Source organism: Saccharomycopsis crataegensis, assembly GCF_037102585.1.
Source record: "Saccharomycopsis crataegensis DNA, jcf7180000000098, whole genome shotgun sequence".
NCBI classification, from domain to species: Eukaryota; Fungi; Ascomycota; class Saccharomycetes; order Ascoideales; family Saccharomycopsidaceae; genus Saccharomycopsis; species Saccharomycopsis crataegensis.
Window position 1 is genome coordinate 1497257 of NW_027043838.1, and position 281186 is coordinate 1778442.

A 281186-nucleotide genomic window follows, 5' to 3' on the forward strand; every position below is an offset into this window, starting at 1 on the left:
AACAGGAAATGCATTTTCACCATGCCTGCATGTATTTATTGTATGCACTCACTCGTCTACATGACACAAAAACGGTAACTCTGAAATCATTGTTTTTGTGTAACTCTTTCAAAGCTTTATTGATTTCAAGCGCTATTGATATTATTCTATCTGATACTATTTTTTTATTGTTATTTGTTTCCACAGAAAATACCACTACAATGTCCTTGCCAATTTTGAGAGCTGAAGAGAATATCGATGAAAACTTTGATGAATCATTGGAACAAGCCAAGAATGATGGTCATTTCAATACTTTGAATAAAATTTCCATTAATAAGGCAGCTTTTGATAATCCGTTGACATTGAGAATTAAAGACATCAATGATAGTAATAATTTAGAATCAAGTAAGTGTCTATCATTTATAGAAGCCATTTATTTAGCACTACTAACACATGCCTGTGGTCTTACCTTTACCAAGCTTGGGTTTGCAAGCTTTGAATATCGCTGAGTATTCCAAAAAAGGCCTTAACCGGGAGAAACATGAACCAGTGATTCCTGGCTCGTTACCAAATGAATTTTCCTTCAAGCACATTAATGTAATTGCACAAGAAGAAGAAAAAGAAGAAGAGGAAAACGATGATCAAGAATTTGTTGATACAAATGAGAATGGCCAAATTTCAACTGCTGCTTCATCTAATAGAGTTTTTTCCAAGATTTCTAGTACAACTTCGTCTCCAAATATCACTTCATTATTGGAGTCTTTTTCACCAATCTATGGAATAAATAGTCAAAATGAATTCGTGGCATTCAATGACAAAAGGAAAATTGGCAACTATTTAGAGTCTGGGAGAGTATCTTTACAGATGACTGCTAATTTTTGTAATAACATCGAGTTGCATGTCAACAAGCTTGCAGATGGACGTATTGGGTCAGGAAATTTACAAGATAATGTCACTAGTATCCAACAGAATTCCAAGGAGGTGATTCCGGGAAAGTCTGAAGAAAGAAGAGATCTAGATGCAAAAATTAATATTGTCAAGTTTGAAAAAATTAATGTTGTTGAACAAATTGCACCAGATTCGGAAAGTGAAGAATTCAGTATTTCATATGATGAGGGAGGTGTTGAGTTGCAAGACTTGAATTTTTCTTCTAAGAATTATCAAAAGTATAATATTGCTGAGGACAAAGAGTTGACCAATGATACAGTCAAAACCATTAAGACACGCTACAAGTCTGGGAAAATTTCACTATTGCCTGATAATGCGTCGTTGAATTTATTTGGACTAAAAAAGCCAATGAATGTTCATGCTATGCCGTTCTTCTGCACCACCGATGAAATAATTTCTCCAGATGAAATGAAGTTATTAACTATTTTGGATTACGAAATCAATAAGGAAGTAAAATCCCAAGATACTGAAATGCCAAAGCTATTTGTTCAAAGGGTTTGGAAACGTGTGAAAGATATGTTTACAATAGAGGATTATCGAAGCAAATATTTATGGGATGATATATTGCGCTCATCGGAAGAAGGCGAACATTCCATACCTGCTCAACAGGGCTTAGAAATTAACCAGTCGATACTTTCCGTCAATAATACTGATATGCTTCCATATGATATTAATAAATCACCAATAGAAGACATGACAACTGGTGACAAATCTATCAATCGCAGAGAGTATAAATTTATTCCATCAATGAGGAGCGTTAAAATATAGTTCATTCGACTTTGCAATTTATATTCTCTTTTGCCTTTCATAGCAATTTATATTTTTTCATCACAATTTTATTGTGCTAGTGTGTAGAGTTGATCTATCCAACCAGGAATTAGTTTGTTAGTTTCAAGATATGTGTCTCTAACTAATTCTTGATTCTTAATTATGCTGGATGACGCCATCAATTTAGTAGAACAATATAAACTGGCACCAGTCCATGATCCCAAAGATATAATTGCTTCATATTTGGCATTCCCCGCTGATCTTAATTCATGCATTATTCTTGATTTCAACCCAGGAATATCTGACAAAAATCCAGTAAACATGATTCTTTTGCTGAGAACCGGTCTTATATCTATTGGTAAACTGTCTAGTACCTCAATAATTAGACTTGCTAGAGGTATTTCATCGTCATCAATTTCTTTGGGAGTTATCTGAGGAAAAAACTCTGATTCCAATGCTTGGAAACGTAGCCTGTTTGGAATTTTGATGTTATTTTTATAACTGAATACATTATTATCATCATTATCACCATTACCATTACCATAACTGTCGTTGAGATTCTTGCAGTATACTACTTCATGGATAAGATCTTCGATAAAATGAAATACTTCATTTTTGTTATTAATATCAATGCCTTCAACGTGCTGTTTATTGTTCAACAATTGTCTCAAAACTGCATAGTGAAGCTGCTTCCCTGATCCTCTGGTTGTGGTTTTGATATTTTTGTATAATAACTTCTGATCAAACACTGGCGATATGGTTATCATATCCCAATCCAAGTCTACCACAAGCCCATTTTGAGTGCCAGCACTCAAAATACTAAGGAGAGAGTCCGGTAAGAAAATCAACAGCTGAGCATGAATGTAATTCAATAGGACGTTTGCTATGAGTCTTCGAATATGATCTGGAAGGAAAATCGATACTGGAATGATAACTTTGCACCGTTTAGAATCGACCAAGAGATCGGAGTTGTAAATATGGGACACGATTTTCTCAAGGAGTCGTTCAGTATTGGAGCCCTGAAGTGGTTCAAGGGTCTGGAAAAGTAAAAAATCATCATGGAAAAGCCATCGCTTATGAATGAGATCCAGTTTGTAGAAATTATCAATGGTGGCATTTAGTTGAATACTGGGATCGAGAATTGATTCGGATAAGGATCTGTGATTCTCTGCGGTCAAAGCATAAGATGCACCATTAAGAGAAATCGAGGCCATATTAAGGGATTGATCACCATTAGTTTTTGATGGTTTCTGGATATGAAAATTCATTATTGGGTCATTGGTTTGTAAGGTGGAAATCGGAGCAGCATCACCGGCAAACCCAGCTTTAATGAGTCTTGATCCAATCTCAAGAATCACAGGATAATATTGCTGTACCATCAGTTCCTGATCCATAGTTAATAAATCTTCTCCTCCTCCTTCTTCTTCTTCTTCTTCTTCTTCTTTATTTAGAATATATTTGTTGATAGTTAGCTCATCGCATTGGATTTTCTGGTTGTTATTGTTATCATCATTTTTCATAGACCACTGTTTTTTTTTTTTTTTTTTTTTTTTTCCCCACCATTTACAAACAACTAACATCAAACAGTGGCAACTCACATCCATGGAAGATCAACTGTTGGATCAGGATAATATCTTTGAGGCCTCGACCACTGAGATCTCCCATATTACCGCAGTGCTTTCTGCCATTGCCCAGGTGGGGACCAATGCAAAGCTTTTCATCGGTAGTGATGGGTTGATCTTTGTTTGTGAGAACGTCCATACCATCAGGGCGTCTGCTACTTTTGACAAAGGGTTATTCGAATATTACCTGTTTCGTCCCAAACCTGATGGGCAAAATCAAGATAAAAGCAAAAATAATAATACTGCTGCAAGTGAGACAGATGTTTCTAGCGATGATGATGATAATAATAATAACCAGGCCAATGGGTTGAGTCAGAAAGTGAAACAGATCAGAAAACATGTTAGAGAAACTATTAAAATATGTCTTGATATATCCTCTGTTGTTGAATCATTCATGATTGCTTCATCATTATCGAAAGTGAACAAAGAGAATGTCAAGAATGTAACGGTGCGTTGCAAGCTTTGTTATAAAGGACCGGGGGAAAACTTTGAAATCTCATTTTCGGATCCTTTGATCACTGAAGACTGTATGTTCTCAACATTTGTCGATATAGAAGAAGAAGACCAGCGACATTTACAATTAGATACTGGTGCGTTGATTTTGGAATCGACACTACAAGCAGATGTGATTTATGATGCCCTCAATAATTTGAAGGATATGAATGTTCAAGAGCTTTATATCTATGCTGCAAACAAGATGACCAACCAGAAAACATTGGATGATGGAAGAGTCGAGCAGAATCAATTGATGTTTATATCGAAGGGAGAAATGGGGTATTCAAGGTTTGTGTTTCCCGAGTTGGAAAAACTCGTCATTAGGCAGTACGATCCCACGGAATATCAATTCAGAGTGGTGAAGAACGACTTCATTGTCAGTGTTTACAAATTTGATATGTTCAAGAAAGTCATGAAGGCGGTGAAACTCAGTTCTAAGATTCGTATTAGAAAAGATAATAAAGGGATAATTAGTGTCCATCTATTGACGGCGTGTAACATTGATGGTATAAGTGTTAACCCCAAGATTTTCGGGGTGGTCCCCAAGGGGAACAACATTAGAGAAAATCCTCCGGATTTGGGTAGGAGAAAACCACTATATGATGGAACCATCATTGAATTTATCCTATTGGAGCTTGTGGTGAATGATGATGATGATGATGGTGGTGGTGGGGAAGATCCATTCGACAAGAGAGAGATCATTGAATTGATCAATAACGCCGAAGATGGATCGGGATCACATTCGAAAAAACGGAGGAGGACTCGATCTAAAAGATTAACTGAAGATTACAGACCTTCTGGGGGCCTTGATGTTGTCAATGCCTTGAAGAAGAAACAACAACAACAACAACAACACCACTCAGTTATTGATCAAGGGAATTACAACGATTTGCCAATAATCATCAACACCTCCAGAGGAATCAATGATATTTTGCACAACATTACGGTGAATAAAGGAGATGGTCCACTAGCAGAAGGATTTTTGGATGATGGGACTGTTCTAGAAAATGACTACGAAATCGATGATAATGATAATGATTTTTTCTTTTGAAAAAAAAAAAAAAGATGGCTTTAGTTCTTTTGCTTCATGTTCTTTTTTTTTTCCTTTTGACTTCAGTTTTGTATTATTAATATTAAAGAACTAATGTATTATATATTCAATGAAAAACTAAATTATTGTATATTCAATGAAAAACTAAATTATTGTATATTTATTAAATGAAAATTGGCCACGGTAGATGCAATTTACATGATATTAACAGTTACGTCCATGCGATGGGTTTCTAAATACTTTACAATGAAAATTTATTATCATGGTCTCTTTAAAAGGTTAGAATATACATTATTCTTTAAAGTCAATATTTCATAGAAAAAAAAAAAAAATAAGTCAATGTGCTTACAAAGTTCCCCTCAGTTTGTCGAAATAGATATCGGAGCTATCTTTTGTGAGGCAACCTTTTGGAGTTTGAAATATCAGTGAGAGATTGAACGTACCTTGCATTTAAGGATTGCTTTTTCTGCGGTATTTCTGGATGGAATAGCTAACTTTTGACATCAGCTTATTTATTTATTTATTTTCTTGGCCAGAGTTTGTTTTGATCTCGGTAAGAGTTTGATTTTTTTTTTCTTTTTTTTTTTTTATCCAAGTTTGGGGTGGAATTGTTTAATAATAAAACAGATTACAGAAATGAGAGGTGGGAAAAGGCTGTTGTGAAAAAAACAAACAAACAAACAATGATGGAATTTGGAAGATTATACATAACAGTTTAGAAAGTGACCTATTACCGATGATTCAAGAAGGGCTTATTATTGTGCCTATTTTCCTTTTAATCACTGGCGATACATCTTCAAGAGATATTCAAATGAGATCTTCAAGATAAATTAATTCAAGATGAGTCCCAGTGATAGTCTGTCCAAGATATACTCAAATGACATCCTCTTCATGATAAATTCAAATGGCATTCTGTTTTCAAGAAACACTTAAATGACATCCTCTTCGTCTTGGTTATGCAATGCGGCAAAGTCAGATCTCATGTTTTCTGGAGGTAAAATATTTGGCACGAATTGTAGAGCACAATAACCAATCCCCACAAATGAGATAAGGAATCCTGGAAACACCCGGAGAATATGGTCGTGAGACACGATTATTCCAATAAGGAGGTAGAAAATACCACGGCCAATGAATGAGAAGAGGAAGGAAGCATAATTGTAGACTTCTTGGGGCACTCTGATTTCTATAAAACAATAGATAGTATTTGTTAGTATTGATACATATATCTAAAGATAATTCCAATAATATTATTCTCTTTATACCATCGCATTACTTACCAAGAAAGATTATTCCCGCACCAAAGAATATCACAAATAAACCTAAAAAGAACTGCACCACTTAGTTAGTAACCTCTGGTTCTTGGGTGTGTTTTTCCATTCTCTCCAGATATAATAATACTAGAAAATCAATCAATCAGTATCTTGAATTAATATCAATCAAACCATTGTTATACATACATCCTGACTATTATTTTCATTGGTTAGTACCTGAATCAATGACGAGCGAAAATAGTAGATTATACATACAACCCTGAGAGTAATTGTGAAATACCGCATAACACCTATATTATATACTTGTTAGTATCGTCATTTCTTTTCTTAATTACCATGTTATATATACATCACCTAAGCCATTTCTTCTTCTTCTTCTTCTTCTTCTTCTTCTTCTTCTTCTTCTTCTTCTTCTTCTTCTTCTTCTTCTTCTTTGTATATCCCACAACGTAATCTGGTATTATCAAAGTGTGTCAAAGATAACTAAACTCACACTCAATGCACCAACGGCAAAATTGGCAATCTTGAAGGCATTGCTGAAATCACGGGTGTTGTCACTGATGTTAGAGAAATCCATCCTTCGATTATCTTATCACTAGTAGATATTCCTTTATTTCAATTCAATTGTCCTCCTTTGGTTGGGTACTTATCTCTTTTATTTTGACAGGCGTTTGGTAATTTTCTTTATATTTTTTTTTTCTTGCTGTATGTATTTTTGTTTTTTTCGTGTGTTTTGTTTTACGTTTTTCTTTGGCGAGGCGAAGTTGCTGGCCTCTATCTACTCGCTGTATCGAGCTAATTACACTTAGTAGTCCAGTACGATATATCTTCTTTCTAATTCTCTGATCAATTATAGCTATTTCCTCGTACTGCCCCCCCGCTCCTCACACCTCACACACTATCATATGCGCATTGTTAACAATTTACATAAGATATCTGGTATATGCTGTGGTGGCGGAATAGTGATTAATCAAAAACGAACAGAGAAAGACACTCAATGAAATAATGAATTGATCAAACAAACAGATAAACAAGATATAGGAGAGACAAAGAAAATAATAATAAAAAAAAAACACTAAAGAGAAGTCAATTTATTTATTAAATAAATTCAATCAAAGGAATAAAAATAGAGAAAACACACAAAAAAAAAAATGAGAAAAAGAGAGAGAGAGATAAAACTAGACTAATTAATTACTATAACAAATAAAAATATATTAACTTCAACAAGGGAGGGATCAATTCTTCTAATCAAAGTAGTGGTTTGCAAAGTCAACAGTCTTCATATATAGAATTAAATAATCCGGAGGCATCATTGGAGGTTAAGTTTGAGGGAAGAAAAATTGGATCAAATAAAAATACTCAGTACCTATATTTTTTTCTTTCACCAGATTCCCAGGTTTTCGTTTTATATATATATATTTTTTTTTAATTATTTTTCTTTTTTTTTTTTTTTTGGATAATTCTTTATGAGCTATAACACACCATCATTAATTAGCTTCATTTTCGGCTTCAGGTTGTTCTTCAGCTTCAGCTGGTTCAGGAGCGGTTTCTGACATATCAGAAGTCCACAAGGTCAAGTTGTCACGCAACAATTGCATGATAAGAGTGGAGTCCTTGTAAGATTCTTCAGACAAAGTGTCCAATTCAGAAATAGCATCATCAAAAGCTTGCTTAGCCAAGTGACAAGCACGGTCTGGACTGCTGAGAATTTCATAGTAGAAGACAGAGAAGTTAAGAGCCAAACCCAATCTGATTGGGTGAGTTGGTGGCAATTCAGTAATAGCAACGTCAGAAGCAGCCTTGTAAGCTTCCAAGGACATGTCAGCAGTTTCTTTACGCTTGTCGCTGGTGGCGAATTCAGCCAAGTAACGGTGGTAGTCACCCTTCATCTTATAGTAGAAAACCTTGGATTCACCAGTTTGAGCAGATGGAATCAAGTGCTTGGTCAAGACACTAAGAATGTCTTCACAAATTTCAGACAATTCTTTTTCAATCTTGGATCTGTATTCACGAATCAAAGTGACTTGAGCATCATTACCTTTAGATTCTTCCTTTTGTTCGATGGAAGAAACAATTCTCCAAGAAGCACGGCGAGAACCAATGACATTCTTGTAAGCAACAGACAACAAGTTACGTTCTTCAACAGAAAGTTCTTGACCTGAAGAGGCAACGGCCTTCATGTTTTCAACCATTTCCTCATAACGTTCAGCTTGTTCAGCAAGCTTGGCCAAATAGACAGAGTTTTCGCGAGAAGTAGACATTTTTGTGAACTGGATAAAGTTAGAAAGTTAGTAAAACAACAAAACTGTGATATTTTGACAGGCTTCAAGAAATAATAACAAGAAAAAAAAAAAATTATAACGATTTGTGTGTAAATCCTAATTAATAGCTTGTGAGCGTGTGTAGATTAAGAAATGCTGTTCTTTGTTTTCCCCCGTTGTTGCAAATTAAGCGCCATCAAATCGCATAGCAGCACACCCATACATCAAGATAACATTGGCAACAATAGCAGCAGCATTGCCAACCAACCAACCAGCAAATCAAATCGAGCTTCCATAAGATGTCAACAGGAGATAACAAAACAAAAACAAAAAACAATCTAGTGAGATATCATGATTGCAAGAAAGAAACCGCATTGCCTTTGTAAATCACTGTTGTTTGGAGCTGTGTGGCGTTGTATGTCAAAAAAGAAAAAACAAAAAAAAATATGGGGGGGCGGTAAATACCACGTAAATTAGAAAAGCCCAACGCCTACAATCCAAAAACAGCGATAATCAAAAGGCAATTCGTATGGAAAGAATGATAATCAATATGATTATAAGCAGTGAGGCCAATCAATGGATAGATTGGTGGTAATTTTTGATGAAAAATGTCGATAAAATTGGATGAGCTGGGAATAAACAACAAGACACACTCACCCACACAAGATCACAGATAAATAAAGAAAAATAAAAAAGAAAAATATAAAGAAGCACTGCGATATTAGAATTGTAGTTGACACTTACTACTGTTTCCAGGAAGGGAAGTGTATGAAAAGTTTATAGTATAGGAATTGGAAAGATAATACTTCGATTATGAGGAAGAAAAAGATAGAAATCGAAAGGTGGGAGATTTTTTGTTTTTTTTTTTGCTGTTGTTTTTCTCCCAGGAGTTTCTTGGGTAGGATTATTGGGGATGGTCCGCAGATGGTCACGTGGAGACGACGGTGCGACCTGTCCCCTCGCCGAGGGGTCGATCCCGGACCAATCAGTGACCAAAAAACCATGTTCCGGTACGGAACGTTCATCACATTGTGCACGGTCGTGTGATACTGTGATGATGGAGCCATGCATTACTTGAGGAGATAGATATCTAAAACATGGGTTTTCAATTTACACAGTGTAATCTCTGCAAGTCGATTACTAATCGATGTGAATCATCTGAATAACAAGACTCTGGCAATTCTTCTGGCTGATAAAAAGAGCTCATGAATTCATAAAACATTAGAAAAGTAGGATTAAGAGAAAGATAAAACATTGACTCCCTAAATCCGAGTAACTGAGATAGTCATGTAATACTCATGTAATAGTGGAGCATTTAGAATATGATGGGCAATCGTTAATGAAAGCTCAGCGTAGAAGAAGATTGAGCAACAACAATAATAATAATGAAAAAAAAAAAAAAAAGAATGGTAATACATTAATAACAACCAACCAAATAGTGGTACAATACCAACTTTTAATAGCCAAAGAATCGATCGATATTTTGAACTAACCAAGTTTAAATGAGAGTCTCCAAAAGCAAAATCCAAAAAAAAAAAAGAAAAAAGAAATGCATGAAACCAAACATCAAAATCTCTTCCATTTGCAACATTATATTGTTTAACAACTATCTTTCCAAAAAAGAGCGAATTAAAAAAAAGTCACATCTGTAAAATCTCACTCACAATCTTTGTTTGCCATTCTTGATACTTCTCTCTAATAACTCTTATTCTTTCTTTGCATATTTAGCGGTCCATTCCTTGGCGGTCTGTATTGCTCCAGCCTCATCTTTCTTCCAGCACTCTGCAACATCATTTGCCAAAGGATCGTCCGGGTTAGGAGAAGTCAACAAAGATTGAATACTCAATAACAATGTTCTAATCTGTATAGCAGGAGTCCAATTCTTCTTCAAAGTATCGAGGCAAATACGGCCCAAACGATCGATATTTGGGTGATAAATCTTGGTCAAGAATCGCACTTTTGGAGCAACCATAGGATAGTCTTCTGGCAAGAATAACTCAAGTTTAAATAAGCCCCCTTCGTATGGAGATTGATCTGCTCCTTCGATGGTGACATCGAAATAACGAAGATTATCTTCGTGGGGCATCGCGGTGATGCCAGGAACAGGGTCTGAAACCAAACGTTCAGTTTCCTAGATTATCTGTTAGTCAACACAGTTTTTGATAGTATCAAGCTATAATGAGAATCATCAGCCTCTAAATATGTGGCTCTTCGGGTATAACGTAATCATAATCCATCCCATACCATCGATATAAAAAGATAGAAAAGAAAAAATCCTAAAAAAAAAAAAATAAAAAGAGACAGACAAAACAAAAGGGTCTAATATTAACTCACTCTTATAATTCTCTTTGATAAAGCGGCCATGGTAACCTTAGTAAGTTGTAAATCAAAATTTAGTGTGAGAAACAACAGCCAGGGTGCTGTGCGGGTCTCTTATCACTTTTTTTTTTTCCTGTCTAAGTTGAAGGTCCAAGATCGTGAAGCATGATCTTACACGTGCTTTTTTGTTTTTTTTTTGTTTTTTTGTTTTTTTCCTCTTGCAGATTTTTATTGCACGTTGTGGATGGAGGAGAGTCCTACGGTGATCGTACTAATACCATACTATATTCCTATCATATCAATAACCACTTGGATAATAAAATGCCTCCAAAACCTCCAGGACCTACTACTAAAGGAAGATTTTTCGCTGCCTTAATCGGGTTGATTGGTGGTACATCTTTGGGTGTATACTGTCTTTCCGATTACCAACTTGTATGTATTGACTTACTACCAATGTTTTGCCTCATGACTCGTAATTTGGATAATATCTATTTGGATAGATTGAAAAATTTCTAATAAATTGATATTTATGTGAAGTTTCTCCAAATGAGATCTCTTTTTCTCTTCTCCTCCTTCTTCTTCTCCTCCTCCTCCTCCTTCTCGTTATGTTGATCTGGTTTTTTGGCAGCTAACTTCTAATTTCAATGAATTGTGATCTTTGTTTTTTTTTTTTTTTTTTTTTTTTTTGTGAAATCAAAGGCATTTTATAATTAATTGACAGATTATTCTTGTACTAACAATATAATCAGGTTAAGAGACTTCCTCCTTTAGAAGTTGAACTAAATGAAGATGGTACCCCAAAAGCCTTGCCATTCCGCATCACTCTAAAGCCAACCGCTCCTCTTGAACTTAAACCAGAAGTCAAAGAACGTAGAAGGTTAGAAGAACAGAAATATTTGGCTAAATTACGACTCGAAGAAGAGGCTAAGCAGAAAGAATTAGCCGATTTACAGCGAAAAAGAGAAGAGGCTGCAAAATATATTGAAAATAAAGAGAAACTGGAACAGGAAGATGAGAAAATCGTTGAACAAATCAATTTGAAAATTTCCCAGGAAATGGAACAAAATGCTGGGAAGAAATGGTGGCAATTTTGGTAAATGGGGTTTTTTAGAAGGAAACATAATGTTGTTTTTTTTTATCCTACTTTGTAAATAAAATGTTTTAGTGATAATGTACAATAACGAGATATGCTTTTGGAGCGATGTTGTATCAGAGGTTTTTGAAACAAAGAAAGATGTGTAATTGATAATTGAGTAATTTGAAATGAGAGTAACTGGTCAACGAACATATTGTAATTTACTTTACAAAATACGAATCAAGAATTAATAGATAAGACCAACTTTGTAGGTATAGACATAATAAAAATATTGACAATGAGGATAATTCTATAAATGAAAAGAATATTAAAAATTTGAAGATAATAACTGAAAATTGAATTAGTGATGAAAAAAAAAAGCCTGGCATTGACTACTACTCTCCCGAACTATCCAACTTAGTGTGCTCACAGTATATAGTAAAAGATTAGCTCCATCCTTTCCTTATGATCTGTTTCTTTCAGAAGATTTTTGCTCTCAATTTTCATTGTTCTTTTCTGATACCCAATGTTATCATTTATGACAATGACTAGCTATGAATAAATAAATGATACCATCAAAAGAAAAATATACATTGACAACTTGAGTACTGATAACATAATATCACTCATGATTCGTATCTCGGCATCCATGTTTCACTTAAATTCAATACTAATATACGAGAATAGTCCATCTACTGTATTCCTATATATTACATTGCTCAAAACAAGTGTCATATTCGCATTTTGGTGATCGCTAATCGCTCACATATCATTAAATAGCAGTTTTTTTTTGTTTTGTTTTTTTTTGTTTTTTCAGTGATCTATTTTGATCTTCCCTACTATCATCTTCCTGATCCACAACGTTCACAAACCCTTTGCAATTTCATTCAAAACACCAACAATCATGCTACTTTCCTCAGTACTCTTGCTGCCTTTCTTACCACCGCCACCAATCCTTCCCCATCCTGATTCCTGTGCCTTGTAAACCCTTACCACTTCGCTGTTTTTACGATCTTTTGCAAGGGTAGCATATTTCGAAAATTGAGATTGCAAGTACTTGGATACTTCTTCCGAATTGAAATTGTTAAGGTGTGCCTCATCAGCGGCGATAGGCTTCCCTTGGGAAGGAGGTGCACTAGGTTTGTTTGCAGGGATTTTTGGAGATGAAGAAGAAGCAGAGGTAGGAGGTAAAGGATTTGTAGCTGTTGCAATTGTTGCCGTTGTCGATGATGATGATGATAATGATGAGGATGTTTGTTTTTTTGAGGCACCAGATGACCATGGATTCAGAGAAGCTGGGCCACCTCTAACAACTGCCGCCCATCCGCCACGAGCAGCTGATGGTTTAGAAACTGGGGTATGTACAGGGTTGGAAGAGCCCGCACTAGTTGTTGTTTTTTCTTTAGTGTTTGATGGTGAAGGAGCTGTTGTCTTTTTAGTGGTACCAGGTTCTGGGGATGTAGTGGTTGGTCTTGATCTCGAGTTTTGGTTTTGGTGGTAAGGCTTCTTGAGAGATCTGGTTTGGGTTTGAGTTTTTGAGTTAGACATGATTGGAAGTATTTATCTTTTTTTTTTTGAATGAGTTTTCTATTTCTGTTATAGTGTTTTTTGTTATGATTTGAATAGAAAAATAATCAATCAAGCTTTCTATTTTTCAAGCGGATTTCTTTTCTTAGTGTAACTCTAGCAAGGACGGTGAGATCGAAAATACAAGCCAGGCAACAATTGGTGGAATTTATATATATAGGTATATATATATATATAGGTATATTCAATATGGCAGGCGTCTGGGCGATGTATTTATCCAAAAAAAAAATAAGGAACAACGTTGATGATTGGGTTCGCCAATTGATTTCCTTGTGCCAAAACCGATATTTTTTTTTCCCTTCCTCATTCGCACGCCTGCACGTGATCGTGTAGTAGCTTTGGGGTTGGTTAGGCGGCGCGTGTCCTCATGATAATTTCAACCACAGACAGACAGATAGCGATGCGTTGGCACTTTTTGACTATCAATCATGATAATAAGTGGTAGAATAATGGATTCTCATAGAATAATGTGGATATGCGTCACAATCCGGCACTATCCTACAGTGAAAAGATATGAGAAAATAACTCAAGGTATTAAGAAATGTATAATAAGAACTAAAAAAATGAAACTAAAGGCATGATATCAAACCAATAATAATGTTATTATAGAATTAACAGTAAGAGGAAAAAAGAATAGATTAGACACAGAAAAGGGTATTGGCTAATCTGTTGACAATAGATATTAAAAGACCCAGTACCAGTACCTCACATAATAATAGCTTCATGTTCAACATTAGCAGAAATAGTTTTGTGAGGCAAGACCTTACCACCGTTGACGTAGATTTCGTCCTTGACCTTGACGTCATCACCCAAAACAGTGCAACCTTCAAGACGAGCCCACTTACCAACTTCGGAGTTCCAGCCGACAATGGTGCTCTTGACCCAGGCGTGGTCCTTGACAATAGAGTTAGCAAGGATGACAGAACGTTGGATTCTGACACCATCACCAACGACGACGTTTGGACCGATGGTGACGTTTGGACCAATCTTACAACCCTTACCAATCTTGGCGGTTGGGTCGATCATGACGTTACCACCTTGAACGAATTCTTCTTCTGGGGAAGTCAACAACTTGGAGCCCTTCTTGGTCAAAGAGGTAAGGTACAAGCAGGTACCGGAAAGGAAATCCTTTGGTTGACCAACGTCCATCCAGAAACCTTCGAGGTCAAAGGAGTATAATTGGGATTTTTCAACCAATTGTGGGAAGATTTCCTTTTCAATAGAGGTTGGCTTCAAATCAATCATGTCGATCACTTCTGGGTTCATAATGTAAAGACCAGCATTAATTCTGTTACCGACAAACTCGACTGGCTTTTCAACGAAACGGTCAATCAAGTTTGGAGTGTTTCTGTCATGAACGATAACACCGTATTTGGAAGGTTCATCAACCTTGGTAGCAACGATGGTACCCATACCACCGTGGGATTCGTGGAACTTGATGAGGTCGTGGAATGGGTAGTCACAAATGACGTCGGAGTTCAAGACAAAGAAAGGAGACTTGTCCTTGCACAAAATTTCTTGGGCCAACTTCAATGGACCAGCAGTACCCAAAGGTTCGGTTTCGACAGAGAAGGTGATCTTGACACCGTATTCTTTTTCGTATTTTTGAAGGGTGGAGACCATGACTTCTGGTCTGTAGTTAACGGCGAGGACGATATCGGTGACACCAGCGTTAGCAAGAGCCTCGATTTGATGGAGGATCATTGGACGGTTACCGAATTCGACCAAAGGCTTTGGGACAGTAAGGGTAAGAGGTCTAAGACGAGTACCGTAACCACCGACAAGAATCAAACCTTTCATTTTGTGGGTATTATTATATTATTATTGTTGTTAGAGTTGTTGTTGTTGTTGTGGGGAAGGTATATACTATGGGAGAGATATAGTATAATACGAGCAGTGAGCAGGGTGAAAGAGCGTAGGTGTACACACGGTCAAAGAAGTAAAAAGAGAGTATGGAAAGAAATACTGGAAAATAAAAAAAAAAACCAATATTTATATATAATTTGGAAGCGGGCATTTTTTTTTTCCAGCGAACACGCTTTTTCCATCCATCACCCATCCATCGGCGATGTCGTGGCTTTATCAGGGGGTGTGCTGGGCACGTGGTGTGGACACCGACAGGGTTACCGGCCACCATCTCTATTGTGCAGGCCACAACATATTATTAATATTACTGTTGTGTGATATATATATAATATATATAATATATCTAGAATGATCATGCTAGCACATAAAAATTCAATGTCCATGTGGCTGGATGGATATATGGGAACGAGCGAGCGAGCGAGCGACCCAGAGAGAAGAAGAAAACCAAAAAAAAAAAAAACATGTGAGGTCATAATTCTCAGATGTTGAAAAATTCCAGCGATCGAACAACAAACAATAAATAATAAATAAACAATCTTGCCCCTGTGATATTTATAGCAGTGACAATGCAATTACGGGAAACCCTGCCAAAAATAGCAGCAATAGCTACGATATCTGACCACACCCAAATAACTGATATTCTTATAAATTACCTGCTGAAGGACTGACTCTCTACTGTGTAACATTAGTTAACTTATTATTATTATTATTATCATTATCACTATTAGTATCCACTTTTACCGTTATCGTTTTTTGTTGTTTTTTTTTTTCTGTCTTGAAGTTTTTTGGGAGCTTCCTTGTCCATGTAGCAATTTATTCGCTTTCAACGTCCGTAAATTAGCCCAAATCTGCCAATTAAACTTTCTCCGGGTGCCTTGCACAATGTTCCCCTTCCGTTTTAGGAAAGCCAATTCCCATAAACTGTTCCTGCCAACTCACCCACCCAAAATAATGGGTGGCCAGGCCAGGCCAGGAAAGGCCAATAAATCTACAGATTGACAAGCTTCTCTGTTGATATTGATGACATCTGGTTGAATGATTAATGAATGGTTTATTTCCCAAATATTTGAGTATATGTATATATACTACATAATACTATTTATTCAGATGAAAAAAAAAAAATTAGAGGTATTTTTTTAGCCTGTTATCGCTAATATTTTGACTAGGTATATTCACAACCTCTTCATCTTCATCTTGTAGGACTCCAAAAATGAATTAAATTTACAAAAATTTACAAAAATTGGACAGCCATGTTTAAAAAAAAAAAAAAAAAAAGATAAGAAGCTGAAAGAAAATAAGCGGCTGGGAATGTAGCAAAACATATTCAGACTAATAAAACCTGTAATACCACCAGATACAATTAAACTTAAAAACAGTAAAACTAAAATTCAGATACAATTTCATGAGAAATAACAACACAAAACAACTCTTTCTAACTAGCACTGCTCATCATAGACTAATTTCATTAATGCAATCAAATAAAAAAAAAGGAAAAGGAAAAGAAAAAGAAAAAAAAAAAAGGAAAAGGAAAAGAAAAAGAAAAAAAAAAGAGCTATATTATAAAGTCATCACCAACCATTACCCCATCCATCATCTTCATCCATATCAACCCTCAAGTTCAATTTATTACCCCCACCAACACCATTACCTAACTTTAAACCACTCTTTTTCGCACCAGTAGTAGGTTTCCTTTGAATAGAGTTGCTGGAAATTTTTCTTGATGAGGTAGTAGTTTTTGTCCCAATACTGGATGCTTTTGAATTGGAACTAGTCAGTTTCTTCATACTAAGATTCGCCAACCTATCATTCGCCACTTCAACCTCATTAGAATCATTCTCCATTCCAAATCCCCATCCATCATCTGCTCCATCGCCATTTTCTTCATCCAAGTCAAAATCTTCATGAGTACCCCATCCACTCGATGTTTTAGCAACAGTTGACAACTTTCTTGTAGCAGGTTTCGATGAATAGCTATTAACAAATGATGAACTAGAGTTATTTTCATTGCTCATCCCGAAATTATTGGTTGGTTGTGGAGTTGATGCCCTTGAATCAGTTGGTGTCAAAGTCATGTCAGTTTCCAATTGCCCTCCGACACCACTCATTTTGGAAATCGCTCCCATCGCTAAATTATATCCGAAACCTGACAAACTACCAGTAATTCCCGGGCCAGCAGCTTCAGCAGCAGCAGCAGCAGCTGTTTCCGTGCCAAAAGAATCGGTAGAGCTAGAACCAAAGTTAGAACTTCCGCCATTTGGCCTTGATGAGCCACTGGAAGATATCATGAACCCTTCTTCATTCATCGGGTGGCCAAACTCATCCACATCATCTTTACTTGGTAATCTATCAGCTTCTTCATTGATTTTCTCCATATAATTTTCAAACACTTCTCTTGCCAATTTTCGAACCGTTCCACTACTATCCAATAGACATGGAGCAATCGACGACAATACTCTAGAACAACAGATTTCCGGAGTGAAAATTTCAATGTTTTGCCCAAACGACATAATCGCTGCTTTTCTTGCCGGTGGAAATTTATCCTTTATTGCCTTGTTGTAAGCAGTTATTAATACCCCAGCACGCGCCAGAGAATTCAAATGCTGGGCCAATTTACATAGACACACCACCACATTGGTTCTAATGATCTCAGATTCATCATTTTGCAATTTCGCCAAATATCTCAACAACTCATTACTCAATTGACGATCAGTAAGTTTTGAAGCAATCGGTAGCACTGCTTTAAGAGTTTCCTCACGAATGGTAATATTGGTATCTGAAAATCCGGTGAGTAAAGGTCCAAAGATCTTATCACTAATTTCTGATTTTGAGAGTCGAGGGGCAAATTGTGGAAGAGATGTAAGAAGCGTAACACGGATAGTTCTATCAGGTAGGCTAAATGCTTGGATAATTATTGGAGCCACGATTTTCGAGAAAACTGTGTCTTTAAGTTTCTCACTAAATGAAAGAATGTAATAAAGACAAGTGGCAGAATGATTCATATCTTGTGGTTGTTGGTTAGACAAAGATATCGAAAATAAGTTAGCTAATTCTGGAATGATTTTGTATTCCAAGAACCCTGGTGGGGCAACAGGTTTCAACTGTTCCAAAGATTTCATAAATTCAAGCTTTTCATAGTTCAGCTTCAAACTCAACTCTGCCAAATCTCTATAACATCTAATCAAACCGGAATTAAAAATTTGCGATTTTTCACCTTGGACTAAAAACTGTTCCGTGGAAATTCTCGCAGTTGGGGAATTCTGCATCAATTTCTTGTATGCTGGTTGTAAAAATTTCGGAAGCTTGCTGACTTTCAAAAAATCGCTGCTTGAATTAATCGACCTAGTATCCGATACCTTATTGAACAAACACCATATCAATCCACCAAGTTTATATGAGTCAAGTTTGTAAGGATGGCTCTTAACGCTATCCACTCCTTTCGTGGAAACTTCTGGGGGCACAATGTTTTGGAAAATTGGCGACGCAGCACTAAGTCGGTATAAAGGTTGATCAGGATCAGATTTTGTACTGGTCATCAATTCAAATCCTCCAAGTCTCCATTCTCCTGACTCGGTCACGTAAACATTTGATATGTCCAATCCTCCGTGGATGGCGCTTCCTTCAACGTTCAAATATTTCAAAGTTTGGGCAATCACATACACCCCCAACATCACCGCATCGTCACTGAGTTGGTCGTTTTGGTCTAAGTATACTGGTAATGGTACCACCGGTTCACAAAAAATATGAAGCATGGAATCAGTTTCCAGAGTATCGTAGACCTTTAACACTCCTGGTATTCTTGTTCCTTTTAGTTTCTTGATAGCATTTCTGGCAAGCGCCACATAGTACTTCTTGGAAGGGTCACGAAGATCAAATTCAAAAACCGTACAGGTATTGGTCAGATCGCTTTTTGAGGTACCTTGGTATAAAGACCAAATTGAATTTGGTGATTCAATCGGTTCACCTATTGTGAAGGGTAAATTGTAACCCGAAGTGAAGGACCCCAAAGTCTTCGTAAGGAAATTCATTGTATTGATTCTGTCCTTAGAAGTATCAATACTGAAAACAGTAAATTTACACCCAGTAAATTTCTTTCCTTTTCCAATCAAAAAAGAAACCTCCCCGTCTATCAGTAGTGATGATTTTGATCTTGGTGAATTGTCAGTTTCACAAATTTCCGTAAGTCTGGCCAAGGGCTCGTAACATCAGACGTTTCTCAAAAAAAGAAATCCTTCTAGAAATGGTTTCTCTAATAACGGACACCGTTTGATAGGCAAAAAGAGTTAGGTGTATAAAATAGTTACAAAAAGAAATATTTTTATCAAGTTTCAAGAAACTACTTATTAAAATCTTGTTCGTGTTATTATTGGTCATGGAAGGATACAGTCGCCACAACCAAAGCGGAATAATCAATGACTGACCTTGATCCTTCCTTTAATCTCAAGGTTTCACCATAAAATTATATACACTGTCTATTTTTAATTATCTAGAGTATTTATATGATCACCTGTAGTGTAACCACCACTATTTTTTTCTTTTCTGTACTCCTTTTTTTTGACTGATACCTAATAATATGTTGCAATTATTTTTTCTCAAAGTTGCAATTTACTTGATTTGCTATTCGGATCATTGAAGATGTTGGGTGACATTCTCATAGCTTGGTATACTATCCCCGGCACCCTTCTTTTGGATAGCCAAAGCACTTGCAACTGTCGCGAATTTGATGGCGTCCCCATAAGCTTCTCTATTTAAACTCAACTGACTGACTACTGAGCCAAAGAATGTGTCTCCTGCCCCCGTTGTATCAATGACGTTTTCTTTGGCCACGGTTCGGGATTTCAAGAACTCGACTTTTGGCGTCCCATCTCTTGTGGTTATAAAAAGAACTCCCATGGATCCTAAAGTTATGATCACAAGATTGACCCCTGAACTATTAATTTTGGGCAAAAGTTTGCGAGCCACATTTTCATAGTATTCAACTTTATCGTTTGAAGTGGTAAAGCTATTTGGAACATCGTTTGGGATGTCCAAAGATTCCAATATTTGTTGAGATTCAATTTCATTGACAATCAATAAATCGACATTCTTGAGGTAATCCCCAGGAACTTTCTTCATTGGAGAAGGATTGTAGGCAATTTGAATATTCGGACGATTTGTCTTTATCCAATTAATGGTTTGCACAAAGTATGGGAATTCATTTTGAAGCATTACAAATTGCTGTTTCTGTGAATCATGGGCTGGGAAATATTTATCGAAATCCGAATTGGATGGGGTAAGAAGATCATTAGCACCACCGGCAATCAAGATCCGATTTTCCCCATCACTTTCCACTAAAATGGTGGCTACCCCAGTACGCACACCGTTTTCTACCGTCACCTCAGAAATGTCAACCGCTTCTTTTTTCAACGAATCAAGTAATTCCGTGCCAAATGAATCATCGCCAACTTTACCAATCATCCTAACGGTATATGTGTCGTTGTTCTTGACAGTAGATGGTAATAGACGGCCAAGTGCAAGAGCCTCGTTGAACCCTTTCCCGCCAGTATGAGTTTCGAAACTATCAGCCTTAATCGTTTCCCCACCCTGTGGGACCCGCGAGGTAAAGGTGACAAGATCATAATTAAGTGATCCAATAACTGTGAGAATGGTTTTGGTCATTTGTGATTGTGAATAATGTAATAATATTGGTACTTTCTAGTAATTTATATGTCTATATTTATAATGCTTTTTGTTCAGATCCACCAGATATTAATATTGTAACGAAGAACAATCAAAAAACGGACTTTAAAGTTCTGGGGAAAAAAAAAAAAAAAAAAAAAAGAAAGAATTCAGGTGACGTAATTCTATCGGCCATCAGGAATGGGGATGGTATTAGCTAATATCTTGACTATATCGTCTTGATAAGGTGGTATTTCTGATTATATAAAGCGTATTATATTTCGATAATCTGAGAGATCCTTGAATTGTTGTTGTACTATAGAATAGAATGCACAAATGAAAACATCCTTGACAAATAAGTATCCAGGATGCGTGAAACACTAATAAAGTCACTGGTGATAATTGTTAGAAAAATAACTTAATCTCCTCCTTCTCAACATTATCTACCTTTTTTTTTTTTGGAACTCCACGTCACAGCAATGCTCTCATAACATTTATAATCATACTTTGAGTGCTTGGTTGAACTTAGGGTTCTGCTACTGGGTGATTTCTCAGTTTAATTCTAAGTTACGTCTTACGCAAAGTACTGGTTCTGTTATTGTGCTTTATGGATAGTTTGAATTATGTTAGTCTTCAGAAATGTGTGTAGCTAATGTCTCATTTCGTGATCTTTCCTATAAATACTTGTGTTGTGTAAATGGCTAACCATAATAATAAAAAGTTCGATATTGTAATTTTGAAGTGGACTATTTGCATCACTGTAGAGTTTGTGTTTTTCTTTTTCTTTTTTTCTATTTATGAAACAAATATACGTGAAACAACCACAACCATCGTCAATTTAATAAGGGTGTGAATCGTATTTTATTGTAGTGTATCCAACACGATAATACAAAGTCGCGACTCTATTTGATAGATATTCCACTCATGCTGCTAGAATGGGACGATCATCAATGAGAAAATTAAATCTAACAACATTAAGAACCAAAACAATTACTATTCATTTATTGACCATTGCTCATCCCATTCTTTTTGTTGTTGTTGTTGTTGTTTTAGCTGCTGCACCACACGTATTTATCTACTTATCCGGTCTACTGAGACAGAATTGATCACCAGCCAAATACCTCTTCAAGCGGGATTTTGCCAGATTTATTTGCTAGTCGAAGTGCAGGGTTCTCCCTGACCAACAGGTGCGTTCCAGCACATTTCACCGACCCCCGTCTACTCATCATGCATCACACTATCTCGTGAATAGCCAGCCTGCAAATCCTGTCAACCTCCAATAAATACTCGAAGCTTTTCCTTGTATATAAAAAAGGCTAAAAAAAAAAGAAAAATTTTGTTTAGTCTGCCTTCAGTTAACCTTTTCATTGGTATTAGCTACTAAAGATATACACGTTCTGAAGAAGTAAAAGAAAAGTGAAGGAAGATACTCAAGATGTCTATGCCTGGGTCAGCCATTAGAGGGCCTCAACAAGAAGATAATATTGCCCTCAAAACTGGAGCTTCTACGCCTCTTCCTCAAGCCGAAAAGTTGAAGCTGTCTGCCCGCTCAAGGAAGTCTTATCAATTATCAGGACAACCTCCAATCGATAAACCACCTCGCGACCTTTTCAACCGTGTCACGTCATTTGTGGACGAGAAAATGGGACAAATCCCTAGTCCAATGGAGCTCCATCGTCCATCAGAACCTTCTTATCATGAAAATAATCGTTTCCACAATGTCAAACTAATGCTCATCAATAAAGTTCTCGAATACCCTTTTTTCGAAACCCCGATATTTTTCATCAGCCTCTTTGGTATTCCAGAAAATGCGTTCACTCTTGGATCTTTTCTTCAACTTTTCCAAATGGCCATTCAAATCGCCACTATCTGCTTGTGTGCTCAATCACTTAAAAATGACGATTATGAAATCCAACACAGAATCTGGGCTTTCCTCATTGCTCAATCGTCAATTATTTTGGCAGTGGCTACCCTTTTCACCTTCCGTGTACTTCGCTTGGGAAATAATGGTGCCGTTTTATACAGTCTCGTCAGTGCTTGCCTCGCGTTTGCTGCGTTTGGTGTGGCCCTTGGGATCCTTATGCCAACCGAATGTACCAATGAAGTTATGTACTGTCGTATGAGACGTGCCACTACTGGTCTTGTGTCTCTTAGTGCTTTCCTTTGGCTCATGGAACTTGTGATCTTTATTACTATTGTCTATGTGGCTCGTCTTAACATCATCCCAGATCCAAACGATGGGATGTATGAAGGGTTCGTTATTCCATTCAGTGCTGGAAATGAAACTTATCCTCCAAAGGGCGATGATCACCGTTTCAGTGGCTCTGTTTACCCTCAAAGCGAAATCACTAATGTCGGTGAGCCACATCAATTTCTCAAGACTCCTGCCTCCTTGATCACTCCTCAAGCTCCAATGGAAATCGCTTCATCTCCTGAGCCTCCTGTGATGAGAAGATTAATTATCACAGAGGCTGGTCTTGAACCAGTTCACAGTGATTCTCAATTAGAAGGTCTCAAACCAATTGTACTCTACGCTAATCCGGAACAAGCTTCTACTGAAGAAGCGGCTGAACCCCAGCTTTAAATCTAATATGTTTCATTAATCATTTCGTCATAAATATTTCCTTTTGCTCTGTTGTTTTGTCAGCTCATTTCCTTTTTATTCTATTTTTCTTAATCATATCCATATATACTAGCAGATGTGTTTATACTCCTCGCCATTACATTGCATTTCCATTTTCCCAATTAGTTCCAATTACCCAGTTAATATAAACAAAAAACAGTATGGCTTCTTTGATTATAAAACATTGTAATTGTTTTTTTAAGATTTCAACGCAGTAGTAGATTGGGTATTCAAAAAGTAGAAAAAAAAAAAAAATGAAAAATTTGGTTTGTGAATATCTAAAGAACCTTAGAAATATGGAACAGACCTTCTTAGCACATTTCTTGGGTATATCTCTCAGAGGTACAAGAAAAATTGACACTAGCATTATTTCTTCAGTATCACCTGAGTCAAAAGATACTAGAGAATTAATTATACCCCGCTGATATGGCATATTATGGCCAACGGTATGTTATTATGAAAAAAAAAAAAGTTAATAAGCTGTTCCGTATCAATGCACTTCTAGGAGCAGCAAAACTTTTGACGTTAATCTCTTATTGTAGATTTAATCGCATTACTAAATTATATTATACCGCATTTAAATATATTTCTATTCTTATTATTATTATTCTTCTGCGAATACTAAACTCAAATACATCACAGTTTCTGGGTGTTAAAATTGTCTGTCTCTTTTGATTAGCCGCCTCTTTACAAGAAATGTTTCTTTCAAGCCTGCAGGTTTTGTGGCAAACCATCTAAATAATTATATATTTTCAAAGGGAAAAAAAAAAAAAGAAAATTCTCATTCTCATTCTCATCTTCAAAACTTAGTATAAGTGATTTTCCTCTATCCCGTATTTGGAGAAATAACTGAATACAATGGTAATCCTTTTGTTCCTCGTTTGTTATATATGGTGTGTTACCGCCGTTGAAGAAAATCTTGAATTGCTTCATTCCAAAATTAAGGTCCACTATAATCAAGTAATTACTAATGATATCGAAGCAAGCTTCACAAATGAAAGGAAATCTATGTCTTCCACAAGATCTATTATTCTTTCTGAAAACTATCTTTCAGATCCTGATCAACTTATCACGCTTGGTCTATCTGGACTCATTAAAAGTTCATATTCAATTAGTGTCCTAATGCCACCAAATAGCACCCAAACCACAAGTTACTTGGTTCCATCTGGATCCCAGCTCTTAATGGTGTTTTATATAGATAATGGCTTCGTCACTGAAATTGATGATACTGAACCTTTCACACCTCTTTGTATTGCAAAGTATTCTTGGCTTCAAGAGGTCTTCGCGGTTATTCCTTACGATTACATTGAAACTAATTTTGATGTTGATGCGGCTGAAATCATTTCCCAATTAGATAGCAGTGCTCCTGAAAGTTTGCATGCAAATATGAACTTAGACAGTATGCCTTATTTTGTAATGGCGTTCAAGACTGAGGCTCCCTCACCAATTTTCAATCACACTCAAATGGAAAGAAATAATTCTTACATGTTTAAAGAATATAATGACAGTAGAACATACCTTGACATGATAGCAAGTCAATGGACTGATAGATTCGGCATTGACTCGTTTGCACGTACCAATTATTGCATCATAAATGAAACCCAAGGGAATTGCTTAAACATAGATGAGATAGATGGAACTATCAACGTTTCTCCTTTTGAAATCGAAAATACCAGAAAAAAGAGAACCGTGAAAGATGAGAAATTTGATTTGCAAAAAATGAATATTGAAATTCAGAAATTGAAAGATATTGATATAAATCAAATGGTGGATGGTGATGAAAAGATCATGAATATTGTAGAACCTGGATTAGAAAATAACCAGTTTGCAAAAAGGTCAAGAGTAAAAAAGGCATTGAAACCAGAATCTCAAGATTTAAAAGAGCTTAGAGAAAGTCTACTTTACTCAAAAGAGACAATTGCAAGTATTTTCAATTCTTTGAAAAAAATGACTACTGAAAATCTTAGTGAAAGTACTCGACAAAACCTCACCAACTTTGGCAAGAAGGTAGGGGATTTATTGGCAACTGGGGAATTTAAATTATCCATTCAGGTAAACAATGACAGCAAGGGAATGGAATCCAAAACATATTCCCATGAATTGAACATTTAGACTAGTTTATTATTCAAATTATTTTCATATGAATAAATACTGAACAAGAGGTTTCCTAGCAAATGACTTTCAGCAACCCCGTTATTTCTATTACGTGTTTCAATTCTATTTGAGTTCCACAAGATATTTCATTCTATAGATTATTATAACTTTTTCTTATTAACTAAATTATTGATTATTGGGGACTTCATCTTCCTATCTTATTGTGGAAGTGATAAACAGTACAGGTTATCCAAAAAACTAGAAATATCAGTAATAATTGACAGTACGGTATGCATTTCCGGCATAAACTATCATAACGTCAACTGATTCTCAATCATGATATTAATAACCAAGAATTCACTACGCTATTTCATTGGATAGCACTTCTTCTTATCTAAGCCAGCAGCCCACACCTAATAAATTATAACATTGAAGATAGTAGTATGTTCCCACTATCGCGTCTTACCATATCGGGTACTTTCCATCGATTCAGAAGGTTACCCGATATGCAGTGTATGCGATTTTCCTTTTTTTTTTTTTTATTTTCTCAGTGAAATTGATGATGTCTTCCCATTCAGTTGACCTATATTACAGGTTATTTCAAATAGAGAAATAAACATTTGAAACCATGTCAAAATTGATTATTGCCGGCAAAGGCCAACCGCTCGCTTACGGTGCCCTTATTGCTGCATCTCTTGTGAACAACGCTCATAAAGACGCTATTGCTGTTGAATATGTTGACGAAAAGTCTGCTTCTAAACAATCTAAAGATGCCAATGCGGTTTTGAATGATTCTACCATCGGTAGCGGTGCCATCATTGCTGCTCTTGCCTCCAAGTACCCAGATGTGTTTGGTACTGATTCAACCGAAATCACTCACTGGCTCGAATATGCCACCAAACTTACCACCAAGAATTTCAAGGAATTATCCGAAGTGTTGAAAGTTCTCGAATCCCACTTAAATTTCAGATCTTACATTGTTGGTTACGCCACCACTGCTGCTGATGTTGCTATCTGGGGTAACTTGCGTGCTAACCCAATTGTCGGATCTATCATTAAGAACAAGGTTTTCATCAATGTGTCCCGTTGGTACGGTTTGGTGGAAAGTAACGCTACCTTTAGCGGTGCTGCTGAATTGTTGACCAAATCTCTTGGGGAGTTGCGTAAGAAATCCACTGGAGGTAAGAAAGAAGGTCACAAGGCCAATTTCGACATTGATTTGCCAGGTGCTGAAATAGGTAAGGTTGTCACTCGTTTCCCACCTGAACCATCTGGATACTTGCACATTGGACATGCTAAGGCCGCTATTTTGAACCAATATTTCGCCCAAGCTTATAAAGGTAAGTTGATCATTAGATTTGACGATACCAACCCATCGAAGGAAAAGACCGAATTCGAACAATCCATCATCGAAGATTTGGAATTATTGGGGATTAAGGGTGATATGCTCACTTACTCTTCCGACTACTTCCAAACCATGTACGACTTGGCAATTAAAATGATCAAGGAAGGTAAAGCTTATTGTGACAACACTCCTCAAGAACAAATGAGAGCCGAAAGAATGGATGGTATCAAATCTGCCAAGAGAGACGCCACTGTCGAAGAAAACTTGAGAATTTTTGAAACCGAGATGAAGAATGCCACCGAAGTTGGTCAAACTTACTGTTTGCGTGCTAAGATCTCTTTTGATTGTCCAAACAAGGCTCTCAGAGATCCAGTTATTTACCGTTGTAACTTGACCCCACATCACAGAACCGGTACCGCTTGGAAAATGTACCCAACTTACGATTTCTGTGTTCCAATTGTTGATTCCATTGAAGGTGTCACCCACGCTTTGCGTACCATCGAATACCGTGACCGTAACCCACAATACGAATGGATGCTCAAAGCCTTGAACTTGCGTAAGGTTCACATTTGGGATTTCGCTCGTGTCAACTTTGTTAGAACTTTGTTGTCCAAACGTAAGTTGCAATGGTTTGTCGACAAAGATTACGTCAGTGGTTGGGATGATCCTCGTTTCCCAACCGTCCGTGGTGTTAGAAGACGTGGTATGACCGTTGAAGGGTTGCGTAACTTTGTTATCTCCCAAGGTCCATCCAAGAATATCATCAACTTGGACTGGTCTTTGATCTGGGCTGTTAACAAGAAGGTCATTGACCCAGTGGCTCCACGTTACTCTAGTGTGGTGAAGGAAAATGTTGTTACTTTCAACATTGCCGATGGTCCTGCCACTCCAGTCATGGAAGAAAAGCCAAAGCACAAGAAGAACCCAGCTGTTGGTAAGAAGCCAGTGTACTACTACAATAAGGTTTTGATTGATCAAGCCGATGCTGAATTGATCAAGGATGGCGAAGAGCTCACTTTGATGGACTGGGGTAATGTTATTGTTGACAAGGTCCACAAGGATGCCAACGGTATCGTCACTTCTACTGATGGTAAATTGCACTTGGAAGGTGATTTCCGTAAGACCGAAAAGAAGATCACCTGGATTGCCGATGTTCCAGAACAAGTTATGCCAATTGAAATGATTGACTTTGACCATATGATTGTCAAAGACAAATTGGAAGAAGGTGACAACTTTGAAGATTTCATCACTCCAAAATCAGAATTCCACACCTTGGGTTATGGTGATGTCAACATCAAGAGCTTGAAGGTTGGTGATATTATTCAATTTGAAAGAAAGGGTTATTTCAGATTGGATAAGCAAGCCTCTGAAGGCAAGCCAGCTGTGTTCTTCACCATCCCAGATGGTAAGACTATCAACAGATACGGTAACAAGAAATAGATTATCTTATGTAGTTTTTAGATCTAAATGAAATGATTTCCCATATATTATTATTATTATTATTATTATTATTATAATTATTCTTGTTGTGTTATTATGTAACATCATGTATCGTAGCGCATACATCGCGAGGGGGAGGACCAACAAACTCTAATTTTTTTTCTACGGTTACGCACCGATGGCGGGGCACCACGACTTTCTTTCCAGATTTTTCTGTTTTGTTGGAGGTTTTTCCATTCTTTCTTCTCTTTCCCTCCAGACCTACAGTTGCTCAGCAATACAAACATATACACACAATGGTCTACTCTGTTCACCAAATCGGTGCTAAAAACACCTTGGAATACAAGACTTACATTGCCAAGGATGGTAAGGTCGTCTCCCCATTCCACGACATTCCTCTTTATGCTGATGAATCCAAGAAGATCCTCAACATGATTGTGGAAATTCCACGTTGGACTAACGCTAAGATGGAAATCTGCAAAGAACAAACTCTTAACCCAATCATCCAAGACACCAAGAAGGGTAAGTTGAGATTTGTCAGAAACTGTTTCCCTCACCACGGTTACATCCACAACTACGGTGCTTTCCCACAAACCTGGGAAGACCCAAACACCGCTCACCCTGAAACCAAGGCCAACGGTGATGACGATCCTTTGGATGTTTGTGAAATTGGTGAAACCGTTGGTTACACTGGTCAAGTCAAGCAAGTCAAGGTTCTTGGTATCATGGCTTTGTTGGACGAAGGTGAAACCGACTGGAAGGTCATCGTCATTGACGTCAACGACCCATTGGCTCCAAAATTGAACGACATCGAAGATGTTGAAAGACACTTGCCAGGTTTGTTGCGTGCCACTAACGAATGGTTCCGTATCTACAAAATCCCAGATGGTAAGCCAGAAAACCAATTTGCTTTCACTGGTGAATGCAAGAACAAGAAGTACGCTGAAGAAATCATTGCCGAATGTAACGAATCCTGGAACAAGTTGATTGGTGGTAAGATCGAACCAAAGGAAATCCAATTGACCAACACCACTTTGGCCAACACTGAAAGCTACTCTGCTGAAGCTGCTTTTGCTGTCCCACCAGCTGATCCAAAGCAAGATGCCCCAATCGATGCCTCTATTGACAAGTGGTTTTTCATTTCTGGTGCTAGCGCCTAAGCGGGTCAAAAAAAAACAACAACAACAATAGTAACAACAATTTCTTAATAAAGCAAATTGTATTCAGATTTTGAGTTGACCAGTTTATATAATCATGTATTAAAATTTTTCGTTTAAAATAACATGACACCTTTTATTAAATTTTACAACCTTTGATTTTACCTGTAGATTTATCATTACATACATTGAAAAAAGAAAAGGAAAAAAGAAACGAACAAACAAACAAACTATCTATTGGTATTAATCATTCTCTGACTTGTCTAATGAACTGTTCAATTTTCACATTGTCCTTTCTTTTAGCGGTTTCAATACCACTACTAACATCAACACCAATCACCCCATTGACCCTTTTTGCCAACGCCACATTGTCTGGCGCCAATCCCCCGGCCAACATGAATTTTATCGTCCCATTCGCATTGATTTTATCAATCAGTTCCCAATCTAAGGTTGTCCCTTCACCTCCAACAGCGCTGTCCAATAACACAAGCAAGTGTTGACCATTGACACAAATTTCATTGGTAAGTTTTTCAGAATCCTGGAGGTCTTGTACGAGGTATCGAGAAATAACGGGGATCCCCAATTTTTTGAGTTCTTTAACGTATTCAAGCTTATTTTCTGACCCGTGAAGCTGCACAATATCCAAATTGGTGGCGTTCACTGCATCAACGATCTCTGGTATTGATTGGTTTTGGAACACCCCAACTAAAAAAGGTCCATTATTTGCCAATTGTTCCTGTACCTTGGTGAAATATTCAGCACCAGAAGACGCAACATCACCAGAAAGCACAGACTGGAAGAATTCAGTTTTATTGAAATCAGGGTTTTTAACAAGTCTAGCATCGTGGCATCGTTGGGAGATGTCTTTGGCTACTTGGTGATGGACGGTTCGACTTCTACCAGGAACGAAAATTGCTCCTAGAAGATCTGCACCATTATCAATAGCACACTGGGCAGCGTCGATGGTCTGGAGACCGCAAGTTTTAGCAAGAATCACCATGTTTTTATCTGATATATTATTAAATTTTTTATTTTTTATTATATCAATGAAGACTTAATTAACAAAGAAAGAATCAAACGAAAGAAAAAAAAAAAAAGGGTTTTGTAGTCATCGGGGGTGCACCACCCGGAACAATTATATAAGCTGTAAAAAAACAGCCAGGAAAAAAGTGACATCAGACAGGAATTTAATAACAATTTGCAATCACATTATTGTATTCGTTCCATTTATTTTCATTATCTATTTTCTGGGGGGTATATTTCAAACTCATTCAGAGATATTCCTGGATTGTCCATTTTTCATATTCCATTTTTCTCTGTTTTGATCGAAAATAATATCATAAATGTTCAAGAGGCAGAAGATGATAAACGGTAGAGACGAATCATCAATTACTCCAGCGTTGATCAGTCAAGGACCGTTTACCATAGAAGATTTTGAAGGAGGGCTTCAGAACCTTGAACAGCTACATTCCAAGAAGATTCTCGTGTTGGGGGCTGGTGGTTTGGGATGTGAGATTCTTAAGAACATGGCCCTATCAGGGTTCAAGCACATCGATGTCATTGATATGGATACCATTGACATCTCCAATTTGAATCGTCAGTTTCTTTTCAGAACAAAAGATATTGGCAAATCCAAGGCGATTGTTGCCTGTGAATTCATTAGGAAAAGGGTAAAAGACGTCAATGTGACCCCCCATTTTGCGAAAATTCAAACCATGGGGGACGATTTCTTCAAACAGTTTGATTTGATAATTCTGGGACTCGATAACATCGAAGCCCGTCGCTGGGTGAACTCCCTTGTGATTTCCTTATACGATGTCAATGATGATGACTCGCTTATACCGATGATTGATGGCGGTACAGAAGGGTTCAGGGGTCAATCTAGGGTGATTTTTCCTAGACTCACCGCGTGTTATGAATGTACTTTATCCCTTGCCCCAGCAGTGAAGACACAATATCCAGTATGTACCATTGCCAATACTCCAAGATTGCCAGAGCATTGTATCGAGTATGTGAATTTGATCGAATGGCCGAAACAATTCCCCGATAAGAAGTTCGATGCCGATAATCCTGACGATGTCACCTGGCTTTATGACCGATCGTTGGATCGTGCCAAACAATTCAACATTTCTGGAGTGACAAGATCGCTAGCCTTAGGAGTGGTCAAGAACATTATTCCGGCAATTGCCTCTACCAATGCCATCATTGCTGCCAGCTGCGTGAATGAGGCATTCAAAGTACTTACCAGTTGTAATCCAAATTTGGAATATTGTATGCAATATTCTGGTGATAATGAACCATTCACATTTAATTTTGCTCCGGAACAACAGGCAGATTGCCCTATTTGTGGATGAAAATGTTATTTTTGGTTGCTTTAAATAGTAAGGATGTTTTGAAATGAAGGAGATCTTAGGAAGAGGATATATATATATCAACATATATTCCCAAGCAAACTTCCTCACAGTACACAATTCTTTTACAATTTGTAATATATAAATGCTTGGGTATGTCTATGAATTATTGTAGTACTAAAGTGTATTATGGAAAAAAAAAAGATTGAATGAATGAGAAAAAAAAAGACAGAGGGAGAGAAATTTGGAAATTCCGTAATCAGCCTCCTAAAAAACTCTGGCGTTGAATATGAGCATTCAACCTGGCCTGGTTAGCTGAATGTAACACTTGAGACAATCTCTTTGCTGACGCAGGATCTTTTTTCAGAACTTGCATAAAAAGTTGTTGATACTGTGGTACCATATTATCAACAAATTCTGTAGGTTTTTGATTATTAGAAAATTCTACCGACATTCTTTTTTGTTGAGATTGACGTTGAGGAGGAGCGCTAGTCACCGGAGCATAGTTAGCTTGATGGTAAGGTCTAGAGTAATTTTTGGATACACTTTGTTGACCTTTTTTCTCCAGATATTGAAGGGCAAGACATTCTGATGGAAGTTGATTCTGAGAATCATTTTCCGGGTATGGAAGGGCTGCTTGAGCTTTAGGATGATATTTTAGATGGTTTGTTCCCAAACCGTCATTGGCGGGGTATGGAAGATTCATAAGAAGTGAACGACGATATGTTTGAGGGTCCGTCAGCGAAGAAAGTTCATTGACAGGATAAGGAAGAATTGAATTATGGTGATCGGTTTTTGGAGGCACCATTTGACAAGAAGAAGTTGGACGGGGTACGATAGAGCTCTGAGGTGGCGGAATTCTGCGATATTTCTCTGGAGATGGTTCAGGTTTTGGAGATTCAACCACTGCACGCCGAGGCAGTCTTGGAGGTGGCAATCCTTGTTGACGAGGAGGCGGCAAAGGTAAATTTTTTTGAATCAGGAGGTTGGAAACATTCTTTTTCTTTTGACGGTGGTCGTTTGCTTCTGGAGAGCAATGCTTGGGGGTCATTAATAGAGGAATATCAGAGTTGCAACGCATATTGTTTGTGGCATATTGCTGTTTCTGCTGTCGTTCTTTTTGAAGTTCTTGTTCGACCATATATCTTTGGTATTTCTCCAACCCATCAGATTTTCTATTTTCCGATCCTGTGTCACATTGTGGTGAGATATCATTAGTATTGAATAAGTCCTCTAACAATTGACTTGGTGGTCTCGCATGTTTGATTTCTGTTTGATCTTGAAGCAATTCCGAATTTCTGATTGATATGACTGATACCCGTTTTGCGGCCTCTTTAGATAATTGGTGCTCAGGTCTTGCGAAGCTCGGTGAGTTGTTACCTGGAGCCGATCTGGCGGGTGAAAGACAGTTGGATTGAGAAGGTGACGATACGTCGGCAATGGTTGGTGGTACACTTTGGATGGGTGATAAGAAATTGAATTCGTCTTCATGATCATGCTGAACTTTCTTCACCATCAATTCCGTCAACGGAGACACATACATCGATGCTTGTGAAAGACGTTTTTGTCGTTTAATGTCTGATTCAGTGCAGTTGTTATTCACGGTGAGTTTTTTACCCACTGGGGCGTAAATGTCGTCAGTGAGCTCATTGATACTACCACTGATAGAAGACCCTTTAAGAGTGGTGTCGAATGAGTTTAAACTTTCTGAACCATCACTATAATAATAGAGTTTGCCCTTAGAAGCAAAGCTGTTGGTAGTGATAGGAATGATATTGTAACTGCCAGTTTTCTGGATTATCTTTTTTTCCTCACGGGCTTTACGATTGGCGTATGCACATTGACAAAGAACAATAATAAGCACCACTGAAAGTATGGCTCCAAGGACCGATCCAATAATAATGAATAAGAGATCATTGGGGAGTCGCAGGTGTTGGTTAGCGATGAACGGGTTATTCACCGTCGGAACTTGTACACTAACGGGTGTCACGGTGGTATGAAGTGTGGGCATGGCATTATATGTTGAAGTGATGGTCACGACAACCACCGCACCAACTTGGGCCATGAGCCGGAAGATGGCAGCTTTGATGCCTAGTTTTGGTACCATAAGGAGAGGATCAACGAGACCTTTTCTTTCGCAGCTTTTTTCTTCTTCTCAAAATTCATGTCTGATTTATTTTTGTCACAGAAAGGTCTCAAGCCCTGATATTTATTGGTTTCTATCATTATTGTGGAGGCACACCTTGCTGTGTCCCATTCCACGGATCTCTCCATTGGCATGTTGTGAAATGCTGCAGAATCCAAGTTTCACCACCGAGATTCAGCGGGTGCGGCACCCTGTCAGGAGGGATGGTAACAAAAGATATCCACGGGAATAGACAATATCAAATAGAAATAAACTGGTATTTTGCCATTCATGAATGAGGGTATCTGAGATAATGCAATGATGTGGAATCAGAATACTTTAATGGGAAACTAAATGAGAAAGCGTGGAGAAGGAGTTTGTAGAGGTACCGTACCGTGCGTGCAGTGAGCGTGTGCGATAGATAACGTCAAAGGAAATCAACAATAATTTTCAGTTTTTACACAGCACGTCGACCTACCATGGCCCCAGAATCCATACTTTTCAGATCGATCCCCATTTTTGATGTGCCAAATACTTGAGCAGCCATGAAGCTTTGATACTAAAAGTTATCGCTATCAAACAATTTTGACGATTATAGTTGAAATGTTAATATAATTGGGAATGCGTTAATGCAGACCAACGGAGTGGTACCATCCCATTACCACCCAAAGCTTAGTTTTTTTGACAAAGAATTTCTATAATTGGGAATGATATTGAGATGGTGACGGTTAATCATTGAGAGAGAGAGTATCCAATGAAATGATCCATGAGGACAATCTTTTTGGAAAGTTTCTGTCAAAAATATTTTTTGGCCATTGGTGAAAAAGTCCCAGTTTTAATATTTTTTATTTTATGGTTTAATTTCATTATTTTAAAAACTAATCAAGCAAAACTAGATCATGATTTATTTATTTTGGTTATAATATGAATAATTAGTTATGTATGCTGCCTTTTAGATCTAGATTATTGAGAAAAGAGTGTATTATTTGATGCATTGACGTAAGATTTTTGAGATTTAAGGGTGATATTAGAGATCATTATTTCTCATTGAAAGAAGTTCAAGACTTCTATTCAAATTGAGGTAAATCCAAATCAAATACACCAAAGAGACTGTATTGTTGACCATCGGAAAGTCTTAATAGCCATTGCAACATGTGCTTGAAATCTGCTACAGAATAAACAACAATTTGAGTGTAAACTTATATATATCAAATGTAATATGAATTGAAACAATGAAAAAAAAGATGACAAATAATAATAATAAAAAAAAAAATAGAGTATTTCAAGTGTGGAGAAAATTAGCAGTTATAATGTGGGGAAGAAATATATATATATAAACAAGATTAGTAAACTCTCTTACCAGGAGGAACGGTCTTACATTCATTTTCGTCCAAGGTCTTAGAAATGACATTTCTGTAAGCCAATTTGACTGGATCACCAGTATTCTTTTGCCATGACAAGGAGTGCTTCATCCAGTTGACATCATCTCTTTCTGGGAAATCTTCTCTAGCATGGGCACCACGAGATTCTTTTCTAGCGGCGGCAGAGTTGGCGGTTTGAGTGGCACAAGTCAACAAGTTTTCAAGTTCAAGAGTTTCCACCAAGTCAGAGTTCCAGATCATAGATCTGTCGGTAGTACCGACATCCTTGAAAGTCTTGTCGATAGCAGTAATACCCTTGACACCTTCGTCCAAAGTTTCTTGGGTTCTAAACACAGAAACATCCCTTTGCATAGTCTTTTGCATGGCCAATCTGATTTCAGAAGTTGGTTTTGGACCACTAGCGTTTCTAATCTTGTCCAATCTTTCAATAGAGTGTTTGCCGAGTTCGGCATCCAAAGGCTTGTGTGGTTTACCTGGGGTCAAGGAGTCTCTAACAGTATGGGAGACAGCTCTACCAAAGACAACTAAATCCAACAAAGAGTTAGCACCCAATCTGTTAGCACCGTGGACGGAAACACAAGCGGCTTCACCACAAGCCATAAGACCTGGAACAACCTTGTCCTTACCTTCTTCATCGATGGTCAAAACTTCACCGGTCCACTTAGTTGGGATACCACCCATATTGTAATGAACAGTTGGCAAAATTGGAATTGGTTCCTTAGTGACATCGACACCAGCGAAAATAGAAGCAGTTTCAGAAATACCTGGCAAACGTTCTTTAAGAACTGAAGCTGGCAAGTGAGACAATTGCAACAACATGTGGTCCTTTTCTGGACCAACACCTCTACCGGCTCTAATTTCCATGGTGATGGCTCTGGAGACGACATCTCTGGAGGCCAAATCCTTGGCGGTTGGAGCGTATCTTTCCATGAATCTTTCACCTTCAGAGTTGATCAAGAAACCACCTTCACCTCTGGCACCTTCGGTGATAAGACAACCGGAACCGTAAATACCGGAAGGATGGAATTGAATGAATTCCAAATCTTGCAATGGCAAGCCAGCTCTAGAAACCATAGCGAAACCATCACCGGTACAAGTGTGAGCAGAAGTACAACTGAAGTAAGCTCTTCCGTACCCACCAGTGGCCAACACGGTCTTGTGAGCTCTGAATCTGTGCAAAGTACCATCTTCTTGGTTGTAAGCCATGACACCGACACATTCACCGTTTTCCATGATCAAATCCATGGCAAAGTATTCGATGAAGAAATGGGTGTCGTGTCTAAGGGACTGACCGTACAAAGAGTGCAAAAGGGCGTGACCGGTTCTGTCGGCAACGGCACAGGTTCTGTAAGCTTGACCATCATGACCGTAGTTTCTGGCTTGCCCACCAAAGGCTCTTTGATAAATTCTACCTTCTTCAGTTCTGGAGAATGGGACCCCGAAATGTTCCAATTCATAGATAGAGGCTGGGGCTTCTCTGGTCATGTAGTGGATAGCGTCTTGGTCACCTAACCAATCGGAACCTTTGACGGTATCGTACATGTGCCAATGCCAGTCATCAGGGTGCATGTTACCAAGGGCAGCATTGATACCACCTTGAGCAGCGACGGTGTGGGATCTGGTTGGGAAAAGCTTGGAGATACAAGCGGTCTTGAACCCTTCGACAGCCAAACCAAAAGCGGCTCTCAAACCGGCACCACCGGCACCAACAACCACACAGTCATATTCGTGGTCGATGATGTGGTATTTTTCTCTCATGGATAAAGCAGCATTTTCTTTACCGTTGGCACTGGTACCGTTGGTGATGACAGAGTTGGCCTTCAAAGAGGAATGGAAAAGACGCTTTGATTGGGCGGCAACAGAAGTCTTAAAAAGACCAGAAGAACGCAACGAAAGCATTGTGAGTTGTTTTGCGTTGTGTAGAGAGTAGTATTATTGTTGTTGTGATAATAAAGACACTGGAAAAAAATGAAATCAACTTTTTCTTATTTTTTGGGGTCTATTTTTTCTATGTATGGGGTAGGATAGATAGATTACTTACTGTTTGCTATTCCACCAACAAGGAAAGAAGAAACAAGACAGAATGGCCGGGTGTAGTGGTGAAAGGTAATCCAATCAATGGGGCGGTTTTTATTGAGTAGGAGAAAGAAGTGTCTGTCACAACAATCATTCAGATCCTCCTCCTCCCCAGTAACTACTAAAATACTCGTTGAAAAAGCGACTCGGTAGCCGGTACCCGGGGGAGATGGCGGCCATTAATAAAAGCTCGTCGGCGATTGGCTGGCAGCCAAGGGCCCCCCGAGTCACATGACAATGTGTCAGCGTGACAGATCACGTGTGATAAACCCGCGGTCCTTTGCTCGCACCCGCCGTGTTGGTACAGACGAGGCTACCTACCGATCACACACACCCAAGTTCCAACATATATTATCACAACGTTTGGATGATACTCGCCAACTTACCCTTGTCGTACTTAATATACTTACTGCTATGCTTGGTGAACTCCCCGTTCGCATACTTCTCGTAAAACCGATTGTACAACGGAATCACAAAACTAATCTCCTTCACCAAATACTGTTTCAACTGTTGGTCCTTGATGCCATACGCCTTAAACCCTTTCACTAGCTCGTCAAACTCATTGTTGAAGGTCTTCCACTTGTCCTTAATCGCATCTTTATCCTTGGAGCTGATCTTGGTCTTCTTGTTGGTGCCATTATTGCCCCCAGTGATCACCGTGACATCCATAAGGGTACTCGCCAACCCTTTCCAACTGGTCAAAAACATGTTGAGTGCACGCTTCCGCAATTTCTCCAATCGCTCGTTTCCTGCAGTACCCAAAATACTGTAGATCTCCGATTTCTTCATCACTTGTTCGATCAACGTCAAATTCGTCATCAAAAAGTATCCGATAGTGCTGGTCTTCTTTGGTAATAGTACTTTGGCCTTGATTTCCAAACTGATCATTATCGCATCGATACAATCGCTGAAATAAGACGATAAGAGAAACTCCTTATTATTCTCATCGATCGGGGTGCTAGTGTTGATACTGGAAAATACCCCTAACCACTGAGGTTTTGGGCTAGGAATCCAAGTCCCAGGCTTCATGTCCCCAACAATGCTCAATGACGCTTGACGGTACTCAGAAAACTTCCGCATACGAGAGATGAGCTCCACGGTGCATTCACTGACCCCGTTATCCGAAGGCATGGTGATGATATTGGAAATACGAGTATCGATAAACTTGAGATATTCTCTAAACAAGTTCCCGGAAATCAGCTTAATATTATCGAATATGCTTTCAAGGCGTTTGACACTTTGATTATTGGAAGCAGTGGCATTGACTTTATCCAAAGCAGGACTGACTTTGAGATAACATTGGACCAACTCAAATGATAATACCCCTTCGGTCCCGTAGTTTTTATTAATGAAATCAATGATTTGTTGAACAATATTGACAAAGGTGCTGAAGATTGTCAGGAAGAGTTTTTCAAAGATTCGAAGCTTCTTGGCCGCGTTGAGCACCACGTTTTTAAGTTTTTGGTCGGTATATTTGATGTTGGAGAATATCTTGATGATTAAATCGTTTTCCGTCAACATAAACTGAATTAGCGCATCGGTGTAGTGGTTGATACCGTTAGAATTCTTTTCATACGGAACATTGGCACCTTTAGACAAAGGTTTGGTCGACGCTTCAAGAAATCCTAAACTTTCTGATACGTAGATTCGACGTTGTTCAATATAGATATTTTCGATTTCCAAGAAGTCGTCCACCAGACCAGCTTTCCCGCCAATTTTCTTGAAGTCAGCAAAATACTGGACAATCATCATCATTTTATTAATAACATTGTCATCTAATACCGGGAATGGTAAATTTTCGGTCATCACTTGGGTGGGGTCAAACGGTTTCAGGTACTTGATAATGCTATTTTTCGCAAAGATCAACAACTTGGCCTCTCCGTTTTTGATGACTTTGACAATATTATCAAACACTCCTCGGAATTCATCGATCTTAAGCATTCGCATATCGCTCAATACTTTTTTACTATCCTTTAAGCACTGTATATATTTCGGAAGGTTATTTTCAAGCACCAGAACATTTTCAAGCACCGCTTCATACTGAGCCACCGTCGACGCGCTGTCTTTTACTTTATCCACGAGCTTCAAGCACTCTTTTATGTTTCTTTGGTAGATCTCGAGTCTTCTACTATTATCTATCATTGGCTTGATCAATGTTTCTGAACGTTGTGACGTGTGGGCGATTTTCTTGAGCCCAAGGTTGACACTGGAGATCAATGCCCGCGACTTGTTGAGGTTCTCTTCCAAGATGGCGACATCTGCCTCGTCGACATCCACAATCATTTTTTAGTTTTCGTTTTTCCTATGGTAGTATATCTCAGGGAGATCAACGATTAACGATGATGATGGCCATCATCATGCCTTTTGACTGATGATTTGGGGTGGTACAACGATGTGTGTGTGTGTGTGTGCCGTCGCTCGCAACCTTTTGCCACGTATCCATCACATGACAGGTGCGTCGTGCAGATTTTTTCAAATTTTTTTTTTTTTTTTTTTCGTTTTTGGTTTTCAATGCGATAAACAAATCATCAATTATTGGTATTTTATACATTGGTGTATACTATATATCGTGATCTGGGGTAGAACACCATTACTGTCATTGTATTTCCCCATTTATACCAATATTTTTAAAGCATTGTGCTTCACTGACAAAAGCAGCCATTTCCTACATATTTGAGGAACATTTTTGCAATTTGCAGGGGGTGATTGTTGTTATCTATATTCCACTAATTACCCACACACATCGTTAATTGAAACCTTGGATTCCTTCTGGAAAAACAAAAAAAGAAAGAAAGAAAGAAAGAAGAAAAATAAATAAAGGAGCAAGAAGCAAGAAAATAAAAGTCTATACATATAATAATATCTTTGCCAGTTTCAATTTATCTGTACATTAGATAAAGTACGGCCGCCCTCCCCCTTAAACCCAATAATAACAACAACACACACACATATATATATATATATACACAAAATGTCAAACGACCGTCAACAAGAACAGAGTATGCTCTCTGTCCCAGTGATTGCCTCATCCCTTATTGGAGTATTTGTGTTTTGGTTTATCAAGCAAATTTTGGAAAAAAAGAATTTCGAAAACACTGCCAGAATCTTATCCGATAATTTCCAAAGAACCCAAGACTTGCAAGCCAAAGAACTTAAAGAAGAAATCAAATCATTACAAGCGCAAATCGATGCCAAGATCGATATCATCGAACAGAAAAACGTCCATATCAACTTGATCAATAAAGAATTCCACAATTTGCAAAAAAATTACAACCGTTTGAAGAAAGAATCGATTTTCTTGAAGGATCAACTTCATAATGCCCAATTGGATATTGTTGAATTCGAACAAGAGAATGTCAATTTGGTCAATCAATTAAATGATGCTTTGCAGCATATCAATTCGTTGGATCAATTAATTGAAAATGAGAAGTTGACCGACCAATCGATCTCCAAAATTGACGAAGAAGAGTTTATCCACGCAGAAACCACCCAGGAGAATTTCAGCGAATTGATGGCCGCTGCTGAATCTACTAAAAATATCATCACTTCAAGTACTGAAAAACTCACTACTAAACAAGTAACTGCTAAGTTATCCAGGAGTAACATTTCCATTGACAATCTTTATAAACGGAAGTTTGTGCCTCGTGATGACTTTTATGATGGGGATGACGATGATAATATCAGCGTCACTGAGTCCCATGAAAAGTCTAGCAGCAAACACAACTCTGTTGCGTCGGCCAGAGAATCAACTAAACAGTCAGACTTCCCAGAATCTAACAACAACATCGATCTTGATCAACCAGTAGAGAAAAAACGGGTTCTGAATATCGAGTTCGAAGAAGACGAAATTGTCAACGAAGAGAATACCGAAACTGCTAAAAACACCAATGACGATCATGATGGAGCCGAACTCCGTTCTTTCCCGCTGAACATCATTTACGATGAAAATATCATCACTAACGCCAACCCTCCATCACCAATGAAGTACGATTACTCTGCGCAACGTCGTGGGCACGCGAAAACTGAAAGTTCCTTTAGCCACCGTTCTTATAAGTCGGGAAAGTCTTCTAAATCGTCCAAATCAAACACTTCAAAGGTCATCATCAATCCCGACAATGGCAGTGAAATCATGGTGACTGGTCCAACTAATCTTAGACGTAATCGCAGTGCCGGGAAAAGTTTTGGGATATTCCATTTTGGTAAAACCAATAATCATAACACTGCCAACGAAGCACAACGTGAGCCAGAATCAATGATCACCAACGCTCATATGTACGATGTCGAAGACGATTACAAGTTCAAATGGGTCAGCGAGCTTGAAAACCTCAAAAACTCTGTCAGTCGTTCTAATTCTACTAAACGTAAATCTGTCGGCAGCAGTGGGTACGGGTACCATCATAACCACCACCAATTCGAAGACGAAATCGATGTTCCAGAAAAAGAAACTAAAACCGATGTTGCCAGCGACGTTTTGATGGTCGATTACCAACGTGGGGTGATCTATTCCAAGGATTACAATGCTTCTCTGAATTTGATCCCAAAACTTAGCAAAGGGAACAAATTCGGATTCAAGCGCAAGAGTGGTGACAAGGCCGCATTCGAAAGAAGGGCCGTCTCTTCTTCAACTTGAGTTATCCCTTTTTTTATTTTTTATTTTTTGTTCATTTATTCTTTTTTCTCTTTTGATATCATGATAAATTTGCGGATCTTTAGTATTTATTTGTCTGATGATTTGCTGAATCACTGACTTTTTGTTTGTTTTTTGTTTTCCTTTTCACCAATCACTTGTTGTTATTTGGTTTATCTTTGTTTTTTTGTTTCTTTTTTGTTGATGTTCTAAGATTTATCTCCCTTTTTTTTTTGTATCTCTCTAGTTTTCTTCAGCTTTTTCTCGTGCTAGTGCTCTTTGTTTGTTCTCGTTTATCAATCAGCTTTTTTTTATCATTATTATTATTATAGACGTCTTAGTTTCTTTGTTGATGCTTACAATTTTCTCTATTTGTTTTTATGGTTTCTATTATTACCCTCTTGGTTATTCTTTGTTCTTTGATAGATGAGTCTTTCCTCTCAAAAGACAATTATTCAATATCTAATATCTCTTCACATTTTCTTTAATCTGTGACAAAAGTTATTTTTACCCACTTTCAGTATTCACACCCCTGCCTTTTTCTTTTTCTATATTATATGCACTCTGGCGATAATCTGAAATACAATGTAGAAAATATGAGAATTCTACACACTGACATCTTCTCAAAAAAAAAACACAAAAACTATTAATATAAAGTACAACACATCGAGTATACAACGAACATGACGTGTATTTTTTTAACAAAGTTTAAAGTAAGATGAAAAGACAAGGACAAAAAAAAAAGAGGGAAGCAAGGTAATAAACCAAAGTTTATAATGTTTATCTTATTGGAATTGGGCTTCTAATTCATCACTGGAAACATCATCTTCACCAGTTTCCCTTTTAAGATTGTAATGTTGAATTGCATTTCTAATTTGTTCAAACAAATCCTTATCTCTACTGGCATCTTGAGCCGCAGAAATTGTGCTACGTCTGGAAATAGTTGGTGGGAGATTCGAAATTTCATCAGTAATGCCTCCTTGGTTTTCATCACCCAAATCAGAATGCAAGGTATGTCTTCTAGAAATAGGGAAAAGCCCCATCGATTCTTTAGTTGGGGACCCGTATCCCGAAGACATCAAATTAGCACTCGATTTGTAAGACCGACGTCTCATCAATTTACTGGAGAATGGACTAGCAGTTTCTTTGAACAATCCTTCTTCATCAAGGTATTGGGCAGTAATGGTTCTTGGAGTCTTTGGAGAACTGGTGGTGACACAAGAAATACCCACATCGTGAATTAACTTGGCCACCAACGCGGTCCAACCACATTGGTGCGACGCGCCTAGCCCTCTACCAGTATCCCCATCAAAATATTCATAGAATAAAACATAGTCTTTGAAATATGGATCGTAGTTATGCAAATCATTATCAGCATCATTGCATGCCCTAACATCCATTGAATCAGGAACAAAAATCCTGATAAGACGATGTTGAATGAATTCTGCAACTTGGGCCAAGTTCATCATATTTCCAGAACCTTTTGGACATTCCACTTGGAAAGTATTACCATAATACAAATAGAATCTTTGCAAAGATTCCACTAATAAGAAATTCACCGGGAACCAAATTGGACCTCTCCAATTGGAATTACCACCAAAAAGCCCACTATCACTTTCCCCAGGTAAATATTTCACTTCGTATTTTTGGTCGTGAACCACTTTGCTAAATGGATGTGCTTCATGGTATTTCGATAATGATCTGATACCGTAATGAGATAAAAACTCATCTTCATCAAGCATCTTTTCCAAAATCGCCTTCAATCTTTCCTTGTTGACTAGTGCCAATAATAAACGCTCACCAACCCCTCTTTCAGTGGTACTGGCAATATTACGTTTAGCAATATCACTTCTCCTTTCAAGTAAGAAATCAAGTCTGTGCTTGAACCCTGGGAATTTTTGTAACCATTCTGGTTCAATTGTCAAAGAAGCATACAAAGGAATCAATCCAACCAATGATCTAACCGGTAACAACTCTTTATAGCCATCTGGGTACTTAATGGCATCATAATAGAACTTATCGCTTTCATCCCATAATGACTTATCACCTTCTTCAGATTTATAAGTCATGGCGTCGGCAATCAACAAGAAGTGTTCAAAAAACTTCGAGGCAATATGCTCATAAACTTTTTTATCCCTGGCCAATTCTAAAGCAATATTCAACATTTGAAGAGAATAAAATGCCATCCAACCAGTAGAATCCGCTTGTTCTAAAACACCACCGGTTGGTAAAGGCTCGGATCTATTGAAAATACCAATATTATCAAGACCAAGGAATCCTCCTTCAAACACGTTATTCCCATCGGAATCTTTTCTATTGATCCACCATGTGAAATTTAAAAGTAACTTATGGAAAACCCTTTCCAAAAACTCCTTGTCTTGGCGTCCATGCATCTTTCTTTCCAATTTATAAACTCTAAATGCCGACCAAGCAAACACCGGAGGGTTCAAATCATCAAACGACCACTCGTAACTTGGGCAGGCCCCATTTGGATGTTGGTACCATTCTTTCAAAAAGATTTCGATTTGATTTTTAGCAAATTCAGGATCGATCATTGTCAAAGGAATACAATGGAAACAGGTATCCCAAGAAGCAAAGAAAGGATATTCCCATTTGTCAGGCATAGATAACACTTCATCACAATACAAATGTTGCCAGTGAGAATTTCTATGGTTGGCTCTGTTCTTTGGAGGCTTAGTTTCCGAGCCTCTATCACCATTGAACCAATAGTCCCAAATGAATTGATAATACTGTTTCGACCAAAGTAAACCTGAAAACGCTTGTCTTTGAACTTTTCTCAATTCAGGACTGATTGGCAAAGGAGAAATTCTCCAATAAAATTTATCCGCCTCATCTTGCTTGCGGCCAAACAATTCATCAAATTCCTCTTCATCAATATCTTCTACCAACAGTTTATTAGCTTCATCCACCGGGTAGAATTTATAACGAATGGTGACATGATCACCTGGCGGGATACCTCCATTTTCATCGAACGCAAACCAAGCACATGCTTTGGTACCTTGTTCCTTTGGGTTGACCACGCTTTCATCTTCCTCGATAATATAATCATGGAATGCGTCCTTAACATACTTGTATTCGTTTGGTTGTTTGTATAATCTCTGTTTGTTGGTTTCATTATCAGTGAATAAAAGTTTTGGTTCGACATCTTTGGAGATCCCTGCCGATGGTGCAAACACAACCCGTCTTTCACCAAACTTCCAATGATTCAACTTTATTGACGCCTCAGCCGATTCTTTTTGTAAATGTGGTTTTGGTCGATTTTCTTCTTCAATAGTGTTCCAACCCCAAGTATTTCTGAAAAAAACTTGAGGCAAAACATGAAGTGGTGCCGGTTGATCACCACGATTATAGGCGGTAATTCTAAAATTCAAAACTTCTGGGTCTTCATCGTCTTTGGCCAATTCGAACAAGATGTCAAAGTAGTTGTCATCGTCAAAGATTCCGGTATCTTTAAGTTCGAACTCGCGTTCTAATCTCGAGCGGGTAGTAGATTCTTTGATCAACTGTTCGTACGGGAATTTCTTGTGAGGGTACTTATACAAGTATTTCATATATGAGTGAGTAGGAACGTTATCAAGATAGAAATAATACTCTTTGACATCTTCACCGTGATTACCTTGAGGACCACCGACCCCATAAGCTTTTTCTTTGAGAATATCGTCATTTTCATTCCAAAGAGCAATGGAAAAACAAACCAATTGATGGCTATCAGCAACCCCTGCCAACCCATCTTCACCCCAACGGTAGACTCTAGACCTCGAATCTTCAAAAGTGAAATCACTCCAAGCGTTACCATCATGTGAATAATCTTCGCGGACTGTCGCCTGTGGAATTGGTTAGTTAGTCAGTTTTGTAGTTTTGTTGAACAAGTTGCTCTTATCAAAATGCTTACCCATTGTCTTTCACCCAAATATGGCCCCCAGCGTTTCCAGTACTTCTTTCTTAAACGGTCTTCCTCAAGACGGATGTCTTCAGCAGTCCCATTAAATATCGTCATTGTGATTGCGACTATAATGGAATAATCTTCTTAATGATAACAACAACAGTGATTGCTCATCCCTGACAAAACAAGCAAAATTAGACAGGGGGGAGATTTCTGGGGAAAACCCCAGCGATGCAGGGCGTCAAAAACATCACACGTGATCTGGAGGGAAAAATGTCAAAAATTTTGGGGGATTTTTTGACAGCATTGGCGGTGCAACGTTAATCATTATTTATTATTTGTATTTTGTTTGTTTCGATTGTAGCTATTCGTTGTGATTATAGGTATTTTTTAACAACAGCAGAGAGTAGAATAGAAAATAACCGAAGATGAACTGGTACTTTGTCAATGTACTGGGATTGCTGATTTATTTGCTATTGGCTGTGCTCTGTTTCTCTCCGCATATTTTGTAATAAGAACCATAGTCGTTCATAGGTTTAGATCAGGAGTATAGTGATTTTAAATATAATATAAATTCAACTACTTTGGGGATGATAAAAAGGTCAATTAAGGGAAATAACCATCTCATGGTTTAATACCTAACTATTTTACCGATAGGTGTTGGACTAGCCATTTGAACATTGGTTTACTATGAAAAATGAAATATGGAATACTGATGTACCATATATATAAGAATACAACCTACTAAATACTTACACTCCACCTTCACCACCAAGATTGAAGAATGGCAGCATAATCACCAGTGTCAGTGCCATCGCCATCATGATAAATTGCTGGACGCACACGTTATAAAAAAAAAAAAAACGTTGCAAAAAAGACCGCTTTGATAATAACGATGGTCTCGGTAATAATCACAATCACAATCAGTAGCAAGAGCGGGAGATAATAAAAAAAAAAGAATAGTCTGAAGCAATAGGTGATATCCAAATAATATAATAATACTAATACCCACGTACAAACAACGACAACAACAACAACAACAACAACAAAAATAATAAGACAAAAATACCAAACAAATGTCGTACTATCTTGCCCTAATAGGAACTCAAGACAATCCCGTATATGAAGCTGAATTCGGGACATTCAAACAGGGTGGTGATGGCAGTTCAAAAGTGAGTATCATCTTTATTGCCTCTCTTATTCATTCCTATGTTTTTTCTTCGTTGTTTTTCACAATCATTCATTGATTTTAAAGAAACTAGAAATAAAGATCTATATACACATATATCCTTGGTGATCCGCCGATTCTAACAAAAAAAACTCTTTTAGTTCTCGACGGAAATGAGGGAACTTAACCCGTTCATAATACATTCCTCGCTCGATATAGTAGAGGACCTTCAATGGGTGAAGAATTCTATGTACTTGAAAGTCATTGACAATTTCTATGGTTATTACATCAGTGCCTACGTCCTGCCTACCAACGTCAAGTTCTTATTGTTACATGAAGTCAAGAGCGAAGAAAGCATCAAACAGTTTTTCTTCGAGTTGAATGATTTATACGTGAAAACCTTGTTGAACCCTTTCTATAACGTCAATAATGTCATCAAGAGCACCAGTTTTGACTTGAAGGTGAAGGGATTGGCCAAAAAGTATCTTTGAAGATATTGATGATAATGATGATAGAGCTTTTTTCTTTATATTTTTTCTTTATTTATTTTCTTTCCCCCAACCCCCAAAATATTTGGAAATACTTTTAGTAATGCATGGTTTTTATTGTCTATTATTGTTTATTGAAAATTTTTGATATTTAATGTATGTGGAAAGATGCAATACCAGTTGAAAGGTACAAGAACAACAAACACACGAACCAAAAACATAAAAAAAAAGAAAATAAAAAATTCATTAGATTAGATAATAACATACTTAAATCATTAATATAAAACATATATCCCGAATATTATACATATAAAATTACACACAAACTAAAAATTAAGCAAAAAAAAAAAAAAAAAATAACTAAGCAAACAAAAACGCGGAAAAATTTATAATGTACAACAAAATTACAGTCTCTCTCCCTCTTCTCCAGGCTTTTTTTCCTCCTCTCTTCAAAAAAAAAGACTTCACATCAATAATAAATGAAACATTCATGCTTTATCAATCCTGGTTATACCCTTCAAAAGTTCTATATCATCAAATTGGTATTCTTCATCATCTTCTTCCTTGTCAGCATCCTCAATTGAAGTTGTTTTGATATATTTCCTTATGATATTGGAAATGTGCTTCTTTTTATTATGTTCAAAACTTTTAATAATCGAATCATTGAAGTTTAGCTTATCAACGAAGGTACTAAAGTTGTTCAATGAACTTTCATAACTAGCCTGTACTTCGTCGGTTATTAATGAAACCTTATCATACATTTCATCCAAATTTTTATCATCCATAATCGAAGAATACAATCTCTCCATTTCTTCAGCCTCATTTCTCTCTTTTGTCGAACTTCGTAGCTCGTCAATTTTCTTTTTCAAAAATTCTTTTTTTTCATCATCATTCTCATCCAATTTAATCTCATCTCCTGGTTGGAATGTTTCATAATCAGCAGCAATCTTATCCCATTGCTCGTTTTCTTTTTTCAATTTGGCTATTCTAGCATCAAAAGTCTTCAAAGTTTTCAAATTTTCGACATTCTGTTTATTTGGAACAATTTTCACCTTTTTCTTGATCTTCGTGTTGTCATCAGGCCCTTCTTCATCATCGTCCTCGTCCCTATTCCACCAACTTGTTTTCACTTTACCCTCCACCAAATCACGAATGATTTCTTCTTTGATCACTTTAGCAATATTTTCTGCAATCAAATCTTCATTGCTAAGTTTCTTAGCCTTTTGTTGTTTGGACTTACTTTTATCAATCTCAAACTGTCTTTTGAAACACCAAGTCAATAGTTGTCTCATTCTATGAGGTTCTGGAAGATCCTGATCTAAATGCTTGTAGAAATTGGATGGCAAAACATCATCATGGGGAGACACTTCAAATCCATTGCCGATAGATGAAGTACGTTTACCTCGGTTACCCAACGAAGAACGTCTATTTGACTTTGCTCGCAATTCCTTATTACGACGATGGACTGGGGATTCAGATATTTGTAACGGTTGCTTCTTGCCTGGTGATCCGTACACCTTAGTTGATGGTTGGCTTAAATTAGTTTTGGCGGTGAGTTCTAAATCCGTTGGTACATTTGATATAGTTTCAGATTTCTTCAATTCTTTGTTGTTGATTTTATTTTTTGGTATTATTATTGTTGTTGTTGTCTTGCTTTTGATGGCCCCCGCCGGTTGCTTTTTCTGCGATTCATTCTTTGTTTTAGTAGACTTTTTTTCCTTTGTCACTTGTTTTTTGGCAGTTTTTGCTTTTGAAGATTTTGGTGACACTACAGGCGGCGAGTCTGCTTTATTTTCTGGTATGGATATCAATAACTCAGTTTTGGTGGGCTGAGATTTGGCCTTTGGTCTCAATGAAGTCCGCTTCTTTCCTTTCAAAATTGTCCGGGTCATTTCTGTCATAGATTCCACAGTATCTTCTAAATCAAATTCATCATTTCTATCAGATTCAGACTCTATATCCAATAGCTTGCTTTTCGTTTTCACCGCTTTTAGAATTTTTGCCGATGGATGTGGTTTTCTCGGTGAGGTTCTAGGGGCAATTATTGAATTATTATTATTGTTTCTCATCTTCTTTCGCTGTTTTGGTTGATTTTCCAATACTATTGAAGAGCTTCTTCGTTTCTTTTTAGGAAGAGATTTCACCGGTACTAGAAATGATTTTTTATTGTCATTATTATTATTATTATTATTATCATAATCATCATCATCATCATCGGTGTCTGACTCTCCGGGCTCTGCAATACTTCCCAAAAGATTAGATTTGTTTAAAAGAGGCTTGCCCGCACGCTTGAAAAGAAACCCATCGTCATTTTCCAAATCATCGACTGATTGCGATGACATGAAACTCGATACGTTCGATCTTCGAGACCTGCTCAATAACGATGAAATCTTTGAGGTGTGTTTCCTAATTGTCGAAGAGTTCGAAAGAATCGAGAGGTCATTGGTATCATTTATCGCGGTAGTGCCTTTCAGTTTAGATGAAGCTTTTAGGCCATTTCGTGCCGTCGTCCTCGTCGTTGTGGTTCTCGACGACGTTAGTTTTTTCTTTGGTGGCATGGTGTAGTGACCGATTATTGTGGTTTAAATACCAACAGACGTTAATAAAATAACAAGCAAGAGATTCAATCGTGATATATTTATATGTGTGTATCAATATATGTTTTGTTTTTTTTTTGTTTTCGTTCTTTTGTTGTTTTGTTTTTTCTTTCTGCAAAATATTAGCTTCAGTCCAATTTTCGTTATGTTGGATCAGCTACCATCCATAGGTATGAATTGATACGCGTGAACGGTTCGAGGGGGTTTGAAAGCTAATGGTTCTAATTAATATATTAGATAATAATAAACCACGCGTAAGGGCCTCTTCTTTTTTTTTTTTTTGTTTATTTTTTTTTTTGGAGCCACAAAAAAATATCGTTTTGGCAGGGTCACGTTTGCCTCGATATGTTGATTCACCCCAATTACTATACAATAATTGAAATATCTTTTAAATGTTCATAAACTTTTCTATAGAATTAGCTAGCAAAAAAAAAAGGTAAATAAAATGAAATCAGAAACAAAAAAAAACACATTATAATAAATTTTGGTAAAAACTAAACATTAATGAGAAATAGCGAGCAAAATAATGAATGAAGTGAACAAACATAAGCAAAACAAAAGTAACACACACACAAAAAAAAAAAAAAGAAAATACACATCAAACGAAATTAAAAAGGTATAAATAAAAATCTCACCAAAAGATCCATTGAAGAACCTTGATAATTAAAGCAAGACTCTTGTAAATGAGTTTGAAGAAGCTCATGGTCAACCATATAAAATATAGCAGTCCAATAATACTATACTCCACTACCAAGAAAAAGATTTTCTGGGCATAAAGACCATCACTATTCATTTTGAAAAGCCTATTATTACTATAGGATAACTTTTCATTGATATTCTTCAAATTGATCGACAACCCAGTGTTGATTTTTGAAATCAATCTGTCGGCAGTCGACAACAATTGGTCGATTTTATCCGAATGGTTATCATTAAGGTTGGATTTCATCTTGCTTAGTCTTTCAATCTCTTTTGTTAAAAACTTCAAATAAATTGGCAACAAATTGGAGATCCATTCAAAAGAACTGTTTGTCAGGTCGTAAAGAGCCAGAAATTCTGATACTGACGAAATCTGATTCTCCGGTCTGCTACTTAGAGGAGAAGATGCCAAAGAAGAAGAATTCGAAGACCCTGGACCATTGCGTTTTGTAAGTTCGAATGCTCTGGAATATTTATATCGTTGAATTTCCACATGGTTATTAATCAACGAGAGCCTGATATTTGCCAGCCTGATTTCGTCTCGCAAACCGGTTCTGAAACATGCCTGTCGTTTAGAATGATTCTCGTCTTCAACATGAGAGGGGTTGTCCAATGCATTTTCTGTCTCTTTGCCTCGTTCTTCAGTCTCCTCAAAGTTATTAGATGAAGACCTGTGGGTTTCCGAGTACGGCTCTAATGAATTGTCATCTTCTTCAAATTCCACAAGATCATTATCTCTACCGATATTATGCACGAGCGGTTTCCCACCAACTTTCGGGGCCAACCCAAGTGATGATACAGACGACCCGTTGGAAACAATTCTTCTTGAAATCGGCTGGATAGGAACATTGCCAAGGATTTTCGTCACTCCATCATCGGTATGGCCATCAAATGAATTATCCAAGTCTTTGAAAGATTTGTTGATATCATAGCCAATATCCACTAAACCCTCGCCCAATTTACCGCCGTCATTGGTGATTATTCCTCCCGCACTGGCATTATCTTTTGATTTATTGATCTTGCTAATCAATTTATTCTTGACAAACCCTTTGTTTTGTGATATCTTCTTCAATCTACTGGATACGTTATCCAATTTAGAACCTTCTTTGAGGAAAACTGGTTCGTCATTATTGAGCATCACCACGGGATCTATGGTTTCGTTTAACGACGGGGTGGAGAAATGGTGATGTTTCTTGTTTAATGGCGATTCTTCAATAACATTATTATTGTTGTTGTTTGGTTCCAATAAGCCCAAAGAATCTGAAACCATCGAGGTAGTACTCTCGTTCAATGGTTCTGGTACCGTCAACCCAACATTACTATGGTTAGAACTACTATTACTAAATGAGTTATTTTTGGTAGACTGATGATGATTTTTGGTGGTGGAGACAAATGGAATTGATAATTGGAAATGGGAGTTTGAAATATTGAAATTCTCAAAACTCGAACTCGAGCGGCTCTTGTAGGATTTTTTCCGCAAATTGCTGCTATTCTTATTGAGTTTATTCAAAGAGCTACCGCTATTCTGTTTTTGTGGATGGTTATTATGATGGGTCTCCGGGGTATTGCTACTATTGCGGCGGGAATAAAGCGGTTGTTTATGGTGGTGATTGATAATTCTGTGGGAGTCCCAATAATCTTGGAAAATCAACTGGCCCTTCGAGTTTTTTAAAATATCCCAGTGTCTTCTTGACCAATAATAATTGTTAACTATTTCATAGCTAGGGATCGTCCAAATCAATTTTTTCTTTGGGTTAGTTGAGAAAGTGGTCGACGCTAATGGATGGGTGAACCGTTTTTGTAAGGTTTGTAAAGAAGTCATGTCCCGTTTTTTCATCGCTTTCCGATTTCTAATGATTTGCAAAGGATTCCAAGATAATGTCAATCGTGTTTCCGAATCCTTATTGTAGTTATTGGTTTTCTTATTTTCATCATGATCATCGTCATCATCACCGTCGATCGACACTTCGTGATCCCCTTCATCTGTGGTACTACTCGGTGTGAATGGTTGTTGATATTTTTCCAAAAATACATAATAAGCACTGAGAGACGCTCTGGCCCGCTCGGCTCTGATCAATGTAGCCTTAGATACTAGCAATGATCGGCCATGTTTGTCGTCTGGCTGGTAGTAATCGGTGTCGAACTCAGAGGAAGGGCCGTCGGGGTTCATGAAATTGTTATGTTGATGGTTATTGATTTTTCTAACCCGGGCATTGTATTGAGAGTTCAATTCTTTGACATTATAGGTCTTTAATGGGTCGGGGCAATTATAATTGGGGTCGGCAAAGTCAGACATCATCGATTTTCTTAAATCCAAAAGCAACGGGGACAATTTCTTGATTTCTTCAATCACGGTTGGTTCATTGGTGTCAATGATCCGGAGTATTTCATCATTATCATTCCCGATTGTCAAAGGGGATGGGTGATCCTCCAGCGATGCGAACGCTTTGTCATCGTCGTTTATCTTATTGACGGTCTCAGCAATCGATCGTGAATCATCATTGTCATTGTGGCGCTTGAAGAGTTTAATTTTGTTATTTGGTGTTTTTTCCAATGCTCTGACTCTCAATTCTTGTTCTTGCTCTAATGGATCTATACTATCCTCAAGGTTGGTTGATCTTGATATTTCGGACTCTGGGAAAGTTATGTTATCATTTGTGTGATGATGGTTCAGTCTGTCGGTGTACGAATCCGATAATTGGTAATCTCTAGGAGTCAGTTCATTGTCATTGATGGTAGAAGCAAGTGATACAAAATCTAATTTGAATCCAATGTTCTTGCGAATCTGCGATTTACTGCTAGAGTACCTCTTTCGTGAGTTCATTGTTGGAGAAACTCTAGTGATGACGATGGTCGTAGTGTTAGTTTGGCACTTTTTCTCTCGCTTTGTATGTTACTGGCGTTTAAATATCATTGACGTTTTTTTTTGTTTTTTTTGTTTTTATTTTATTGTTTTGTTATATTTTAATAGTACACTCTGGTATTCTAGTGGCTTGTTATAGGTTAATAATTGCTTTATATTCATTTTCCTGTCAGAGTTTGTCAGCCATACAAATTTATCGCCATCTAACAAAACCACAGGGTTCCTAGTACTTACACATGCTCCAACACGGTGGATCTTGGCAACATTTCCGTCACCTGACACGCGTGATAATCACATGCACATGTACATGTACACACGTGCTATGTGAGTGTGCGTGTGCGTCGGTCAACATGCATCAATTGGAATAAGGAAAAGAAAAAAAAAATTTTATAATAGTGATATTATTTCGTTGTTGTTTTAAAGGCAATACAAAAAAAAAAAAAATGTAAGGTTTTTGATTCGGATTGTGAATTTATTGGGGAGCTTCCCTTATATTAAGATGATGATTCTGCAGAAGAAGAGCTCCAGTAATGAGGAACCAGTTATGGATGGACCACCAGCTATAGGGTTCCGACAACGGGAGAAGGAACATGAGCCGAAAACCGAAACAAATCCACACCACTGTATAGTTTGTCACCCTCACTAAATTATTCGTCGTTCTCTGCTCATAAAATAGTACCTTACAAAGGTGTATTCCTTGCAATTGTGGTACGGTACAGTCTCGCCGGTTCAGAATAATTGCGATCAAGTGGCACTGAGAAGGAATCCAGGGTCGAAGTAGATTCAGGCGATTGTGAAGTATTGTTTGGCAATTCAAGAGAAAAATAAATCTTGTGAGGCTAAGGTTGAAGCTTAAAGAAAATAACAAAAATCGTACGGAAGTAAGCAGACAGTTAGAACAGATCAGCGGGTTACCATCAGTGATCAATGAAGTGAGAAATCGAAATGAAAATATTCAAACAGCCCAACTGAATTCCCTCGATGTGAATTTGAATTTCAATGAGGAATTTTCAGGGGTTATTTGAAACCATGACCAAGTCATCGGAGGCCCGTACCCGATTAAAAGACAAAAACCGTTCGAGTTCTTCTCAATGATTTGTACATCTTGGCATCATCAGTTATCTTCAAAATTGGTATCATAAAACATAGCTTCTATCTTCAAAGTTAGGTATCACAAACATAGCCTTTAAACACACGCCACTTATCTTCTTCAAGGCTGGGAATCACAAAACACTTGTGGATTTCCCCATCGAGCCATCTAGGATCGATTATATGTGTAATGTAATTGATCCTCTAGAAGCACCAGATATTTCAATAACAACGAACGATTTCTTATCTCTTCAAGAGAATAAGCCGAGTCTATTAGCGTAGAAGACAAACTAACTCACCCAAGAGGGGGAAAAAAAAAAAAAAAAGAAAAAAGGTAATATAGATTAGTATAATGATCAATGGGAGACTTTGCCTTGCTCGCAAAACATTTTCCCCCTTTTTTTCGCGTCACTATTTGATGACCTCCTCGAAGTTTAATAAATATCCATGAAATCAATCCAAGCAGCAGCCAAAGTTTTGGTGCGGTGGATATTTTAAAAAATCCTTCAAGGAAATCTTACCACAGAGTTAATATATTGTGGAGATTACAAGTAGTAGTAAACTTTCAGGTAACATTACCAAATCCCCCTGGGTGCGCAGATCATATAATTATATATATATAGATATTTCTGGTTGTACTCCGTCATCGTTGACAAGTTAGGCTGCTTTTAATACCGATTCCCATATTTTTGGAACCCCAGTCTGCCAAAAAAAGTCACCTAAAGCGTCGTCTTAGATAACAAAGAAAAGACTTGAATAAATGGGGATGGAGGTGGTGGGATTACTTAAATAAAACCATTTTTCGATTTTTGGGGAGAAAAAAAAAATGGCACTTCTGTGAAGATAGATAGATAGATGCCTTGATTATGCCAATTGGTGTGTTTGCTTTTTCTCCGCGATGGACTGCCGGCTATTATTATTACCTAGTAGTCCTAAACATCATTAGAAACCAGAAATAGTTAGGAGGAGTTCTGTAAGGGATATCTACGTACATTTGATTTGCACAAACGGTTGCAAGAAGCAAAGATGAAACATTTGATAAAAATAAAAAAAGGTCATGAGATATGTGTGTCACGCAATTGATTTAGTTGACACACACACACACACACACACACCAAAAAAAAAAGCAGCACATTTGTCATTACATTATAGATGAACTATCATTGATAAATGATGATAACATAATCTGGTATTAAGATAACCGATGGTTTTTACATTGCAAAATGTGTGACTCTATATATATGGGCTAATAAGATGGTTGTTGGTGAAGCTTAGAGAGAGAGAGAGAGAGGTTGAAAAAAAAAGAGAGTGCAAATTCTCCCACTTGTTTAGTCTGCCTCATTTAGCTAATTACCTTTCCCATCTAAGCATGGCACTAATAGATGATATAGAAAATGGTGAAACTTTTTTATGAGGTTTGCAATTGTTTGCTGCACACACTAAAAAATAAATAGAGCATGGTGCGCCTTTTTTTTTTTCTTGGAATGAAACGTTTTCCGACCAATTATTGTGAGATATCTTTCAATGGAATGGGATGGAAAATAATATAAAATAAAAAATAAAGTAAAAGAAAAAAAAAGGTGTTATAATATATTACATTATGATATTTATTATATTCCAGGCACACCCACACCCGCACTGGGCTGATGTCACCCAATTTGTTGGGTCGATGGGGTTACCTTAGTGTGCATGACAATAGTGTCATCGGGTTTCATATCGAGGTTTAGTGCTATCCAAAGCAAAGCTCGTCTCTGCGTGTACCTATATAACCTAAGACTCGCCTTCTTCCTCTTGGTGGTTGGTTTTTTTCCAGATCACCCATCTTAATCACATAATCAACCGATATTTTTTTATCATTACTGCGGTATTTCTTTTTTTTTTTTTTTTCAATACTAATGGCCACCGAGTATTACCATGAAGACATGGCATCGCCAATGTCCCGTCAATACTCGATCTTCTCGAAGTTGAACAACAACGATAGTTTGGATGATCTAGAATCAACGTTCACCATGGATAATTATAAGCCCCATGGCAGCACTAACTCTACCAAACCTTTGGCTCAAGATAATATTCGGGGTTTTGCCAGTCGGTCCAAACTCATCAAGATCAGCACCGGCGATAATGATTTCAATGATTTGGACAGTTCCGATGATGAACTAGACGCTGTTCTTCCCAGAAGAACTAGAAGAAACTTGTTCGATGATGATGATGATGATGATAAAAATATTAATAATAATGATAATAATAATAATAATAATGAGAATGAAGAAAAACTCGAGAAAATCACCGAATCATCATCGACCGTACACAAATCTCATGCTGATTACCGACCACCAATCCCCGAGAAAGATACCCCGAATAATATTAACTCACAAAAATTAAAGAGCACCCCTCGGAAACTCCCTCCAAATTATCCTCCAGCTTATACAACCAAGGGGAGATCACCATTATCCCACCAAGCGTATCACAATAAAGCAACCGAGGATGGTGTGGGTGTTGCTGGAATCGACTCGACCGAGCTCATTAATTTCAAACCATCACAAATTGGGAACGTTGAAAAACCATTATCATCGTCGCCTTTCACTCATGGAAGATCGTCGAGTAAAACCAGTGACTTACTCATCACCCCTTGTGCTTCTACTACTACTACTACTACCACCACCCAAGATGTCTTGAACCCGTCCCTTAAAGTCATCACTCCCTCCACTACATCCAATTTATTTGATGGTAACCATAATATTTCGCGGTCGATCTACCGTACCCTTTCCGTTGCTTCGTCGTTGACCGATCAGCAATCTCGTGGGTCCATTGGTCCAATTACCACTACCATCATCCCACCACCTTCCCTTGTCTCGTCTTTGAAAGGATCGTCTTCTTCTTCTCCTTCTTCTTCTTCTTCTTCTTCACAATCATCTCCGCAAAAAAATAAGAAATATAATAAGACGCGGCTAGGAAGCTTGTTTGTCTCAAGTAAAGAACTTCAACGTCAAAAGCAAATGCTGAAGTATTTGGAAAGTCAACCGGGTACCTTGGTCGATATGGATATTTCATCTTATAATGATTCACAAACCAGGAATTCTGGTACCTCATTCAACGATACCGACAGTGTTTATAGTAGGAGATCTACCAACAGTGCTGCTATCCCCTTCAATGACACCACTAGTGTGTATAGTAAGAGATCTACCAAGTTGTTCCATAATCCTGGTAGTCATTTTGAGAATTATGAGAAATACGGGAGGAAAAACCCGTCGAAGAAGTTATTTGGCAGACTATTTGGATGATTCTTCTTGTAATGTTTCTCTGTTTATATGTGTTATTTCTTCGATTCTAGAGTTGATTTTTTGGACCGTTTGTTTCTTTCTTTCTAGGGGTTTATATTTGGATCATTTTGTAGCGTTTTGGGTAATTTTTTTTGTTCCTTATCTTCTTGTTTTGTTGATATGATTTATGACTTGATACGTATATGGTTTTTATAAACGATATCATGTTTTTTTTTTTTTTTTCATTATTATTTATTGATATTATCTATTATTGTTTGTTAATATCTGTCATTTTTAATATCTCTTCTTATTAATATCTGTTATCGTTAATATTTTTCTTTTCATTTTTCTTTTCATTTCACAGCCCCAAAAGCTTCAATGTCATTGTTAATTAGTGTTTCCCTTCAATTCTCATCTTGTCAATTATTACCTGTAGTAGAGTACCAAATCTACACATACATTTAGAACAGTTGGAAGGAGTTAAACAATATATATCTCATACTATATTATTGTTATTATTTTAAATTCTATACATCATATAAAAGAAATATTGATCTGAGATTTATGTATGGTACAAAAAGAAAATGTCAAATGACGATAAAAGGTTCCCCATCAAACAATAAGGAATTTCAAAATTACCAAGACCTTTTTTTTTTTTTTTAATCTTGTTCTGAAAAGAACTGAAAGGAAATAAAATCTATATTGATTGTTTAAATATTATTAGAGAAGAGAAGAAATCTATTGTATAGTATAAAAAAGAGAGATATGGGACAGGAAAAAAAAAAAAAAATAATAATAATCAGAATGATCGAAATCAACAGAAACAAAACAAAATTTCAAATAAAGAGAATCAACGAGCTTCCGGAAAGAAAACAGAGCAAAAAAAAAAAAAAAGAATAAGTTAAAATCAATAAATATCGCATACTTGTCAGTGTGTACTAGAATATCACTGTTTATAACGAGCGTGGTATGATGATTAATGGCAGCGATTAAAATCTGGGAGAGAAAAACAAACAAACCTGGGTCACGAAATGAAATACTAGACAAAATGAAATGAAAATAGAGGAAACCACTAGGACAAAGCAGAAAGAAAAGCAGGGAATTACAAAAAAAAAAAAAAAAAATAAAGAAAAACAACAAAAAAACGACAAAAACAAAAAAGAAGAAGGACAGGAAGAATGAAATGGAAATTGAAATTAAAACGAGCTTAGAAAATTTAAACAAAATATGGGAAATCAAAAACAAGGTTAGAAAATCAAATGTTGAGGGAAGATCAAAGGTTGGTGGTTTTTTTTTTTTTTTTTTTTTGGAAATCACAAAATGAGTTCTGGAAATTCATCCGCCCCCAACCCACTATTTGGAGACTTGGCCTTCATTTTCAAAACTGAACAACGATTTAGTTTTCTTGACTCTTTTGGCATCTGGTGAAACACTAGACATTTGACGTAATGGCTCGGACATGGCTATTGGTTTATGATTCTTGGTACTTCCCGAATCTGCAGAATTGACCGAGGTTTTCTGCGATGGTTGTGGAGACGGAGGTAATTTCGCTGGATCGATACTGGTGTCCAAGATCGTGCTCAAAGCTCTAAAGATCCGGGATGATGATTGGGGTTGGTTGTTGTCTTTCAATGGTGGGGACAAAGTATAAGAATGACTGGAATTAGTATCTTCAGACCCCACGTCTTGGGAATTGGCGGTGTTGGCAGTGGTTGAGGGAATATATCCTTCAGTAATGTCGATCTTATTGGAGATGATGTTTTTTTGCACGAATTTGATATCCGATAAATAACTGGCACTTTTCTTTAATGATCTGTATAATGAAGATTTATGTTTTGGTTTTTTGTATCCATTAGGAGTATTGTTGTTGTTGTTATAATTAAGAGTATCAGTATCGGTGGAGACCCTCATTTTATTATCTGTATGGTTGAGCTCCTCTATTGGTTTTACCTCATCCGTGTAATTCTTTTGATGAATATTATCATTCTTATCATTAATGCTACTATTCATTTCTTCAGCCATACTATTCTTGTCATCGAATAAGTCATTGGTGGTGGTGAACGGAGAGGCAACAACACTGTCTTCTCTGATGATATTAGCACTGACGTTTTGAGTTGGTGGAGGTATGATAGTGTTGTTTGGCGAGGATGATGGTGATGGTGATGATATTTCTTTTTGGCTTAGTTGGCAATTAATGGCCGATAGTCTTTTAATTTTCGCGATGGTGTGGGCATCTTCTTGATGATGGTCTAAATCCTCATCGTCGGAATAATTCGATTCGAAAGTTGTGAATTTCTTCGGGGTTCCAAAAATGTCTTCTAAAGAATCCCCTGACCCACGATACATTATAAGATATTGATTATTAATGATTGATTACCTTTAGGGGAGAGTTGAAATATGATCTAGCCAAAATATATATAGATGAAAGGACCCACAATTATGGCTTAGGTGATGACAACAAACGATCGTTTATATATGTATTGTATATAAATGAATGAATTATCTTAACTGATCAAAGTCCAAAAAATGAAAAATGGATGACAGACACAAAAGAAAAGAAAGAAAGAAAGAAAGAAAGAAAGAATGAATGAAAGAAAGAAAAAAAAAAATCAAAAAAAAAAAAAAAGAGTCGATCGATATACACATCTATTGTCTATTGTAGACACTAAAAACTACAAAAAAAAAAAAGTTTTTTTTAAAAAAAAAAGCCCGAAACAGCCCAACGGAATTACGGTGATAGTCTTGGACCGTTCGTTAGCTTGCTTGACCGTACATTGGATAATGCCAAACCAACCATGCTAGCGTCAGGAAAATCACCAACCACTGACTATAAAATCATCCTCTGACAACAATAAATGGCAATCCCTACACTCTACACTCTTTGTCAACAAACCACTGGGACACAAAGACCAGCATTGTTTGCGTACAAAAATAAACCCCCCTCCCCCCACCCCAGACGCCCCGAGAAACAAGAGGAGGAAGGACAAAGAGAAGAGGATGGAAGAAACAACAATACAATCAGAGTTTTCATCTGACGCATACCACCACTACACTACACCAGTCAGTCAGTCAGTCATGGAACATGAAACGCATATCTTGGAGCTAACCTCGTGCGCACTAGGCTGCTATTGCTAGACCACACCCACCACCTATTGTTTATTACTTGTTATGTTCAGTACTAAGAACGGACAAGACACACTCATTATTTTAGACCCTTTTATGATTTAGTGGTTGTCATTGTTTGTTTGCTGTTATTGTTGTTGTTGTTTTTTTTGAAATTTTTCAACCTTACCAATACTTATCGTAGTATTATTATGTTATCTGGCAACAACAATACTGATGTGATACATAACAACAAATCACATCATGTAACAGCAACGCCCACCGTAAAATTATCCCGTTTTCACTTTTTACTTCTCCCGATCGACCCACCGCCGATCACTTCCTTCCCATCCAAATGGGACTTCCCACCACCGGCATATACGACGCCCCGACGTCGAATCAATAATAATAATACGGTTGATCATCAGCGTTCATCATCTCTTGTATATATCACCATAAAGAAAATAAAAAATAAAAAAATAAAAAATAAAAAAATAAAAAATAAAAAAATAAAAAAATACAAATGAAAAACTCTATAATCTAGCAAAATAAAATGACAAAAAGAAAAAAAGAAAAAGAATAACCCTATCCATAATTGCGAATAACAAGAAGACAAAGGACAAAAGAAAAAAAAAAAAAAAAAAAAAAAAATTCAATTCAATTCTTTGGGGTTGATGATTGCGACTTTTGTGCTTGTGATGGCTCTGGACCCCTGAATGTGTTTTCAAACACATCTCCCATCCCAGGCCCTGAACTGGTAGGAGTAGGAGTACCACTTTGCAACCCAGAGAAATCAATACCTCCGCTCGCACCACCATTACCACTACCGGGGTTATTATCATTATTATTGAAAAATACAATCCCGTCAAAAGCAGGACCTGTCAACATATTATTATTACTATTACCATTATTATTATTGCTGCCGGTAGCTGCACCAATGGCCGATATTCCCCCCATGGATGTGGTAGACACGCCATTGGTGCTACTTGTAGACATTGGAAAGTTTGTTCCCACTGGTCTAGAACTCCCATCCCTTCCTCCAAAATTATTATTGTTATTGTTATTGTTATTGGAGTTGGAGTTGGAGTTTATCGCTCCCTCAGTCATATAACCAGAATTAATACCGTTATGATTTGTAGTAGTAGTAGCAGCAGTAGTAGCAGCAGCTGCAGCTGCAGTAGCAATAGTAGAATTATTATTATTATTCAAAACATTGGGTAATTCAAGGTTCGAATCACTTCGTGACATTTGTTGGTTGAAATTGCTATTATTACTTTTACTTTCCAACATATATGGAGGCAAGAATCTTCCAAACAAATTCATATCAAATTTGTCAATCATCCCACCAAAATAACGTTGATCTTCGAAAGGATTGCTATTGTTGTTGTTATTATTATTATTACTATTGCTATTGCTGTTATTGTTATTGCTATTGCCATTATTATTATTATTATTATTATTCGGTATAGGAGAATTAGACGAATTTATTTCGGCATTCTTCGACTGATAATTAGTCTCACCATTTTGTTTATCATTATCATTGGCAAATTCTGTAGCTAGGTATTTCATATCAAGTTGGAAAGAAGGTTGAGGATTCGTAATAATCAGATCAGCATTATAATAAGTCCCATTCAAAAAACGACCTTCACCATTATTCTGTCGTTGCTGATCTTGCAACCCCATTGGTCCAAATATTTCATGGTCTCCAGGCTTGTTGTCTTCAAAATATTTCTGATGATTGGTATGAAACTTCTTTGTCCGACGATTCAATTTTTCAAACATCACATTCAACGTTTGGTAAGTTTTCGCCGCCGCCATTGACGAACTTTTAAGGTCAACCAACACATCTTTACCCTTTTCTGCATACTTGGTGATTTGCCAAACGTTGGCACTAAGATCACTGTTAGAATTCTCGTGAATATAATACACCAAACACGCGACTGAATAAAAAATCGGATAGATACTAAACCAGTACGCACCATTAAGCAATTGATGCTCGTGCATTTCCGTGGCAAGTTCAATAATCTTGATGGCAACATTAATACAATTCATCCCGTATTTTATCAGATCTTGGTTAATATTTGGTAGCTGGATATACTTATGCGAAATCAAGTGAATGAATGGCCGATAAAGCGCCAATTGCACGTGGAGGTACGCCAATTTGAGCAATCTATTCTGTTTGTAAAATTTGATGGGGATATTGATATTGTCAGGATTGAGCTCCATCGGCAAATTCTCAAGCCATTCACTGAGCTCCTGCTCCATAAGCTTGACTTTTGAAATAAGTTGATAAATAAAATTCGTCTTGGTATCCTTGACCCTAGTTTTCTCTTCATAATACGAGTCGGTATTGATGGGGTAAATGTTTTTCACAATATGGTTCAAGATAATGATCAATTTGGTATGATCATTAGATATCGCAATGGTGGTCAATTTCTTGTTGCGATTTTTGGGAGCAATGTATCCAGTTTCGGCAATGAATTCGTCTTCGATATCCAAGGGTAAATCTTGATCTATTTGATCGTCAGATATCTGGGGTAAACCGAGCACCGTATTCATGTAGACGTCGATTTTGTAGATGGACCAAAACAATCTTTTTCGATTCTCTTGGACAATAGCATTAGAGTTTTCTGCTTTACGATGCAAGCCGATTCTAAACGCTGATCTTAGGGCAATTCCCACAAAAGAATAACAGGTGGATAAGTTGGCAGTGCACTGCAAAAAGATGATAAGACAGAAAAGGGTCTGGATGTTCATAACGTCGTTAGTTTCCACGAGTTTTTTCTTGATCAACGAATAAGCAGCGTTATAATAATTGTAGGCGTTGTCGTCATTTTCGAGTAATGCCCCGATCGCCAAAAAACTGTAAATGCACGCCAATTTCTTGTTATGGTGGAGATCATTGTTATTGGTTGCAAAAGATTCGGCGGTGTTATAGAAATCTTTGACGATATTGATCAAATTAAGACGATTATAAAACTTGAACAACAACGCGCTATCACAAGCGACATGTAGTAATCTAAGGGAATCGTCGAGTGATGGTAAACTGATTTTCACCACTTTGAACTGCGAACTGGCATGATTATGATGATCATCATCATCATCATTATTGGTGGCAGATATTGGGGTGGTATTATTTTCGTTAGATAATGGGATAACTTCATTGTCAGGCTCCAATTTCAAATTAAACGCTTGACTATTGTTATTGCTGGTTGACGACAACGAGGTGGCCATTGGTGTGCTGTCGCCCTCTTGCTTGGGGTTGGGGGTGGTAGCAGCAGCGGCGGCGGGAAGGGCCTCCGCGTTAAATTTCTCGACAAACTGCTTGATGTCTAGACTGGGTCCCTGTTTATCGTCAATAGGAAAATCTTTATCGATATTTTCTTCCAATGGTTCCAGCTTGGGGCGGTTATCGGGAGGTTGTAGTAATGATTGGACAAATGCAATGTCTTTGGCTTGTAGCGAGGCGATTTTGGGCAACTGGATGCCAGGGAACACCATTGATAAAAAGAACTCATAGCTGGTGATCTTATTCTGCAAGTCTGCTTGGAAATTCTTTGATTTCTTGTTTGCTGGTTGGTTATACGAGCATTTGTAGTTGTAGACCTTGCAATGGATACAGGGGTTCTGGCCGTCACACTTGACCTTCTTCTTTCTGCCTTTAAATAGAGGTGGCAATGTTAGTAAGAGAAGGTGTTTTATAACGAGATGGATAGATGGATGAGGGGGATTGACATGTCACTTTCGCGCACCCTCCAAAAAAAAAAAAATGACAATAATAATAATATAAATAGACGCAGACACTCAAGAGAGAGGAATGGTAAATGATGGTGGATACGTACACTCGTCACAGGCTCTTAGTACTCTCTTGCGTTTATTGGGGACGATGTTCATGGAGTTCATGGCGGTGGAGCAGGAAACAACACAGCAAGAAGATAGATAGCGAGATAGAGGGTGAAGGAGCTAGAAGAGCAAACAGCGCCAAAAAATAAAAAAAAAATAAAAAAATAAAAAAAAATAAAAAAAAAAAAAAATAAAAAAAATAAAAAAAACGCCGGCGCTTAGATCGCTCGCCCGGGTCCGTAACGCATAAGGGGGTGATGGGGGATGGCCACCCTGTGCTGTCTTTGATCATGTTTTTAACGTTATTATAATTCTTATTATTCTTATTACAATTATTGTTATTATTATTATTATTATTATTACACACTTGTTATGTTGTGTTATTATTATTATTATATGGTCGTTAGATATTACTATTATCATTACCATATTTGATGTGCTACTGAATACATGGTATTACAATGGTGACCGCCCTCTGCTGGTTGCACTTGTTCCTGGCAAGTGACATACGGTGACCACACCCAATAGAATAATCTCAATTAAATAACGCAAATAAGATTTCCAGCTAGCCAAGGTTAAAAATAGGATCACTAGAAACAATAATATTGATAACAATAATTAATTATAATAATAATAATAATAATAATAATAATAATAATAATCATCACCATCATCGTCATTATCATAATAACAATAATAATCATCATCATGGAAAGGAAGGTTTTTAAAGAATGATGGAATCCCCCCCTAACAGCCAGTAGTATTGTTGTAAGCAGCCACCCACCGTGGAAAAGTACTTGGTGATACACAACTCACTCATCCATGTCCATGTCCTGTCTCACACCTTCTTCTTCTTCTTCTTCTTCTTCTTCTTCTTCTCCACAATCAGCCAATTAGGAGGAGAAAAAGACCTGGCCACCATGCTGTTGTTTCACGTCACCACCACAGACACAGACACAGACACAGACGCATTGAACTGTCTCGCCATGCTTGCTTGTGCTTGTGTGTGGTGTCGGTACGTGCACCACCCGCTCGGTTCTATTAGTTACACGCCCTGGCGGAATACCATCCTTCCACAGTGTCATTTTTTTCTTCTCTATTTTTTATTGTGTAATCATTTGTCCTTTCATCTCCATCCATCAACTATCTACTCTATGTATATAAACTTCCCTTCTTTTTCTTTCTTGCCTCTCCAATAAACATATAGGCCAACTCAAAAAAAAAAAATAAAAAAGTAAAATAATAAACACACACACACACACACACACACACACACACAAGACTAAATAATATATACCTTCCCAAACTGTCCAATGGCCGATCTTATCGAATTGCAAAGAAAGGCCCTATTGGACCATATAAATGCCATCCAAACAGATAATGGCCTTAAATATTTGGTGCTCGACGAAACCACAGAGTTCCTTGTCGACTCCTTAATCGACAGAAAAACTTTGCTCAGATACGTCACCGCAGTAGAGCGTTTGGACTCCAAAAGAAAGTCTAAACCTTCGATCGACGCCGTGTATATCATCGACCCCACCACATTTTCCCTTAATTGCTTAAAGACTGACTTCAAAGTCTCTCCTCCCAGATATCGCTCCATGTTCATCTATGTGCTACCTAGCCCATCAGTTTCACACACCATCAAAAGTTTCTCCCAAAATAACAACCCCATCTATAAATTGATACGATTCATCAAAGTGTTCAATTTCAATTATTTGCCAGTCGACAATAAAGTGTTTTTGACCACTTATGATACCACTTTGGACCCAAGCGTCCCAGTACAAAAAGATTTCGATGATAACGATCCAAAACTTGTCGAAAAATCTAAACAAGATTACCAAACTTATTCGGATAAGTTGACCCTCAACATGTACTCGATGCAGGTTTTTTTCAACCCAAGTTTTAGAAACTTTGTCAACTTCATGATCGATGGGGTGGTTAATAGTTTGTTGAATGTGTGTATTGTAACCAATGAGTACCCAATCATTAGGTACTACTCGCCAAAAATTTCATTCCATCAATCATCAATAGTCTCCAAGCTCGTGGCGACAAAACTTCAAGAAAAATTGGATGATTATCTCAGAAATAACCCAAAGTTCAACCCGAACTCTGGGGTGGGTGGTGGTGCCGCCAGCTCCGCAAGTCCTGAAAGATCGATCTTGGTGATAGTTGATCGTTCTATTGATTTGATGGAACTATTTTTACACGAATTCAACTATGAATCAATGATTTATGACTATTTGCCCCGCTCGGAATTCAATAACAAATCATCGGTGGTGTTTTACTCTTCAGAAAACGCTAGAGGTACCAAGATTAAAAAAGTCTCCAAGCTCACCACTAGAGCAAAGGACAAGTATTTTGACAAGTACCGGTACTTGCACATTGCAAAAGCCTATGACATGTTGAATGACGATATCAAAAAAATGGTGGAAGACAATCCATTATTGATGAACACTTCCAACGCCAAAAGTACCACCGATATTCTTCACATCATGGCGCATTCCCAAGAATTCAACGAAGACCGTAGATTATTAACTTTACATAAACAACTCATTGAACGGTTTTTGAAAATGAGTATGGAATTGAAACTATCTGCCCTTGCCGACCTTGAACAAACCATGGCGGCCGATGGGTACGATATTGATGGCCAATTCATCAGATTACAAAAATTGACCGACAACATGGTTGCCACCCTTGATGAGATGAAAGCGTTGGATGTCACTTATAAGATCAGATTGATTGTGTTGTACGTGTTGAAGAAAAAAGACGGGATTTTCCTTGACGATTTATCCAAGCTCTTGAAGTTTATCGGGGTTTATAATGAGCGGGAATTGCAAGGGTACATCCAACTATTCAAGAACTTGAACTTGTTGAACCATGATGTTATTAAACTTGCCATGAATCCTCATTCACATCACCAGCAGCACAAGGATGATAAACCAAGAAATATCGAATATGGCGAAATCGATAACTCACAACTCAACACTTCCAGATACAAGCCGGCGATTGCCAAAGTGATTTCCAGCCTTGCCAAGAATAATAACGAAGAATTGTCAGAATTCCCATTTGCCAATGAAGCCAACAACACGTTGCTTGAAGAGTCGGTTACTGGGGGCAGTCATTCTTCGATTTCTAGTAATTCCACCTCTTTAAGAAACAAGAATCTTCAATCAACTTGGTCCACGCGCTCCAAAACAAAGACTAATCGTCAAAAAATCTTTGCTTATATGATTGGAGGGATTACTCCTGCAGAAATCAAGGCGGCCCACGATATCGGTGAGACCACCAACAAAGACGTGTATCTTGGAAGTGAACATATTCTTTGTCCAGGGGAAACCATTTTCAATATCCAAAACTTGAATAATACCAATGCCAAAGAATTGAACCCGTACATTGAATTCAAATTACACAGGGAAAGCAATGGGAAAGTTCCGGAGTATTTGTTAGATAATGATTTCCCTAAACCCCAATCACAACAACAACCCCAACAACAACCACAATCTTCAATGAAGGATAAATCTGGTAAAGGTGGCTGGGGACAACGGCCAGGAATGATGAAATCTAGTAGTGCTCCAGCAACATCTGATAAACCTAAGGAAAAGAAGCATAAATTTGGTTTGAAATTCAAAAAATAAATGAATTATTCGTGATTCCAAGGAATTTTATAATCATTTCAATGATTTTTTTTTGACTTTTTTTTTTTTCTTGTTTTATTCTATTTTGTGCGTCTTATGAGTTATTGCTGGGTTCCCTTAATCTTTAACTTGACATTTCATCGATGTTTTCTACACTGCCAAAAGATTATTATTATTGTTCTTATGCTTATTCGTTTTCCTAATTTAACTGTGAATTTTTTTTTTTTTTTTACCACCTACATAGAGTACATTTTGCCTTCTTCCTGTTCAAATTGTTTTTAAAATAGCTTTCTCCTAATAAATAATTGATTATAGTATAACACGATTGCCCATAATCATGGTGGTGGAATCGCCAGCTGGACGCAGAAAATGAAACAGTTTAGAGAACAAGATCATTAAAAGTAGAAATAGAAAGACTCTCTCCATAAGTCATTATATAATACATCATATATTGTGGAGTTTACATTATATTTTATAATACGGAGGCATTTCCCCCCACACACGCACGACCTACTTAACACACGCACACACACACACACACACACACACACACACACACACACACACACACACACACACACACACACCAAGTCAGAAAAAAAGTGCGTGTGCTCTCACACCAAAAAAAAAAAAAAAAAAATTTTTTTAAGAGAATAATAGAAGGGAAACAGCTTAACAGCAAAGGTGACAGCCTTATCCTATTATTGATACCATTATTTGCCGTTACTCAGGCAAACCCTATTAACAATAAGAATATTAATATCACACTTTCTTAGGAATCTGATTCTCGACTCTTCTTAGCTTTTCCTTTTATCTATTGGTGGGTCCCGTTTATACAATGAACCTCCAGCCGCCCATAAATTTGGGCAATGATGATGATGATGATGATAATGGGTTTCCTCAAAAATCCTCGAATTTCCATAACGCCAACGATCCTTCGTCATCTCCGTCATCTTACTGCTCAAGCAACTCGTTCGCCAACCCTGATCCCCGCCCAACATCTGCCGTTGATGATTTCATCCACGATGACCTTCATGGTTGGAGCCCGGTATCATCGAGCGATGGGTTCGATACCACCACAATGGCCACGCCAAAGCGGGAAACAAGCTTCGTCAATAATGACAATTCTCCATTACATATCCAGCTGAAGTCGAAGAAATTGGTGGCGAGCAAAAGATCGAGTCGACTGAGAAGCGTTGATTTGGAAACCGGCTCGACCAATTCCGATTCCAATGTACGGTCCACCAGCATCACCGCGACAAAGAAGAGGAAATCAAGGTTCAGTTCTAAGCAATTCAAAATATTCAGAAACTTGTTGCTATTGGAACAGAATTTGCGAATGCAATATGCCGAGCAGCAGTCATTGCGAACCAAGTTTTTATTATTCTATTTCACGATGATTGTATCCAGTATGATGATTTTCCTTAAATTGTATTTTACTTCTTCTTCCTCAACAACGTCTAATAACGAAAGTGAAATCATTGCGTTTGAAGATAAAAACTCCCTGTGGAATTTGTTTTTGAAGTTCTTTTTAGTGTTCCAGGTCATCACTTTGACGCTATTTCATATTAGTGGTGAATATAAACGAACGATCGTCATGCCAAGACGGTTCTTATATTTGACCAACAAATCACTAAGGCAGTTGAATTTGCGGTTGATCAGATTACCTAAATCATTGATTGACCAATTCTTGGATATTTGCAAGTTTTTCTTGAAAGTCATTGTGTGGTTATCTATCCTGTTCATTGAGGATTTCATGCCATTGAAGAAAGTGTTAATAAACCGGAATCTTTGCTACGTGAGGGATTTTTTGCAATTCCTTAAGATTTTGAAACTTCGATTAGTATTGATCCACTTGAGCTCTAATTACGACCAAATCAATTTGAACAGTACGTTTAATATCAAATTGAGTCTCAACTCCAGAGTGTTCACGCCAAACATTCGCGAAAGCTGGGAATTGTTTAGAAATGAGTTTTGGTTGAGAGAGTTCAATAGAAGAACCAAATTGATCTATTCGATCAACTATGATACCGATATCGTGGCGATCGAAGAAATGGTTCTTAGAAACGAAGTAGTTAATAAGAAAACTGGGAATTCTGTGTCTAAAATCGGTACCCCTCGCCTCGGATCACATTCGATGTCGCCTACGAGAACCCCTAGATCAAAATCAAAGAAATTACACATGAGTGCTTCTCCAGGCTTGAACTCACTACCAACCCCACGGTCCCAGACTTATACTCCTTTGACCACACAAATGCTCAAGTCTTTTGAAGCACAACAACAACAACCAGAGCCAAATGATTCTAAAGTCACCACTTCTCCTGTTTTGTCGTCAAATTCCGCGATCATGAACAAAACCGAATTACTTAAAAAAGATCGTGATGACCGTAGGGTTAGAAGAAAGTCTCAGATCAATTTGTCGATTCCCGAATTGAATTTATCTAAACCAATAGACTATGATTCATCCGAGGTACTTGACGAATTTATTCAAGATGATGAAGAGAGAATGAACACTTTTGATGGTGAGGATATCAACCGTTTACAAGAGAAGCTTCAGAAGAGAACACCTAGTTCGGCAAATAGAAGGAGATATTCGTGACCCTTGCAAGAAAAAAAAAAAAAGCATTACAGCTTTTACTCAATTCTCTCTCTCTCTCTCTCTCTCTCTCTCTCTCTCCCTCTCTCTCTCTCTCCCTCTCTCTCTCTCTCTCTTTCTCTCTCTCTCTCTCTCTCTCTCTCTCTCACTCACTACTGCTGGTTGTGCCTTCTTACGTTACTTCTGAGCCATGATCTACTTTGACTATAATGGTATGGTCTCTCGTGGTACTAATGATTATGATGATACTTTTGGTACTGCTGTTGTCCCAATCATTGCTGCCTCTTCTTCTGCTGCTAAGGAAGATGCTTAGTCCCACAAATCGGTGACGGTCAAATCCAAGCTACTACGATTTGTATTGTTGTTCGATTTTGCTATTTTTTGCTATTTTTTAATGCTAGTTGCCCGCCATTTATTTATTTTATTGCTTTTATGTTTATTTTTTTCCTTTGGAGTTTTATTCAAATCATTAGTTTGCACTTCTTCTTTTTCCCCTCCTCCTATATTTGACCCTACTCTAGTTTTGAAAGAGATCATAACTTTTTTTTTTTCACATACTTTAACATTGTTTTTTGTTTTTTTTTATCTCTGTCTCTCTATTTCTCTATCTTGATGATTGCTTTATTTTTGCTCTGCTTTGATTTTGTTATCTGTCATTATATCTTACTACTCTTTTGAATATTCTTGGTTTTGTTTTTACATATCTTGGGTTTGCTTTATTATTATTATTTTTTCTGGACTCCACATTTATTGTTCATTTTTAGGTATATAAATAGATATACATTCTTTTGGAAATGATAGTTTTATTCTTTCTTATTGTTTAAGGCATATATATGTTGTGTTGTGTAGCAGCATACATGAGCTGGCTAAAAAATCAAAAAAAATCACAAAAAAAATTAGGGGACAAAAAAAAAAATGCCAAAGGGTGTGTGGTATGTATGTATCTATCTATCATAAAACTCCATGCACATTTTGGGAGATTTTTATAATTGATTTATTCCCCTTCTAGTCATTGTTGTTTGTCATTCTTTTTATCGAATAATAAAATTATTAACCCTCCCCCTCTTCCGTTTTTTGTTCATTTATTTATTTATTTTTTATTCATTTGGATCAACAATATAGTATCACCAAATGGGGGTCGCAGACTTATTGACCAACACCCAGGCCGACGCTGGCAACAAATCCGATTCATACTATAAGCTCAAGCTTTCGCCATTGCGATACAAGCTTCGAGCTATGTTATTGCCCATCATCGCTGAGGAAACCCGAATGGTGTTCAAGATTCAAAAACGGCTCCGGTGTGATTTCTTGGACGTGTATTTTGCCTGGAGCGCCAATTTGGCATCGCACACGTTTTACGTGATCATGTTACCGTTGCCGTTCTGGTTTGGGTTTGTTGAGATCACCCGGGATTTGGTATGGGTGCTTGGGTTTGGGATATTCATTTCCGGGGTGGCCAAAGATTATTTCTGTCTTCCACGTCCCCAATCCCCACCGTTGCATCGGATCACCATGAGCGGGTACACTGCCAAAGAGTACGGGTTCCCATCGTCGCATTCTGCCAATGCCACCTCGGTGACGATGGTGTTGTTCTATTACTACTTACAGTTCTATTTTGCGGAAATGGGGTGGTTCCCGAACCTTGCGGTGTCGCTATTTGTCGTGGGATACTGTGTGAGTTTGATGTTTGGGAGAGTTTATTGTGGGATGCACGGGTTCATGGACGTGTTGGGCGGCACGTCAATTGGGGTATTTTGTTTCATTTCTCGGTTGCAAATCTCGAAGATTTGGGACCCATTACTTACCAGCGACCAATTCCATTGGTGGCTCCCGGTAGGAGTGGTGGTGTTTGTGGGGTTATCCGTGCATTTCCATGCCCAACCCGTCGATGATTGTCCGTGTTTTGATGACTCGGTGGCGTTTATTGGGGTGTTGCTCGGTCTTGAGTTGTCGAATTATTATATGGCGAAATACGATTATTTCAAACAAGTGGTGGATCCCGCGGCTGGGGTGACTTCGACGGTGACGTTGCCTTATTCATTTGAATCATTGGGGTGGTTCAAGACTATTGCCAGGGTGGTGGTGGGGGTAGGACTTGTGGTGGTATGGAAAGCGGTGAGTAAGAAATTCTTTCTTCGGTTATTGACCCCAGTTTACGGGATGTTGGGGGTGTACATCCCCAGGAATTTTGTGAATCCCGTGAGTTTATCGAATGAATCGTACGACAATATCTATCAAAGTTCAATGAAGAGGCTCGATGAGGATGAAGTCGCCGATTTCCCAAAGTTTGTCAAGAGTATCACCCAAAGACCAACGCAGGTCGAGGATCAACAAGGTGATAATCCTCCAGAGTCCATTGGCACACATAAAAAGCATGATGATGATGGAGAAGAAGCAAAGGGTCATAAAGGGGTGTTGGAAACTTGTGGGGCGTTGAAGCCAAGGTATGATGTGGAAATCGTCACCAGATTGATTGTGTACGCAGGGATTCCGTGCATGGCGACGGTTGGATTTGCGGTGGCGGTGAAATTATTGGGACTCGATTACCAACCTTATAAAGTATAGTATAGTATAGTGTAGTAGATGGGGAAGGGTGGTTTATATCATTGAGGTATGATTTCTGAAATATTTGCTTATTAGTATTCAAGTATGTTTTCCAGTATCTTTGTTATCAATTACTACTATTGGGAATACGATTTCCAGGATCCTTTATTTATTTTTATCCAAGATTCAATTCATTACGAGAATAGAAAAGTGCTAGTTTTCATTTTAAAATAAAAAAAAAAAAAAAAAAACCTTATGCTACAAATAGTTAGCTTATTTTATATATATACATATATATATATCTTGAAGGATAGCTCAAATTATTGATATCATTGTGGTACCTTTTTTTTTTTCCCCTTTTTTTTGTCTGCTAAAGTTTAGTCATATAGTATAGAATTTGTTTGTGAAATATCTGCTTTTTTTTTTTTTCATTTCTTCAAATGTACTAGTAATTACTTGTTAATTGAGATAATGATTGAAACTGTGGGTAGTTATTAGACTTTTTGGGGCTGAAGTTACTGCTAATTTTGATGATTCTGTTATGCTGGATGGTGGATTCTGTAGCATAGGTATCATAGATACTGTTCCCAGCATAAAAGAGATCACACCAGTGATCACAGATACTGTTGTTAATGACCTAGGACACTATCTGTCATTAATAATTTTTTGCAAGATATTCTAGTATTTAGAAGAATTCTCTTAGATTTTCCAGAACATCTATTCCTGTCATATTCTATTACTTTCTATTACTTTCTATTACTTTCTATTATCCTCTATTACTTTCTATTACTTTCTTTTACTCTCTATTATCCTCTATTATCTTCTAGAACTATTCGATTGTTCTAACAGAAGATCGAATTATTCAAATGGAGAGATCTCTGTCGTTTTTTTCCATTTTATTATTCTTATTTTAAAAGAGATGCTCAAACCTTTGCAAAGTATTTCATACTTTACTTTAACAAATGATTTTATATTTCATTCGATACAATCATTTAGTAGATCTAATTTTCTTACAAGGCTCTCAATCCGTGGATTAATACAAGACCAAGCTAAAATTACAGATTCTTTAATAGTAACAGTCTAAAATAATTGTTTGCTAAATATTTTTTTTTGATAGAAACACACAAACAACATTGCCAATACATGGATGGGTCCCAAAAAAACCGGATTCCAGAAATGGAACATCACAACGAAGTTATCATAATAAGTTTACCAATTGCATTGAAATTGTTTCAAAATAGGAACTGTGAGTACTTCCAATTTCAGGAAAGGTTTTTTTTTTTTTTGGTCTTCTTTCTTCTTCCGAAAAAAAAACCTTATAAATAAGCTATAGCAATCAATATATACGAGAGAGAGAGAGAGAGAGAGAACCAGAATTGCCGTGGGTGGGTGGGTGGGCTGTTGTTGTTGTTTTTCACCATAGAATCAATTAAAATCGTGTTGGAGTCTGTGTGTAGGATGGTGATATCATTTTTCCCCAAAACCCTAATCCCTCAGCGAAGAGAATATGATTACCAGAGAGAAAATCCGAGGATTTACTTGCCAAAAAAGCTTACATTGTTGTTACCCTTAAACAGTACAGCGAATACGCGGGAGGGATTTGATGCCTCGCTAATTGTTATGCAATTACCACTATAAGCGATATATAGATAGATAGATAGAGATATATGCTTATGGAGTAGTACGTATACGCTTGGGAAAAAACAAAAACAAAAGCAAAAACAGAGAGCCCACACCCTGACTCTCCTTGTTGAACACGATCTCTACTAATTACTTATAGGACTGTTTGTTTAAAAATGAGGACTGATTCTTCTTATATATCTATATCTATATCTATCTATCTATCTATCTAACATTATATTCAAACATTATATTCAAAATATGATATTTTACAACACTGATAATTCTTGCCATAGCACCCACCCTCTACGCATGATGGATGGATGCACTCAGAACTTGCTTTGCACTACTTTACTTTCAACATCACCCCCCCTCTCTCTCAAAAAAAAAAAAAAATAAAAAAAAGATATGCAGTTTTTTGTAAGACAACATTTTGTAATTTTCGATCATTATGAGATCAATTGAAACTTCTGTGATTCCAAAATAGACAGAGACATGTTGTCATTCATGCAAGAGAGTATACTTCTTTTTTGGCCGTACGCCATGCCCATGCCACGGCGATGATGATGCAGGTGGGAAACCATTATTATTATTATCAACTAGACTAAACTAACTGTCTTCTATGTTTTATTATTATTATTATTATTATTATTATTATTATCATTATTATTATTATTATTATTATTATTATTATTATTATCTTGACAAAGATTCATATTGGGGTGTTATTGTTGTTTTTTGCTTTTTTTTTTTTTTCATGAAGAGATGGGACAATAAGAAAAACATCATTTGGTACATTCTTGAAACAAAAAAAAAACCTATGAGACAAAAAAAAACTCCGTTCAGCTTCAACATATGAAATAAGCCACCACTGTCTGCACTGATAAAAGCACAAACAGACAAACAAATAAAATCAAAAAAAATCAAAAAGAAGGGAAGGGAAGGGAAGGACCAGAAGAGAATAAAAACTCGTAGGAGCATCTGTAGTCGGGAGGAGGAGGGCGGGCATAAGCCCAAGGGGGGATTATTATAATCGGGGTGGGATAAAAATAAAATAAATATATCATGGTGGTGATGTCGAACGTATGTAAGTAAGTAAGTAAGTAAGTAAGTAAGTAAGTAAGTAAGTTAGTAAGTATTCGACTGAAAAAATGTAAACTCCTCTTCTCGGAAACTAGTTGGAAGAAAACCCCTCCCTCCCCCACAAAGTGTTAAAAGAAAGTCCCGAGGATTACACGAGTTTCAATACAGGACACCTATTGTCATGGGAATATTTTGAAAGACTACCCAAGTGATGTTGATACTTGAAACACTTTTTGACGTAAAAGTGAGAAAACCATTTAGCGTAGCAAGCAAGGAAAAAAGTTACGTTATAACAAAAAAAGAGACTTATTGGATTTTAAAACCAACTAACTAACACCGGTTGATTTAAGCTATAGTTGACTACACCCTAATAATTGTTGAATCAAATTTTTAGGGGGGACACTAACGACCCATACACGGTGATCGGTGGGAACAGTCGACGATGGATCATGATTCTAGACTAGATAGATACTACACACTGATACGTTGCACATTTCTGTATCCAACACACCTCCTGTGAACCGCCCTATAAAAAATAAATAAAAATAAAAATAAAAAATAAAAAAAAAATAATTTATCACACCTTCTTTATCTTTATCATTATTTATATGTGTCATTCGATAAGCCAAATCATGCCAAGTGTCATCACAAAGCATCATCCTCCCCGAGTAAACCATTCAATATAAATTAGTGCTGTTGTATGAGGGGTGTTTTTTTTTTTTTTTTTTTTTGATTTGTTTAAAGCTAGTGAAAAGACGTTTTAGTTTTTAGCGCAGCCTACCTAGCTCAGTCCTTGAATCAAACGACGATCAATTTTTTTTTATTTTTTTTTTTTTTTTTTCAACACGAATGCAATGGGCGTTAAAATCGTTGTTAAAAAGAACAGTTATTTCAAGTGTTTCTATTTAAGGAAAGAAAAGATGGGCTTTTTTTTTTTTTTTTTCTGCCCATACCATTGCAAAAATCCTTTCCATCTTAGGAAACTGAAAATCGGCGTTGATCAAAAACAAACATATCGCCATGAATCAAATCTAAAATGGCATCTGTCTCATTGGTGTGTGTGTGTGTGTGTGTGTCGATCAAAAAAAGCACTAGATAACCTTTTGATCAGCGATTTGAAACAACAGCAACCACCATGATAGTGTCAAGAAAAAACCCCCATTGGGAAGAAAAGATAGATACCGGAATACTGATAGGGGTGGGGAGGGAAGAAAAGAAAGAAAATCGCATTGTCAAATGGTGATTGATGCCTTGCGGATTTGCAGCGCTGTATCATGAAGGCATTTACTGACACACACACACTCCCTAATAGGAAAACCGTTTTCCATGTATTACTGGTTTCCTGATGATGATCAACAGTGATTTATAATAGAATGGTATGGTTATGGTTGTTAATAGGATATGGTGGTATATTATTATTATTATTATTATTATTATTATTCTTGGAGGTCCTGAAATTGTATGGCCGATTGATTCTCCAGGCCTTATGTTGCAAAGACACCACCACCCCCCTTCCTCCCCCACGCCAAAAAAAGGAAATACGCCAAACGAAGGATATAAACTTTTTTTTTTTTTTTTCTTCTTCTTCTTGTTCTTAACAATTTTGCCGAATACTTGGAGAACTTGAAACAAAACAGACGGTGCCTTTGCTCTCCCTCCTCTCCCCCCCTCCCTCCAATGTGCTTTAAATCCCCATCAACAATCTGTTACAAGTATCGTTGTCGCTGTCGTCGTCTACCGGCTGGTGGGTGGCATGGATGACTTATGCAGACCCACACTTTCTGACGCATGGTGTATGCAGCGTCCCTGCTGCCGTATCGAGTAAAATTCTCCCTTCTGCTGAGAAAGAAAGAAAGGAGGGTAAGATGTAACCCATCAGTTCTCGACGCGCTACGCTACAGAATTGTGTGTGTGTGCCTCTTTACTTATTATATTAGAGGTGTATTATGATGACTATGTACAAGGGCGAGCGAGAGGCAGAGAAGGAGGGAAAAAAAAAGCCACCTGTATCATGATCACAGATATTTGAGGCAGGCAGGCAGGTATAGAGATTGAATGGAATCACTGATCGGGAACGATATATATATATATATATATGTATATGGGTTCCTCCTGTTTGGTTTTTTAATCTTTTGTTTTACATCCATCCCTTCCTCACCACCCTGGGATATATTACTGTACCATCCATCCCTTTTCATTCTTATTTATTTTTTTTAAGGGAGGAGGAGGAGATCCAAACTCTGTTTCATTTTTATTATTATTTACACTCATCCTAGTTTCAAAAACAAACCATATCTAAATTGAATAACTGTAAGGATTGGAATTACCATGAAGTAGAAAGATACGGGAGATTTAATTGATCGATGATAATAATAATATTTGTTGTTGTTTGAACATATATATGAATACTTTCGGTTAAGTACCCAACCAGGGATCAATCCCATACAAACAATTTTAGTATTATATAATATTATATATACATGATCTAATGATCTTATTCATTCGCAGGTATCTGTTTTTTCTCGTAAAATGTGTATAGATCGACATGGATAACCGATTATTTTTATTGTGGTTGTCAACTCTCTTTTGTTTTGCTCTTTCCCTAAGAATAGAGAAACCTGTCAAGGGTCGGGAACTAATTTAGTGTTCCCTGGATGTGTCTTTATCTGTCTGTCTGTGTTTGTGTTTGTGTGTTTTTTTTTTATCTCTCTAAGGAGATAGATAGCAGGGATGATAAAGAACAGGATTCATAATTAACTGTCGCCTATTTTCCTTTAATTTTTCTCTATTGTTTTGAAGGAGATACACAATTGATGATGATGATGCAGTCAGTCCTCATAGATCTCGTAGTTTATCTATGTCTACAAATTAAGATATAAAAAAAAATGTCAGACAGGAGTAATGGATTATATTTTCCCTGAAGAGAAAAAAAAAATATATATATATACATATATAGATACAAATATTTGTATATACATCCATCTTAGATTAATCCGCCGCAATCCCTTAGAATAACAATAAAAAATAAATTTCCCACCCATAATATATATATATATACACACATACATACCGACAGGTATTATTCTTATATCTGTATCAGGTAATATTCACATATGTACGGTTTATTTTTATCGAACATAATTGCCACCTACACCTACGCCTCCTCCAAAGGTCAACCGAATAAGAATAATAATAACAAGAATATGAATATGAATAAGAATATGAATAAAAGAGAAATGCTCAGGGTAGTTGAGTAGCGGCCGGAATTTACATTACATACTTCGTGGGGGCTTCTTATTGTAATATTTTTGTTATTGTGGCTATATTTTCGATTACATCCCCCTCTTTACATTGTTATCGTTACACTGCTGACATTTTGAAGGATAATGAAAATAATAAATAATTTTTTTTTTTTAAAAAAAAAAGAATAACCATCATCATCATTATTATTATTATCACCATCATCACACCATAATATGTATTAGTATTATTATTATTATTATTTATTATAATTAGTATTTTCCCAATTAACCCATTCTCTTAAGGATAAACTGTCAGCAGCCGTCCGGTTGGCTGGTACACTTGTTTCTGCCTAACAACCCTCCTTCCTTCCTTGCCTGCCTGCCTGCCTGCCTGCCTGCCTGCCTGCCTGCTTGTAAAAGGGCAGTGTCAGTGCTCCTAAAGGACACCCTACACCTACACCCACACACCCACCAGGATCTAGAATCCAATCGATCAATGCGTAAGGGAGGACAGGAGGGGGTGGAAGCCTTCCTGCGGAGTGCTGCGCCCGACAAGCAGAAAAAAGGAGATCGTCGTCGCTCGGTCGCCCAAATCCTTTTTGCCTGCAAGTGGCTGTGCGGTGCTGCACGCGCCGTCCGAAAAAGAAAAAAACCCATTAATTAAATTAAAATCTCACGAAAGCTTAATTTCGGGGCAATTTTCCAATTCAAATTTTCTGATCGCACACACGATATATAAATATATATATATTCATATTCACATATAATTTTTTTTTCCCCAGGGTAGATTATATAAATATAAATTGTGACGCCTTAGTTTTCTTTTTTTTGGTTATAATTCGAAACAACAAGACAGATCAGTCATCCTTATAAGATAATCAAGGTTGAGAAGAATAACTCATAATACCTTATACTATACTATATCATATTATATTATATTATATTATATTCATTATACCTTTCACACACACACACACACATCATTAGAGAAAGTAACGTAACACTTTTTCCTTTCCTCATACCATATCCACCCACACACATTCATGAATATATTATTTTTATAACATGTCCAAACTATATCCTATCCAACTAGTGCAATCAGAATTATCAATCCACACTAAAACCATCAATGAATATCACGATGAATTGTCGGTTAACCTCCAAGACATTTCTCAATTGTATAGACCAGACATTTCATTGATCAAGTCGCAACCAGAATTGACCCTTGATCTTCGTGCCCCACTCTTGGATTTCCTTTTCAAAGTGACCAAAAGAACCAAACTATCTCCAGGAATCTTTTACGACGCCGTGAAGTTATTTGATAGATACTGCTCCAAAAGAGTGGTGCTCAAGTCTCAAGCCCAATTGGTCGGGTGTACTTGTATTTGGATTGCCGCGAAACACGAAGGTGGTTGCAACCATATTGTCAGCTCTCTCAATAAACCGATTCCAAATAGATGCCAGGGCCCTACCCAAAGAAGCCGGATCCCTAGAGTCATTGAATTCGTCCAACTATGCGGGCCATCATGTGGATACGACGAAGGGATGTTCATCCAAATGGAAAGACATATCTTGAACACTTTGGAATGGAGCGTGTCGCAAATTTCCGCTTACAACTGGTGTTTCAACCTTCATGAACTCCAGTTGATGAATGATTCTATCGATGGTACCATCGCTTCCGATCATCAAAAAATGTTTTTTGTGAAAAGCTTCATTATCGAGTTGAGTTTGTACTCTGGTCACTTTATCATGGCCGACCCTGCCAATTTGGCAAGATTGATCAAGAAGTTGTTGTCGATATTGATTCTCAATGAAGAAAGTCATTTCAACATCAAGCCTAACAATTTACAAAAAATCTTGGATGATAACAAGACCGATGCTACTACTAATACTACCAATAATGATGATAATAATACTTGTGGCCAATCCAAAGACTCGTTGTCGTTTTATACCGGGACTAACGATAACGACGAAATCAACCGTCTTATTTATTCGATCGCCACGGTTTCCAATACCATTTTCCAAAACTATACCAGCACCGACTACAAAGAAATCAACGAGATGATCCATAAGATCCATAAAGTGGCGGTGTCACACATCATGGCGCTCAAAGAAGAAGAAAAAGAAATCAAGCGTCAACAAGAGTTGTATCATCACCAACAACAAATATACCTCAACCTCTCGACTAACTCGTCAATGACCAATCCTCATAATAATAATAATAATAATCATCATCATCATCATCATCAATCGTCTGGCCACCCTATCCCAACACCATCGTCTTCGCCGCATTATGATCCCGAAAGAAGTCCTGATGGATATTCCTCTGCCTCGTCGTCAAATTCCGACTACGAAGATGGATACTCGACTTTCAGTAGGAAAGGCAGTGAGACTACGATATCGTCAGTGATTTCCAGTCCGTTACCATCGCCTGGGTCCACCAATCAGCAAAAGGAAACCCATGGTAGTTATTTGAGTAGATTGGTGATGAGATCTTGATTAGGAGAGAATGAGTTTTTTTTCTTTTCTTTCTTTCTCATATACAGAATATCCCCTCCTCCTCTATTATTGCTGCTGCTTTTCTGTTTTTGGTTTACTCATATTAGTCATTCATTTTGCTGCTACTTGCTTATTATCTGCTTATTCTTTTTGTTTTAAAGTATTTCCTTGAAGAAATACAATTGTGATGATCATTACTTAACGAATCTTTATTATATTTTTTTGTTCTTTTTTTTTTTTTTTTTCGATTTTGATTTTGTCTTTAGTTTTTTTTTAGTTTTGTCAATTGTCATTAGAATATTTATTGCTTGCCTGTCATTTCATTCATTCATTTAAATTATTCAACTGCTGAAACTATTTTTTTTTTATTTTATTCTTCGAATTTTAGAAATGGGTTTTTTTCTGAGCAGTATTATAATTATTATTATTATTATTATTATTATTATTACTACTACTTACTATATTATCCATTATTATTACTTATTCATTACTATATTATTTATCAGTATAACAACCTGTTATAGTTTACTTCTTCAATTGACAACAACCAACAAGTGTTTGAAACATCGATCCACCATTTCCATGTATTATTATTATTATTTTTATTATTATTTTTATTATTCTTATTGTTCCAGCCAGAAGATCCGCACTGTTGGGAGAAGAAGTCAACGTTTATTTGGACACAAACTCTGTTGTTGCATGCAAGCGATGTCAATTGGCAACCGGTTGTACACAACCAATGGTTGTAGCTCTCTATTGTATATATATATATATATAACTCTACCAAAAATACCCTACCTACACTGCGGTTCCAGTCTATAATCAAACTAACACAAAACCTTCACTCGAATAACTATATAAACGAATATAAATAAGTCATTATAAGTTAAGGACGTACTCCGCATGATACAGTTACAGTAGTGTAGTAGGCGGATTGATTCTCATACCAACATATTTTTTTTGTTACTGTAACAATCTAATATATATATTTTATCCTTACGATTATTTATTACTATTAAAGTTATCTCTGCATTATCAATTACGAAAAATCAATTATTGGGGGAAAAAAAAAAAGTCTAGAATATCAAAACACCGGTTGTTGTTGTATAAGGTAAGCAAGGATCGAAGATCCCACTCTGTTGTTTGGCTTTTGGGATGGTCCTTCTCAACCAATGTAGTAGGCCAGCTACCACATCTAGGGTTGGTGGTTGCTGGACAATAGGTAAGGGATTATCGGACGTACAATGTGTTGTTCAGTATGGGAATTAATTTATCCCAACGAACGTCGTTATTGGTTTGTGTACACTATAATACTACTGCTACTTATGGTTTATCCATGGAAGAAGTTTGTTTACCAATTGGTAAGAAAAAGAAAAATAGCTGGCTGCCTATTAGCCACCTACTAACTACCTAGCTACCCAGCTACCTACCCCCTGTATACCCTGTATACCCTGTTGGAGAAAGCAAAAAAACCCTGGAAAAGTTCTTATTGGAAGATTTTCTTTCTTCAGAGGGTTCTTTTTTTTCTTTTTTTTTCTTTTTTTTTTTTTTTTTCGCTTTTCTTTTCCAGCGAATAAGACCCCAAAAGGAGAACAAATGTTTATTCTTTGGGATGAAAATGAAAAATGAAAAATAAAGATGACAACAAAAATAAAAATAAAATAAAAATATGGTGTGACAAACTGGAAAATTTCTGGGGGTTTTCTTGTTTTTTGTTTATTTTCCACCCTGCACGTTAAATAATGGATTTTTCAAAGAGAATAAAATAAATAAATAAATAATATGGACTGATATTCCAATATTCTCATTCACTATAATGATATTATTTTATCATTGATAGATAGATAGATAGATACATACATACATAATATTAGTCATTGAAAAAGAAAGAAAGAAAGGGACACCGAGTTGATTATTATTATTTCATTACCGTGATTAAATGAGTTTTTCATTAACCATCATCCATCGGCCGCATCATATCCTTTTCCGGAGCGAGCTGATGATTTGATTGATTGATTGATTGATTGATTTATTATTATAATCGTAAGTAAGCCAATAATGATTATTATTTCTCTCCCGGATCAATGGTAACCCCCCGCTATTGTCAACATGGGAGATAGTATTATCTACAATTGAAGAAGAAGAAATAAAGAAATAAATAACCGTTTCCCATCAAAGTATTCACCAAGTTTGGGCCCGGCCGGCACTTGAAAAACAAAAAAACACGGTGAGTATGATTTACGACTCGAGCAAATCTTTTTTGACAGTTTTCCGTAATTATTAATTTTTAATTTGATTGATTAATTTAATTTAACCTCTCGAGAATCATATTGTTGAAAGGTTAAAAGTTTAATAAACAAAAAAAATCAACTGGGAATGCAAAACGAACTATCGTCAATCTTTCATTGGGAGAAATGAATAAATCTACAGGAGGTAAATGAGGAATGTGCTATTTAGCGAAACACAGGAGGATGAAAATATTACGGCCGAGTCAGTCAGTCAGTCAGTTAGTTAGTATTTAATCAGTTGTCTCATAATTAAATTATTTATTATGTTTTGTTTTGTTTTTTTTGGTGGATATGTAAGTTAATAATATCATTACAACCAACCGGGCAGGAAGGAAGGAAGTAATTGATGGATAATATGATATGGGTGGGTCGATATTATAGATCTCAACAATACAATACGAATGCCGGTGTTTTTTTTTTTGTTTTTTTTTTTCTTCTTTGTGTTGTGTTGTGTTGTGTTGTGTTGTGTTGTGTTGTGATGTATTTTTGCTCATTGACAACCGGGGTTGAGATTTCCTTTTCAGAATTTTAAATTTTTTTCATCCAAGAAGGAAGAAACCGTAATCAATAAATGAAAAAAAGTCCTTTAAATGAGAATGACACTTTGGACCACCAGCAACAACAGAGAATGTGAGAGAAAAACGAACCAAATAATCAATTCCCAAGTCAAAAAAAAAAAAAAAAGTGAGGCTGTAATTGATTATGATAAATTACAATCAAAATCTACAAAAACATTATTATCTGTCATCCGAATTATTATCATTATTATTATTATTATTATTATCACCCCGAAGGTCAAGATACAAAGAAAAAGAAAAAAGAAAAAGAAAGTGTAAACAAAAGAAAGAGAACACCCTGGTAAAAAAAATAAAAATAAATAAATAAATAAATAAATAAAATAAATAAATCAAATAATTAGACTTCGTGTCAGTGGTTAGTTAATTTGATTAATTGATTGATTGATCGTGGTAATTTACGCACGTTCTGACATGAGTTTGATCAACCATCTAATTTACTTACCTTTACCTTTACTTTACCTTTCTTTCCACACACACACACACAGCACACTCTTTATTTTATATTATTTTATATTATTTTATATTACTTTATATTATTTTATATTATTTTATATTATTTTATATTATTTTATATTATTTTATATTATTTTATATTATTTTATATTATTTTATATTATTTTATATTATTTTATATTATTTTATATTATTTTATATTATTTTATATTACTTCATTTCTCATTTCTCATTTCTCATTTCTATTGTTTCCCTCTCCAACCAAATGGATTAACAACACTATTAACAAAATGTAAATCAGAGATAGTGTGACAGAAAGTGACAGAAAGTGACAGAGAAAGAAATAAAAAATAAAATAATATGACATGATAATATCTAAATTACTAATTATATGTGAAAAAAAAAAAAAAAAAAAAAAATACCCTCTAATTATCATTACAATTTATCTTCATTTTGATCTTCTCGAGTGGATTAAAAATTGAAAATTGAAAATTGAAAATTAAAAATTAAAAATTCTCGGTGTCAAAAATTATTGGCATCGTGCATATTTAATTTAAGGAGGGTGTGTGTATCTTGGTGTCACGAGTGACTATAAGTATTATTATTATTATTAATTATCAACAAAAAATAAATAAAAATAAAAAAAAAGGGGGGGGAAGACCGTCTTTTAAATTCCTCAAGTAACTACTAAGTATCAATTCATCCATCCTAATGAATTATCATTAAATTATAATTCCCCATTCATATTTCAAATATCTCTTCTTACAATCCCATACCATCCCATATCAATCAACAGAAAACAATAACAATCTAAATAGCATTTTGTATCATATATATATATATATATATTATAAAAAGAAAAAAAGCGAAAACTAAACTAAAAACTGCAAAAAATAAAACAATTAAAAACCAAAAAACCCACCATATGAAAAAAAAAAACTGCAAAAAACTGCAAAAAATATCTATATATAATAAAATGATGAAATGAAATGAACTTTTAAAGAAAACTGATTAAAACTTGGTATTGATCGAAAGTTTTGTATTATTATTATTATTATTATTATTATTATTATTATTATTATTATTATTATTATTATTATTATCATTATTCTCTGGATTTTCTTTCATCACCACCGTTTCTCCAATTATTGGCAATGATTTAAGATTAACGTCACTATTGTTGACGCTCAATGTTTGCGGCGTCTGGTTTGACATCATCGAGGTACTCGATCCACTGCCACTAGGAAATTTGACACATCCTTCTTCGGAGGGCTCGTACGGATTAAGACATGGCGATACACTAGTAGATCGAATTTGTGATGAGTAACTAGCTTTGTCATCTAACACAAGACCAGCCGTCGCTTGTCCAAGAATATTATCCAACTTGGTGGTTGTTTCATCCTCATTATCACTAGAAGATTCTGAAGATGACGAGTTTAAAGTGGCATGTGATCCCATCATCATAGTATTGTCATCATGATTATCATTATCTAATTGAAAGTACCAATACTCGTTATTGTCTTCATGTATTTCGTCATTATTTTCTTCGTCAGTTCGTGATCCTTCATCATCATCATCGTCATCTTCCTCCTCCTCCTCCTCCTCATCATCTTCATCATCATCTTCATCATCATCATCATCAGAGCCATAATCATGAGCATTCGACTCGACTTCATCATCAGAATTAAACGAAGTATGAACTGGCGAAGTTGTTTGAGGAGAGTTACTGAATTGTACAATATCATTAACATCATTAATATTGACTTGCTGATGCGACGAAAATCTTGATGGTCCAACACCATGCTTGACATTTGCCAAGCTACGCGCAGAAGATATCGAGGAACTCGCTCCCATCATGATGGCTGCTAACGATGCAAGATTTCTTCCGTCATTGCCCACCCCATTGCCCGCCAGAGAAATTCGCTGCGGGGTGCCAGGCTCACTTGGTGATTCAATGTAGAAATTGGTGTTCTTCTTTCTTTTCTTCAAAACATCGTCCTGTTGACGTGACGACGTACGAGTAAGCCTCCAAAGATCAACCAATTCCGGGGATATCATTTCTCTCTTCTTCTTCTTTCTCAAAATATCCTCCTTGTTGACCGCAAAAAACCAGTCGACATCCGCATCATACTGGTACATATTCCAATCTACACCGTATGGCTTCGGTTCAAGAACGTAAACACAATGAAGTGGCACATCAAGCTCGGTGATGTAGTCTTTTTCCAAGTTCATAAAGTAAGAAAGAAGCACTCTTGCCACCACTTTATGGGTGAGTAAGAGAATATGATCGTCCATACGTTCGAGTTCGACAATCAATGGACGAAGACGATTGATAACATCAAGGTAAGATTCGCCACCGGGGAAACGATGAAGGAGTTTGCGACGCGAATTCGAGCTCAGGTACTCATCTTCGTAATAAATGGTTTGATAATTCTTGAAATCTTGAGGGAATTTTTGGGCAAATTTTTTGGGACTCATACCATTGACTTTACCATGAGATAACTCGTTGAGCATCTTGAGCTGTTTTTTGTTGAAATCACGATCATTGAAATAGTCGGCAGATTGCACGGTTTGCTTAAGCATTGACGACCAAACTGACATATGAAGTTCGGGAGAAAGACGGGAGGTCGTTGTCGTCGAAGGTTTAAGGGCTTCGTCGTCATCTTCATCTAAATACGATTCCTCAATATAGTGCTTTTTCAATTGACGAAGGCGAAACTCTTTTTTTTTGAAATTCATAAACCTTGCCAAACATTGACCATAACGTTCGCCAAGAGGAGTCAATCTAGAGCCTTGTTTAGTAAACCCAAGCTTGCCGTTGAGATTATCATAAGTTTCACCGTGGCGGGAAATCCAGATTTGTCGTTCGTTCAAGTTGAAGTTCAACATGAAAAACACCACTTGAGAACTAAGAAACCCGGAAATGTTGTACGAAGTGATTTTCTTGCCGGCGTTAATGATTTTGATGTATTGTAAGTTTTCATTAATGCTTTCGTAATAAGCCTCTTCATCATCATCGATGGTTTGGTATGCCTCTTCGTAATTGTTCAACCGGGTTTTGAAATCCTTCATTGCTTCAATCGGGTCCTTATCTTTATAATCTGGTCCACTAAGTTTCAATTTCATATTACGGTTAATGATCCGGCGATCAGTACAAATACTTTCGAGGAATAAGATCTTGAGGTTCGAGTGTTCAGGGGTCTTTTGACGGATGGCTTCGATGATATGACGACGGCGGAGTTTGGTGGTGTTGGTGGCGTCGAAAATCCCCACGGTACCATTGTCCTTGATGAGGTAATCAATGAGTTGATCCAAAGTGTCCATGGCCCAAGTTTCACGGATTTGTAACGAATTTTCATTTTGGGGATCAAAGAAACTGGCGTCATGAGAGGTGATGGTATTATTATTGTTATTATTATTATTATTATTATTATTATTATCTGATGCAGGATCGTCCATTTCAAATGGTCTGGCAGCAGGACCCTTGTTTTGTTTGGATAAACGACGAGTATTACCAACGTTGAAAATTTTGGTATTATATTGTAACCAGTTCAAGTACCTGGTGACTTTTTTAGTGAGGTATGATTTCCCTCGGGCGGGAAGTCCCACCATGACGATGACAAGCTTGGAGTTCAAATCATTGATCAAACCATTTGGGGATATTTTTGATTTTGTTTGTCCGGGGACATCGATCGATGATAGGATGCTGCTTGCGGAAGCGGAGTTTTGGTGTTGGTGTTTGAGTTTTGTTTTGCTATTATCCATGGAAAACTCCATGGTGATGTTTTCCAAAGAGTGGACGGTATGAAGATCGCTGGAAGATTGGACAGACATTAAGCGCTGGATGGTTTCTTCAATAGCCGCCTCATCAAGGACGGGTCGCTGGCCATCGCGGTGATGATTATTGTGTGTCATTTTTTCTTTTTCTTTGTTTGTTTGTTTGGTGAAGTTTGTGCAAAAGAGACGTGAAGATGAAATATATTGTATTTATTTATAAAGTATTACGGATATATATTAGTCACTGGCCATGATTAATGAGAAGGAAACAAGGAAAGAAAGAAAGGAAGAACTAAAAACTCTGAAATAAAAAGAAAAGGAAAAAGGAAAAAGGAAAAAAAAAAAAAAAAAAAAAAAAAAAAAAAAAAAAAAAAAAAAAAATGGGTGAGAAACAAAGAACAAGGGCTTCCGGTCAGTCAGCTGTGGGTGTACGATGTATGTCATAATAATCCTCCTCCTCCTCATCACATCAGCGACCGATGGTGCGGGAGAACAAAATTTTCCGTCACCAGGCGGTGGAGCCATCAGTCAACATCCTCTCCTGGTGTCCCAGCGGCAACGGCAGTGGTGGGACGGTCATCCAGGGTGGGGGTGGCGGACGAGGGGAAGCTGCCGCCGCCGGAAAAACCTTGGGGGTGGTGTTGTCACCCCCTCGGAGATTCGGAGACGCCCCAAACAGGAAACCGCAGCTGAGTCATCTCGCAGTCACGTGGAGTGGAGTCGGTCACTCTCCTTTCTCGCCTCTATCGTAGCGACACTGCGGATTGTTCGTGCGATAAGGTCGATAAACAGACAGATAGGTAGATAAATAGCTATATGGTATTGTCATGTTTTGTTTGGCTCAAAACCGCAAGATATTGAAAATATCTTTATCAACAACCAACAATACCCTATCCTTTGTAATACTGACAACCGCCATAACGTGGTTACATCGCAGTAGTAGCTGAGCGGGGCAGAAAAAAAAAAAAAATTGAAAACCATCCTGACATCATATATTATTATCGATAACCAATAATAAAAACAAAAACCAAACCAAAACAATATATAACAGTATGTAGAAAAATATTGGTGCCTAGTGAAGTCACCATAAATGGATATATAGAAAGAAAGAAAGAAAGAAAGAAAGAAAGAAAGAAAGAAAGAAAGAAAGAAAGAAAGACGAAAAAAAAATAAAAATGAAAAAATAAATTGAATTGTCACAATATATAGTAGGGCAGTACATATTTTTTTTGTCTTTTATTATGTTTTGCTATCCAAAATTTGCCACTTACTCTGGAAATAACCATCCAGCAGTTCTCAAAACAATAATTGGCAAATTGTGTATATCAGCAATCTTTTCAGATCCCGGAATACGTTCGAATATGTCCCGGGTGATGGTCCTTCTTAAATCTCAATAGATTCAAAGTACTACTGCTGCCCTTTTGTATAATCTCTTCGAGATTCGATGTCGATCGACTAAAACTCATAAGCGGTCTCTTTGGTTTCCCAGTTGACCCAGCCTTATTACCGCCACCACTTTTGTAATTCTCAAACTCCTCGGCTATTCTAGATTCTCCTCCACTACTACCACTCCCTCCACTACCAACACTTATCGCTTCACTCTTGTTGCGTTGATGCAGCCGAGTCTTCTTACCTTCTTCATTGCCAGTCATAGTACTGAGCAAATTACTGAACAGACTATTACTATGCGATCTGAATGACGTTGGTCTTTTCTTCGCATGAATCTGATCCGGATTAAGTAAATTGAACGAAGAACTCGAATTAGAACGGAAAGAAACTGGCCGGGATTTAGGAGAAAGCATTGGACTATGATAATGTGCTGCTAACTGCTTCGATTCTTCCACCGTCAAATCGGAAATAAGAATCTCTGGGGCAATTCCTTGTAAGCCAACATTACTTTCACGATGTAGATTATTTACTCCAGCTTCGTTTCTTTGTTCATTCCATCCGGCAGCATCATTGGTAATTGTGCTCTCACTTCTATTATTCTCGGTAATCTGACCAAATAACCCATCAGCGTTCATCACAATGCCATCCCTAATAACAGTTTCAGAAGAAGGAGAAGAAGAGGCAGCTGCAGCAGGAGATTTCGTGGCTTCATTATTACCACACTTCAATGATCGTTTCTCAATAAACTTGGCACGTTCATTAGCCGAGGAAAACTTGAGAAGTTGCTTGAGGTATCTGTACCATAACAATAATTCTTTCTGATCGGAGAACTTGAAAGAAATCTTGTCAGTCTCATCATGAGGCCCAAACTCCTTCTCAAGGCTAGGAAGGGTATAAGATCTGGCGAATGGGGCGTCCAACTGGTCAGAAGCGTCAGAAGAAGATCGGAGAGACTCCGGAACAATGATTTTGAGATTCGATTCTTGAGGGGCACCAGTAGTATCAGCAGGAATATTTCGAGATGGGTGTTTATAAATCATCTCAAACTTGTTTTTGGAATGATCAAATGGTAAAAGAGTACAGCGATTGAGATTATAACTGGCGACCGGGGCAGCGTTTTTCAATTCAAACCCCGAGCTATTAGCCGCGAATTCAAAAAGCGACGAAACCGTGAGTAAATAAAAGCCTTTTTTGTAATTTTTCAAGAGTTTAGATTTCTTATTCAAATAACCAGTTTTGATACATTTGCTCATGAAATTATCTTTGAAAGGATATTCTATGTCACTAAGTTTCCGGGCCTTTGGTAATTCACTACCAACTTTCAAATCTTTGAGAAAGTTATGGCCATCATCTCTATCAATGAAACTATTCCATTCTTCGTAATATTTTTTGTTACCAAGGCCGTCTTGCAATATCTCTTTCATGATCAATTTATAGCTCAATTTGGTTTGTGAATCAATGACATTACCATGGGTAAGGAAACTTTTTTGGATTTCCTCGAACACGATTTTTTCGAGTGAGGCAGCGGTGGATTGTAAATTTATGTACGCCTCTTGTAAATAGTTTTCTTGTAAAATTTGGCTCTTGAGTTGATAATCTAACCGGAATTTTGCCATGAATGGGTCCTGTTTGAATCTTTTCATTGGATCAGAACCCCCGGTTGACGTTGTACTTCCATTTCCGGCTGCCGCCGCCAGAGTACCAGTGCCAGTGCCAGCCAAAGTTTCGAGATAAGCCGATAACTTCTGACCAGTAAGGGCAATTTCTTGTTTCAAATCATTACGGAAATCATCACTTAAAGTGCGAATCTCTTTAATTTTTTGATTCAAGTCTTTGCGAAGCTCTTCGAGCCTTGGGATCACGTAGTTGGTGAGCTCAGTGCTGAGCTTCAAATTAGTGGAGGAAATATTCTTGTGGTAAAGAATCAAATTGTTTGGGGCATCTTGGATAGACCCCGCGCCAAATGGCAAGAAATTTTGCAAGGCCGCCCGGTCCAATGGCTCATTAATAATTGGATAACCCTGAGTTGGTCTTCCGCGGTTGTTAACCAATTCTTCTATGGATTCCGGTAATGGCAATGTATCCTGGTAATTGAAACCGGTCGATGTGCCGTTGACAAACATTGGGAAATTGACAGCCTCGCACAAATTCAAGTGAATTTTCGACATTTGTTGGCAAGAGACCGCCAAAACTTGATAGTAATTAACAAGAGACTTCAATATCTTGATCCATGTTTGAAGTCTCAAGATGAGCTTATTGATAGGTTTGGCATTGGTTGGAAGGCCTAGATGGAATGGGGACTTTCGGTGAGTTGGCGGGAGAATCAATTGTTTCATGGCGTGTAAAGAAAGATCACTGATATCATTGGTAAGGGAACTCATTGACAATTCACTTTGGTACGGTGATTTTAAACCCATTGGGGGTCCATCGCTGGCGGCACTATTGCTGTTGGCACGATTTTTAGGAGAGACCCCTTGATCTGTAATGATGTTTGCAGCATCTCTGTAGGCGTACTCAGCAGCAGAGTTCATGATTTCTGAGTCGGTGTCACCCAGACACGAAGAGCTTTGGTAAGTGCGAGCGTCCATGGCGCCGTGGTTGAATTGGGTGATTTGTTGCTGTGGTGCAAGGTGAGGATTGAAGGGTGATGGATTGGTCGGATCTTGTTGCAATAAATAAAATATACTCGGGACTCGGGATCAAAAAAAAAAAAAAAAAGGAACACACTGCAAAAGAAAAGAAAGGAATAGAATAGAATAGAAAATAAAAAAAAAAAAAGAGAAAGAGAATTTCACTAATTAGTTGGGTGTATTGATTTAATATAATACGATTGTGACAAGACAAGTTGGTGTGATTGCTATAAATAAAATATTTCTTGGAAAAGTAGGCGATGTGGTGTTGTTTGTTTGTATACTTATTATTTATTTTTTTTCCATCTCTCCTTCTCAACAGCCCCGTTTTTCCTAGTTACTACTGTTATTATTGTAAAGCAACTAATACCTGGCATTATTTTAAAAAAAAGAAAAAAAAAAAGCAAAAATTTAAAGGGTCTTTAAAGTGAGTATATTATTCCATTAATAGAATGGCACCACCACCGGTCACCCTGGCCGATGGGCCCAGGCTTTAATTTTACCCCCTCCTGGGTGGCCCCTTCCTTCAGCTGTGCCTCATTCACACCCACGATACGATACGATACGATACACGATAAAGAAGAAACAACCACCATGGCTTTTATATATATATATATATATATATACTCACACTGGTAACTATTATATTAGACAGAATGGAAAAGGTGCTGCCCGTCCCAACAATATTAGTGATTATCAATTGGCCAAATAAAAGACTGTGTCACTTGATAATATCCCTTCAAATTAGTGTTGTTTTCCAGTACGAACATTGTTTGAACTCTTTTGATGATGTCACAATAGCCACTACTAATTCGCAGGCTACAATTGTCATCCTTCTTTGCTCATCCAATCTATATAGTCCCCAACATTGTAAGAGAAGAATCCTATTGCAAAACATCATTCAAATCAAAATGCTACTAGTTGAGCTTCTGCTTCTGAATAAAATTAGCAGAAAATACCAACGATGATTCAATTACCACCAGACTTGTTACCTGCTGACTCACAACTAAAACTACAACTACAACGGCTCCAACCGTTTCTCCTTTCCTTTGCCATTTCATTCCTAGATAATTACTGAGAAATCCTGGTAATGTTTGGGGTCCTGGTGCGGTATGGTTTGGTGCCCGTCCCGGTGGGTGAGTAAAAAAAAAAAAAAGTTGTTGCAAAAAAAACTGCCTATCTGTATAGTAGTAACTTTGTGTATATCAAACACACGGCCACCAGCAATACTACCGGGATGGATTCAAACAACTACAGGCACAATGGAGGTCGTTACATGTATCCTAACAACTCGCGATCGAGTAGCCCCCACAATGAACGATCCCGTGCTGCCTATGGTGTCCCTCCTCATCGTGGCTCAACTTATAGGAATGGCTATAACAGTCCCAACGTTACTCCAAATATCCCCCAAAAACCTGGCACTGGTGTTCTTCATTCAGCATCGTCATATATCCCCTCCCATAATGCAAATCCCCGCCAACAACGTGATGATGGCTTGGATTTGGAAGAGGTGTGGCCGGAAATTATCGATATCCCGGAAAATCAGTGGTTGTTTACCAAAGAGGATATTGTCGACAAGACCCCAACACGAACCCACCAAAAAGAACCAATAGACTACAATACAGAACTTGTGTTCCGTGGGAAAGCGGTGCTTCGTGCAAAAGAGTTTGGTAAAGGTTTAGGTCTAAGGCTACGAACTGTCCTCGCAGCACAAACATACCTCCAGCGATTCTACATGAATGTTTCGTTTCCCGAATTCCCGTATAAACAAGTGGTGGCCGCTGCAATATTTTTGGCAACTAAAGCCGAAGAAGATATGAGGAGAATAGACAGTATTGTAGCAATCCTAGCCAAGCAAGAGAATAATCGAAATGAAGAGGAATGGGGGACTTATAAAGACGCCCTTAAAATTTTGGAAAATAAATTACTAATAGTTCTTCGATTCGATCTTTTACTCCGTTTCCCGTCAGATATCTTTGTGGAGAATAACTATGCTGATTGTTTCCCAGAAATCCCAAATAAAGCCTTATATGAGGAAGGTGATTGGTTTTTCAGAACTGTGGGGTTCACCCCGGCCGTACTATTGTACAACGGTAATGAGTTGGCAGCAACTGCGTTTGCATTAATTTGTTCCAGATTGAAGCGCAAAGTTCCTCATCTCTATCTTCAAAAGAAATTTGGGGTAGGTCTTGCCAAAATTAGCGACATTATAGAGTATTTGAGACCAATATTGCGGGAATTTGTCAAGCAGCAGTTTTTCTCAAGGACCATCATCAGCAACAAAGAATACACATACGATGATTTATTGAAATACAGCTTGGAAGATTTGAAAAACATTATAGAACAAGTCGATGATGACGATCTCAAACAGGGGAATGAGGAGGCAGTTATTATTACATGGAATTCATCGTCTCAGGTAGATAATGACCTAATTCCACCTCCAACATCAGCCCCTCCTCTACCTCCTGCTCCTGCTCCTACTCCTCTGCTACCACTAGCACCTCCTGCGTCTCTCCCGCCCCCGCCACCTCCTTCAATTAATGCTGCCCGGCCTCATGCCTCAGCAAATAGATTTACTGATCATCCGGCAGATTCAGATAATAGAAGATACTACCTGGTACAAGATGGCATGGTTCCTGGTAGAACTCTTCCGGATCAACAAAAAACTAAAGACCTTGATTATTAATATATGGAAACTTAACGATGGTTTTTTGAAGGAAAATCTTGGATTGATTTGTTATTATTATCCATCCTTTTTTTCTTTCCCCCCAATTTGTCGAAAATTACACTATTTGTTTCTATGACATGACACTTCAATTCACAAGGACTCTAAACTTTCTCTATCTCATCATTTAACGATTAATGAATTTAAATTTCATGTTTTGTAAGCAGTAAAGTGATCCACTTTCCCTCTCCCACCCCCATTTTTGAATTTTTGGTTTCGAAGCCCTGGTTTTTTTCTGGAATTTTATTCATGGGAAAATCGTTAAAAGTAAACAGTGTGTGGTACCTATGTGATTATATTATATTATTATTTTATATTATATTATTCAACCTCCCATAGCGTATACATTAAGAATATGAAGCAAATAGAATCAGCAGCATTGTATAGCCCGGAAGTTCTGGCGCTCAACCACAAAATCAAAACTTTGCAGACCGAAAAGAAAATCCTTGAGGCGTCAAAAGATGAAGAAATAAACCGTCTTTCAAAAAAATTCATGAAGCTCACCCAAGAGTATCAGCTCTCATCATCATTGCAGACATTTGTGAATAGCGAGAACGAGAAATTAAAGGGGGCGAATGATGAATTGACAAAGAAACTCCGGTCGAAGTCGCGTGCCGACGAATCACAGATTGAAAAGTTGAATTGGTTGGTACATCAATTGCAAGAGAGCGTATCCGAAAAAAATTTCGAGTTGGACAGTGCAAATAATACCCAATCGATGCTTCTTACGAAATTGGAAGTTCTTGAAAAGGATAAAGTTGAAATCAGAGGACAATTACAGAATGAATTGCAAGAGCTAAGGAAGAAGAATCTTGAATTGATGCAAAGAAATAATGTGTTGGAAACCGAAATAATTGATCATCGTCATATCAAGGAGGGGCAACCACAACAGCTGGTAAATAGTACAGTATTGAACCGTGATGATTTTGACACCCTTAATAAAAGTTTGATTCAGCAAATAAATGAAAATACCCAATTGAGATCTAAAATTGCGGTTAAGGATCTTGAGTTGCAAGATGCCAAAGTTGACACCACCTTAATAAAATTACTTGAGGAAGAAAAACGTTCGCTACAAAATACCATCGAGCATTACCAGCTTAATATTGCTCGACAAACATCACGAATGGAAGAATTATTGGAAGAAAATTTGCGATATAAAAGAGAAAGAGCCTCATTTTTCTCGCTACTCCAAGATTCTCACAAGGATCAAAATCTTGAAGACTTTGTGAAAAATTACAATTCCTTTGCCACCACTAATAATGACTTGTCTTCAAACATCGAATTCTTGAAAACTCAATTGGAAGATTTCAAAAACTTCAACGAAACCCAATCGAAATTGATCCATGACTTAAATATGAAATCAGATAAAGTTACTCAAAATAATAACGAATTGAAATCGAATAATTCTGACTTGATAAATAAAAATTTATTACTCTCAAATGAGATTCTGTTGTTGAATAGCAAGATTTCCAGATTGGCCGAGTATAATACAACTATGAAAACATTTGAATCTCAACGTGAGACATCTGCCGAACCTCTACTGATGGAAGAACTTCAGTCAGAGCTTAATAAGAAAACTAAAGATATAGAGGCTCTCGAAAAAACATTGAATAACTACATTAACCAAATCCAAAAGACCAATGAGGAATCCAACAAGAGAAAGAAACTCAATGATACCACGCCACTGGTGATTTCTACTGTCGAATCCAATAATCCCTTGTTGAACAAATATCATGATGAAATATTGAAAAATAAAAAGGAAATCATTCATTATCAAGAGCAACTTCATTTGTTTCAATCAAAATCTTCTCATTTTGAAAAACGTACCAAACTCTTGGAAGCGGAACTCCTTAAAGAAAAGAATTTCGACAATGATAAACAACAAACAAAAGAGAGAATTCTTTCTTTATACAATGATCTCAATCCAATGCTCAAGTACCAAAAAATCAAACTGGAAACTTTGAAATCATTGAAAGCGGAAAATGATGGTTTGCTCACCCGTCTTGATGACTTGTGCAATGAAAAGCAAAGAAGTAATGACGTGCCATTGATTCCAAGGGCGGTGCTTAATAGATATATGGTTGAAGTGAAGCACAATGAGAAAGAGATCGAGAAACTAAATAAGAAACTAGATCGCCTTAAAAAAGTTTACGGTAATAAATCCAAGGAGCTCCTTAGCAGTATATCGTTGTTATTTGGCTATGATATTGTGTTGCTTGCCGACACCAAGAAGATTAAGGTCATACCAAAATATAGAGATTCGGAAGATGCTGAGCAGCAGAAGGATTACTTGGTTGTTGATTTACAGAATAGGTCATTGCAAATTTCCAGCAATTCAAAAGACATTTTCTACGAGAAGTGTGAAACCCTAATAGATTTGTGGGTTAGACAGAGAAATGAGATTCCGTGTCTTTTATCTGCGTTGAAGTTGGAGCTTTTTGAGTTGCCAGATAATTCTTAGGAAAAATTATACAGATCCTGGTTTATGTTGTGGATGGAATTTATAGTTTAATAATAATTGATGGCTTTACAATCATTATTATTATTATCATTATTATTATTTTTCTTTTTTAATTATTGTAACCTTTCAGCAAAAAAGCCCCCGGAATATATATTAGATTCTCTATATTTGACGCCATATATGGCCGGGCAACCCCCAGAACGTTCTGAAGAACACCATGTTTAAAATCAGGAAAATCAAAAAGTTCAATAACGATAATGTAAACAGATTTTTCCCACTACCAATACAAAATTTAGACAGAAAAATAAAGCGGGAAAAAAAACAATGGTCGAAGTATCGTTAACGGTGGGTAAACTCGATGCGTCATTGGCGTTATTGTTGACAAAAGATCATCACTTGATTGAATTTCCAACGATTTTGTTGCCGGATGGCGTACAAGCAGGATCGATCGTGAAAATCAGATGTGATCGTGATTTGGATAATGAGAAAAAGGAAGAACAGCAATTCCATGAAGTGCAAGATCAGATATTCAAGATGTTTGGCCAATCCGAGCCGGAAAAACCAGTATTAAAATTGAGAAACGTCACCCAAACCTCGTGTGTTTTAGAATGGGAGCCGTTGAAATTGAGCACCGCATCGATCAAATCGTTGACATTATACAAGAACGGCGAACGGTTAGGTCAAATACCAAATCCTTTAATCAATACCACCACAAAGTTATCAGGTCTACCAATCGATACCCCATTCAAGTTTAGCTTGCGATTGGATACCACTGCGGGGGTGTACCACTCGAATGAAATTGAAGTTAGAACCCATAAGATGACTGATTTGAGCGGGATCACCGTATGTTTGGGAGAAATCGATTGGAAAGAAGAAGGAATAAATAAAGAAGATATTGCGGATATCTTGAAGAGCATGAATGCCAAACCATTACAAAGTGAGGTTAAGGTTGACACTACCCATTTTGTCTGCACGTTAGCCAAGGGCCAACAGTGGAAAAAAGCGGTTGACAACAATATTCCGGTAGTTAGACCAGAATGGTTGAAGGCATGTGATACCGATAAAAGAATTGTCGGGGTTAGAATGTTCTATCTTGATGCCAACGGAGAGTTAATTAAACAATATAAAATCACTCACAAAGAAAAAATTATCGTTACTAATCCACCAGCGGCATCGGATTCCGACGCCGCCGATGAATTGCCAAAGAACCCGTCATCCAAAAATTCCAAATCAGAACAATTCGATGATGTTCCTTTGGATGGCTCTTCCACTAATGTTACTGGAGAAAAGACCGTGGTTTCGGATGATGCTGCTTTGAAAGAAACCGCTGATAAACTAACGAAAGCTGAGGAAATAATTGCTGCCGAAAAAACTGAAGTTTTGGAACTGAAGCTTGAAGAAGACCAGAAAGCGGTTGAAAAAACAGAAATCGCTTGTACTCCAGATGAAGTTGTTGATGAAGAATCTGTAAAGGATGATCCTACCGACAAGGAACCTGTTTCGGCTGAGCCGGTTATAAAAGTGGAAGATTCCGGAGATGAGCCGGTCAGTGAATCTAATGAGGAAGAAATTGTAACAGAAGATAATAAGCAGGAAGAACAGAAGGAGGAAAAGACTGAAGAAGTTGAAGAAAAGACTGAAGAAGTTGAAGAAAAGACTGAAGAAGTTGAAGAAAAGACTGAAGAAGTTGAAGAAAAGACTGAAGAAGTTAAAGAAAAGACTGAAGAAGTTGAAGAAAAGACTGAAGAAGTTAAAGAAAAGACTGAAGAAGTTGAAGAAAAGGCTGAAGAAGTTGAAAAAAAGACTGAAGAAGTTGAAAAAAGGAAACCAGCTGCAACAAAAAGTGAAAATAAGAAACTGAAGAAGAAAAAGAAGCAACTGAAGAAGTAATTGAGGAATCAACAGGGTCAGTAAACAAGTAGTTAGTAGCGAATACCATGGTTATATTATTATTATGTATATCTATGTATGTATGGTATGCCTAAACGCACGGAACAACAGGAAGAAACGCTCCGAGATTGGTGTACAGATGTGCAGACAGAATTCGGGGCGGTACAAAACACTCGTTCCGCCTCACAGATAAAAAAAAAAAAAATTAACTAATCAGTCAATCAATCCTCTAAAGGACATTAGTGAAGTATTCAGAGACACACAGCTATGATGCGCTCCAGCCCATCATCAAACGATGAAGGTCCTGAGACAAGTTATCATATCGATGAGAGCTTAAGGCCAGGTCATAGAGTCAGTAGTGCCTGCGACTCATGTCGAAGAAGGAAGACAAAATGTAGCGGTCAAAACCCTTGTGCGTATTGTGCTGTCCACAATCTACCATGTGCTTATACTTATGTGAGGAAAAAAAGAACCAAATACAAAAAAACCACTAAGATAATGGATGCATCAGCTTTGGAGGTTCAGATTGAAGTTTTGACCTCTAGAATTGGTGTGTTGGAGAACCAGATATATAACCTAAATACCAAGTTTGATTCCGTGACAAAAATGAATGAGCTCTTATTGGAGAAGTTGCTGAAAACACAAGATTCAACTAAGAACATCTTACCGCTCATAAGGTCGCAGTCAAACACTCATAATATTCATAATAATAATCGCAATCACAATTACAATCATAATCATAATCATAATCATAATCCTAACCATAACCAGAATAATGATAACAATAACAATAATATTAATAAAGCGCCTGTCACAAATCGGGGATACGACCCTATGAAAATATCACAATTAGTTCAAAGAGATAGCACTATTGATAAAAAAACAAGAAAAGAGATCGTTGATGAGTTTTTAGATCTCATCTCATCATCAAGTTCGGTCACGATTTTTTCACAACCATCATTAAAATCAATTAAGAGGCTTAGTGGCAAGAATTTTGAGATTTTTGAACCGGTTGTTAAAGACCATGCAAAGATTATTAAGAAAATTACACGTTTTCTTAAGATAGATTTTAATCAAAGCAGTTGTCATTTGACCTACTTACTAGAAAGAAGACAGATTATTTGCAATCTTATCCAGGTGTTCTTGGATCTTAATGTTGACAGCATGATGTTTTCAGGTAAAAAAGGTGGTTTATCAATTATCAAGGGTATATTAGAAAAATGGAAATCATCTTCTATTGCAACTCCTCCGGACCTCACAAACTCCGAGCACTTGATTCTCTGTGCGATTGTTTGTCTTGGATGCAGTTACATGGATTTGACAATAACTGGTAATGGCAACAGCTCTCAATCTTATAGTCCGATGCCCGCTTCGATAACTCAGAGTATACTATCTTCTGTCAACGATCCGCAACTTAATATTGCCGAACTAGAGCGTGTTGCAATGAAGGACTGCTTTTTTTACTTTCATAAGCTCATCAAATTTAATGAAGGTCCATCAACCATATTTGGCATCTTGTTATTGTGCTTTTACTTGAGGTCCACGGTTTTCTTCAGGTGCAATTATTTGATCTTGAGTGTTGCTTGCAAGCATATTAAATCACTAGGATATGATAAGTTTAGTATCGCCTCTTGTAGTCCTGACATTGATGAAGATATTTTGGTGATAAAAATGCTATGGTTCAAGTGTTATATATATGATAAGGATATCTCTTTTTCGGTGGAAAAATCTCCAATGATGAAAGATGACGAACTCACGGATTATGATTTTTTCAATTTTACCAAGATCATTATTGCGAAGTTCCTTCAAAATAGAAATAAGGAAATGAATGAGGATTATTCTGCGTTACTGCAAATTAATTTCAATCAAGATAATTCCATTGTTAATAGAAGGGCTTTCTTTAATGTTTTGCATAAATTTGCAACTTATAGCTCCTTTGGGTTTGGACTTTTGGTCAATTACTTTTCGTTCACGCTAGTAAAACTTTTAAGCAAATATTCTAAAGAATTCTACCGCAACAGTGTTTTGAATAACATGGAAGGATATTCCGATACGTCTTTGGCTAATGATGAGGACTTTTTGGGATCATTCTTCAGGGCTTTAGACGTTGTCAACCAATTGAATATAGAACTCAAGGCTTGGGAGGAGTCGCTACCTGAAAATGTTCGCCCTAATTCTGGAATGGATATTTCATTATACAAAGTGTTGGGTGATTATCATGATGAGAATTTTGATCACGAAAACAAGAGAAGAAAAATCAATAATGATCAGAAGAAAACTGAAAGTGGCAGATATTTATATCCTGATTCTTTCTCATACCGTACAGAATTGATTAGAACTAACGTTGCTTTTCTATTGATGACCCAGTTTACTTATTACTACCACGTCATGAAGGCAAACAGGCTTGCCCATAAAGCTTGCTACTTATTATACAGACGCATTGATAAACATAGTAGCACGACCTCTGAGTTCGAGCAAAAAAGAATTAGACACGCATTCCGCTCAAGAATGGAAACTTTTGAAAATAGTTACCTTACCGCCGCCAAAAGCATTTTGATTCTATCATTCTCGATATTCAAGTATAATCCTCGTGTGATCTATTGGGGGGCTAATTTCATTTTCTGTGCTTTTTTTGTGATCTTCCTCCATAGCGTGGGGAGATTCTCTATCGATGACCCAATTCCGTGTTGCGTTAACACCAATGAGAATTGTCTTTATGAATTGCATCTTTTGATTGATTGTTATTTGTGCTGTTTGTCAAAACCAGTGTTTGTGATTCGTCACATTGATAGCAATTTTGTCGAACGTTCTGGAAGAAGAATGGTTTTATTATGTTTGGAAAACTTGAAAGAAAAAACAACATATAACTATGATACTGACTACAAGGTTGCTCAATTTTTGTCGGTAATCAAAGCCGCCAATGAAAAGGACAATGCCTTTCCACCATCTGCCAATACCAGTGTGGACGGTAATAACGATTATCTTCATCCATCAAACGGCGTGTCAAATGCCCTGGCTAGAGATATTAATGCATTTGATGGGGGCCTCAATACTCAAGCTTTTAATAATTCATCAACCATAAAAGACAACAGCAAGAGTTTCTTGGGGGGTTTCGATAACGTTCCAATGAATGGGCTTAATAAAGATGCCAGTAGTATTTTGTTCATGGACCCCTCTTTTTCAGCTCCCCTGAAGGATTTCCGTGAGCACTCCGTCGCGCCAGCGTTTTTCTCACCGAACGTACAAGATGGTAATAATAACGATAATAAACTGGCGAATAATTTCCTCGTTAATGAAACTAACGGTGATGTTCGATACGGTGGTGGGTGTGAAAGTGATGATAGATTGACGTGCGACAATATATTTTTAGACTTGAACGATCTTGATCCTTTTTCTATGAATGGGTCGCTTTTCCATGATGATACTCAGAAGTTCGCTGCCCTGAACTTTTAATCACAGTATTTACTAATTATTTTTTTCAGTCGGATATTCCATTTTATTTATTCTATATATTAATTATTCTTTTTTTTTTTCTATTAGATATCCCATTTTATTCTATATATTATCATTATTTTTTCATTCTCTGTTAAATATCTCATTTTATTCTTGATAGAATTTTTTTTTCTTCCCTTTTTCTTCGTGGATTGGTCTCGCTATTTTCTTCCATTTTGGCTATATATTTTTTATTTTATTTTTTTACTTTTTACAATTATATCATTAGTTAGGGCTCTCTTTTTTATTTGGAATTTTGGTTTACAATACTTATCTATAATGTTTATGTATATATATATACTATAATGAAATGAAACAGTTTATTGAAAAAAAAAAAATTATTGTAATTATAATCTCCAAATTTTAATCAAAATATTTCAATGAGAATATTAATAATGGTGGCAATTATCCAAAAACAAATTGTTAGCAAACCAACCCATTTATCCATTTTCCATCCATTTCTTGGGACGGCAATGACCAAAAATAATAGATTGGCAATTAAGGTGATATTACTTATCCATAACGTCAAATTTGGTTCAAGATCATACCCAACGTTCATACTTGAATTTGTCGCCATAATTATTAATCCACTAACCCCAACCCCGGTTAAAATATTCAACAATGGACCGCCAAAGCATGCTGCAAGGGCCATTCTTGGAAAGCCCATTTTAGCAATGGTGAAATTTGCAATGAGGTCACCTAGAGAATTACCCACTGCAAATACCGTGAACCCTAATATCGCCTCGCTCAAATTGAAAACCACAGAATAAAGCCTTAGAATCGTCACCACTTCGGCAGCAATTTCGGAAATCCAAGCCATACTCATTCCAAATCCAAGAACCGAAAGTGTGAAATACATAACCTTCTTGATTCTTAAAACTAGAAGTAGCCTGTTTGAAATTGTTCCATTGCCAAAATTTTCTGGGGAGAAGGATCTCAAAATAATTTTGGCAAGTACCAAAGCAAATACTATCGAGACTGGCAAAACCACTGGAAAGTAAAACTTATGACTCGCAAATACTAACCATGGAAGAATAATTATTGAAGTAAATGTTTGGAGGGTAAGAATAATCTTTTCATCCGAGTATTCAGCGAACGTCTTTTTGCAGTATAAAATCTCTAAAACTTTTGAGCCATAATCTAAAGCTTCATCGTTAGTTTCTCTAGTGAATTCATTAACAAGCTTCAAGTTTCGGAGCTCAGCAAGTTGTTTAGAAGTATCTCTAAAGTTTGAATAGTCAATAACTGGGACAGTGCATCTCAAAAAAAAGAAGATAGGCAACACTGACGACGTTAGTATCTTATCAACTAAAGATTTAGAAGAAAAATCTGATAACAAAGGAAAAAAAATTATGGTTAGCCTTGATGAAGCCAGATATTTTTCCAAGTCATAATTTGACTTCAAATTTGTGAGGCCCATTGCTCTTTTGGTTTTGTTGTTTCTCTCTTGTGAAAGATTTGACTGGGATTCCCTTTCTTGTGAATAGTGGTGATTTGATGTTGATTCATATTCTGTCTCCACCGGTGTATTTAAATACAGCTCTTCAGTTTCTGAAGATCCGTCAAAAAGTTGAGGATAATCTTCATATGCAGGCTCCGAAACTGATAATCTGTTGTCAACAGTGATATCCTCTGGGGGCCTGATGGGCTCTGAATAAGGTCGCGCCATTGAAGCGTCATGAATGCCTTGCGCAACAGTATGTAAACTAATCCTTTCATTACTTGAGCTTTGATTATCTATAGCACTTGATTCATCGAGCCACTCTGGGGTGGTAGGTTTGGATTTTTGAGCATTTTGATTGAGCTTAATGGCGTCCATTAAAGAAGGTCGCACAAAGAATTTGTTGGTATCCATGGTGTCATCGAATTCATCCTCTTCAAAATTTTCATTATCGTTCTCTGTGTGAATATCATACTGTAAATTGTCGTCTCCAAAAACTTCTCCAGGAGAAATAACATCTTGGTATGTGAGAAACCCACTTACACCATTGTTTATTATTCTGCTGGTATTAGTACCACCACTTTTATGACTTCTATTATCAATATCATCTAGTCCCTCATCCAAGAAAGGGTTATATCCAAGATGCACACTTCCTTCTGCAGCGTTATTTATTAGATTATTAATATCTGGCTGGTTCTCATCTTCTTCATCATCCCCTTCATTAGACATGTTGTTTTCATTATATCTTTGCTGTCCAGAATCATCATCATCATTCAAAGGGTTTGAGATCGGATCATATTCCACATCATCAAAGTACTGGCTTCTTGCCTTTAAATCCTTTAGTTTTCTTGCCTTTACTCGGGAATTTATAAACTGCCATACCAAAACCATGATGACGTACGATACATATAAAGCTATCAAGGTAACGCAGCCAATCCAGGATATATTTCCCCTTATTAGCACAAAATAGTCAAACACCAATAGACATACTAAGAAGTAGAGTATGTCCCTAATGAATGTCTTTTTCACAACTCTAAACGGATGAATCACCGACATAGATCCTACCACCACTGATGAAATAAATAATGCTGCTCCTATTAATTCCCCGATTGCCAAGGGACCAGAACCTATCTTCATTGAGTTATAAGTGCTGAAAATATCGGGAGATCCATTACCGAATGCTAATAGCGTGAGACCAGTGACATTTTCGCTTGTATGAAAGAACTTGGAAATCGAGTTCAAGTTAGGACACAAGAAATCAGAAGCAGCTAACCCTAACGATACAAATAATATCACTAGGGCAACCGCTGAGAGTATAAGTAGAGTATTTGATTTGGTAGATGATTCAAAGCAGTAGTATAATGTTAAATAATTTATGTTACCAATTTCCTCGCCCAGACAATGGTCGATGGCATATTGACACTGTTCTTCCCTGGGTATTGTGTTGACGGTTTGACAGATGGCCGTAGCGTTGGCAAATGAGCCAGAAAAAGCCCCTTCACACCTCGTTATTAGAAGTATTATTGTCCACCACCAGAATACTGTGGAGTCGTACTTTGTCATCTCTTGTTGCCATTTGTGTATTGTCGCGTAATAGCATTATTTGGTAGATTTAAAGAAGGGTTGTCTTATTTTTTTGGTACCACAAAGCGATGATACCACCCGCACGGGTCATTGATCGCCATAATCGGAAATTATCCTGATTATACACGACGTCCTCGAAATTCAAAGGAGATCCAGAAAAGCATTTTAGAGGATCCTAATGCTACTTTTTCAAAGCACAATGTTTCCAAGTTATGCTGAAATCTTAATTACTAAAGTTTGGTGGTTACATCTGGAAATCTCCAAATTTGCAATAATTCAGCTTGTTCCACAGGGCAAACGGTTCCAAATATAAGCCCATTCTTATTTCCCGAATTTAGAAAAATTGGTTTTCATAGACTGGGGGTTTGAAAAAAAAAGCTCCTTGGAGAACTTTTGTCACATTAATTTATCCAATTGATGATATCCGCACATATTTTTTTAAGTTTTCTGCACTAAGAGAATTGGATCTTTGAGGAAATAAACTTACTACGAAGAATAGTTTAGGCAAATATTAACAAATAGGACATGGAAATAGAGCCACTAACCGAAAGTTAGTACAGCAGGGAGTATTACCTAACTCCACGCAACAAAAATCCAATCTTTTCGCAATCCATGATAAAATTGTTGAAAAGTGCTTTATTTGCTAATGTTTGAACACTGCGCATGACAACCATATGACTATTGCGTCCATATACACCTGGAGGTATCAGGCTGCAGAAAAAGCTCTCGAATTATGCCATTTTTGCGAGTGCGGTTATAAAAAATTGTACAAATTTTCATATTTCCTATAGTATCAGCACGTGCTGGTGAATATCTTTACTGTAATTTTGGTGTCACTATTTTTGCATTTTTATGCAATGTTTAAAGGGCAATAATTGACCAAATAACGTAATTATTTCACACATGGGGTGTGAAGCACTCCATGAATTACCCAAATTTTTATCTGGATCATTCATTACATGGGGAGTTTGGAGCAAGACGAAATAATACATAACTTTAAACATTTAAAAAAATCTTCTAATATTGTAATATGAGCCAGCTACAGGATGTAGTTAACAAATTAACTTTAGCAGAAATATACGAATAAAAAAATATGTTACTGTCCAAGATACACCGACGAAACCATTGTAGCTATGTATTGGTTCCTGTTTTTATTAATACAATAGAAATTATAAATAATATACGCTGTTACCATACTCGATAATACACAGAAAGACATCGTAGTTAATCTACAAGCCTCTCCCAACCGAGATATTCATTTACCAAGATTTCATTTCTTTTGAATTTCATCGAAGTCTTCAGGAGCCAGTGCATCTGGTGTAATATTATCAACGCTGATTGCTAAACTTTCTAATACTCGGTTCATTTGCTCGTCAGGGTATGTGAAGGGACCCATCAAGGAATAGATTATATTGTCAACACCAACAAAAAAAATTCTAAATTAACTACAACCTATTGAATAGATTTAAAGAATAATTACTTATATGAAGGCTAAAATAAAAGTGAGGAAAGTTGGAAAAGCTAAAGAACAAATGAAAAGAATAATAAATAACAAAAACGAGGGGAAGCTTTGGAGAGCTGAAGAACTGAAGATTTAAAAAATGGGGAGAAAACTAATAATACAAAAAGTCCGCTAAATAGAGTGTGATAAAATAAATCAAAATTCAAAAAGCTATTAGCAAGCCAGCACTAATAAAACTCTTGTATCAATCATGTATCGGAACGAAAAGAGAATGGACAATGGATTATTGTAATTATGATGTATTTTTTTTATTTTTTTTTACTTTATTTGGATGATTTTGTATCGTTTCCAATCACAAGAGCAAGAGAGCACCGACACCCAACAATAATGAACCAGAGAAAGTCTTCAAAGATCCAGCTTCACCCAAGTAGTTAATACTAGCGGTAGTCAGGTTAGAGCTGTTGTAGGTTGAGTAAGAAGAGTAAGAGGTACTGGCATAAGCATCGAGGGTACTAGATGAAGAACTGCTGGTGGTTTCATAATATGAAGTGGTAGATTCGCTATACGTAGCATCGAGGGTAGAAGATGAAGTTTCATCGTAAGCGTCACTGGTAGAGATGGTACCTGCCAAAGTAGCAGAAGTGGTTGAGGCTTCGGTGCATGGACAAGTGTAGGAGGTGGTAGTAGAGACAGCAGTGACGTAAGCAGTGACATAGACGGTGTCTTCTTCGGTGGTGGAACTAGAAGTAGTAGAGGTAGAAGACACTGAATCGTAAGCCTCAGAAGTAGAAATGGTACTAAGTGGGGTGGAAGTGGTGGTCACTGGGCAAGTGGTGGTGGTTTCGGTAGAAACTGCAGTGGTGGTGACAGTAGCGTAAACGGTATCTTCACTGGAAGTGGAAGAGTCGTATGATTCGCTGGTAGAGATGGTACCTTCTAAAGTAGCGGAAGTGGTTGAAGCTTCACTGCATGGACAAGTGGTGGTGGTAGTGGTGGAGACAGCAGTCACATACGCAGTGACATAGACAGTGTCTTCGCTAGTAGAAGTAGCAGTAGTAGAAGTAGATCCGACTGCAGCAAGAGTAGAGGTGGATTCAGCTGAGGAAGTGGTTGAGGTAGAGGCAACTGCAGCAAGAGTAGAAGTTGCTGATGTTGAAGTAACGGTATCAGTTGGAGCTTGAATTTGACCATCAGTGATTTGAGAGATCAATTCAGCGTTGGATAAAGTATGAGCAATAGAGGCTTTGGCAGAAGAGGCTAAGGCCAAGGTGGTCAATAATTCGAATAAGACTTTGGTTTGCATTGTTTAAGAGATTATTAGTTTTAAAAAACTTTTTTTTTCGACTGATTGAAAATTGACGTTGATTGGGAAGAATAAAGGATAAGGAGTTGAAATTAAATGAGTGGAATGAACAAAACTATAATAGATATATTCGTTTTGTTTATAGGTGTAGTCGGTGGTGGTTAACGAAAGGAAAAGATTCAAAAATATGATATTGTTTTGCAAGGGATATGGTAAACTTTTTATAACTTCTCTCACATTATGAAAAAGGCTTAGGCCAGTTGCATGGGAATGGCCCATGGTACTAAGGGTCTTTAGTGGTGCCTAAAACGAAGCTCACATTCTTACCGTGATTGCTGGCGTTTTGTAATGGTTTTCTGTTGTATCTCCGAGTTCGATACTGAATGTTCGGACGTCCCATCACCAAGGCGCGATAGGTGCGTCGCCATGCATGATGAAATTATCAACGCCGATAACATTAAATTGTTCATTCTTTGGCAAATTCCTGGTCATTTTCATTTTCATTTTTATTATTTTAGAAGCAAAAAGATTATTTGATTTCCCAATTGTATATGTTTCAGTTTCTTTTTTTTATGTTTTTGAAGGGACTCTTTTGTCCCGCAAATATCTCTTTTTTTCCTCTATTGAAGGTACATGCTAGTTGAAGCCTTGGGTTTGGGACTAACCGTAAATGAAATATCGTTTAACACTTGACGCTGGGAACATAGCTGAACATACAGGAAATTGCCACAACATTCCTTATTCTCATTTTCGGTGCCTTTAAATGACTGAATAAGAAATATTAAGTATGCTCTTCATTTCTGTAGACCTCTGCCCAGACCGTCGATGTATTGACCACCACTGTAGGACCAAAAATGAACACAAAAAGAAAGAACTCTATTCCTCGAGAGCACCACGCATGGAAATTAATATTTTTAGAAAAATAATGGATATTGTAATTACCATTAATAAATTTACAGATATAAATTAAGAAAATTATCATATATATTGTTTGGAGCAAATAATATTAAGAAGAAAACAAGATCACCGAAAATAAGGCAACTGCTAAAGAGGCTATGACATTTAACTTGTAAGCTTCATTTGTATACCCAGAAGTATCAGTTTTGTCTGTATCATTCTCATCAGAATACATATCCTCGGCCTCTGGAACATCAGCAAATGCTGCTTGGTTATCTTTTCCTCTCACTGGGAATCTTGGAGTTGTGCCGTTTGATTTGTTACTAGAACTGGCAGCTTCACTTAAAGGAGGTAATCTAGCCACACTTTTGTTGTGGTGTTCTCCTGGTCCCTTGGTACTGTAAGCTATTGGAACAACTGGACGATGCGACTCAAAAAAAAATTCATGTGGAGTTTCAGTTAAATGAGTTAATTGATCTTCGTATGCTCTTGAGCTAGAATGACCTGGAAAGACTGAAGAGATATAAGCATATGAGGATTCAGACTCAGGAAGAGTTGGACTGGGATACACGAGTTGTTGAAGATGCTCAGAATGAAGGTCAGGGAGAGTTGGGGTGTAATATGTGAATTTTTTGTGCTCTTTAGTTTGAAAAGATTCTGATGAATCATAGTCTCCAAAATAGGTTTTATTAGGACTGGTAATGATACTTTCTTGATAAATTTGATAGTTTGGATCAAAATTACCAGATTCACCACTTAATGATTCACCAGCATACACAGCTTTCACTTCCGTAGTTGGTTGTGTACTAGGAAAATGGGTAATAGTTGGAATGTAAACTGTCTTATTAGACGTGGAAATATTGGAGGCTTCCTTGTTATTAAAACATGGTGGGGATGGAGCAGAGCTGTAAACCTTGGAAGTGGAAGAAGCTTCAACACTGTATTTCGAGTTATTAGTATAAGAGTCAACCACAGTGTTGATATAGGTCGCACTGCTGTGGTTTTTAATGTACCCTAGATTGTTCAGTTAATATATGTGATGCTTGTCATCGAGATGAATAAAAAGTACCAAGATTTCAAATCTTAAACATACCTCTATTAGAATAAGTCTCACTGAAATAATTAATACTAGAATAATTAATACTAGAATAAACACTGCTGGAATAAGCACTGGTATAATAAACTGTTTCTGTGATGGTTTCAGTAACCGTGATCGGAGGCTGGGTGATATAAATAATACTGAAATCTTCTGCAATTTTTGGACCAAAATTACTATTCTCTTTTTCATATCCTAAAGTATCAAAAGAGGCAATACTGTCGACCAAAGTATTGATATGGTTGGCCTTCGAAAAGGAAATCCAGCATCCAAGAACCACGAGTCCGTATTTAAATTTCTCTGTAGGGACCGACATTTCCAGTTGGGACTAAGTATAAAGGATTTGGTTACAATTTCCAAGGTTTAATCTTTCATATTTTCATTTATTTTTTCAAAAATACATATACAAAGTAAAAAAAATAGGGAAAAGTTACAAAAGCTGTATTTTATTTTGGTTATTGTGTCATAAAACACAAAATGCACATGCATGATAAAAAAATTGTCAAAATAAAAAAATAGTGAAGGATGCGAGATTCGAACTCGCGCATCTTACGATAATCGATTACTCAACTGCTCCGCAGCAGAAGAAGAACTGAACCGTTCTTGAGTCGATCGCCTTAGACCGCTCGGCCAACCCTCCTCTATGAAAAATGTGGTGAATATTTGTAACCAAAAATATTTCTGTAATAAGGTTACCCGGTCCAATATCATTATTTTCTCAAAATCATCATTTACCTTCGTAATTGGTCTTTATTGTCTAATTTATTTATTATAAACGCACCCAAATTATCATTTATATTCACTGGGGTTCTTATACCTTTTTAAATGGTTGATATTTTGCTCTAATTTCTGAAATGTGTTACCAATTTATTAGTCAGCCGAGTGTACACTCTCAATGTTCCGGGAGCATTAGTCAAGTTTTCAATGTGCGGTGTTTTTCTTTTAAAAGATTACCAATAATTACATTGGATAGGGTAAAATCGATTTTGTGCTAGTGGTTGCGCTAAATATGTGTAGAATCGAATAGTTGTTTTGTTATTATACGCATGTATTAGATAAAAATAAGTGATAAGAATTGAATATAATCGGTTAAGAAAATGATATTTATAAAAGCAATAAACCAGCAATTGCAATCACAAACGAGGAACCGGAAGCAAGTAAAGCCGCAGCACCATTAGAGCTGAAATTAATGGAAGCAGATACATAAGCACTTGAAGCGATACCCGAAACAGAAGTAACAAATGTTCCTGGGATACTGTGGGTAGTTTGGATGGTCATACCAGAACCAGTATTAATAGTGGCACATGTAGTTGATATGAGCTTAGTTGTGTTTTCTTGCAATTCAGAGGATGATGGAATCTCCGAATAATGAGACAGTTTACTAGATGATATGATTTCTGGTGATTGGGGAGAGTTTGGTTTCACTGAGATTTCTGAAGTAAAAGTTTCCGGGTTTTGCGAAGATACTGGTGTAGAAGCTGGGACATATTCACTGGAAGTTTTATGTGAACAGCCATTGGAGCAACTTGTAACGGTTTCCCATTGAACCAGAGTTTCAGAATCAATCGCAGTAGAGGTGGAAATAGCAAAAGTTTCGGATATGGACTCAGAGACGGTACTAGTAGGAATTGGGCCGTTGGTGGTGTGAGATGTAACCGAAGCACCAGTACTTTCACTACTAATAGTAATAGGAACCTGATTTCCTTTAGAACTTGGAATTACTATAGTATTATCATCACTTGTAAGAGTATCCAGAGAAAGTGTGTTTGAACCTGTTTTAGAATTGGCGTCAGCCAAGGAGGTGGCGCCAGTAGTAAAGACACCTCTTGAAAAAGACGACACAGAACCCGTGGTGGTGGAAGATGAAACAATAGGACATTCTTCTGGTTGATTCATTGGTAGCACTAACAAGTTACAACGGTCCTTACCAGTGCAATTAGTACTGAAGTACACCTCTTCATTATCATCCAGGTTGTTTTGTAAAACAAATTCCCAAGTTTGTTGTTGCATACTCTCCCAACCTTGGGAAATCCAAGAATAAAAGAATCCTTGATCCCATTCCGAACTAAAAATGTTATGCCATTGTTTCCCATTTTGTCTGAACTTGATCTCATATTTATCAAGTGGCATCAGTGGCTCAAACGCAAAGAACCAATCAATACGATAGTATAAGTCAGTAAGCTTTTCAATATAGAAGCCTAAATTCGAATCTTCGTTAACACGATACATGTATGGAACTTCAGATGGACAATCAAGTTCGATGGGATAGAAAGAAGCAAGAGTTGTGTGCGATGAAGATGATGTTGATTTAGTAGTGGTGAAAAAGTCGGATGGTGTTTGAGTAACTTGGGAATCGGTTTCAGTACTGTAGGTTGAGTAACCATCACCATAAGAAATAATTTCAGTGTAACCATCACTATAAGAAATAATTTCAGTAAAGCTATCACCATAAGAAATAGTCTGAGTACTGTATTCCACATCACTTGTAGCAGCGGAGATATCGGTACTGTAGCTTTCGGTGCTATAATCGAAATCAGTGGATGCATAATCACTGCTTGTGTACCATGTACTCTGCAGATCAGTGATCATTGAAAAGTTATCAGTGTCACTGGTAACAAGGTCTGTTGAGTGACTAACATTGTCGGTAATTATTGCAGTAAAGTCAGTTGAGTGAGTAACATCATCAGTGATGCTAGAGGAAGAACTCGTGGAAATAGTCATGTCATTGATAATTGTTGAGCTGGAATATGACTCAGTTTTAGTGCCATTGGCATCGGTAGTTTTAGTAACATCAGTTTGACTGGCAGAAGGTTCAGGTTGAATCGAAGAAATGCCGGTCTGGGTGGAAGAAGCACCAGTGTTTGTTACAATAGATTCCGGACTACCAACGTTAGTAGTAGCAGAAATGTTTCCGGAACTAGATGAGGTGTATGTAAGAGTGACAGTGGCAATTGGGCCAGAGAAGGTAGTTGAACCACCAATCTCACAAGGTTCATAATCAGGAAATATGATGTCAGTACAATTTTCTTGTCCATCACAATTTGTTGAGTAAATGACTTCGGTTTCTTTGACCTTAAGACTAATTTCAAAGCTTTGATCAGTGATAGCCGTCCATGAATCAGCAAACCAACTGTAAAAAAACCCGTCCCTCAAAGTTGCATGAAGAATATTATTGAAACTGTCGTGGTTATGACTAAACTTGACTTTAAAGATATCCATGGAAAAGAAGCTCGAAAAATCGTAATACCATTTGATCCCAATTTTCCCATCTGCTTTGCGCTCGAAAAAAAACCCAAACTTAAGGTCTTCGGTCAAAGTGTATTCTTGAGACCGTACATAACAGTTTTCTCCAGAAAGTTTCAATTGCTTCTTATTAGCAGTGCTATCTGGTCTTAGGGTGACAATGTCGTTCAGTACGGTAGAATACTGGGAATCGACAAGTGACAGAAACTGCGCCGAGTCAGTTGGGGTCACTGTGACATATGATACGGCTGGATTGGCAGAACTGAAGCCAATCAACAGAAGAGTCACCAAATAAACAAAAGATATCAACATATCTTAGAACTGTATCTAATATTATTGACTAATAACCCACGATTCTGATTTTCAGAAGAAATAGTAAGTATACAAGATTTAACGAATTCCCAACGATACTTCGGACATATTGCACTATTTAAATACGTATTCAATATCGTGGTAAAGACATTAAAGGAAAACAAAGAAGAAGAGGAAGAAGCTCCATGGATAGGCACTAACTTGGTTTAGTTCATTCCATGATTGCCCTGTGGCTGCACACACATTCTTGAGTCAATGTGATGATGCCCTTTCGATGGCTCAATGGGTTACCCGCACAAGGCAATGGCAATATATGGGAATAACCACAGAAAAGGTAGAGATAATCAATATGTATATATTGTAGAATAGTTTTCTTCAATATTTACTTTCTATTCTACTATATGACTGAATTGTTTTCATTCTATTTTATTGGTCATTTTGACTCTGATGCAAAACAATAACAAGATCGATCTGTAAGCGGTGATGAAATGGCATGTATGCAAATCATGGAAAAAGAAACATAGCTATGGCCCTAGTTCTATAAATATCCATGACCGAATATTTTGACCAAAATGTGACAGAGCAGGTCTTGTTACCCCAGTGATCTGTGCTACCCTTCCATGTGTCATTATGGGTCTATCTACCACTGGTGGGTGACGGCCGGTTCTGTTATTACCCCGTTTCCTCGACAGTCCCGTCTAGCATATATTCAAGGGCCGTCTAATGTCAAACCAAGAAGATCGATCCACTTATAACGGTGCATCATAAAAAGAAAAGAGTAAAGAATAATAATGTAATAGTACGTTTTTTACTTTCTGAGATATTCTAGTTCTTTTTTCTGTCTCGTTTGCTTGCTCCCTTCCTTAATAATTCCTCGCAGACGTCACATCACACTACAGCGCATTGCTTTCTTTGACGAGAATCACATTGATTTGGGGCTGAAATAAATATAGAAGAGTTCCCGGATACTTTCTTCTACACAAATCTGCTGCTATCCTTGCCCAATTGTCAAAACTCAGTAATATATAATATCACCATAAGGGTCACAACAACACTCCGCCCCACAAATTCAAGAACCATTAGATCGTCACACCAATAAATACTCCTCTGGATATCATTAAAAGCAAATTCATTTTCATTGAAAACCTATTTACTAAATTAAAAATTATTCTGTCCAAACAAGAACAGCTACGACAACCAGAAACTGATCAAATTAATACTCAAACATGGCCATAGGTGGGTTTAGAAAATTCTTGACCACATTTTCCTCTATTTTCACACTAGCAGCCCTCGCTCTAGTGGTGTTTGCAATCGTTGGTCCAGTGAAGAAATCTGCTCTTGACACTATTCATTTCATCCGATTTGATTTATCCAACATTAATTTGGCATCAATTGCTTCTGATTCAGGCATCGCTGAAACTTTGGCTAATGCTGCTGAAAGCATCACTTTTAGCGCCGAGGATTTTGGGTTCTCAAATACTTACATCTTCACAGCCTGGGGGTATTGTGAATCGAATGGTACTGGGGCTTCTGCTTCTATGAAATATTGTACTAGTCCAGAAGCTTTGTACTATTTGGACCCCCAAACGTTTTTGCAAGAACAACTTGATTCTAACGCTTATTCCTCTGTCGTTACTGAACTCATTGGTAGTGATCAACCAATTCAGATCACCCTTCCAAGTGAAATTAGCACATACACAAACACCATTGAGGCAGTGTCCAAATTGATTTTCATTTGTGGCTTCATTGCTATTGGTGCGTTGGCTCTTAATTTCATTAACAATTATTTTGCAAAGAGATCACATATTTTGAGTTGTGGAAGTTTCTTGCTTTCTTTCATTGGATCAGTTGCTTTGCTTTTGACAGCTGCTGCTTCAACAGGTATGTGGGTCTTGGTGGAGACTAAATTCAATAAGGAATTGGAAAGCACCGGTGCCAAGGCCCATATTGATCCAGTTTATTACGGTTTAATCTGGGGTGCCTTGGGTGCTGGCTTTTGCTCTACTATCGGTTGGATGTTTGCAATCTGTTGTGGTAGTACCAATGTTGAAGATTATGAAGATTATAAGGAATGAACCCATCTTCCTGTATCTGTTAAGTTGTTATCTTTGATCCATGAATTATACAGGGAAAACCTTAAATTTTCCCATTTAAAGCAAAAGATATATTCGGTTTCTGTTCTTTTGTTATGACATTACTGCTGGTGGTGGTGAGCCAGCTTTTAAATTTGCATCTAATGTCATTCACCATTCATTCATTCATTCATTTAATTAGTGTTTTTATATATTTTGGTTTGCATTTATTGTCTTTTTTTTTTTCCAAGCATATACAGTTCTTTTTTTCTACATTGTGATTTTTCAATTAATATTTTGCTTTGCATAAGTTATTGTGTTTTGATCTTGTAAACTCGTTACTATCGGTTATATGTGTACCTTTGCTAGTTGAGTTTTTTTTTTTATGTGTCATATCTGTCAGCAGGGAACAGTGTTTTGGCAATTTACCATTTACAAGGGTCCTGCTTCCGTCTACATTTTCTAGAAAATCATTTCACATTCATTAGCAGATAAGGAATAAAAAAAAATCGTTGATTAAAGTTTAATACACTTTATTATAGAATACAAGTCGTAAAGAAGTCGATATACATTTTCCCGGGTTTTTGTATGATATCACACTTGCATGACTGAATCACCAGCAATGTAGGTAATTTTATAATTGAAACTGTTTATGAATTCAGAATTCAAAGTGTTTTCGTTGATTATGCCATCGATGACTACAACCATGGTGAAGCCAAACCATGAGCCCCAAATGGCTCGTTGTTTATCATTGGCATTATTATTATTGTTGTTGATTCCCCCAATCATGCCATTCATTGGGTTTATTTCTGCCGATTCCCCCAATTTGTTTTTTCCGTTTTCATTGAATCTCACTTTCCCATTGATCACAAGATTGGTCATGTTCATTCCAGGAATTGTGTGGTAGTCATATGACTGTAACTTATGCTGAGTCAATGGCAACTTGATCCAGTATTCTGTAAATTGTCTCTTATCAGTCAAAGGGCTGGCATTAATTAAGATCTTGACATTATTTGAGCGAAGCTGCGGTAGTGGATTGTAATTCATCAAGTTATTACTGTTGGCTGGGGGTTTGGAATCAAGAGAGGCGATTATCGAGTCGCAGAGTTTCAGGAAGACGTAACTGGACATTATGGAAGAATTGACAGGATGTAATGTGATGAAACAGCAAGGAATCAATTAATTGGTGGGTGATTGTTTCTTTATTAATGGTACTTGCAAGTTGTTGTCACTTAAAAAGATATATATATATGTGGATCTTTTTATATTAGTGGACAAGGAAGCAGCAGCAGGATGGTTATCCGGGTTTATTTCTGTGGATGTGTCTATAATTGGCAGATCACCTGGTACCTAGAAATCCTGATCTGAACGATGGCAAATGATGATCTCTGGTTGATTTGGCCCAGCCATCGCATTAAACATAAAGAAAATTTGGAGAATTTTTTTGTGCCTGGGCGGTTCCGGTCACCTGACAAGCATCGACCCGCCATGTCAATTGCCGTTTTGGGGGGTTGCGATGGCCAAAAATGATTGAATGGGCCTGCCATGTCAATTTTGTTTCTGATCGAAAAATAAACCTTTCCAACAACTCGCCTTCTCTATTTTTCCTCATCGGGGATCAATCAGATCGAGATATTTAAATAATATTGGTTCCTGGATATTTTCTTTTTTTATTTATCTGCTATCTCCTAGTATCACCCGTGTGCCATTGATTCCACATTAGATCTCATAATTTTCCAACTAAATCGGTTAGCGATAAGCAGTCATTTCATTTCTCCAACCGTGAGTCAATCAATCACACAGCAACCAACAAACACTCGCTCCCTCACTCGTTTTATTCATTGATTCCATTAGCCAGTATACATCATCTAAAGCAAAAAAAAAAAAACTCACTTTCACTTGCTATATATCCGGTGGAAAATTAAATAAAATAAAAATTAAATAAAGTTGAAGGGTTCATATATAATCACTACACTTCATCATTCAACAATGAGTTGCTATTTGCCAACTTCTAGCATCAGAACTTCCTCTGATGGCATCATTAATGTCCCAACATCATCTACACCATCATCCACAGCAATCAAGTTCGAGGCTCCTAATGGGGTGTCCCATAAGCAAATAGCAAGCAATCTTAGCAAAAGCTCCGAGGATTCTTGTGCTTCCAGAAAAAGAAAATTCAGATATCCTGATCTCTATAAAAATGGTCCAGACTCTGTCGCTACCAATTCCAATAGATTGGATCCATCAAAACGTCCAAAGATATCATATCCTCCAATCACCACCACCACTACCGGAGCTAATCCTGGCAACATCATCGCTACCCATTCTTCTTCATCTTGGACCCCTCCTTCCCCAACTACTCAATCAAATTACCTTTCTAATAAATCATCAACTTCATCATTAACCTCGTCAGTGATCAGAGATTGCTCCTTGAACTATTTGGATACATTACCAACCAACGTCAATAAGTTGCCTGGTACTGAAGATCCTTGGGATATTAGCGATAGCAGCGATTCAGACTTTGCTATTGGTCATAATCACAATTATAAGATCCAATCTGGTTCGACTGATAATACAAGCCTCGCTGCGAGTTATGGAGCTACTACTACCGATCTGCAGGAAATGGAAAGCTTCTACATTAACTGGAGGAAAAACTTTGAAAAATGGCTATTCATTAAGAATCCTGAAAAATACGGAGAATTCAAGAACTTTTTAAAGTTTAACTCTAACACCGCAACTTCAAATTCATTTGGTGGTAGCGACGTTTCGGATTTCGAGTCTTCTCCAAGCTCATCCCCTCGTCGCCATGCAAATTTCAACCATCCTTCTAACATTACTTTTGGTGGTAATCCTTTCCACAAAAGATCTTATTCTTCAGGAGCTACTGAGTCCTCGTCTATCAAGGATAAAATAAACCAATATCTTGTCCATAAACCAGTATTCAATTCAAGAATCTCCAGGAAGTTCAAAAATAAGAGCACCGAAATAATGTTACATAAAATAACCAAGAAAAGAAGCTTTACTGGTTTGCCAGCCTCTAATAATTCTATTTCAACTTTGATTAGAGCAGCTAATCAACTTTCATCGCTGCCTGGAACAATCGTTTCTCAAAAAGTGCCGGTTACCAAGCAATATATTACTGATGATGTTAAGCTCAGCCCAATATTGTCAATTTCTAAAAACTCTCACTCAAAATCTAATGGTCAACCCAAAAAAATTAGATTACCATCAATTGATGAGATTTTTGATCCACAATCTGCAGTTTCTTCTTCTGGTTCCACTACCACCATCAACAATCAACTAGTCAATGGCGCACAGGATAGAAGATCCATCTCCACTTCATCTGTCGAATCTACCAACTCCGTATTTTCCGATAATGGTTCCATCAATTCTTTCATGGAAGAAGAATATATTCCTAATGATACTACTGCTGCCAAGTCAGCGTTATCCCCTCCTCTAATTGCATTCAAATCCGATTTCCCCAACCCTCAAAATATCAATTCCGCCTACTATAAACCTCAATCAGTGAAACATTCCTCCACATCTCCTTACAATTATGTCACCTCTCCATCGGCGGCTAATTCATCATTTGGTCACCAAGTTATGCCTCAAATCGTGAAGAAACCATCGCCAAAAAAGCCATCGCCAGTGCAAAACAAGGTTACCGGTTCTCCTTCTCCAAAGAAGCCGAAATCCTCACACCATTGCAAACGTACTTGTGTCTCATGTGGCTCGAGTCAATCTCCATGCTGGCGTCCTTCATGGTCTTCTAGCTCTGGTCAACTTTGTAACTCCTGTGGATTAAGATACAAGAAGACCAACGCTAGATGTTTGAACAATAAGTGTTTGAGAATCCCAGCAAAGGGTGAGTTCAATCTAATCAAGAACAAGGCTGCTGGAAAAGTCGAAGACTATAAATGTTTGAGATGTGGATCTGAGGTCGAAGTTAAATGACACATTTAGCTTGCACTTACTTGGTCCATGTTTTAATCTTTCAGTGATTCCACGAATCACCTCAATCACGCTGTATTTTTAATTCTTTTCTCTTCTTCAATATTCATGATAATGTTTTTTATTGATTTATTTATTTTGCTTTCACTTCTACTTGGTCTCTCTTTTTAATAATAAACAGTACGCTAAAATACCTATTTTTTTAATGTCCTGATATTTTCTTTATATTCTTCGATAAATGTTATATTAGATCTTTTTATAATTTATTTTTTTGTTTTTATATTTTTTTTATATTCCTTTTCTTTTTTTTTGTGGGTATACTTTGAACAATAATAATATGATATACGTATGTTTCTAATCATTTTCAACTAGTAATTATAATCTACTCAAGTGGAATCACGAAATCCGAAGGTTATACATACATATATCTAATGAATTATTAAAGTACAATGATGGCAGAAATATTCAGGAAAAATAGCAATCCGGTGCAAGTTATTAAAAATATTTAAGATTCTTCTCCAGGGATACGCACCATCATCGTCACCATCACCGATGCAAAGTACTTATGTAATAAGTATTAATTAGTGTCAATTAATGCCAATTCACTCACTGTATCAACGACGCAAATAGTAGTTGGGTTGGATATTAATTAGTCTTCTTAAATGTCAAAAAATAAGGTGTAAAGTGATTTGCAAAAAAGAAAGCCCCACGCGGGGCTCGAACCCGCAACCTTTCGATGACGCTTAAAACTAAGAGTCGAATGCACTACCGATTGTGCTAGCGAGGCCTCGCTTGTCATTTAGCATTTTTTTTGAGATCACCTACATTTTTTTTATGTCTTAGAAAATTTTACCCGGCTTTTGAATAAATTAGGTAAATAACATGTAAGCCGGACTTATAAGCCAGTATGTAAAAATAATTATTAATGATAAAAACTGTAATTCACTCCTCTATCACATTCCTTTTTAGTCTAGAATGAAGATAATTATCATCTGTAAAAGAACATTCACTTGAGCAAGAGAACTACTGCATCATCAACAGCTCTAGTACCATACATCACAAATAAAGTTAGATTTATGAGAAGTTTTCTTATTATATCTGATTTGCTCTTTTATTTAATCTCATTAGGTTTCAAAATAATCAAATAGTTTCGATATTTCTTTTTCTCCATCAATCATTTATGGCTTTTATTATTATTTTTTTTTCACTCTGTTGAGGCGTTATATATTGCTATCTAAAGGATCTAACTAAAATAACCATGTCATGAAACATAGATATTCCGAGTAGTGACTAGCTAAACCATGAAGAATAAAAAGTGATTTCTTCAAAGACTATAAAAAAAGTACTGGGGTTAATAAAAAAGGAAAAAAAAAATACTCAATAATGATTCAAATTGCTTTAAAAATGGAATACTTTAACAGCATTTCGCAGAACCAAATGTCGCTATATATAAAGCATATATAAACTATATTAACATTATTAATTAAAACTAAATTTTACTATGTTTTACGCTTTGTCTGCATTATTGCTTAATACTTCGACAAAACACAATACAACTGTTCTACTCATTATATAAAGGGCTCAACATTCCAGGTGGGTTATCGTTATCGTTATGCATTTTATACAAAATATTAATTTCCAAAAGAAGATATTATTAGATTTCTATAAACTACTACACCAACTTAAAAAAAACTGTTTCCGTGATGCATGGGACATTTATATCTTCTGGCGGGAGAGAGCTGCCAAATAATATGACCTAATGAGCCAGATTTCTCAAAAAAAAACACGATAATAGGATTTAAACAGATTTATAAAATACAATAAGCTCATCAAAGAGTATTTTAATGTAATTATACCTGTAAAAAACTCATATATAAAAATATTATATACCAGCACGACGGTATTTATACTGTTATTTGTTTGCACTCAATAAACAGAGTAATCAAGTATCGTGATGTGGTGGCTCAATGGTAGAGCTTTCGACTCCAGCTTTGGAATATTCTTACAGCTTATTCGTGTAATCGAAGGGTTGCAGGTTCAATTCCTGTCCATGTCAATCACGACTTATTTTTTTGAACTCTTTTTAAAAAGTCATTTAGATCCTTGACAGTTGTTTATTATTTATTTATTTACTTATTTATTTATTTTCATTTTTAAGGATGAGCGGGACACATTTTTTTTGAGCACTATACTGATAATATCATGTGAAGGATAATATATATTAGCTTCTTTGTAATATTAACTTGATTTTTTATTAAAATAACATATAAGGAATAAGTGGTTTAGTACCTCTTTAAATAGATAATGAGTATAAAATAGTAGTTATAATAAGATAGGGAATAAAGTAGAATAAGATCCACTTAAGATTGGAGTATACGTATATCAAGTCATCCAGTACCCTTAATACAGAAAGCTGGATTTCGGGGTTTCAGTTAGTTATTATAAATATAATATAATATGGATGTGTATAATATAAATTTCTGGTTATTGATATTTCTCAAAAATTGTGGAGAAAAGTTTCGTCTCTCCCTTCAATATAAATATGATGGGGAAAATTTTCTACTGGTATAAATGTATACAGCTTTGGAGTTTGACGAAGCTAGAACATATGGAATCCACGATGAAACCATTTCAAGAATTTCAATTAAACCCATCTATTAGATCAAATAATAATAATAAATAAAAAATAAATAGATAAACAAATCGTTAAACTAAAAACTAACAGAATAATATTTTAAAAATACACAAGAATAGTACAAAAAAATGGTTAATGAAAATAAAATAAATAACAACGACACAAAATTATGCAAAATATACCATTATTCTTTTGGATGATCAAATATGCTATAATTATCAAAACATGAGTTAAAATAAGGAAGCGTTACTGATAAGATTAACGCAAGAAGTAGTTACGCTTACCCTTTTCAGCTCTAGTATCAGCTTCATCAAAAGTTTTGTGGTCCCATTCAATTTCAATGTCCAATTCTCTTGGGTTGATCTTGTTTGGTCTGGAAGCCAAATAGCAGTCGATTTTTTCACCTTGCTTAACGTTCAAGACTTGGTCCAAGTAGAAAACAGTTTGTTTCCAGTGAGTGTTTCTGTGGAATGGACCGGTGCTGAAAACAACCTTGTTTTCTTCGGTATCGGATGGGAAGACAATATCGAACCAGGAAACAAGAGCGTGGATTTGGTCATCTCTGTTGGCAGTCAAAGTGAATTTCCTGTGGAAGGCTAATTGTTCAATAGTGACGGTGTTCAAGTCAATTTCAACCAATTCAGCGGTAGAAGTGTTGACGGAATGGGCTTCGACACAATCAACCAATGGCTCGGTCATACAGATTGGAATGAATGGAGTGTAGTCAAACCCGTAAACATCGTTCCAGAAGTTGATTTTTTCATCCTTGTATTCACCATCTTCGATACCAGCAATGTACATGGTACTCTTGTCTGGGAAGATCAACCCGCCTTTCTTCAAGTACTTGTCTCTGGCAATGAGGACGGTATCGAGCATGGATTCATAAAGCAAAAAGTACCCCATCCATTCGGAAATGATGATATCAACTTCAGGGTATGGCATCACCACGTCTTCCAATTTACCTCTGAGAAGAGTGATCTTGTCATCAAGACCGTTCAATTTGATCACTTTTTCAGCCATCTCAATAATGTTTGACATATCCACGGCAATGACGTGTTTGGCACCAGCTCTGGCAGCAAACATAGAAAGAATACCAGTACCACACCCAACATCAAGAACAACTTTGTCTTTAAAAAGATGTCTGTTTTGGAAAATTGCCTGACGATAACTCAAGGTACGGACCTTATCCTTAAGCATTTCTTCATGAATGGAGAAATGGTCATAAGAGGAGAAATAGTGCTGTTCTGAGAATGGAAGAGCCTCCTTGTTGGTGGCATAGTCTGTGGTGTTGCTTTCAGCCATCTTTGATGATTGATTATATTGTTATTGTTATTATGGTTGATGGATATAAAAATTTAAAAGATGAGAGAAAATTTTTTTTTTCACATTTTTTTTTTCTTGTGGAAAATCCACACGCGTACAAAACTGCCAACATGTGGGGGAAACTTTTCTTTTATCTCCTACAAAAAATAACACGTAAATAAGCGTAGATAAAGATCAATAAATAACCTTAAATAGTCTCTGGCATCTTCATGATCATAACAACCAACGAAGTCCATCCAAGAAAGTGGCGAACCCCAGTAGGGTTCCCGTTGCTTTCATCATAGTTTTCCCAACCGTAACCGGTTTCTTTAAACTGTTTGAAAACATTGTTCACCAAATTGGATCTCAATTCTTTATACAATTTCCGTGCGACCTCTTGGGTTTCTTGGTCCATTAACACGGAGTCCTCTTGCTCCGTTGAATAATAGATTAAACTATCCAAGATCAAGTAATTGATATTAACCCAGACTTTCCCCCTCCAGTAATCTTCCCCTTGTCTGAAGAATGGGTCTTGCTTTGACAAAGATCTGATACCGTAAGTAGAGAACAATTCTTCTGGATCAGCAATCAAGTTCAATACATCAATAAGATGGGAGGAGTCACGAGGAATCAATTTTAATAAGAATGGGAATAATGAAATATAACCCTTATGACAGACAAAAACATCTTCATCAGAATAGTCAAGAGTCACATCACAATAAGCTTTATCATCTTCTGACCAATGCAAATCGTCAATGTTCTTGATAATGGCAGTTTCAATATTTCCATATCTTTCGACATCTTCTTCGTAACCCAATAACTCTGCCAATTGTTTCATGGAGCTGGTGAAACTTCCAATCCAAGAAATCAAGTCGACATGAAGTTCCCCGATGTCAGGAACCTCGGCTCTTGGATAATCATCGAGACCACTTGGCAAACACAATTTTTCAGTCCTACCAATCCACCTGTAAGCTTCCTCCATGGAAAAGGCTTCTCTTTCAAACTCCTCCAATTCACCCTTTTGAGTTCTTCTGAACCATTCGTAATGTTTCTGGAGTTTTGGATAGATATTCTTGGCATAGTCAAGCAATAATTCAGGATGGTTCAAGTGGAAATCACTAATACCATCAATAGAAATATCAGAATCGTCACCCATGGCCCCGAATTCTAAAACATCTTGAGGTGCATTAATATCACCAAGATTGATTTTTTGTTCATAGACCTTTTTCTGTTCGTTAGCCTTTTTAATGACGTTGAGGAAGACTAACATCAACGTTGGTGGGTTAGCAATGTTTGGATTCTGAACTTGGAATTCTTCCGGAACCTTACTTCTAGCTTCTTCGCCCAAAATTTGTTCTCTAGCAATCCAGCCATCATCATCAATCAAATCAAACCAACTTTTCAAGATTTCCAATGCCAAATCAAAATCATATTCCAAAATAGGAATCAAATGGAAACCTTCATCCCAATAGAAACCTCTTGGGAAGAATGGTCTACTTGGGACCGAAGTAAACAACTCAAATGGACCTTCTGGTTTACCATCCAATTGCTTGAATTTTCCTTGTTCATCGTCACCTTCTTCATCAATTTCGGTAGTTCTATCAACTAAATGGTCCCCGAAAAAGTACCCAACTCCTCCAATCAAATTGGAAATGAAGTCTTCCCCGAACGCCTTATATTTCTGAAGATTGAAAGGAGAATTAAATTTGAAAATTTTGTGGAACTTATCATTGAATTTGGAAACGGTGATGTCGATTTTTTCCCCAAGGTTCTCAAAAGTAACCTCATCGTATCCAGCGGCTCTAGCAATTGGCTTTTCAGTATTTTGGGTGTTGAAAACAATGTCAAATTCAAACGCTCCTTCGAAATTCTTTTGAATAAAATGCATGTTACCATCGTACGCATGAAGATCTGGCAAAGTTAACCCTACAACCGCAGGAGTTTTCTCAAGATCAACATCGAGTTCGCCGGCAGTGTATTGTTTGTTTAAAGTTTGCAATGATTCTTGAATCATACTGACAAACACTTGTTTTGCTCTCCAAATATTATGTTCTGGCACGTTCAATCCAATATGTTTGGTGTACTTTGGGTCGTAATTCTCACCTGGTACGAATGACTGGTCAACAGTAACGTGTCTGTTGGTATCTGGACCATCATTAATCTCAAGTTTGAACTTTGCAAAATCTTTAGAAATACCTTCTAACACCACAATTTCGTCATGTTCAAATCCTTTTGGTGTTTTAGCGTTGGCAAGCGTCAATTTCTCTCCGGTAACTGGATTAAGAATTTCTAAACCAGCATAAAGCACCATAGAAGTTTTCACTGCTTCATGGCCCTTTTGTGGGACCCCCTTAACTCTTAAACCCCAGGATTGATCAAGTTCATTCTTCAAATTATACGACTTCACGAATTCAAACGTCAAATCAATGTGGTTTTCATTGTCTTTTATTTCCTCAATTCCCCCGTATCTTGGATCGAACTTTGTCCAACCGAATTTCTTAAAATCGTCGTTTTGATCACACATATGCTTGGCCTTGATGATCGAGTCGAAGTTGTCGAGATTGTACCAGAACAATCCAGTCATCAAAGAATCAGGGATTCGTGGCCGCATCCCAATGTATAAGTTTGATCTATAAGGTCCCCACATTAAAGATGATTTTGAAGCAGTTTCATAATCCTCGATCGACACTCCGAAAGCCAAAAGAGAATAAAGAGAGAGGACCACAAGAAACTGGGACACCCATCGCAGCAACATGATTCTTGACGTTTATTCTTGTACTTCTGTTGTTGAATGAAAAATATAATAGTGGCAGTGAGGTGGAAAAGCGTTTCTGGTTTTTGAAAGGTTGAAGTGTCCACTTCCATGGTGCGTCTAGTAATTTCATAGCCCATCTCTGGGTATTTTGGTGGATATAGATTCTTTGGCTAAGTGAATAATATTTATTATATTAAAAAGTTATTTTCTGCCGTTGGTATTATCCTCTTCATTCACTTTGATTTGTGCTGATCATCAAATATATGCGTAAAGCCATATCATTGACGTAATTTTTTCGATGTTTTTTTTTTTTTTTTTTTTTTTTGATCTTCATGGAAGATGCCTGATAATTAAGGATGAGCAGTGACAATCCAAATGCTTTCAGACTGGCGAGGGGTGGACGACTGATAAGAGGCCCAAGAGGCAGAGGAAGACCAAGACCCGTTAGATTCCAAACTTCGCTCAATACTGAACCACTATCCAACGATGATCAGGAGAAATTGAAGCAAAGAGCATTAAGGTTCTCGACGAATAACAAAGACCAAGGAAAGAACTACGGGCTAGTGAGTCGTGGTGAAGATAACACTTTGCAGTTGAACAGAAACAATGAACGGGAAAAGTTTTTTGCGGATATCAAGAAACAGTTTATCCTTCATTGCTCTAGCTATGACAGCGTCGAGGGATTAAGAGAAGATTTGACAAATATCAAGGACCACAATAAATCCCAAAAGACCAAAGTGGAGGAAATTTTAATGAACCTTCGGAAGTTAAGAGAAGCCTTACTAAATGCAAAACCAACCGAATTCACCGCAAAAGTCTTTTTATACTCCATCAAAGTGGGCTCTCGACTGGGTCATTACCAGACATATGTTCCATGTATATCATACCTTATTTCCAATGTTATTGAAAACAAACATGCTGATTTCAAACTTCAAGAGTATGAATTGGACGAAATCATCGGGATTTACATCTTACACCTTGCTCATTTCAACTTGAAAACTATCGACAAAGGCCATATATATTCCAACTATCAAGATCTATCTCAATGCTTCCAACTTTTTTTCAAATATATTCCCCATAACTATGCAATCAAAAAAATTTTGAAGGCGGTGGGGTCCAATGATTATGTCACCTGGTTCAACACTTACGCCAATGAACTTCGGTCGAATTTATGTTACCAAATGATCATCAACAAGCTAGCCTTGAATAAAATAATTCAAAACTTGTTATTGGTGCTTAATTCCTCGTATTTCATGATTAGTGTCAACTACTTGGAGCAGGATCTCTTGTCAGGAGTCGTGAGTTATGATTATTTGAAGGCCAATTTCCCCCAGTATTGTGGCCACTGGAAGTTGAATGAGGGCACAATAATTATTAGAGAACGAAAAAGAAAACCAGATCGGCAGTGAATGAAGTCGGTTTGTATAATTTAATAAATGCATATATAATAGACACAAACCATTGATTGATCCATATATTTGGCACACCTAACTATGAAGATGTGCGGGTAATGGTGGTAGCACAAAGCCAAGATGATGAGGAGGAAACTCATCTCATCACTCAGTTATTTGCTACGTTCACCAGCACCTAAAAGAAAACAGCGAACTTAGGATAACAATATTACACAGATATGCCCGAATCAGATATAAATAAAGAAATAGATCTCATAAACCTGCAGGGTCTCAGCAAAATCAAATTGAATAACTTGATTTTGAACTATCTAATCGTTGAGGGGTATGAGACGTCTGCTATCGACTTTTCAAGGGAAATTGGGTTAGATTTGTCGCAAATTGGGTTAAGCTGTCCAAATAACGGTAATAATATTAAAAATAAAAATCGATCGTGCTATGGCTCGCACGAAAAATACGAATCCTTGGTTAATGGGCTTCAATCCATAAAGCAAAGAAATGAAATCAAGTTGCTATTGATCAAAGGCGAGATATCCACCATCATCAGCAAATTGAACGAGTATTATCCATTTTTATTGGAAAGCAATGAATTCCTCCATTTTAAGATCCTATTGTTGAATTTAGTGGAAATTATCAAGAAACATCAGCGAGAGAGCGGTAATAACGATGAGCGGCGCTCCAGTTTTGCTGGCAGAAGGAAATCAGTTGGTGATACCACCAAAAGAAAGAGAAGGCTATCGTCAGTTTCTTCACAAACTGACAAGAAAAAAACCAGGCGGAAATCATCTGCTGGTTCGACAAAATTATCCATGAAAGAATTGAAAAAAGAAGAGGAATTCTTCAATTCCATCATCTCCTTTGTGAAAGATAAGTTATTCAGTAAAGCCATCCGGACTAAATCATTTTTACATGAGTTGGAATTATCCATGTGTCTTTTACTTTTCAACTTCAATGATTTTCAAACTGGAAATGAGGATCATTTTTTACCTAAAGAACTTTTGAATTTGGTCAATAATAAGAATTTTAAGAATGAAGTGTTTAATCTTATCAATAATGCGATTTTGAATTACAATTCACGTTTCTTATCGCATAATGTTAGTGTTGGGGCAATGTCTGATAATGTCGGTAAGGTGAGCAACGAAGGCGAAGGATATGGATTTTCCTCGACATTATTGAATAATGATTTTATGAACAACAATGAGAGATCTAAATATAGAAACGATTATGTATTTTATGATACTGACAGTGATGATGATTCAGATGAGGAATCTAAACCGCCGAACAAAGACCACCGGAATGGAAAGGTTGCCAATGATATGTTTGAAGAATTATTATTTGAAGAAGACGAAATGAATGATGATGAAGAATCAGGTAATGATGATGCTATGGAAAACGATTTATTGGAGAATCATTTGAATAATAATATTAACTCAAAGTTTAAGCAGTTGATCAATTTATGGATGTGGAGCGAAAATGTCATGAATGAAAAGACAGACGATGCCATTTTGAGGGTTGATTTAGAGAGATTATTTAGCGAGTGAATGATTATATAGAAAGGAACACAAGTCATTATTAGATACCCATAACAAGTAACTTACCTTTTCCAACAAGTAAGAATTTTTTCTTTTTTTTTTGTTACAGATTATAAAAAGTTTCAATGCAGTTATAGTTTCATTTAAGAAAACGGAGTGAGAATAGAATATATATATATATATATGCGCTATCTATTTATTCATTCTTCATCATCGTCATCATCGTCAACATCGTCGAAATCTTCTCCTTCGGAATCTCCACCTCCCATCATCTCTTCCTCCTTCTTTCTCTTTTTAGTCTTTTTGGCATCCTTTTTCTTCTTTTTGGCATCCTTTTTGTCTTCCTTTTGTTGTCTTTCCAATTTCTTTTGCTCTTGTAATTTCAAAACTCTATCTTGATGTCTTCGAGATTTCTTGATCACATCAATAACATTAACGTTATCATAACCGATAATATTGTCATGACCTTCACCTCGCACCATGATATCTGCCATATTGACTAACCCATTACTAAGATACTTCTTGCTACCACCAATTCTGAGTTTTTGTTTCAACAAAGCTTCGAGTTCATACTTTTTGGCTCTCAGTTTCCCGGAATCAAGAGTTTTGCCCACTTTTTTGTTACGTTTCTTAGTAAGCGCATCATCTTCAAAATCCGATAAATCATCCACTTCAAGTGCTTCTGCTATTTTGCTCACCCAAGAATCTTCTTTGGATAATGAAGATTTGGACACGTCTGATTCCGCCAATTCACTGGCCAAGTGCCCTCTTTCACGTAATTGATCAAGAATAGATACCTCAATTGGCAATAATTTCACATCATCATCGGTCAAATTTTGGAATCTAGTGAATAATGCTCTCTTTCTATCTTTTGGATCATCTCCTGGCTTTTTATCCATCTTCATAGATTCTTCAATAAGAAGACGTCTCAATCTTCTCAATGGCCCACTAACTTCTTGTGGAGAACACAACATGATGGAAACCCCTTCGGAACCAGCTCTACCGGTTCTCCCTGATCTATGGATATATAAATCAGCAGATCTTGGTAAATGGTAATGCACCACATGGTCAATATTTGGGATATCTAACCCTCTGGCTGCGACGTCGGTGGCCAATAGCACCACAGTCTGTTTCTTGTCTTCGCTGACACAGCTTTTTTGGAAATTTTCCAAGTTCTTAAGACGTTGCTTTTGAAGCATCGACGAATGGATAGAGAAGCATTTGATGTGCAAGAATTTGAGGAATGAGTTGAGTCTCTTTACCGAATCGATAGAATTGGTGAAGATCAAAGTGGTACCCGTGTACATTGTCAAGAAATAGTACAAGTACAAATCTCTGTTGGTGGCATCACATTCAATAAGTGCTTCGGAAATGGTTCCAGAAACCACTTCTTTAGGATTAATATTGATAATTTTCGGATTTTTTTCCCGGAACTGTAGCTTAGTTTTCAAAAACTCAATAATTTCATGATCATCGTTAATGGTTTCTGATTCCGGATCGTCGTTATGGTTTTTTTTACCATTTTTCTTTTGTTTTTTATTTTTGGCTGGCTGTTTCTTTTTATTGACATTTTTATCCAATTTACTGAACAATGTTTTAGAAAAAGTGGCAGAAAACACAAAGGTTTGCCATTTCTTTAAGTGGTGGGTCTTTCTGACTTTATAAAGAATCTCAATGATTTTTTCCAACTCCCCAAAATGACCATCTTGTAATAACCTATCAGCTTCATCTAATGTCAAGATTTCAATTTTTGAAATTTTATTCAAAATATCATTATTGTCCAATTCTAAAAGCTCTAACAAACGACCAGGAGTAGCAATGATCAAACCAGGGTTATAACTCAACAATCTTTCTTGTTTTTGGATAGAAAGACCCCCGGTAATAGAAACAATAAGTTTGCCGACGCTCAGGGCATCCTTCAAAGGATAGTTTTCCACAACTTTCACAAAATGACTATGTACTTGTTTGGCAAGTTCTCTAGTTGGAGTGAACACAATACCGACAGGAGAGTCCAATGGTTTATTACCGTTTTCCTTCAATCTTAGCAAGAACTTCTCCAAGATTGGCAACCCGTACCCCAAAGTCTTACCAGAACCGGTGGATGCCTTACCAATCACATCATGATCGGCGATAGCCGCAGGAATACAGGCTTTTTGAATTGGGGTTGGCATATTGAAGGCGAGCTTCGCGAGAGAATTCAAGGTGTATTTACTAAGAGACAAGTCTGACCAATTTTCAATAATTGTTTGCGGGAGTTCAACGGAATCCAAATCTTCGTCTTCATCGAGGATGTCTGTAAGTTTACTTGTTTTCAAGTTTTCCTTATAGTCTGCCAATAAGTCTTCATCTACCTCATCATCATCATCATCATCATCATCATCATCAATATTAATATTATCATCTTCGGCTTCTGCTTCTTCTTCTTGCAAAACTGTGGCCAAGGCTTCTTGTTCAATTTCAGCCCCATCGTCTTCTCTATCACTGAATGCAGTAAATTCCTCTCCGTCATCCTCATCATCTCCGTCATTATTATCATGTTTTTCCTCTCTTTCCTCTTCCTGTCTAGCAATTTCTTCCTCGTCTTTTTCAGTTAATAATGATTGGTTCTTTTTAACTCTACCATTTTCCTCTTCTTGGGCCTTTTCTTCTTCGGTTTTAAGTTTCAGTTGATCTTTTACAACAAAATGAGCTTTACCATCAACATATTGCACATCAACCCCTTCAATCTCTTCTAAACCAAAGAAACCTTCGACAATATTTACCGATTGATTAATCTTTACAGAATTCCATTTGAGATCATCTGCAGAAATGAATTTCTTAGCACCTGAGCCTCTAGAAATTGGAGTAGGCTGGTCATCATTAGAGGTCTTTTGTTTCTTAAGTGTATTTTTTGAGCTTTTTATTTTATTCTTACCAGCATCCTCACTATCTCCAATGGATCTTTTCTTGTGCTTAGGCTTGACAAATTTACTAGCCATGATTTATCGGAAATCTATTTGCAGGATTATCGGTTCTTAAAACAAAAAGAAAAAAAAAGCAAACGAATGTTTCTTAACAAGTGACAAAAAGAAATCGAATACTACCAAATCAAACAACAGATCGATACCAATTATTATCCGGAGAGAATATTTCAATATTTCTTCGTCATCTCATCTCAAATTTTTTTTTTCCCTAAAATTTTTTTTTTCCTTATTTTTTTTACTTGGCGCACCGCATAATATAACATTGAAAAATTTGTGTGTGATGCCTAGAAAATAATCTATCTGAATTCTAGAATGCAATATTATTATTTGCAAAAAAGTAGCGATTGATGATTTTCTAAATGAAAGTCGGAATCGCGGGAAGCCAAAAATAGGAATCGGAAAAATGCTTCACATTTGAAGATAATCAGACAACTAATTGACCAATTTTTTTTCTCTTTTTTTTTTTGTTGCCGTACGCTTTTTTCTTTTAAGTTGAGCACTAAAAAGACGTATTTTTATGCTTTCATGAAGTGCAAGGCGAGCCAAAATCAGAAGAGCATCTTTGAAAAACTTAAAAAAGTTGACAACAATACATGCCGATGAGATCGTCGTCTATGGGCATAGAGATCTCTAAATATGGAGTTAGAATAAGAAAAAGTGTAATAGAAAAGAAATTAAGAACAGGATGTACTAATAGAAACACAAGGCATCAATGCATATATACTGATGAATTCTGACCAATGGGCATATGCTTTGTTTTCCTTTTATTGTTATTATTTGTTGCTATTGAATACGTGCTTTAAAGATGATACTACGGTAACTTGGAACTAACAAGGCTGCTTTATATTGTATTGTTCTTGCAATACTTTGTGGAGGACGAGACGTTAAAAAGTAAATGAGGTTAAAAGAGATATGATATGATAATTGCCTTTTTTTCTTTGTCTTCTCCAATGGCCTGGCGGATTTTTCGTTTTCATTATGGGAAAAACTCTTCTATATTTTTATAGTGCCGTCTTTTTCTCTCTCTCTCTTTTTGGTTTAATTAATCAAATTTACGCGTATAACCTTGAAACTACATAAAACTATTTTCTGTTACTTTTCCTTTGAGTTATTCTTGATATTCTTTGGGCTACTGATTAGGTTCGATACAGGTTTGAAAGTACTAATTTTGCAAGTGGAACATTAACAGATATTCGGAGAACGAGAAATGAATCAGAAAAAGAGACGGAAGCTTACGATCCTCAAACTACTTCTTCATTTCCGTTTAAATTTTTGGAAGCTCAGGAACTGAATTATCTGTAGGCTGTTTTTTTTTTTTTTTTTTTTTTTTCTTAATTAATTGCGTGATTAGCGATATCAAAATAAAGTGCTGCAAAAAGGCCTAAATGAGCCAACAATTTAAGTGAATCCATCCTAATTAATCGAATACTTCCTGCCATCTTGTTTTTTTTTATTAGCTTTCCTCTACAGCTCTATTACTAGGAAACTCCATAGGACAACAAATTTTTTTTCTTCCCATAACGTTTTAACGTTTCACCGTTAACATATTTTGCACGGTGATCCAGTAATTTTTGATTGGGTTCTTTGTGATCCCTAACTTTCTAATAGAGTAATGGATGCCGAATATTCACATTATTAACAGGATGCTCCTGAACCTTGCAAAGCATATTTTTCTTTTCTTTTTCTGGAGAGTGCCTCAGCAAATGATTAATATGAATTTCTCAACAAGAGTACAAACGTTAATGGGGAAGAGAAAAAAAGGGTTGTAAAAGTAGCAACCAACACGTTCATTTCCAGCCAGTCAATACAATAATATTTGGAAGGGCAAAGGGTAGACAAATAATTGATTCCATAGAAATGGCCTTGGTGTAAATTGGGATGGTTCGGCGTGACAGGGAATAAAATATAATTTCTCCGTTTATAGTTTTATCACGTCAACCATCTTCGACCCGCATCCTGTCTTCTTGGTGTCTCACATATTTAGAACAACAGGTTACATGGGACGTCTAGTTGTTATAATCAACAAACACATTGCACCAATTGAGATCTACTGCCTTGGAGTAAATAAATAAGTAATCGTACTCAAACTGCCAACCAATAAGAGTATGGCTGTTGTCCTAAAATGGTATCTACAAATTTCCCAAAAATGATGCAAATTATAAACCTGACTTGAAGGAATAAATGACCTTTCCATTTTTCTTCGTGTTCTGGCCCCCCTTTCTGCTCAAGACCTCCTTGCTTCTCTATGTATTTCTTTTTTTTTTCTTTATTGCTTTCAATATCATTTAACTTCCAGCCATGGGAGCCGAATTTGAAGGAGCTGTTAACTCTTGCACCAGCATCCCGCCGCTCGCAACTTGTTTAGTCGATGGGATCGATGAGCGCAGATCGCAAAATCCCTCCTGCAATTATGTAATGCCAATCAATCAGGCACCACGATGCCTACTATTTAAAAGCATCATCACTAAAATTAAAACCAACACTAATTTCATTGTAGTATGTTTAATAATTGGACCTGATTGACAAATTGACACTGATTGGCGAGTGAAAATCAATATGATCAAGTCAAATTAGGTATCCATATGCGAGCTATCACAATGTCCTACAATCCAAGAATTTGGCTTCAGCAATAATCTAGCAAAGATGTTTCAGTACTTTTTTTTTTTTTTTTTTAATCTTTCCTTGGTGTCCCATCTCCAACATTTTTCTTTTGAGATTGGCTAGGAAAAAAAATAACACAATAACTAAGACGTCCACCCAAACCTGGATTGTATTATCTGCTTTTCCTTAACCTGCCATGATTGTAACTTGTTAAGCACGAATAGGAGCTGCGACAACAATTTTTTGCATGTTCTCCGCAAACGGGGGGAGACTATAGAGAAATAAATAAGTCATACAAGCATTTGAAAAACCATGTATCTGCCATAAATAGCTTTAGCATTGAACCAATTGGTCTATAAATGCGTAGACAAGATAGCACTATTGTCAATAGTGATGTACCTGGACATCCCATCAGTTAAGGTTTCCTATTAGTCGACGTATTTGCAATGATTTGTGAACAATCTCCTTGATGCGAATATACCTAAGCCCATCGCAAAACAATAGAATACCTACACTTTTTGCACTACTCAGATGGTACCTTACCATGTCTTCTAAAAAAAAACCTGGCTTCCACAGATCCTTTTTTATTGTAGTAGCTTGTCAATACACAGTATATAACTATATATATATATATATGGATTTTGGGGAAAGTCGTTAGTATGGTTAACTACAAAAATGTGTATATGTGTACGTGTCTGTTTAATACTTTATAACCTATACCAAACATAAATGTTAGCTGGAGTATTATCAAAAAAATAAATAAATAAAATAATAAGGTCAATAAGCTTGCTATTGTCTTTCGGTTGAACGTCATGATTTTCCTTGGATGAGCTAGCCGGAAATATGATCACAATAGGGATTAACCCAGGAATGGGCCACTAAAAACATAAACTAGTAGCGATGATAGAGTATGATAAACATATATTTACTCCTTTAACCATAGCGGTGGTAGATCCCCTAGTTGAATAATAGGAATTTTTTATCTTTGACATGATATAACAATGCAACATAACCTATAACAATGCTAAACAATAGTGATGAAAGCCCACCTGCAGTGATGCTAAAAACAAAAAAAAATTCACAGCTCATCTCTTGAGAAGTGCTTCCGTAAGATGAATACTTTGGTGGATCAAAATTGTCTACATTGTTGTCTTATACAAGATACAAGAATAAGAGGCAAAAACCAGAAAATATTTACCTTTTTTCAGTACACTGGTCCTCAGTTTTTCGGAACCAAGGGTGTGTCAAGAAGTCGAATCTACAAAATAATAGAGAATAAGGCCTTATTTTCACAAACAAAAAAGAAATAGAATAGAGCAAGCATATTGATGAATTACTTTAGCAAGTTGATTATTTTGATGAGCAAACCTGACTTGAGTGCGGTTTTTTCCCTCATCAATACAACAAGCAGCAACAAAATAGATGTCTATCAAATCACCGATGGGTCACAATCCCTCTACATCTATTTAAGTTAATATGTCCATTACTACCGTTTCTTTTTTTCCAATTTATTTTACGCCTTAAATTTAGGTAGTTAATAGTAACATTTAGCACTATCCCTTTTCTTTTTTCGTTTTATTTTTTTTCCTTCTTTTCCAGATCGAAGGAACCAACAGAAGCAGTAGTATAGAATACTAAGAAAGTGGCGTATATACATCAACGAATGAACTAATTAACACGAGAAAAGCGAAAACAAAATCCCAAAAAAGAAATTGTTGATAATTGCTACAGGATAAGTTAGATAGCAGGAATATATGAGTCTTTTTTTTTTTCTTTCTTTTTGAGTTGTTTTTCCTTAGCAAAGAAATATGTGATACGACACGCAACTCGCTTGCTACATGTTGAAGGGAATCAAGATCCGATGCTTTTCACAAAAGATGAGATTATCTCCCGGACGGTGTTTATAATCAATACGGCCCGAATTGGACTTTTGCGATTGGTTTGGCAAACAAAGTCCAGACCTTTTCTAACAATACTATCATTCATCCGTTCTTGTGCAAATGGATATCCTAATTCCATTGGTATTGGCCTTTGGTATAGAGAATTAAATCATCACTTTACCTTCGAAGGATTATTATTTGCTAAATTCAGTTATGATGATGTCCAATTGTAGCAAAATCATCTACATCTTCTAGACCAATTTCTCGAAAACAGCAAAATGTATCAAATAATTAATTTTAAGGCCCGCCCTCTTCTCTCCTGTATCTTAATGAGTAGTGATTTTTATTAACAAGTGATGATGTTTGTACACACCCGTCACCTTGTTTTCTGTTCCTTCTCATCTTTTCTTTATACTAAATAATCTTTCCGCGATTAATTCTTTCTTTTTGAGATACTTTGTTTTTATTGGCATGAACACGTCCTTTTCCTTTTTGAAAAAAAATAAATAAAAAAATAAGAGCAGCGAGACTTCAAAGACACCTGGAGACGGGAAAAAAAAAATGGGAAGTTGCTTCTGCTGCTTCTACTACTAATTTTCAAGCAAGATCCCAACTGCAATCAATATAACTTCTCACCTCACCCCGGCAGAGATCGTGGGACACTTTTGCAGAGAGCAATATTGCACATCGAGGTCTGCTGGCAGGAAATGTGACATGTTGCTACATTGCATTGCGCATTAACGCATGCATACATAGACATACACAATGCAGCAGCAACATGCAAGCAGCAGTAGAATGCGAGCACGCGTCGCCACCAAGTAGCGATAATTGTTAACTACAGAATTCAATCGAAATTTCGAAGCGTTTGGTTTAGCAGTACATATTGGACAGATGATAGATATATAGATATGGAAGATGTATATATATATATACCCAGCATGTTCCCTGGGGGTTGATCTTTTTTTTTTTTATCTCTTACTCTTTCTTTCTTACTCTTGATAGATCATCTTTCTATATTACCTTCACCTCAAAACAAAGCTCCTCACAACGTCTCAAATTAGTGTGTTTGTGCTTTATTTTAGTGTAACACAACTTGCCAACTTTCATTGCGAAAAAAAACAACAACAGAAGAACAACAACCCATTTTTTTCTTTGTGAGTTCTCAAGAATATCCAATATCTAACCGAAAGTTATCTGGTCTAAAATTTGATATCTACCATAATTAATTGCGAGTGGCTGACTATCTATATTGAGCACCTGCCGAATCTTGCCCCTGTCATTAATTGCCATCTAACCTCAGCGTGTCTCACTTTTCCCTAATTTTTAGGCACCTTTTTTTTTGTTTCTATTCATTTCCTACTTTCGGTGCAAGCGGAAAATTAGAATTACATAAATCGATCTAAATACTACATTTAGCCACAAATCAGTCTAACTCTCCGTCAAAATTCCTCAAACACAATGTCAGGCTATAACGTCGAATCTGCAAACTTGCAATACTCGTTGCTACCTCCTCAACCTACAAAACCAAACCACCATTATCTCTCCTCTATGAACAATCAACAGGATTCAGCAACTGATAATCAGCCTAATGAGCAGTACTTCGGCAATTCTGGTTACTATTACAATGAACAAAGACCTTCCACTGATGCTGCTAATAACCATCAACAGCCTGCTCCATCATTAGGCAATACCCCATCAACTGCTAATAATGCCAGCAGCAACAGTAATCAGAACTTGTTCTCTTATTCAAATATGTACTACCAAGGGCCAGCGGAAACACCATCACAATATTCTGCTTCTTCACATCCTTCAACAGCCTCTATGCCAAACAATGCCACTGGTACAGCAACTCCTTTTAGCTCTTACACTTACCCAACAAGATCCTTCTCAAGTGTTCACCCAGGGTCTACCACTGGACACCAGCTTGTGTACAGCGGAATGCAAGGGTATCCACCTGACCAGCAACCACCATCACACCCAGGACAACCTCCAATGAAGCGTTACTCGGTATCATATCCAATGGGTGCTAATTTGCAAGGGACTTTCCCATCATCGAGCATGAATTATGCCGAACCATCCCAACAATACGGCCAATTGAGCTATGCTTTCAATCAAGCTCCAAAGCAAATAAACATGTCTCCTACGCAGTACAAGGACCAAGCTAGTGTTGCTGATCCTACCACTACTGCTACTGCTGGCACTACCCCAGGCACCAATGCTACTACTTCTACTCCTTATTACTCTTTCAATAGCAATTACTACTACAACCAACCTTATGGTCAAATAGGAGGCTCTGCTAACAATAACTTGGTGATGAAGAATGAAGACTTCCTTAATGATTTGTCTCCAACGGTGGTAGGGTTCGGTCACCCACATACCCCAATTTCGTCCTCTCATAAAGCAAAGAATGAAGATGCTGTTGACCCTCACCCTATTCCTTTGAACTTGGGAAACTCATCACAACCTTCAAACTACAACTCGCAACAACAATACTCACAATCGATCACTGAGTACGGGTCAAACAAGGACATCTTCCAAGCATTCAAGAATCGTCTTGATGGTCTCAAGCATGTGAAGCTAATCAGAACTAACACTTTGCCTAAAGAAGAAATCTCCAAAAATATCACCGTTATTGAAAACAACAACAAGAAAGTTTATTTCAACTTTGAATACCCAACTGTCTCCATCACTTTCCAAGAACCAATCAACAATGTTACCTTCGATTGGTCCGAAGCTGAGAAATCTGGCGAAAAGCGGAGATTGGTGCTCTTTTACTGGGATTTCTGTTTGGTCAAGGCCAATCATGTCATCAATAATGGTGTTTCCCGTGATGCTTCTCCACCTCTTCCAATGCCACAAGCTCACACTACTGAGTTCTTCAATGAAAACTTGGAATACATCAAATCGATTCTCCACTTGAAGCATGAAATCATCACCCAAGAAGAATACCAAATCTTGTTCGAAGACCACCCAGCCACTAGTATTAGTGATTACCGTTTGAAGCAGCTTACTTCCATCATCAAGGACCCAGTCACCAATACCATGAAATCCACTTTCGGAATAATTTCTTGCTTGTATTGGAACCATACTGATAATTTCTATTTGACCTCTGTTGATTTGTTGTTTTTGTTGGATAAGCTCAGTGGTCGTACTTCAAGCATTGCCAACAACGTTTCCATTGCCGATATTGTCGTTGTTAATGGTTGTGGTGATGCTAAAAGGAGTACTGGTAGTGGTGCTCCTGGTCGTCTTGTTGGTGCCACTTTAGTGTCGAAGAAGGGCAAGTTTGCTTCCAAGCTGCAGGTGAAGAAGTTGAAGCAGGCCGCCAAGTTTTTGAAGGCTATTGATGGGAAGGAAATCAACAGAATCAGAAGAAACTTGTTGAACTTCAAGAGCATCACTTTGGGAAAACAGGAAGCCGAATATGAAGACGATTTGAGACGTCGTCACCAACAGTATCAACAGCTTCAAGGAAACCATCAAGTTGCCTCGACTTCCCAGGGTGCTTCCAACTTTGGTACCGAAGAGGAAATGATGTTTTTCCATAAAATCATGTCTTTCTCGAATCCAAAACCAAGAAAGATCGAGAAGAAGTTGAAAGTTTATGAATGGAGAGTTCTTGAACAAGCTTTGGATAAAATCATGAAGAAGTATTGTGTTGATTTGAAGAATGGAAGCAGTGGTATTTCTGATGATTTGAGAGAAAGTGGATTGTATTAATGGGTTAACATCATTGGTATTGTTTTGGTTTAGGGTGTTATTTTTGTTCTTCTTTTTTTTGTTTATTATTATTTGGTTTTGTTTTGGCTTGTTTAGTTCAGGAGAATTCTCCATCTCCATGTATTACTAAGGTCAGTTTTATCTTTGGGTACTGCGCTACATTTGATTTTACTTATAATATTCTTTCATTTTCCTTTAATTTTATCTATTGTCTTAGTAAATTGAAATATTTTTTTTAGTTCGTTTGTTTCTATCTTCCATTTTATATTTGTTTTCTATCATTTTCTATGAATATTGTGTTTTAGGATTATCTTTCTGTTTTTCATGGTGTACTACGATTTCTTCAGTAATAACTATAATAATAATTAATATAAATATAAATATAAATAAAAATATAAATATAAATATAAATATAAATATAAATATAAATATAAATATAAATATAAATATAAATATAAATATAAATATAAATATAAATAATAATGATATTGGTATTCATTCCATGTATATGTGCGAAAAATGATAGAAAGACGACCACTAGAAACCACCTGTTTTTCTTGATTTTTTCCCAATTTTCTTTTTCAAGGGCTGCTTTAAAGGGGTTCGTTGTTCTTATTATTCAAATTGTTTGCGAGCTTGCCCAAAAGCTATACTCTATTCGAGCACAATTGACAGCCTTTTTGGGCATAAAATTAATCCTCTTTTTCTTAACTAGCCCCAGGCATAATTGAAACACGATATTAATATATACTCATTAATTAACGGAAACTTGTTAATTAATCAGGAATATTGATCTATACATATGAACTCATCAATATCAAATTAATGTTCGATTAATGAAGGTACACATTGCACGGAATATTTGGTGGCTAGATAAACGAGAAAAACAGGTAATTTAGTCACAGGAGCCTGTCAATTGCAAAAAGAAATGTGAGGCGACTAACATTTTCTTTTTTTTTTTTGTACTGAAAATCTCGAAGAAGTAGCAAGGCACCCCAAAAGAATAAGATGTCTTCACATTTATTCATTAGAATTACAAAGTTATGATTGTTTACACTTCTTTTTTGTCTACGTCTGGTGTTGGCTAGTCCGGATGCTTTCTGAAACCTAAAATCCATGGCTAAGGTGACGATGAAGGATGGTGATGACGGAGAAGAGGAAGAAGAAAGTGTTGATCAAAAAAAGATAAGAAAATAGAAGTATTAGCGCGCGTCTTCTATGACAGCATCGTTAGGTGACTCGCGATCTCGCTTCCCCTTATATTACGTCTGGGTGAAGCACGGGACTTAGCTAGGGCGTGCACAACTCATTCTTATCTCATGTACACACGGTTCAGCTTGTACAAAGTATGCCATTGGGGTTTTCGCGTTTCGCGATTTATTTAACCTTTTTTTTTGTTATTTGTTGAACTCTGTTTTGACTCCTCTCCTTATACTTTTCCTTTATTCCTTTTTTCTTTTTTCTTTTTTTGGGTTGCTGGTTGTTGTTATTTTGATTGTTATCAACGTCAACAGGAGCAACAGAGCTTGCTTGATTAAGGCTGGAATTGTTTCCTGATTGGGTGGCCGCTCAATTGTTTTGTTCTTAACTTATACGATTTTTTATCAGGCTTTGCTCAACGAAATTGGTATAGACACGAACCAAGTACCCTGTTTACGTAGTCACCCCAACTTGCACTGTGAGCAAAGCAGCACAATCAAAGAATATCAGACAAAAAATAAACAAGCAAACAAATAAATCACACTTTTCATAGTTCATGGACCGATTCTAGAACCCAGCTCAATTCAACCAAGTCTTTTTCTGTCTTTTCTTCGCAATGATAAAAATTGGTAACAAAGTTCGAAATCTGGTTACGATAAAAGGGTACCAAGCTTGCCTCTATATATATTTGCAAATTTGTACGCTAAACATTTACAATTTTCTGGTACCTGACTTTTGTTTCTCCCGAATCTATCTATCGACACATTACCATGTGCAAAGGTCTAAAAAATACCAACGGAAATACCCTTTGTGTGCAACCTTAGTTGATGTGTAGTAGATATATAGAGGCTCCGCTTTCTACAGTGAAAAAAAATTTGTATACATGGTAAAAATGTTGGAGAGTATTTAAACAAACAAACAGAAAAGATTCATTCTCCATTCCAGATAAACATCAGTTTATTGTTTTTTTGTGAAAGGCGTACCAATAGAAACCATACACACTGGCATACATGTATCATGAAATTATTCCTAAATCTTATTAGTAGGATATGATCACCAGCTTGTACCGTTTAATGTTAGGTTAGAAGCGTTAGACATCCATCACAACACAATAAATTTCTTTTGAACTTTTAAGCTTTTGGACCTCTTGACTACCACCTCCCATTTGTATGGTCGATCATGTTCTTTGTTTTCTTCTACATTCGATTTTAAAAAGGACACAAAAAGGAAGATTGATTATTTAAAGAAAAGGCTACTTAACACAAAAATATTAAATTTAGTCTTGAACTTTTTGAGCACCACGCAACAAACCAGTTCTTCTGGCAGCGATAAGACCGGCCTTTTGACCAGAAACAGCACCTCTAGAGATGGTAGAAGCCTTACCAATATGTTGATGGTTACCACCACCATGAGGGTGATCAACAGGGTTCATGGCAACACCTCTAGTCTTTGGCCATGAGTTTCTCTTAAGTCTGTATTTGTGGAATGCTCTACCAGCCTTCAACAATGGCTTGTCAATTCTACCACCACCGGCGATAACACCAATGACACCTCTGGCGTCAGATGGCAAGATCTTCTTGGCACCAGATGGCAACTTGACTCTGGTCTTACCTTCTTCCAAGTTGTGACCAATGACAGTGACGTAGTTACCAGAAGTTCTACCCAAAGCACCTCTGTCACCTGGCTTTTCTTCAACGTTACTGAGAATAGTACCTTCTGGGACAGAAGACAATGGCAAAACGTTACCGATGTTCAAAGAAGCATTCTTACCAGCGTAGATGAATTGACCAGTGTAGATACCTTCGTTAGCAATGAAGGTTTCTTCTCTCAACTTGTACTTGTATGGGTCACGGAAGACAACCTTGGCCAATGGAGCACCTCTACCGGCATCGTGGACAATTTGCTTGACAATACCACGAATGTAACCGTGTCTTTCAGCATAATCCAAGGTTCTCAACTTGGCAGCACCATTTCTCAATCTGGTGTGGGAGGTGAAGATGGAACCAGCACCCTTTCTTTGGTTTCTAATAACTCTACCTGTGGAAAAATCGTTAGTAAATTGAAATTTTTTTCTCACTGTTTTATAGAACTCTAGAATCCATAGCTGAAGCAAGATAATATAACAAGACTAATAGATTATATTTTGAAATTCTTGTTTTGTTGTTGTTTCTGTGAAAATTTTTTTCCCTTCACTTGCGATTCAATTAATACTAAAATTTTTCAAAATTTGTATATACGAATATCCGTAACAAGGCCATAGAAAGGCCAATGATTACAATGATATCTTTGGTATCTTCATTTTGATGAATGTTTTCCTGAATCTTGATAAATAATTGAGTTGTTGAGTATGAAAAACTTTATCCCATTTTGACACTCTCAAGAATCTTTGTTGTCCTTTGTTGCATAATATATTTACTTGATCATAATTCTTGAGTTATCAGCATATGAATTCGTTGCTTGTACCCTAAACACATACCCATTTTTCACTGATGATCTGATACTCTTCTAGAGGTGAATAATGGTAGAAGGACTGAAGTTGTGAAAAAATGAAAAGTTCAAAGTCTCAGAGACGCAGAGACGCATCACAGGATTGGGGGCACCGGCGACAAAAAAAAATTGTGAGCGGAGAAAACCCGTCCCAAACATGCTGATATCACATGATATATAACAACCCACGATGTCATCGGAGAAGCACGTGAACTCGAATAGGGCAAGAAGATATCCGGAAAAAAATTGAAATTATTGATAGCCCTAATGAACCCCGAAAATTCCCCCTGCTGATCGTTTTTTTTCCTTTACTACAACGGTCCGTTGTGGTATCCGTAATAATGCCAACAACAATCATACCAATGTCGCATTGAGAAAACATCTGGTGGAAATATCAATTTCCAATCTCTGTTGTATACTTGCCACCTTTGTTCATTGTATTATCATTAGCGAAAGCAACTTGGTTTTTGAGAATCTAATATTATTGCAGAATCATTAGCCATCGTATGTGTGGAGTTGGGAATTACATCGCTGCCTGTCATGATATCAATATCAATCCCGGAAAATCAAAGCTAATTACATAGACAAGAAAGGCCCACTAATTTTCACTGTAAAACTTGTAGTTTCCCAGTATATATTTGTTATTACTCCAAATCCCTGGTTCAATCATGCAGGTCTCCTCATCACCAAAAATTTTTTTTTTGGCTAAGAAAAAACTTCAATTATAATGTCATCTAGCTGAAATACACAATATACACGTAAATAAATATCAAAGTATGGCGAAAAAGAATCAGAAGAAAGAAAAGAAGCCTGTCGTCAATCAGAGGAAGTCTAAACTCAAGAAGGAGAAGGAATATATCGAATCTCTAGAGGAGAAAATCAAAGAATTGGACACTGAGAAGGCCAATGAAATATCACAATTCAAAGATTTGCCATTATCCGAACCAACTATCAATGGGTTGAAAGAAGCCGGGTTTATATCAATGACCGATATTCAAAAGCAAACTATTCCATTGTCCTTGAAAGGCCATGATATATTAGGGGCAGCAAGAACTGGGTCCGGTAAGACATTGGCATTTCTCATTCCATTAATTGAGATCTTGTACAGAAAATCGTGGAACGAATTCGATGGTTTGGGTGCTTTAGTGATTTCACCAACCAGAGAACTTGCCATGCAAATATATGAAGTCTTGGTGAAAATTGGTAAACATAGTGGGTTTTCTGCCGGGCTTGTTATTGGCGGGAAAGATGTGAAATTTGAAAAGGATAGAGTTGCGAAAATGAATATCTTGATTGGTACTCCAGGTAGAATCTTACAGCATATGGATCAAACCGCTGGCCTACAATTATCGAATTTGCAAATGTTGGTGTTAGATGAAGCCGACAGAATTTTGGATATGGGGTTCAAGAAGACTTTGGATAGTATACTTGAGAATTTACCTCCTAGTAGACAAACTCTACTATTTTCAGCGACTCAGACGAAATCCGTGAATGATTTGGCAAGATTGTCTTTGGTCAACCCACAGTACATTGATACAGAAGCCGGAACTAATAACGAAATAAAAAAACAGACTCCCGAATCATTGGAAGAAAACTACGTTTCAGTGGAGCTTCAAGATAAACTAAATATTTTGTGGAGTTTTATCAAAACTCATTTGAAGTCCAAAATGATTGTGTTTTTTTCTTGCTCGAAACAGGTCCATTACGTATACGAAACTTTTAGAAAGATGCAGCCTGGTATCTCATTGTTGAAATTACACGGCAGACAAAAGCAAACTGCAAGAATGGAAACCACCTATAAATTCTCAAAGGCCAACCAAGTGTGTCTTTTGGCCACTGACATTGTTGCAAGAGGGCTTGATTTCCCATCCGTTGAATGGGTTGTTCAAGTTGATTGTCCAGAAGATGTTGCCACTTATGTTCATAGAGTTGGGAGATCCGCAAGATTTGGGAAGATTGGGAAGTCTTTATTGTTCTTGACTCCAAATGAAGAAGAACCATTTTTAAAGAATTTGGCAGCAAAGAAAATTGCTCCAAAGAAGATGAATATTAAGACATCTAAAATCAAATCTATTCAATCGCAATTGCAAGCCTTGTGTTTCTCTAATCCTGAACTCAAATACTTGGCACAAAAGGCTTTCATTTCATATTTTAGATCGATTCATTTACAATCGGACAAAGAGGTGTTTGATATTAACAAGTTGCCATCGGAGGAGTTTGCCAAGGCTTTAGGTTTGCCTGGTGCCCCAAAAATCAAAATAAAGGGTGGGAATAAAGCAAAGGAATTGAAAAACACTTCGAGACAATTATTAAAATTGTCTAAGGCTAATGAAGATGGGGAAGTTGTGGATTCCAAAAAGGAAGTTAGAACCAAATATGATCGTATGTTTGAGAGACAAAACCAGGGGGTGTTGTCTGAACATTATTTGAAGACCGTTAATAATAAGGGTGATGAAGATGAAGATGAAGATGATGACGAGGACTTTATGGCAGTTAAGAGAACAGATCATGATTTGAATGAAGAACAGTTGCCAGATTTGTCTGCACCAGCATCGAAGAGACAATTAAAGAAGGCGCTTTCTAAAAAAGCATCTTTGCCTGGTCAAGGAAATCCAACAAAATTGAAGTTTGATGATGAAGGTGTGGCCCATCCAATCTACGAACTTGAAAATGAAGAAGATTTCCGCGAAAAGGGTGATGCTGCTGAGCAAATTAAAGAGTTCGTGGCAAAAGAATCTAAGGATATGGAAGAACGAGACGCCGAAGATAAGGAGGTTGCCAGAGCGAAAAGACAAGAAAAGAAAAGAAGACGTAAAGAATTGGAAAAACAAGCTTTTGATGATTCTGGAAGCGATGATGATAATGAAGAAGAAGATGTCGCTTATGTTGTCGGTACCGGGGATCTTGATCAAGACCTTGATCATTCTGAAAGAAGCGACAGCGATGATGAAGAACCAGCTTCTAAAAAGGCTAAATGGTTCGATAATAATAGAATCAATGGGAGGGATTCTGGTGATCATGATGGTGTCAATGTGGTTGAATATAATGAACCAGAGACTTTGGAAGATCTTGAAGCTTTGACCGCAAGACTTATCCAAAATTGAACGGGAGAAATGATTCTACAACATTCGGCAATTACATTTGTATAATTATAAAACTTTTTAGCATTCCTTTTTTTTTCTTTTTTTTTTTTTATTTTATTACACTGTTATTAATTTTTTATGAAACTATTATGATAATGTTGTAAGGTTATATTAACAGTCACATGACGCGATTGTCAAATGCGAAGGAAAAAATCCAAAATTAAAAAGGGATCGTGTCAACCATTAAAGTACGGTTATCTACACACCATAATCAGGGAAGGGGTATCAAAAGACATTTCGGCAATGGATTATTTGCATAGTGGCAAGTACCGCAGCCTTTGCAAGGTGCTCAGAACTTATGTTAAAAATGGTTGTGTGTCGAAGTTTCAATCTCTAGTTGATTTCTTGCCGAATCAAGCAGAGACATTGACGGCTACCCATTTAGAACTCCTTTATGCTTTATCCAATTCTAGCTCACTTTTTTCAAAACACGCTGATCCTATCTTTTACAAAGGCATTCATGCTTCCTTTAGTGATATCTTGCGCCAAATATCTCGCAACAAGATTCACTTTAATGTTGAGTCGAATATAAATCAATATTTTCAAGCAACGTACCATTTGGTTAATTCTCTTGTTATTCTTGGAATCAATGGTGATAAAGGCATTTATGATAAAGTCACTGACCAATTGATTCTTAATTTGGAGGTCATCAGGGAAGAATTATCTAAAGCCACTGTCGATGATAATGAAAAGTTAATTTATTATTTTGTCTTGTTCGGATATTTGTTTGCATTCTCACATAATCCGAAGTTTATGGTTTTGTATTCCAATGAAGCGCATGATCCTTCTGAGTTGAAATTATTCAACCTAATCAATGGTATCATTGACAACCATCCATTTTTGAACCAATTAGAATCGATTATTGCAAACTCTTTGGTTATTCCATTAAATGAATCGAGTGCTTATTTTAGCAACGGCAGTGGAAGTGCGAATTATAAGCTACTTTTGCACTTCAATCTAAATTTTTTCAGAGTTTTCGGAAAAAATAATAGGACAACGGAATTTTCATCTTTATTGTTCTTGAAATATTTGAACTTGGTCAAATTGAACTTGATTCTTTACATTTCCAAAATTCCTGTCTCCAATATCGCACAGGCAAAAGAGTCTATCATTGAAACTTTAGTCTCATTGAGATCCAAGGAACTCGACACTAAGGAAGCACGAACCTCCCAGAACAAAGAAAAACCCATTGATCATTTAAACATCGACGATATTGCTTCGTCTACCGGGAGTTTTTCGGATGTTTCCACTGCCTCGGTTGAAACTTATTTAAAATCAAATGATTTGTCAAAAGCTGAATCGGGTCTTCTTCTGCAGATTTCTGCGCAATCATTGGAGCAGCTTTCTACATTTCAGAATGGCACCAACTTTATAATTTTATCGTCGTCCAATAGAATTGACTTGATATTTGAAAACAAATCATTGATTTTGGAAATACTCTCATGTTTGTACTTTTTGAAGTCGGTCAGTTATGAATTCATCCATAAAAACTTGTTGGTGAAAAATCTTATCATCAATTACACCCTGGCCTCTGGTTATTCTTCTCTAGTGGATGGTCATATTGCCGATAATATCTCAAACTCTGGTTTCTCATCCAGCTATCTACTTTCAAACTCAGTTCCTTCAACTGCTACCTCCAACAGTGAGTTCATTGACAATAACGAATTGATCAATCCAAGCTTGTCATTCAATATTTTTGGTTTATTGTCTTTGTTATCCATGGAGAATCTGACCACTCTGTCTGGCGAGTCTAACAATGAAGGCTCTTATGAAAACTTGTGCACTATTATCAACAAGAAGATTTCATTTTTAATCTTCAACAACCCAGGATTGAAATTCACCAAGGTGCTTAAGAAGTCATTGCGTTGCATTGCATTAGCGTATAAATACTCATCACAGGACAGTATCGTTGGATTGATTTATTCCTTGATAAATATGCTTTCTGTGGAAAATGCCGATGAGTCTGGGCTTACTTCTAGAGAATCTGAGGTCAAAATCAACGCATCACAAACTGGGACGGTTTCTAGAAGTATTGCTGGAACATTAAGAGCTCCAAGATTGACAAAAAGTGATATCAATGCATTAAAATCAAGTGGTGGAGGATTGGAAGCCTCCCCATCAAAGAGAGCGGCTGCTACATCATCGATCAGCTCTGCGTCATCGGTGTTGAATGACACTTCTTTCGCCCATAGCACCTCAGTATTAAAGAATGTTGATATGACAAAGACAAAAGATACGTCAATGAGCCAAATCGAGAGAATCTTTTCTAACAGTATCAAGTCAATCATTGAGTTGTGTAATAATTATCACCAAGAGGAGATCACAATGTTGGTGATGACAGTTTTGGTTCAAAAGTTCAGAATTTCTGGTACTCCAATAGTGGACCCATCAAAAAGCATGTCTTCAAATGCACTTGTCGGTTCTCAAGATCCAAAGAATTCTAAAACAGTGTCTGATTTGTTGAGTTTGACCATCGTTAAGAATTTGTGCAATTTAACAAAAAATTTACACGATGATAGCAAAAATTTCCAGTTATTGATGAAAACTTACTCCAACTTTTTGAATCATTCAATAAGCAAAAATCATTGGGTTTTAATTGAAGAATCCATCAATTCTTACTGCAAGATTGCCAAAATTCTAAAGAATAACTTCTACTTGTTTTCTAAAGACGACCTGGCGTCTAGCACTGGTTACTGGTCAATACCGCCAACTCTTGTCCCATCAAGCGGAAATAAATTTTCCTCATTATACAGTACCAATAAGAGACTTATCTACGATCTTACCAGTGCTTATGTTAATGAGAATTATAAGATTTTCCTTCACGAGGTTCTCAACAGTATGATTTCTAAAGGTGATAACATCAACAGCTTGGAAGATAATAGCCACCACCGGTCTCACTCTGAAATTTCAGAAGTGGCAAAGAAAATTGAAATTTATTTAAAACCATTGGCGATGCTTTTGCCGTCACCTTTTGAAAATGAATCTTGTTTGGCATTTAGTAATGACAGGATCGTGAAGCGTGGCAATCTTGTCATTGTTGATGAAGTATCTGTGGGATTATTTAGAAATCTTTGGTTTAATATGGTGGTTCATGGTATGAACATTGATTTGCTTCCATTATTAGTTCCTTCATTATCCAGCTCCATTGAGATGCCAAAGGCTAGCAAGGGAAAGAAAGCAATGTCTCCTACTGCTTCTGCAACTCAATGGAAATCAATCAAGTACTTGAAGATCATCGCGTTTAATTCGCCACCATTAGCCTCAAAATTATCCTGGAGTCATAATGAAAATCTCCTTGAGTTGAACACCGTTCTTAGAAGAGGCTCATCTCATTCCAACGTTAGGTTCCAAAAGAGTGTCTTGGAGACTATTGTTGATAATGGTAGTGGTATAAGTGGTGATGTGGACTTGGAAAAATCAATTATTTCTACCTTGGATACTGAAAACCCGGCTTCATTTAGAGGAAAAATCTCTTCCACACCAAAATTAATGTTTTTGGCAGCTACTATTTTCCTTGAGTTTTTCAGAATTGAATCTGGGGATTTCCATAAAGTTTTGTTGTACTTCTCTGACCCTTCTATTAAGCTAAGCAGCTTAGAAAAAGATATGAAGTACATTACCTATGAGATCTTGTCAACTTATATGCTTAAGATCAACTTGAACTTTAATTCTGTTAATGATGTACCTGCTGACATGAGAAATAGCCAAGAATTACATTTGCCTATTGTCAATCTTTTTACCATTAATCAAATCTCAGCACAAGTGAATGAAATGTTGACGTTGACCTGTGCTACTAATAGCTTCCTTCAAAGTATCGCGGTCAAGTGCTGCGATTTGCTTCTTAGTAAGGTTCCTGGTGTTTTATGTAATCAGGAATCATTTACGCTATTTAAGTTGCTTGATTTATTGAATTTATTATTTTCAAGCATTGTCAATTATGAAAAGCAAAGGTACACTCCAGTTTTGGAATACAGTTTGCCTACCTATGGTTTGAATCTGACGACCAATTGTCACGATATTACCTCATTCGAAAAAATCATCTTGTTGGATTCTTTGGAATGGAGAAAAGACACTTTTGGTAAATTGCAAGTTATGGCCAAACAATGGATCTTACGTGCCATCAATAACTCAGAACAGGTTGTAAAAAATTTGTTACAAAGTTATGTGGTGATAAATTCTAATATCTCCTCCACTGCTAGTAGCCAATTATATTCAACTATCAAGCATTATAAATCTGATAGTAGTGTCAACATGGGTGTATCATTCGCGGTTGAAATGTGTAAAAACATTACCACCACTGATAAAGAAATTTATAATATTGTGAACTCCACATACTTATCTTTCCCTAGCTCTTCTAAAATTGATACTTTGTCTGATTTCCTCATCAATTATAATATCAGTGCGGATTTGTCTGATATCAGATCAGAGTATAATGCTAGCAACTTTAAGACAAGGGCAGCCAAGTTGAGAAAGAAAATTGATGAATTGAGCGAAGGCTTGGAAAATGATAGGAAATTGTTATCTGCAGGGAAAAATTCATCTCGTCATCATGTTAACCACAGAAACAACAATATTATTCATATTATTGATGATATCTCCAACTTCTTATCGATATTGAAGAACTCTAGAAAGACTGCACAAAATCAAAAGGAAATCGAACAGTACGAGGCCGAGTTTGTGAAGTATTTGATTGAAATCCCGTTCAAGGTCTTTAATTGCGACATCTTGAAATACTGTATCTCAAATTGGTTAATTGTTTCCACTAATAACACTGAATTGCAGTTTTTGATTTTCAATGAAATTTTAAAGCATTTCCAACAAACCATCGTCGATGGTAAAGGGCTATTCAACAACCATCATGGAACTAATATTCAGTTTTTACCAGAATATAAAGAAATGGAGTATGCTCCTTCTAACAAGCAAGAGGCCAACCATTTTGCCTCACTTGCAAGTGAGTCTTTCAAAATCCATTTGTTGTTAATTAGGTTGATACAATCATTATTCCACTCGTCAACTTATCAAAGCAACAATTCTTTAAAAAATTTCAACAGTTTCATCATGTTTGTTTTGAAGAATTTCTTAAAGATCAGCTCCCATCCATTCTCCAGGTTATTGAGATTTGAAATTGTTAAATTATCGCTTGATATTTTAAGTGCCAATTTGTCTATCAGAAATGCCAAAATCTCTGATGGCGTATTGCAGGTTAAAAACTCTGTTACTTTCCATAATTTCTTCAGTAGCTTTGCTAATTTGATCATGGATGCATCATTGAATTGGTTCAAGCAAAGAAAAATCCCGCCTTTCGGTGACAACTTATTGAAGATTATGGCCGATTTTGATATTTTGATTGACGTGGCCAACACTATCTCCCGCTTGAACTTGACCGGGGACAACGATTTGGTTTTAAAGAAAAAAATGTTGCTTGTGTTTTTGAATGATGAAATCAATTCTATGAGTATTTGGCTAAACCCTCTAGGTGAAAATAAGTCTATTAGCAAAGAATATGACTTCAATTATGCCAACAACTTGGTTTCTTCCGGGAGTATTAATGAGAAATTCTTAATGGATGCTTATGAATTGAACCCGGTTTTTGCGGTGAATATCGTTTTGAGAATTGTGAATCTGGGTGTTGCTGGTTCTGGAGGGATTTCTTACAAGATGTTCTTGAAAAAGCTTCTTCTTAATGACGGCTTATCAGCCATTAATTGTCCAGATGCTATTGCAATTTTGTTAGATGTTGACCTATATGATCATCAGGACCAACATATTTTGACCAATGAATCTGCAACCAATAGTAATCCTTTGAAACATTTATTATACTGGGACCCGGTGTCTCCTATTGATGCTATTAATCTATTCTTGCCTCCATTTGGTGAAAACCCATTTGTGTTGCAATACGCGATGAAGTCCTTGATTTCCCATGAGGTCAACGTCACCTTCTTTTATGTTCCTCAGATTGTCCAGATGCTCAGATATGATTCCGAGGGCTATGTGCAAAAATTCATTTTGGAAATGGCACAGATTTCCCAATTGTTTGCTCACCAAATTATCTGGAACATGCTTGCTAACAGCTATAAGGACGATGAAGGAACTATTGAAGATGATTTGAAGCCAAAATTAGATGAGGTGAAAGATTTGATGACAAAATCATTCTCCCCTGTTGACTTCGCCTATTACGAGAAGGAATTTTCTTTCTTTAAAGAAATCACCGGAATTTCGGCAAAATTGAAACCTTACATCAAGAAAACAAAGGCCGAGAAGAAATTGAAGATCGATGAAGAAATGAGAAAGATCAAGGTCGAACCTGGTGTATACTTACCAAGTAATCCTGATGGTATTTTGGTAGATATTAACAGAACGTCTGGTAAACCCTTGCAATCGCATGCCAAGGCCCCATTCATGGCAACTTTCAAGATCAGTAAAAAAGTACATGTATACGATGAAGACAGCGGAGATGATGACATTGCGATCAATATTGAAGATGCCGACGGGGTTAAGAATGATGATAATGTCAACACCACCATTGTCGAGACATGGAAAAGTGCTATTTTCAAAGTTGGTGATGATTGTCGTCAAGATGTTTTGGCGTTACAATTAATTTCTGTCTTCAGGTCAATCTGGACGAACAATAACTTAGATTTGTACGTGTTCCCAAATCGTGTCACTGCCACCGACGCCGGATGTGGTATTATTGATGTTTTGCCAAATTCTGTTTCTAGAGACATGTTGGGTCGTGAAGCTGTTAACGGATTATATGAGTATTTTATTACCAAGTTTGGTCCTGAATATTCAACTGAGTTCCAAGTAGCGAGAAATAATTTGATTAAATCATTGGCAGCATACTCCATCATTTCGTATTTGTTGCAATTTAAGGACCGTCATAATGGTAACATTATGTATGATGATCAGGGACACATTCTCCATATTGATTTTGGTTTCTGCTTTGATATTGTTCCAGGTGGGGTGAAGTTTGAGGCCGTTCCTTTCAAATTAACAAAGGAGATGATTTTGGTTATGGGGGGAAGCAATGATACTCAATCATTTAAGAGATTTGAGGAGCTTTGTGTCCAAGGTTACCTAGCTGCTAGACCATACATGGACGTTATTGTCAAGAATGTTTTACCGATGCTTAACAGTGGTTTGCCATGTTTCAAAGGAATGACAACTATTAAGAATTTGAAGGCTCGGTTTGTTCCTGGGAAAACTGAGAAAGAGGCAGCATTGTACATGAGAAAGTTAATACGTAAAAGTTACGAAAGTTTCTTTACAAAAGGGTACGATGAATTCCAACGTATCACTAATGGTATTCCTTATTGATTTAAATAGAATTTTGGTTTGATGCTTTTATTTTTGCTTTGGCCTCTTTTTTTTTTCAATCAATTTTCATTATTATTATTATTCTTATTATTATAAACGTTTTTTTGTTATTGTTTTTTACATTTCATGATAATATTTTGTAGCATATAATATATTATAAGAGATTTTAAAGGTTGAAAGTTTATATAGTACAGAAAAATAACACTAACGAGAGAGAGTTAATATACCAAAAAAAAATTGATTAGCGGCTTTGCACTTGAGTTTGATGATGAGATAAAGGGCCAAATAATATGAACAAGAAAAACAAAAAAAAAATATTCTCCAAATACCAAAATGAAAAAAATAAGAACAATTAAAACAGTGAAATAGCGAAACAATTAAAAGGAAAAATGATGAGTGGAATATGATGCAAAACAGGTTGGGAAAAGTCTCCAACTAATGCGACTATCTGAAAAAGTAGAATCTCAAATTACAAAGGCTCTCTCAATGAAGTCTAGCAGTGAGTGGCAATACCTTTCTCAGTCCATTGAAACTTATTGGTGTCAATGGAGCACTATTTCTACCATTAGAAGTACCACTAAATGAGTTTTCCTTATCTTCCTCGTAGATAAAAAACTCAGAATCGTTTTTTCGCTTATTCTCTTCCATGTCAACAACGTTGAAAGCATTCTGGACAGTTTGTTCCAATTTATCAGCAAGCTTTTTATCATCCTCGACAGCGATCTTCTTCGGTCTGCCTCTCTTCTTCTTTGGCTTGTTGATATTGGCATCAGTCTCGATCCCTCCAACACAAATGTTTCTTTCTTTATGGCGACGCAAGGCATCAATTCTTGTGAATCCTTTGCCACAAAGACAGGAGAATTTATTATTTTCGTGGATCTTCTCATGACGATGCAAATCATGCTGACGAACAAAACTTTTGCTGCAGCCATCGAATGAGCATTTGTATGGTCTATCACACAAGTGAGTTTGGATGTGAGATCTGATGTTATATCTTCTTTGAAACACCTTTCCACAGTTGTTGTAGTTGCAAATGTATTTTTTGTTATTGTCAGGACCAAGGATAAACTGATCGATATAACCAGGAGGCAAGGTTGACACTTTGTCTGCGCCTTTTCTCTTAGGTTTTTGGTGGGTGTATGTGTGATGGTGGTGGTGATGGTGCATCTGTGGAGGTGAAGAAGATACGAGATTATCGGAATTACTAGTTTGTGGGGCAGCCATTATTCCTTCCCACGAGAGCTGCTCTTTGTTGGGATTTGGAATAGACTTAAGTGGGGAGCTGTTATGGGAAGAGGATGGAGTTGTAGTTTGCATGTAAGTATATTCTTCAGGGGATGTGAATGAAGGAGCATTTTGAGAGAATTGAGAATACTTCGGGGATGGGGTCATATAGATATTAGGAGGAGCACAAGTATTTTGGCTTTTCAAATCTGGGGTGGCTCTTTCCGGATACGAATTTGGAGGCTGTAATGGCATGTTGTTCACATTAAAGCTTCTTTTGACGGGCGATGGATTAGCAGTTGCGATTGGGGTTGGGTAGCAGCTTTCTGAATTTTCTGCCATTGGACTGTGGCTATGATAGGACCCTCTTAAATTCTGGGGTGGCTGACTTACTGTAGTATCCAAAATCTCTTGAATATTGTTACCGTAGTGACCAATGGTTTGCTTTGGCATCATTTTGGCAATTTCAGAAGCAAACTGGGAAGGTTGTGGTTTAGCATTGGTAGGAAGTGTAGGAGGATCTGGAGGAAACTTGTACGAAGTTGGTCTGTTGCTTGTAATGATATAATCTTTGGACAAAGTAATGGCTTTTGGATCAATGATTTTGTTCAATCTTCTAGTATTTCTTTCCTTAGCAGGCGAAGGAATGGTAGGTCCTGATGCCGAGGGATTTGAGGATGGAAGAGTGTTAATGACATCTTTCAAGTCAATAGGATTAATACCAGGAATAGATAATTCCCTGCCGTGGAACCCAAATATAGCTGTCCCACTAGGTTTCTTTGAATGCCTTTTGTAGCTTTGCTGTGAGTGATGCTGTTTTGTCCCGACATTGTTACTGCTATTCAATTCAGCCATACCAGATGGCAAATCCAAGCTTTGAAAACCTAAAAGAGCTTCGTTGATTGAGCTGTTTAATTGTTCAACCTGGTTGAAGTTATCATATTGTGAGAGTTGGGGTTGTGGCTGTTGAGGTTTTTCTTCTTCTTGGAACATGAAGTTGTCAACGTCATTGAGGAATTGTTGTGCAAAGAGGTCAAGATTGTTGTTGTTATTGCTGTTGTTGTTGCTGTTCGTCTGGTAGTTGCTCTTGTTATTATCAAACAAGTTGTTGTAAAAGCTCTGCTCATCGACGTTGAAATTTAGCAATGCTGAGTAGCTGCTTGAATGTTTAGCTTCCATGATTCTGATGTGATAATATACCTCGCCAGCAAGGTGCAGATGTTGGTTGTAGTGTTACTCTGATGTGCAATGGAAGACCCAATTTAAAAAGAGAATAAAAATTTTATTAATTCCAAGGAGATGGTTGACAGTTGCTATCAAGAAAATGGGCAGCAGGAAACTTTCTGGTGCAGGATATATGCCAAACACATCATATTTAAGGCCAATAGAAGGTTGAATGCATGTTAAGGCGAGAAGACGTTACCTTCCTCTTTGGGGAAAGAGTAAACATCGCTGTGGTGTTTACTATGCACGTGACAAACAGGGTTTTAGACGGGAGAGAGTATGTGTCACGTGTGTAGGCAACAAGTTAAACCAGGCATAGCTATGTCAACTAGTTATAGAGGTTACATATAACCTGCAAAGTCAACCATACCATTGCAATTACAATCGTGGAAAGTTTTCAAGTAATCGACATGAGAATTTCGTGAGGAAAAGAAAAAAAGAAAGCAACAGAAAAAGAATTACTATATTACTAGTGGTACAAAAGATGGTAATAAAAAAAAAAAAAGAAGCTCTGTAATGGGGGGAAATGCAGATAAATGGTGTAAGACAATTTAGTTTGAATCATAGATTTATATGGAATTAGGAGTAAGTTTCGATCAAAGTATCACGCAAGTTGGTGTTAATAGCGTTTGGTTGGTTATCCTGTAACTTGAAAATACTTTCAAGAACACTTAATTCTGGAGCAGTTGTATCCAAACCGGCAACTGCTAACCAATCATTTACCACAATACCAGCACCAACAACAGAACTACCTCTGTTAACGGTACCTGCAACTATTGGAACTTGTAACAAACTCGACAATTCTTCTTGATCTTGAACAGAAGTTTGAGGGTGAACCAACCCACCTTGGTTGGACAAAGCACAATATGAACCAACTAAAACATTTCCAGCAATAGTTTGTCTAAAAACTTCAACACCCAAAGTATCAGCAATTATTTCTTCAGTTTCCCTTTCAATATCTGGGTGTACTAAAGCAACATAATCGTTACAACAGATGACATTTCCCAAAGCCGACAAAGTTTCTTCGACTCTCTTGATCTGAACGGAATCTGGCAAAGAATTTCTGATGTGCATCAACTCCTGGTCAGTAGTCTGAGTTGGAACTAACAAACCTCTTCTGTTACCGGCAGTCATTCTACCAATAATTCTGTTACCAGCAATGGTTGTGTGAGCCATAGGGATGACATCTCCTAGTTCGGCTTCGAAGGCAGAATAGAAATTTTCTGATCCACCGACGGCAATCAAACAGTATGAGTTTGTCAACTTGGAGAAGACACCTACTTCATTGGAGTTTTCAAATTGAGTTCTGGTAGCCATGGTTTTCAGTAAAACAAAAGTGTTCAGGTATGGCAGAGGTATCACGATATAAGTTTATAATAAAGTAGCAAAAAAAACAAGCAATAGTCTCCTGTTTTTTTTGTTTAAAAGATAAAGATTTATTTCTTCAAAAGTGAATCAAGAGAAATCAATCAAAATGCCGTTAATAAATACAGATTTATTGAACTAGTATTACTAATCTTTAATGAAACTAATATAAGAATTCAAACACACAAAAAAAAAAAAAAAAAAAAAAAAAAAAAAAAAAAAAAAAAAAAAAAAAAAAAATTTTCCTTGTCACATGATTTAAAAGTAATACTCGACGGAAACGTGACCATAATAGTAAGCCGGTGCGGTGGGTAATCGGTGGACTTTTTTTCAAGGATTACTCGCTACAGAATCTCTAATAGCCTTGCTTATGGATCATTAATTTTGAGACGCCTTTTGACGTATTTACATGGAAGCCCAATCCGACTCAACTATTGTTGGGAATGAGGTTTGTTTTTGAAAAAATTTGTGGCGCTAATGCACGAGCGCGAGGCACATTCGTAACATGCATGGAATGGTTATATCCGTAGGCATCTAAGATTAGTGACTAAAGTTTACAGATAGTATTTTAATCTACACTACCATGCTCTCTCGATTTAGGGTATAAATACCAAGGCTTGGCCTTGGCAAAATACTTCTTCTTTGTTCCTTTTTTTTTTATTCATTATCAAATTTCAATTCTTTTATTCATTTCTTTTTCTATTCTAACTATGCAATTGTCTACCTCCGTTTTATTGTCCGTTGCCGCTTCCTTGGCCTCCTTCGCCTCTGCCGCTCCAGTTGAAAGAAGCACTATTTCTCCACCAAAGCTCGACTTCAATGTCATCAGATACGGTGCTGCTAACTCTACTCATTCAAAATTCATGGGTAGAAGAGCCATCAGAGCCGCCTCCTCTGCTGGTGTCAACTTGCAATTGGATAACGAATATTCTTTATACTTGGCCGAAATCGAAATCGGTACCCCAGGCCAACAAATCCACGTTGATGTTGACACTGGCTCCTCTGACTTGTGGGTCCCAGGTGCAGGTACTCAATCCAACTACGGTACCTACGACAGCTCTCAATCTTCCACTTACCAAGTCGACAGATCCGGTTTCAGCATTAGTTATGGTGATGGCTCTTCTGCCTCTGGTAACTGGGCCAAGGAATCCGTCACCATTGGTGGTGCTACAGTCACCGGCTTGGAATTCGGTGATGCCACTACCCAAAACGTCGGGCAGTCTATCATGGGTGTTGGTATGAAAGGTAATGAAGCCGCTGCTCAATCATCCGATCCATTCACTTACGACAACTTGCCTTTGCAATTGGCCAACCAAGGTATCATTTCCAAGGCCGCCTACTCCTTGTACTTGAACAACTTGGACGCCACTTCCGGTTCTATCTTGTTCGGTGCCGTCGACAAATCCAAATACTCTGGTGACTTGAAGACCTTGTCTATTATAAACATCGATGACTCTGGCTCTTCCACCTCCGAAGCCGTGGCCTTCTTCGTTAACTTGGATGGCGTTGCATCTGGCGATAACACCTTCGCTTCTACTACATATCCTGCTTTGTTGGACTCCGGTACCACCTTGATCTACGCTCCATCCGACGTTGCCCAAGCTGTCGGTCAACAATACGGTACCTACTCTTCCCTGGCTGGTGGTTACACTACCTCTTGCTCCACTCAAGGTGAAGATTTCACCTTCACCTTCGGTGACAAGACAATCACCGTCCCATTCAGCAACTTGTTGTACAACACCAACGGTCAAGCCCAGGGTGAATCCGATGAATGTTTGGTCGGCGTCTTGGACTCTGGCTCCCAATACTACATCCTCGGTGATGGTTTCTTGAGATCTGCTTATGTTGTCTACGACATTGCTGACTCCGAAATCCAAATTGCACAAGCTAACTACAACACAGGTGCTTCGGAAATCGTTTCTTTGTAATTCGGTCCTCTTCATCCATTTTGAGCTAGCCTCATCATATTGAAGTCTCACTTCTAATTTTCAATTCTTTGAGCTCCTTTTTCACTTCTTATTTTAGCTTATATGATTTTTATGATTTATTTCAATTAATTGTTTTCTCAAACTTATTTGTGTAAACTGATGGTATCCTTAAGAGTCTGTCTGATTATCTAATTAGTTACATGCTTCCAAAATCTTGTGGAATGATTCGGCAACAACAGATTCTTCTTGAAACTCGCTCGTCATGATAGATATTTTCTCAGAACAATGAGAAATCGGAGAGGACAGCGATTCATTAACTAGCATTTTTTAAGCGCCTAATTCATTAATATGAAAGAAGCATCAGTTATGATTCTTTGCAAAATTCTCTAATGCATTATTCTAATGCGAACAACGTTTTTACAACGATTGGAAAATTTAGGGAAGTTTGGAACTATCATTCTGGAATTATGTATTACTTGTTGTTGTTGTTATTGTTGTTTGGTTATTTTTGTTTGGTTTGGCATTCTAACGTGACTTTTTGCTCTTCTCTTTTCTTTTAATTTCCATCAAAAGATTGCTAAAAACAGTAGATTTAGTTGCTTCGCCAAGAAGACAGGAAATAACTAGCTCATTATTATTACCAAACAACTTATCGAATTCAAATTTCAACTCGGCGTTAAATTTTTCAATTTTCGTTGCGGATCTCAAACTGTAATTGAGACTAAAATTCTCAACTGCTGGAATCTCATTTTCAAAAAGAGATAGACTTTTTAAATTTCGTAGTTTTCCAATATCACCCAAGTTTTCAAAGTTTTTAACAGGAACGCCACATAAATCCAAACTTCTAAGAGCCGGGAAATCGGCCAAATGTCTCAAGTTAGAGACAGGGTTGTGAGAAATATCGAATTCCCTAAGGCTATGAAGACTCAAATCTGAGATATCTGAAATGTTGTTTTGTTTAACATTAAGCTTTGTAATAGATAAAAGGATTTCTAAGCCATTCAAAGAAGTAAGCTTGTTTCCTTCAAGATTTAAGTTTACAAGTTTAGGACAGTTCAAGGGTATAATACTTGAAATCTTGTTGCGACTGACATCAAGCTTGATGAGACTCAGAATATCATCGAGACCTTTTAATGAGTCAAGTTCATTGTTATGAAGGTTCAATTCTATTAATTTTGGCAAATGAGAAAACCCTGTAACCACGCTAGAAATTTTGTTATCGGACAAATTGAGATGCGTAAGTTTTGGTAAATTGGGTAATTTTCCTAATTGAACGATTCCCCATTCCAGGGTAATTTCCAATGAATTCAAGTTTTTCAAGTACTTCAAGTTTGGAATTGAAGGCAATCCAAGCCTCTTCAATTTTAATTCTTCCAAATTCGTGATGTTGTGGAAATCAAGCGTCAGTGGAATAATTTGCATATCCGAAAGCTCAAGCGATACTAAATCCGTGGTTCCGATTGTTTCAATGGTACCGTGTTTCAATGATAATTTTTTTAATTTTGGGAAATTTTTTGAAACCATATTCGAAGTGACACCAGGTGCGATCCCCGTGGCAAAGGTTATTGCCAATTCTTTTAAATTGGAAAGCTTCCAAGTAGAGCCATCGAAATTCTGCACGCAGTAACACAATTCTAACCTCTTCAACTTGGAAAAATCGTACTCCGACGGCGAAAGCTCACTAGCTAATACAGGATAATTGAATAACTTCAAAAATTTTAAAGAATCGAGGCCATCCAGTAGCATGTTTTCAGCCGCATCAACGACGATTTCCATTTCTGTAAGCTTCTTGGTAATGCCAGATATAGGAATTGAGGCCCTTATAGATTGCAATTGCATAGCAGAGTTAATAAACCTCACCAAACTTTCCATTTCATGTTTGTCATATCGGATATACCGAGTTTGATATAAATGGATTCTTTTCACGTATTTCCCAACATGATCCATAGATTTATTATCCTTGAAAAAATCTGATGCAAGACATGTAACTTCCGTGGAACCATCATCAAACACCCCAGAGATTTCGGATGTTTCAGGTAAAGTAGTGATAAAAAACGGCAAATTCTTGATTCTGGGTTCCCTTTGGTCTAGGTTTTTAGCAATGGCAATTTTGTCAAACAAAGCAGCATCGATACAGTCTAATAATACTGGTGCATCGACGTCAATTATCAAATTCCGTAATTCCGCCAATTTGTTGTTTGGTGTGTATTTGAAGACATTTGTCAACAATTCTGGTGGAAGCCTGTTCAAAATGACCATTACCTCTCAAGCATAGGTTGATTTAACTGTCATTTGTGTGCTTGGAGAACACACCGCTCTCCGAAGAATTCAAATATTAGTGATCAGTGACTAGTTACCCGCCCACATGTTATCAAATGTATTTCCCGATGGGCATCGAGGATCTTGATTGATCAACTTAATGGTTTGAGAATTGTAATTCAGTTGTGTGAAATAATACTAACATGAAATAACGCCACTTACAAGTCCCAGATTACTCACTAAAAATCACTACATTGCACCTCTCTACTATATGAGTGAAAAAGTATCTCCTAAGACAATCAATTCTCTATCAATTAGAAGTAGCTATATAAGATAGCTCTACAGAATTTGATAAACATCCGGAGGCCAGCCAAGAAAAAAAAAAGAAAAAGAAATCAAAAAGAAAAAAAAAAAAAAAATCGTTAATAAAACACAGATCTATTCAGTTCAGTTACTGGTTTACTAGTTTTGTATGTTCCTCAAATAATTCCTCGTGAATTTTCTTGAGCTCAGAATACGCTTCATTGACTTTGTCAAGCTTTTCTTGTAATTGTGGTGATTCATCTTTCCCAGCATTCATTGGAGAGGCTTTGAAATTCAGCTCCTGTGCTGCAACTTGTGCCAAATATTCATCGAAATCATAGTCCATCTTGTGGTTGTTATTAAGAATATTGTAATGATAATCGTTCTCTGGTATCTGCATGGATAACTCATGATTATTGAAATCATTTGAATCAGCCAAAGTTCTTTTTAATTGTGGGACTTTGCGGTAATTATTGGCTTTCTTTGTACCCAAAATGTTCTCCGACTCGTTAAAGTTTTTAGACAATGTAGGAGAGATCTTCAAGTACGTTACCATACCATTCACCGGTTTAAGGGACTTTAAGCTCTGCTTGGTCACAATGTCGCAAACGAGGACCTTACCATCTGAGTCTCCTGACACCAACAAAGTTCCGTCAAAAGAAACGTCCAATGAGGTTATTTTGAGGGTGTTGGAAGAGTTTTCTTGTTGTTGGTGGGCCATGAAACTCCACTTGAGTTCTGGGTCATCCTCAAGAGTGACAATTCTTGACTTTTCACCAATGAAACGAAGTTTCTTTGTGGAGTCTATTTCAAATAAGTTCACCTGTCTTATCGACCCGTTATCTAAACCCAAATATAGTGTTCTAAAAGCTGGATCGCTGGCAATGCTACACACTGGGAAAAGCAGGACCAATGTCATTTGAAGTTTCAGTGTGTTCAAATCATAAACTCTGCAAGTGGAATCGGCGGACGCGGTCACTAATCTCAAATCGTTGTTGATTCCTGAAGTGATCAAAAAGTCCGTCACAGGCAATGTATGATCAGTAATAGCGTGTAATGGCTTGATAGTAGGGCTGTTGCTAATTAGTTCCAAGACTCTGAAAACTAACACTCTAGAATCATCAGAACTTGTGACCAAGAAATTATTGTTATTGGAGAATTCAATCTTGTTGATCTTTTGGTAATGAACTGACTTATTGAACAACAAATTTCCCGAGCACACTTCCCACACATATAATTTACCTGTAATACTTCCCCCAATCAAAAGCCAAGGTAATTGTAGTTCGGTTTTCGTATCATCATGTTCCAGACCTTGGTCAATAGACTTCATGTTGTGATGGGTCAAAGCTAGACAAGATAATTGTTCCGGAATTGGAATTTTTTGAATTGGAGCTTCCTTCCCATGAACATAGACTTGAATTAACGCCTTATTTTTAGTAGCAACGAAAACTTTGTCATTATCACCATTCATAAACCCAGTAGATACTACCCCATTAAGATGTGCATTGGCAAACTTGTAAGCGTAAGAAAAAGTGTTAGAGTGGATTGATGTGCTAAATCCGACAGAATTTTCACCATTCTTATCGTCAGCAAGTCCACCGCCGATATAAGTAACTATTTCTTCCATTATAAAGTGTATTTAAACTGACTTTTCACTATTAGAGGGAAATGAAAAAAAAAAAAAAAAAAAAAATTCACACTTTTAAAATTTTATTGAGGGTGCCCGGGCCTCATCGCGGTTTTGTGCCCGCGGTGGAAATTTGGAAAATCTGACAAAAACATCGATTTTCAGAGCGCTATTGACGGATGAAGCATTTTAAATTGGCCACTTAATATATTCTCCAAATCACGACAATGCCTATTCCTATTCTCGCGTCTGCTTTGCAAGATGGTGTCGAAGTTATTCCTGGCTGGGAATATATCAAGAACTATGGCCCAATCGCCGTTAGCGTTTTCTTATTGAAGAATTACTTTGCCGGATCAAGAAACACTTGGGAGATGAACTTCCATGGAAGAGTGTTCATTGTGACCGGAGGAACTTCTGGTTTGGGCGCTAGTGTGGTTGATGAATTGGCATCAAAGGGAGCTCAGTTAGTGCTCTTGGTGAAGAATTTACACGATGAATGGGTCATAGATTACGTTGAAGGTCTCCGAGAGAAACACGGAAATCAATTGATTTACGCCGAAGAATGTGATCTAAACTCCTTGCACTCAATTAGAATGTTTGTCAGCAGCTGGCTTAATAGCCGTAACCCCAGAAGACTTGATGGGGTTGTGTTGTGCGCCGGGGAATCTTTACCAATAGGAAAACCAAGACAATTATCCGCTGATGGCGTTGAAAAGCAAATAGCCATCAATTATCTTGCAAACTACCACTTGCTCACTTTGCTTGCTCCGGCAATCAGATCGCAACCTTCGGATCGTAAGGTCAAAATCTTGACTACTTCATGTTTATCGCAAGTGTTCGGTAACGTTGATCTCGAAGACTTATTATGGGAAGATCGAAAATATCCTTCCAACACACCATGGAAAGTCTTTGGTACTTCAAAATTGATGTTAAGCTGTTTTGTGAAGGAATACCAGAGAAGATTAGACACTTATGAGAGAAGTGATAAAACCAGTATGAGCGTCAGGGCAAATATCGTTAACCCTGGGATGATGAGATCGCCATCAACCAAGAGATTCCTCTCTTTGGGATCTATTTTCGGGTTGATGATGTATGTTTTATTATATCCAATCCTATGGATATTTCTCAAATCAACATATCAAGGTGCTCAGTCATTTTTCTATGCCTTATCTAACCCAGAATTGAACGTTCGACCGGGAGGATCTTTTATTCAGGAGTGTTCGGTGGTTCAAAAGAAGACTAAAAAGGAGCTTAACGATGAAGAATTTCAAAAGAAGCTATACGAAGAAACAGAAAAATTGATCAACGATATTGAAAAGAGATCAGCAACCAGGCGCAATCAATCATCAACAGCCGCTAACAAGAAAAATAAGAAGAAGGGCAAGAAACAGCCTGCAAAAAAGGATGAAAAAGAACCTGAAAAGCCAGGGATTTCGTTAATGCAAACGAAGGGGGATGCCTTAGAACGTGAGTTGCTGAAGATGGACAAGACTCTTCCATTATTTGGTGATTTTTCCGGTAATGCGCCAAAATCCAAGGAAAATAAGTATCTTAAAGCCTTGGATGCCAAATTTGAAGCACAACTTGCTTCTAGAAACCAGGCAAAGACTACGTCAACTGAAGTTACCACAGAAAAACCGAAGAGTCGTAAAATATAAAGCTAAATAAGTAATAAAAAGAGGGGGAGATTGAGAAAGACTATATTATTATTGATCGTAAAATTCATTTGCTAATATACATTTTTTTTTTGTTTTTTGTTTTTTTTTTTAATGGAACAATTCCTCTGGCTCAAGCTAATTCATACAGATTGAGAGTTAATTTGGTTGAACAAATCATTAACATCAATGTAGAAATCTTCTATGAGCAATTCCAAAGGATTGTATTTTTCATTATCCAACACTGGATTGAATAACGCTTCATGCGACATTAGTGGCTGTTGTTGTTGCATCATCGTCTGGTTAGCATTATTGGCGGCGGTGGCGGTGGTGTTTTCAACATATCCAACATTGTAATAATCGGCCCCGAAACTCGAGGAGACATTTAATCGCGGGTACGACGTTGTTGAATCATTATTGAATTGCGTGTCGTTACTCTCACCGTTGAGTTGACCTGGAGATTGCGCAACACTCTTGACAGGAATCCTCTCGAATTCGGAAGGGTTCGGTGGCACAACCTCATGATTACTGCTAGCGCACTGTGCTGAGTTTCCGAATTTCTGATGAGTCGGATTATGGAATCTTTCATTAACAGAAGAAGAATCATTGGCACCAGTCCCATTGGTTACCTTTGGCAGTGACATCATTTGCCATGATAGATATCCTGGGGGGTTGAATTGCTGCTGATCTACTAGCGGTTGGTTTGGGATACCATTTGGTGATGGTGAAGGTCTTTGGCTAAAAGCCGGTGGTCTAAATAAGCCACTGGTGTCTTCCAATGCTGTCTTTGTCTTCCCTGTTTCACCCACAGGTTCACGAGCATTATTGTTGTTGTTGTGTTTGCGGTTGTTTGTATTGTTTGAAGTATTGGCTTCTTTGAAATTCTTTACCAAGTTTCTTGCTTTAAAATATGAATAAAAATACAACGAGATTTTGTATGGCACATAAAACACGTAATAGTCTTTCAACTTGTTTTGAACATTTTGGAAGAAAAATTTGAACACCAAGTTTGCCAATTCCAACTTATTATTATAAAAATTGTAGTAGGTGTAGTCATTCTTGACGAAATCTTCAAAATATTTATACTGTTTTGAAAGGTTACCATCGGCATCATGCACCAATGGATATTGGTTACCACTAATACAAATCTCATTGAAATCTTTATCAGAAAACGAGGAACATGGAATCTCATTGATTAGTTCATTACCATTTGCTCTAATGTTTTTCATATTCTTGTCGGTACCATTGAAAAAATTCTTGAAATTATTAGAGAAATCATTTGAATCCCCCTCAACCAGGTCATTATTACCCTTCAGATCATTATAAGAAAACAACACGCTAGAAAATATGAAATTTGAGGTTCTGGTAATGACCTTCAGAATTATCTCAAATAAATATATTTTCACAATCCTATCCATAGCTTTGATTTCTAGAAACTTCTTAGTACTTCTGATAATCAAAACCACAAAATTGGTAGCTTGGTTGGCGTAGAAATTGGTATATTTGGCAAGATCCCTATCTTTAACATTATCCATTTTTCTAAGAATCATGAAGATCAAATTATACAATGTGAAAATGATATCGATAATTTCAATCTGTAGTTTGATTTTCTTGATGAATTTCATAAACTTGTGGCCATTTTTAGGTAACTGGTTATCTTGAACAATTGGATTTGATAGACTCTCGAATACAGGCTGGAAGAAATCTCTGTTATTATAAAATTTGATCAAATTTTGGATATAAAGCTCCAATTTAAATATCGTCAAATTTTTGCACTGTAAACTATTGATTTGGTAACACAAATTTCTGACAATTGGGGTGAAATAATCAAACATGGTATCATCGAAATCACCATCATTACTAGCCTTTTTATTCAATACAGCAAACTGCCTATTGATCTCGAATTCACTAATATCTTCACTATAGTGATCAAACATAACCCTTGACGAAGTCTCGGAAAATCTCAAATCATCCACCAGCAAAGGATACCCTAAATCAAAAGATTGTCTCAAATCAATAAAAGTCACATAGCGCCATATATTCTTCAACATTTTACGATATTCTGGTGTCTCAGCACCATAATTTTTTTCGATATCACGATGCAAGCCACACATCATCACCATATTCAAAATTAACGTATGCCACAAGTGTCCATCGGAACTATCGCCACCTTCACCTTCATTCAAATGAAACATCTTATCAACTTTTAAAAACAATAATGCTTGGATAGATGTGATCAATGGTCGTTTCATCATTTGCAATAATGATAGAAGCTTTGTAGAATAGTATACCAAAACACTTTCATATTTGGTGGCTTCGTGATTCAGTAATTTTGGGTTAATGGAATCGAATGGGGAGTCGGTGTATAGTAAAGAAACTTTCAATAAGGCAATAATCAAAGCAAGTTTTGACAAGTCCCCGTGTCTATGAGTGATAACAATTTTGAAATCGTTTTTGTTTAGGTCGTTGGTATCCATTTTTTCTTTTTCAGTTTTAAGTTTGAAAATGTCATTGAAAATTTCATTGATGTATGATCTGGTGACAAACGGATACAACCAGTCTAAAAGCTTATCAAAGAAGATGTTGACATGTTGAAACATTCTCTCATAGTTTGGAAGAAAGTTTAGCAAATCGGCAAAAAATTCATTATCATTATTAATACCTGAAGACAGACTGCTCATTTTCAACGGTTTCATTTGGCCATTTGCATTATTTTCTATTATATCATAGCATCTATCAATGTTGAACGGGAAATAAGCTGCATATTCCAAATTTCTTCTTGTCGATTTGAAACGCTTTCGATCTTTTGTGGTCAACTTGGAGATTAATTGGTAAATCTCAGAAAAGCTTTTATTAAATGTTATAGCAGATCTGAAGCAGGTGGGGCCAAAATATATGGTTCTATTTGGCTTGAATCTCATGGTGTTGATGTCGGAAACATTAATATTGAGAAATAGTAAATTGTCTCTTTTGATATCATGATCAGTCACTCGACTCTGATCACACAATAATACAGAACCTTCGGGATGGTGATTTTGATCTATTTCGATATCTAATGACTTGAGAATTGCATTCTCCTTCTCCAATAATTCGATCTTGAGGTTGAGATACTCCACACTATCATTATTATTCGAAGTCAAACTATTTGCAAAATCATTCAACAAAATCTTTCTCTGATTAATTTTTGATAACTCATTCCTCAAATCCTGGTTCTTTGAATCCGATTTCTCAGGGGCTGATCGTGGTTCCATACATTCGTTATGGTCGTGATTAGGCTTGTATCGTTTCGAGTCATCACTGGGAGTCATTTGTCTTAATTTCAAGTTCTTGCGCCGCTCGGCTCTTGGATAAATTATTTTCCCCTTACTATCAACGTTGTCTAACACAGCAGCCGCGGCAGCAGCAGCCTTTTCTACGGTGTCGTTGTAGATACATTGGTCCAATGGATACTTTCTGACTTTGCAAGATGAGCAGATGGGCTTCGCCCGATCGCACTTGATTTTCTTTCTCCGGCAACTGGTGCATGATATAATAATTCTGTTCCTCTTTCTCACATTTTCATCCTTCTTATTGATGGAGATATCTGTTTCTTGGACCATATTGCTTGTCCTTTTTAAAGAAAAGAAGCCAATTTAGTTGCGTCTCGCTATGATATGCTACAAGGATTGATGGCGTAATTTTTCATTTATTTTTATTTTTTTTTTTTTTTCTCCCATTTTGTTGGTAATGCGCCCCATCACGTCAGGACCACCAATGGACCCTACAATAACCAAAGGCTATCAGGCCTTGAAGGAGAGGAAGGACTATATAATAGTTTTTTTGCTCCCCATAGATGCCTTCTGGTTGGAAAATGAGTTCAATTTTGAGGTCTCCTTGCGGCTTTTGCCGTTGCGGAACCAATTGAAGGTGAAGAATCAGAAGTATTTCAGAGATCGATGCTTGGGGTTGGGGAACCAGTTGCTCCTAGTATATGTGCTATGGCTAATGAATCAGAGCTGGTCGATAGAACAGGTGTTACTGAGGCTCCATCATGGCTCCAACGGCAAGCCTATGTTTGAAGATGTTGACTTCAATCTCTCAAACGATAAGGAATCGTTACTCAACAGTATGGCAATTGCTGGAGGAACAGTAGGATTAGACACCATCAATTTCCATCTAATTAATCGACAGTTTGTTGATGAGATTAAGTTGGGAACCCTTCATGATTCTGAGTTGGCATTATTGGAGAAGCAGACTGAAGAAGAAGACTATTTACGGTTGTTTGCTCAGTTGTGGAGTTTGAAAGAGAGCTATACCAAGTATTTGGGGACAGGATTGATAGGAGTAGATTTGAAGCAGTTGGAATTTCGTAACGTCAGATTGATCACAACTGCTGGTGATTCAAATACCGGAATACAATTGTACATTGATGGGAAAAGGAAAGTATTAGGTGCGATAATGACACGACTATACAATGATCAAGTGTATTATTCAGTTGTTACCGATAAAGACTCGCCCAGTCTCCAGGAAATTGTAGTCGGTCTTAAAGATTTGTGTTCCGTGTTAAATAACATATAGATATAACTTACAATTAGAATCAATCAATAAGGAGAAATGAGGTATACGATGAATAATTTGGCCAAATAAAATAGTGGAAAGACGAAATTATAAAATCAAAAGAACATAAAAAAAAAAAGAAAAAACGGATTTGCTATACAAAATCACCAAAACTTATACCAAGGCTTTTTATGCAATCTTCTATCGACGCTCTTGTAGTATTCCATTTCAGCCCAACAATCTCTTCCCCATTCACAACCAGCCATATTGACGACAAAATCTCTGTCATTTTCATTGTAAAAGAACTGAGGATCATCAGCTTTATCAGAACATGCCCCAGGTGGGAAGGCATTGATTGATTTCAATGGCAAAAAGCCAATTCTCTCTCTAATCCACGGCTGAGTTCTGTACAAAGTTTCAAAAGCATCTTGTTCTTTATGTTCCCAGATCATGTGCATCTGCTCATAAAACGCAGGATCCCACCAAATATCCAAAAGTAATTCTGACCATGGTGACTTCTTGATCAAGAATGACCCCAAATTGAAACCCCCACAATCCTGTGTGATTAACATTTCCACCGGCGAATTCTTATAATCGGCGTAAGGGATATTCAAGTCCAAGTTCAAAGGATTGAAATCTTTTTCATTGGTGATTCTGTATGTTAAGTTGTTCAAGTTGTTGAAAATATGTTCTTCAAGCGAAAGTTGAGGTTCGATGATGTAAGTGTGCAAATCTAACCACCAAAACCATTTAGTGTTTGGGAACTGGCGCATGGTTTGCTTGAGAATATCGACCTTCTCCCAGGATTCTCGCCATTCGTGAGAGTATCTTCTCTTTATCGTCATGTCCTTGATGGTCAAACCGTACCCGTGTTTATTGGCATAATATTTCTTGTTATTAATAGAACTTCTTTCCACCGACCACTCTTGAGCCCCTTTCCATTTCAAAACCCCACCTCCTTCATTTGCTGCCAATATTATCACGATTTCTGGATCCTTGTTCAAGATTCTTTGCTGCAATTGTTTGAATCTTCCTGTTGGGAATTTAAGATATACAAAAAACATCAAAACACAGGTTAACAACATTAGAGTCTTTTTGAAGCTAGAGAGCATCATCTTCACCGATGCAAAAGGTGATCTCTGCTTCTTCCGTGGCTGGAGAGCCGCATAAGGCGGGATTATTTGAATATCCTTCTCGTGATCCATAGTTCTGCTGGTTGGAGGACGAGAGTTTAGTTGGCTGGAGGGAATCAGATCAAAAAGTTGTTTATACTCTCGTGTCTCTGAATGGAAAATAACCATGATGTGTTACCCGGTGTTTATAATTATTGATAATTTGGTCACGTGCATGACAATGTTCTCTTTGGAGAGTAAGTGAATTCACCGCTTAACGGATATAAAAAGGAAGCTGAAAATAGATATGGACTGTAAATATATAACTTCTATGTTGTTTCTAGTGTAAATTAAAGTGAAAAAAAGAATTGTAGACGTAGCTAGCAGATGAATGGTAAAAAATAATGACTGGGACGGGATTCGAACCCGCGCATCCGAAGAAATCACGGCCTTAACGTGACGCCTTAACCACTCGGCCACCCAGCCTCAGATGTTGGGGTGGAGATGTAATTTTCTCACACCAAAAGTATTTCTTTGAGTGTGGTTTTTGCGTCTTATTGCATAAACATGCATGTTGTTATCGTCCCCCATTCCAATTTTGATGTACTAAAGTTAATAGTTCAGTGTTGGCTGTGAAGGCTGATTGATATTTAAGTATTGATGATCCAAAATATTAGGACTAGGACTGTATTAATATTGGTTGTATTTAATACTAACTATTTGCTTTCTTCTCTATTTACTTATATCATGTATTGTGGTTAGTGGATCCTTAAATGGTGGATCTTCTTCTTCTTCTATGACTGTGGAAAATTCAATACAGATATTCAAATATCAGTATTTTCTCGTTTCTCATTTTTATAATAGAAGATACAAATTTGCCAGTATTTCTGTTTCATTTATGACAACCAATTGTTCTGTAGGCTCGTACAAATTAAAAATATAAATAAAAAAAACTGCCCTGTGCAGTAAAAGTAATGCCTTTACATCATTACTCGTAAACTTTACCCCTATACATATATATATTAAAAGTAGTCTCCATTCGCAACTTCGTCATTAATTGTTCCCCATACACCATCACTTTTCTCCAAGCACCCGCCTATCATTTTCATCATCTTTCTTTGATTTCTCCACTTTCTTCTGGGCTGCCTTCAGCGACGCTTCCTCTTTAATGCTGATGATTTTTGGTCTTTTTAAAGATCTTCTGGCTATAATAACACTTGGATACTGACTTTCTGTCAAAATAACATCTTCAGCACCTGAAGGTCTGGCAAAAATACCCTGATCTGTATAATCGCCCAAATCCTGAATATCCTGAGGAGATGGAACAGCAATACTATCTTTCTTGTGGTCCAAATGGGCGAGGCTAGGAGCATTTTCTTTCTCTACCAGCTTTTTAAATACCGGTTCTTGATGGCTAATTCTCCAGTCTTGCAGTGAACTAATACTGTTTGAATACCTAGAAGGCTTATTAACTTTCTCTGTCTCTTCCACTAAGACGTCGGTATTGTCTGGTTTTACTACTGGCTCTTTGGCTTGAGGGATCTTTTGAGTGGCCCTTTCTTGGGTCTTTCTTTTAGGCGCTAATTGATTTCTCATAGTCATTAATCTCTTGTATCCAGATATGGGTTGCATTCTATCTAAGTCACTACCGGATTTCCCGCTATTTTGTTTTTGTTTTTTTGTTTTATAGTCATTTTTAGATTGATTCACTTTCCTTTCGTGTCGCATATAACAAAGACTGATTATGCATAAAGCTACCGTCAACATGAGAATGAATAGACTAGTCCATGTTAACGCCATTAAATTCGCTCCCACACTAGCAGATAAACCAGAGCTCTGAAAAGCATTTCTCACCCTCACAGTGACTACTGTAATACAAACTGAGGCGATGATGCTAAATACGGTTGCCAACAATAGAGACGCCCCAAAGAATTTTGTTAAAATTCCACTTGGTTTGCAAATGATTCCAAAAGAACTGAAAAACGCCAAAAGAGAAAATAGAAGTGCGAGGATATGGAAAGCATATGCCACTTTGGAAAGATGATAATATAAATTTTGATGATTATTGAAATCAGAAGGAACATTTGACCGGCCAAAGTTATCAGCAGGGGAAATTGGATATCCTGCAGTAGAGTTCCCACAATCATGATTACTACCATTTTCTACTCCGCAAAGTTCGTAGTATGTCCACCGTGATGTTGAGTAAGGTGCATTTTTTATTGATGATGTATTAGCTTGTAGCCAATAAAGATGAGCGAGTCCCGAACTTGTGGAAGCACCATTAAGAACAATAAAGAAGAGAATGACGCAGGTACTAAAATAATTGTCAGCAAACGTGCTTTACCGAACAAAACGTGTATACGAAACTTACCCAGCAAGAAGCACGGGTACAAGAAAACTGATAAATCTTGATTTGGAAAACATTTCTGGTTGTGCTTAACAATATATTTTGTAGAATATAAAATCCAAAAATTATACAATATTTCTTAATTTGCCAGAATATGAAAAAAAAAAAAAGTATTACTGATATTATGCATTTGCAGTGTAGCAATCTCAACTCCCGTTTCTTTTGAAATCTTGAATCAGTTGGACGTCAGAAAGACAACCAATTTTTTTTTTTTTTTGGAATATAAAATGTGTGAATAATTAGATTATCATATTTGAAGATACATATGCATGTGATGGTAAACAACGTGGTAGTGTCCAATTTTCGCTTTACTTTGGTAACCATTTTCATTTGATATTGACCACCCTTATAAGGTAGATCAAAAATCACGGCTAACAATATTTTAAAACTCGTTAATCAATTTTGGGTTATCAATTAATATGGCTTTCCACAAGTCACCCAACGCTGGCAATATATCAATGACCTCGTAGCACATGTTGCATTATGGCTAAGTTAGTTTTAAGTGAATTAGCGATTCTCTTTTGTGCCTTTGTTATTGTTATCTATTATTTTTGATTTATAAAATCAGTATGTTATTACAAACAAGACATATCGTTGTTTTACAATATATTTGTATATTCTGAAGAATGCGAGCCCATTTCGGTCTTGGTGCTGAAAAGACGCGACCAATTGGCACCCCCCCAGAAGATGACCCAACCTCAATGTATTAACATAGCCGTAAGACACATCATTATAACAACCAGTTTTTTACTTTGCCTTACTTTCTGAATCACATAAATCTTTCATGATAAGTGACGGTTATTTTAAGAACCTTGCAAAAAAAAAAAAAAAAAAAAAAAGAAAAACTAGCCCTCTTTTGGGGTTGTTTAGCTGCCCAAAGAAGGTTTTGTTGCTTCTTCAACATCTATTGTTTTGATGCGACGCGTAAATTAAATAATTTGTCAGCAAAAGATAAATAAACAAAAGAATTTTTAGAGATGAGAGATTGCCAATTGTGTTTATTAATTCTAGATCAGTTTCTTTGATTTGTATATTGTTAAGCGTCCTATTTGGTTATTTACAAATAACTAAAATGGGCTGTACAACATCACATAGAAACTGCTACGTGCAAATATCAACGATAAATATAATATATCTTAATATTATCATTAATTCATCATTTCATCATATGTTTAGTACGCGTCACAACGCGTCATTTAACTGATATTTGAAGCCCCGAAGGGAAAAAAGACGCGTTTTTTTTTCTTCCTGAAATTTTTTTTTTTTTCGTCGCGTCGTCGCAGAGAATATTTAAATTGGACGCGCGCCACCTCTTTTTTTTTTTCCCTTTTTAATTATATTATTTATTCTTCTTTCTTCATACACATTTAATTAACTTTTTCAACCCCTCCCCTCCCCAAATTCTCTCATAACTCATATATATATAATCAAGATGTATGTCTACAAGAGAAACGGGAAAAAAGAACCAGTTCGTTTCGACAAGATCACCGCCAGAGTCTCTCGTCTCTGTTACGGTCTTGACCCAAAACATGTTGATCCGGTAACTATCACTCAGAGAATCATTTCTGGTGTATACGAAGGTGTTACCACCGTCGAGCTTGATAATTTAGCTGCTGAAACCGCTGCCTATATGACCACTGTTCACCCTGACTACGCCGTTCTTGCTGCCAGAATCGCCGTGTCTAACTTACACAAGCAAACTACCAAACAATTTTCAGCTGTTGTTCAAAGCTTGTTCGAATATATCAACCCAAAGACTGGTAAGCATGCCCCAATGGTCTCAGAAGAAACCCGTGATATTGTGATGAAGCACGAAAATGAACTTAACTCCGCTATTGTCTATGATCGTGATTTCAACTACAACTACTTCGGGTTCAAGACTTTGGAAAGATCTTACCTCTTGAGAATTGATGGTAAGGTTGCCGAAAGACCACAACATTTGATCATGCGTGTGGCTATTGGTATTCACGGTGACGATATCCCAAAGGTCCTTGAAACTTATAACTTGATGTCTCTTAAATATTTCACCCATGCTTCTCCTACTTTGTTTAATGCTGGTACTCCAAACGCTCAAATGTCGTCTTGTTTCCTTGTTGCCATGAAGAACGATTCCATTGATGGTATTTTTGAAACTTTGAAACAAATGGCCATCATCTCTAAGCACGCTGGTGGTATTGGTTTGCACATTAACAATATTAGATCTACCGGCTCTTATATCGCTGGTACCAACGGTACTTCCAACGGTATCATTCCAATGTTGAGAGTTTTCAACAACACCGCCAGATATGTCGACCAAGGTGGTAACAAGAGACCAGGTGCCTTTGCCATTTACGTTGAACCATGGCACTCCGATATCTTTGATTTCATCGACATCAGAAAGAACCATGGTAAAGAAGAAATCAGAGCCAGAGATTTGTTCCCAGCATTGTGGATCCCAGATCTTTTCATGAAGCGTGTTGAGAAGAACCAAGAATGGACTTTGTTCTCTCCAAATGAAGCCCCAGGCTTGGCCGACACTTATGGTGAAGAATTCGAAGCCCTTTATGAAAAGTATGAACAAGAAGGTCGTGGTAGAAGAACAGTCAAGGCTCAAAAGTTGTGGTATTCTATCTTGGAAGCCCAAACTGAAACTGGTACTCCATTCATGGTCTACAAGGATGCTTGTAATAGCAAATCTAACCAAAAGAATCTTGGGATGATCAAATCCTCAAACTTGTGTTGTGAAATTGTCGAATACTCTGACCCAGAAGAAACTGCTGTGTGTAACTTGGCTTCTGTTGCCTTGCCAGCCTTTGTTGAAAGTGATGACGACTCTTGTACTTATAACTTTCAAAAACTTCATGAAATTGTCAAGGTTATCGCTAAGAACTTGAACAAGATCATCGACCGTAACTTCTACCCAGTTCCAGAAGCTAGAAGATCTAACTTCCGTCATAGACCAATTGCTCTTGGTGTTCAAGGTCTTGCTGATACTTTTATGATGTTGCGTTTGCCATTTGAATCTCCAGAAGCCAAGGAATTGAATGCTCAAATCTTTGAAACCATTTACCACGCTGCTATCGAAGCTTCTACTGAGCTTGCTTCTGTTGAAGGTACTTATGAAACTTACGAGGGTTCCCCAGCTTCTCAAGGTCTTCTCTCCTTTGATTTGTGGAATGTCAAGCCATCTGAATTGTGGGACTGGGATCAACTTAAGGAAAAAGTTGCTAAGCACGGTTTGCGTAACTCTTTGCTCGTTGCCCCAATGCCAACTGCTTCTACTTCTCAAATCTTGGGTTACAATGAATGTTTCGAACCATACACTTCCAACATTTACTCTCGTCGTGTTCTTGCTGGTGAATTCCAAATTGTCAACCCATATCTTTTGAAGGATCTTGTTGAAATGGGTCTTTGGTCTACTGAAATGAAGGACCATATCATTTCTGCTAACGGCTCTATCCAAGATTTGCCAAACATTCCACAAGAGCTCAAGGAGTTGTACAAGACCGTTTGGGAAATCTCTCAAAAGAAGATTATTGACCTTGCTGCTGACCGTGGTCCATTCATTGATCAATCTCAATCCATGAACATCCACATCCGTGCTCCAACCATGGGTAAGTTGACTTCTATGCATTTCTACGGTTGGAAAAAGGGTTTGAAGACCGGTATGTACTACTTGCGTACTCAAGCTGCTAGTGCCGCCATTCAATTCACAATTGATAAGAATAGTGCCAGTAATGCTGGTAAGCTAGAGGCTAAGGAATTGGTCAGAAAGAAGTATGTTCCAAAACATCAACAAGGTGCTGCCTCTTTTGAATCACAAGTAATTGCCCCAGTCGAAGTCAAATCAACCTCTACTTCTAATATTGCTTCATCCGTCTCCACTCCAGCCACTGTTGCCGAAGCCTCTACTCTTCCCGAAGAAGTTTCTAACTTGTCATTGAAGGAAGAAACTACCGAGACCACTAAGTCCCTTGATGATCAAATTAAGGAAATGGAACAAGACATTTTCAGTTCAAAGGTAATTGCCTGTGCTATAGATAACCCTGAATCTTGTGAAATGTGTTCTGGTTAAAGATAGATTTGTTTTTTTTATTTATTCTTCTTCTTCTAGACAATATTGCAAAACTTTTGGTGTATTTTTGTTTCAATTTCGGGTTATTTTCTTTTTATTTCTAATCTTAGTTTGCTTTTCATTTTAGTATTTTAATATATTATAATACATGGTTCGTTAAAAAAAAAAGTTATTCATAGTAGAAAAGTATACCTCCTGCTAAGAAGTGTACCTCATACGATGAAAGGGTCAGTTACCTACAAGAAAATTCACCTCTTCAGAGATTGGGAAAATTACTAACGATCTAAAAAAGTTCGCTTTCAAATAATAGTCTTCCAAATAGACAATATCAAGGGCTCTTACGACGTAATTCAAATATCGGCAAATGACCACTAGTTTCTCAGCAGCACCGGCTTTGATGGCCAGTGGCTTTACATACCCAGTTGGTGAAAACTAAATTAATGAATGTAAACAACTAAATAAGAGTTCTGGAATATGTACTTCTTGAACAAAGAATGAAAAAACCTAAAAGTAGAAGGCAAAAATATTTAAAATGTGATGCAATCATTAATTGATGATGAGAAAAAAATAAAAATAAAATAAAATACTATAATACATTAAATGACCCCCTATATATTACCGATACCAGTTTCACACTGACACCATTCAAGGAATAAGAAAACATCTTTTATTCGCTTTCTTTTTTCTTTTGTTGACGTTGATAAATACTGTGATACCTTCTATCCCCATTGATCATATCTTCTGCGCCTTCCCCGAAAACTTCTCCCATCTGTTCCATTTTCCTCTTTAATAGCATCTCCTCAATCCGTAACTGCTGCTTCAAATGAGCATCGTAATCGAAATGTGGCACATCATACTTGGAAGAACTATTAGGCATACCATGGAACGTAGACTTCACATTTGGATTGTACTGCTCGCCGTAATGCACCCGGTTTCTTGAGAAGTTAAGCCCCGAAGCAGAGTAATAATGGCTTCCTCGGGATCGAGAATAATACTTGGCCTCGCCATAATATTGATTACGATACTCTCCACTCCGCGAGGCATGATGGGTGCCAGCTCCGAATGACGAGCCACCATGTGGAGATTTCTTGATCTTGAGATCGTAAGTGAGCCTTCGTTTGGCATCGGAGAGGATTTCGTAACTGGCCACCAATTTGATATAATTCTCATCGTTGATTTTCTTTTCCTCATCGCTGAGGGCGTCGTACTTTGGATTGGCCTTGACAATGTCAGGGTGATAAACCTTGGAGAGCTGCTTGAATCGACGCTTTATATCTCGATGTGATGCCAGTGGTGATATTCCTAGCATTTCGTAATGTGTCATATTATTCTGTGCAAACCGTAATGGTAAAGCGTACGAAGGGATAGCGTTTGATGGGCCTGAAATGTTCAAAATCCCAGAGGTATGAAACGCTCGTACAATGGGAGCCAGTATTCCTTGTTTCCACGGCATAACGAAATCACAACGCTAGTAACAAACCAATGAAACCTCCTAACAATTCGTTTGGGATCTAAGGGTGTTAAATAATAAAATGATTTTGAATCAAAAAAACGCGATGCCTTCCCACGCCCAGGGCGCATGACCAAACCGAGCTTCCCACCAACATCGACTACAAAAAGCTTCTTCCATTTTATACGCCAGTATCAATATTACATTGCAATCTATCTATATAAATCCTTGAGTTTTGCATAACTTTTAAGAAGCGTCTTATCGACTCCTCTACGGCGGTTTTCAAGAGCTTTCACAAGATCTCTGACACTGAAAATCTCCTCTTGTCTGGCTTCTCTAAACCTTACCCCCTTTCCCTCATTACTTTCTGAATTGGACTTCGAAGATCCAAGACCAGAGCCTCCACGCGATCCTCCTCCAGTCATCCAACTATATGTCTTGGTTCTGCCTGTAGTCATCATTGCCGCCGTGGCGTTGGCAGCACGATGCGAAAGCTCTTCGGTATTTGGTTTTCCCTTCCCATCATCCACTTCGATCCCAAGTTGAATTTTCTTAGTGGTTCTCTTTTCTTCAAGTTCCTTTTGCTTAGTGGCAAAATCTCTCAATGCCTTTGCTACATCACTTCGCGAACCGCTGCTACTCTTAATATTTCTTCGGCGATGTTTCGAATACATCACCACATCCCTTAGAATTGGTGCCAACATTTCCTCACAAGCAACACTCAAGAAATCAGCAAACTGCTTTTCTTGGCCATTGGGAATCTTTAGACCCTGGTTGGTGATTTGCTGTTTTGCGTACCCCAATACCTGGGAACGTACAATAAGCGGCGCCAAAGGGGCATCAGCGCGCTTTATTGGTGCTGAACCATTACTGCTGCCTAGTCCAAGCTTATTCTTATGTTTTTCAGATTCTCGATGTAGAAGGTTTTCTTCTTCTTTAAGATCAACCCCAGTTCCGTAGAGCGCATCCACCACCTTATCAGGATCTGTTGGAGAAAGCCCTCCTTGCTCCTTTTTATTATTTGTATTTGATGCTGGCGCTGGCGTACCAGGGGTCGCTGATGGTGTTGTTGGATTTATTGTCTTTGTGGCTTTCCCTGTTGTTGGTTTATTTGCTGTTATTGTTGTTGTTGTTGTTGTTGTTGTTGTTGTTGTTGTTGATGATGATGGTGATGGTGATGTTACTGGTGCTACTTTATTCTGTGGCGGCAACACAATGCCTGGCTGTTCGTACTTCACTCGCTTCTGATCATTTCCTGATACTCCTCCTGGGAACTCTCTCTTCTGCTGATTGTAATTGAGGTCCATGATACTACTAAACTGCCTTGCCCTTTGTTGTTACTAGAACAACAAGCCAAAGTAAATTAACTCCTCAAAAAAAAAAAATGTTTTTGTTCAACGGTAAAAAGATACCCGGACACTTATCCATAAAATATATCCGGGTGACAGCATCGCTTCGCAAAAGGAAAAAAAAATATTTTTCACTCATCTTTCAAGTAATACTATACTTTATCATCTACCTCTATGATAATAGTACCAAATAATGGCTAAACAGTTGGTGACCTTGGAGTCACATAGAAATTTCAGACTCCGGCTTGTACTCGCGACTCTTGCCCATGTTCCAGTGAAAATTCAAAAGATTCGGGCTGATGATGTCAACCCTGGTCTTCGTGATTATGAAATATCGTTTCTTAGACTTTTAGAATCCCTCACTAATGGTTCTACCATCGAAATATCTTACACCGGTACCACCGTCATATATAAACCAGGGCTTCTTATTGGTGGACAATTGACTTTCAATTGTAACCCATCGAGAGCTATCGGCTACTACATTGAGTATATTCTTCTTCTTGCACCTTTTGCTAAGAACAAGTTCTCCATCGTGTTCAAAGGTATTGATTCCGATTCACACGAAACTATTGGTCTTGAAGGGGTTAAATGGGGGCTATTGCCAATCATGGAGAAGTTTGGGGTACGAGATGTGGAGCTCCGGATTCTTAAACGTGGAGCTCCACCAGGCGGTGGAGCCGAAGCTCATCTTATGGTTAACCAATTACTCGCAGCTCCATTAACGATTCATGCCCTTGAATTACCAAAGATTGCTGCCCTTAGAGGGGTGGCTTACCTGACCCGTGTCAGCCCTAGCATTGTGAATAGAATTGTTGAAGCGGCAAGACAGGTGTTCAGTGAAACTGGGTGCAGAACCGATATTGTCGCCGACGCTTGGAGAGGGGAAGTCAGTGGTTCGTCTCCTGGTTGGGGGGTCACTTTGGTGGCGGAATCCAAAAAGGGCTGGAGGTTTTTCGTTGAGGAAGTCGGGTCTGCGGGGGAGACCCCAGAAGATATTGGTACTAAGGCTGCTTATGAGTTATTGGAAGAAGCATCCATGAGTGGAGTGGTATGCCGTAGTCAGTTGCCTTTAGCTTTGGGATATATGGTGATTGGTAAAGAACATATTGGAAGAATGATAATCAATAAGCAACAAGTTGATCCAAACTTTATCCACTTATTAAGGGATGTGAAAAATCTCGTGGGGGTTGAGGCCCACATCAAACCTTGTGACGATTATCTTGACGAGCAGGATGTTGATGACTACTTGGTGCTTATGGTGAAGGGTGTTGGTTTCACTAATGCTAATAAGAAAATTGCTTGATTAAGGGTGTGTACTATATTTTTTGGATTTCAAAAGCAATATATATATAATTCATGAATTATATCTTAATATCACTTGGGCAGAATATATTCTATGATCTTTGTAAACTATCTTTGAGTATCGCGATAAGGAGATAGATTTCTCAGCTAGGTATTATTTGTTTAATATAGCCACAAGCACCAGTATTCATATGAATGAATGAGCTAGTCATTTTTACGATTGACGTAATTTATAATTGGAATTATATAGTATTTTCACCCTTTTTTATTTGTTGGTCCTAATAAAATTCCATAATTATGTAGAACATGATCTATTGAACTCAATTATAGTATCTGTTAGCTCTTTGGTGACTATTTTTAGGCTCTACTTGAGAAAACACCCATTAAAACCCACGCACATCTTTAAAAATCAATGATCAGAAGAGAAAAAATAAATCAAGGTATATTAATTTATAAATTATGGAAAGTTTTCACCAAAATTAAAATCAAGGCAAAAACATCAAAATATGCAAACATCGGCCAGGAACCGCTTTTAGAAAACCAAAAAAGGCATAAGAGCCTAAGTCAATCTCACTCATTATCATCTATGACAAATAAATAAAGTAAAAGATGCTTTCATTAAATCAGCGAGGACTATAGCCAAAATACTATAAGATCTAGCCAGCAAAAGAGTTAATCTTCATGCTTTTCTTTCCTTTTCTTTTTTTTTTTTTTTTTTTTTAGCTTCAAATTCCCCCAGCTTCACGGAACCATCTAACTCCACGGTCCATACCAACACATACAATCCCATCATTTGTTAAAGAACCAGTGGCGGCTCTAACCCCCTTGTGAATAAATTTGGCATCCAAGATCCCCACCAAGTCACCATCTTGGCCATTTTCACTTTCAGACTCAGCAAAATCGGTCATTGAATTAGTTATTGTCGCCTCTTTTTCCCTTGAATCGATACTCCATATTCTGATTTTTCCATCAAACCCAGCAGACAACAACAAATCTCCGTCTTCGTTGAAATCCACCGCAAAAATCCAACCCTCATGGGCATTGACATCGATATTAGCAGACGAAGAATGCGTAGAAGTGGTCAAGCTTCCAATGATTTCCCCGTACTTTGTGTCGTAGAGAGATATGTTCCCAAACTTACCAGAATCGTAACCGCACGCTAGGATATCTCCCGATGGCGAAAACTTCAACGCTCTAATAGCAGATGAAACTGTAGTACCACTCGATTCACTAGTTATAGAAGGCTTATGAAAAGTGAACACCGGTCTGCAATTACGAAGCTCAGAAACAACAATGTCACCATTGGCAAACCCTGTCGCCACCAACGCAGCGTTTGGTGACACCGCCAACGACATGGCAAAGTTAGACACTTTTGGTTCAACAGTCCCGAAATATTCTAAACTGAAAGCGGGAGTTTTCTGATCATCCACATTAGCCATAAACTTGTATACTGTGGTGTTCCCATTTGATTGAGTCGCCACAAACCGATGATCTTGATTAAGTGGATCTTTGACAAACTCAATTGCCCAACTGGCGGTGCTTGCACTACTCAATTTCAACGATGTAACTTTTTCCACCTCATTATCGGTCGTAAGCTGGTAAAATACTACTTTCCCAGAGAAAGTGGTCACAGCGATCAACGTCACTTTGACGGAATTGATGACATCCTCAAATGCTGTAACATGATGGAGCCCCATCTTATCAACAAATACCTCCTTCACATGGTCCTTAGCACTCTGATTCTCAAGAATATTATTGAACCAAAGCTTAAGATAGCCATCACCTGAAACTGTCAATGTGTATGGTTTTGTCACCGAGGCACCATAAATATCTGATTTATGAACCTGTCCTGCATTGGCAGTAGCAATATATTGTTTCCCCTTGAGGTCATGTTAGTTTGTGCTTCAGAAAGAAAATAATATGACGAGCAAACAGCAACCACTTACCATGTCTAAGATATTTATAAATGACTTAGAAAGCAATATCCAACAAATAACTGTTAGCGTAATATCTCATCAGTTTCCCTTTCCCTAAGATTATTGTTGATGAATTTTTCGAGCGCTCCTGTGGTTATGCAGCCCTGCATATAAGCTACAGTATGTCGAACATCGAAGTATTTGTTATTAATATTAATATTATTATTGTTATCGCTATTATTGTTCAAGACAATAGTACTTATGATAATGGTAAATAGAGCAATCTTTCTTGCTCGAAGTTCTCATGTATCTTCCTGGAAATGAACTTGTCATCTACCTCAGTAAATAATGCCTCTCTAGAATGTTTGGCGATATCATTCAATATTTGTTTAAATTGGTCTGTCAAGTCTTGCAATTTACCTTCAGTACCCACAAAATTCAATAAATGATAGAAATCCGCAAGAGAAACTAAAAGATTCTCTCTCAAGAATTGGGTAGATGATGATTTATCCTCGTTCAATGTTTCACTAACCACAGCCAACGTTTCCTTGAAAAATGTCAATAAAGTGATGATTATCTTGACTCTGAACTTCTTAAAACCAGGAGATTTATACAAATCCAAATAATCGCTTCCAATAGAGTCTTTATCCCCACTAACGAGGAACTCACAGAAGTTGTACAACAATAATGATACGCTTGTCGAGGGTAATGTTGGCAAACCGTCTTCCCATACTTCCTTCTCCGTAGGCATCTCAAGGTGTAATTCATGATCTGGTTTTTCTTTAATGCTGGAGAAATTCACAGCAGTAGCACCGGTATTTAATAGTGTATCCACGGAGATATCATTCTCGATTTCTGCCGCAAGAGTGGTGAAAGATGAGTTGGGTATTGTTTTAGGTTTGTCAATAGTAATTTTTTCTAATTCACCTTCATCAAACGACAAGAATCTTTTGAGAACAATATGAACGAAATCTTGGTAAAGCTCTTTGGTAAATTCTGAGGTGATTCTTGAGTAATAATAATCAATGACTTCATTAGTTCTCTTAAATATGAATGAAATACTTTCTTTCATTTTATTGTTAGTTTTTGAAGAAAACTCACTTTGATCACTATCAATAACCAATAAATCTTTCAACCCCTGATCTTTAATTGATTTACGGAAGATCAATAAAACTTTTAAAACATCAACGTAACTAATGTACCCATTTTCTGTTTCTTTTGAGACTAACCCGAATATTTGTTCCAAGAAATTCGTAAATCTTTCAAGTAACAATTTTTCAAAATACTGTTCCCGAATTTCATCATAAATTACCGTAAAGTGGTCCTTGTACTCTGTCAAGAAAGTTTCGATAGCCTCAGAGTTCTGATAAGCATCAAAATCATGATCATTAAAGAACTCTTCGTTGATATTCATCTCATGTATCATTGGATCACTCCCACTAGAATCGAAATTATTAGAAATCAAATTCTGCATGATGCCAACGTTAAATACTTTCAAAACAATTTTCAAATTAGAAAAAAAATTTATCAATTCACTTGATACATTGATTAAGTTTGGAGGAGATGTTGTTGTCGTTTTCTTTGAAAGATCTAGGTTCATGGATGTCAAACTCGAAACTTTCAATAAGTAAGCATTTACATCCTTAATTTGCATATCATTCTCGGCTGTTGACCAAAGTCCTTCATTAGAATACTCAGTTATTGGTTGGGTATGAAGATAAGTGGCCATACTTTTAGACACTGACATGATTTGGTCAATTTGCGTAGCTAAAATATTTGTGATGTTGGTTTTCCAGATAATAATCAAGTTTTTCAAAAGGTCATCGCCATTCGGTAACATGAGTGTGGTAAGCGCGCTCGAATGGATACTCTTGAACTCTTTGACTGTGACCTTTATTAAGTCAATTAGTCTGGTGAATGGTTTATGAGTTTTGCCGGAACGTACCAGGGAATGTTCGATCGCATAATTCAAACCCTTTTCAAAACTCTTGGAAAAATTATTGACGATTTCTGATTTCCATAGCTTGATAATATCCATAAGGGCTGACTCATCTGAAAATTGATCTTTATAATTCGACATAGAGTACGTGAACTCACAAGAACTCAAAAACTCATCAAAACCATCGAAATTATTAAGAATTGATGCGTATTTGGACTTCAAATTGGCCTTAAATTGTGAGCTCTGAAAGTTCAAATTTTTGATTATTTGATTGAGGAAAGTCTTTGGGAAACTGCCATATTTGTCTGGGAAAAACACTTCCAAGTAGGTTAGTGACAAGTATAAGTAGCTAAGGGTATTTCTAAAAGTTGAAAGATTTTTGAGATTGACAAAAGCAGGGTGCTCGAAAAGGTTAGTTAACACCTTTGATTTCAAGTCAATATAGTATTTCAAAATGCCAAACAAGTCCAAATTCAATACCAATATTAGGGATACTAAAACGGTTATGAAGGCATTATTGTTTAGGTATTCTATCGAGTGGCTATTTGACTTTATTATCAAGCCCGACAAAAAACTCAAATATTGACTCTTCAATCTCACGAACTTTTGATATAGAGTATTTCTTTTATCGTTCAATTCTATCTTTACTAGCAATTTTTCAAACACATAAAACTCTTTGGAGATATGGATTAATTTAACATCAATCAACGGGTTGAAATTCAAATTCTTGGCAAGATGGTTCTTGACAGAGATTACCAAACCATCAATAGAGCTTTGTAAAGTTAAAAATGCCACTCTGAGAGATTTTTCATTGTTTTGGTTCAGTTTATTAGTATTCAAAACATTGGTATCGATGAATACGTGATAATTCTTCAATAATTTATCCAAGTTTCCGGTTTGGTTGTCATTCAATTCGCACAAATCACTGAGTTTCTTATCCTGATCCTGAACTATCTTGTTCATAAGCATGATATTTTCAGCTGTTGACAAGAGAGATCTATATTTTGACCCTACTAACGTTCGCAATTCATTGGTCTTCTCATCAGATTGAACCTCCAAGTTATGGCTTATTTCTCTGATTTGGCTTATCGTTAGTGAGCGGAAAAGCTCAGCAGCCTTAGCCTCATTATCCTGTACCATTATTAATAGCTTTCCAGCTATAAGTGTATCGAATGGGGGAGATAGTATATCTATCACAAGCATTCATCAGAGATAATGATTTAAACACTTCATCACTCTCATTTCCGTGATCAATGGAAAAATCTAAGCGTGATCATGCACGTGATCATGCTTATAGACAAGTACGCTCAAGCGATATCGGGGCCATACTATGACCACAGCTCATTGACGAGTAATGTTTTGTGTTGTTCTAATGTTCTATGCATCGATCCAATACAATGCTATCAATGTGTATGTACTAAGCAATATATACCGGTGTTACCATGGTTAGATTCTTCCGGGTTTGGAATTTACATATCATGAAAGGAAATCTTTACTCAATCTTGACACCTCTCTTAGAAGGAGAACACCAATTGCTCGACCCGGACTATTAACCAACTTCGAAATGGATGCTTTATATAATCATTCTGCTGTAGTTCTAGTACAGCCAGTACAACCCACCATGGTGCAAACTCTGTGATTGCTCCATCCCGACATCATGATGATGCGAACCCTGCTACTACGAATGCAGATACCAAAAATCAAAGTTGGAGTACTTTTCGTGATAAGATTCCCCAAAAAATGTATTTTCAGCGAATACCTACACTCGTTACGTCAAGAGATATTCTTTGGTAGACTCTGATAATCCCACAGGTACGAGCCGGAAAATCCACGAGAATTAGCATTGCAATCCCTAATGAATCTAAAGGTCAATACACAAACCGACTTCTCTGACTTGTTTTTCGACATTCATGCATCCAAGAAAGCTTTTTTATTTTCAAACCAAGAAGAGCTAACTGAGGTAGAAATACGATCATTCTAGCCTAGTAAATCTGTACACTCCAAATCAGATTATTAGCAATGTGACTGCTGAGGAAAGGATTACCAATACAAAAACAAAAAAAGATGCAAGCCCAACAAAAGATACAAAAGCAACAAGAAATTCAAGACCAACAAATGACTGAAGGACAATAATTACTCTGGTCGACAAGGCTAACGCCAAGAATTTATCGTTCAACAGATCATTATTTCTTCTCTTTTTTTCTTTCATCTAATTTTCTTTTTCAATACTAATTCTCAAATATTGTATTCATTATGATTAATATACATATGTCCAATAAGCTGTTCCAAGAATCGTGCCTTTTTTTTTTAATCATTTGCTTGATATCTTCTGGCTTCTCCCATTTGATATATTTCAGGAACTATTTCAAAAAAAGCAACTGATATAGGATAATTTCTTCCTAACTCAAAACTTGAAAGATTCTAGATGTAGCTTTCATCTATCAAACTAAGAAGGTACTCCCGATTTCTATCTCCAAGTTTTGGTTTCCTATTAATGAACTTGTCAACTCTTTTATCGTGTTTCTGTTCTACATTAATATTTTTGGAAACAAATGAAATAATATGGTTCCAATAATCAATTCCCGTCACTCTAGGTTCTGATTTTTTGTATGAGCGTTACTACTGTATCTGTCCTAGTAATATCGAAGTAATCTATTTTTAAATTCTCCTCGAGTGAATGGAACACGAGGTCTTGAGGATTGATATACCTCTCTAACGCTTCGCTCAAGTTTCATCAATAATATCCTCATTAGGCGGATGGATTTTTGTAGCACCACCATTTTCTTCACCTAAATGCTACGATAATTTGCATATATATGTGTGTTTGAGTCTAAATGCTGGCGAATTTTTCAGGAAGCAGATTAATGCGGTTGTCAATTTTGTCCGTCTATAATTATCAGATCTTTATCTACCAGTTTCTAATGCAAGGGTCAATTTCCTGAGCCTAATCTCCGCTTGTAGTTTTCTCGTCTTTCACCTTCAGTCAACAACTCTCCATATAAATTATATATATATATATATACGCAGACGGAAAATTCCTGTTTTAATCTCTCAATGCTTTCACTTTGTGTATTGCTTTCACTTTGTGTACTGCTTTCACTTTCTTACATAACACAAAAGATGGAGAGTGGAATTTCAATGACAACAAGAATATAGATATAGATATTCAAACATTCAAGTAAAAATTCCAAATACAATATAAAAGACTGTAAAACAAAAAATACAACTGTATGAGTGATTCAAACCGGGATACTCGCACAGTACAATTAATCATCATATAATTATGTTCCTCTTTTATGGGCTTACTTTGCTGCTTATCGATGTTTTTATTGTAGACACGCGTTTCAATTTTATTGATTAATCCAATTTGATATCATTTTTTCTAAGTAACGTTAACAAATTCATCGAACTTCTTCATGAACAACTTAGCCTTTTCTTCGGCATCAGCAACCTGTTCATTAATGACCAATTCGACTTCGACGGTTGGTGTTTCATGTGATTCAGTAGAAGGAGCCGATTTGACTTCAGTTAGGAGGTCAAAGATGGAAGGTTGGCCAACGGATGGAGTGACCTTGGATTCAGGTTGGTTGATCTTGAAGTTGACCTTGAATCTGTCAACTCTTGATGGAATGCTGATGATATCTTCAAACAAGTCATCGTAGAAGTCTGATTTAACTGGATGTCTTTGCAAAGCGTAGGTTTGGGACTTCTTAACTGCTTCACTAACAAATTCATAAATGGTAAATGGCTTGACTTTTCCTAAGGAGGCTTCGCGTAATTCTACTATTGATGACAAGTCAAATGATTGTTTAATAACCTTTGGTTCTGGAATTGATGGCTTGGCAGGGACAGCGGCATCAGAGGAAGATTTTGCTTCTGTAGCACTGTCCGAGGATTCTGCCTTAATTGGGGCACCTTGGATATTTGAAAGATCTAATTTTTCATGGGCTTTGAAGTAGGTAGCAATGGCACCAGCAGACTCTTTAGAAATCTTTCCCAAGTAAAACAACACATCCCCCTTGAGTAATCTGCCATTTGGGCCAGTAGCTTCAATCTTCTCGAGGGCATCTTCTTTAGAAATCCCGTTGGATTCTAAAAGGGTCAGCACCGATGGGAAAAGGGTTTGTGATGGGTTGGCCTTGTTAAAGATACCAGCTTCAGCAGATATTGGTTTGGAAGCTTTCTTTGGAGCAGTCTCAGGTTTTTTTGGCTCTTGTTTTTTTGGCTCTTGTTTCTTTGGGGCTTCGGTTGCTTCTTCTTTTGGGAACTCCAATTTCGATATGTCGTCTTCTGGTTCAGCAAGATAGGCAATGGTTCTCCCGACTGGAATATCCTTGGATCCATTTGGCAACAAGATCTTTGCCAATATACCGTCATCTTGGGCTTCGACATCGATCTGAGCTTTGTCGGTTTCCACTTCCAAAAGAACGTCACCCGAGCTGTAAGCTTCCCCCTCTTTAAACTTCCATTCAACAACACCACCTTTATCCATCGTTGGGGACATGGCAGGCATACCGAATTTAGTGGCAGCAGCCCTCAATACTGAGGCATGAAATACTATATTGGTAAGTTAGTATTCATGGAATAATAATATAAAAAAAAAAGATTGATATACTTACAGCGAACATTGACATTTTGGAATCTAACCACCCCCGTGGATGCTCTGCTAAAGGCTCTAACAGAAAACATTGTTTTTCTTTTTCCAAGACACACAGGATAACCGCAAAGTTGTTTAAATTTCGCTAAGAAACAGCCAATTGCAAAAGCACACCCGGTTAATAATTACAGAGGCACAACAAAGAAACTGGTGATGGGGCCATCCTGCAAAAAAAACGCTGCGATCAACTGATGACTTCTTTTATCACGTGTATGATCATGTGTTTGAGTGAACAGTATCATGTGATTATCCTCCGCGGCCGGAAAGTATATTCCCACCAGGGCTCATAACCATCAAGTAATCGGTACCCTATTACTGGTATATAGTACTAGTTACATCTGTGTTAACTAACAGTGAAATTCTACTGCTGATGCTGAAAGACTGAGAAATTACAGCCGTGTTTCTTTACGGGGACGTGGTGGAAAGAAATCAAGATGAATTGGGTCATAGTGGTTGTAAAATTATTGTTGTTACTGCAGTGATGGAATGACTAGGATTGGATACATATTCGTTGCGTACAGAAATAGTCACGAATCCAATTGATCACAGTAGTTTAGAAAAATATTCCTCTGATTGGCTTAAGAAATCTACTTAAAGAGCTGTGGAGTTTTATATCATGTACTTTTTTTTTTCTGTGAAGAACCTTCGGCCAACGGTCTGATGATAATGATGATGATGATGATGATGATGATGATGATGAAAGTAATGGTTTTGATGCAACAGTACCCCCAATTGGAGTTTTCTCTCAGCAAGAGAGCGAGATCCGCTAATCAAAAATATTAAAGTCGTTCATTACAAATTTTCCAAAGAGACAAGCTCCCCCAAGGAGTCCTCAATAGATTTGGTGATTGAATATGCAAAAAGATTATTCCTTAAACTTTTGTAAAGAAATGCTAACATTTTTTGATTCTCGTCCTGAAGCGGTCTTTGAGAATATTCACTAACATTCCTTTAAGATTGCAAATAATCATATTTCCTACTACTCGCCATTGGTCATCATGTTGATCTCTTTATTGAAGAATGAGAAAATTTGCAAACATTTGAAGCAAAGGGATTTCAAGCGAGAATTGTGGTATAGAGCTGGTAAGGGCTACGGTATTGACAGTATTGAAAACGACAAGGTCTTTTTTTTTTTGGAAATGAGCAATATTGAGGTATATCATTCAAAAGAAACTGGTAATGTCGGGCCATTCCCTGGTGGAGGCCCAGACCTTTTCCAACCTGTGGCATGGCTGTATTTCATTCATGGAAAATCATGAACTTGCAAAGTTTTTGTAAAAAAAAGCAAGATATCTTTGATGTCCTTTTGGGGTGCTCGTATTCCAGAACAAGGGAAGAATTTGTGATGATCATGAAAGATGAGATCGATGTGCTCAATAACCTTGGCGTGTTACAGAACCAAAAGATAAATGTCATCCCAATTATTAAAAAGATTTCTGCATCACTTACCGGATTATCTAATACCACCTATCTGATGCCCGAACCAATCAGAATACCAGACATGATGCTAATGTTTTTTCCAGCTCTCAAAGTATTTTTGGATGTAATTAACTGTTTCTCGATTCATCAACTTAAGATGATGCTAAAGCTGTTTAATGACTCCCCTCACAAACAACGGGATATCTTCAAAATCATCAAGAAGATCCGATCTCCTGAAAGGCCCAAGCAAAAGAATTTTCAGGAAAGATGTTAGCTCATCTCAAGTGCCTAATAAATGATTATTTCCACTTTCATCTTTTGATGAATGGTGGGGACTTTACAGAGAAGGACGTGATTTTCCTTCAAAAATTTCCTTGTCTGCTCTTTGATAAATTTCCTTACAAGTATCCGATTGGTTCTGAATAGAAGCAAAAATAAAAAAACAACAAAATAATTACTATCACATATATAATCGTATATTTTCTCAGTTTCAATTCACATATTATTAGCAGGCATCGCTTGCAATGCATCAGCCAATTGCGACCAATTTTCAGAATGTAATTCACTGTATTTAAGCCTATCGCTTACCCATTCTTGGAAAACCTTGGTGATTTTGTACTGGGTCTCTTGGAACATTAGAAATTCCTGTTGGACACACTCTTTAATGAGCCAGTCCCTGTTTGTTTGTCTAATGACCAATTGTTTATCATTATTGATGGTTTGTACAAGGTTATCAACCTCTGACCCTTTGACATCGGATTTTTTCTTGAGTTGCCCTAATTTCCCTTGGCTTTGCTCCACTTTCTTCTTAATTTCATGAATATTGTTGCCTCCGAGTCTTTTTCTTCTTTCAAAAAGACCGTACAACGATGTTAAATACTCGTTGTATTCTTTAAATTCTTTCAAAATCCCGTCTTCAATTAACTGACTTTCATCCTTTAATAACGCCGCCGAAGTCTTAATATGAGTGCTCATACTCTTTATCCCGACATTTATCGGGGAAATATCCGATGGTTCTACCGAATAGACCTTGTTGGTGGTTTTGATGAACTCTCCAAGAACTTCAATAAACTTTTGATTATCGGTATTATATAACTGTTTTCTTTTCTCAAATCGTTCCACAAGCAAAGTAATCTTCGCCCAGTTATTTTGTATTCCAATCAAGGAATTTTCCGCATCTTCCCATACATTTTCGTGATTATTATCCCAGCTATCAATAAACCTTTTTGAGATTCTTTTCCCTTCAAATTCCTCGAGAATTTCAAGTGGGGTTTGCTTTCTCCATACAGATAGTTCAGCAGGAATCGTTAAAAACATGATAACTATGGCTTCTTTTGACAAAACAGGGTGCTTCATGACGATATTTAAAAATCTTGATAGCCCTCTTTTTCTACGTTCAAGAAATAAAGGGTCTGTATTTGGACCTACTAAAACATTAGTATACCTGGACTTGAAATAAACAATAATAATACAAATTTGGACTTACCTGAAAATCTTTTTGGAGGTAACCCAGGAACCATTCTAAATGGATACTTTTTGAGTAACGTTTCATATAACCATACGAAATCAGAATATCTTCTAACCACTTTCTTAGCATCGGCCGGGTGCGATGCACTCAAGTCAATGGAATGAGACACCAAGTAGTTGATATGTTTGAATACTAATCCTTCCTTTTCGGCAATTTCCAGCACATCTATCACATCATTGGTGTTTGGATTGAATTCTCTTCTGATATTCTGGCCATCTACCATTAAGGTTTTCCTGAGCTTTGCCCCGGTGCTCTGTTGCGAAGCACCAGGGTCATTGAGAATGGTTGGGTTTTCTGACCAGACACTACCACTCACTGAGCCAGTAATTGGGTTGCTGCTGCTGCCAGGTTTTTCTAATACCAAGTCAGGCAAATTATAAATATGGGCTTCCAAATTTTGAAAGTTCCCTGCTCCCAACTTTTGTTGTTCTAATGCAGTCAATCCAATCATGACATTCCACAAAGTGATATCCACAGTTGTGAAGTCAACCTGCTGGTTCATGGTGATCAAATTCAAGATATTCTCAATTGAGATTTGGTTCAATCCGGCTTTTTCGAATACTGACTCGATGGCTAGAAAATCCACCATCCCGTCACTTCTGATGTTGTCGTTGTATAGTTCTTGGTATATTGGGGGTACTGAGATGTTCTTAATGGACTTTGTGATGGCCAGTAACTCTTCATTCTGGTCGATTAGTTCCTGTAAGTAGTCATTGGTGTTATCGTCATCGATGTTGTTAATATGCTGTGAAGGGCTCGCTAGTGACGGCTGAGGGAGCACGCTAACAGAAGACAGCACTTTTGGAATTGGGGTGCTGGAGTCTGACCAAGGGTCTGCCAAATCCTCCGGGAACAACGAGGTCATTTTGTGATTAGGGTTACAGCAAACACAGATGATGATAATAAGAAGAAGAAGAGTGAAAGAGATTATGATTATTTTTGTAAGGAGAAGAAGGCCAGTCTGGCACATCCGTGCACCACATTTCGTTATCTCGCGACTTCAAAAGTGGAACTTTTACGGCAACAACAGAGAGAAATCGATGAGTGAAAAGGACTAATAGACATATATTATGATTGCTATGATGATTCCCCTCATCTAAAACATTTTTAATACAAACAGTTCTCTTTTTGCCTGATTACCACTCATTTTATATGAAGAAACACCCTTACCTCATGGCACTGTTTCCCTCGTTAAGGTGATCTTTTTTTTTCTTTTTGTTGGGGCTCATCGTCCTTCTTTCAGGATACTTTTACCGTCTCCCAGTATTATCACTATTGCCTCCTCGATTATCATGGAATGGAGTCAGATCAATCCCGGCCACCATCTTGACCAGCTTGCCTTGTCGGTGGGTATCGAGTCCGGTATCATCAAACAGGTTGTGTGTTTGTTTGCGTCATTCCCGTTTGCGTTCGTATTAAAGAGGCTTCCTGATCAAAACATCTTGCTCAAAAATCTCTATGTGATCGGTGTATCTGCTTTCTACTTATTTGCTTTGCTCAATATCTTTGGCGGATTCTTGACCTTGTTTTTTGCGTCAATGGGTAGTTACTTGATCACCAGATACATTAGAACCCCATACATGCCTTGGATCAACTTTGTGTTTTGCATGGGTCATTTGGCATCGAGCCATTTAAAGTCCCAGTTCTTTATCGACGAAGTTTACAATCCAGACATCATTGATGTTACTGGTGCACAAATGGTTTTGGTGATGAAGTTGACCTCGTTTGGCTGGAGTGTTCAAGATGGCAGAAACCCAACCGATGAGTTGAGCACTTTCCAAAAATCAAAGATCATCAAGAAGCATCCAAATTTAATCAACTTCATGAGTTATGCATTCTTCTTTCCTTCGTTATTGACTGGGCCTTCCTTTGATTACGCTGATTATGATAGATGGATCCATGGTCAATTGTTTTCTGATGTGCCTGAAGAAAGAAAACCTGGGAGAAGAAGAAAAAGAATGATTCCAAAGAACGGTAAAGTTGTGGCTTGGAAGGTTATTCAAGGATTGTTCTGGGCGGTTTTATTTTTCAAAGGGGCGTCTTTTGTCAGTACTGATGCCATTTTCGACCCCAAGTTCAAAAGTCATGGGTTTATTAGCAAAGCAGTCATATTATACATTTTGGGTGTCACCTACAGATTTAAATATTATGCTGCCTGGACAATCTCTGAAGCCGGTTGTATCTTGTGTGGTTTGGGATATAATGGCTACGACAAGCAAACTGGGAAATTCAAATGGAATGCGGTGCAAAATGTTGATCCAATTGCTTTTGAAACTGGTCAGAACGCCCATGTTTGTTTGGAAGCCTGGAATATGAACACCAACAAGTGGTTGAAGAATTATGTCTATTTGCGTGTGAAGCACAAGAACAGGAAACCAGGTTTCAAGAGCACGTTATTCACATTTGTGGTTAGTGCTTTCTGGCACGGTACCCGTCCAGGTTACTATTTGAGTTTTGTTTGCGGGGCATTGTTCCAATCTTGTATGAAGATCTATAGAAAGAACATTAGACCAATATTCTTAGACAATGGTAAAAAGAAGTTTGCTTACGATGTGATGTCCTGGGTCGTCACCCAGCTTTCGTTTGGGTTTATGGTGCAACCTTTCATGATTTTGGATTTCTCAAAATCGATTTATTGTTGGGGCCTGGTGTATTTCTACCCATTGGTCGGAGTTGCCGTCACCCTTTTCCTCTTTAGAGGCCCTTACAGTAAGAAAGTGGCTGGTTTCCTCAAACAGTACCACGTTCTGGTCCCAGAAACCAAGCAGGGTGCTAAAGTTGCAACGACCACTAGTGCCAGCATTAAGAATCCTAAATTGGCGCAGATCCTCAAGGATAAAGAGGATTATGAAGAATTTGGCAGTTTGGGGGTTCCTAGCCAAGAGTTGAGTAAGGAAGAATTCGACAGACACATGAAGGAAGTTGGAGAAATGGCCGAGGATTTTAAAGAATGGAATACTCATAAACGTAGAAGCTCCATTACCGATGGTCAAGAAGTCATTAAAGATGCCCTCAATGAATTCAAGAAGGATATGGTCTCGTTAATGCCACCAAAGGAAGGGGAGAACGATAAAAAGAAGGATTAATTGTTGGTATCTTGTATTTAGTTGTTATGTAGTTTGTTTATTTAGAAATGGAAATTGCCACTATAAATGTATATTTTTCTGGTAGTTTAATTTATGTTTGATAACGCAGACAATTAATAACACACATTGGTTCTTAATATGTGATATATCTGTGTGCGGTTAGCACTGTCAAAAACCTACTAGAAAACCGTGAAGCATCGTTTGGAAGCAGTTTCTATCACCAATGTACCCTATTTTCAATACAAACCGCTATGAAAAACGTTATTAGAAAAAGGTTAGCGGGGTTTGAAGATAATGATTCAGAAACTGAGGACTCAGAGCATTTGAATATCAAAAAGCGAAAGCTATTTTTGCCTAATGATGCAGTAGCAACAAAAAAAGAGAATAATAGTGTGACCAAAGACGATGATGACAGTAAAGAGATCGTGAGTTATGAAGATCCGCAGTTTGTCACTGGCCAAGAAGAAGATCAACAGAATGATGATATTGATACAACAACCCACCAGCCAAAGTATACAGAATTACAGAAGATGAGCCGGGATAAAGGACTCAAGAAATCGTTGTTTGAAGATTCTGGATCAAAAGGTCTAAGCATAATGGAGAAAATGGGGTTCAAGGTTGGTAATTCTTTAGGATTGCGGAAATATGACAAAGACCGTCCCCTGGTGCCAATTACAGTGAATGTGAAGATCAATAACTCTGGGATCGGAGCGAGCAGCAAAGTGGAGAAGGAACCCCTGGGGGTCACTATGGAAGAATACCATAGTAATGTGAAGGAGAAGAATTTCAAATCACAACAACAGAAAACAATATGGAAATTGATGAAGAAGTCGTTTGAATTAAGTGGGGATGATGATGTTATGGATATAAAGACGATCAATCCGTTGGATATCAATGTTCTATGGAGAGAGTATGTGATCAATCTTCAAGAGAATTTGAAGAGAAAAAAAATAATCCAATTGATGGGAGAATCAGAGCCCCAGGATGATGAGAAATATGATATTGAAAATGATGTTGAATTACAGGACCTCTTGGCGGAAACCCCAGATGAAATCATTGATAAACTAATAATATTCCTACGATCTGAATGCTATTACTGTTTTTGGTGCGGGAATAAATTTGAAAATGATGAACAACTACTAAAATTTTGTCCTGGACCATATGAAGAAGATCATGTTTAAGAAATATAATACAATATACAAAGGAGGCAAAGCATCAAGACCCACAATCCTAATCGCTATCCTCGTCAGAGTCAAACAAATCAAGACCAACTTCTTGGGTACTGCCTTTATCGGGTTCTGGCATAGATGGACGACGATAGGCATCAAAGGAATTACTTCTTTCAATCGAAGGTTGATATTCGGTAGCAGCAGCAGGAGCAGGAGGATGTTGTGAGTTTGCTGGATTGCTAACATTATTATTATCATTATTATTTTCTGGCTCGTCGCTCTTGTATTTTATCAACTCATCACGATATCTCATGGCCATTGCTAACATGCCTTTTCTAAGAGCATCTTCAGCGGGCCATATATAGTTGTTTGGACCAATATTAAGATCCGACGTTGCAGGGATCGTTGTAAATTTTGCAAGCTTGGCTGCGTATTTGAGAAGCTCCCCAGTGGTTAATGGATTATCACCGAATATTTCGTGCTTCTTTTCTTGTGATATGGCCGTGGACTTTACCTGGGGTTTTTCCAATTCCAATTCGTCATCGTCATCTTCATCAATCTCGTAATCGTCTGGTAATTCCAATAATAGACTGCGGCACTGGTTCAACTCGTCTAATATTTGTAGCAGTTGCTGGCTGAGATCAGAGTTGACCACCTGTAATTTGTTCAAGCTGTTACCGAAGTTCTGGTGATTGATGATGACTTTGACAAAGTCCTCGACCCTACCATCGGTCTTCAATAGATTAGCGATCCACCGTAGATTGGGGTCGAACTTCTGGACAGAATCAACGTATTCTTGTAGCTGGGTCTCGAATTCCCTGAGTTCATTGAAGATAGGTAGAGACTCTCCCATTATTATTGTTATTATTATTATTATTGTTAATAATTATTTGTTAGCGGAAATCTTCGTGAGTATTTGCGATTCTTTTGAGGTTTTTTCTCTGTGTGCCTTTAGCATATTTTTTCTCAAAATCACCGAATTTCACCCAATTTGACCTTTTCTTCCTTAATACGATCGTCTTTCACCAACTATAATAATAAATCCATACAATATACCCTGGCCAAAGTTATGCCGATAGCGTCTGTCGACACTGAATCGTCGACGATTCTCCCGCTGAAACCTCTAAGAGACGCGATTGCTCTACTAGTGGTGCTTTACAAAATTCCCACATGGTTGAATTGTATCTTTCTCGTGGTTTATACATTATCAGGGTCTTCTCAGGCCATCACCAGTAGAGTGTTGGCCAAAATGTTCAAGAAGCTCACAAAGAAATCGACATCGATAGCCACGGGCGCTGGTGATACTGGGATTGGTGATGTGTCGGATATCAACGAGCTCATGAATGGCGAAACGATATTACAAAACAACAGCAACAACCTTATCGATGACAAAGGGAAAAAAAGAATAAGAGGCGCAGATTACTTGGAATGGCTCAGTGAATTCCTCAACTCTCAAGCTGTAAGCCTCGTGGGGTATTTGGTGGCGTATGTCTGGTTGTTATGGTATTTCCCAAACATTTTGAACTTGTTCATTTTATCTGCCAAAGCAATGATATCCGTCAGCGTATTTGGGATTCACGGGTCCAAAGGGTTATTAACTTCAGTAATGTTGATATTTGTTGTCATTTTAACTACCACCAGCTTCCATTTTTTCATGTCCAAAATCACCAGTATCCAATCCACCAGCGTGTTGGTCAAAACTTTCCAAATTTTCAATTCCATCGACACACAATTGGAATCCAAGGCGTTCAAAATATCCTACGACTCAAATATTTTCAATTATCACAAATCCTCGTCCATTAGTAATTTCTTTAATTCTTTCTGGAGCACCTCAAACAATGTGTTTTCGATGCACGTTATCCTCATGAATTTACCGCCTAATTTCAAAGTGACCAATTTTATGAAAAATCATCTCAAACCTTTAGACCAACTATCAAAAATATCCCTGGATATAGGCGCCAATGACAACGACGATGAAAACGACGAACCACAGCAACAACAGCAGCAACATGCGGCGACTATCGAACATGAAACCAACGAGGCATTATCATTCAACATATCTGAAGAATACGCCCAGTCGAAGCTAAACCAAATCATCACAAATTCCAAAGACTCTACCTCTGACCCAACTGTTTTTCCTACAAAACCTGCCACTACCCAAAACGACGATGGCGACTATTTCAATGACTCGCCAGCGCTGTTCCCCGATGAAGCACAGGAAGTGGTGTACTCAAACCACTTATCTTCTGCATTATCCGCAGTTATCTCAAACTTGGAGAATTTCTGTAGACTTCCATTCATTCCTTCTTCCACAACTAAAAAAACTAGAAAAATATTCAATGTGAGAGAACTGCAACCTTTATGGCTGGTGATTTCCGCGCTTCTTGCCATGAGAAAACGCCCGGATATTTTTTCTGGAGAACGAACCGTTGAGGACTTAGATGAAAATAACTCGTTGGTACCGATTCAGGAAGTCAGGTACAGTAATTTCTCGTTTGCCGACGACAGTTATCCCGTTAAATGTTTTATCGATTACGTGGGTCCAACCAGTATGGCGTTCCAAGTGATTCAATTTACAAAACCCACTGCCGATCACAATCGTGTCGATTTATTAAAACATATCGATATTGCGGTGGTGGTCAATGGGATCGAATGGAATACTCACACTTATGAGGACTATATCATCATCATTGGCCTAACGCCTTCATCGACCTACGATATTTCGATTCTTGCCCTAAGATCCGGGGCCGAAGATGTTTTGGTGGCAAAATACATCATTTGTACATTATTGGATGGCGAAGGCCATAAGAGCTTGAACTCCGCAAAGATTGAATCACCAATTGACACATTAAAACGAAGCGTCACTACCACGAAGAATACGGTATTTAGAGAACGGGTGAAATTGAAGAAATTGAAGAAAGAAAACACCAAAGCTTTAGGGGAGTTATCTAAAGAAATCGATACGTTGAACAATAAAACCACCGAGGCCAATCGGAACGATGATAAATTATGGAGAAAAGTGGCATCATTGAAAACCGAAGCCAATCAATTACGCGATGAAATTGCCACCAGGAAAAAAGAACTCGAACATCATCAACACAAATTTGAACAAGAATTCTCCATCAGGTATCAATTGAAAAAACACGATTTTGAAAAACGTCAAGCAGAATTCAAAAAACTCGAGGCAGAATTCACCAACGAGATCGGTTTATTAGACAAAGATAAAGAACAACTACAGACGGAGTTAGCGGGTCTCACCATAAAAAACGAAAAGTTGAAGAATAAACTCACCAAATACCAATCTGATCTCCAAAAAACTGAACAAGATATCAAACAAATTGTCGATGATGATCTCAATGCCCGGAAAGTCGAGCGTGGTAAAAGAAATGCTAAGCGAGCCAATCTCATCAACGAATTCCGAGCCGAAATACAAAAGGCCGAGGAAATGACAAAAGATTTCCAAGAAAAAGCTAATAAGCTAGAACAGGAGGAAAAAGAGTTTTCAAATCCTCAATAAGAAACAAAAAAAAAAATGGCTACGAATCTAATGATATATATGTTGATAGTTATAATGATGATAATGTACATTTATAAAATGCAGAAAAAAAAAAAAAGGAGCAATGACAGTAAATAATATAATACATATAATAAGCATATGACTCAAGCAAACGAAACAGATTTCTTCTTCTTAGGTGTTTCAGTTTCCTGGGGCTCTTCGGTGGCAGCAGCAACTTTTTCTTGCTTAGATCTCTTTCTTCTAGCCAGTCTTGCGGCAGAAGCTTTCGATTTCAACTCATTCTTCTTTTCGTCCACAGCATCCTGCTTGTTCTTTTCCTTCCGCTCGATTTCTTTTCTCTTCAATTCACGCAATTCCTCCAATCGCTGGGCTTTTTCTAATTTACTTTCATTGGCCAAATCATTCTTGTCATTAATGGACTTAATGATTCTATTGAGTAATAAGCTATCGTGATCATTCACAAACTTCTTACCCTTCTTACCATTCTTTATCTTCTTTCCTGCCACCACGGTAGTATTGAGGGTTGGAATATGCAACTCTTTTTCTGTATATTCTCTCTCCTTTTTCTTGGTACCATAAAGACGAGCTTTGGATTGTTCTTTTTTCACCTGGGATTTCGAGGGTTTCCTAACTTTGGATTTTTCTGTCAAATTCGGTTTGTTTATAAGGAGGTTGGAAGCCTTAGAGTCTGAAAACACTTCTGACTCAATCTTTCTCATCCCATTTTGGGAAGTTCTTCTTTTGGCAGTTTTGGATTGTCTATGGACCATATTGTAATCTGATAATTCACTGATAATTATGATAAAGCTGGATGCATTTCTGCTCCCATCTGCAAAAATAAATAAAATAAAAAAAAAAATTTTCCTCGTCCCTCTCATCACGTTACCCGGGGTTCTCACCCAACGCACCAATTCACCGGATCTGTGATTCGCTAAGAAACTTGACAGAACTGAAAGGAATATTGGATAACTCTGGGTTTTGGGGAATATTTTGCTCATTTTTGTTGGTGATGATATCGAATGAAGTGTTGCTAATCGGGCTGAAAAGCTTAAGGGCTCGGATATGAGTGTCTTTCCCATTTTGATGGTTGGCAATTACTACCACTCTTATAAATAATGTTTTGAGAATACCATCATGCCGGGCATCACCAAACTCGATATTTGTCCAGCCAACCGGCTCATTGATCTCTATGGTCGTCACTTCTTTCAAATTGTGTGAGCCATTGCCCGCCAAAATCATGATCTTCGAAGGAGTGTAACTCTCGTCCAAAAAGTAGTTTATAAAGATCGAGATTTGCTTGATCTGTACTCTCTTGTTGAAGTGAATATTCAAATGATGCGGCTGCACCCCATCTGACTGCCAATAGGTTTCAGGACTGTCAGCTCGAAGCTCCTGTAGCCCACATCCTGGCTTATAAGACGAAAGAGTCCAAAGCGCCAAGTTCCCAATGTCCACTAGCCCTTGTGCTTCGATTTTCCGAAGCCTGTCGTAATATTCCTCTTTCATATCCGCATCAGAGAGGATTTCTTCGTCTTTTTCATCTTCCTCATCATCTTCTTCTTCCTCATCATCATCTTCTTCTTCTTCCTCGTCCTCATTCTCTTCATCAATCACATGGCCCTCATCATGGTCGTCCATAACAACACCCGACCCATTGAGATGGTCCTCAATGGAGTCCCTGAAGCTTCCAGAAGCGTTAGATCTATTCATCCCAAACGTTTGCGCTACTTGTTTGACTTTGGGTTTTAAAATAAAATAGAGTTGTATTGTTTTTTGTGTAATTTTGTTTTTTTGTCATAGTATACCACGACGGTGGTATTTTACTCATTTCTCTGATTAATCCGAAGTATGGTACCGATACTGGATTGTTCTGACATTGTTACATTCCTGGTTCCAGACTACATTTGAGTAGTATTAGCAACCGTAACTTAGCAAGTCAGGAACAAGGAGCAATAATCTGGATAATGATGTAAGGAGCTTCTTTTAGTCAGGAAGGAAGAATTATGTATTAAAGGATGTTTACATCCTTAAAAATATCTCACACTAGTAAACTAGATGTAGAGTAAGGAGAATTAATTAACATTGACTTGACAGACCCGAAAGAATATTATTATTGTAATGAGTTCAACTAATGATTCCAATGATCCTGTCAGTGCTAATGCACTGAACACTTCAGCTACGCAGGCTGATATGGCTTCTACTGCTAATCAACAAGCGGGTGACTCTAGCTCTGCTAGATACTCCCAACATTTTTCTTTGTTTAGAAACCCGCCATATTGGATCATATACCAATTTTGTGGGATTTAATGAATAAATTTCGCAAAAAGATAATGACTGGGACGGGATTCGAACCCGCGCATCCGAAGAAATCACGGCCTTAACGTGACGCCTTAACCACTCGGCCACCCAGCCTCAGATGTTTTGTGGGAGATGTGATTTTTTCAGACCAAAAGTGTTTTTTTGTGTGTGATTTTTGCGTCTTCTTGCATTATCTGGAATATATTTGCATGTTTTCTTCAATCTATATTAAATTAAATGTTTTTTCATTAGTTATTGGTAAATTTTATGGCTTTTGGATGAATTATTTTATATATATTTTATACATTCTATATAGTCTTTTTTTTTTTTTGCAGTTATAACAAAGAGATTAAGGAGGCTGTGAACTTTTGAGTTTTACCTGATTTTACAGCATTTATTGTGAACAATTGATTGGTAAAAGGTCAAATGCAAAAAAGCAAAAAAGATCACTTGATTGTTTATCAGTTTATTTTTTCCTTATTTCAGTATTGTCAATGGCATCACTAATATGAGAATCATAATATTTTCGTCGATAATTCCCTAAACTGTAGGCCCCGAATATCGCTATAATAGACTGGCAAGCTATTAAAATATAATGTGATTGTAGTTTTAGATATCTCTCATAATTCCTAAAAGTAAAAATATGCTCCAAGACCTTCATAAATAAATGCTATCCCAATAACTTCTTCATATTTGAATGAAGAACACTAATATAATCTTCAATAACACGCGTGATTGAAACACTCTGTGTACTTTTTAAAATCATTCTACGATCAATTAAATAAATATATATTATAGTGGTATTTTAATGTGTATGAAGAGCTTCACCAAAACTGCTTCTATTTGAAAGTCTCATCTTTAAGATAAGATACTAATAATTTCATTTTGGAACCTACTTTGTTTGAAATGGAGTGTGGCTTAAAAGTATAGAGCGTAATAGCACCAAAGGATACCAATTGATTCACATTATCACCCAATAAAAGAAGCGAATTAAAGAAGTTTATGAAAGTGAAATATAGAAATTCATATCAACTCAAGAGCTTGAATATCTACTAAAGTGGGTGTATCCCATATCCAGTACTTTTGATAGAAGAGTCTTCCAACCTTTTGAATTCGATGATGCGGTAATGATATTATTACTCTGACACAGAAGAGATTGCCAAAAAAAAAAAAAAGATATGCTTTTAACTAGATATTAATTTTTTCACATTACCTGTGTGTATCGTTCCTACTGAAAATGTTTTCTGAAACAGAAAAGAGCAACATTTAAAAACTATAAAACACAATATACCATTTTAATTAATCTGAATTGAAAGAAGGGAATTATAAACTGATGAGGAGATTTAAAATATGACAAAACGAAAGAAAAATATTAAAAGAATCGAGAACAAACTAATATTGGTAATAAAACAAGCTGGAAACGAAAACAAAAAATAGGACTTTTTTGGGACTGAGAAATATGCATTAGCAAAGAAAAAAAAAATAAAAGAAAAATAAAAGGGAGAAAAACTGAAGGAAAAATATGAGTTTCAAGGAAGATTAATCCATAATGAACACGATGAAGGAATATTGAAAGTATCTGTAATAACTTTTTTTTTGTTTTATTTTCTTCCCCTTCACCATATACGAATGAAAACAGCTTTTTGAGAACAACTTCATAGTTCATCAACGTAATGACAATTGCAACAAAGACTTCGCTGCTCCCATGGATGTCGAGGTGTTTCCTGGTTCCTTATCAAGACTTTGCTTTATTGGAACAGAAAGCCTTATTGGGGTGAGCACCGCGATCGAATCGTTGATATCGGTGGAAGCGGTGGTATCAATAGTATCGATGGTACTTGGGGTGGTACTAACAGAAGAAGCACAAGACTCCAAGGCCCCAGGAGCAGCAAGGGTGAGATTGTGGTCAACTGTGGAGGAGACATGTCCGATGGAATTCACGATAACTGTGGAGTTCCTGTTATTAATCGTGAACCCATTATCTAGTTTTATCAAATGTTTTTGCGTCAATTTCGTCATTCTATTCATCATCATGTCTAAATCGAATGTTTTTTTTTGCTTTTTTGGTAAAATCTTGGGTGGCTTGGCGATCAAGCTTGGGGATAATGCGGAGCTCAATCTTTTTGGGAATGATGATGAAGTTCCAGAGTTGGTGGTTTTAGACCCTAATAACTGAGAAGGACCTTTTCTATTGTCACTGAGAAACTCAGTGGTCTCCGGAGACGAGAAATCCGAAAGTTTTGGTAGTGAGGATCCAAATAACCCCGAAGAAATAGACGATGCTGATAATACTTCGGCAATTGGTGATGAGGTAGCAAGATGTGGAGACTGGTTAAGCACTTTGCGGAACATGAGGTCTGTGTCTAATTGACCGGTATTATGAGAGACGGTATTGTGATTGGTAAGGTTCTTGTTATTATTACCGGAGAGTTGGGACAATGGGAGTGCAGCTTGGTTGGTTTTCAACTTGTAATAAGCCAACTGGAGTCGGACTTTGAGTTTTTGGGCATGGACATCATCACTGAAACAAGAAAAGCCGGCTAGAGGAGAATGGCTACTTTCTTGTCTGCTAGTGGAGTACGAACATGAAGATGTGGATCCAAGAATCCCCGAAGCAGACCGATTGGACTTCGACGAGCAATTGTGTGGTTTGAGTTCTATTGGAGGTTGGAGCTTATTCATGGTTATATATATATATATATATATATATCTTATCTAAAATATTATTATCCTCTTTGCTATTATCAATTGTTACCTTAGATGCTTGAACGATAACACACACCAAACTAACTGAACCGAGAACTGAAAAGTTAATCAAGAAAAAAGAAAAGAAAAGGCAGATCTATTAGATGGAATATGAGCGAGCGACGGGATTCTGCTTTCCTATTTCCCTTCAGTTTGATAAATAGCACGACTAGAAGGTGAGAATAAAGAACACTATAATAACTGGATACTTTGTTTATATTAGAGGAAAAAAAAAGAAAAACTCCAAGAACAGAAGGTGTATATATGTGGGAGCTGGTAGATGGCGGGTGGGAGCGCGTCGATACACGGAATTTTGCAGCAGCGGTTTTTTGCAGCAGCGGTTTTTTGCAGCAGAAGGAGGCGACTGTTTCACTAGTCCACTGACAAGCACGAAATGGGAAGCAAGGGTGAATATTTTGAGAAGGAATACCAGGGTGAATTTAATAATGTCATTTATAATATGTATTTGTAAATAATCTTAGCTGTTGGAGCACAATACTAATTGACACTTCAAGAAGGTACCAGGGACACGGTACTTTTACACCTAAAAGAGAATAGGGTACAGGACCCCGTTATTTCCAAATAAAACATCCAAACATCGGTAAAATACAACACCTATACACCATGTACACTTGTTGCATAAAAAAACCCTGCATTTTAATGTAATATACTGTGTGTATCAGGTGATGCAAAAAAGTTTACTTTTGCTTGCCCTCACATAATTGTAGCACATAACCACACAACTCTATACAAAACAGAAAGAAAAGTGATGACTTAGTGGGGAGGAGAGGGGTGTATAATATATTTATTTATTTATTATTTACTACGGAAAATATGATATATATAATAGTCATAGTGATACCGGTAGTTCTTTAAAGAGGGGACATTGGGCAAATGCAATTTTTCCCGATTTTTTTTTAAGATTAGTAGGTGCACCATCAACAATCACAAGGTTGATGTATTTCCTTTATGTTGTTCACGCTGCACTGGAAGTGAAAAAAAAAAGAAGGCGGTTTTCTTTCTTCTTTTCCTTCTGGTTTTTACATATGCTTGTCTCTTATTGGTGTGACTTACTTCCTTGCCTCGGGAGTTTAATAATTATGTTATATCAAGAAAGGAAGGAAAAAGGAGTGAGGAAAAGAGAGCAGGGTTACGGGGGAAATGCTTCACAAAGGAAAGAGAGAGGTGAGAGTAGAGATAGACCCAAATGATTGTCCTACGTGCTGACGGGCTAAAAAAGACAAATACGCTTTTCCAATAACGACGCAATTATCCCAATGAAGATGGGGGGATGAATATATGAGTAATCTATATAGTATATATACATAACAAACGCAAATAATAATATAAATAATAATAACTGAAGGGTTCAAAACTGAATCCCATTGCCGTCCCAATTTGGTGGTGAACCCAAAAAAAGAAAAAAACTCTAATTTTCCTAAACAATCGCTGCCGCAACCCAACAAGGGAGGTGGAAAAAGACCGGATATTTGGTCTCACACACACTAAAATTTTTAGTGTGTCTCCAACTTCTATCTCTTTCCCCCCCATTTCCTCCATTTTTTTTTAATTATATAAAAGGTCAGACCAATCCTGGTTCACCGACTTTTTAATTTTTTACTCTTCTTATTTTTTCTTTCCAGTTCGTTTATTCAACCCGCTTTCTCCACATAATAATTAATTAACCACTCATCATGCAATTCTCCGCTGCTTTCCTCACCTTGATCGCCTCTGTCGCTGCTATTGAACCAGCTGCCTTGAGCGCCTTGTTCTCTGACTTGGCTGTCAACTCTGCTCAATATCTCTCTTATGTTGAAGCCAACCCAACTGCCGATGTCCAATCCCTTATGGCCATTGCCAACGAATACGGTTCCGCCACTAACTTCGGTGCCTTGACCACCGCTTTCCCAACCTCTGACTTCAGCGCCTTTATGGCTGGTTTCCCTGGTGCTTCCAGAGTCTACAGTGAAATGTCTGCTGCTGACGCCGCTGCCGATGCCTCCAGTGCTACCACCACTGTCGCTTCTACTTCTGCTTCCGAAAGCGAATCTTCTGCTTCTAAAAGCGAATCTTCTGCTTCTACTCAAGCTAAGTCTACTACTGAAGCTACCACCACTTCTGCCACCGCTTCTGCCACTTCTGCTACTTCTGCAACTTCTACTACCGCTACCGGTGGTGCCAACGCTAACAGTGCTTTGATGCTTTTGCCAGCTTCCCTTGCCTTGTACGTCTTTGGCTTTGCTTTGTAAGTGGTTTTGTCATAATCATTGTTAAGCATGAATGAATTTCTTTTTTTTTTGTGTGTGTTTTTATTGATTTCCATAGCTTTTTTTTTAATTATTTCCTTCTTTCCTTCTTCCCTTTATTGTCTAAGTACAATAATCTTTATCGTTCTTCTCTTCTTTTGTCTAGTTACAGTATTTTCCTAGTATCGGAGGTTTTCCTTATTTATGAATTATGATGTTGATCTTAATGTTTTGAAAAAATGGCTTGTAAAAGTTGAGACCGCCAATAATAGCAAAGCCCACAATACATTTGATACATTTATCAACGGGGCTTGTTTTAGTGACGGTATTGACAGAAGGGTTTGACACCTGGTCATTATTTTTCTTGCTTTATATCATAGATGATGAGGTGTACTGGTGTCTGGATTAACATCAATTCATTAATGTTAAACGGATTTATAAACACGTGATCAAATATACCACTCAGCCGCTCGAGCGCTGACTTTACTATGGGAACGCTCAATTGATTGTTTTGTATACATGGATACATCGCTATACCCCATGCGTAATAATAACGTGAATTAGAGGTGTCTTTTAATTAGGAATTAGAGTTTTGGCATTCAGGATTAATGTTTGTTTTACTCCACAATTCGCCGACGCCTCAAAAAACTTACGATTTTCTTTCCCTCCTTTTTTATCTTCTACATTAATTAATAATCCAATTAACTGATATATGTTTACTTTTTGTTGCACATGAGACAAATCTCACGCCATAAGTATAATTACGTCCATAAAATAAAGTTAAATTAGCAAAGAACCCCCCCGGAAAATGAAAAAAAAAAAAGGTTCATGCCAAATTAAATTTCAAAAAACCAAAACAAATAAATAAAATACAAAAATCAAAATGGCCTCTCATGGTGTCACTAAAATAGCTCATCAAATAATAATAATAACAGTAAGCCACCAATCAAGTAATTACCGCATTTCTAATTACTTGGAATGACCCACGGGACCTCTCCAACCCATTGGCGTCTGAAGAAGATGACGACAAGATCGGGTAAAACAATTCTTCATACTCCGACAGCAGCAACAGGTCACTGGAGATTGAATCACTATCAAAAGAGTATGGCACGCTCGGAGGTCTGGCAGCTTCATCACTCTTGAATGAGGCAAAACACGACACAAATTCATCACTAGTAGCACTGTCTCTCCTATCGTTGTTCAGAAAAATCTCCGTGGTTTCATACACAACCCCTCGGGATACCTGGGCATCTTTCAAGAGTTGCTCCACCATCTGGGCATCTTGGTTGGCAAAATGGATTCGAATCACCACGACCTGTTTGTCATCGAGCTTTTCAATACCGATTGGCAAGCATCCATAATGATCAAAAATCGCTTTGATTTCCCGGTTGACAATGGAAATCTCTTGTTGATATTCACAAACATCGTTGGAGAAAACACTAAGATATTCTTCATCCAAGAAATTCATTGCTGGGGTGGTGAATTGCGGCAAAGAAATTTGGAATTCCACTAAACAACTGGCGAGACCCCGGGATTCATCACGAATCAACCCCAAAACATTATCAACATTTTTACTGGCGGTAGCAGCACAAGGCACAAAGTTTTGCTGGATCGATCCTTTTGTAGATCCCCTGGTTAGCTTGTTAGCAATTACTTTATCCGATCCATTGGTAAAAAACGCTCTGGTGCTGATGGTCATGTTTTGTACAATGTCTCTAGTAACCATGTGTGAATAATTGGAAAAATGACGGGCGTTGTGGCGGTTGAAGTTCCCGTACAAACTGCTTGGGAATCTTCTACCATGCCTCATTCCCGCAAACAGATTTCCGTACTGCCCACTATTGAAGGCAGTTCTAACAAATTCTCTGGTAAATGGTGACTTTGAGGCAAATTTCCCGGTTGGTCCTTTCAAGGAAAACTTTACAGATGATTTCAAGATATATTTCACAAGGTTCCCGAATATCGAGCCTTGGAATCCAGAATATCCGGCAGTGGTAGAATAATGACATCTTTGTTGAGCATTCAATCGAGAGCGTAACCGTTGGGCCGCCAGTTGTGGTCTTTGTCCAACCCTAACCGGAACTCTCGCAAGGGCAGGTTGCGAACCCACGCGGCCTAAACCATTTTCAATGATGGTTCCAGCCTGTTCCAATGCATCTTGGACCTTACGAATCCTCTTCCGAGCCAATGACACCAACGATTTGATGCTATATTGAACGGCAGGAGGGGGCATATTATTTTTTAAAAAAAAATTCACTTCGTGCCGCGTAAGCCCAATAATAACCTCAAATTCTAATTTGGTGGAATGTATAATATAGGAATATTGTCAAATAACTTGTTGAAGAGTTGTAATTGAAGGTCCTAGTGAGAGTCATCCGCTGCTTTCTTTTGTATAAATTTTGCCACCCCGATGAGCTCCATCACGGGTAAGTCACATGCCAACAGATCACAACAACATTGCCTCAACATGCATTGAAACAAAAAATATTAGGGCAATTGTTATCTGTTTCCCCATGAACTCGCCAATGTAAAGCTGTTTCTTGTTTCTCGTGGTTCATCCACAATATCTATTTGAATTTTCACCAATTGATATTATTCGTGATTCCATGACGGTGATTTCCTAACAAGGTTTTTCGGACTCCAGTAGTGTGTGTGATTTCCCACATCATACCATTTTTCAATCTCCAATTAATGCAACATTGATAGGTTGCAAGGTATATCCTGTAACAGCTTTATTAGCGTAGAAATTAATTGGCAAATTTGTCAAAACATAAAATAAAGTAAAAAATAAGAAATATAATTATAATTTAATAGAGATCTTGTTCCTAATTAAGCTTCGGCCGAGCGAAAACTATAATATAAATGATACTGACAAACAAAAATCATACTATTATTTTATTTTTCATTGCATTTCGGCCTCTGACAAGAAATCGCTACACCCTAAATTCTAAGAAATCCTCATTTCTTTTTCTTTTTTGAAAAGAATAATACAGGCATTATAAGTGACAAAAGTGCTGTCACTTTTATATACAATTCGTAATTTTTTATCGCAATGAACATGGTCTTAGAGGGCTATGAAAACCTCGCCGTTTGATTGCATAGGAGGAGACAAATGTCAACTTTCAATTGAAAGCGGGGGTGGATTATCTCTCGCAAAAATAAACACAAAAGCCGTTAGGTTTCAAATTCAGTAATAGGAACATTTCAAAAAAAGAAAAAGACGTATCAGTGAAAGACACAAGACAGACAAACAACAAGAATAGTAATTATCTGTGTACATTTGAAAATTTTTATGTGGTTAATTTCTTTTTTTGGTGAAGGGAGGGACTTGGTGGAGATCTATTTCAGTGGAAAGTCTGAAGTTTACGATTAAGTTGATTGTTTGATATGGCATGTAAGCGTGATAACCGTTCATCTTTGTTTATGCTTTTCGGAATTGTAGTATGCCTTATTGTTAATGAAGATCAATCAAGTAACTCGTCACTGAATTGATTGTCGCTCGTTGCTGTGCTGCTGTTATATTTTCTTTTGTGTGGACGCGTGTGTATTTGTTCTGGTCCCTGTTCACATCTTTTAATCTACCTTTTCACCTTTTTTGTTTACATTATTACGTTTTGGGAACAAAGTTTTCCAGATCGATCGGAAGCCGTTGATCAGCGGTAGAAAAGGCAGTGTTTCACACCCCCACAATCCGGCCAAAAAACAACAACACACAATCGATCAAACAAACTATTGTGTTACTTGATCTTGTAGCAAACATAATGTATTCTCTCTCTGCCTTCCCAATCCAATCGATAATTCCAACGTTTGAGAACTCTCCTGCCCTAACCAGCCTTGTAAAACGTTTCTTAGGGTGCTTTTTCTGGCATTATTTTCTAAATAGTCAATATTTACGATAAGTGGATTTAACGATTGATCTACCGTTTATTGTGTGTTCAATTGATCGACTTTCCCATATCCATACTGGCGAATCGGTATAACAACGGTATGTCCATATATTTTCGTATATCAGTCTAGTGTATCCACACACCGTCAAAAACACCCCAATGTACCCCCTCCCTGATAGCACCATATCTCTCCAAATGTGGTTTCTTTTCTTTTCCTCTTTTTGTTTGAAGGAAAAGTGGCCGCTGAGAGATAGGAATAATAACCTAGAAAAGGTTTGGCAGTATTGTTGTGAAATACATACGAAGACAGAATAGTTCTTGAGCACCTGCATCAGGAGTATCACTTTGGGTTGTATAGTTGATATTCTTTCTTTTCTTTTTTTTTTTTTTTTTTTCTTTTACTTGGGAGCGCTTTGGTTCTTAGGGTTACTTGTGGTTACTTGTGGTTACTTGTGGTTACTTGTGGTTGTAGGTTTTGTAAGTGATGCTGTTAAAGGTTGAAGCTTTTTTAGTGGCATGCATATAGACAAATTTAAACAATTTTTACGTGATCTAGTTTAGGTTATTAGTTTTTTTCTCTTTCATTTCTCTCTTAGAAAAAGTCTAGAATAGAAAGCGAATAGGGGCGAAGAGAAGAAATCTGCTCCAACCTCTTCCTATTGTTTTATTTATATTCTTTCCTCTCTTTGTTGATAATTATTATAAAAGTCCTTCCCTCTCTTAAAACGCCGGTTCTTTACGCCACCTGACATTGATGCAGTTTTGCAGTTACTCAATAGGCAAAAAAAAACGCCCCACAATAACGTGTAGTCACAAAACGAGCGGCAAAAAAAACTGCCCATTATGATGCATGATAACGTACGTGAATGCACAGCCACACGCACGCACCAGTATGGTATGTACTACCCGCCCGTAGTCTGTACAGAGACCGAGGCCCACCAGCTGTTTCTTTTTTTTTGTTTCTTTTTGGATGTCGTTTTGTAAATTACCACTGTAGTGCATCGCATGACGTGAGCAACGTGCTTCCACATACATAGCGTAGTGAAATGAACAGCGTGAGCAAAACAATTATCACTTGTAGGGAATCAATCCTCTAACATTGTTCGAGCTGCTAGGAATCCCTCTTGCCAACCGGAATATTAATCATTTACTATCCTGAAATATACACATATATCTATCAGCATTATTTATGTGAATAAAGAAGGCACCCCCTATTTGTTTGTTTTTGAATTTAAGCTTGATAGTCTGCATGCGACGGTAGCTTAGAACGCCTTAGCATTATTGGCTAACCTTTGAAAGAGTGCATATCAAACAGTCTAAATAACACGGCCCCTATTTTCCCTCTATCCAGTTATAATCTTATTCTTGTGTGTTATTATTCACTTATTCCACTTTTTCTCTATTCAACAGCGATTGGCAGTACCAATTCTGTGCCTGTGTGTTTCACCCTTCTTAACTTGATACAGCGCCCGATTGGCAGCCTCCCCCCCCTTTTCCGTTTCCATCAATTACAGTTAGATAGTTTGATAGATGCACACACAAAAAAATATATATTTACATATATTTAGTGTCAATTGTCCTGTACTACTGAATTTTTTTTAAAAAAAGTTGGTTTTTTGCTTTTTCTTCTCAGTGTGTGAAAACCAAACCATTTTACCATTACATCCCACTTCCATTCCCCATCATAGTTACACATTATATGTTTACTCTCTAGTAATAATAATATTAATTAATAGAAAAAAAAACTCCTCCCATTTCCATTACATCCTGATAGATCTTTTTTTATATCTTCAACATGTCTCCATCACAAATCACAGCAAAAGCCAAATTATACCCCCATCAATTGATGGAGTCAGAATTAAAGGCTCATAAACTTGCTATCAATGAATACCAAAAGGAACTTTCGCAATCAATGTTCGATGTTGCTTCGAATACCTTGCCAGACGTCACCCTAATCAACCAACAACCCGAACTCAAATCGTCATTGAGGGCTCCATTATTGGATTTCTTATTCAAAGTCGCTAAGAGAACCAAAGTCACCCAAGGGATTTTCTACAAAGCCGCCAGATTGATGGACAGATACTGTTCCAAGAGAATTGTCCTTAGAGACCAAGCACAATTAGTTGCAGGCACTTGTTTGTGGTTGGCCGCCAAAACCTCTGGAGGTTGTAATCACATCATCAACTCGACCTCAGTGCCTAGCGGTGGAAGATTCATGGGTCCAACAATCAGATCAAGAATTCCAAGATTGAGTGAACTCGTCCAGCTTTGTGGTCCTACTTGTGGATACGATGAAGGAATGTTTGTCCAAATGGAAAGACATATCTTGGATACCCTTAACTGGGATGTTTGTGAAACTTCTATCTACAGTTGGGCTTTCAATCTTACTGATTACCAATGCCTCAACGATTCTGAAGATTACGACGTCACTATCGACGACCGTAAAATTGCCGCCATCAAGAACTTCCTCATAGAAAACAGTCTTTATTCCGTTGATTTAGTATCAATCCACCCAAATGAATTGGCGTTAATCATTAAGAAAATCCTCGTCACTTTGATTTTAAACGATGACAAATATTTCAGCATCAAGATGCAAAACTTGACCAAGATTCTTTCCAGAAACAGCATCGATAACCACGATGCTACCGAAGACGATGATGAATCTAAAAACAGATTGTTGAACAAGTACAAAGATTTCAACATGAACTTAGCAAACCGCTTGCTTCTTGCAGTTGCCAACTGTACCTCCACTGTATTGAACGCTTACACTTCTACTGATTGCAAAGAAATTAACGAGGTCATCCAAAAAGTTCACAAAGTCGCCATTTCCCACATCATGGCCCTTCATGAAGAGAGCAAAAACAAGGCTGCTCAACAACAACAACAGCAACAACAAATGGCCCAGCAACAGCAAATGGCCCAACAACAACAAATGGCTCAACAACAACAACAACAAATGGCCCAACAGCAGCAAATGGCTCAACAGCAGCAGTTTCGCCAACCAACCCCAGTATCTACCCCAACTCGTTACAACTACATCTCCACTAGCCCAGGATCCGAATCAGATTATAGTGATGCTGATTCTGTCCTTTCCAACGACGTTGCGGCATCGAGCTCTTCTTCAATGTCATCATTCTCTTCACCAATGAACTCACCAAGACTTGACGGCAAACCGCAACAACAACAATCACAACAACAACAGCACCCATATAGCAACTCGACTTCAAGGTCTGGCAGTTTTGTCATTCCTAACCATCATGCCAAATTCGCTCCATATTCAAACTTCAATAACTCTCGCTCGAGCATGTCAATATCCATGAGTGCTAGAAAAGGGTCGAGCTTTAGTGGTAAGGCCTCACAGAAGAATTTTCCACTTCCAAACGGCTTGAAACGGGTTGCTTCATCTCAAATGAGTTCTTACGAATACATTTGAATTATACAATATCTCAACGTTATACAATTTTTTTTGCTAAATTCCTTGCTGTCTTTCTTTTTTTTTATGTTTCTTTCTCATTGATTTTCTGTTTTTGGCATCGTTGTTAAATTCCTCTTTTACTTTCGGCATCACCTATATTAGTTCTACAGATAGAGATTCATACGTTATTGATTAACCTTTGATCTTTTGAATTGTTTTATATTATATTTTGTTCATTAGCTAATTTTGTTTCCATTATTTTTTTTTTTGTTTCATTACATTTTCAGTTCAGTTTCATCCCAGAATAAGAAAAATAAAAACTATATCCCTATACAATTCCCTCTAATTTACTAAGCTTGTAGATTCCATATAAGGCAATAAACACATACTTTCCATCTAATCCAATCAACTCAAAGTTTCCACAAAAATGGAAAACTTTCCTATTGTGCATTTCTGCCCCATCTATCGAAACCAGAACTCGCTCCAAGATATGCAATACGGCTTATCCAATGCACACACCAGGAAGAATAGTAGTGTAACTATTGTTTACAAGCATGGCTAGCAAGCTAGCGCTTTATTTGATGTTTTCTATTCATTCACTTGCGACGACTGGAGAAATGAGCCTAACTGGTATAAGTTCAGTAAAATTTCAGACTCAAGTAATTGTAACCGGCGATACACATTATGCTGTTGAACCTTTTATCAACTGCACCTGGCCCTGTTTTCTTACAAACACATGCGAAAATGATAAAATGCTTACTTTATTCTTCATTTTCTTTTATTCGTATTTGGGAATATATTTTAAACTTTACATTTATTTCCAGAACACACTATATTGACTCTAAATAGAAACCCTTTTGCGGATATTGAAGAAGCAGTTGATTATGCGGAAGATGAAAACAATATACTCCTAAAAAAAGCGGAGAGAAAACTACAATTCATTTTCAATTATTTCTGTTGAATTTCACCAGAAGCAAGTAATTATTCCTTTTCGTCTATTCTGATCTGCAAAAACTGCGCAAGACTTCAAAAACATCTAAAAAGCTTTCCCCTTCCAGAAAGAATGAATTAGTTTCCCTGGGCATCTGAGATGAAAAACCAACCACACCAAAAAAAAAAACTATTATTCTCATCAATATTGAGACATTTAATGAAACAGTAACCATAAGCCGTAATAGTAAAGAGTAATACCGCAGCCAAGCATTAAGTTTGTTCAATTAAATGAGACATTCGACATTAGTGGTTTCGTCACTGCTACTCAATCATATTCTCAATTTGGGGACTTGGGGAGAAACAAGTGAGCTCGATTAAATTGTATACTAAGGTATCTAAATATTGTTTCTATCATGTATGTCCACCAAAATATCTAACGTAAAATCATCTATTGATTATCTTGAGCCCGAAATGTTCAATATACTCAAATACATTCAAAACAAAGGGGGAAACAACAATGAAATAACATTATATCATCAGCAGTGGTCATCCGATACTACTGTTAAGCTTTTATACTGCTTCCATAATACCTGCCAGCTCAAATATTCAGAGAAAGTACAAACAAAGTAGCGATGGTTTGCTATGTTGTATTTTATTACTCACGTAGCATTTCATGATCCATCTCATCTCTCAAAACAACTGAACCAAACTGATCTTCTTCTTTCCTATAGGGGCAAAGATTATTTTCCAAATTAGTCAATTCTTTGACTGTGTAATCTGGATTCTATAGAGGCCCCTTAGGCCACCAAAATCTTCATCAGTTTCCATTTTTTTCTGTGAATAATAAATCCGATCTTTGGAAATCCCAAAATGAAGGTTGCACAGCTTATTGCTCCAAGAATCAACGGCGGAAGGAGATATATATCCCCTGGTAGCGTCATGTTTTCTCAAGCTTGCTGCCATTTGACTCTAATTCTCTTGCTTCTCCAGTTCATGAAGCTCATCTGCGGTTAACCCATTACATTATGATATTTTCAAGAATTTCCCTCTCAATTAGAACATACTTGGTAACCGTAAAGTCTTCGTTAATAATGACAGGATCCATGGTGTTGAATAAAGTAGATTTGCTTGATAAAAGAAGAAAATAATTGGGAATCAACCTAATGCTGCTAAGGATATCACAGAATTCATTCTGGGAGAGTCATGCTTTTGAAGCGTGATATCCAATTCTGCGCGATTATGTATATTTATGTGAGGATCAGGGGCATTTAAAGACTGCTCTGTTTTATTAGAGCATACTTCACCAGCGTCAACACCATGCTCATATGTAACAGTGCGAAATCCATTGGCTTAATGTAGTGTATTGACTACCCCTTCCTTACTGATCTGAAGCATTATCAAATTTTTAAGATTATTGGTTCCTAGGTGTGATTTCAAAATGTGATCCAAAATCACAGGGATTGTTATAATAAAATTATACGAAATAATATTAGAAATGAGAATATGAGAAGTAGAGGGTAAAATGAAAGGAGTGAATGCGGATGCATTTGGAAATCGTAAAAATCTACTATACAAGAGCATGGCGACACTCCGGTATTATAACATGATATATTCTTGCATAGAGTGCTTTTCCTCTATAGCAATAATCAATAATACAGTAATGTATTATGCTAAGTGAAGGCTTCGGAATGGAAAATAACTCCATATATCTAATACAGTGTCACACATTTGCTATTTAAAGTAAAATGATGTGATAATTCAGATGCGATACCATATTAATTACAAATTACAATTATTATTATTATTGTTTCTGTTTTTGTTTTGGTATTATTGCTTTTTTATCGGCATTTTTTCATTTTTGTTTTCGTATCGTTTTTAATGTTTCTAGTGAGAGCAATATCTTTCTTTTTTCCCGTAATACCAACAAACCCTGTAACAACACAATGTATCACATGTTCCAGTAATATTTCATAGATTCCAATTTCTTCTTTTTTGTCTTTTTTTGACTAATTTAAAACCTTTGCATCTAGTTGGGATAATCCGGGGTATCGATTTTTCCCTGGCAACATATTAATAGGGTAAATAAGCGAAGCCCCTAGGAACTTTAATTTAACATAGTGATGATGTATATAGAAATTTTTTGCTTTTTTGATTCTTAATTGTAAAACAGAGCAACGCGGAATAAATACCGAGAGTAAGATGGAAGGAAATAGAAGATAAGAGAAGAGATGAGATGCGAATAAAAAGGAGGAGAATGGAAGAGATAGAAGAGAAGAATCGTACTAATAATTATCGAAAGGGCTAAAAGCACTCTCAAGAAATTTAATAATTGCATGAAGAAGTAATAAAGTACAGAGGTTATTGAGGGATGCAACCTGGTTGATAATAGTTCACGGTACTTCAAGCTTTAATTGTGTCTATAAATCATTTCATAAGTTCAATTGGAGGCAAGCTGATCAAGCAACCAATGCAAGGTTGAAATACAATTGGAAGATAAATAACAGGTGCACGTAATCCAGGCAACGTTAAAATTTGACTTACATCTACATAGCAGACGAGTCATAAACCTACCCACCGTATTGCCGCTATAGGTTGGTGATTGCAAGACACCACCAATATCATACCGAATTGTCAGCACCCATCCGTGCTCCCCGGTCTGCCGCTGCGGTAGACATCATACATTTAGAGGGTGTGTCAGCCGGGTACCTTCCAGACCCTTTTTTTCTGGTTTCGGCGCGTGTTTTTATTTGTTGTTTTTTTGATGAGGATTATTATGATCATCACCACCAGCAGCATACTTTAATATATATTATATGTATATTATATGTGTATATTGCCTACCTTGCGGTCAGTTCTGCGTGTTTTGATTGCCCTGTATAGACGTGATCTTGCTGTCATCAACCGCTATACTTGGTATCGACGATGAGGCAGCGGCACAGCAGCCGCAAGAAGGGGAGAATACCCACAAGAAATGGTGGCGAAACAAATAGGAAGAAAAACCCTTTACTGAATAGCCAGATTACGGGGTACGATTCTGAGAAGCCCAGAGAAGAAACAGAATATCAAGCTTTCTATCCTGATTTGGACATCAAAGAACCATTGAGCGTATACATTGTCAAATCTCTGGATGCTGATTTCGAAGAGTCTGGGTCACAACAACCACAAAAACAACCATTACCAGAAACACTGCCCGGAGATATTAAAAAGAGGATTGAATTGTCTAACGGAAATTTAACTCAAAATGAAAAGCGGCAGTTAATGAAAGCCATCATGCCAAAACCACCGTTACAACTCTTTATTAAGGAATTATTGCAATTTAGTGACGAATCAGAAGTTTCATCTCATTCAAAAGTACCCACAAAGACAAAAGCAGAGTTGTATGCATCTTTTAGGAAAATTGCTACACCAAAATCCAATAAGAGAGGTCTTGAAGATTCCGATGAAGCTGATACTTACACCATCTACAATAAAAAGAAGAAATTTTTCAACTACATTGAAGAGGAAAAGCAGCGACAGGAGAATACTCAACTAAAGGAAACCAACGGGGTACCCCGCCAGTGCCCGGACCTATCTTCATCAACCCCAAGCTCAAGAACCCTGGAAAGTGTATCGTCAACACCCAATTCTTCTATTGATTTCCAAAACCCATTAATGGGTAAGGTTTTGGGCTCAAGCTTATTGTCATCAGGTGGCATAAGAGATGAAAATTGTGTCAATAGAAATTGTGGTCATCAACAACTTGTAAATAATAATCCACCAACGGAAAGTGCTATTCGCCATCCTTATTTTACACCCCAAATAATTCCTAGACCATCATTGGATTTGATTTTAGAAAGAAATCCAAACTTGATTTATCAACAAAGTCGAATCATTACAGAAACATATTTCAAGAAAATTAAGAAAGCAAGCTTTGATATATCCTCTAATGCAAATTTACTTAATTCATATTTATCCAATGCAAATTTCAAATTGCCTAACAATGAATCGTTTGAGGAATTGAGAAAAGAAAACCAGATAACCAAGAGTTGTGAATTGTCGGAAAACAACGATGACGACGCCGTTGGTGGTATTGAACCATCATGTAAACTGCTATCCACTCTAAATCCAAATATTCAAAAAAGCGAATTCAAGAATAAAATCAGATATTTTGGATTCAAAAAACTGCAAGAATACGAGTTGTCAAGAACCTATATTCGTGAGAATGATTATGTCAACACCGAATCTTTTGAATTGGATGTTTTTGAAGAGTTTGCGATATCCCACAAGCTTGATATCAAAGGGTTTAGTATGTTCAGATGCATGTATGATATGGATGAACAAGATGATTATTTACTCGGAATAATCAATAAAAAACGGGTAAAGAACAAGCAGGTTTTTATTCCTCCCGAAATATTTGAAATTTGCATCTCGTTCCTTGAAAAAGAATGGTATTTTTTATCCAAAAGAATCCCTAGAAACATCGACGGAGAAAATGAATTGGCTTTGAAATATGAGAAAGCCAAAGAATTTGCAAACTTATTTGGTTCGGATGATGGGATTGGAATGGCACCAGAAAATGACCAGCCTTGTGCAGTATGTAACGATAGCGACTGTGATAACCAAAATGCCATTGTATTTTGTGATGGGTGTAATATTGCGGTGCATCAAGAATGTTATGGGGTGGTCTTTATTCCTGAAGGTCAATGGTTATGCCGAAGATGTATGAATTTGAAGAGAAGGAAAATCCTGTGTGAGTTCTGTCCTTCACTTACCGGGGCTTTTAAACAAACAGATTCTGGCTCGTGGTCGCATCTTTTATGCGGCTTATGGATTCCAGAATTAGGATTGAAAAGCAATATCTATATGGAAACCATTGATGGGATTGAAAAAATTCCCAAGAGTCGGTGGAAATTGGTGTGTTATATATGCAAACAAAAGATGGGGGCGTGTATTCAATGTGCCAACAAGAATTGTTTTCAGGCATTTCATGTCACTTGTGCTAAACGTGCTGGTCTATATTTGAAAATGCACGGTGGAATCCAGGGGGTACTTCATGATAAAATGAATTTGACGGCATTTTGCGATAAGCATTTACCTAATGATTATCATCATTCGACCCAGGTGAAAGAAGGGATTGATAAGACCCGGTCGTATTTCTCTATGCTCAACCATCATGAAAATGATGGACCAAAATACAAGACGTTTGGTGATGGTATCAGTTATTTTGAACATGCCAATATGATGCGGAAAAAATCGTCTCGAACCGTTGTCTCGGCGGTGAAGGCGTTGAAGGATAATAATCATAAAATCTTGCGTTGGCAATCACGTAAGGGTACCCCTATTGCCCCTCAACTATTTCTTGATAAATTGATGAAGTTGCTAATTTTTTTGAAAGTGGAGGATGGGGCGGTTGACAAGTTGGCGCAAACTATTTGCAAGTATTGGGCGTTGAAACGTGAATGGAAAACCAGTCCGTTAATCAAAACTCTTGATGTTTATAATTTATCGAGTGTTGAGAGTTCGAGCGAGGCGATTAAAAAAATCAAGATGGGGAATGTCATGAATAATGATATTCATAAGTTAATCGATATTTCTGAGGATATTATTACTCGGCAAAAGTTGCTTTTGGAAGGATACACCAAGGATATTGAAAATATTGAGAAAATTAGTTTTCCAGTATGTGGTTTGATTAAGCCGATTCTCGCCAAAGTTATTAGGTTAGACTCGGAAGATCTTTTGAGGCAATATGAGCCATCGGTGGTGAAGGATGGGAAAGTTGTCAAAAATGTGGACATTTTGAGTTTGGATCGAATTGTTGATAAATTAGGGAAATCGGGGTACACCAAATGTGTAGCGGAATTCAACAATGATCTAAAATTGTTGTTTAAGAATGTGGAACAATCGCAAGAAAAAAGGGAGAGTGTGAAGGCATTACAACAAATACTCCGGCACCAATTCATTGATCAAGTTTATCCTGAGTTGGATAGAGTTAAAAAATTGGAATATGAAATCTTCGAAAAAAACCGGGGTAAAGGAGGGTATGAATCGGTGCTTAATGACCTAGAACTTGATGACGTTGCTAAGGACTAATCGTTTTTTTTTTATATTTTTTATTGTTTATGTATTATTTAGACTGTTATTATTATTATTATTATTTACGCTTACGCTTTTTAGTTTTTTTTTTTTCTAATGAATTCTATAATTACCTGGTTACGAGTAATCTATTATTACAAGTGTACATCTTGATAATTTTCATTTTATGATTTTATAATTCAAATTTGTCATTATTTCTCCACCGCCCTAGATTGTCTTTATTATTATGTTTTCCTATCAGTTCTGTTTTTTAATCAAAACTTCCCTATTTCATGATCACAATGCCTGCTCCCCCTTCTTGACTTCTAAATAATGAGTGAGATTGTATTACATATCGATACAAACTGCCTTCCATCTCACCCTTCAATGGTTTACAAATGCGGTCATACCATCGAAAGCTAAAAAAAAAAATTGTTCCATATATTGTAACCCATTTTATATGATACCGTGATAAATGGCCAATGTGTCGATGTTGTTTTTCTTATATCAAAGTCATCAAATATTCCAATTAATTGTATTGTTTGACTCTTCAAATGTTCCACTCCAGTTGGGTATTCGAACACTCCATTGATATTTTTTGTTTTGCTTTCTAATATTTTATTGGGCAAGTCAAATATTATCGGCCACACAATGACAATTGCAATCAGGAACCGGACAAACCGTATGATCCTGGAACCACTGATCCGCGTGCTTCGAATGCATCCCATGGTTACAATTCAAACAGAAACTGCACCAATCGCGGAAATAATCCTGGGTATTAACTTTTGGGTCGTTATTGTAGCGAATTGGCGCCCCTAAAGAGTACAAACAAATCGCGCATTTCGGTAATGGCGCCCCACAAACACAAGTAATGGTGCTATTATCCTTATTCAACATTAGTTTTCTCCCATTGACCCCGCCACCACCACCACCAACTACGGTACCGCCACCCCCATTGAGAACGCTAACTTTGGCACCTCCACCGATTACTGATCCTCCCACACCACCAGCACCACCACCAGCACTGCTGCAACCAACTCCCGAAGAGGAACCATGGTGATGATGATGTTTCCCGTATCCGTGTTGTTTCTTATTATGTAAAAGATGCGAGATGTCTCGATCACACTGGATACACTTGAGGTACAATTGACGGTCCTTCTTTGGTAAAAAAAACTGGATATCCAATCGTCTGGATACCGTTCCAAGCAGCTTTCTTCCCGAATTACTTTCCACCAGCATCATCGTCATTGTCATGGCATCGTCCTGCTGTTGGTCCACCAACTTTTTAGTCGATGATGATTCGTCACCACCGGCACCGATCACTAAGGTTCGTTTACGATACAAATCATTCTTCAGAAGTTGGCGGCGTTTGATATCGAACCGGGCTCTGATTTTGAACAATTTCCACCCATTGAGTAAATGACAGTACGATGCCATCCAATTATTGGCCCGTAAATCATCAAAGAACCGAGGCACCGCAAACGCACTAATGAGGGCCACGGTTTGGATATCGGTGTACCGATCATTATAGGTTTGTAATAACGCGATCCCTTTTCTGGTGAGCCCGGTCAACATGATCCCATCGGGGTTCCCGGTCCGGATCACGTCGGTGGTGGTGATTTTCAAATACTCGGTAAGTTTATCATCCGGAAGGTACTTCAATGCGATCAATAATTTATCCTTTAATGCCAATGATGGTTCTTCCAACACGTCTTGCCAATTACGATCTGTCAAATACGCAAAGATCGCCCGTAAATACGGAGATGACAATTTCTGGGATAATTTCCGACACTGGTCTTTCCAAAGCGGCTCACCATCGTAATTATACGACGCTTCTTCGGAGATTCTCTCCATATTACGATTGAAGAACCCCATCATTGCTGCAGCAATGATTCTTAAATCCACCACTTCGTAACCTTCTTGTAATGGGCCACGATTCATATCATCATCAGGAATTGACGAAAGAATATCGATCGCCCGAAGTACGTCACCTTGAAAAACACAAAGTCCCGCGGCCTTTTCATAATACTTCAAAGAGATCAACGTATCGATCTTGGTGTCGAATTCCTCTTTGGTAATATACCACCCACAACTAAATAAACAATATCTCCGTTGGATCGCTTTTTTGGTACGGGCGCTGAAATCAATCGAGGTCATATAAGTTTTGTTGGGTTTATGAACGAGCCCCATGATTTTTTCGAGGATCCGTAAAAACTCTTTTTCTGCCACTTTACTGCTCAACGAGGTGAAACAACTATTAATTTCCGGATTGAATCTTTCTTCATCACGTAAGATTTCTTTGATCCCATCCCAGATATTGTAAATCCCTTCAAAACTGATATTCAATCCATCCTGGATCGTCAATCGCCGACGACAGTTCTCGTTGGAATGGTAGAGCCATTTCCAACAGATCCGGAGTTGCTCGTAATTGGAATTCAAGTAATTCTGATCCTTGTTGTAGTAATTCTTGTTAAATTGCGAAAAAAGTTCAGAATTCAGGTGTAAATCAGTGAGGTTATAGTTCTGTTGCGCCCGTTGATACATCACCGAGGCAATATCATCTTGTAGGATTTCACGGATGGGCCTGGATGAACCGGTAGAGCCAGTAGTTTTTTCATCATCTTCATCATCATCACCATCTTTGCTACTATCATCATCTTCTTCACCCAGTTCCTCATCAGTATTTAGAATTGATTCAACTTCTTCGTCTTCATCAACTTTTCCAGAATCCTGAGGCTTTTCCGGTTCGTTATTATTAAGATTCACATCATTATCATTATTGACCATATCATCTGGATCTCCAATATTATTCACCGGCAGCTCTATCAACAACTCATTACCATTACTGATCGTGAGAGTATTATAATTGCTAAAATCCATTGATGAATCACCGTCGATCACGGGAACCTTGATCACCTTCCCTGACGCTGTGAGTACTACAAATGATCCAAAATATCCTCCATAACTCTCACAGTGATCAAAAGAAATCACTCTTCCTGCTTGTTGTGGGCTAATCTTGGTGTTCTTGCACTTACTGACAAATAACGAGTCAATATTGGAGACTTCAATGTTATGTTTGCGGATATTGTCAGGTAAATGGTACGGCTGGACAATATTATTATTATTATTGTTGTTGTTGTTAATATTATCGTACGAATCATGGGCTTGCTGGACTTCGTACCCGAAACTCCAACGTTTAATATAACTAGAGGTCTTGGAATCCTGATGTAATGTGGTGAGTTCGTTATAATTCCATGGGGAGAACCGGTAGCAAGGAACCGCGTTTTTCAACGAGTAAGTTTCTTGAGTAAATACTTTTGGCAAAACCAAGATATTGGTTTCTTTAAACACGTCGTTGCCGTCGTTATGTTTCTTAATGTATCGACGATCCCAGATGGCAAGATTACCATTTTTTGAATTGACCGATGAGAAGAAATGGTCGGAAAATGGGCCACTATCAATGTATTCGGCAAACGAGGTAGTGATGGAGAACACTGTTGGGGATCTCGATCTTAAATCAAGTTCTTTTAAACCATTGCTGGTACCGACTAATAAACTTTTGGACGCTGAAGCAATGAATTTCAATGAGACAATGTGATCGTTCTTTAAGTAACTACGATAACTCATCAGTTCAAAAGGACGATCGTAAACATGGACCCCATGGTGGCCTTTAGTTTTTTCCAAGCCCACTGCAAGAGTATCCTCGGGACTGAGAGATAAGCAAGTGGAGATCCGTGAACTGGTGGTACGAAACACTAGAGGGTCGAACTCGGGGTTGGTGATATCAAAAAGCGTGGGGAAGTTGTTGTTGGCGACCACCACCCCGTGACGAAGACGAGAGTAGTCTAGGCAGTTGATATTTTCCATAAAGGATTTTGAGTGGAGTTCTCTTACCTCATTCTGGTAATGTTAGGGGGATGTTGGTGATGATTAATAGAGATAGTCAAGATACATACGCTTCGCGAGCCATTCTTGGAGTCTGGAGGCAAGTGGTAAAGAGAGACGTGTTTACCATTGGTACCGATGGAGATGAAGTACTGGTTACCGCTATCGGCCCATTCGTACGCGGTAATCAACGATGTCATCGTGGGATATATATCGATAGTGATATAGGGTTGGAGTGGGGACGCATTTTGACGGTGTTGTTTTGAGGGGGCGGAAATTTTTGATGGGTGTCTAAGGGCACGCGAGAATGAACTTTGTTATATTTTATATTATTATTATTATTATTATTATTATTATTATTATTATTATTATTATTATTATTATTATTATTATTATTATTATTATTATTATTATTATTATTATTATTATTATTATTATTATTATTATTATTATTAATATTACATCTCATTATCTATATTATATTCAATCGTTGTTCATTAATAAAATACAAATCTAGACTAAAACAAAATATACCCATCATTTAACCATCATATAATCATCATACCACTATTTAAAGCTTCTGTAACTCTTTAATCTTCTCAATAATATCAAGCCGCCTTTGCATTTGTACATCAATCACCCCATTCAAACTCCCAATATAATCAACAGCTTTAGTAAGTATCATCGCCTTATTAGGCTTGGTTTCTTTACCATTCTCATCGTATACAAGCATCAACGGTGGTACAAGCTTACTCAAGTCCTTAATCCGCTCCTTGATATAATCTCTCCGACGACGCTCTACTGCATTATGGAACTCCCGACGACGCTTTAGTTTGTCTTCTTTGGTAAGGGGTTGTTTGGAGGCAGGAGGCCTAGATAAATTATTGATGCTAGATGAGAGAGATACCGGGGAATTAAGCGACCCATAAGCGTCGAAAGATTCTCCCCCACCATACGATGAAGGAGAAAACCCAGTTGTTGTTGGTTGGGTAAGAGGTCTTGCCTGTACGTTGGGGGAGAAGTATTGGTTGTTCAAAAGGTCTGAGACATTGCTGTTTCTTTGGATTGACATGTTTAGGGAAGGATCATTAGTATAACTGCTATTATTATTATGAAGGTTGGCATCGATCAGCACTGGGCTGGCGACGTTGGTAGGGGTTGAGTCGATTTCTTGGAAGGTGTTGTTGAGGTATTGGTTGTTTAGGAGGTGATCAATGTTGATATTATTATCTATATTGTCGTTGGTGTTATCATTTATATTCTCATTTGTATTCTCATTTATATTCTCACTGGTATTGTCATTGATATTCCCGTATTTGGCCACCATTGATTTGTATAATGTTTCAGCATCGAGGCTCTCATCGTTCAAATCGAACCCGACGTTCATGTTGTTACTGATAAGTTTGAGAAGGTCCTCGCTGGTGGATTGTTGGGGGGTTATCTTTGAGCCTTCGAAAGACTCGAAGTTTATGAAGTCGTCCATATCACAATACGAGGGAATAGCAAGCGCAATAAAATACCCAGTAACAGTAGTTATCACCTACTAACGGTATGAGGGCCGAAAAAACAAAAAGAAAAAAAAAGGAGGAGGAAAGCTAAAATGTCACGTGTGGTGATCACTGGGCTTTTGATTACCGCGCATTGTTACATAATCTCGCATAAATCATTGAAAACTAGCAGTGTTTGCCATTGAAATTAGTCGTTTATAATAATAATTATATATATATATGTATGTGTATATGTATATGTATATGTATATATCGATACAACCTGTGATGATTAGCCGATATATTATCATCCTGTTCATATGATTGTCTCGCAGATAACCCATCATTGGGCGGAGAGAAAAACCGTCCCTTAAAAAAAATTGCGACCGTCAAAATATTTCAATCTCCCTTCAGATTGTCATTTATATATATTACCATTTTGTTGATCACTATCACAATGTCCTCTCTACACACATCCTGTATCTTTTGCAAAATCATCAAGGGTAAGCTTGCCAATCCTCTTTTTTCGTTTATCTCTCCTCTATTTGGTCGCAATTTCTAACATCATCAGGTGAAATCCCTTCTTTCAAGCTCTTTGAAACAAAAACCGCTTATTCCTTCTTGGATATCCAACCAACCACTGAAGGACATGCATTGATCATCCCAAAACATCATGGTGCCCGTCTTCACAACATTCCTGATGAATATCTCGCCGATATCTTGCCAATTACCAAGAAACTTGCTGCCCTTTTTGAAGTTGACCATGATCAAGACAATTTGGAAGGTGTTGGCTACAATGTCTTGCAAAACAACGGGAGAATCGCCCATCAAGAAGTCGACCATGTTCATTTCCATTTCATTCCAAAAAGAAATGACACTACCGGGTTAGGTGTGGGATGGCCTGCTCAAGAAACCGATTTCGAGAAATTGGGCAAACTTCACGCATCTTTGAAAGAAAAGATTGAAAAGATGTAAATATATATACGATCTAATTACGTCTCATCTCTATCCATGGGTATTATTTCCATATTAATTTTGATACTTGAAGCGTCGGTGCTATTTATGTAATAATATGCGATATCATGCGAGTATCACCACATCCTGTCAAGTGACGTTGTGGTTTTCTTTTCTTTAATTTATTCCCTTTGTTATCTTTATTCTCTTTGTTTGTATTATCTCTTATCTGTTTATTGATTCATGGTACTATCCTCATTATGGCAAAAACCTCACCCAAACTCATCCACAACAGAAAACACCGCTCATCATCCTTCTCATCCCCTTCATCTCCTTGGGCCCGGCGTAAATCATTTCTTTCTCCCTCGATGATCAATGATGAGAAGCACACGATATACGAACTATCCTCAAGCTATTCGTCTTCCGATGATGATGGCCCGATTTTATCATTTTCTCTTTCTTTGAAAGTATCTCAAGGGTTCAGTTGGAATCAAGACTTGTTTGCCAGTGAGTATCAACAGTCCAGAGCTAATGATGACGATGATCAATCCGAAGATGATAAAGAGACCCTGGTGCAAGATAATATCAAAGTGATCCATCAAAAAAGACGGCACAGTGCAAATAACTCCAGAGATGGTTACAATTGTGTCGAGGTCAGTGAGATCATTGTTGATGATGATGGGTTTGAAGAATAATTGTTGTTGAAATGGCATATGATAATTAGAAATCTGCCATAGAGTCATTACCCAAATTATCTAATTGTCATCATATCATCTAATGAATACCATACCATATATCCTTCTCATAATGTTTGTTCTTCTTGAAATTGTTTTCATTGAAGTTGTTCTTATAATGTTTTCCTTTTATCTGTTACTTTCTTTAAATTCCCATATACGAACGTCAATATATAATACCCAATAACGAATATGATAAATACAATGTAATTAACATAATATAACTAAAATATGTATAATAGAGAAGATAATAATGATGGCTTTCTGGCTGGTTGCGCTTAGCACTTTTTTTCCCTCCTCATCACTTTGGAAGCAGAATTGTCACCAGAATTGTAATCATCTTACATCTTCATCATCCCATCTCCCAATGGATTACCAATGAAATATATCTCGCTTGACCTGGATGAAGGAGACTCTATCATTGATGATTCCCTCATTGAAGAAACTGGCAGTGTTCCCCCAGTAAACCATCCCAAAAAACATTCCAAGACTATCAAAAGAACCAGATCCATCAACCTTTCGGAATTGGCCAGTCATATTGGCACCACTGAAAAAAAACCTCGCCATGAAAAGATCCTTTCTCTGTCATCTAAGTTATCAGCCAATTTATCAATTAAATCTGTATCACCATCACCATCATCATCATCATCATCACCACCATCATCATCATCATCATCATCACCATCATCATCATGGGTAGATAAATACTCCCCCACCTCTATCAATGACATCGCAGTTCATCCCCGGAAAATCAAAGAGGTCAGAACTAAATTAACTTCCATGCTCTATCATGACTATCCACCTCGACTTTTGATCCTCACTGGTCCTTCGGGATCTGGCAAAAGTACCATGGTCAAACTTCTATCCCAGGAACTTCTTAGTAAACCGGTCCTCGAATGGATAAACCCTTCGACCATTAAGAATACCTCCCATGTTGATGCATTTAGTGAATTCCTTAAGGCTGCAAAATACTGTCAAGGTCAAAACCTCCTGATCATCCTTGTTGAAGATCTTCCATTCATATTCCACGAACCAACAAAAGACGCATTCCAAGCAGCAGTCTATCAATGGCTTCATTACGATCCTTTAACAACCCTCCCTCCACTAGTGATATGTTTAACAGAAGAGAATTTCGAAAATGATAAAAATAATAATAATTTTGCCTCCTGGGACATCACCAATAATTTCTCGGTCGATACAGTGTTTGGCCATAAAGTGCTCCAAAGTCATGGTAAATACCAGCAGATAAAATTCAACCCCGTCAACGCCACTTTGATGACCAAGACCCTAAAGCGAATCGTTAATGATAATTCCCAACTATTCAATCATCATCAATTGAAATCATACCTACCCAAGCTCGTGGCCAGCGGCGATATCCGCTCAGCAATCTTGTCATTACAATGCTGGGGAAGTTGGAGATCCAAAGCCCACCAGCTCCCTGGGGTTACTGATTCGATGTATTTGGTATTTGGTAAAGATGTTCTGTTTGATCTTTTCCATATTATCGGGAAAATCATTTATGGGTCTCAAAAAGTCCAACCAGCTGATCTTTTAAGGTACCTGGAGGAAATTCCTGGCAACCGGCAACTGCCACCTGATAAAAAAAACTGTTTTAATGGATTGTATTTGAAGAAAAGTTCATCTGATAACTCATTATCTTTGAAAAGTTCCCCTACTGATCAACCTTACAACATCAAACTCGCCACTAATTACGTGTTATGCAATACCATTCTCGCCAGTAACACATTGGATCTTCGACTCTTGAGCTTATTGATTCTTGAGAATTATGCTATTTACAATTGTAGTCATTACAAGCTCTCCAAGGCGTCCAAGATTTTAAAAATTCTTTCATTAGTCGATACTTTTCCCAAATGGCAAGTGGATCTTGAAGTGGCCACTGATTTGGTGGTACGGGGTACTAGAATATCCCTTGAGCAAGATATTTCAAAGAACCAAGTGATGTATCTTGACAATCTTGGGAAATGGTCATTGATAAATGGTGAGAAATTGTTAAAAAATGAGGAATCATTAAGAAATGATGATAAAAAATTCCCTCTCAAAAGTCAGGGCCAATTTGTAAATCCCCACCAGAAATCTTCCACCAGTAACCATCGAAGTTCCAACCATCATGATAAACTCGGGTTCCCTAGAGATTTCAAATTGATGAAAAAATCCCGACACACCAAAGACGCGGTGAATTTCCACCGGTATCAAAAATCCCAGACCTCCTCCTCCACCATTGGAATCTTGAGCTTCAATGATACCAATCTCTACCATGGGTATTATGAGGCCGTGATCAACCAGCAAAAGCAATTTAAGGGGAAAAGTTATGGGTATATTGCCCAACAATTCAAGGACAAGAATTATGCTGGACACCCACCATCAAGATTACAAAACAAGATTGATGAATTGTCCCAATGGTCAACCCAGAAAAACCTTTTAATAAAACGTCTTGGAGGGGAAATCAACAGTAATGGTGGTGATCAAGCTGGTGGGACAGTACTGACAATGATGGGGGACCTAGGAAGAAATAATATTGCAGAGTATTATAAGAATTATGAGATTTATCAAGGAAATTTTGGGGAAGAAAACGACTATAGTGAGGGAGAATTAGAAGATGATCCGATTGATGATGATGGCGATGATGATAATGTTGGTGGGGGTGATAATTGGAGCGACGGGGAGATGATGAGTGACTCTGATTTGGACAATTTTTAGATGGAATTTGATGGGAGTTTTATATGCGGTATGTAATATAAGAAGTGTAATATAAGAAGTGTAATATAAGAAGTGTAATATAAGAAGTGTAATATAAGAAGTGTAATATAAAGTAATATAATAAAAAATGTAATTCATAAGATTGTGTTTTACGAATAGTCAATTTTTTTGATATTTTTGACTACTAGACATTAAAAGATTTTGCTTCCCCATGTCTTATGGAATGCTACTAATGATTTGAAATTGATAAGTAAAGGGAAATATATGAAGGAGATAGAAGAATAGGAAGAAAATGGGGGGAGAGAGGAAGAGAGAGAATTCTATCACAAAGATAATCAACAATGAGATGAACCAGCAGAAAAACAAGAGTTGAGGAATAAAAAAAATTGGAGGAGGCGTGAACTGTAAATTTTAATCTTTACAAGTACAACAATGAAAATATTGAAAGCTCACAAAAATGTAGAAGCCCATATTTTCTTTTTTTTTTTTGTAAATGCTGTCTGTATATCTTCGAATAGTTTTCAAAACAGTCCCTTCATAACTACTATGATGAGCCATTATATAAATACCGTTGATATTTTAACAATCATAGTCAAAAGAATTCTTTCCATTCATTCCACATTCACTTGCTCCCCCTTATTTTTTTTTTTTTTACAAATAAAATGTTTCTCCAATTCTTTTAGGTATTCCAATTTATCTAGTAATTACTTTATGATACCCTTATTCATAATACAATTAAAACCAGGATAAAAGTCTGACCGATACAAACTCATATTCCAATGATCATCACCCTTCTACTGTTTTCATCCAATGATAAATTCCCTCTCCACTCATTACACGAAATCATCACAAGAACAAACCACAATTTATTAAAAAATATAAGAAAAGTAACCATACATACGTGTGTAATATGTAAAGACTATAATATAAACCAAGCATTTAATCCCAAGAAAAACTATTTATCATTATTCTTTTTCAAGCGTTCAACGTATTGTTGAAGAAATCAGCGTCTTCTTCCAAGCTCTCCTTGACAATATCCAACCCCCCTTGGAATTCCCCATTGATGTATAATTGTGGGAAGGTTGGCCAATCGCTAAAAGCCTTCAATCCTTGTCGCACCGCATTGTCCTTGAGGATATCAAAGAACCCAAACTTCGCTTGGTGTTCTCTGAGAATGGCAATCAATTGACGAGAGAACCCACATTTTGGTTCGGATGGCGTTCCTTTTATGAATACCATGATTGGTGCGGCTTTGGTGAGTTTTTCAAGTCTTTCATTGAGTTCTTCTTCAGTTTCCTGAGTACGGGCACCACTGGCCTCTTTTTCCTTTGCGGGAGCAGTAGTAGCTGGAACAGGAGTAGTAGCTGGGACATAATTACTATTATCATTATTACTATTGGTATCATTATTGGTTTCCCCAAGTTTGCCACTCTTGAAATCGGCTAACGCACTTGCAATCTCCTTTGGATCGGCCCCCGACACTTCTTTCAAAATCACTGAGTCTTGGATAAGAATGAAATGTGGCACCGAGGCCACTTCAAATAATTCAGCAATGTTGGCTTGAGCATCAGCATCAATTGATAAGAAAGAAAACTCTGGATTAGCGTTCGCCAACGCGTCAAATACTTTAGACATTTGGGCACATGGTGCAGCCCACGAAGTATAGAAATAAAGCACAAGCAATTTATTGCTAGGGGCTAGTCTTGTCACTTCGGTGAACTGGTCTTCTGAAGTAATTTCCATGATGTATGACATGGTTGATAGGGGTTTACTGATCGAATAGATAGAAGAAGCCAGAGGAAAATTCAAAATTTTGAACTCAATTTTTTTTTTTTTTTTTCAATTTTAATTTTTGATCGTTTGGTCACGTGGAGTGATGGAACCAAAGGAAGAAGAAGAAGCAGAGGAACTATTCTGGAAAGGCTTTTCATTTTCAGGAAAAACAATGAATTGTTTTAACAGATAGTGGGTAATCATCATCTACAAACAATAATAAACAAAAATCTCGAAACAACAAAGAAATTATAAAAAAATCAAACTATATAAAACTTCAATGTAAAAAAAATCAACTACAATCTTCCCCATTGGGCTAACAAAAAGTCCAGAGTAACAGAAAACAAAAAATCCAGAGTAAAAGAAAACGATATAATAAGGGAAAGTCAAACAAAATCAACAAACTAGAAAAAAAAAACGTCGCGAGCTTCTCCCTTGTCTAACCATTGTAGAAAAATCCATCACTCGCATCAATCAACTGGTTGTAATCATACAAATCCTCATCGGTTTCTTCACTCACTGCCACCTTCTCGTTTGTTTTATCAGTACTCCGTTTGGCGGAAATGACAACACGAGGTCTGCTCGTCATCAATTCAATTGAGTTCCACTTAAGTGATTCCTCGTCAACAATCCCCATGAACTGCACGGTACGACGAACGTCAAACAATTTGCCAATCTGCTCTTTGGTAAACTCACTCACGGAGTCCACTGATTTTTGCAACAATAACTTGAGACCGTCCGCCCATACTGAGGCGAGTTCCGCAGTATCCGTGTAGAATGACACAATTTCTTTACCCAGACGATCGAATAATGTGAGTCTATGGAATACATTCCGTGATTTTATGTTGATGAAAAGACTAGTGAATCTCGAGGCATTGGAAGAACTCTTACCTAAACCATCAGATAATGACGAAGTTAAAGACCCAGCAGCGGCGTTGTTCAACGCCGTGACTTTGATATCACGAATTGCTGAGATTTGAATGTGTTTTGAGTCCAGCTTTTCAAGCACTTGGGGCTCATCAAGATTGACTTTCGAGGAAAACTCTTTATAAAGAATATGTTGTCTATTTGGGGCCAAGCAAACATAAGCTTTCTTCGAACGTTTTTGTCGAGTCGACGCAATACTGGTGGGCCCTCCTCCGGTTGCTGATGCACCAGGCAAGTTCGATTGATGCGGGAATTTTGGCTCAGAAATTCTGGGATCCTCAAAATGAAACCACGACCCACTGATCAATTGCAAAGTCCGTTCTTCTCTGACAAAATTGCCAACTTCGAGTTCAAGTCGGTTATCAAACGACCCAATGTCAACCCCCCAACACTTTTCACGGCTACTAAACACCTGCTTGTATTGCAAGTCCCGGGCACGTTGGAATGAATAAGTTCTGAGCAATTCCAATAATTCTGTGGTACAGATAGGAAGGTCAGTTTCGTTCTTTGAAGCACAGACTCTCCCATTGGCATCCTTCAACACCGCCTTAAGAAGGTTAATCATTACCATAACATCATCATCATTCAAACCTTCCTCGTTGCTATGGTTTTCGGCTCGAGAATTGCTCCAAAAATCGAGCGATAGCATCATACATGTGGCAAACACCGTATCAAAACATGGGAAATAGTACTGAAGTTTGCTGAAATTCCGTTTGGAAATCTCTTCATGAACTGGATTCTCAGAAAACGAAAAGAACAAGTCTTTCGTGATGAAATCACTAAGGGCAAAACACATCTTCAAAACTGGGAAGCAATTTTGAGGGGTGGCGAGGATCAACTGTTCGTAATACTTCTTGCGGAACACTTCATTATTTCTAGAAAGAAATATCTTCGCGTTATGAATAGCAGAAACACTAAAATTCTGGCTAATGAAGTTGATTGGATCTCTTGTAATCCCTGATTTCTCGAAAATTTCTTCGTCTTTCTCGATGCTACCAAGACTATATTTTTTGGTGTAACGCAACACCTTTTCAACAAGTTTTTCATGATGAGGATTTTGTGGGTCAAATTTGATGTTCTGTGATATCACATTCATCGCAGAAAGCCCTACCTGACAGGCTTCAGTAAAAGTGCAGTAATCTTTGAAAAGCTTCGGGTTACTTTCATTCTCCCGAAAGACGTTTTCACACACATCGATTAACGCTATTTTTCTAGTGATATCTAAGAACACGCTGAAGAATTCAAAACCATAATTCTGAAGTCCATAAAACAAGTAAGCCACAAACTCATAGCATAGGTACTTCCCAATTTGATCGCTTTCATCGAGCCTCTTGCAAACAACGTCAAGGATCGAAATATTGGTTTGGAGTGCCATGAAAAGGTCATTAGCTATTTTAACGCCAACATTCTCACTTGTAGCCTCGACAAATGTGCCTCTGAGGAAGCTGTTAATGATCTTGAGCATTTCATTTCCCAAACGGCTATTTGGCTTTTGAATCCCAATCTTGATAAGCTCGTTGAAAAAAGTCTCGTCGAACAACTCGGCCACTTGATTCAGCTTTGGCAATCTGCCTGACAAATTAGCAATCACACAAACGCTGTTGACCTTTTCTTGACGATCAAACTTATTGACCACGTTTGAGATGCAATAGTTCAAATACTGTAACGCATCAGAAAGAGGAAGTGGTTCTTCTGGATGGGCACTCTTGAACTTGTCAATGAGGTGGCTGATACGAACAGAGTCTAACGACTCTGGATTTTCTTTTAATGACATAGTGGTTGGTATTCACACTGAAAGATAAGAGTTTTCTTCTCACTTTCTGAATAGTAATAGATCTCTCCCTGCTATTATATATCGATCTGGAATGTTTGAGTACTGTGAGGTGTACAATTTTTTTTTTTTTTTTTTTCCTTTTCCTTTCCCTTTTTTTTTTTTAGCGGCCACGTTGAAAAAACGCATGGATGTCAGAAATGAGGCCAAAAAAAAAAAAATATCGGCCGATAATAAGCTACAATCAATCATCAGATAAACTTAACACAATCCTCAACAAAACAACGATGGAGATTCTATCATTATATAAAAAAAAAAAAAAAAAAACTGGTCAATGCAGTGACAATACCGCCAACTCTAAAGTCCATACCCTTCTTATGTGTACCTTGACACTTACTGGTTCGGCAAACACCTCATTTACTAGGAGCTCCAATACTTCATTCAGCCACCAGCACTTCCGTGCAGGCTTCTTCCAAAACAACAACAATTTAGAGTTTGCATCACCTTCTCCATCTGCCTTTAATTGTACAAGGGCCAATGAACTGACCACCAGCTTATTTGACTCGACATCTCGGTGTCCCCAGGCATCAGTCGTAGTATATCCGGCATGGCACAACATGTCCAATAAATGCTGTTCGGCAGGGCCCAATGGCTTTCCTTCCTTGTATCCCAAACCTTCAAAGATTCTGTCGTGCTGTACGAGCTGCCTGGCTACCAGAAGCTTGATTTTCTTCATGTCCTGTGATGAAAGCCCGGTAGTTGGCGGTATGCAGTAGAAATCGAGATCTTCTCTAAGGACAATAACACACGGCTTTGTCTTGAGTACCGATGAGTCTAATGGACGGTACTCGTCACCACTATCGTAGTAGTAGTCATTATTGTTATTGGTGGCGGGCATCGAAGCAGCCGCTTTGCTAAAAGATTGGAGAATATATTGGAAGCATTCTGGAGAAAAATCAACGTAAACCACGTCGTTCTCTGTCAAGTTGGTTATCACTTGTCCTTGATCATCAAGAAACACCCCGTTTGGGAAAAGACAAAGCAATATGCTTTCAGGCAAGCTCATGAGCTCATCTCTAGTTATCTGGAACAGGGTGTTGCGGACGTTCAAGTTGATGATCGCATTGAAGTCGTCTTCTTCCTGCACCTGGATAGCGGCACCACTGTCCTGTGACACTTGTGTTATGATGTTGGCCATTATTTTGGTTTGTGTTGGGGTTAACCAGATGAAGTGTTGTGTGGGCATGCGCTGTTAGAAATATTTATTGTTTTGGTTTCACCTTTGTTCACTAGCGATGCGGAAGCTGTTGCCCGGTCTTCATCCACTGCCCTTCCCAAAAGTGAATTTTTTTTGGGTGGTGTCGGTCTCAACAAGGCCTGCCTGGTATAAAAAGCCATAATATTATCACTAAGAAATATATCATAATAGTAGTATAATATATATATATTAAGGATGGCGTGCTGTGGAGGTTATAATACAGGACAGTGTTGTGGAGGCAACCAATGCCCATCTCCTGAAAACAATAACGACCACAACGACGATGATGTTTGGGCTGACCACGACGATCTTCCACAGCAAACAATAGCATCTGATTCTCCAGATATTGTTGCTCTCCGCCGTAAATTTGCTAAGGAAGGGTACATAGATGGCAAAAGTCAGTGGCAAGAGTTGGGGCTCCAACAAGGGTTCGACCAAGGCTACCCAATTGGTGCCAAATTGGCGATGCAATCAGGGTGCATCTTGGGCAAACTACAGATGATAGTGACAACTTACGAAAATGAAAAAGACCACGAGCTTTTGAAGCAGTGTACTGAGGAGTTAAACATCACTAACGTGTTGGACAGCAAGTACTTTGACCAAACCACCACCGAGTTGATAGGCGATGACCATCCAGCGATATCCAAATGGAGGGTCCTAGTGGAGGAAGCTGTCAAGTCAAGAACGTCGTCGTCCACCACCACCATTGACTAATAAACTCTTTTGCTTTCTTTTCCTTTCCTGACCGCTGTAACCACTTGTTTGGCGCGAGGATGCCTGGTAGACTGAAAAGCTCTTCTTCCCGTGCTAGCCGTTCAACCCGCCCATCCTCTTGTTAAATGGGTGGCGTCATCGATACTTACATGTCGCTCGGGTTGCGGGGCCCTGCCTCCCCCAGCTAAAAAATAAAAACAAAAAAGTATCAATTTCCTCATCTCGCTTCATCTTGTTGATGACATACCAAATATATCCTTTCATCTCTATATATGCACATATAAGATGGACAAAAGAACCGCCTTCGACAAGGCCATCAACGCCACTTCGTTGATCTTCAAGTCCTCGCCCGTCAATGTCCTTCTTGTCTTCCTTCCATTCGGTTTGTTAGGAGGGTATCTTGGATGGAACGCCATTGCGGTATTTGTCCTCAATTTCTTTGCAATTTGTGCCCTTGCCAGCATTTTGGCATTCAGTACTGAATGTATCTCTGATCACGTTGGTGAAACTTTGGGGGCTTTGTTGAATGCCACTTTTGGTAACATTGTTGAGCTTATTGTCAGTGTTATTGCCCTTCGCAACAACCAGATTAGAATTGTTCAAACCTCGATGTTGGGTTCCATCCTTTCCAATTTGCTTCTCGTTCTTGGATGCTGTTTTGTTTGTGGTGGCTGGAACAGATTACAACAAAGCTTCTCCAAGACCGTTGCCCAAACTATGAGTTCCCTCATGGCCCTTGCTTGTGCCTCTTTGGTAATCCCTGCTGCTTTTAACGCCTCTTTGGCAGAATTGAACCATGAGGCTCCAGCCACCCCAGAAAACCCAAACCCTGAAATCCTCGCGTTGTCCAGAGCCACTTCAGTTGTGTTGCTAGTGATTTACGTCCTCTATCTTTTCTTCCAATTGGTTACCCATCGCTCCCTCTTTGAACCTGCCGAGCACGAACTCGATGACGAGCATCACTCAATCCGCCGTGGCTCAATACTCTCCTCCGAAGAATCACATCTTCCAGAGGTACCAGTCTCCCTCGATGACGATCTTTACACTCTTAGTCTTCGTAGCTCGATAATCACTTTGGTGGTCTCGACTTTGTTAACTTCGTTTTCTGCAGACTTCCTTGTTGGAAGTATCGACGTTATGGTTGAAAGAACCGGTATTTCCAAATCTTTTATCGGTCTTATTCTTATTCCAATCATTGGTAATGCTGCTGAGCACATTACTGCTGTGATTGTCGCCACTAAGGATAAGATGGACCTTGCCATTGGGGTGGCCGTTGGTTCTTCGATGCAAATTGCGTTGTTTGTCACCCCGGCCATGGTTCTTGCTGGATGGGCCATGGATGTGCCTATGAACTTGTATTTTAGTTTAATTGAAACTGCGGTGTTGTTTGTTTCTGTCTTCATTACAAATTACTTGATTTTGGACGGAGAGAGTAACTGGTTGGAAGGGGCCATGTTGTTGGGTACTTATATCATCATTGCATTGGCCTTTTACTTTTTTCCAGGTTAGATGAATTAGAATAGCAAGAGGCTTAATTTATACTGTGTTATCGTGTTTTTACTTGAATCTTAATGTTTTACACCTGTCAGAAATTCTCCATTTTGAACGTGTTTCGACTTGTATTAGATATTATAAGAAATGTTTGTTTTGAAGGCTTTTATTGTAGTCCCACGTAAATGATATTTCCTGATATTTCCTGCTATTTCTCATCATATTCCTGCTTTTGTATTTATATTTTCATTACACAGTCAAAGCTGGTCTCTCCTCAATGCGATAAGGCGGAGCTTGCCGATCGCTGGTGATTTTTCAGTTTGAAAAAAAAAAAAAAAAAAAAAAAACTGTGACACCTTCTTTTCGTACCTTTATCATCAACCATTAACCCTGCTGCTCTTAAACGATCGCCTATTCATATTGTTGCCGCAACCCTCTGGTTTCTTTATTGTTGTGCATTCATGCTTCTTCTTGTCAATCAATTCAATGGCATATATCTTCTAGTATAGTTCAATTTGACTCAAATTAGTGTCTTGATATATCGAGTCTCAGCCTAATTCGCATGAATCAGTCTTCCCCATCGTTGTCTAACCTTGAAGACCAACTTCAAGGTCTTTTAAAGGACCTTATCTCTGTTGAAAAAGCTCTCAATGGCTTTATCAAGTCTAGAAAAGCATCACCACCTCCTCCATCGACCAACAAGACAGCCCAAGCCATTGACGAGTCACCTCCGATACCACGGTTACCGGAAGGACTTTCCACGAAGTTTTGGGACTTCTTGAAACTTCTCATTCGCTTTATACGTCAGCATCTCGATGTGGTTTTTAGTGATAAACAATTTACCGTCGCCGCTGCGGCATTCATCAAAAACGTGAGAGTTTCAAATACCCAAAGGCCGACCAAGACATCATCATCATTAATAACAGCAACCAAGAAAGACCAGCCCCAAAAAAAGCTGTATCTCAGGAAAAAGTCCTCGGCCCCAAACTTGTCCCTGAAGCTCTGTGGCGGTGCGTCCCTGGCTAATGATCAAGAGCGGGTGGTTAGGCAGTTTTTTGAAACTCACGATTTTATCGTGTCTGTTCTCTCGAATGTTGAAAAGTTCTTTCAAATAGGGAATCATGCAGTGATAAACCCTGATGTATACGTTGTGGAATCATTAATAATGATATTGCTCAAGAACAATGAAAAGTTTTTGAGTTTCCTCATAACATCCGTGCAATGTCCAGCCGATGACACTGTCAAAATTGAGTGCTTCCAGTTCCAAATCACCAGCAGTTTCCGTATTGATACCATGCTACTCAAAATATTCAAAGTACTAGTTTCCCAGTGGCCTAAAACTGTAATAGAGATGTTGTGCAAGCGTGGAAATACGTATGGTCCAATTGACGAATTCTTTCGACAGTTGCATTGCCCCTCAGAAATATCAGCAGCAACATCTGCATTGAGTTATCACAAAGTTTTCACCCCAGGCTTGGAAATCGTTGACATTTTGATTTGGAAACTATTGTACTGCGGTCTGAACAAACTGGAATCACTAAAAACTGGCGTAGCGAAAGATCTGGTATCGCCAAAAATCCACCAATCCTCCCCTAATTATAATGAAAATACAAGGACGTCACGCCAACGTGCCATTCGACAGGCTTCAAAACTGAATCCCAGCCAATGTGCTACTAATCAAACTACAAACATAGACACAAGCAATACTATTGATTACCAACGATTTACTCAGATTATCCTTGATTTCTTCTTTTCAATCACTAATAAACTATTGAATGGCTGGAATTACCGGCTTGCTGGTAACATCATCAATGAATGGTTGTTTTTAATTCCAAAGTCTTTGAAATTCACCAGCTATCAAGGCACCTTAATTGATTGTCTCATTAATAGTGAATTTTCCGGTAACATCCTCAAAATTAGACACCTATTGAATTTTCGATTAATTGATTTTGAAAAAACTGATAGTATTAATAAGTTTGATTATGATTCCAGCATCCGGCATTTCGCTTCAGAAAATGACAACTTCATCATTTCGAAATTATCTCAAATACTCGTTCATTGTTTCCACCAATATTATTTCACAGAGACCAAGTTGAATATTACCGATAAATCTATCAGTTATTATGATTTAATAAATCCAATAAGAACATCCTTTGTTGCTGAGTTTCTTAAATTGGTACAGCTTATATGTGGATTTGACTTCCAAGATGACTTTTCAAATCCTTTTCCCTTTCTCGAGCACTTGTTTGAAAACTTCACTTGGAAAGAGTTGATGGATACTTTTGTACTACTTAACGATATGTTGCAATTAACTCCATCCGCAACAAATAAGAATTTATCGTCACTGTTAGGCAAACAAATCATGAAATTGCACCAGGATTTCAATTACGAGTTGTGTTTGTGGAGGTTCTTCAATAATAAATTGGATCCACCGGTACCTTCTGCCGCGGCATCATTACTTGGGCCAGCTGGGGCTTCAAGATCTAATACGCCGGTACGTAATATCAAAATTAAAACCGCAGTGGCAATACTCAACAATACTACCCGCGTGACGTATTCTGAGGGGCAATCAACAGAATCATCCCACTCATTTAGACCTCGCCCTCCGCCTATTGACAATCTACGTCTAAACCAGTCGTCAAGAAGGGTGATTTCTGATACTTCACCTGCTTTCATTCAAATAAACGGTGCCCCAGAGAATTCAATCGATGACCTTTGGGGTAACAAGGACCCCACCCAAATGATTAATATGGAAGATGGTCCCCGGAAAATCCAATCATTGACCAGCTTGAAAAATAATGATAAATTGAAAGACTCGTCGAAATTTCTTGCCGAATTGCGTACCAAGATTGATAAGAAATTAGAGAATTCTAACAATAAAACGCCGGCAAATTCTAAACTTAACTGTTCATCAACCGAAGAGGAATATTGCATGAATATTGATGAGGTTTTTACTAGTGGTGTTAACCTTAAAGTCATCCCAATTTTGAAAGTTTCACTAATAATATCAAGATTTCTCAACAATCGACTAATTAAAAATCGCAATGAATCTACTATGGTTAGTGATGAATTCAGGCTTTATCTGGACTTCCGCAGATTATTTGAGAGCTTATTCAGCACTTTTATCAGGTTTTGGATCGACTCTAAATCGCAAAATAGTGAGGCAGATGTGGAATTATTAATGCAGTTGATTACTAATTGTTTTGATATATTTATAAAAGAATATTATAATAATGATAATATAAAAATAAATGATTATATTATTGCTAAATTTGAAGGTCTTAGTCATCAAGATGCTGTTCATTTGCAGATCAAAGAAAAAATAGGGTTGGGAGTATGTCGCAATTTTGATGAAAAGTTAGAAGATGAATTGAAGATTCTTATTAGAGAAAACAGGATCTTAAATCTTATGGATGGTGATTGGTTTCAATCCTTAGATGGTGATACTATTGAGGACAATTTGTATTATTTTATTGTCCTATCGCCAAATCAGCAATATTTATTATTCAAGAAATTCAATATCGTCAATATCAAAAACTCTGGCCCTACAAAATCACACCAAAGATTTCAATGCAGTACATCGAGTAACATAACATTGGTTAGTGGAGGGCGTTCTTTACATGAGGTTGATTCTAGGGTGTCAGGGGGAATTTCATGCCAGGAAGAGTATCAAGAACCAGTTGAAACCATTTTTATTAAAGATGATGAATTTAGGTTCGAAAACCCAAATTTGATTGATTCTGATAATAGTCGAAGGCTTTATTTCAATGATATTAAAACCGTGAGCATCGAAAATTTCCTTGATCATGATATGATGAGAAATAGATTTTCCTTTTTAAGCCTGAAATCAAATATAGCCAGTTCTGCAATTCGCCGGCCCTTAGAGCTCATAAACTTTGGCAGTAAAAGACTCCAATCGTACAAAAAGTTTTCGATAATAGATAAATCTGATCGTCAAGTCGTGAAATTCATGACGGACAAAGAAGAAAAAACCATTCTATGGAATGATGGTCTTAATATGTTGGTGCGTGAAAGTCGCAATAAGAGAGCGTCTACAGACGCTGGACCAAAGAGTTATCATAATAATGGTTATCTTTCAGAAATCGTTGATAATGAAACCAAAAACCATTTTGAGATGTTGTTCAAAATTAGAAGATCGGTACAGTATGGCCCATGGAGGTATCAAAGAATCGATGGACCTTTTGAGAATTCAACGGATGAGAATTATTCTAGTGATGATGATACAAATTTGTATGATAGAGAATTATTTCATAAACTAGCGGTAAGTTAAATTATGATTCATAGGTTGCATTTTACCACGACTTTCTCTAATTGTCTTTTTTTTAAAAAACTTCTTCTTTCTTGGTGGAGATATATATTCAATGCGCTTATGTATTATATTACTTCTATTTACTATATGTTTACCTTTGCTAGCTATTATCTTGCATTTATTTATTATATTGGAATTATTATATCTGCAATGGCTACTAGCGAGTTTGGTATAAAGAATGGATGTCTCCTTTTATTCATACTATATATACTTGTACTGGACCAGAGTCCTCTTTATATAGTACTCAGTGAGCCACCAGTCTCCCGGGAGGCTCAGCCTCCGGCTGTATGGTGTTTACTCTGGTATCAGATCTCACCTTGTTACAATATTGCATTTATTTTATATGTGTTTGGTACGATGCTTCAAATTGATTAGCTCATCAACTCAGAAGTGTGCTGTGCTTACTTAATGCAAGGTAACTCTGTAATTCATAAATATTTCTTGTAATATTTGAATACAGCAGGCTTTCTCTTTTTACATTACACATGTATATGTGACGACCAGGCAACTCTCAGGCCATGAGAGCAATAACCAAGAACCGTGGGCCCAGCCTGACACAGATAGTAGTTAGCGACCTGGAGGAATAGTTACTACAAGTAGTAGACGTTCGTCCTGTGTGTGTGCATAATTGTTGTAATAAAACAATCTATTGATTCTTATCTTCTCCGTGAACAAATCAAATGATCTACCCTAGGAAATATTATTCAGCTAATCCGTGGCGGTCCTCTGGTTGGAACGGGGGGTGTGATCTTTTGGAACCTACCACAACCGCGGTACATATTCATTGAATAAGGAAGTAATTACATTATTATTGATGAATGTTGAGTTATGATAACTTCATTACCTGGTTATTCAGTTGTATGAGTTCAGGAGCATTTTATTAGTAATACACTATTGTTCTAACAATACTTGGGCCCTGAATGTTAGATGGACTGGAGTCAGCAGAGATCACCATTGGTCAACGACATGCCTTAATGAGCTTGGATTTGAATTATCAGCAGTTTAGTAGTGCATTAATATCTCCGATACGACCGGACAGCCACTCCGGAAAACTTCCGGTACTATCATGTGATTATACCAATATGAGACAATGTACAGTGTTTTCATTTTTTATTCGTACCAACCACCGGAAATGTTCATACCAGTGGCAAAAAATAATTCATACCGACCCCCGGTATTTTTCGTACCACCGCAGCGGGATTTATTCAGACCATCTAAGAAAAATAGTTCATACTATTGCACTTCAATTATTCATACCAACAGTATATAAAATTCATATTAATTCCTTTCTTTTTTTTATGTGACTGGCTCTATAAGCCTCTAAGCTACTCAGTTTAAACAAATTATACTCATTTTTTCCATAATTCTGTGCTACTTTCTATAAAACCGGATATCTATAATAATATCAATAATATCACGTGATTACGGTTTTCAAGAAATGGGAACGAATGTATGGTAGGAGCTGTTCTCCATTTAAGATGATGAATTCCCACTTTTGACATTCAATTCGGTCTTTATATGATCACCAGATTACTTACAAAAAAAAGCATAAGATTTTACCATCAAAACTAAGTATGGACTTGAAAGCCAAGCTACTAACTGATGGGTATGTTGATGGCCTAGGTAATAGATTCTATGCTGAACCCAGTGAAATGACTTTAGAGTCTGAAATAGCACCAGTTGAAGCTTGCTTTAGTTACAGTGACTATAAGCATTTTGAAAAACCAGGTATCATGGATATCATGGAAATTGATCCTATTTTCGAAGAAGAAGAAAATGCCGAGATGGAAATTGAAATGAAAGAACGAAGATATAGAGGTTCGTACCGGTATTATAATCAAGCTGTCAAACAAAGATTTTGGCACTTGGTCATGGAAGAAGGCGTGTCAGCTTACAAGGCTGCAAAATTAGAAGATATACCTTTGCACACTGCTTACACATGGAAAAGAAATTGGGACAAAATACTTGTTAATGAATTAAATGGTATCTCGGAGCCAACAAAGAAAAGAGGTCGTAGGCCCCTTCTTACTGGTGAGCATAAGGAATTCCTTCAAAAATTGATAAAGGAAGATGCTACAGTGACTCTCGATTTTATGTTGGAGAGACTCAAGAAAGCCTTCACCAATGTAAGAGCCAAGGCTACAACAATCTATAACTTTGTAACCAAGGTCTATAAGCTAAGTCTCAAACGTATTTCTAAATGGGCTTTGAGAAGAAGTCTGGAGGAATTGAAGAAACAGAGACTCGAGTGGGCAGAGAAGTATAAAGACAAGCTCGACTTTAGTCAAAACTGTATTTTCATCGACGAAGCAGGTTTCAATATCAGTATGCGGCGTGAGTATGGATGGTCTGCTGTGGGTGAAAAAGCAGTTCTTACTGTTCCCGTAACCAGAGGGCTTAATATTTCGTTCATTGGGGCAATTTCTGTCAAAGGTTGTATTGAATTAAAGGTCAGAACTCCAGTGGCTACATCCAATAAGAAGAGAAAACTTGATTCAGAAACGACCATTGACAAAGTGAGTAAAGGTACTACAGCTAATCACTTCTACAGTTTTGTAAAGTCAGTGATCCAGCAAATAGAAAATAATGAGGAGCTCAAAAGTATGAAATATTTGATCCTTGATAATGCTGCCATTCATAAACGACGTGATCTTCAGTTACTAGTGGCACTGAGTGGCTTGGAACTTGTGTTTTTACCTCCTTATTCTCCAGGGTTGAATGCTATAGAAGAATTCTGGTCAGTATGTAAGAGTAAAGTCAAAAGATCAAACTTGAGCAAGAAGGAGCAATTAACTCCAAGGGTGAAAGAAGCCACAGAAAATATTTCCCTTGATAGTTACAAGGGATTCTGCAGACATGCTTCTAGACATATTGATCTCTGTTTACAACAGCAGCTCTTTTGAAAACAAATACCAAAGATGAAGAAAAAAAATTAGAAAACAAACCAAAAAAAAAAAAGTAAAAACTATAAAAAAAATTACATAAAGACACAAAAAGGCTCAAAAACAAATTGATGAAAATTTAAAATTTTAAGGAAGGACGAAACCACTCCAAAATTTGGTTATGAGCCTTTGAAATGGTAAATGAGTATTGCAAAGGGGCTTTATTGGGTGTGCGGGTCCCCTATAACATGTTTAATAATATCAAAGATAAAATATTAATGAAAGCATAAGAATTTTATGCATTTAGTATGAATTTTATATTCTGTTGGTATGAATAATTGAAGTGCAATAGTATGAACTATTTTTCTTAGATGGTCTGAATAAATCCCACTGTGGTGGTACGAAAAATACCGGGGGTCGGTATGAATTATTTTTTGCCACTGGTATGAACATTTCCGGTGGTTGGTACGAATAAAAAATGAAAACACTGTATGTTGAAGTGCTTTGTGGGCCGATAGAATTGTAACATATCTACCAGGGTTCGGAAAAAGTCCCAGAATGTACTATTTTTTCTTGTTAGCAGGTGGCCGTTGGTCTGTTAAAAAGTACCAGTCACGTGTATCATACTATCACATGATACACATCTTATTTTCTTTTTATTGGCTCTCTCTGTGTCATGGGCGATGTCTACAAAAGTACGCGTAACATTCTTGTCAAACATTTTACTATGAAATGACGTGTGACATTCTTATCAATCTTTTTCATGAATAATACTCAGGTAATTTAATGGATGTATCTTCCATTGGTTCGATAATGGAAACGAGTGGCTTGAATTAACCTATAGATACAATATACTTTTGCTACAATCCCTCAGTTATAAATATAGTGAACTAGAAATCTTTCGCCATGCGCTTGTATGCATGATCACGTGACAGAACACTTTTTTATACTTTTACACTATAAAAAGTGCCTAAATGTGTATTTTTCAAAGAGGCGAATTTTTAGGGACTTTTTCCGAACCCTGATATATACCTTTTAAATATACTGATGTACAACTAGGAAATGTAAAAACTTAAAAAAAAATTTTACCTAACACAACCAGTTATTATTTCAAGAGGGTGGTTAATTGATGTAGCCTCCTCATCAGGGGCTCGAACCCTGGACATTTCGGTTCCTTGTGTTAAAAGCCGAACGCTCTACCAACTGAGCTAATAAGGAGATTTTTTTTTTTGTTACAATCAGTGTGCAAGGCCACACTAGATTCTGGAACTAGCCAAACTTTCTGACTTTCAACCTGCGCTGGGTGGCGTAGTGGGCAGAACCATAGACTAAGAAAGGGTCGCGTGTTCGAACCCCGCTCGCGGCATTAACCACCAGGTCACGCTCAGTACGCTAACTGAGTAAGGAGTAATACCACTCTGAAGGTAAGATACAAGGGGGTTTTAGTGAGTAAAAATCTCACACTACCGGTAAGGTTGCGTCGCTGGTGTCTTTCGAAGATTTCCTCCTCCCTGGCTAAAAAAAAAATAGTGACAGGTTGCTACAAGTCAAAAACATTGCATTTTCCAACCCAAACTCCCGGGTTACCAAAAATATTGGGAGAAAACGGACACCAAATAAGTCGCCATAGCTGCGCATAATTGATCATAATAACCGTACATAAAAAGTGCGATGACCTATATAGCTCTTAGTAGTTAAATATAGGGACTTTATAAAAAAAAAAAAAAAGGAAAAAAACCAAAAAAAAAATATAATGAGTATTAATAATACCAAAAGAATTCCAAAGCCTTCCAACTACTCCACTGATCCAACAAATGATCCACCTTCTCAAGAAACCCTGGTTTCTTCTGATATTATCGTTGACTTAGATCATGCAAATCCCAACGCAACCGATCAAAACAATGTAAACAAACACGGAAATGAACCACATTCAGACGAAGAAATCACTGAGGAAGATGACAATACTTTTTTAAGTACTGCTGAAACCTTTGCAACCCCATCTAATACCATAAATGAGGCCTCTAATGCTGATTCTGATGTTGATATTGCCCACCGCCCAGCCCCGGAAATTAATGTTTCTCCAGTTGATTGCGATCGCAATCTTGACAGTGCAGGTGACACTAGCGTCGACATGCATATATCAAATCAAGCCACCATTGAATCTCAAGGAGATTCACAACCTTCTGTTTCTATTGATTTTGTTACTGAAAACTCTGAAAACCAAAAAAAAATTGAAAACAACAAAACCCAAAAAAACTCTGAAAACCAAAAAACCCCAAAAAAAACTAACCCAGCCCCAGTTGCTGCTTTCAGCAGATCCTACGCCCAAATCGCCTCGGGCTCTAAAGGCGCATCCCAACAGGGGACCCTGATTATGAACACCACCTCCACTTTTCAAAATGTTTTAGCCAAATTCGAAAGAGTTTTTAAATGGGCTAAATATCTCAAATCAATCAAGTTCGAACACCAAGATGTCCTTGAATATGCTATTAAGGAAAAGGGCATGAGGGGATCACTTTTCGGATTTGACACACAAAAAGTGGAAAATGTTGAAGAGAAATATCAAGAATTTGTCAAAATCTACACCATTGAAAAGTTTTTCAAATTTTATACAAATTCCCATTTAATTAATGAATTCTCAAGATTGAAACAATCTAATATTGCAGAGGAGGATTACATTAAATTTATTATGAGCCATCAAGATAAACAAAAAATCATGATGTCATTTATTATCCCACCTGAGCTCTACCGGAAGTATGAGCTTGATGATCATTTGAGTACAATAAAGGATGCCTTCCAAAAATTAATCGATGTTAAATTAACCAACATTGAAACTGATTTGAATGATAATGATGATATCAACTTCATCAAGAAAGCTTTAATTGAAGCTCAAAACTACTTGTTTATTTCAAATGAAACTATTTGTCTCAAATCCTCACTTATCCCAATATTGAAAGGTCAATTACAAACTAAGAATGAAAAGTTACGTAATGCATTTATTGATTTTGTCACTAGCCATTTAAGTGTTGACATTGAACAATCCACTTACAAGCCACGCATCAATATCAATAAGAATGATAAAGAAATCCAATTGATTGAGATAACAGCCTTGGAAACAACCCCCGACTATTTTGTCGATGCTACCATCAAGCAAGCGCTTAACCTAGCCCAAATTGAACCAACATCATTCTCAGTGATTAAAAGTGACATGACTAAAAGACCTAACGAGGAGCTTAAAAATCGTTACATTTATGGTTACTTGGAAATGGAACCAGGAAAACAAATCCCGGTTATTCACCAAGACAACATTGTTTCTAAAGTCATTACTAAATGCTTACACTGTATCAATTGTGGTTCAAGAGAACACACCAGATACAATTGCAAGCAAGCATCTTGCGCGATTTGCAAAAAGCCTAGCCATGTAGCTAAAGACTGTTACTTTAAGCGGCCAAAGAAAAATGTTACAGATGATCGTCATGAGAACCCCAAACAGAAGCAAAATCAACCACCAGTGATTGAAGTTCCTTCTACCGAGTTCACCATGGTTCATGGTTCATCTAGATCCAGACAGTCAAAACCACCACAAAATGAACTGAGCAATTTATGGAAGAATCCATTCCACCAATTGGGATTAATATCCAAAGAAAGAGATGATGATTATGAAAATATCCAAACTACCACACCAAGTTAGTCATTAAAGACCCACACCCATCAGTGACATCAAAACTGGCACAAACTGGCTCTAAAGAGCCAACCCTGTCTGAATCAAGTGCAGAACCTGATAATGATAATGACGAAGAATATGATGAGGAGTATGAAAATGATGGAGAATACATCTATGATGCAAAAGACGAATATGAGGATTCAGAAGAATATGAGGAGGATGAAATGCTACTGGGTGATGAAATTCCAGTACATGAGAAAACAGAATTAACACCAACCAATGATGATTTGTCAATTCTGGAAGCTGATGCAACCAGAAACAAACAGACAAATCAAAATTCCAATCAATAAACATAATGATTATTAAAATCAATACTCAAAATATACAACGGAGTCGTATCAGCGACCAGTTGGTAATAAGTTTCACCCAAAAATCCAATGTGTCTTTGCTCCAAGAACTAAATCTATCAGAAGACTTTTCGTTTCAGTTCGATAACAAAGTCATATACTATAATTCAACCTGTTCCAGAACAGCAATAATTGTTGATGATTCTATTCCAGTGTTAGGATCCAAATTAGCAGGTATTACTGTCCAACATGAACTCCAAAAACACATCACGGATGTCTTAATTGAATTAGAAAATAACCAAGCACTCTGGATTATAAACTTGTATAATCCAAATCAATACCAAAAGCAAAATCAGATCCATGATCAGCTCAAACTCAGTTTACTTGCCCAACATCAGAATCTTCAAACTAGATTCCCAGGAAAGACAATCAACATCATGTTAGCTGGTGATTTTAATAATTTTATTGATCGTTCGGACTCCCTAAATTATAGAAGCCGTGAAGACTCAGTTGCTGAATCCTTAACTAATCTCATTACTTTGTTGAACTTGAACGACTCATTCAATTCAATCAAACATAACATCAAGAAAACATTCACTAATAAAGCATCAGAATTAGGGAAAAGCCGGAGATTGGATAGGTTCTATATCACTGGGAGCTTCTTAAAAAACAAAGAAAACAAATGGAATATGACACAAACAAATCATTTTGGGAAAAGATCCACACATGATTCAGTTACAGTGGAGTTGACTTTAACTTCATCCAAGGCTTACTATAATATGAAGAGATATAGATTGACCGACAGAATCATTAATGTTCTCAGGCACCAATCTATAAATGAAGATATCCAAGGAACCGATGAATTAATAATTGATATTAAATGCAAAGCAGAAAAACTCAAACACATGTTGAAAAAAGTGAAAGTGCCTGAACTTGATAAAGTGACGGAATATTATCAACATATTAACCAAGTTTTCCACCAATATCAAGAACAACGCCCAATAAAACAGCTAAAAGATGTAGAAGGGTCACTAGTCCAATCTCATGAAGAGATAATGAAAATAGCAACTGAATATTATATGGACTTGTTTGATGGAACCAGAGGAACAAAGGACACAAAAAAAATACATAAATATCTTCAGGACGTGATTCCAACCCAAGGAATATCTCCTGAAGAGAAGAGAAAAATGGATTCCTCCATAACAATGGAAGAACTCAATGTTGTAGTTTTGTAACTCTAGTTACAAAAGACATTGATAACAATAATATTCAATAATATTTATTCCCTTGTTATACTTGTTTTACTTGTTAACTATCTAAATTATATAAAGGACAAACTCAGACTATGGGGGGCATGGCCCATATTTATATTAATGTCAATGGGTTCTAGAAGGTTCCATAAGCTCTAGAATGTTCCATGGAATTCTAGAAGGTTCCATAAGTTCTAGAATGTTCCATGGAATTCTAGAAGGTTCCATAAGTTCTAGAAGGTTCCATAAGTTCTAGAAGGTTCCATGAGTTCTAGAAGGTTCCATAAGTTCTAGAAGGTTCCATAAGTTCTAGAAGGTTCCATAAGTTCTAGAAGGTTCCATAAGTTCTAGAAGGTTCCATGAACAATGACTAACCACATAACTTTGGATTGCCAACTCAACACCCTCTCTCAATTCAAAGTCTCCATACCACAGAGCCTTCTCAACTCCAAGAATTGAGGGGCAGCAAGACCTTTTGTAAACATATCAGCAATCATAACACCAGTGCTCAAGTACTCCAAATTGATAGAGCCAGATCCAATGTGGTCCCTGATAAAGTGAGTCCTGATGTCAATGTGTTTGGTGCGATGATGGAAAGCTGGATGCTTTGCCATCTCAATACACCCTTGGTTATCGTCAAACATCCTCACTGGACCAGTATTGATCCCAAATTCCTTGAACACTTGCATTAGCCATAATGCTTCCTTGACTCCTTCACTTAGTGACATGTATTCAGCCTCTGCCGTAGAAAGAGCAACAGTAGCTTGCTTCTTAGATCTCCATGTGATTGCACCATTGGCATATTTGAACACAAACCCAGTAGTAGACTTTCTGTCTGACTTATCTCCAGCCCAGTCAGCATCACAGTATCCAAGAAGCTCACCGTTATCATTATTGCCAGCCTCATATCTTATTCCCAAATCTTTGGTTCCTTCCAAGTATCTTAAAACTCTCTTTGCTGCCTTATAATGCACCTCCTTTGGTTCCTTGAGGTATCTGGATAGAACACCGACGATATAGCTGATATCGCTTCTAACAGTATTAGCAGCAAACAATAATTTTCCAACCAAAGATCTGTAAGCTGTGGCATCACAATCCTCAGCACTGTTGTCCACCAAGGTGAGCTCCTGACCAGCAATAGTAGGCGTCTTATCTGGGTTGCAATTCTCCATTCCAAATTCCTTTAACATACAGCCAATATAGTCTTTCAAGCTCATGTTAATACCTCCATTATCTTGCGAGATATTGATACCCAAAAATTTCCTGACTATTCCCAAGTCCTTCATCTTGAAGACATTCATCAATTCACTTTTCACTTTCCTGATGGCAAAATCTGAGGTACCAGTTATCAATAAATCATCAACGTAAAGCGCAATCATCACAAAAGACTTTTCGGATTTCCTTGAATATAGACAATATTCAGCACCGTTTCTGACAAAACCAAGCGACGACAAAACACTGTGGATTCTTTCATTCCACACCAAGGGAGCCTGTTTCAAACCATACAAGCTTTTCTTCAATCTCAAGGCACTGGTTTCCCTTCCTTTAACCACATACCCTTCTGGTTGAGTCATGTATAATTCTTCCTGAAGAGATCCGTTGAGGAATGCAGTTTTCACATCCATCTGATGAACTGCCATTCCATTCTTAGCTGCAATACTCAACATCAACCTGATAGATTCATAACGCACCACAGGTGAGAATGTCTCATTGTAGTCAATACCCTTCACCTGTGTGAATCCTCGAGCAACAAGTCTTCCCTTGAAGACTCCGTTATCTTTCTTTGCCAAGACCCAACGACATGTAATTGGCTTTCTTCCTTTCGGCAACTCGACCAATTCATAAGTGGAATTCTCCTTGTGAGCCGCAATTTCTTCGTCACAAGCGCGCTTCCATTCTGCACTTTCGTTGCTCTTCATGGCTTCCTTATAATTTCCAGGAACATCACTTCCACCAGCCAAAGCAGCAGCTTCACCAGCCATAAAACAAGAGGCAACATAATTCACAGGTTTGTACTCTAACAACTTGCCTTCGGCATCATCATTCAGTTCTGATTCCTCATCACAATCACTTGGCTGTTCAACATGTGGCTCAATTTCCGAAACCACCAAGTTGTCATTGCTACTACCATTAGGAACAAAAGAAGTAAGCTCTTTTGAGCTACTGTCGTTTCTGTATTTCTTCCTTTGTGGTTTCTCAATAGCAATTTCCCTCTCTGAATCTGAACTGAATGTATCAGATTCTTGTTCAACTTCTGCCAAGATCCCAAATGGATTTCTTTTAATCAAACCTGTACTTTTCTTGGGCCTAGAACCCGATGATCTTTTCCTTTTTGTAGCAGTAACCAACTTGAACTCTTCTGAAACCATCCTTGATGGGATTAACTCTCCAGTGGCATCCTCATCATCGTCTATGATTCTCATTTCCACGTCTTTGCTTGAGGAAACAGTGGACTCTCTTTCTGAATCATCCAAATCGGAAACCATTCGTTCATCATCAACCGAGATCTCACTTGCAACATCCTCTAAGTCTGGATCACTTATAACAGGGCCTGGTGCAACGCCACCAGCAAAACCCATACCACCAGAGCTGCTTACCTTAGCAATCTCGGTATCCACATCAGTGACTCGCTTCACATCCTGATAGTAATATCTTGACTCATCAAATCTGACCTGAGTCGCCACAATAATCTTGTTGGCAGCAGGATCAAAAATTCTGTACGCACAGTGATCTCTATCATACCCGAGCATCACTCCAACCTTGGCGGTAGCATCAAATTTTCCATTTCTCAAACTGTTTGGTATAACCACATATGCAAGGGAACCAAAGCAGCGAAGATGGTCAAGGCCCGGCTTGTATCCATACCAACGACCATATGGTGTGTGGAAATTAATAACGCGGGATGGCGTCCTGTTAATCAAATAAACAGCCGTGCGGACACCTTCAGACCACAAATGGAACCGGCATAGAAGCCCCAATAATTAAAGACCTAGTTTTGTCTTGAATTGTCCGATGCATTCTTTCAGCAACACCATTTTGATAACTATGGTGTGGCACAGTCAACTCATGGGCAATACCTTTGCTTCTCATGAAATCATGCAACTTTCCTGTAACAAATTCACCACCATTATCAGTGCGGATAGTTCCCACGGTAAACTCTTTTCCCTGAGACTTGAACTTTGTTTCGGTGTATGTAATAAACTCAATAATCCTGTCAGCACACTCTGACTTGTTTTTCAAACACTTGACCTCCACAAACTTGGAATACCCGTCGACAATAGTGAGAAAATATTTGCTCGAATCAATAGACCCATAATTGATTGGGCCACACACGTCCATATGCAACAATTGTAAAGGCTGTTGTGGTTTAGCACCCTTCCCGCTCTTTGGTCTTCTGGTAACCCCTTTACTTGTCAAGCAGCTTTCACATAACTGCACAGAATCTTCACTGTAAAGTTTACCTTTCACCAAATGAAACATCAGATTGAACTTGTTCATAATATTCATACTGGGATGGCCTAATCTCTGGTGCCACAACCCGCTCTTATCAACACTGTTAAATGCCACACCATCGACACTGGTGTGCAAAGCATAAAGATCACTCATAACTGGATCTTTAACAGCAACCACTTTCTTTTCAGGGTACATTTTCACCTTGTTTCCTTCAAATAATAATCTTGCACCATTCAGAGTAGCCTTGGAAACAGAAATCAAATTGGCCTTTGACCCTGGAACATAATAAGCATCCTTGATTTCGATACTGGTGTTATCACGTAACTTAAACACCGCAGACCCGATACCTTGAGCCTCGAGAGAACTACCATCAATACCTGAGATCTCACCAGAAAAAGGACTGTTGTAGTTTTGTAACTCTAGTTACAAAAGACATTGATAACAATAATATTCAATAATATTTATTCCCTTGTTATACTTGTTTTACTTATTAACTATCTAAATTATATAAAGGACAAACTCAGACTATGGGGGCATGGCCCATATTTATATTAATCTCAATGTGTTCTAGAAGGTTCCATAAGCTCTAGAATGCTCCATGGAATTCTAGAAGGTTCCATAAGTTCTAGAAGGTTCCATAAGTTCTAGAAGGTTCCATAAGTTCTAGAAGGTTCCATAAGTTCTAGAAGGTTCCATAAGTTCTAGAAGGTTCCATGAACAATGACTAACCACATAACTTTGGATTGCCAACTCGACAAAAAAAAACAACAACAACAATTAAAAACCTTAAAAACGCATAAAAACATTTTCTCACAATAATAGGGTTTTTCACCATTAATGGTTTTCCCTTAACAATTTAATTTTCAAACTACATTAGGTAGTTTATGAGACATATAGTTATATAATTAATTAATATATTGAATTTTGTCTTTAAAAAAAAAAAAGGGCAAAAAACAAAAAAATGAGTATTAATAATACCAAAAGAATTCCAAAGCCTTCCAACTACTCCACTGATCCAACAAATGATCCTCCTTCTCAAGAAACCCTGGCTTCTTCTGATATTATCGTAGAAATAGATCATGCAAATCCCAGCGCAACCGATCAAAAAAATGTAAACAAACACGGAAATGAACCACATTCAGACGAAGAAATCACTGAGGAAGATGACAAAACTTTTTTAAGTACTGCTGAAACCTTTGCAACCCCATCTAATACCATAAATGAGGCCTCTAATGCTGATTCTGATGTTGATATTGCCCACCGCCCAGCCCTGGAAATTAATGTTTCTCCAGTTGATTGCGATCGCAATCTTGACAGTGCAGGTGACACTAGCGTCGACATGCATATATCAAATCAAGCCACCATTGAATCTCAAGGAGATTCACAACCTTCTGTTTCTATTGATCTTGTTACTGAAAACTCTGAAAACCAAAAAACCCCAAAAAATGTATTAACTCTAGTTACAAAAGACATTATAACAATAATATTCAATAATATTCATTCCCTTGTTATACTTGTTTTACTTGTTAACCATCTAAAGTATATAAAAGACAAACTCAGACTATGGGGGGCATGGCCCATATTTATATTAATCTCGATGAGCTCTAGAATGTTCCATGTAATTCTAGAAGGCTCCATAAGTTCTAGAAGGTTCCATGAACAGTGACTAACCACATAACTTTGGATTGCCAACTCAACACCATCTAATATCAAAGTTCTTGCTGCTAATGTGAAAAACACACAGATACACGGGAATAATTTTACTGTCTTGGGCTATTCATTCCGGCAAAAGTATCAAGAATTCGAGTATGTTCATGCATATGAAGAATTTGATCAAATTTCTTTATCACTATTTATTTCATTTATTTACATATTTATCTATTCTTTTTTCAACTAAGGCATACAAAATTTACTTATGAGTATATGCTTGAACTTTACAGTTAATATGCGGTGTAGAATGATGCATCCACTTCACCATCTAGCCGACAACATGGAACAAAGGGTCAGCCAGCACTCTGCCTTTGATCCCCCATCATGGTATAAAATTCTCCTCCTTCACGCATTATTTGGGGGTGCCTCTCACAGATTTTTCTGGACTTTTTTTTTTTTTCCCAAACAAACTCTCTATTAGTAATAGTATTAGAGAGTTTGCTATGTGAATCTAGATGTTTTATTAGTGAAAACTATAAACATGGAAAATATTTACACCGTCAGCTTTTATAGATAGATCTAGGCTGATTTAAAAGAGGGTACAGTGTTTTCATTTTTTATTCGTACCAACCACCGGAAATGTTCATACCAGTGGCAAAAAATAATTCATACCGACCCCCGGTATTTTTCGTACCACCGCAGCGGGATTTATTCAGACCATCTAAGAAAAATAGTTCATACTATTGCACTTTAATTATTCATACCAACAGAATACAAAATTCATACTAAATGCATAAAATTCTTATGCTTTCATTAATATTTTATCTTTGATATTATTAAACATGTTACAGGGGACCCGCACACCCAATAAAGCCCCTTTGCAATACTCATTTACCATTTCAAAGGCTCATAACCAAATTTTGGTGTGGTTTCGTCCTTCCTTAAAATTTTAAATTTTCATTAATTTGTTTTGGAGCTTTGTTGCGTCTTTATGTAATTTTTTTTATAGTTTTTACTTTTTTTTTTTGGTTTGTTTTCTGTATTTTGTTTTCTAATTTTTTTTCTTCATCTTTGGTATTTGTTTTCAAAAGAGCTGCTGTTGTAAACAGAGATCAATATGTCTAGAAGCATGTCTGCAGAATCCCTTGTAACTATCAAGGGAAATATTTTCTGTGGCTTCTTTCACCCTTGGAGTTAATTGCTCCTTCTTGCTCAAGTTTGATCTTTTGACTTTACTCTTACATACTGACCAGAATTCTTCTATAGCATTCAACCCTGGAGAATAAGGAGGTAAAAACACAAGTTCCAAGCCACTCAGTGCCACTAGTAACTGAAGATCACGTCGTTTATGAATGGCAGCATTATCAAGGATCAAATATTTCATACCTTTGAGCTCCTCGTTATTTTCTATTTGCTGGATCACTGACTTTACAAAACTGTAGAAGTGATTAGCTGTAGTACCTTTACTCACTTTGTCAATGGTCGTTTCTGAATCAAGTTTTCTCTTCTTATTGGATGTAGCCATTGGAGTTCTGACCTTTAATTCAATACAACCTTTGACAGAAATTGCCCCAATGAACGAAATATTAAGCCCTCTGGTTACGGGAACAGTAAGAACTGCTTTTTCACCCACAGCAGACCATCCATACTCACGCCGCATACTGATATTGAAACCTGCTTCGTCGATGAAAATACAGTTTTGACTAAAGTCGAGCTTGTCTTTATACTTCTCTGCCCACTCGAGTCTCTGTTTCTTCAATTCCTCCAGACTTCTTCTCAAAGCCCATTTAGAAATACGTTTGAGACTTAGCTTACAGACCTTGGTTACAAAGTTATAGATTGTTGTAGCCTTGGCTCTTAAATTTGTGAAGGCTTTCTTGAGTCTCTCCAACATAAAATCGAGAGTCACTGTAGCATCTTCCTTTATCAATTTTTGAAGGAATTCCTTATGTTCATCAGTGAGAAGGGGTTTACGACCTCTTTTCTTTATTGGCTTCGAGATGCCATTTAATTCATTGACAAGTATTTTGTTCCACTTTCTTTTCCATGTGTAAGCAGTTTGCAAAGGTATATCTTCTAATTTTGCAGCCTTGTAAGCTGATACACCTTCTTCCATGACCAAGTGCCAAAATCTTTGTTTGACAGCTTGATTATAATACCGGTACGAACCTCTATATCTTCGTTCTTTCATTTCAATTTCCATCTCGGCATTTTCTTCTTCTTCGAAAATAGGATCAATTTCCATGATATCCATGATACCTGGTTTTTCAAAATGCTTATAGTCACTGTAACTAAAGCAAGCTTCAACTGGTGCTATTTCAGACTCTAAAGTCATTTCACTGGGTTCAGCATAGAATCTATTACCTAGGCCATCAACATACCCATCAGTTAGTAGCTTGGCTTTCAAGTCCATACTTAGTTTTGATGGTAAAATCTTATGCTTTTTTTTGTAAGTAATCTGGTGATCATATAAAGACCGAATTGAATGTCAAAAGTGGGAATTCATCATCTTAAATGGAGAACAGCTCCTACCATACATTCGTTCCCATTTCTTGAAAACCGTAATCACGTGATATTATTGATATTATTATAGATATCCGGTTTTATAGAAAGTAGCACAGAATTATGGAAAAAATGAGTATAATTTGATTAAACTGAGTAGCTTAAAAGGCTTATAGAGCCAGTCACATAAAAAAAAGAAAGGAATTAATATGAATTTTATATACTGTTGGTATGAATAATTAAAGTGCAATAGTATGAACTATTTTTCTTAGATGGTCTGAATAAATCCCGCTGCGGTGGTACGAAAAATACCGGGGGTCGGTATGAATTATTTTTTGCCACTGGTATGAACATTTCCGGTGGTTGGTACGAATAAAAAATGAAAACACTGTAACTAACCACATGGGTGGTATGGTCAATTTTCATATAAACTCGGACAGTAAGTTGCCAAAAAAATGCTCCAGACGAGGTTCGAACTCGTGACCATCGCGTTCCCCACACGATTGTGACCTTGATATAAAGCCCAGAAAGACATTATAAGCACGATGCGCTACCCACTGCGCCACAAGAGCTCTTTTGTTTTGTTACACTCTGCTTCTTGTCGATGATTGTTCTCGACCAAGAAGATTCAAATTAGGTGATCACAAAGATGATCCTTCTCTTAAACTAAATAAAGGTGAAAACAAGAGGAATGTTGAATCCTTAAATAAATAAAATGATTGAAACTAATAATGGGGTGTTGGACCCGTTCTGGGAATAAAAGGCTAAACATAAGGCGATACGACAAGGATAAGAGATAAGCGGTGGGACATAAAGTGATACCTCGATGAGGTAATGCAGATCATGGTTTCGTATGGTACCATACCGTTGGTAACCAGGACTCAACCCAACCATGATCCAATAATATAACATTATCCCCCCTCGGAGAATGAGTCGTCTCGATCATTATTGTTAGCCAAAAAGTCATCAAGCTCGTCGAGGAGTGTAATCCGTTTCTCATGAGGAATTAAACGGATCCAAGTTTCGGGGACAGGCACTGGGTCTGCCTTCCCTGGGTACATGACAAGGGCGTAGTCCTTTTCGAGATCAACAATCATTTGGATTTCCGATATGTTTTCCTTGTACCACGGGTCGCTTTCCACTTCTGGTAGTATCATGTGGATAGCGTGATATTTCCTCACCCATTGTATATTGGCAGTAATTATCTTCCTGCTTGAGACTTGGATTTGGAAGGCGGTGTTATTTAGTACCTTGACGATTTTATACGGACCTTGGAATGGCGGTAAGAACTTTTGCTTGCTAGTTCGGGCTGTTCTGAACGCGTGGCGGTGTAATAACACATATTCTCCTTCCTTATATTCCACGTCGGAGCGTTTTCTATTCACCTTCGCTGTTGTCTCCTTTTGAGTATCGGCTAATTGTACTTGAATTGATTCCAAGATCCTTTCTTGCCGATGAACAAATTCGTACCCCCCAATCATAGAGTCATCACCAATCGCGGTGGCCAATGGAATATCATGAATGATTTGCCAATATCTTGGATGATAGCCCAAATCAGCAAAAAACGGTGTGGTTCTAATAGCCAGTTGGTACTGAGAGTTGTAGGCAAACTGTGCCATGCCCAAGTACTTAGCCCATTCAATCGCGTGAGAAGCAGCCAACGTTCTCATCAATTGAACCAATACCCTGTTGAGTCGTTCGGTCTGGCCATCTGTCTCGGGGTGGCCAGAGGTGGAGAGATCCTGGGAAACACCTAACATTTTGGTAAGGGTCTTCCACATGTGACTGATGAAGAGTGGGTCTCGATCAGAAATGATGGACATTGGAAGGCCATGGTCTCGGACAACATAATCCATAAATAAATTAGCAACCGCTTCGGCATCATCGGTTTTCTTATGAGGCACGAACACTGCTCTTTTGGTAAGTCTATCCACCACCACGAATATTGAATCGAAACCGCGGCTCGGAGTAAAACCTGTTATAAAATCCATAGTAAGGTTAGACCATCTCTGGGCAGGAATCGTTGGGGTTTGTAGCATTCCCTCCGGGCGTCTATTCGTGGGTTTTACCTTCGTACAAATATCACACTTCTTGACAAACAGGGCAATAGTCTTAAGCATCTTAGGCCAGTAGAACCCACTCTCCTGTAACTGATATAGCATCTTGGTCGTACCCATATGAAGCGCAGCCTCGGCCGTGTGGACGCCTTGCAATAACCGGTATCTGGTTTTCCCTCCAGGCACACAAAGCCGGGGTTTGTCAATCGGAGTCATTTGGTAAATGATTTGTCGGCGTCCTGCCAACTCAGCAAACTGATACCGTTGAATAATGGATTTTAGTTCTTTCGGACACTCCAATTCCCCGTCAAGGACCTTCCATACTTCGGAAAAATAAGCATCAGCCTTATATTCGTCTTCACCAACCGAGTCAATAGTCATGGCATTGATTTTCATTCGCGATAAAGCATCAGCAGCTTTATTGGTAACTCCGGGACGGTATTTCACCGTAAAGTTAAAGTCCGCAATGAAATCTTGCCATCTGAGCAATCTTTGATTGCCTTCATTCTTGGCGGAATTGAGGTAGGTGAGGGAATGATGGTCAGTTACCACTTCAAATGGAGCGACGAGGTAGTGACGCCACTTCTTCAATGACTCAATGATGGCTAAAAGTTCCTTCTCCCTGACTGGGTACCTAAGTTGAGCCCCGATAAGGCCCTTCGAAAAGTAGGCCACCACACCCTCTGTTTTTCCATTCGGGGCCACATGTTCCAACACGGCGCCTAAAGTAAAACCAGAGGCGTCGGTTGTGACTCGGAGTGGCTTGGTACTGTCGAAATTCATAAGGACCGGAGCAGAAATCAATTTCCGCTTTAACTCGCCAACCGCGTTCTTTACCTCGTCACTGTATTCTATCTTCCCGTTGACATATTGATGGACAGGGCGGGCTAATTCGGCAAAGTGCTCAATAAAACGGCGGTAATAACTGGCTAATCCTATAAAAGAATGAGCTTCTTCCGGGGTGGATACCGTAAATCGTTGGATAGCTTCAATTTTCCCAGGCTCCACATGAACACCGGCGGCATCGATCTGGTAACCAAGGAACGAGACTTTAGCCAAAAAGAATTCTGATTTGCGTTTGCTAATAATTAAACCAGCTTTTTGGAGGGTAGATATCACAACATCAATATGCTTACGATGCTCGGCCTCACTTGTGCTGAAAATCAATACGTCGTCTAAGTAGACGACGCAAAATTCTTCAAGCGGTAAAAGTAATTCATTCATAGCCAGTTGGAACGTGGCAGGAGCATTCGTGAGGCCAAACGGCATACAATTCCAACCGTATTGGCCAAACGGCGTGACCATGGCGGTTTTGTGCCGATCAGCTGGGCTGATGGCGATTTGATGATAACCGGAAACCAAATCAAGCTTGGAAAATATTTTGGCGTTCTTGATGAGGTCGAGTAGGTCATCTATTCTTGGTAGTGGAAATCTTGACTTGATAGTTATCTCATTTAAGCCTCGGTAATCCACACAGAGCCGTTTCGTTCCGTCCTTCTTCTTAACAAAAAGCACTGGGGCTCCATAAGGAGACGCAACCGGAAATATTAACTTTTGCCGGAGTAGTTCATTAATCTGCGTCTTGAGCTCGGCTCGATCTTGAGGTGAGAGTCGGTATGGAGCTTTGAATGGTGCCTTGGAGTCGCTCAACACATGTATCTCGTGTTTGACTCTGGTGAAGTTAGATCCTCCTTCTGGTAACTTCAATTGGAAAACGTCTGCATATTGTTTAAAAATTTCTTCTTCTTTTGTAGTTCGAACTTTTTCTTGTTCTGTAGTCACGTGGTCATCCGCGACCATTTTGACCAAAGCCAAATAACATTCAGTTGACTTACTCTTTAAGAGCCGGTTAGTCTCCTCAGCTGATAGGAGATTTAGAGTAAGCAGGTTATTGGTTTGATTTTTGTTCTCTTTAATTTCTTGAAATAATGGTAACAATTCCTGATAAAATTGTATAAAAAAAGGGAGTCCTAAAATGACTTCCTGATCTACGTTCTGGGTGACGAACCCTCTGAAGTTGTAATCGATCTGACATGTATTGCGTGATATACACATGTCAACATTGGACCAATAAGCCAACCGTTCATGTGGCTTCCCAAAGGCGTCAAACACCCGACGACTTCTCTTTAACGGAATTTCTTGTAGTCCTAACTTTTCCATGGTGCTCTTTTTAATGTAATTAGCAGTTGCGCCACAGTCTAATAGGGCGGTTACATTGATTGAACCTACCTTAACATTCATAGTAATGAGGGGTAGGTTGAGAGGGTCAGCAGTAGTGGTAATACTAGCCAACACAACGGGCTCTGGGTTGTGTCGGCTTACCAGTTTTTTGGCCCTTCAACCATGGCAATATCTTGGAAAGGTTCTTCGTCCCTTAAGTCTGCAGATTTAATGGCGGCTTGAGCATCACGAAGTTTTGAGCACTGATGGACCATGTGTCCTTCCTCCTGACATAAGTAGCAGCGCAAAACCCTTCTTGGGCCTCTTGGACCCCTAGGTCCTTGAGATTGAGGTAATGCGTTGATACGGGTCCTCTTCGGAGGGGTCTCCCTCATGCTTGATCGGTATGATGGTTGGGTCCGAGTACCAGCAAAAACCTTCATCGCCAAGGGCGCGCCGAAAGAAGCCATATCGAGGATGTCAGCATAACGTTGAGCCTCTATAAAACCGCGGGGCTCCTTAGCGACAACATGAATTCTCATGTCTCTCTTGAGCCCCTGTATGTAGGTGGCCAAGAGATGGGCGGGGTTTGGGTTGTCTAATTGATTAACCAAACGGTCGAAGCTCCGATTGTAGGCGTTGACGGACGTGGTTTGTGACAATTCTGCGAGTTGATTGAGAAGCATCTGCTGGAAGTTTGCAGGTAAAAAGTAGGCTCTGAAACTGGTGAGCATGTCACTGAGATCGGAGTCGGTTGACTTTTCGTCAGCCGTGGCTAAAAACTTCGCATACCAGGTCATCGCATCCCCCCGGAGTTTCACCGAAATCAAAAGGAGTTTTTCCTCTCGGGATCCGGATAGTTTGGGCATAATAATCTTAAAGTGATCCATCCAAGAGAGAATCAATGATAGGTCGTCGGATCCGTCGTAGACCGGCATGTTGTTCAACAACAACTTTTCGCGTTCCGCGTTATTCATTTTAAACCTAGTGGTGCTACCAAATGTTACACTCTGCTTCTTGTCGATGATTGTTCTCGACCAAGAAGATTCAAATTAGGTGATCACAAAGATGATCCTTCTCTTAAACTAAATAAAGGTGAAAACAAGAGGAATGTTGAATCCTTAAATAAATAAAATGATTGAAACTAATAATGGGGTGTTGGACCCGTTCTGGGAATAAAAGGCTAAACATAAGGCGATACGACAAGGATAAGAGATAAGCGGTGGGACATAAAGTGATACCTCGATGAGGTAATGCAGATCATGGTTTCGTATGGTACCATACCGTTGGTAACCAGGACTCAACCCAACCATGATCCAATAATATAACATGTTTTTGTTGTAATACTATTGGATCATGGTTGAGTTTAGTGCTGGTTACCAACATCCAATTGATTGAGATAACAGCCTTGGAAACAACCCCCGACTATTTTGTCGATGCTACCATCAAGCAAGCGCTTGACCTAGCCCAAATTGAACCAACATCATTCTCAGTGATTAAAAGTGACATGACTAAAAGACCTAACGAGGAGCTTAAAAATCGTTACATTTATGGTTACTTGGAAATGGAACCAGGAAAACAAATCCCGGTTATTCACCAAGACAACATTGTTTCTAAAGTTATTACTAAATGCTTACACTGTATCAATTGTGGTTCAAGAGAACACACCAGATACAATTGCAAGCAAGCATCTTGCGCGATTTGCAAAAAGCCTAGCCATGTAGCTAAAGACTGTTACTTTAAGCGGCCAAAGAAAAATGTTACAGATGATCGTCATGAGAACCCCAAACAGAAGCAAAATCAACCACCAGTGATTGAAGTTCCTTCTACCGAGTTCACCATGGTTCATGGTTCATCTAGATCCAGACAGTCAAAACCACCACAAAATGAACTGAGCAATTTATGGAAGAATCCATTCCACCAATTGGGATTAATATCCAAAGAAAGAGATGATGATTATGAAAATATTCAAACTACCACACCAGCTATCAACAGAAAGCATCAAATCACCCCTCCTCCGGTTAATCAAGTTAGAAAGGCCTCCAAAAAGAAGGCATCCGTCAAACCAAAGAAAATCCTTCAAAGGGAGAAACCAGCTGAAACCAAGCAAGAGTCAGCAAAACCAGGAATTAAGTTGAATGTGTTTAGATCCCATCCAATTACCCCAAAATCTAATCAAACCTTGTCCAACCCAACTTCTACCCCAGCTTCTACTCCAAAATCTACCCCAAAATCTACCCCAAAATCTACCCCAATCTCTACCCCAATTTTGACCAAAATTAACACCACCAAGCCTTCAGCACCAAAACCATTTGTACCAAAATCTATTAAGTTAGTCATTAAAGACCCACACCCATCAGTGACATCAAAACTGGCACAAACTGGCTCTAAAGAGCCAACCCTGTCTGAATCAAGTGCAGAACCTGATAATGATAATGACGAAGAATATGATGAGGAGTATGAAAATGATGGAGAATACATCTATGATGCAAAAGACGAATATGAGGATTCAGAAGAATATGAGCAGGATGAAATGCTACTGGGTGATGAAATTCCAGTACATGAGAAAACAGAATTAACACCAACCAATGATGATTTGTCAACTCTGGAAGCTGATGCAACCAGAAACAAACAGACAAATCAAAATTCCAATGAATAAACATAATGATTATTAAAATCAATACTCAAAATATACAACGGAGTCGTATCAGCGACCAGTTGGTAATAAGTTTCACCCAAAAATCCAATGTGTCTTTGCTCCAAGAACTAAATCTATCAGAAGACTTTTCGTTTCAGTTCGATAACAAAGTCATATACTATAATTCAACCTGTTCCAGAACAGCAATAATTGTTGATGATTCTATTCCAGTGTTAGGATCCAAATTAGCAGGTATTACTGTCCAACATGAACTCCAAAAACACATCACGGATGTCTTAATTGAATTAGAAAATAACCAAGCACTCTGGATTATAAACTTGTATAATCCAAATCAATACCAAAAGCAAAATCAGATCCATGATCAGCTCAAACTCAGTTTACTTGCCCAACATCAGAATCTTCAAACTAGATTCCCAGGAAAGACAATCAACATCATGTTAGCTGGTGATTTTAATAATTTTATTGATCGTTCGGACTCCCTAAATTATAGAAGCCGTGAAGACTCAGTTGCTGAATCCTTAACTAATCTCATTACTTTGTTGAACTTGAAGGACTCATTCAATTCAATCAAACATAACATCAAGAAAACATTCACTAATAAAGCATCAGAATTAGGGAAAAGCCGGAGATTGGATAGGTTCTATATCACTGGGAGCTTCTTAAAAAACAAAGAAAACAAATGGAATATGACACAAACAAATCATTTTGGGAAAAGATCCACACATGATTCAGTTACAGTGGAGTTGACTTTAACTTCATCCAAGGCTTACTATAATATGAAGAGATATAGATTAACCGATAGAATCATTAATGTTCTCAGGCACCAATCTATAAATGAAGATATCCAAGGAACCGATGAATTAATAATTGATATTAAATGCAAAGCAGAAAAACTCAAACACATGTTGAAAAAAGTGAAAGTGCCTGAACTTGATAAAGTGACGGAATATTATCAACATATTAACCAAGTTTTCCACCAATATCAAGAACAACGCCCAATAAAACAGCTAAAAGATGTAGAAGGGACACTAGTTCAATCTCATGAAGAGATAATGAAAATAGCAACTGAATATTATATGGACTTGTTTGATGGAACCAGAGGAACAAAGGACACAAAAAAAATACATAAATATCTTCAGGACGTGATTCCAACCCAAGGAATATCTCCTGAAGAGAAGAGAAAAATGGATTCCTCCATAACAATGGAAGAACTCAAACTGGCAATTGATTCGGCAAATTTGAAGTCCACACCGGGCATAGATGGAATCCCATACAAATTTTATAAGGAATTATTTCCCCAAATCAAACACATCCTTCTTCAAGAATTTAACCACATTCTAACTGAAGGAAATTTACCATTCCACTACCGAACTATACTCTTTAACATCATACCAAAGCCTGGAAAGTCAAAAGAAAACATTGGAAACTATAGGCCGATAGCCCTTATCAACACTAATCTTCGATTATTATCCACAATAATTAATAATAGGTTGTTGAAGCACTTGCCTGATATCATAGGGGAAGATCAAGCTGGTTTTATTCCAGGCCGGTCATCGTTCTCCAACATCACCATTTTCAGAGAAATGTTAGATAGTCTAATTCATCCAAAAGATAAAACGCATATAATACCAAATCCACAAAAGCTGATACTAATTGTGGATTTGGAGAAAGCGTTCGATAGGATATCTCACGAATATATGGAACAACTATTGTCCCATTTAAATTTTGGAAAAAAATTAGCCAAGTTAATCATCAACATCCTCAAGCAGACAACGGGATCCTTATACATCAACAACATGACCGGCCCATTATTCAATTTAAAAAATGGTACCCTCCAAGGTAATCCGTTTTCCCCTTCATTATTTGCATTAGCAGTAGAACCTTTACTACGATCTATCAAACAGAATACCAGAGGCCATAGTTACCAAGGAGATTTGATACCTGAAGCATATAGCAGTCAACATTATCTTGCTTTTGCTGATGATATCACAGTTTTCCTCAAAGATAAAAGAGATTATTCCAAAACAATGAAATGTATTAGACTATTTGAAAAATTCAGTGGCAGCAAACTCAATGAAAAGAAATCCCAACTAATCATACCAACTGATACTTATCCATTTTTGACACCATTCCCATTTGAGATTGCTGATGAAAACTTTCAATTGACATATTTGGGGATAACTATTGGGCCATCAGTGACATTTTGGCCGGAAACATTGCAGCGTGACCTCTATATCAAGTACAAGTTATCAAACATGACCAGCTTGCTGATTCAATCAAAAATAGAAGCATTCAACACATATATTGCATCCAAGTTCTATTACAAAGAACTACACCAACCTTTGTTACCCAATCAGTTGAATCAAATTGACACATCGATTAAATTATTGGTCAAGCAAGATACACCTATTTCTTTGGACACACTCAAGACACACAACAACAAAGGCGGTTTCTCAATGATTGATTTAAAGTCTCAACTCCAACACCGAAGAGCTAAAATTTTCCAGGATTTGTTTTTGGATAGTCACACTAAATATAACCAGATATTACGTTTCAAAATTCAATCAAGTATCAACAACATCATTCAAAAAACATCACCAACAAAATCACCAAAGGAAGATTATATCAAAACTCATTATTGGTGGGTGGTATTACTTGAACTAGCGGATGACATTGAGAATACCAATGATTCAATTTCCTTGGAAGTTATGAATAGCAGCACATTCTCAGATGCTGAAAGGACAGCGTACTGGGATTTCAGAAAAGTTCTTGGTATAAAGAAACGTACAATCAGGTTGAAGCCAATGAAGATTGGAATTGAAGATTTGAAAAATTCAATTGAAAAAGGGATTCCTGAAAAATATCAACAACACATTCCAATTAGAATTAAGGATTTTGACCATACTAAAGGAAGTAAAAAACAACGGGAAAAACAAGATGTGGACAAGATGTCAAAAACACTCATGGATATTACTGGGGTGAATCAGAAACAAGTTGATAACTTTTGGCATAACCTCAAAAAATTCAACCAACATTTCCCGGGGAAATATCAAAATATTCACATCTTTCATTTGGGCATTGAAAATCACAATTACGTAAATAATCATTGTGACTATTGCAGCAAAAAATTAACCAGATATGATGAACCCCAATATGCCCCAAAGGAAATCCAATTTGAAATCATGAAGCACCATCTTATTGAATGTCCATTGGCCCAGAAACTTTGGAAAAAAACTGACTTGAATATCCCATTAACCTGGCAAACAATCATTACCCCTGCCACCAACATGAACGAAACCAGAATGATCGATAGATATCTAGGTTTCCAACGAAAATTATCAAGATTGAAATCCAAAAGGCATTTCAATTGTCATATGGCCGTTGATTCAATGATCTTCTTGCTTGAAAGCAATATCTTTTAAGCGGAGAAGAAAAAATAGGTGGGGAAAAACAAGAAAATAAAATCAAAAAAAAAAATAAAATCAAAAAAAAAACAACAATTAAAAACCTTAAAAACGCATAAAAACATTTTTTCTCAATAATAGGGTTTTTCACCATTAATGGTTTTCCCTTAACACTTTAATTTTCAAACTACATTAAGTAGTTTATGAGATATATAGTTATATAATTAATTAATATATTGAATTTTGTCTTTAAAAAAAAAAAAAAACATATATTTATTAATAAATCGAACTTTGAAGGAAAAAAAAAAAAAAACGGTATAGACTCGTTAATATACAATTCATTCATTCATTCATTCATTCATATGGTACCATACGAAACCATGATCTGCATTACCTCATCGAGATATCACCTTATGTCCCACCCCTTATCCCTTATCCTTGTCTTACCCCTTTATTAGTCTTTTATTGCGAGAACGAGTCCAACACCCCATTATTAGTTTTAACCATTTTACTTATTTAAGGATTCAACATTCCTTTTGTTTTCATCTTTAGTTAGTTTAAAAATGTTAGAATTCTACAGGTCTACAAAGTACTTTAATATATATAAAGACGAAACTAACGCACTCACGTATAATGACAAACACTTTAGATAATAAAGTTAAATATAAGGACAGTAGTAGGGACAGTAGTAAGGACAAACAGCACGACACCTAGCAACCTTAAACCAATAATGGCTGTAAATATAATCTTGATAGCAACGACTATAATATTTATTAGTAGAGATCTAATGATCTGGTTCCTAGTATATGACCTACAGACCCCTTGATTGTAGGATCTCGGAAAAGTGTCACCAGAGCGCACTTTCACCAGAAGCGGTAATTATTGTACATAGGTGTCCGGCGTTTTTCTTGTCGGAAAAACATTGCTCCACCATAGTGCACAAAATCACATAAAGTACCCTTAAGTTAAGTGATAGACAAAATCAAACTATTGGAGCTTGCACTGTACTTAGAGCTACATTTCAACAAAATGAACTCCGAGTTTACTGAATTTAATCGGGAAAAACTTCTTGACCATGTCTTCAATGAATCCGGAATTGATCCATCATCCTTCTTTCCAATCTTCAATGATAAAAATTTCCGCTCCAGAGTCATCACGAAATGCGTCCACTGCACTGCATGTGGTTCCCGTGAACACACTCGTTTTGACTGCAAGACTTCATCTTGTGCCATTTGCAAGAAATTATCCCATAGGGCAAAAGATTGTTATTTCAAAAAGCAACAAAGAGCACCAATTGTGAATCCGGAAGATCCAGAAAAACACTCTCCGAAACAAAATTCTGGAAAAGCAGTCAAACCAAACCACAATTTAAACTATGGTTTTCAGACTGTCGAAAAAAGAAAAATAAAACTGAATAAACCGGCTACTCCAGAATATTCTAAACCACATTCAAACCCTTTTGACTTATTGGCAAATGAAGAAGAAAATGTTGATGATTCAATTATTGATGAGGACGATACTTTGGAAAAGAACTACCCCTCCAATGATGAAGATGCTTTAGAGGAAGGCCTCTCTACTGATGCAGACCAATCCATGGATGAGCTCGAAACCTCTACAACCCAACACACTGCTACTCTCAGACATCAAACCAAACCAATAGAATTATTGTCCAAGAAAGGTAAATCTAAGAAGCACGCCAAGTTCGCGGCCATTAGCGCCATCAAGCTGGCCCATATTAGCAAGGTCTCCAAAAAGATCCTCGCCTCACCTTCATCCCACCCTCAGGTCCGCGTTTCTCGCAGACATCAAGAAGTAAACTCACAACATCATACTACTTCTTCTGCTGCCAACATTCCTCCTTCACCTACCCCTGCCCGTGATACTGTCACTTCCTCGGCTCTGGCCACTTCTTCTATCCCTGCTTTTGTCCCTGCTTCTGTCCCTACCTCTGTTCCTACCCCTATTACTACCTCACCTCATTCTACCTCACCTCATTCAGCTTCCCCCTTCTCAAAACATCCATCTATCCTGGAAAACTCAGACAAAATGCCCACACCACTGGAATCATTTACTCCCCGGCCAATGAAGCTTCTGTCAAAAGAACAATCTTCCCCCCTGGATGATAACAACAACGAAATAAATTCACCTCAATCAGATGGCTCAAATGTCACAAAAAACGCCTCTCATACACAAAATGAGTAAACTATCGATCATTAGTCAAAACATCCAAAGATTGAGATTGGATGACTCCAAAATTCTCCATCTATCAAACCAATATAACATTTCAATGTTTCAAGAACTTAATCTTGGCGAGGACTTCCTCTTCCAACACCAAAACAAAAAAATTTATAAAAATACTCCATCATCCCGCACAGCTATTATAATTGAGGGCCACATAAAGGTCGTTGATCATTCATTGCTAACAATTGCAGTACTGAGCCAGCTCCAGGTTTATATCACAGATGCCATTATTGAACAAGATGCCAATAACTGGCTTTGGCTAATCAATATCTACAACCCATCTGCTGATTACCAAAAACAAATCCTTCTTCAAAATCAACTCTCCATCACCCTCCAAACCCAGCTTACCACTCTCAGAGCGAGAAACAACAATAAGACCATCAACATTATTCTCGGAGGTGACTTTAATAATTTTATCAATTCAAGAGACTCTGCTAACTTCCGTTCTCGCGAACAAAGATCGTCCGAGTCGCTTAAAAAGCTAATCAAACCTTTCAAGCTAACAGATATCTATGAACATTCAAAATTGCACCAGATTAAAAAGAATTGGACTAACCAATCCACCACGGAAAAAAGTAGTCGCAGAATAGATCGTTTTTATATCAGTCAGTCCATGATCTCCGACAAAACAGATTTCATATTCAAATGTCCCAACAAAACTATCTAAAGTCTTCTTCAACTCATGATTCTATTATTCTTGAAATCAACACTCAACCTCATGCAATAACTTACATCCCCCAACATAATATCATTAAAAATCATATTATTCAATGGCTTCTGAAGATCAAGTTTCCACCCACTGTGAACTCTACTTCAGACCTCATTTCCGAGATTTGCTTGAAGCTGAACTTTTTGACGATGGTACACAAGAAAATAACAGAAATAACAGACAATACTGATGAACCAAATTACTATGACCACATAAGAACTAGGTTCCACCAACACTGAATCCAACAACTTGAACAAACCAATCACCATGATAGAATTGGAATATGCCGTTACTGAATCCAATACTCAATCCGCCCCCGGGGTAGATGGTATACCATACGGCGTTTATAAGTCTCTCTTTCCTCAGATAAAACACATTCTTCTAAAAGAATTTAACCAAATTCTTTCATCAGGGGAAATTCCATTCAACTATCGAACTATAAAATTCACTCTTATACCAAAACCAAACAAAGATGTTCAAAAAGTGGAGAATTACAGGCCCATAGCATTAATCAACACAAATTTGAAACTCTTTTCCAGCATCATCAGCGCCCGTTTGCTCCCGTTCTTGCAAAAAATTATCGGCCCAAATCAAGTTGGTTTCATACCTGAAAGATCCTCCTTCTCTAATGTAACAATTTTCGGTGACTTGCTTTCCAGTTTAATATCCACACAAGACAAGCCACATGTCAATCATTCTACTAACCACCGAATCATGCTTGCTGACTTTGAAAAGGCTTTTGACCAGCTTTCCCGTCTATACCTAAAAATATTACTTCGAAAACTCAATTTTGGAAAAAGGACAGAAACAGTTCACGCTATCCTTACCAAAACCCTCGGAACCATTTGCCTAAACAACTGTTGAAATGTAGCTTTAAGTAAAGTGCAAGCTTTAATAGTTTGATTTTGTCTATCACTTAACTTAAGGGCACTTTATGTGATTTTGTGTACTATGGTGGAACAATGTTTTTCCGACAAGAAAAACGCCGGACACCTATGTACAATAATTGCCTCTTCTGGTAAAAGTGCGCTCTGTTGTCACAATTTCGAGATCCTACAATCAAGGGGTCTGTAGGTCTTATAATTAGATCTCTACTAATTGTACTAGTCGTACTTGTACACTTTTTGCTAACAACACCCTAGAGTGTTAATAGTCATAACGCCATTATTTCTAATCCATATTTTCGTACTTTCTATTTATTTTACTTATTCTACTTTTATTATCTCTCTAAAAATAGTAGAGATACATAACATTATTCAATTATTATATTTTACTACGTTGTTAACTTTATTAAGTTGTTGTTTGTATTAATCCAGAATTATCCTAAATCCGACATTCTTAGACTCTATCCGACGCTACCACCGACCAGATAGATCTTACCCTATTATAAGCCATAATCGCGCGAAGTCGACAATAACATAATAAATATTATAGTCGTTGCTATCAAGATTATATTTACAGCTATTATTGGTTTAAGGTTGCTAGGTGTCGTGCTGTTTGTCCTTACTACTGTCCTTATATTTAACTTTATTATCTAAAGTGTTTGTCATTATACGTGAGTGCGTTTGTTTCCTCTTTATATATATTGAAGTACTTTGTAGACCTGTGGAATTCTAACAAGTACAACAGTCTGGCGTTGCCCTGTGCCACAGACGGCACCAACAATAAGTGAAAAAAAAGTGATGTTAGGCTTTCTCATTTTCTTTGCAACATTTGATGCATAGGCAAAAAGTCAGCCCCACGCGGGGCTCGAACCCGCAACCTTTCGATTAATCGATATTAAGAGTCGAATGCACTACCGATTGTGCTAGCGAGGCATGCTCCGCGACGGGGAATTGAACCCCGGTCCCCCGCGCGACAAGCGGGGATTCTAGCCACTAAACTATCACGGAAATGATATTTTTTGCTATATAACAATGGAACTAGACTAGATATAGTTAGTGACCGATGATGAAAGAAATCCCAACTAATCATACCAACTGATACTTATCCATTTTTGACACCATTCCCATTTGAGATTGCTGATGAAAACTTTCAATTGACATATTTGGGGATAACTATTGGGCCATCAGTGACATTTTGGCCGGAAACATTGCAGCGTGACCTCTATATCAAGTACAAGTTATCAAACATGACCAGCTTGCTGATTCAATCAAAAATAGAAGCATTCAACACATATATTGCATCCAAGTTCTATTACAAAAGAACTACACCAACCTTTGTTACCCAATCAGTTGAATCAAATTGACACATCGATTAAGTTATTGGTCAAGCAAGATACACCTATTTCTTTGGATACACTCAAGACACACAACAACAAAGGCGGTTTCTCAATGATTGATTTAAAGTCTCAACTCCAACACCGAAGAGCCAAAATTTTCCAGGATTTGTTTTTGGATAGTCACACTAAATATAACCAGATATTACGTTTCAAAATTCAATCAAGTATCAACAACATCATTCAAAAAACATCACCAACAAAATCACCAAATGATGACTATATCAAAACTCATTATTGGTGGGTGGTATTACTTGAACTAGCGGATGACATTGAGAATACCAATGATTCAATTTCCTTAGAAGTTATGAATAGCAGCACATTCTCAGATGCTGAAAGGACAGCGTACTGGGATTTCAGAAAAGTTCTTGGTATAAAGAAACTTACAATCAGGTTGAAGCCAATGAAGATTGGAATTGAAGATTTGAAAAATTCAATTGAAAAAGGGATTCCTGAAAAATATCAACAACACATTCCAATTAGAATTAAGGATTTTGACCATACTAAAGGAAGTAAAAAACAACGGGAAAAACAAGATGTGAACAAGATGTCAAAAACACTCATGGATATTACTGGGGTGAATCAGAAACAAGTTGATAACTTTTGGCATAACCTCAAAAAATTCAACCAACATTTCCCGGGGAAATATCAAAATATTCACATCTTTCATTTGGGCATTGAAAATCACAATTACGTAAATAATCATTGTGACTATTGCAGCAAAAAATTAACCAGATATGATGAGCCCCAATATGCCCCAAAGGAAATCCAATTTGAAATCATGAAGCACCATCTTATTGAATGTCCATTGGCCCAGAAACTTTGGAAAAAAATTGACTTGAATATCCCATTAACCTGGCAAACAATCATTACCCCTGCCACCAACATGAACGAAACCAGAACGATCGATAGATATCTAGGTTTCCAACGAAAATTATCAAGATTGAAATCCAAAAGGCATTTCAATTGTCATATGGCCGTTGATTCAATGATCTTCTTGCTTGAAAGCAATATCTTTTAAGCGGAGAAGAAAAAATAGGTGGGGAAAAACAAGAAAATAAAATCAAAAAAAAAAATAAAATCAAAAAAAAAAACAACAATTAAAAACCTTAAAAACGCATAAAAACATTTTTTCTCAATAATAGGGTTTTTCACCATTAATGGTTTTCCCTTAACACTTTAATTTTCAAACTACATTAGGTAGTTTATGAGATATATAGTTATATAATTAATTAATATATTGAATTTTGTCTTTAAAAAAAAAAAAACCTCTGTCTTTAAAAAAAAAAAAAAATCCTCCTCCCTGGCTAAAAAAAAAAATAGTGACAGGTTGCTACAAGTCAGAAACATTGCATTTTCCAACCCAAACTCCCGGGTTACCAAAAATATTGGGAGAAAACGGACACCAAATAAGTCGCCATAGCTGCGCATAATTGATCATAATAACCGTACATAAAAAGTGCGATGACCTATATAGCTCTTAGTAGTTAAATATAGGGACTTTATAAAAAAAAAAAAAAGGTGTTTAATTATCACTAAAGGGTTTTTCACCATATGATATGGTTTTCCCTAACATATATAATGAGCATTAGCTCATAAGATTTTACATAGATATATATAATTATATATTTATTAATATATCGAACTTTGAAGGAAAAAAAAAAAAGGTGTGGTAAAAAATTGGTGCCTAGTTTCCCAGTTAATAGTATTGTTGAGTTGGCAGTCCAAAGTTATGTGGTTAGTCATTGTTCATGGAACCTTCTAGAACTTATGGAACCTTCTAGAACTCATGGAACCTTCTAGAACTTATGGAACCTTCTAGAATTCCATGGAACATTCTAGAGCTTATGGAACCTTCTAGAACCCATTGAGATTAATATAAATATGGGCCATGCCCCCCATAGTCTGAGTTTGTCCTTTATATAATTTAGATAGTTAACAAGTAAAACAAGTATAACAAGGGAATAAATATTATTGAATATTATTGTTATCAATGTCTTTTGTAACTAGAGTTACAAAACTACAACAAAGACGGTTTATTTACCATGGCTGAGCAATATATAATCTGCATGTGATTATGACTCAGCCTAATAATTAGTCATTGTGCATATGATTAATCATATAGAATGTTCTAGATGGATGTATGATTACAAATCATATATATTGGTCTTATTATAAATATGGGGTCTCTCCCCATAGTTTAAGTTTATATTTTGTTATTTAAATAGTTAGTTAGTTAAGAAGAATAAGAATAATAACAAGGATGGTTTGATAGTATTTGTTATTGGTAATGACTACTGTAACTAGGGTTACAAAACTTCAACACTGGGTGAGATTAAATTTCTTGCAGAGGGCGGCAATCTTACCACTAGACTTGCGAGGATATGAGTTTCCCCGAGAACTTGGTACTGATTGCAAAGCATCCAATTCCATTGGCATCGGACCACCTCTATCCATAGGCGAAAACGTAGACGGCATAGGGATAGTCAGAGTATGGATGGTTCTTTCAGTAAGATCATTAATACTAAGTGCATGAGAAATCACATCATCTAATTTCTCATAAATGCGTCCTGCATCTGCAATGTGCTTCTGCAAACGCGGGTCCAAGGAATCGATAAAACGATTAATTTTTGAACGTTCTGACCAATCTGGAATGTACACAACATTCGCTTGAAACTCAGCAACGTGGGACAGAAGCGCTTTTCCTTTTTGCGCAATTGTCCACAATGTTCTTTCCAAAATGTCAACCATATCAACTCTAGAAAAGTGCGCAAGCACTTGAGCCTTAAAGGCTCTATAAGAGATATCTGACGGCAAGGAGTCTGAAAAAGAAGAAAAACTTCTAAAAGTATCTTGAGCCACGTTTCTCACGATAAAACTCATCTTATACTTGTCATTCCAATTAAGTGGCATCTGGTGTTCTGCATACTGGAAGAAGTCATGCAATGCC

General features: G+C 37.3%; 97 protein-coding genes across 97 annotated transcripts; 43 read left to right on the forward strand and 54 right to left on the reverse strand. All coding sequences in view use genetic code 12, as the record gives it.

Moving 5' to 3' along the window:
- Window positions 1–200: 200 nt before the first annotated feature.
- Window positions 201–1695, forward strand: DASC09_063280 (uncharacterized protein; the record flags this gene model as incomplete). Its single annotated transcript, XM_064999912.1, has 2 exons — window positions 201–384; window positions 473–1695. The coding sequence occupies 2 exons, from the start codon at window positions 201–203 to the stop codon at window positions 1693–1695; spliced, it is 1407 nt and encodes a 468-aa protein (XP_064855984.1).
- Window positions 1696–1763: 68 nt separating this feature from the next.
- On the reverse strand, window positions 1764–3215 carry ARP10 (Arp10p; the record flags this gene model as incomplete). Its single annotated transcript, XM_064999913.1, has 1 exon — window positions 1764–3215. The coding sequence occupies one exon, from the start codon at window positions 3213–3215 to the stop codon at window positions 1764–1766; it is 1452 nt and encodes a 483-aa protein (XP_064855985.1).
- Window positions 3216–3297: 82 nt separating this feature from the next.
- RAD17 (Rad17p) lies at window positions 3298–4863 on the forward strand (the record flags this gene model as incomplete). The annotated part of the gene is made up of 1 exon (XM_064999914.1): window positions 3298–4863. The coding sequence occupies one exon, from the start codon at window positions 3298–3300 to the stop codon at window positions 4861–4863; it is 1566 nt and encodes a 521-aa protein (XP_064855986.1).
- Window positions 4864–5792: 929 nt separating this feature from the next.
- TVP15 (Tvp15p) lies at window positions 5793–6711 on the reverse strand (the record flags this gene model as incomplete). The annotated part of the gene is made up of 5 exons (XM_064999915.1): window positions 5793–6046; window positions 6141–6192; window positions 6321–6327; window positions 6390–6424; window positions 6628–6711. 5 exons carry the CDS (start codon window positions 6709–6711, stop codon window positions 5793–5795), a joined length of 432 nt encoding a protein of 143 aa, XP_064855987.1.
- A 910-nt stretch (window positions 6712–7621) lies between these two features.
- Window positions 7622–8395, reverse strand: BMH2 (14-3-3 family protein BMH2; the record flags this gene model as incomplete). The annotated part of the gene is made up of 1 exon (XM_064999916.1): window positions 7622–8395. The coding sequence occupies one exon, from the start codon at window positions 8393–8395 to the stop codon at window positions 7622–7624; it is 774 nt and encodes a 257-aa protein (XP_064855988.1).
- A 1705-nt stretch (window positions 8396–10100) lies between these two features.
- On the reverse strand, window positions 10101–10759 carry UBC13 (E2 ubiquitin-conjugating protein UBC13; the record flags this gene model as incomplete). The annotated part of the gene is made up of 2 exons (XM_064999917.1): window positions 10101–10526; window positions 10730–10759. The coding sequence occupies 2 exons, from the start codon at window positions 10757–10759 to the stop codon at window positions 10101–10103; spliced, it is 456 nt and encodes a 151-aa protein (XP_064855989.1).
- A 276-nt stretch (window positions 10760–11035) lies between these two features.
- On the forward strand, window positions 11036–11811 carry DASC09_063340 (uncharacterized protein; the record flags this gene model as incomplete). Its single annotated transcript, XM_064999918.1, has 2 exons — window positions 11036–11146; window positions 11464–11811. 2 exons carry the CDS (start codon window positions 11036–11038, stop codon window positions 11809–11811), a joined length of 459 nt encoding a protein of 152 aa, XP_064855990.1.
- An 842-nt stretch (window positions 11812–12653) lies between these two features.
- On the reverse strand, window positions 12654–13337 carry DASC09_063350 (uncharacterized protein; the record flags this gene model as incomplete). The annotated part of the gene is made up of 1 exon (XM_064999919.1): window positions 12654–13337. One exon carries the CDS (start codon window positions 13335–13337, stop codon window positions 12654–12656), a length of 684 nt encoding a protein of 227 aa, XP_064855991.1.
- Window positions 13338–14081: 744 nt separating this feature from the next.
- On the reverse strand, window positions 14082–15176 carry DASC09_063360 (mannose-1-phosphate guanyltransferase; the record flags this gene model as incomplete). The annotated part of the gene is made up of 1 exon (XM_064999920.1): window positions 14082–15176. One exon carries the CDS (start codon window positions 15174–15176, stop codon window positions 14082–14084), a length of 1095 nt encoding a protein of 364 aa, XP_064855992.1.
- Window positions 15177–16810: 1634 nt separating this feature from the next.
- Window positions 16811–19267, reverse strand: CEX1 (COPI-interacting protein CEX1; the record flags this gene model as incomplete). The annotated part of the gene is made up of 1 exon (XM_064999921.1): window positions 16811–19267. The coding sequence occupies one exon, from the start codon at window positions 19265–19267 to the stop codon at window positions 16811–16813; it is 2457 nt and encodes an 818-aa protein (XP_064855993.1).
- Window positions 19268–19865: 598 nt separating this feature from the next.
- Window positions 19866–20897, reverse strand: RBK1 (putative ribokinase; the record flags this gene model as incomplete). The annotated part of the gene is made up of 1 exon (XM_064999922.1): window positions 19866–20897. One exon carries the CDS (start codon window positions 20895–20897, stop codon window positions 19866–19868), a length of 1032 nt encoding a protein of 343 aa, XP_064855994.1.
- Window positions 20898–22332: 1435 nt separating this feature from the next.
- Window positions 22333–23481, forward strand: DASC09_063390 (uncharacterized protein; the record flags this gene model as incomplete). The annotated part of the gene is made up of 1 exon (XM_064999923.1): window positions 22333–23481. One exon carries the CDS (start codon window positions 22333–22335, stop codon window positions 23479–23481), a length of 1149 nt encoding a protein of 382 aa, XP_064855995.1.
- An 897-nt stretch (window positions 23482–24378) lies between these two features.
- DASC09_063400 (uncharacterized protein) lies at window positions 24379–25632 on the forward strand (the record flags this gene model as incomplete). Its single annotated transcript, XM_064999924.1, has 1 exon — window positions 24379–25632. The coding sequence occupies one exon, from the start codon at window positions 24379–24381 to the stop codon at window positions 25630–25632; it is 1254 nt and encodes a 417-aa protein (XP_064855996.1).
- A 610-nt stretch (window positions 25633–26242) lies between these two features.
- GUS1 (glutamate--tRNA ligase GUS1) lies at window positions 26243–28399 on the forward strand (the record flags this gene model as incomplete). The annotated part of the gene is made up of 1 exon (XM_064999925.1): window positions 26243–28399. One exon carries the CDS (start codon window positions 26243–26245, stop codon window positions 28397–28399), a length of 2157 nt encoding a protein of 718 aa, XP_064855997.1.
- Window positions 28400–28695: 296 nt separating this feature from the next.
- On the forward strand, window positions 28696–29559 carry IPP1 (inorganic diphosphatase IPP1; the record flags this gene model as incomplete). Its single annotated transcript, XM_064999926.1, has 1 exon — window positions 28696–29559. The coding sequence occupies one exon, from the start codon at window positions 28696–28698 to the stop codon at window positions 29557–29559; it is 864 nt and encodes a 287-aa protein (XP_064855998.1).
- Window positions 29560–29803: 244 nt separating this feature from the next.
- TRP1 (phosphoribosylanthranilate isomerase TRP1) lies at window positions 29804–30556 on the reverse strand (the record flags this gene model as incomplete). The annotated part of the gene is made up of 1 exon (XM_064999927.1): window positions 29804–30556. The coding sequence occupies one exon, from the start codon at window positions 30554–30556 to the stop codon at window positions 29804–29806; it is 753 nt and encodes a 250-aa protein (XP_064855999.1).
- Window positions 30557–30899: 343 nt separating this feature from the next.
- Window positions 30900–31910, forward strand: UBA3 (NEDD8-activating protein UBA3; the record flags this gene model as incomplete). Its single annotated transcript, XM_064999928.1, has 1 exon — window positions 30900–31910. One exon carries the CDS (start codon window positions 30900–30902, stop codon window positions 31908–31910), a length of 1011 nt encoding a protein of 336 aa, XP_064856000.1.
- Window positions 31911–32166: 256 nt separating this feature from the next.
- Window positions 32167–34014, reverse strand: DASC09_063450 (uncharacterized protein; the record flags this gene model as incomplete). Its single annotated transcript, XM_064999929.1, has 1 exon — window positions 32167–34014. One exon carries the CDS (start codon window positions 34012–34014, stop codon window positions 32167–32169), a length of 1848 nt encoding a protein of 615 aa, XP_064856001.1.
- Window positions 34015–35375: 1361 nt separating this feature from the next.
- On the reverse strand, window positions 35376–37313 carry DASC09_063460 (succinate dehydrogenase [ubiquinone] flavoprotein subunit; the record flags this gene model as incomplete). The annotated part of the gene is made up of 1 exon (XM_064999930.1): window positions 35376–37313. The coding sequence occupies one exon, from the start codon at window positions 37311–37313 to the stop codon at window positions 35376–35378; it is 1938 nt and encodes a 645-aa protein (XP_064856002.1).
- A 531-nt stretch (window positions 37314–37844) lies between these two features.
- EXO70 (GTP-Rho binding exocyst subunit EXO70) lies at window positions 37845–39773 on the reverse strand (the record flags this gene model as incomplete). The annotated part of the gene is made up of 1 exon (XM_064999931.1): window positions 37845–39773. One exon carries the CDS (start codon window positions 39771–39773, stop codon window positions 37845–37847), a length of 1929 nt encoding a protein of 642 aa, XP_064856003.1.
- Window positions 39774–40461: 688 nt separating this feature from the next.
- Window positions 40462–42120, forward strand: DASC09_063480 (uncharacterized protein; the record flags this gene model as incomplete). The annotated part of the gene is made up of 1 exon (XM_064999932.1): window positions 40462–42120. The coding sequence occupies one exon, from the start codon at window positions 40462–40464 to the stop codon at window positions 42118–42120; it is 1659 nt and encodes a 552-aa protein (XP_064856004.1).
- Window positions 42121–42902: 782 nt separating this feature from the next.
- DASC09_063490 (uncharacterized protein) lies at window positions 42903–46135 on the reverse strand (the record flags this gene model as incomplete). The annotated part of the gene is made up of 2 exons (XM_064999933.1): window positions 42903–45962; window positions 46031–46135. 2 exons carry the CDS (start codon window positions 46133–46135, stop codon window positions 42903–42905), a joined length of 3165 nt encoding a protein of 1054 aa, XP_064856005.1.
- A 962-nt stretch (window positions 46136–47097) lies between these two features.
- Window positions 47098–47680, forward strand: TRS20 (TRAPP subunit TRS20; the record flags this gene model as incomplete). Its single annotated transcript, XM_064999934.1, has 2 exons — window positions 47098–47193; window positions 47351–47680. The coding sequence occupies 2 exons, from the start codon at window positions 47098–47100 to the stop codon at window positions 47678–47680; spliced, it is 426 nt and encodes a 141-aa protein (XP_064856006.1).
- Window positions 47681–48165: 485 nt separating this feature from the next.
- DASC09_063510 (uncharacterized protein) lies at window positions 48166–50235 on the reverse strand (the record flags this gene model as incomplete). Its single annotated transcript, XM_064999935.1, has 1 exon — window positions 48166–50235. The coding sequence occupies one exon, from the start codon at window positions 50233–50235 to the stop codon at window positions 48166–48168; it is 2070 nt and encodes a 689-aa protein (XP_064856007.1).
- Window positions 50236–50905: 670 nt separating this feature from the next.
- Window positions 50906–53794, reverse strand: MTC4 (Mtc4p; the record flags this gene model as incomplete). Its single annotated transcript, XM_064999936.1, has 1 exon — window positions 50906–53794. The coding sequence occupies one exon, from the start codon at window positions 53792–53794 to the stop codon at window positions 50906–50908; it is 2889 nt and encodes a 962-aa protein (XP_064856008.1).
- A 538-nt stretch (window positions 53795–54332) lies between these two features.
- On the forward strand, window positions 54333–54858 carry DASC09_063530 (uncharacterized protein; the record flags this gene model as incomplete). The annotated part of the gene is made up of 2 exons (XM_064999937.1): window positions 54333–54461; window positions 54652–54858. The coding sequence occupies 2 exons, from the start codon at window positions 54333–54335 to the stop codon at window positions 54856–54858; spliced, it is 336 nt and encodes a 111-aa protein (XP_064856009.1).
- A 1959-nt stretch (window positions 54859–56817) lies between these two features.
- Window positions 56818–58203, forward strand: DASC09_063540 (uncharacterized protein; the record flags this gene model as incomplete). Its single annotated transcript, XM_064999938.1, has 1 exon — window positions 56818–58203. The coding sequence occupies one exon, from the start codon at window positions 56818–56820 to the stop codon at window positions 58201–58203; it is 1386 nt and encodes a 461-aa protein (XP_064856010.1).
- A 1332-nt stretch (window positions 58204–59535) lies between these two features.
- Window positions 59536–60528, reverse strand: DASC09_063550 (uncharacterized protein; the record flags this gene model as incomplete). Its single annotated transcript, XM_064999939.1, has 1 exon — window positions 59536–60528. The coding sequence occupies one exon, from the start codon at window positions 60526–60528 to the stop codon at window positions 59536–59538; it is 993 nt and encodes a 330-aa protein (XP_064856011.1).
- A 1413-nt stretch (window positions 60529–61941) lies between these two features.
- On the reverse strand, window positions 61942–62280 carry DASC09_063560 (uncharacterized protein; the record flags this gene model as incomplete). The annotated part of the gene is made up of 1 exon (XM_064999940.1): window positions 61942–62280. One exon carries the CDS (start codon window positions 62278–62280, stop codon window positions 61942–61944), a length of 339 nt encoding a protein of 112 aa, XP_064856012.1.
- A 92-nt stretch (window positions 62281–62372) lies between these two features.
- Window positions 62373–65187, reverse strand: ASG1 (Asg1p; the record flags this gene model as incomplete). Its single annotated transcript, XM_064999941.1, has 3 exons — window positions 62373–62378; window positions 62497–64939; window positions 65123–65187. The coding sequence occupies 3 exons, from the start codon at window positions 65185–65187 to the stop codon at window positions 62373–62375; spliced, it is 2514 nt and encodes an 837-aa protein (XP_064856013.1).
- Window positions 65188–66440: 1253 nt separating this feature from the next.
- Window positions 66441–68765, forward strand: SEC1 (Sec1p; the record flags this gene model as incomplete). Its single annotated transcript, XM_064999942.1, has 1 exon — window positions 66441–68765. The coding sequence occupies one exon, from the start codon at window positions 66441–66443 to the stop codon at window positions 68763–68765; it is 2325 nt and encodes a 774-aa protein (XP_064856014.1).
- An 838-nt stretch (window positions 68766–69603) lies between these two features.
- SPO7 (Nem1-Spo7 phosphatase regulatory subunit SPO7) lies at window positions 69604–71364 on the forward strand (the record flags this gene model as incomplete). The annotated part of the gene is made up of 1 exon (XM_064999943.1): window positions 69604–71364. One exon carries the CDS (start codon window positions 69604–69606, stop codon window positions 71362–71364), a length of 1761 nt encoding a protein of 586 aa, XP_064856015.1.
- A 1128-nt stretch (window positions 71365–72492) lies between these two features.
- On the forward strand, window positions 72493–73926 carry DASC09_063600 (phosphatase PAP2 family protein; the record flags this gene model as incomplete). Its single annotated transcript, XM_064999944.1, has 1 exon — window positions 72493–73926. One exon carries the CDS (start codon window positions 72493–72495, stop codon window positions 73924–73926), a length of 1434 nt encoding a protein of 477 aa, XP_064856016.1.
- Window positions 73927–80915: 6989 nt separating this feature from the next.
- Window positions 80916–82349, forward strand: DASC09_063610 (uncharacterized protein; the record flags this gene model as incomplete). The annotated part of the gene is made up of 1 exon (XM_064999945.1): window positions 80916–82349. The coding sequence occupies one exon, from the start codon at window positions 80916–80918 to the stop codon at window positions 82347–82349; it is 1434 nt and encodes a 477-aa protein (XP_064856017.1).
- A 4330-nt stretch (window positions 82350–86679) lies between these two features.
- DASC09_063620 (bifunctional nucleoside/nucleotide kinase/histidine phosphatase family protein) lies at window positions 86680–89502 on the reverse strand (the record flags this gene model as incomplete). The annotated part of the gene is made up of 1 exon (XM_064999946.1): window positions 86680–89502. One exon carries the CDS (start codon window positions 89500–89502, stop codon window positions 86680–86682), a length of 2823 nt encoding a protein of 940 aa, XP_064856018.1.
- Window positions 89503–90782: 1280 nt separating this feature from the next.
- On the reverse strand, window positions 90783–93422 carry DASC09_063630 (Rgc1 protein; the record flags this gene model as incomplete). The annotated part of the gene is made up of 1 exon (XM_064999947.1): window positions 90783–93422. The coding sequence occupies one exon, from the start codon at window positions 93420–93422 to the stop codon at window positions 90783–90785; it is 2640 nt and encodes an 879-aa protein (XP_064856019.1).
- A 1279-nt stretch (window positions 93423–94701) lies between these two features.
- BUR2 (Bur2p) lies at window positions 94702–96150 on the forward strand (the record flags this gene model as incomplete). The annotated part of the gene is made up of 1 exon (XM_064999948.1): window positions 94702–96150. One exon carries the CDS (start codon window positions 94702–94704, stop codon window positions 96148–96150), a length of 1449 nt encoding a protein of 482 aa, XP_064856020.1.
- A 394-nt stretch (window positions 96151–96544) lies between these two features.
- On the forward strand, window positions 96545–98650 carry DASC09_063650 (coiled-coil domain-containing protein; the record flags this gene model as incomplete). The annotated part of the gene is made up of 1 exon (XM_064999949.1): window positions 96545–98650. One exon carries the CDS (start codon window positions 96545–96547, stop codon window positions 98648–98650), a length of 2106 nt encoding a protein of 701 aa, XP_064856021.1.
- Window positions 98651–98974: 324 nt separating this feature from the next.
- On the forward strand, window positions 98975–100540 carry CHS5 (Chs5p; the record flags this gene model as incomplete). The annotated part of the gene is made up of 1 exon (XM_064999950.1): window positions 98975–100540. The coding sequence occupies one exon, from the start codon at window positions 98975–98977 to the stop codon at window positions 100538–100540; it is 1566 nt and encodes a 521-aa protein (XP_064856022.1).
- Window positions 100541–100807: 267 nt separating this feature from the next.
- On the forward strand, window positions 100808–103993 carry DASC09_063670 (Zn(II)2Cys6 transcription factor; the record flags this gene model as incomplete). Its single annotated transcript, XM_064999951.1, has 1 exon — window positions 100808–103993. The coding sequence occupies one exon, from the start codon at window positions 100808–100810 to the stop codon at window positions 103991–103993; it is 3186 nt and encodes a 1061-aa protein (XP_064856023.1).
- A 406-nt stretch (window positions 103994–104399) lies between these two features.
- Window positions 104400–107036, reverse strand: DASC09_063680 (sodium/calcium exchanger protein; the record flags this gene model as incomplete). Its single annotated transcript, XM_064999952.1, has 1 exon — window positions 104400–107036. The coding sequence occupies one exon, from the start codon at window positions 107034–107036 to the stop codon at window positions 104400–104402; it is 2637 nt and encodes an 878-aa protein (XP_064856024.1).
- Window positions 107037–108871: 1835 nt separating this feature from the next.
- DASC09_063690 (uncharacterized protein) lies at window positions 108872–109822 on the reverse strand (the record flags this gene model as incomplete). The annotated part of the gene is made up of 1 exon (XM_064999953.1): window positions 108872–109822. One exon carries the CDS (start codon window positions 109820–109822, stop codon window positions 108872–108874), a length of 951 nt encoding a protein of 316 aa, XP_064856025.1.
- Window positions 109823–110828: 1006 nt separating this feature from the next.
- On the reverse strand, window positions 110829–112131 carry DASC09_063700 (uncharacterized protein; the record flags this gene model as incomplete). Its single annotated transcript, XM_064999954.1, has 2 exons — window positions 110829–111733; window positions 111813–112131. The coding sequence occupies 2 exons, from the start codon at window positions 112129–112131 to the stop codon at window positions 110829–110831; spliced, it is 1224 nt and encodes a 407-aa protein (XP_064856026.1).
- A 788-nt stretch (window positions 112132–112919) lies between these two features.
- On the reverse strand, window positions 112920–115370 carry DASC09_063710 (uncharacterized protein; the record flags this gene model as incomplete). The annotated part of the gene is made up of 1 exon (XM_064999955.1): window positions 112920–115370. The coding sequence occupies one exon, from the start codon at window positions 115368–115370 to the stop codon at window positions 112920–112922; it is 2451 nt and encodes an 816-aa protein (XP_064856027.1).
- Window positions 115371–116596: 1226 nt separating this feature from the next.
- Window positions 116597–117445, forward strand: DASC09_063720 (SUR7/PalI family protein; the record flags this gene model as incomplete). Its single annotated transcript, XM_064999956.1, has 1 exon — window positions 116597–117445. One exon carries the CDS (start codon window positions 116597–116599, stop codon window positions 117443–117445), a length of 849 nt encoding a protein of 282 aa, XP_064856028.1.
- A 591-nt stretch (window positions 117446–118036) lies between these two features.
- MTR2 (Mtr2p) lies at window positions 118037–118573 on the reverse strand (the record flags this gene model as incomplete). The annotated part of the gene is made up of 1 exon (XM_064999957.1): window positions 118037–118573. The coding sequence occupies one exon, from the start codon at window positions 118571–118573 to the stop codon at window positions 118037–118039; it is 537 nt and encodes a 178-aa protein (XP_064856029.1).
- Window positions 118574–119431: 858 nt separating this feature from the next.
- Window positions 119432–121396, forward strand: ASH1 (DNA-binding transcription repressor ASH1; the record flags this gene model as incomplete). Its single annotated transcript, XM_064999958.1, has 1 exon — window positions 119432–121396. The coding sequence occupies one exon, from the start codon at window positions 119432–119434 to the stop codon at window positions 121394–121396; it is 1965 nt and encodes a 654-aa protein (XP_064856030.1).
- Window positions 121397–124286: 2890 nt separating this feature from the next.
- On the reverse strand, window positions 124287–125330 carry HMT1 (protein-arginine omega-N methyltransferase HMT1; the record flags this gene model as incomplete). The annotated part of the gene is made up of 1 exon (XM_064999959.1): window positions 124287–125330. One exon carries the CDS (start codon window positions 125328–125330, stop codon window positions 124287–124289), a length of 1044 nt encoding a protein of 347 aa, XP_064856031.1.
- Window positions 125331–125538: 208 nt separating this feature from the next.
- Window positions 125539–128085, reverse strand: CWH41 (mannosyl-oligosaccharide glucosidase; the record flags this gene model as incomplete). The annotated part of the gene is made up of 1 exon (XM_064999960.1): window positions 125539–128085. The coding sequence occupies one exon, from the start codon at window positions 128083–128085 to the stop codon at window positions 125539–125541; it is 2547 nt and encodes an 848-aa protein (XP_064856032.1).
- A 356-nt stretch (window positions 128086–128441) lies between these two features.
- On the forward strand, window positions 128442–129494 carry DASC09_063770 (uncharacterized protein; the record flags this gene model as incomplete). Its single annotated transcript, XM_064999961.1, has 1 exon — window positions 128442–129494. One exon carries the CDS (start codon window positions 128442–128444, stop codon window positions 129492–129494), a length of 1053 nt encoding a protein of 350 aa, XP_064856033.1.
- A 221-nt stretch (window positions 129495–129715) lies between these two features.
- Window positions 129716–131035, forward strand: GID8 (glucose-induced degradation complex subunit GID8; the record flags this gene model as incomplete). Its single annotated transcript, XM_064999962.1, has 1 exon — window positions 129716–131035. The coding sequence occupies one exon, from the start codon at window positions 129716–129718 to the stop codon at window positions 131033–131035; it is 1320 nt and encodes a 439-aa protein (XP_064856034.1).
- Window positions 131036–131226: 191 nt separating this feature from the next.
- On the reverse strand, window positions 131227–134004 carry MAK5 (ATP-dependent RNA helicase; the record flags this gene model as incomplete). The annotated part of the gene is made up of 1 exon (XM_064999963.1): window positions 131227–134004. One exon carries the CDS (start codon window positions 134002–134004, stop codon window positions 131227–131229), a length of 2778 nt encoding a protein of 925 aa, XP_064856035.1.
- Window positions 134005–139928: 5924 nt separating this feature from the next.
- DASC09_063800 (uncharacterized protein) lies at window positions 139929–142190 on the forward strand (the record flags this gene model as incomplete). The annotated part of the gene is made up of 1 exon (XM_064999964.1): window positions 139929–142190. One exon carries the CDS (start codon window positions 139929–139931, stop codon window positions 142188–142190), a length of 2262 nt encoding a protein of 753 aa, XP_064856036.1.
- Window positions 142191–144666: 2476 nt separating this feature from the next.
- On the reverse strand, window positions 144667–145870 carry DASC09_063810 (ribosomal 60S subunit protein L2B; the record flags this gene model as incomplete). The annotated part of the gene is made up of 2 exons (XM_064999965.1): window positions 144667–145427; window positions 145867–145870. 2 exons carry the CDS (start codon window positions 145868–145870, stop codon window positions 144667–144669), a joined length of 765 nt encoding a protein of 254 aa, XP_064856037.1.
- Window positions 145871–146653: 783 nt separating this feature from the next.
- On the forward strand, window positions 146654–148981 carry HCA4 (RNA-dependent ATPase HCA4; the record flags this gene model as incomplete). The annotated part of the gene is made up of 1 exon (XM_064999966.1): window positions 146654–148981. One exon carries the CDS (start codon window positions 146654–146656, stop codon window positions 148979–148981), a length of 2328 nt encoding a protein of 775 aa, XP_064856038.1.
- Window positions 148982–149263: 282 nt separating this feature from the next.
- On the forward strand, window positions 149264–156337 carry STT4 (1-phosphatidylinositol 4-kinase STT4; the record flags this gene model as incomplete). The annotated part of the gene is made up of 1 exon (XM_064999967.1): window positions 149264–156337. The coding sequence occupies one exon, from the start codon at window positions 149264–149266 to the stop codon at window positions 156335–156337; it is 7074 nt and encodes a 2357-aa protein (XP_064856039.1).
- A 483-nt stretch (window positions 156338–156820) lies between these two features.
- DASC09_063840 (C2H2-type zinc finger protein) lies at window positions 156821–158740 on the reverse strand (the record flags this gene model as incomplete). The annotated part of the gene is made up of 1 exon (XM_064999968.1): window positions 156821–158740. One exon carries the CDS (start codon window positions 158738–158740, stop codon window positions 156821–156823), a length of 1920 nt encoding a protein of 639 aa, XP_064856040.1.
- A 624-nt stretch (window positions 158741–159364) lies between these two features.
- TIF6 (translation initiation factor 6) lies at window positions 159365–160102 on the reverse strand (the record flags this gene model as incomplete). Its single annotated transcript, XM_064999969.1, has 1 exon — window positions 159365–160102. The coding sequence occupies one exon, from the start codon at window positions 160100–160102 to the stop codon at window positions 159365–159367; it is 738 nt and encodes a 245-aa protein (XP_064856041.1).
- A 2501-nt stretch (window positions 160103–162603) lies between these two features.
- On the reverse strand, window positions 162604–164337 carry DASC09_063860 (leucine-rich repeat domain-containing protein; the record flags this gene model as incomplete). Its single annotated transcript, XM_064999970.1, has 1 exon — window positions 162604–164337. One exon carries the CDS (start codon window positions 164335–164337, stop codon window positions 162604–162606), a length of 1734 nt encoding a protein of 577 aa, XP_064856042.1.
- A 451-nt stretch (window positions 164338–164788) lies between these two features.
- Window positions 164789–166267, reverse strand: IPI3 (chromatin-binding/pre-rRNA-processing protein IPI3; the record flags this gene model as incomplete). Its single annotated transcript, XM_064999971.1, has 1 exon — window positions 164789–166267. The coding sequence occupies one exon, from the start codon at window positions 166265–166267 to the stop codon at window positions 164789–164791; it is 1479 nt and encodes a 492-aa protein (XP_064856043.1).
- A 227-nt stretch (window positions 166268–166494) lies between these two features.
- Window positions 166495–167925, forward strand: PBR1 (putative oxidoreductase; the record flags this gene model as incomplete). The annotated part of the gene is made up of 1 exon (XM_064999972.1): window positions 166495–167925. One exon carries the CDS (start codon window positions 166495–166497, stop codon window positions 167923–167925), a length of 1431 nt encoding a protein of 476 aa, XP_064856044.1.
- Window positions 167926–168065: 140 nt separating this feature from the next.
- On the reverse strand, window positions 168066–171521 carry DASC09_063890 (Zn(II)2Cys6 transcription factor; the record flags this gene model as incomplete). The annotated part of the gene is made up of 1 exon (XM_064999973.1): window positions 168066–171521. The coding sequence occupies one exon, from the start codon at window positions 171519–171521 to the stop codon at window positions 168066–168068; it is 3456 nt and encodes a 1151-aa protein (XP_064856045.1).
- A 154-nt stretch (window positions 171522–171675) lies between these two features.
- Window positions 171676–172479, forward strand: LYS5 (holo-[acyl-carrier-protein] synthase; the record flags this gene model as incomplete). Its single annotated transcript, XM_064999974.1, has 1 exon — window positions 171676–172479. The coding sequence occupies one exon, from the start codon at window positions 171676–171678 to the stop codon at window positions 172477–172479; it is 804 nt and encodes a 267-aa protein (XP_064856046.1).
- A 143-nt stretch (window positions 172480–172622) lies between these two features.
- On the reverse strand, window positions 172623–173759 carry MNN10 (alpha-1,6-mannosyltransferase; the record flags this gene model as incomplete). Its single annotated transcript, XM_064999975.1, has 1 exon — window positions 172623–173759. The coding sequence occupies one exon, from the start codon at window positions 173757–173759 to the stop codon at window positions 172623–172625; it is 1137 nt and encodes a 378-aa protein (XP_064856047.1).
- Window positions 173760–174644: 885 nt separating this feature from the next.
- Window positions 174645–175994, reverse strand: DASC09_063920 (SUR7/PalI family protein; the record flags this gene model as incomplete). Its single annotated transcript, XM_064999976.1, has 2 exons — window positions 174645–175884; window positions 175942–175994. 2 exons carry the CDS (start codon window positions 175992–175994, stop codon window positions 174645–174647), a joined length of 1293 nt encoding a protein of 430 aa, XP_064856048.1.
- A 1415-nt stretch (window positions 175995–177409) lies between these two features.
- DASC09_063930 (ribonucleoside-diphosphate reductase large subunit) lies at window positions 177410–180031 on the forward strand (the record flags this gene model as incomplete). Its single annotated transcript, XM_064999977.1, has 1 exon — window positions 177410–180031. One exon carries the CDS (start codon window positions 177410–177412, stop codon window positions 180029–180031), a length of 2622 nt encoding a protein of 873 aa, XP_064856049.1.
- A 228-nt stretch (window positions 180032–180259) lies between these two features.
- Window positions 180260–180695, reverse strand: DASC09_063940 (uncharacterized protein; the record flags this gene model as incomplete). Its single annotated transcript, XM_064999978.1, has 2 exons — window positions 180260–180463; window positions 180657–180695. 2 exons carry the CDS (start codon window positions 180693–180695, stop codon window positions 180260–180262), a joined length of 243 nt encoding a protein of 80 aa, XP_064856050.1.
- A 3-nt stretch (window positions 180696–180698) lies between these two features.
- DASC09_063950 (J domain-containing protein) lies at window positions 180699–181484 on the reverse strand (the record flags this gene model as incomplete). The annotated part of the gene is made up of 1 exon (XM_064999979.1): window positions 180699–181484. The coding sequence occupies one exon, from the start codon at window positions 181482–181484 to the stop codon at window positions 180699–180701; it is 786 nt and encodes a 261-aa protein (XP_064856051.1).
- A 209-nt stretch (window positions 181485–181693) lies between these two features.
- TAF4 (Taf4p) lies at window positions 181694–182788 on the reverse strand (the record flags this gene model as incomplete). The annotated part of the gene is made up of 1 exon (XM_064999980.1): window positions 181694–182788. The coding sequence occupies one exon, from the start codon at window positions 182786–182788 to the stop codon at window positions 181694–181696; it is 1095 nt and encodes a 364-aa protein (XP_064856052.1).
- Window positions 182789–183023: 235 nt separating this feature from the next.
- Window positions 183024–184133, forward strand: RCL1 (rRNA-processing endoribonuclease; the record flags this gene model as incomplete). Its single annotated transcript, XM_064999981.1, has 1 exon — window positions 183024–184133. The coding sequence occupies one exon, from the start codon at window positions 183024–183026 to the stop codon at window positions 184131–184133; it is 1110 nt and encodes a 369-aa protein (XP_064856053.1).
- A 724-nt stretch (window positions 184134–184857) lies between these two features.
- SKI8 (SKI complex subunit WD repeat protein SKI8) lies at window positions 184858–186081 on the reverse strand (the record flags this gene model as incomplete). Its single annotated transcript, XM_064999982.1, has 2 exons — window positions 184858–186012; window positions 186079–186081. 2 exons carry the CDS (start codon window positions 186079–186081, stop codon window positions 184858–184860), a joined length of 1158 nt encoding a protein of 385 aa, XP_064856054.1.
- A 226-nt stretch (window positions 186082–186307) lies between these two features.
- Window positions 186308–189127, reverse strand: DASC09_063990 (uncharacterized protein; the record flags this gene model as incomplete). The annotated part of the gene is made up of 1 exon (XM_064999983.1): window positions 186308–189127. One exon carries the CDS (start codon window positions 189125–189127, stop codon window positions 186308–186310), a length of 2820 nt encoding a protein of 939 aa, XP_064856055.1.
- A 2242-nt stretch (window positions 189128–191369) lies between these two features.
- PDX1 (Pdx1p) lies at window positions 191370–192676 on the reverse strand (the record flags this gene model as incomplete). The annotated part of the gene is made up of 2 exons (XM_064999984.1): window positions 191370–192544; window positions 192607–192676. 2 exons carry the CDS (start codon window positions 192674–192676, stop codon window positions 191370–191372), a joined length of 1245 nt encoding a protein of 414 aa, XP_064856056.1.
- Window positions 192677–193534: 858 nt separating this feature from the next.
- On the forward strand, window positions 193535–193903 carry DASC09_064010 (uncharacterized protein; the record flags this gene model as incomplete). Its single annotated transcript, XM_064999985.1, has 2 exons — window positions 193535–193567; window positions 193601–193903. 2 exons carry the CDS (start codon window positions 193535–193537, stop codon window positions 193901–193903), a joined length of 336 nt encoding a protein of 111 aa, XP_064856057.1.
- A 92-nt stretch (window positions 193904–193995) lies between these two features.
- DASC09_064020 (uncharacterized protein) lies at window positions 193996–194337 on the forward strand (the record flags this gene model as incomplete). Its single annotated transcript, XM_064999986.1, has 1 exon — window positions 193996–194337. The coding sequence occupies one exon, from the start codon at window positions 193996–193998 to the stop codon at window positions 194335–194337; it is 342 nt and encodes a 113-aa protein (XP_064856058.1).
- Window positions 194338–194558: 221 nt separating this feature from the next.
- Window positions 194559–196561, reverse strand: MVP1 (Mvp1p; the record flags this gene model as incomplete). Its single annotated transcript, XM_064999987.1, has 2 exons — window positions 194559–195487; window positions 195550–196561. The coding sequence occupies 2 exons, from the start codon at window positions 196559–196561 to the stop codon at window positions 194559–194561; spliced, it is 1941 nt and encodes a 646-aa protein (XP_064856059.1).
- Window positions 196562–196883: 322 nt separating this feature from the next.
- On the forward strand, window positions 196884–198677 carry ALE1 (lysophospholipid acyltransferase; the record flags this gene model as incomplete). The annotated part of the gene is made up of 1 exon (XM_064999988.1): window positions 196884–198677. One exon carries the CDS (start codon window positions 196884–196886, stop codon window positions 198675–198677), a length of 1794 nt encoding a protein of 597 aa, XP_064856060.1.
- Window positions 198678–198928: 251 nt separating this feature from the next.
- Window positions 198929–199858, forward strand: DASC09_064050 (Cmg1 protein; the record flags this gene model as incomplete). The annotated part of the gene is made up of 1 exon (XM_064999989.1): window positions 198929–199858. The coding sequence occupies one exon, from the start codon at window positions 198929–198931 to the stop codon at window positions 199856–199858; it is 930 nt and encodes a 309-aa protein (XP_064856061.1).
- Window positions 199859–199907: 49 nt separating this feature from the next.
- Window positions 199908–200699, reverse strand: MED4 (Med4p; the record flags this gene model as incomplete). The annotated part of the gene is made up of 1 exon (XM_064999990.1): window positions 199908–200699. One exon carries the CDS (start codon window positions 200697–200699, stop codon window positions 199908–199910), a length of 792 nt encoding a protein of 263 aa, XP_064856062.1.
- Window positions 200700–200915: 216 nt separating this feature from the next.
- On the forward strand, window positions 200916–203363 carry DASC09_064070 (Nnf2 protein; the record flags this gene model as incomplete). Its single annotated transcript, XM_064999991.1, has 1 exon — window positions 200916–203363. One exon carries the CDS (start codon window positions 200916–200918, stop codon window positions 203361–203363), a length of 2448 nt encoding a protein of 815 aa, XP_064856063.1.
- Window positions 203364–203506: 143 nt separating this feature from the next.
- On the reverse strand, window positions 203507–204133 carry LOC1 (Loc1p; the record flags this gene model as incomplete). Its single annotated transcript, XM_064999992.1, has 1 exon — window positions 203507–204133. The coding sequence occupies one exon, from the start codon at window positions 204131–204133 to the stop codon at window positions 203507–203509; it is 627 nt and encodes a 208-aa protein (XP_064856064.1).
- Window positions 204134–204275: 142 nt separating this feature from the next.
- On the reverse strand, window positions 204276–205073 carry DOC1 (anaphase promoting complex subunit DOC1; the record flags this gene model as incomplete). Its single annotated transcript, XM_064999993.1, has 1 exon — window positions 204276–205073. One exon carries the CDS (start codon window positions 205071–205073, stop codon window positions 204276–204278), a length of 798 nt encoding a protein of 265 aa, XP_064856065.1.
- Window positions 205074–207326: 2253 nt separating this feature from the next.
- Window positions 207327–208343, reverse strand: DASC09_064100 (Whi5 domain-containing protein; the record flags this gene model as incomplete). Its single annotated transcript, XM_064999994.1, has 1 exon — window positions 207327–208343. One exon carries the CDS (start codon window positions 208341–208343, stop codon window positions 207327–207329), a length of 1017 nt encoding a protein of 338 aa, XP_064856066.1.
- A 1715-nt stretch (window positions 208344–210058) lies between these two features.
- On the reverse strand, window positions 210059–210950 carry DASC09_064110 (uncharacterized protein; the record flags this gene model as incomplete). Its single annotated transcript, XM_064999995.1, has 2 exons — window positions 210059–210647; window positions 210940–210950. The coding sequence occupies 2 exons, from the start codon at window positions 210948–210950 to the stop codon at window positions 210059–210061; spliced, it is 600 nt and encodes a 199-aa protein (XP_064856067.1).
- Window positions 210951–211598: 648 nt separating this feature from the next.
- SPG5 (Spg5p) lies at window positions 211599–212885 on the reverse strand (the record flags this gene model as incomplete). Its single annotated transcript, XM_064999996.1, has 1 exon — window positions 211599–212885. The coding sequence occupies one exon, from the start codon at window positions 212883–212885 to the stop codon at window positions 211599–211601; it is 1287 nt and encodes a 428-aa protein (XP_064856068.1).
- Window positions 212886–216334: 3449 nt separating this feature from the next.
- Window positions 216335–217972, forward strand: CLN1 (cyclin CLN1; the record flags this gene model as incomplete). The annotated part of the gene is made up of 1 exon (XM_064999997.1): window positions 216335–217972. One exon carries the CDS (start codon window positions 216335–216337, stop codon window positions 217970–217972), a length of 1638 nt encoding a protein of 545 aa, XP_064856069.1.
- A 3837-nt stretch (window positions 217973–221809) lies between these two features.
- On the forward strand, window positions 221810–224956 carry NTO1 (Nto1p; the record flags this gene model as incomplete). Its single annotated transcript, XM_064999998.1, has 1 exon — window positions 221810–224956. The coding sequence occupies one exon, from the start codon at window positions 221810–221812 to the stop codon at window positions 224954–224956; it is 3147 nt and encodes a 1048-aa protein (XP_064856070.1).
- A 612-nt stretch (window positions 224957–225568) lies between these two features.
- On the reverse strand, window positions 225569–229023 carry SEA4 (Sea4p; the record flags this gene model as incomplete). Its single annotated transcript, XM_064999999.1, has 2 exons — window positions 225569–228838; window positions 228895–229023. 2 exons carry the CDS (start codon window positions 229021–229023, stop codon window positions 225569–225571), a joined length of 3399 nt encoding a protein of 1132 aa, XP_064856071.1.
- Window positions 229024–229394: 371 nt separating this feature from the next.
- On the reverse strand, window positions 229395–230306 carry RTG3 (Rtg3p; the record flags this gene model as incomplete). The annotated part of the gene is made up of 1 exon (XM_065000000.1): window positions 229395–230306. The coding sequence occupies one exon, from the start codon at window positions 230304–230306 to the stop codon at window positions 229395–229397; it is 912 nt and encodes a 303-aa protein (XP_064856072.1).
- Window positions 230307–230767: 461 nt separating this feature from the next.
- HNT1 (adenosine 5'-monophosphoramidase) lies at window positions 230768–231285 on the forward strand (the record flags this gene model as incomplete). Its single annotated transcript, XM_065000001.1, has 2 exons — window positions 230768–230813; window positions 230882–231285. 2 exons carry the CDS (start codon window positions 230768–230770, stop codon window positions 231283–231285), a joined length of 450 nt encoding a protein of 149 aa, XP_064856073.1.
- Window positions 231286–231632: 347 nt separating this feature from the next.
- UGX2 (Ugx2p) lies at window positions 231633–231959 on the forward strand (the record flags this gene model as incomplete). The annotated part of the gene is made up of 1 exon (XM_065000002.1): window positions 231633–231959. One exon carries the CDS (start codon window positions 231633–231635, stop codon window positions 231957–231959), a length of 327 nt encoding a protein of 108 aa, XP_064856074.1.
- Window positions 231960–232376: 417 nt separating this feature from the next.
- RAD24 (Rad24p) lies at window positions 232377–234716 on the forward strand (the record flags this gene model as incomplete). Its single annotated transcript, XM_065000003.1, has 1 exon — window positions 232377–234716. The coding sequence occupies one exon, from the start codon at window positions 232377–232379 to the stop codon at window positions 234714–234716; it is 2340 nt and encodes a 779-aa protein (XP_064856075.1).
- A 975-nt stretch (window positions 234717–235691) lies between these two features.
- DASC09_064200 (PICOT family protein) lies at window positions 235692–236471 on the reverse strand (the record flags this gene model as incomplete). The annotated part of the gene is made up of 1 exon (XM_065000004.1): window positions 235692–236471. One exon carries the CDS (start codon window positions 236469–236471, stop codon window positions 235692–235694), a length of 780 nt encoding a protein of 259 aa, XP_064856076.1.
- Window positions 236472–236928: 457 nt separating this feature from the next.
- DASC09_064210 (Lmo1 protein) lies at window positions 236929–239190 on the reverse strand (the record flags this gene model as incomplete). The annotated part of the gene is made up of 1 exon (XM_065000005.1): window positions 236929–239190. The coding sequence occupies one exon, from the start codon at window positions 239188–239190 to the stop codon at window positions 236929–236931; it is 2262 nt and encodes a 753-aa protein (XP_064856077.1).
- A 328-nt stretch (window positions 239191–239518) lies between these two features.
- On the reverse strand, window positions 239519–240385 carry WHI2 (Whi2p; the record flags this gene model as incomplete). The annotated part of the gene is made up of 1 exon (XM_065000006.1): window positions 239519–240385. One exon carries the CDS (start codon window positions 240383–240385, stop codon window positions 239519–239521), a length of 867 nt encoding a protein of 288 aa, XP_064856078.1.
- A 255-nt stretch (window positions 240386–240640) lies between these two features.
- On the forward strand, window positions 240641–241159 carry YAE1 (Yae1p; the record flags this gene model as incomplete). Its single annotated transcript, XM_065000007.1, has 1 exon — window positions 240641–241159. The coding sequence occupies one exon, from the start codon at window positions 240641–240643 to the stop codon at window positions 241157–241159; it is 519 nt and encodes a 172-aa protein (XP_064856079.1).
- A 285-nt stretch (window positions 241160–241444) lies between these two features.
- On the forward strand, window positions 241445–242668 carry VCX1 (Vcx1p; the record flags this gene model as incomplete). The annotated part of the gene is made up of 1 exon (XM_065000008.1): window positions 241445–242668. One exon carries the CDS (start codon window positions 241445–241447, stop codon window positions 242666–242668), a length of 1224 nt encoding a protein of 407 aa, XP_064856080.1.
- Between the last annotated feature and the right edge of the window lie 38518 nt (window positions 242669–281186).